This window comes from Callithrix jacchus, chromosome 6 (genome assembly GCF_049354715.1).
Source record: "Callithrix jacchus isolate 240 chromosome 6, calJac240_pri, whole genome shotgun sequence".
NCBI lineage: Eukaryota > Metazoa > Chordata > Mammalia > Primates > Cebidae > Callithrix > Callithrix jacchus.
In genome coordinates, this window is record NC_133507.1 from 36184370 (window position 1) to 36472727 (window position 288358).

Genomic DNA, 288358 nt, shown 5'->3' on the forward strand with positions numbered 1-288358 from the left:
TGAGAGACAGGCTCTCACTGTGTGGGCCAGGCTACGGTGCAGTGGCAGAAGCTTGCTGTAACCTGCAACTTCTGGTCTTAAGCAATACTCTCACCTCACCCTCCAGCGTAGCTAGGACTACAGTTACGTAGGCTAAATTTTAATTTAATTTAATTTTATTTTATTTGTAGAGACAGGGTGTCGCTATGTTGCCCAGGCTGTTCTCCAACTCCTGGCCTCAAGGACTCTCCCACCTTGACCTCCCAGGCACTGAGATTCCAGGCATGAGCCATCATGCCCAGCCCCAGAATGGTTACAATTTTAAAACACTGGCCATACCAGGTGTGGGCAAGAACACAGCAGAATAGCGAGTCTTATGCCCTGCTGGTGGAAATGAAAAATGGTACAATTATTTTTGGAAATCAGCTAGGCAGTCTCCTAAAAAGTTAAACATTTACCTTTCATATAATCCCAACTTCCCATTCCTAAATATGTTCTCAGGAGGAGTGAAAACCCATGTGCCCACACAAAGGCTTGTACACGAATGTTTGTGGCAGCTTTCTTTGTAATAGCTGGCTGCCACGTGACTGCACCAGGTTCCCACGGCCAGGGCGGGGTGGGGTACATGTTCAACCTGGAATTCCCTTTCGTGTCATGTGTAGAGCTTAGGTTTACTCCCATCTTCATGTTCATATTTATACTAACACAGAGGGATAAAAGGAAGCAGAGCGGGCCGGCGACACCTGGGAGAGGCTGCTCCAGCGCTTGCCCTGCCCCATCTGCCCGCGAGCCCTGAAAGTGCAGCAGAGACATGGGCGCTGGCATCCGCCCACTGCCTGAAGGAGAGTCCCGGCGCTGGCAAGGAAGGCAGGAGCAGGCCCAGGTCCTGCCTCACACTTCCCGGCACCTCCCACCCTGCCAGAGCCTGCTCTCTAAACAACATTTTCCTCATCAAACTGACAAACAACTTTTAAAGTGTTGGTATCCAGGGCTGATGAAAATGCAAAAACAGCGCAAAACAAGGGCGCCTAGATAGGGTGGTGCTGGAAGGCAATCCACAACATGTATTGTTTTTAAACCTGTTAAACGTGTGTCAACTTTTGACCCATTTAGGACTTTATCCCAGAGAACTGGTTTAGGTGTTTAAAAAAAACGTGCAGCCAGACATCGTGGTGTCCACCTGTAGTCCCAGTGCTTTGGGAGGCTGAGGCAGGAGGATCACTTGAGACCAGGAGCTGGGGGTTATGGTGAGCTATGATGGCCTTACTGCACTCCAGCTTGGGATACAGAGCCAGACCCTGTCTCTTACAACAAAAAATAAAATATGCAGCACCTAATGCAGTCAATATATGAAAAAGTAGACACAACCAAAAATGCTCAACAATAATGCAGGAAAATAACTCTTAGCCTCAAATTTCATTTTCAGCCAGTGTCAGGGAGACTTAAAACGTCTTCAGGCATGCAAGGACACCAGGATGCCTGCTATGCATTCTTGTTCACAAAGGATGTCCTTTGGGAAAACAAGATGGGAAGCTGAGAGAGAGGAAGCTGTGGAACACAGAACACAAGCTCCACCAGGGGAGAGGCGAATGGACCAGCGGGCTGGGGCATGGTGGTAGAACCCTAGCCTCGAGCCCACTGGCCAGGATAGAGCCCACCCAAGGATGGAGGGTGGCAGGCACAAACTGCCGATTTGGGGCTGTGGAGTCAGGAAGAAGATAAAAAAGCATTTCCTGTTGGACCACTTTGGGGGAAAATTGAACTGGGTATGAGGCCAGGGTGGTGGTAGGCACCTGTAATCCCAGCACTTTGAGAGGCCAAGGCGGAGGATCACTTGAGGCAGGAATTCGAGACCAGCCCGGCCAGCATAGCAAAACCCTGTCTCCACTAAAAATATAAAAATTAGCTGGGCACGGTGGTGCACGCCTGTGATCCCAGCTACTCTGGAGGCTGAGGCAGGAGAATCGCTTGAACCCAGGAGGTGGAGGCTGCAGTAAGTTGAGATTATGCCACTGCACTCCAGAGTGGTATAATCTTGTGGGCAACAAAGTGAGACCCTGTCTCAGAAAAAAAAAAAAGAAAAAGAAAACTAGACACAAAAGAGACGGAGACAAAGAGAGACTTTACCCTCTGGTGAAAACAAAATAAGTTATTCCAGGAAGGAGAAGAGTTATCGTGCACAGCTTGTTTCAGCAGCAAACAACATTTACATAATTACAATTATTAAATAACTATTATTTAGCCAAATTGTTTCTGTATTTGTCTACTAATAACTAATGATTAACACTGAATTAGTTTCCTAGGGCTGCCATAACAAAAAGCACAGACAGGGAGGCTGAAACAGCAGATGTTGATTTGCTCACAGTTCTGGAGGCTGGAGGCCCAGGACCCAGGTGCCCACAGGGTGGTTTTCCCTGCAGCCGCTCTCCTTGACTTGCAGCTGCTCTCCTGTCCTCTCCCTGTATCCTAACATGGACTTTCTCTGTGCACACCCACCCCCAGTGTTTCTTCCTCTCAGAAGGTCCTTTCTGACCTTATTTAAGCTTACTTACCACTTTAAAAACCCTATCCCTGAATACAGTCACATGGTGGGTTGGGGCTTCAGTATATACAGGGGAACACAACTCCAGCCATAACAGCTCCTAAGCTCCTAAGCTTGATGCCGTAGGAGGGGAAGTGAGGAGGCAGGAGATGCAGCTGGAGGAGAGCAGAGAGCAGAGTCCTCGGTTTCCACACTACGTATCAAGCAGTGGCAGTACAGGAGAATATGAGGATATGCTTGAGAAATTTGGAGGGAAATCCTGGGAAAAACAGCATAAAGAGTTGAAAAATATTTGCCTCTAGATGAAACAGAATGAATGGGTCATCAACTTGCTGGTGTGTGTGTGTGTGTGTGTGTGTGTGCATGTGTGTGCGTGTGTGTGTGTGTGTGTGTGTGATTTTTAAAAAGCAGAGAGGGTCTTGCTATGCTGCCCAGATTGGTCTCAAACTTCTGGGCTTTAGTGATCTGCCCTCCCTGGCCTCCCAAAATGCTGGGACCGCAGGCGCCAGCCACCGCGCCCAGACTCATTGATATTTTTAAGCACTACTTGATTTTTTTACTTTCGTGATACACACTGCAATGGACATGCTAAAGCCAGCCCCTTCTCCTGGCCCACCTGAAATAGCACTAATAAGGCTGAGGAATTAGCCTCAGCTCAAGAGACAGGCTTGGTTGGCACCCAGTGGCTGGTTATGGAACAGGAGAGGCTTGCCCAGTCTTCGGGAAAGGTCTCTCCTGACACTAAATACAAGGTGATCGATGCAGGAAGCCAGGGTCCTCCCACCATGTGGACAAGGAAGCACGTAGCGCCCGATGTGGCTGGCAGCCATCCTAGCACAAAGCCAGTGCTATGGATGACCAGCAGGGAGGCAGAAAGAACCCAAGAACTAAGGTCATCTTTGAACACCTGAGCCTTTCAGCCAGAAGACCGTCCTTGCTCTGACTTCTGATGTGTAGGTGTTAGAATCTTTTCTGAGTGGGAGTGTGCCAGCCTGAGGAGGGCTTTCTCTTAGACGCAGCTTAAAGCGCCCAGAGACACACAACTGCATTCATATACAAAATTGCTAAGTAAAACTGTCTTTTAAAAAGTAGTAGATACAAGGCTGGATGCAATGGCTCACGTTTGTAATTCCAGCACTTTAGGAGGTTCAGGCAGGTGGATTACCTGAGGTCAGAAGTTCGAGACCAGCCTAGCCAACATGGCGAAACCTGTCTTTACTAAAAATACAAAAATTAGACAGGTGTGGTGGTACCATGCCTGTAGTCTCAGCTGCTTGGGAGTTTGAAGCAGGAGAATCCCTTGAGCCCGGGAGGTGGAAGTTGCAGTGAGCTGAGATTGTGCCACTGCAGTCCAGCCTGGGCAACAGAGCAAGACTCTGTCTCAAAAATAAATAAATAAATAAGTAAATAAATAAATAAATATAAAGAGTAGTAGATACTATACGTCCTACTTTTAATATATATGTGTATGTGGATATAGATACGAATATGTGAAAACGTTAATAGTTGTAATCGCTGATAGCCGATTTTTTCTTTTTATTTTTCTCTATTCTTCAAGTTTTCAGCATAACAAGTATTGTGTAATCAGATAATTTTATTACATTTTCCCCTTGCTTTGCTAATTGTTATCCTTGTTAAGTTTTATAAAAAATATATTTTATATTATTTGGTAAGGGCATTATAAATGTGGATTTATTTTCTCAAAATAAATACTGCTAACTCCCATTCAATAGGAGGTCAAAACCAAACACATTCAAACAAAAACATTACAAGACAAATTACAGAGAAATATTTCTTATGTGTAGAGATGAAACCCTCAACAAAATACAAAAATTTATTCAAAAAAATACAAAAATTAGCCAGGCATGGTGGCACACGTGTGGTCCCAGCTACTGGGGAGGCTGACATGAGAGGGTCACTTGAGCCCAAGGGGTCAAGGCTGCAGTGAGCTGTGAGCAAGACACAGCACTCCAGCCTCGAAGACACATCGAGATACATGTCTATAGATAGGTACATATCTGTTAAGAGCCTTCTATCTAGAATATAGAAAGGACTCTCTCAATTCAATAATGAAAAATAACCCATTTTTTTTAAACTGGGCAAAAGATCTGAGTAGATACTTTTCCAAGGAAGATATACAAATGAGAAAAAAAGCAAATGAAAAGATGTTTGGCCAGGCGTGGTGGCTCATGCCCGCAATTCCAGCATTTTGGGAGGCCAAGGTGAGCAGATCACTTGAGCCCAGGAGTTTCAGACCAACCTGGGCGACATGGTGAAACTCTGTCTCAACAAAAATACAAAGACAGGTGGGCGGAGTGGTGTGCGCCTGTGGTCCCAGCTACTTTGGAGACTGCAGTGGGAGGATCACTTGAGCCAGAAAAGGTCAAGGCTGAGGTGAACTGTGATCACATCACTGCACTCCAACCTGGGTGGCAGGGCAAGACCCCCGTCTCAAAAAAAACCCAAAAAACCAAAAACATTTACTGACAGTCTCTTAGCAAAAACAAAAACAAACAAAAAACAATAAGATACTGTGCAACCCCCTCGTAGACCCCTGCCCGGTACCCGACCCCAAGTAACAGCTCGAGAGTTGGAAGCCGAGTTCAGGTTTATTGGGACCAGCGGGCAGACCAGGAAAGGAAGGAGATCGGGGCTGGCTGCGACTGCGCAGCTGGGGTAGGAGGGTTTTATAGGGGGGGTGGACGGGGCGTGGACACAGGGCTGGTGGAGTGTTGTAGGAGCTTAGGATAGGCTGTCCGTCTCTGGGCAGACTGCTGAGGTGGCTCAGAGGGTTACGTGTCGGTTCAGGATAGGCCGAGGCTTGGCGGGCTTTCCTGCTGTGATGATTGGCTGCTTGTTGTTGCTGGGCAGAACAGAGCAGGCTTGGCGGGCTTTTCTCAGGGCAGCAGGAAGCCTGGGGGGAGTGTGGGGGCAAGAAACCTGGGGGAAAGATGGCGGGACTTTCTACCAAACAGATACCACTTCACACCCAGTAGGATGGAGGAAGGAAGGCAGGAAGGAAGGAGGGAAGGAGGGAAGGGAGGAAGGAAGGAAGGAAGGAGGGAAGGAGGGAAGGAACAAAGGAAGGAAGGAAGGAGGGAAGGAACAAAGGAAGGAAGGAAGGAGGGAAGGAACAAAGGAAGGAGGGAAGGAAGGAAGGGGGAAAGGAAGGAAGGGAGGGAGGGAGGAAGGAAGGAGATGGAAATGAAAAAAGGGAGAGAAGGAGAGAAAAAAGAAAAAATTACCACTGTTAATGAAAATGTGGAGAAATTAGAACATGCGTGCATTGCTGGTTGAAATGTAAAATGGTGCCGCTGCAGTGGAAAATAGTATGGTGGTTTCTTAAAAAGTTCAACATAGAAGTATATGATCCAGAAATTCCACTCCTACCTATTTACCCAAAATAATGACAGGCTGAGACTAGACACTGTACGCCAGTGTTCACAGCATTATTCATAAAGAGCCAAAAGGTGGCAACGGTCCAAAAGTCCATTGACATATGAATGAATAAGAAAAATGTGGTGTGTCTATTTACTCAGCCTTAAAAAGGAATGAAATTCTGATGCATGCTGTGCTATGGACTTAACCATGTCCCCACAAAATGTGTATGGGAGGCCTAACCGCCAACATGATGGCATTGGAAATGGGGCCGCTGGAAGAAAATCATGTCTAGATGAGGTAATGGGGGCAGGGCCCCCTGATGGGATGAGTGCCCCACAAGAAGAAGAGATGTGAGTGCTCTCCCTCTGTGCCATGTGGGGACGCAGCAAGAAGGCAGCCTCTGCAAGCCAATAAGAAAGCCCTCAGCAAACCCAATCCTGCTGGCATTCTGACCTCAGCCTTCCAGCCTTTAGAACTGAGAGAAATACATTTACGTTGTTTAAGGTGGTGTTCCCAAGCCCCAGGCTGTGGCCCAGTATGGATTGGAACCAGGCCACACAGGAGGTGGGAGACGGGTGAAGGGCCATTGCCGCCTGAGCTCCATCTCCTCGCAGATCAGCCACAGCCGCAGATTCTCGTAGGAGCGCAAACCCTCTTGTGAACTGCACATGTGGGGGATCTAGGCTGCACACTGCTTATCAGAATCTAATGCCTGCTGATCTGGGGTGGGACTATTTCATCCTGAAACCATACCCTCACCAACACCCCATGGAAAACTTGTCTTTCATAAAACCAGTTCCTGCTGCCAAAAAGTCTGGGGGCGCTGGTTGAAGCCACCAGTCTGTGGTATTTTGTTATGGCAGCCCCAACTGACAAATGCATGCTACAAAGTGGATGAATTTGGAGGACACTATGCTAAGTGAAATAAAGCCAGACATAAAAGGGCAAATATTGTGATCCCACTCATATGAATAGGCAAATTCATACAGACAGAAAGTCGAAGTTACCAGGAGCTGGGGCAGGGCGCGGTGGCTCACACCTGTAATCCCAGCGCTTTGGGAGGCCGAGTCGGGTGGATCACCAGTGGTCAGGAGTTCCAGACCAGCCTGGCCAACATGATGAAACCCCATTTCTACTAAAAATACAAAATTCAGACAGGTGTGGTGGCAGGAGCCTGTAATCCCAGCTAGTTGGGAGGCCGAGGCAGAAGGAGACTGGCCTCCTTGAACCTGGGAGACAAAGGTTGCAGTGAGCCAAGACAGTGCCACTGCACTCCAGCCTGGGTGATAGAGTGAGACTCTGTCTCAAAAAAAGAAGAAAAGGAAGTTACTAGAGACTGGAGAGAGGAGAGAAGGGGGAACAACTCTTTAAAGGGCACAGAGTTTCTGTACAGGATGATAAGAAAGTGCGGGGAATGGACAGTGGTGATGGCGGCACAACACTGTGAATGTACTTGAGACCACTAAACTGTACATGTAAAAATGGTTAAAATGGCAAATTTTATGTGAATTTCACCACAATAAAAACTGCATCAACAACAAAAATACATGGAGCAAGCCAGGTATGCTGGTGGACACCTGTACTACCAGCTACTCAGGAAGCTAAGGTGGGAGGATTGTTTGAGCCCAGGAGTTCAAGTCCATCGTCAGCAACATAAGGAGACCTCATTTCTACAAATAAGCAATAAATACATGCAGCAATAATTGACAGCTAAAAGGGGAAATACACATGTTACTGCATAATTACAGTTGGAGTTTTAAAGTTGAGATTCTGATTTGTAATTTTTTAATGACTAAAGACATAGAGGATCTTTTCATGGCCTTATTGTTCATTTGTATCTCTTCTTTGGGGAAATGTCTATTCAAGTCCGTTGCCCGGTTTTTCACTGGGCAGGTCTTTTGTTTGCTTTTTTTTTTTTTCCTGCATAGTTCTAGGATTTTCCTGTATGATCTGTATGATGAACAAATATTATTCCTATTCCCTAGGTTGTCTTTTCACTCTCATGATGTTTTCAAATTGGGAAGTGTATGGCCTCCAACATTGTTCTGTTTTATCAAGAATGCCTTGAATATTCAGGGTCTGTTGAAATTCTGTATGTGTTTTAGAATAAATTTTTTTTTTTTTTAATAAAGATGGGGTTCCACCATGATGGCCAGGCTGGTCTTGAACTCTTGACATCAGGTGATCCACCCACCTCGGCCTCCCAGAGTGCTAGGATTATAGGCGTGAGCCACCACGCCCAGCAGATTTTCATATTTTTATGGAAAACAACAGTGGGATTTTGACAAAAATACATTGAATCTTTAGATCAGTTTGCAGAGTACTGTCATTTTAACAATATTACATCTTCCAATTCATGAACACAGTATGTCTTTACATTTATTTAGAACTTTAATTTCTTAAAAAATGCTTTGTTGTTTAGTGTATAGCTTTCCTCACCTTTGTTTTACTTCTAAGCATTTTATTGGTTTTTTATGATATGTAAGCGGAATTCCTTTTTGGATTGTTCATTGCTAGTGTTTAGAAATACTATTGTGTGTGTGTTGATTTTGTATCCTACAACATTGCTGAATTCATTCTTTTTTTTTTTTTCAAAGACAGGGTTTCACCATGGCCGAATTTAATAAATGTTTAAAAATCAACTGAGATTTTTTTTTTCTTTGAGATGAAATCTCACTCTGTCACTCAGGCTGGAGTGCAGTGGTGCAATCTTGGCTCACTGCAACCTCAACCTCCTGGAGCAATTCTCCTGCCTCAGCCTCCCGAGTAGCTGGGATTACAAGCACCTGCCACCACACTTGGCTAATTTTTGTATTTTTACTAGAGAAGAGGTTTTGCCATGTTAGCTAGGCTGGTCTTGAACTCCTGGCCTCAACTGATCCACCCATCTCATCCTCCCAAAGTGCTGAGATTACAGGCATGAGACACCAAGCCTGGCTGAATCTAGTATTTTTCCTTCATTCTACTAATATGGCATGTTACAATGAAATATTTTTGTATGTTGAACTACCCCTGCTCTAGGGATACATTCCACTTTCTCATGGTGTCTAATCAATTTAATATACTGCTGGATTTGGTTTTGTAGTATTTTGTTGAGAATTTTTGCTTCCTCAAAAGGAAGATGAGCCTCCAGTTTTCTTGCAGGATTTTTGTACCCTACAAGATACAAAGGTATCAGGGAATGCTGGAGTCACAGAATGAGTTCTGAAGTGCTCTTCCCTCTTCGATTTTCTGGATGAGTTTGACAAACAGTGTCACATTAATCTCTAAATATTCAGTAGAGTTCACCAGTGAAGCTATCTGGTCCTGGGATTTTTATTGGGAGGTTTTTGATTGTTGGTTCAATCTTACTTGTTACAGATTTAGTCTGTTTTTTTAGTTATTCTTGTGCCAGTTTTGTTAGTTTGTATGTTATTTGTCCTTGGCTGGGTGCAGTGGCTCACGCTTATAATTCCGGCACTTTGGGAGGTGGAGACAAGCGGATCACTGGAGGTCAGGAGTTTGAGACCAGGCTGGCCAACATAGCAAAATCCTGTCTCTACCAAAAATACAAAATTAGCCAGGCATGTGGCAAATGCCTGTAAGGTCCCAACTACTCGGGAGGCTGGGGTGGGAGGATTGCTTGAACCCGGGAGGCAGAGGCTGCAGTGACCCAATATCATGCCACTGCACTCCAGCCTGGGCCACAGGTGCTATTTGGGGCAAAGCTTTCAGGAGCACAGCCTTTTGAAGCTTCTTAATTTCATTCTTGATCATTCTGTTCCTCATTTTCTTTGCCTTCATGACTAAAACGATCACAATCGATCATCTTGGCTTCCCCTTCTCTGGCTTCAGTCTTCTTGGCCCATTACGTGGCTGTCCATTTTGTATTGATGGCTGCCTTCTGCCAGGCTTGTTGGCCATACCTCTGGTGGGCACTTTGTGGGAACTGGAGGATGAAGTTAGGGAGCTGCATGCATTTGAACAGCACAGCCTGTCTCCTTACCTGAGTGCAAGGTCCATCAACCAAAGCTCTGTTCTCAGCAACATCTACAATCACAACCAGCTTTCCGGCATGAGGTCCAGAGATGTAGGCCACTCGGCCAACCTCCACGAAGTCCCTGAACACCATGTTGGTGGCACCCGTAGAGAAGCTAAATCTTCTAATAGAAGGGTAAGCAGCTGCCACCACTGCCAAGAGGACCCAAACTAAAGCAGGTGCCTGTGCTGCTTCCTCAGGGAACACCAGACCAGTCAATGTGCATAGATCCATTGCTTCTGGAGGAGGAGATCACCACTGCCCACCCTGGCACCAGTCAGATGCTCAAAGAGTGCAGATGGCCACCCCTATCATGAGGCAGCACTGAGGAAGGGGATAGTGGTGGTTCACAGATGCCACTCACTCACAAAGCAGCAGTCTCTCCCTCCAGAAAGTGCTTCCCTGGTGTTTATAAGAGTTTGAGGTTCAGAGCTCCAGAATCGTTGCTTCGGGTTGATCTGGAAAGATCACTGAGCCAATGGATGGCTTAGTGAAGTGACCACCTGCTAGATCTCTTTCACCCTATCTGCTTTCATTTCATGTGCAATTCTGGTAAATTGCTTTTTAAAGTCCAGTGTGAAAACCTTAGCCTTTCATTTAGAGTGTCTAAGAAAATTAACTTATAATGTAATTACTGATATTTTTTAGTTTTGAGTTTGATGGCTACTATTTAGTCATTTGTCTCATCTGTACTTATTCTTCTGTCCTTCAGTTCTCATCTTCTATTGGGTTGATCAAGTTTTATGTTTCAAGGGAATTTTTTAATTAAAAAAATTTTTTTTCCATTTTTAAATTTTTTGTAGGGGTGGAATTTCACTATGTTGCCCAGGCTGGTCTCAAACTCCTGGTCTCAAGTGATCCTCCCACCTTGGCCTCTCAAGGTGCTGGAATTACAGATGAGAGCCGGTGCACCCAGCCGTAATTTTTGTTGTTGTTGTTCAGATGGAGTCTCGCTCCCAGGCTAGAGTGCAGTGGCACAATCTTGGCTCACTGCAACCTCTGCCTCCCAGGTTCAAGTGATTCTCCTGCCTCAGCCTCCCAAGTAGCTGAGATTACAGGTGCCCACCACCACACCTGGCTAGTTTTTGTATTTTTAGTAGAGATGGGGTTTCACTATCTTGGCCAGGCTGGTCTTGAACTCCTGACCTCAAGTGATCTGCCCCCCTCAGGCTCCCAAAGTGTTGGGATTATAGGCATGAGCCACTGTGCCCGCCGGCCCTAATTTTTAAAAAGCTTTACGCATTCCATTATACCTCTTCTTTTGCTTTTTGGCTGTAACACTTTGCATTTTTTAGATGGCCACGCTAGAGAACGCGATATGCCCTGAGCTTATCAGTTTCTCCTGCTCTTCCTCATGACAAATCACAGTAATTTTAAGAACCTTACAGCTCACATCCTCTGTGTGACTGTCATATATTTGACTTCTACGTGCTATACACCCCACAATATACCAATGTTATTTATGCTTTAAGCATTCAATGGTCTTGTAAAGAACTCACGCAAAGAAAAAAATAGTGTATTTACCCACATATTTACTATCTCCAGTGTTCTTCCTTCCTCCCTGGAGGCCTGAATTTCCCTTTTTTTTTTAGCACTTTTTTGGTAGTACTTTTCTCCTACAATGTACTCTGTCAGCATTCCATGAAGTTGTTTTTATTCCAACTTCTTTTTTTTTTTTTTGAGACAGAGTTTCACTCTTGCAGCCCAGAGTGGAGTGCAGTGGCATGATCTCAGCTCACTGCAACCGCTGCCTCCCAGATTCAAGAGATTCTCTTGTCTCAGCCTCCCGAGTAGCTGGGGTTACAGGCACTCACCACAACGCCCAGCTAATTTTTGTATTTTTAGTAGAGACAGGGTTTTGCCATGTTGGCCAGGCTGGTCTTGAACTCCTGACCTTAAGTGATTCACCTGCCTTGGCCCTCCAAAGTGCTGGGATTACAGGCGTGAGCCACCGCGCCTGACCCCAACTTCGCTGAATATTTTCTGTGCATGTAGAATGTTAGTTCTTCTTTCACCATTTTATGGCATCACTCCACCGTTCCTGATGGAAAGTCAGCTGTCATTTTTGTCGTTCATCTACACATCCGGTGGTTTTCTTTTCCTGGCTACTACTTTTTGGTGACTGTATCTTTAATTTTCAGCATTTGACTACGATGCATCTAGGTGTGGCCTTCTTTATATTCATCCTGCTTTTAAGAGGAGGGAGTGGTGATTCCATGAAGCCAGATGCAGATCAAGAGAGAAATGGTACATTTGACATGCTGTACTCTGTTCCCTGGGGAGAAAGGGCACACCATGCACAGCCACTCAGTGGAAGCAAACGCCAGTTATGGGGCACAGTGAGCAGGGGAATATGGGTAAGACCCCTTATGGTGGTTTCCCAGGAAGGAAAAGGTGAGGCAGGGTCAGCAGAGTAAGACTGACTGGAATAATCTCAGCAGGCGCTGGGCCACAGTGGCTGTTGCAGGTTGTCTGGTACTGCCCGGGGGTGTCAGGGTGCTGGCCTGGAGCTTGAGCCCAAGAGGGAGGTAGTTATGTACATAAACTTGATTGTCTACTCTGGAGGACTGACTGGCCTCTAGCCAGGACCACCTCAAAGCTAGAGCCTCAAAACTGGATCAAGACCGCAATTTTAAAAACCAACAGAATTTTGGCCAATATTTCTCCGTATCTTTTTTTCTGCCACCATTTTCTCTCCCATCCTGGGATTCTAGTTGTGTAGTTATTACACTGTCTCACAGTTTATTGAGTCTCTGCTCATTTATTTATTTTATAAACTTTTCTATTTCATTTAGATAATTTCTTTAACCTGTCTTCAAGTTCGCTGACTTTTCTTCTGCAAATGGGGAAATGGGAAGATGCTGATCAAACAGTGCGAACTCTGTTTAAAGATAAGTTCCGGGGAGCCGGGCACAGTGGCTCACGCCTGTAACCCCAGCACTTTGGGAGGCCAAGGTGGGCCGATTATCTGAGGTCAGGAGTTAGAGACCAGGCTGACCAACATGGTGAAACTCTCTCTACTAAAAACACAAAAGTTAGCCAAGTGCAGTGGCAGGTGCCTGTAATCCCAGCTACTTGGGAGGCTGAGGCAGGAGAGTTGTTTGAACCCAGAAGGCAGAGGTTGCAGTATGGCCAGATCGAAACACTGCACTTAAGCCTGGGAAACAGAGTGAGACTGTCTCAAAAAAAAAAAAAAAAAAAAGTTCTGCAGCACGGGTGAGGATGGGTGTGCTAATTCAGTGGTGATAATCACACAAAGCACATGTATAACAAACCATCACAATATATACCTTGAATATACACAATCTTTGTCAATTGAATTAAAAAATAATAGACAAATTCAGGACATTTCAAAAGGCAATTAAAAAGCATCCACTTAAGTCTAAGAAAAATGTTTATAATCATTTTAACTTTCTTATTGAGTTCAACTCCTTGGTTTTCTATGGGTTTGTTTTTTTTCTTTGTTTCTTTGAGACAGGGTCTCACTCTGTTGCCCAGGCTCAAGTGCAATTGCATTATCACAGCTCACTGCAGCCTCAACCTCCCAGGCTCAAATGATCTTCCCACTTCAGCCTCCTGAGTAGCTGGGACTAAAGGCACACACCATCACGCCTGGCTGATTTTTTGTATTTTTTGTAGCGATGCGGTTTCACCATGTTGCCCAGGCTGGTCTTGAACTCCTGGGGTCAAGCAGTCCATCCACCTTGGCTTCTCAAAGTGCTGGGGTTACAGGTGTGCGCTACTGTACCCATCCTGATTTTTTTTATTGATTCCATGTCATATATTCTCACTTCCTTTCATGCCTACTGATGTGATTATATACTAGACATTCTCAATAATATACTATAGAGACTCTGGATTCAGTTTTTTTTTCCCCTTAAAAACTGTTCTATAGAGTTCAGTTACTAGTGATCACCTTGAATCTGTGAAGCCTTAATTTTAGGCTGTATATGGGTAGGCCTGTTTTAGTTTTGCCCTCAGTCCTAGACCCTAGATTTGAGCTCTGTGATGTGGTCCTAATCCTAAGGCCTACACCCTGGGTTTTTAATAGAAAGCCTGAAATAGTTACCACATCCCTCTAATTTGATGGAACATGAATTATAAACTTCTCCCCAGCACCAGACATATTCTGAAATCTCCGCTCAGCTTTTCCAGCCTTCCAAGTGTTGCTTTCCATTTGGAATCTTGCCCTGTCTATGTACAACACAGGAACCCGCCAAGAACTTAACGAGACTATACAAGGCAAAGTTGGGGGCTTCTGTGGTTTCCTCCTTTCTGGATGTGCCCCCACACCAGTCTGCAGCTGCCAAGAATGTCCTGAGTTGACTTGGCGCCTGGGCCCAGTCAGACTGCCACCTTTTGTTTTACCCCTGTGAGCCACATGAGGAACACCAACTTAGACATGGATCTTACCCAATGTGCTTCCCTTCTTCTGAAGGCTACTCCCCTTCCTCTCTTGCCTGTATCTCAGCAGACTGCAGTGCATTTCCATCATTTCAATAGTGTGTGTAATGATCAGGAGTAGGCTGGTCTGATACAAGCTGCTCTGCCCTTACTGGAAGCCAGACTGTAATCAGATGTTTAAGTGTTAAAATAAACTCCAACTTCCTTTTCTTTATCTGGGTGATGGATATGCAAGAGCTCTTACTTTGTGAAAATCTATCAAGGTGTAAGTTTATGTACTTTTCAATTTGTGCTATAGATCTCAACAAAAAGTTTATTACAAGAAAAAACCCATTGCGTGCCAGCACCCAGTTTAAACCCCCTCTGGGGCCTTCCTATGCCCCCAAGATCAAACCCAGTCCCCCTCTCCTGGCTGTGTGGTTTCCATGCAGCTCCTTCCATGAGATACACACTAGCTCAACCACCTCCCTCTCTGCCCACCCCTCGCCCAAAGGAATAGCCCCTACTTAGTCTTCTGGCTTCAATCTAAGCATCAGCTCCTTGTAGCAGCTTTTCCTGACCACAAAGTCCCTGCTCCTGAACCTCAGGGCCCCTCTCTTGTGCCCTCACAGGCACCAGGTGCCCCTCCCTCCCCTCTCCATTGTCACACAGAGTCCATATCCTCAATGCATATCCACTCCGGAGGAGGAGCTCAGGGAACCCGCAAAACGAAAAGTCCATGCCACCCTCCTAAGGAACTCCGTGGCAAGGCTAGGCCCAGGGGTCTCATGACACCATTCTTGCCTTGAGGTTCCCCCTCTCACTTCACCTGTTGTGTCTGCCTGGGGCAGCTCCCAGAGGTGGAGGACCGAGAGGAGACCTAGATGCCATCCTCAGAATCCAAAGAACTGGATGCAACCCAAAGCCAGCCCCAGCAGCAGACAAGACTTAGGTGAAGCCCTCCCTCTTCTGTCCCGGTTTCCAGCTTCTGCTAGATAAAGGGCTTGGACTTTGCACTCTATCAGTTTGCCCTTCTGAACACAAAAACTGAATGACTGCGCAGTTTTAAAGAAGACAGGAAAAGTTTATTGTGTTGAGCAGACCTTATTTTCATTACAGTACCAGGAAGTTCTTTCTCAATTCCCCTCAGATGCAGAGATTCCGCAAACATTTAAAACCCCAATGCTGTTACCAAGCAAGGAGCAGCACCTGAACACATTGTTGCATTTAATGGAGCAGAATTACCGTAAAATCAGATGTTCATGAAGAAGATTTGCAAAGTAGTTTCCTGAAAAATTCTAAGATTTTCCCACCTTTATCTTGTTATTACCATGAATGACTGGTTGGTTGGAAAACATGGTACTTGATGATAATCTTCGCTGTCGAGCTTAGGTTAATGTATTCTGCTTTTTGTTGTTGCTGTTAAAAGGCGCTCTGCCCATTTCTCTGGAAATCTCAATGGTGACAAGTAAGGCAAGGCATACAGTACACTCCTGTCCCACTGCAACCTTCCATGGCTGGCTCTGCGCTGCTGGGTACCTGGGAAAGACTCAGGAGAGGACCTCTTGCTTGCAATTCTTGACCACGGAGCTTAACCTTTATGTGCTCCTTCTAGGGAGCAGCATGTGGCCGCCTGCCACAGACTTTGCAGTTTGTTTTTAAAAATTGTCACTGCTCAGTGACAGCCTGAGGGAATGGGACCCTCTACTCAATTCATTGACTCCCTGCCACTACTGCCTTCCAGAAGTGTCATTTCTGTATACAGAGAAATGAAAGACCAAATAATGAATGAGAAATCTGTATCCTCCAGGTATTTCAGGTATACACCCTGAAATATCAATACCACTAAAGTTCATGATGTCTCATTTGCTTTAATTCAATCAGGTAATTACCAAAATCCTGATTAAGATCTCTCCCTTACTACCTCAAGACAAAGAAAACATGAATTTAGAAGTTGTCTTATCAGACTAGACACACGACAAGCTCTATCTGATTAACTCCAATCATCCCACAAAAATGCGCCCATGAAATCAAGTGCTTAAAAAACTAATTATTAAAATTACACAACAAATAGGCCAGGCGAGGTGGCTCACGCCTGTAATTCTAGCCAGCACTTTGGGAGGCCAGGGTGGGTGGATCGCCTGACATCAGGAGTTCGAGACTAGCCTGACCAACATGGTGAAACCCCGTTCCTACTAAAAATGCAAAAAGTAGGCCAGGCATGGTGGCTCACTCCTGTAATCCTAGCACTTTAGGAAGCCAAGAAGGGCAGATCACTTGAGGTCAGGAGTTGGAGATCACCCTGGCCAACATGGTGAAACCCTGTCTCTACTAAAAATACAAATTAGCCAGGCATAATGGCAGGTGCATGTAATCCCAGCTACTCAGGAGGCTGAAGCAGGAGAATTGCCTGAACCCGGGAGGTGGAGGTTGCAGTGAGCTGAGATAGCACCATTGTACTCCAGCCTGGGCAACAAGAGCAAAACTCTGAGAAAAAAAAAAAAAAATACACAATAGAATGCATATATTTAGATGACTCTGCACATAATATACCTCCATTTTTATTACCAAGAGAAAGCTTCCATCAGGTGGCTTTACAATACATTTCCATTCCCATGAAATGTAATACCACAGTACAAACATTATATTCAGAGAAATAGACTACAATTCCCTTGTAACTCTTTTTCTTTTTTCCTGTAACTCTTGAGTTATTTATCTTAATCATTCAGGCCAAACTAGGTATGGCAATTTTAGAAAAGGACTGCTTTCAAGTATATCTAAATGTAATTCCAGAGGGTGGGAGAGAAGGAATCATTTTACACTTGTCATTATCAGGGTTGTGTCTGATTGTCCAAGTCATGGGGTCAGTAGAGTAGGTTTCCTGGCTAAAGGAAACTCTGCGAGTTCCTTCCTCCCTGAGACCATTATGTGGTCTCTTCCACATAATGATCCCCTATCCCTTGCTCTTGGCCCTCTACTCAGGGACTTGGTCCCCACGATCAGAAGAAAGCTCATTCAGGCAGACCTCGACAAGGTTCAGAACACAAGGGTTTGGCTGGACATGGCTCAAGCCAGTAATCCCACCATTTTGGGAGGCTAAGGCAGGCAGATCACCTGAGTTCAAGACCAGCCTGGCCAACCAACATGGTAAAACCCCGTTTCTACTAAAAATACAAAAATTAGCCGAGTGTGGTGGCAGGCGCCTGTAATCCCAGCTACTTGGGAGAGTGAGACGGGAGAATCGCTTGAACCTGGGATGCAGAGGTTGCAGTGAATCGAGGTTGCAGTGAATCGAGATTGCGCCACTGCACTCCAGCCTGAGCAACAGAATGAGACTCAAAAAAATAAATAAATAAATAAAAAACACGGGGGCTTAAGGAGAGCAGAGCAAATTAAGCTCCATTTCTGGAAACTGTTTCTTAACATACATCATGCATGCAATCTTTGCCCTTCCAAGAGGCATTCACCCAAGTAAATAGGCAAGCATCTATGTGTTCAATCTGAAATGCAACATTGGTAGATGCACAACTTTATCCCCCTTAGAGAAACTAACATGTCATCCATCACTCTCCATGTGGTAAACATTCAGTAAACTTCTAAAACCAAACACAGTACCCTGGCATATCCCACAGCCCCAGCAGCAGGCTGTGACAGGCTTTGATCTCAATCGAATGCCACTGTTCACAGAACATAAAAACAGGCTGACGGTGCTGCATGTCACTCTGACATTCACATTATTTCATATTACTCTGTCTCTTATTCAGAAACAAAAGTTTCCACTATGGCATGATTAAGAGAAAAAACAATTCATTATATATAAATGATGGCTAAGAACAACATATTGTGAACAGTTTACAGAGTTTGAACATTCAGCAGAATCAATTCTTACTTCTTGATTTTTTTCTTGGAAAAAAATCTCTTACCTATCTTTTCCATCACAGTATGCCTTCTTAGAGACAATATTTTAGTGGTAACATCATTTTCTGGGGCATTTGGTTAATTTTGAAAGATGAATATGCCACAGGAACTAAAAAAAGAAACTGACAGGAGGAGGAGGGTCCTAGACCATTTTGCAAGCAAGCTGGGTCTTGCATTATTCAGAGTCAATGATTAAGCGGACTTATGTCAGGGTGGTGACAGATAAGAGGCAATGAGTGACACCAGGACGTGTATACCACACAGAGAACATGGTCTACTCTGCATCTTCCTTGCGTAGAATAAACGTAAGAGGCTTGGTAGAAAGACATGGGGAAAGGTTCCATGGGGCCAGCATTTGGAAAGCATATATCCCAGTAAAGATTTGAGTATCCCCGTTCAACCTTCTGGAAAAGAAACTTAGAAAAGGCACACCTCTGCCCACAGTTGTGGACAGCAGCCATCACTCTCTGAAGTTTTCATTCAGTGTGAAGATGCAGCTTGAACACAAGTTTTTTAATCTCACTGATCCCATCTCTCCAGCTGCTCTGACCAGAGGGGCAGAGTGGGGGAAGTCATAATCAGGTACCTTTTCAGTCTCTTACCCTCTTTTGAGCTCTCCTCTCCTTAAATTTTTTTTTTCATTGTACCATTAATCCTCTCCTCAATTTTTAACGGAATTATAAAGGCAAAGTCAAAAGGTCCTTCGGGATGAATGAGATGCTTCCTAGACTAACTTTTGCATTGAAAATGGAAAAAATAAATTACGTGATATTTGTGATAAGACTGATTTCTTTAAAAGTCTGCACATCAATATATTACCTGGCTTAGAAGGGTGAGGATATGGCTATCCATCTGCACCCTCTCCTCATATTTTTTAAAAACAAGCAAAATATGTAAGCAAAGGCCAGTGTGCATTGGAAGACAGAGCATGCCTATCTGTGCCAGTGCTGCTGTGCCCTGCAGCCTGGCAGATGGAGTCGCATGCCAGCGCCTCAGGCCTACTCAGGCCAATAACACATCCAAGACTCTACAGCCTGTTCATCAGCACAGGCTGCCCTGAGGGGCACTAATGACTGTGGAAGTGAAGACACACAAAGCAGGGACTAAAGGCTAATGGGGCTTCATGATGCAACACGAAGAAAGAACTGCTGTGGGAACCAAAGGTAACCTACGGTGCTCAGATACAGGAAAATAGGACAGGAAGCCACGAGTTTCATGGGCAGAATTGTTCCTGGTCTTAGATCTAAGGGCATTTGCAGAGAAAAGTCCAAGGCAACTTCCCCTGGGTCTGAGAGAAAATCCTCCACAGGAGAGGACAGACAATGTGGTGCTCTTCTTGAGGGGGCCTGAACCCTACGGACTGGATATGAAAGGGGCTTAGGATTGCTGTATCCAGTAAGGAAACTGGTAACAGACTTTTTTAGAAAGTGGAAAGAAAAAGCAAAGACATTCACAAATACAAAAATTGTTTATAAAACAATTACCTAGAAAGTTCACTGCAGTTGGTTGGGGAATAAGAGTAATGTTTTCATTTCAAATAAGCCATGATGCTACTAATGGTTTATAAAAGGGAATGGCCAGTTCTTGGTCTTCCTTCCCTTCCCATAACCCCCAGAACCTTCCTACTCCTGATATTTTCCCTACCCTCACTGCAACCTACCCCCATCATGGCCCCAAATTAATTTGCCCAGCCACTGCACCATACCAGCCTTGACACACCATGTTGGTTGTATTTCACTTCATGCACCTAATGCTTGGGAAGAGAAGGTGGGGAGGGCACAAGTAGCACGTTGGCTTAAACCTGGAGGTGTGTGGGCCTTGAACAGAGCTTCTCCCAGCCAAACCCAGGACAGGGTGGGCATCTGCAGTACAGTGCATGCTGCAGGTAAACTGAGGTAAGGAAAAACATGGCGGCTCCAGCTGGCCTGCTTTCCGACACAGTGCAGCATGTGTGTACCCTTGGGTGTAGGCACCAAAAGACATTTTCTTCCGGTTGCTGCTGCCATTCCACCCTCTGGCTAGAAGAATGCTCTTTACAGAGTACAAAAGAACAGCCACTTGGTCTTCCTCTGAGGTACAAATCCAATAGAGCCTTAATCCCAAAGATCCAGAGCCCACTGGAGTGCAGAAGTCAGAATCAAATGCTCAGAATCAAAAGGTATGGCACTCCTGCCCAGCCAGTTTATCAGCAGTTGTATAGACAGATCAGAAAAAACTAGCATTTAGTATAAAAACTGTTTTTCAAATGGGGTGATTTCCTATCTTTCTCCAGAGATCATAATTCTTCACGTTTCTGAGGACCTAAGGAAAAGAACCACAGAAAAGAAAACAGATGATCTTCAAATTATAAACACCACCAAGGGCATTTTTCATCACTGTAACCTATTTTTTTGTACCTCCACCTCCATCGTATTTCACTTATTAAATCTTTTGGAGCTTGGTTGGGTGTTTTTGTACTCCATTTTAAAAGCGAAAACTAAATTAAGGATTTTTTAAAAACGGAAACTATCCGTAAATCCCACTCCAGAGGAATTGCTTTCACAAATACAATATTTACTTTCAGTACATATGCATGTATTTTTTAGTCAGGATTTTAATTTTATTATTTAATAGCATATGGACATTTTCTATGTATCATTATAGCTCATTCTTGGATGTTTAAACTGTTTTTAATGCTTTTGGCTTATAAGTAATGGTAAAATAAATTTCTTCATGTATATAACTTTTTTTTTTCTGTTGAATTATTTCTTGAAGGTATATTTTCAAGAGAGGAATTACTGAGGGTATAAACACCTTAAAGGCTCCTACTAGCAGATATACTGCTTTTTACCAAAGGCCATACACAAAGCTTCATCAAGGTTCACAACAGTTTCATCACCATCTCCCAAACAAATGGCATTATCACTATGTCTATTTTTTTCCACATAGCAGATATTAATAATAGACTGCTTTAATTTGATTACTGTTTCCTCAAATTTATTTATTATTTGTGTTTCCTCTTACTTGAACGCATGTCCACATTCTTTGCCCATTTATCTATGGAAATTCTCAAGGTTTAACTGATGAATCTGAATGAATGATTTTTATGGTTACTATATAGCCTTCCAGTTCTGATATTTAATGTCATGGTACGATCTGAGGGATGTATAGGCAAACCACTCAAGATCCATGTTCTGCAACTGCTTTTTTTGGTTGATTTTGAGACAGGGTCTTGCTCTGTCACAGAGTCTCTCTCTGTTACCTAGGCTGGAGTGCAGGGGCTCACTGCAACCTTGACCTCCCAGGTTCAAGCAATCCTCCCACCTTAGCTTCCTGAGAGGCTACGATTACAGGTAGCAGCCACTACACCCGGCTACTTTTTTAGAATTAGTCTAAAGCAGAATAAATCTTAAAAATCCAGAGGCCATGTATATACCAAAACATTACTATGTACTCCATAAATATGTACAATTATTATGGACAATTTAAAAGTAAATAAATTTAAATTTTTTCTTAAATCTAGAACTCAGCTTATTAATATTTTTAAGTCACTTTAGTATTCTAATGATTTTTTTTCAGTAGTTATCATTCAAGACACACACAATGGGGAAAACATTAAAGACTAAATTCCTATTCTTACACTAAACTAAATTCAAGCATTCCATCCCAACATGCTTGTTTTAAAGAACACATTTTCAGCCAGGTGCAGTGGCTCATGTTTGTAATCCCAGCACTTTGGGAGGCTGAGGCGGGTGGCTCACTTGAGGTCAGGAGTTCAAGACGAGCCTGGGCAACATGGTGAAATCTCATCCCCACTAAAATTACAAAAAATTAAAAATAAGTAAATAAATAAAAAATTAGCTGGGTGTGATGGTACATGCCTGTAATTCCAGCTACTTGGGAGGCTGAGGTATGAGAATCATGTGAACCTGGGAGGCAGAGGTTGCAGTAAGCCAAGATCATGCCACTGTACTCCAGCCTGGGCAACAAAGTAAGATTCTGTCCTTAAAAAAAAAAAAGAGGCCAGGCATGGTGGCTCACAAGGTCAGAAGTTCAAGACCAGCCTGACGAAAATTGTGAAACCCTGTCTCTACTAAAAATACAAAAATTAGCTGGGCGCAGTGGCAGGTACCTGCAATCTCAGTTACTCGGGAGGCTAAGGCAGGAAAATTGCTTGAACCTGGTGTAGGTTGCAGTGAGCCTAGATCATGCCACTGCACTCTAGCCTAGGTTACAGAGGGAGACTCCATCTCAAAAAAAAAAAGAATTTCAAATACATACTTGTCTTGATCTAAATTTATTCATTCACTAGTATACTGATAGATTTAATGAAAAAAACAAAGAATCAGACAAGAAATCTGCAAAAGGTTCGGTTTATGTATCACAAAACTCATAAAACTAAATAACAGTCACAATTAAAATGCTCTTTATCCCTCTCACCAGAAAAAGGGGAAAAAAAGATAGCAATTGCATTAATAAATACTGTTTAGAAGACCAACATAAGGCCAGGCACGGTGGCTCATGCCTGTAATCCCAGCATTTGAGGAGGCCAAAGCGGGCGGATCATAAGGTCAGGAGTTCGAGACCAGCCTGGCCAACATGGCAAAACCTCGTTTCTACTAAAAATACAAAAATTAGCTGGGCGCAGTGGCAGGCACCTGTAATCCCAGCTACTCGAAAGGCTGAGCAGGAGAATCACTTGAACCCGGGAGGCAGAGACTGCAGTGAGCCGAGATGGCGCCATTGCACTCCAGCCTGGGCAACAGAGCAAGACTCCATATCAAAAAATAAAAATAAAAAAGACCAACATAAAAAGAAAATGGAAAACATATACTGGTGGATGTCAGAATGGAAGGATTAATGGGAGATTTTTCTCTTCCTATTATTCATTATTCTATTGTCTTTACAACAAGCAGAAATCATAAATGGAAAGAAGTACTGAACTTTCCATTTGAAAAGTCCTTACCTTCCAATTGAAGGTAAGTAAAAGCCAATGATTTGTGCTTACCTTCTCGGCTTGGTTCTTTTGTCTTCTCTTTATACAGCGTTCCTGTTTCTTTCTCCTTTTGAAAGCGGATCTGTAGCTGTTTGATCTCTTGATCGTAGTCCTGCCACTCTGGGACAATTCGCACAGCTGCTTCCAGTTTAGGCTCTTTGGTCATTGGATTATTACACTGTGAAAGTCAAAAGAACACACTTCAACTGAGTTGAAGAAAGGCTACATAATAGAGAATTCAAAGGTTCTTGGGTTACAAGTCCTAACTGGACAGAAAAAACAACAGTTAGGAACCAAATGTTATACTACCAGAAGCAATATGGTAGTGGGCTATGTAAAGCTGTATTTACACATCTACAAAGAACCTATGAGTGGCTACTGGAAGGCAGGAAAAGTAAAAGCCCAAAATTACAGGGCACAGAGATAAAGTGGAAGCCAAGGAATGACTCAGCAGATTATAAGTTGTGAAAACAGTCCATTAAATGCTAGGGGATTTGGTTTCCTAATGTAAGTGGGGGGAAAAAAAACCACTGAAATATTCTATAAGTCCACAGTTTAGGGACAAGCTGCTTCAGAAAACCCCCTTAACCCGGCATAAGCTGACCCCCTCTTCCCCACTTTGAGTGCCCTGTAGCTGCATTTCTGAACTTCTATCTAGGCACCACATCAAGGCTGCCAGACGTGTTAAAATTGAGTAAAGCCTGATTACAGCCATTTGGGCAGCTTGGGGGAGGACAGGGAAAACAAATGTTTATATCCGTACTTGTAAATTCCTGTTTTATACATACTGTAAAATCTTGTCTTTTAAAACTGCCACCACAAAGTCAGAGGAAGTTAAACTATCTCTGTGCCTGTTACAAGCTAATGGATTATCTGTGTCCTAAAACTTCCTTATGCCCCTCTCAGCCCATATAAACCCCTCGTTTTGTAAGCACCGGACTGTCTCCTCTGATTGTTACAGAGCAGCCTGGCAGGTTAATGAAATTTGCTTGCCTAACTTTGGATCTACTCCCCTTTCTCTCGACTAACCTTACATTTTGGTGCCAAAATCTGGGAAAGGGTAGGCTCTGGCCAGGCGTCCTTAAGGTACTCTCTTTCTCTCTCCCTCTCCTATCGCCTCTCTCTCGACCAACCCTCCTCCTTCCCAAACCTGCCAAAGACCCGGAGGATCTCCCAGATTCTCCCATTGCTGGCGACCTCATCCACCATCAGAGCCTCAGCTGGGATAAGAGACACTCTTGCCGTTTACCCAGAACCCTTGACCATCTCTGCCTTTTCAAAAGACCCAGTGCTGGGCCTAGGGATTCCTCCAGTCTCCAGGCCTCCAGTTCCTCCATCTCAGGGATGCCTGACTCGGTGGCTACCTCCTCTATTCCAGACAGGACCTGTGGGACAGGGGACGCCCTCTCCTGCTGCCCTTGTCACAACAAGGGGTTTCCTCCCAAGGGAACTGGATAGTCAAAGATCAAAATCTCATCCTCCCCAAGAATAAACCAAAGAAAATCTAACATCTCTTCACCAATCCTTCCATATTGGTGTACACTCCCTGTACCTTCTTCTCCTTTGCCTTTATTTCTCTTCCCCCCACCTATTTACCTGCTAAAAGACATAACCTCAAACTGTCATTTATATTCTGCCACTTCCTCCCAAGGGGCTCTCCTCTCTCCTCCTATCCCTACACATTAGCTAAGAGGAACACTCCCAAGGAAGACTAGCAAATAGACTTTACCCATATGCCTCCTGTTAAAAAGACTAAGTTTCTTCTTACTCTTATAGACACCTTCTCCGGGTGGGTAGAAGTGTTTCCCACCTCCTCAGAAACAGCTGCGGCAGTCTCCTAAATTCTTTTAATAGAAATCATCCCTAGATTTGGTCTCCCGCATTCCATACAATCAGACATCAGCCCTTGCTTCATCTCCCAAATCACCCAACAAGTCTCTTAGTTCCTTGGCGTACAGTGGCACCTCCCTATCCCATACCAACCCCAGTCATCAGGAAAAGTTGAAAGGGCAAATGGGATCCTTAAAATTCAGTTAACCAAATTCACTCTAGAAGTCCAGAAACCCTGGACCTCCCTTCTGCCCACAGCCCTAGCCCACATAAGAGCCAACCCAAAAGCACCCTCCTTCCTCAGCCCATTTGAGTTAATGTATGGACGCCCTCTCCTCTTACAAAACAGGCCCCCTTCTAGCTCTTAGCTGGAGAATATCTCCCAATACTTTTCCTCATCCACCATCTCCTCCATGAAGAAGCAGACTAGGCTCTCCCAAAGCTCCACAAAGGCCCTACCAACCAGACCTTCCTACCAGGAGAAATGTCTTCCTAAGAACTCTTAACACAGCAAGGCTTAAACCAAAGTGGGAAGGTCCCTTTCGAGTTGTTCTCACAATCCCCACTGCAACTAAACTGTCAGGACATATCTTTTGGTACCATCTTTCCAGGTTAAAAAGATCTCCTGAAGCGCCCACTGACCTGCCAACTGCCACCCTCTGCGGATTCTCCAGCACCCTCCTTATTCCAACTGAACTCCGCCTTATGCCCGTCCCCAAGGAAGACCCATGAGCAGTAACTCCTTCATATATCACCTCTGCCCCTGCTCCAGGTGCCAAGGTCCTCATGACAAGGAACAGCCCCCGACCCACTCCTGACAGCATACCAAATATTAGAAGTCTTCTCCTCTCTCCCCATTCCCACATGTAGAAAAGTCTTAACTCACCTACTTATTCATTGCTCATTTGCAAGGAGAATTTGACTATCCGTGGGATGCTATTAGCCACTTCACAGACCCTCTAGAAGAGGCCACCTCCCAATACAGCCCCTACCAACTCCTTCCCCCAGATAGAGACTCCGATTCTTCCTCAAGCTTCTAACTCTTTTAATAGTCAATCCCACTGCCTCTGCTCCCTCAAAGTCCCTTCTCACTTCTACAAGGCTCAGATAACCTCTCAATCTCACTCACTCCTTGTTATAGTGCTCTAACTCTACACGTGCTTCCGTCACTGGACTGCTTTTCCCTTTCTTCTACTGCCTAGTCAACCACCCCAATTTCTTGGCCCTGGGACCAAATTCCCATTTGCGTTTCATACACCATCCAAAAAGGCTCTGCCTTTGTAGACAGAGTCCTCACCCTCACTGGGAACTATCCCACTGCCCTTGGTAATGGAGCTACCAAACTTCTCTCCATATACACTGCCAATTACAGCCATACAAAACTCCCTCACCCTGCTATCCAAGGTCCCATTCTTACGTGTTACCTCTTCCAACAGACACATACACATAGGCACCATCCCTCCCTCTACCTGTGGCTCAACTCAAACCATCTCTCATCCCTTTTCCCATACCTCATTCTGAGTAGATTATTCAGTTTCCCTTGAAGCTAACTCGCTCTTTACCCAGCCCCTCCACATAACCTCCCTTCCTGCCTCTCAAACATGGAACGCCCCCTCCCGCCAAAGAAGTTGTCAAAGGGGTCTCTCTCTCCTCCTCACTCTGAGCTGTTGAAGCTGAACCAAGTCCCTCCAAACGAGGAACCTACACACTCCAACACCTATTCTCAATCCACTTGTCTGTTTGCATTAACACCACGGGCATCTTCTTCCTCTGCGGATCCACAACCTACTTCTGTCTCCCTACCAACTGGACAGGTACTTGCACCCTAGTCTACCTTATCCCCAACATTAACCTAGTCTCTCCAAAACAAGAACTCTTCCCTGCTACATTACACGCTCGCTCACAAAATAGCAATACAGTTCATTCCCTTTCAGTAGCCCTTGGAGTCACCACTAGTGTCAGGTTAAAAGCAGGATGCCTAGAAACCTCATTATCTATTTCCAGTCACTCTCCTGAGACTTCCAATCGTCACTAGAAGAAATAGCAAACTCTATCACTCACTTCGAAAACCAATTAATCTCTTTAGCAGCAGTCATCCTACAAAACTGCAGAGGCCTAGACCTCCTCACTGCTGAAAAAGGAGGTCTGTGTCTCTTTTTAATAAACAATGCTGTTTCTACCTCAATCAATCTGGGCTAGTATGAGATGCTGTCAAAAAGCTCAAAGACCAAGCACAAAAACTTAAAGATAGTCAGTTCACCTGGCCCCAGTGGTTCCGTAACTCCTGGGCACCCTGACTACTGCCCCTCCTGGGTCCTGCCATAACCCTTTACCTCCTTCTAGCATTTGGCCCCTGCCTCTTACAACTCCTCACCCAGCTTTAACAGGACCATATTAAAGCTTTCACCCATGGAACAATATAAGATATGATGCTGTTCCACGAATAGTGACAGCTCCAGGAACGACAATCCCTACAATCTAGCCTCCCCCAGACAGCAACCCTATCCAGCAAGGAGCAGATGGAGACAATGGTGCCCCTCTTCTATTACCAAATAAAAGGCTGGAATGGTCTACTCTCCTTTCTCTCAGCTAACCTTACACACAGCCCCAACACACTATACAATTACAGAGAAAGTCTAAATAAGAATCTAGGAAACTCCTAAAGAATCTAAATAAAAGTATTAATTATGATTCAGTTATACATCCACTGGACGAACATGCAGAAGTGTACCACAGAGAATCTTACCAAATCAATGGTTTTTGCCCTTTTCTTAGAGGCGTCATCACACCACGTTTCACACCAAAGCCATTCTTGAGGGAGGGATTTAATTGGCACCTGATGAATCATGTTATTGGGCAGATCCTGTTTGGTAAATAATAATAATAATAAAAAAACACATGTATCTAAAGTTCTGGTAGTATTTATTTATTTATTTAGAGATGGGGTCTCACTGTCACCCAGGCTGGAGTGCAGTGGTGTGATCTCAGCTCACTGCAACCTCTACCGCCTGGGTTCAAGAGATTCTTGTGCCTCAGCCTCCTGAGTAGCTGGGACTACAGGGTCCTACAACTACACCTGGCCAATTTCTGTATTTTTACAAAACATGGGGTTTTGCCATGTTGCTCAGGCTGGTCTCAAACTGCTGAGCCTGGTTCACTGCCATCACTGCCTCCCAGGTTCAAGAGATTATTGTGCCTTCGCCTCCTGAGTAGCTGGGACTACAAGGGGTCACCACCACACCTGGCCAATTTTTGTATTTTTACAAAACATGGGGTTTTGCCATGTTGCCCAGGCTGGTCTCAAACTGCCGAGCTCAAGCAATCCACCAATTTCGGCCTCACAAAGTGCTGGGATTCCAGGCATGAGCCACTGTGCCCAGCCAGTTGAGGGGAACTTAAACCAATGCAGCACATCAGTGATGCAGCTGCTCATTATGGATCACATGCCAATCACAAATGTTCAGAATGGGAAAAGTCCCCACCAAAGCCTTAGAGAAATTATTGAAAACTATACATTTTAGAGGATCCATAAAATATCTGCCCATAATAAGCAACTGAAAAGCTATGGCTTAAAACTTACAAAGAGCCTGCACCTAAACCTCCCTTCATTAGGGCAATCTTAAGAAAAATACTCCTACTGACTTTTGAAAGTCAGCTAAATAGAGTGGTGGTTCGTAAATTTTACAGTTTCCTATCAAGGAAGCTTTGAATCTACCTTGTCTATTGAGACTCGATCCCAAATAGATGAAATTATTTTTTCTAGCCAATTCTACTCTACACTTTAAACCTTTTTTCTGAGGAGACCGTCTGACTTTGCCACAATAAAATGTTCCATCGTCCTAAGATTTACATGGAACAGAGAAATGTACAGAAATTATTAACTGTGATACTTGTAAAAAATGTTCCATGATGGTACAAAAATAAATAGATTATACTTCTCTACAAAACCCTGTCAACAAACTAAAATTTAAAATAGCTGCTGAAGTTGGTAGATCACTTGAGCCCAGGAGTTCCAAGACCAGCTGAGGCAACATGGCAAAACCCCATCTCTATAAAATATACAAACAATTAGCCAGGCCTGGTGGTGCGAGCCTGTCATCCCAGCTACTCGGGAGGCTGAGGTGGGAGGATCGCCTGAGCCAGGCACTTCAAGGCTGCAGCAAGCCATGATCGATCCCATCACTACACTCCAGCCTGGGTGACAGAGTGAGACCTTTTCTCAAAAAAAAAAAAAGAAAAGAAAAGAAAAAAGCTGGATTAAGGTATCAAATACTCATCTTGATTTATCTTAATTTCACTTCAAGTCTTACAAATTGTTGACCTTGTGGCACTGCTACAGAAAGCTGAATCAACACAGTATCAGTTCCAACTCTGCTCTGCTTGAAAAATAGTAGAACTCTACTTTCAGCATTTGGGGACTAGATAAATGAGACTAGCACGCCTCCTGAGGAAAACTAGAATAGCTGAATGAATTATAAAAAGCATACACCTTTTGAAGGCACCAGAGAACTAACAAGACAATAATTACTAAACCAGGAGAGAAAGAACAAAGACCAGAAAAGATAACCCAGGAATTGGGTTTTTCCCTCTGGATCTATGTTGCTACTCAGGCCTGAGGTAACGAAGATTTGTATATAAGATCTGCAGTGGTTGAGGGGAGTTCTAGTGAAACCCTTTGCTTTGGGTTGGCGTACCTAAAGAATACACATTACAATTTAGAGTAAGCCAGAAAAGGCATGAGAAAAATGCAGCTCAACTTCCAGTCATCAGAATTCTTAAAATGGATTAAAATAATCCTGGATAGCCAGGGCCCCCAAGTTTCTGGAAAAAAAAAAAAAAAAAAAAAAAGTGACAAAACAAAACAAATACTGTTGGATGGTATCATTTTTGAACTCAAATTATTCCCCAAAATAATTCTGCAAAAACATGCCTGATACACTAGAGGAAATAAACAGATATGTGAGAGACGGTATGAACAAAAGAAAACAGAAATAATACAACAGAATCAGATCCACAGTAGCTCCATCAATTAGAAGATACCAGATATCACACAAATTTTTTAAAGTAAGTAGAGCCGGGCACTGTGGCTCATGCCTGTAATCCCAGCACTTTGGGAGTCCAAGTGGGAGGATCCCTTGAGCCCAAGAGTTCAAGACCAGCCTGGGCAACACAGGGAGATTCTACCTCTACAAAAAAATAAACAAAAAACTAGCCAGGCCTGGTGGTGAGTGCCAGTAGTCCCAGCTACTTAGAAGCTGAGATGGGAGCAGTGCTACAGCCTGGGAAATTGAGGCTGCAGTGAACTATGATTGTGCCACTAAACTCCAGTCTAGGTAACAGACTGATACCTGTCTCTGAAAAAAAGAAATAAAGCCAATCTTACACAAACCAGTTACAAGTAAATGGAAAAGAATAAAATCCAACTTATTCTGTGAAGTCACCAGAGCCTTGATATCAACCTGATAGGAATATTACAAGCCAATGTCACACAAAAACATAAATGAAAAAACCTTAAATAATAGCACAAATAATCCAGCAATATATAAAAAAGGTAATAAATAATGACCAAGTTGGTATGTAATACATGTTTTATAATTCAGGGATTATATTTAGGTATATAATTCATCATCAAACACAAAGAAAATAACTCAGAAAAATATAGTAAAATTAAAATGATATATTAGAAAATACTTAACACAAAACAAGGCAGTAATGAAGAAACTGAGGAACAAAAAAGATGTAACACATAGAAAACAAATAAGAAATGACAGCTCTAAATCCTCCCTCATTAATAATTGCATTAAATGTAAATGGATTAAACTCTCCAATAAAAAGCCACAATGGGATGTCAGCTCAAACCCACCAAAAGAACAGACTGCCAATACATATTTGTCAAAACATGGAGCAACAGGAATTCTTACACACCTGATGGGAATGTAAATTAGAACTACTTTGAAAAACTTTGGAATTAGCGATAGTAAAGATACACATATCTGATGACCCAGCAGTTCCACTTGTAGTTGTATAAATAATTGGAATAGTGCACACGTGTGAGAGTAGTCACAGTAGCAATATCTATGGAAGTCAAAATTGAAAACAACCCAAATGTGAATGGATAAATAAAACGTACCACTACACACAGTGACATGGATGAAACACACAACATAATGCTGAGCAAAAGTTGGACTCAAAAGAGTTCATCTGGCTGGGGGCAGTGGCTCACACCTATAATCCCAGCACTTTGGGAGGCCAAAGAGGGTGGATCACTTGAGGTCAGGAGTTCGAGACCAGCCTGGCCAACATGGTGAAACCCCGTCTCTACTAAAAATGCAAAATTAGCCAGGTGTGGTGGTACATGCCTGTAATCCCAGTTACTCAGGAGGCTGAGGCAGGAGAATCGCTTGAACCCGGGAGGTAGATGTTGCAGTGAGTGCAATCCAGATCATGCCACTGCACCCCAGCCTGGGCAACAGAGCGAGACTCCATCTCAAAAAAAAAAAAAAAAAGAAAAAGAAAGAAAGAATTTCTCTTTTATTATTCCACTGAGATACAGGCAAAGAAAATGAGCAAATTAAACTAGTGTTTAAGAATACATGCTTATGCTTAAACAGTAAATCTATACACAAAGAAAAGCTAATGATTACCATAAAAGTCATGATGCTAGACACTTTTGTTAGGAAGGAAGGGTGGCTTCTGGGATGTTAATAATGTTCTATTTCTTGAACTAGGTTGTGATATATGGGTATTTGCTTCGTAAGAATTCCTGGATGTATGTGAATATGTTATGTATTTGTTTTATATACTTTTCTTTATGGATGCTACATATAAAAAAACCTTCACAATAAAGGTTTGAAAAAATTTAAGTAGACTTCAGCGAAACAAAATGCTTAAAATATGTGAAATATGTACCTAAAACCCTTAAACTTCAATCTCACCTCTGAAAAATGCTTAACATTAACGAACAGTAATTTAGCTAGCCTTTAAATAGCTTATGGTTTCTGACATAGAAAAAAGGGAAACTGTGATACTATACTGTGATTCTATACTATGAATCCTGAGCTATTTAGTTCCTACAGTAGAAAAACAAATTGACCCTAGCAGGTAGAGAAACAAATCTATGAGATTAGTTTGAGTACAAAATACAAAGACATGGTAATGGTTCAGAGAGGCATAATTCTCCTTCCATCTCTCTCCCCAACCAGCATCAGATCTATGACATTTTTCGTGCTGAAATGTCTACTCTTGAAGGCAGATACAAATCTCTCTCTCTCTCTCTCTCTCTCTCTCACACACACACACACACACACACACACACCCCATGAGAAAACAAGACACCATCCTGAGAGAGGAGAGAAGTGAAGACACAAATAATACTTCATTTTCTGATGCAACACTTTATACCTGTCACTCAAAGTTAACCATAAAAAATGAATACTTACTTGATCAAGATTTGAAAGGCTGTTAGGATCTTGACTCAGACCTTGGTACTGTCCCCTGAGTCTGTCACCAGCAGCTATTTTCCTAAACTTCTTCAGATCCACAACGTATAGTGCACTGAATAAAGAAGACCCACTTGTTACAATCAACCATGGATTATGACAGGAAAACTAAACCCACTGAATAATGAATGGAACAGGTCACTAGCCAAATATTCTGGCTTTTCTTTGAAAAGGTATGCTACAGCCCTACAGTGGAGTTAAAGTGTGCTACTTTAAAGATCTCTAAGAAAGTCACTGTAAAATCTATACTGTGCTATGCTTTTGTCACTGTTCCATATTTGTCATCCAAAAGAAATAATCTCTGACAAAAGATTTCTAGCAAATGCAGCAGTAATAAATAAAAGCCACAGTAACTGGTAAATGATCATTATTCAATGATATCTGATGATGTCTTCAATGTTATGAGGGGAAAACCCCAGAGTTATTATAGTCCTTACAGTTCTTTTGGACCAGGAACATAACGAAGCTGCAATCACTACACCCCAGCAGTGATCTCTGCATGTGCCACTTTCTACAGGTTCCTCTTCCCTGCACATCCTCCAAATCACACTTCTCACAGAGAAAATAATGGAGCGCTCATTAGAAATCTAATGCATACACTGTTAGACCTAAAAGGTCTACTTCTAGGAATTTATCCCAGAAATATATCTGAGATATGAAAAATCATTTATTTAGCAGATTATTCGTTGCAACATTGTAGATCATAGGAAAAAACTATAAATAACACTCACACACTGGAATAATATGCAGCTATGAAAAGGAATAAGTCTCTCAATATACTGAGAAGATGTACATGACATTAAGAGAAAAAAAAAGCCAAGTTATAAAACGTATAAATAAGTAGCATATTTTGTGTAAAACAAAAATACACATTCACAGCTGTTTATGTAAGAAGAACATCTGGAAGGACAGACAGTAAATAAGTTGGAAGGTTATCTGTTGTAAGAGCAGGAACTGAGTAGGAAAGAGAGAGACAGGATTAGGAATTTTTTTTACACTGTTTTTTTTTTTGAGATGGAGTCTCACTCTGTTGCCCAGGCTGCGGTGCAGTGGCGTGATCTCAGCTTACTGTAACCTCTGCCTCCTGGGCTCAAGCGATTCTCCTGCCTTAGCCTCCTGAGGAGCTGGGATTACAGGCGCCTGCCATTATGCCTGGCTACTTTTTGTATTTTTAGTAGAGACGAGGTTTCGCCATGTTGGCCAGGCTGGTCATGAACTCCTGACCTCAGGTGATACACCTGCCTTGGCCTCCCAAAGTGCTGGGATTACAGGTGTGAGCCACTGCACCTGGCCACTGTATATTTTTTATAATTTTTATTTTTCAAGCATACTAATGTATTGCCTATTCACAATTTTAACTACACAAAATCAATTTTAAGGAATATTCCATAACAATGTTAGGAGTGCTTCTTTTCAGTACCTGATATGATACTTTCGGCCAGCTAAATGACTGGCCCAGTACCCCGACTTCCAGAACCTGTAGCCATCCATTTCTCTTCGGCTGTCACAGAAAGGAGTGTAACCATAAGGAGCACCGTCCAAATTGAAATCTCGTAACTCTTTCAGATCTGTTCGTACAATCTGGAGAATACCAAAAGTCATCTGTTAAGCAACCATGCAGACAGCTCTAATGCAGCTTCCTTAAGATAAGGTGTGTGGGAGTAGAAATAAAACAAATTTCAATTGCTTAGCCTTTCTGTGCCTCAGTTTCTTCATCTGTAAAATGGAGATAATGATAGTACCTATGTCACAGGTTGCTGGGAGGAGTAATATGTAAGTTAACATACGGATGGACAGATGTAGAATAATGCCTTTTCCATCTTAAGTACTCAACAAGGATTAAATGTGGCTATGTTAGAGTCAGGAAGGCAAGCTTCAGGCTGAGCCAGCAGAAGAGAATTCCAAAGAGGTGAGTGAAGCCTCTGTCCCAGTGACTTTCACACACATTACATCCTTCCATTCAGGTGACAGACTCATGTTTCTGCCCGCTTGGGCTGAAGTGGAAGGCTGTGGGCAAAAGTACAGTTACGCTGCTTGAGTTTGTATGCTCTAAAATCACATGTTCCGTTTCAGTAAGTCAAATCCTGGCAGCTGGAAGAATATCCAGAGGTTCCCTATTGCCAAAGCCAGGCATCCACCTGAGCTTCATTTATCACCAGTGACAATAACTCTACATTTTGGGAAGATAATTAGAAATGATGGCAAGCACTGCTAAATGCTAATTTTCTAATTTTTAGTTTTCATGTTAAATGAATTAAGTCAGATACAAAAGTGTACGCATTATGTAATCACAATGATGTTAAAAAGACAGAAAAAGATGCAAAGGAGATAAACTAAACGCAAATTTAAAAAGTGATCACATCTGTGCATACATGTTTCCATATTTTCTAAATGTAAAATAAGCATGTTCTTTGTCATAACTGAAAAGAGAGCATTTAAAAAGAAATAAGCCATTTGTTGTTTTTAATACAAATTGTCAAAACTTGGCCTACCTGATCAGCGTCCACAAACAGGAACTTGTCAACAACTAGTGGGAAAAGTACATCCAGGAAGAGGATCTTGTAACCCCAGATGATGCGCTGCTTTTCAGTCTGCTGATGAAGCCACCGGGGCCACTTGTACTGAACAAGCTCATACTGGAAATTGTATTCATTTGCCATGTAAGGTATAAACTCCTATTTGTAGACAGGGGAACAAAAAATAATCATTTCTTCTGATTGAGAAAACTGCTTTCATAATGTAAGCCATCAACCATGATACAGGACAAATAAAACACATTTACCAAAACAGTGGTCTTACAAAGACTGGCCCTGAACCACTCATAACAATATAGAAGAGTAGATGTAAACCTCTGTCAAATCCCCATTTCTTTATGACTTCTGGTCACTAGATGAAATGACAGAATGTTCAAAAGAAGGATTTTAGATTTATGTCCTTCTGTGTGTGTTTTTATAGCACATGAATTTGAAGTCCATTTGTCTAAACTTGATTTCAGTAAAGCATTTATTGAGCTTGACAACAGGCCTTCCTAAAGGCCAGGAAATAACATGGCAAAGCCAGAACTCTGGACAAATGTGTTGCCCTTAATGAATAAGTCTTTCAGATTCTAAGTACAAGCACCTTTAGGGGGCCAGCAGTAAAGTGCTTATCAAGGAGAATGGTTACCGAATATATTAAAAGTCATTTAGTAAATTCTACAGAAAAAAAAAAGGATGTAAATAAATCAACTTAGATGACAAATACTGGCCAACATAAATAATGCAGAAAACATTTCAAGTACATGTTTTGCTTTGCACAGAGGAAGCATTACTTCCATATATCATCTGGGAGTAGTTTACACTAACACCAATCTTCTCCTCAGTGTAAAACATTGTTGTGCTTTCTACATTAAAGCAAACATGCAGGCTTCAGAGGAAGAGAACATTATCTGAGTAAGACATTGCTCCTAACAACAACAAAAGACTCTCCTACTGTATTATCCAGGTTTCAAATGGGTCACAATTTAACTGTTTCCCTCAGATACACCAATCTGGAAGAATAATTAAAACAGAAATATGCAACCAAATTAGGGTATCTTAGTAAATGGAAAATTTGTTAAAGTATACAGATAAAACAAAAGTCATCAAAAATATATAGTAATATATACATTCTCCTTAATAAGAATGTTTTCCCTTTCCCTGTGAAACAAACCTTAAATGTGGGGGACAAGTAATTCTTCAAGAACCAGAATTTCACAGGTGTCTTGGTATTCTTCAGCACAGATAGCATCATTATGCTGCCAAACAAAAGTAGATAATAATAATAACTTTCCAATGTGTTTTAACCTCAACATTATGTAGAGTCAATCACAAGACACCTAAATGCTCTTTATGGCAGAGCTAACTAATGGCTCAATTAGGCAGATGCTCAGTGACGGAAAAGGAAAAAATGTACTTATTCTAGCTTATAAAGTTATCACTGAAGAGAAGGGGCATTCCTTACCTATAGAACTACACTTTACTGACAGAGGCAAAGGTTTTAATTCTGTTACAACTCTAAATAAACTGCTTCATGAACTGATATATTAATTATGGTACAAATGAACACTGGACATTGGGGTAACTGACATCACTCTCCAAAAACCCCTGTCACGTGACAGCAGCAACTGGCACTGAGGGAAGAATGTGTAATCACAGCACCTCCTGGAGCCTACACAGAGGCCCTGCTTGAGGGAGGGAGGCTACCAGCTCAGGCCTCCTTACTCAGAAAATAAAACCATATTTTGAATTGAGGAATGTAATCAAATTCAGTTGTCATTAGTATCACTACTTTAGGTAGAATATTATTTCTTGGAAATAAAAGGGCTAAAAATAAGACAAATGACATTTTGATTTTCTATACTAGATCTGCAGTGAAAAATTAAGAATGAACAGAACCCTGGTAATGAGAAAAGTCTCTCTCAGGCTTTCCTCACACTGCAACAAGGCACTCCCAAGTGCTTTTGGTGACCACTACATCAACCAGCCCTAGTCCATGGCTTTTTCTGGCTCTGGCTGTGTGACCTCAGACAAGTCCCTTCACACTTGGGGCCTCAGCTTCTTTATAAAATAGAAGTGTTCATATTTAAGAACTAAGGTGTCTCCCAGCTCTAAAATGCTGTGAATCTTTTCCATGGTTCTGTTCTCACTCTATTCTCTATGTCAACTTCCTAACCTCTGGGTTAAGCAACGTCTGGCAGGCAGTAAACAGCACAGTCCATGAATGTGTATTATTTAACAGTGATGTTAAAGGGCTACAGCCTTGTGATATCCAGAGGCACTGACTACCTAGCTCAACTTCACAGAGTTGACGGGATCAAAACAAATACATTTATAAAAGGCAAGCTACTCACAATGCTCAGAGTGCTTCAAAGACACAGAAGTATAATGAGCAGAATCCCACAAAACCTTTTCGCTCTATATAAGAACACTGACAAATTCAAACATATATAGTGAAATAATCAAGACTGACCGAAGAAATCTTTCGTAGAGGTGACCAGATGCAACGGAGAAAATATTAATTATGTCATCTTTATCTTGCTTCACTTCCTCAGTCTTCTGTCCTCCTGTAAAGCCCCTATAACAATAAGGGTAAAAATAAGACCACTTGAAATACTGGTATGGACACAGAGTCTTTTAAATTAAGAGGAAAGAGATGGCGCTTCCCATCCTTCCCTAGCAGATAAGCTGCAGCAGGAGTGGTTATGAAGCTTCCCTCACATCCTAGAGAGAACACAAGACCAACAAAACCAACCTATGGGGAAAACAAAAAGAATATTCACTCCCCAACGGTGTTGCTTCAGGAAGAGACTGAACCAGAATGCAACTTAGGCAACGGGAGATAAACTGAACAAGGAGCAGTCAAATTTCCAAAGAGCCGGCACAGGCAATGAGAGTCACAAAGTATGGAGCAGAAGTAACTGCTGCATTAGGAGAACCTCTTTTGGATTAATCAAGTGTAAAATACCCATCTATGCCAAACTTAAGTGCAAGATGTAGCTACGCAAAGTAGAATGTGAAAGGCCCAAACAGGATCACAAGATGCAAAAAGAAAGGATGGGTAGTGCTTCTATCTCAGTTTTTCTTAAAGACATAACTCTTTATAATGTCAATTTACCATTTGAAGGAATCCCAAAATCCAGATTCATTCTCATTCGTTCCATCACTCAGCAAGTCTTCATTCACCATGTCTGCCTTCTTCTGAACCTGCAATCAAATGTGATAAACCTTACTCCCAGTATGTCTCACAGGCATAAAACTGCCTCTCACTGGATATATACTGTAAGTCTGCCATTAATAGAGAATTATTAATCAATTCTCTCACGAACAGGCACAACCCCACCCAGAGTCTAGAAGGATTCATTAGAAGTATCTTCATCAGGACATTCACAACAAAACCTTATGTGAGGAGAGAGCAACCTCTTTTAATTAGACCAGCCTCATTTTCAGCTTGCAACATAGGCAAAGAACTGCAAATTCAACTGTGCAAGAAATAGTCTGAGTGAAACCAGAGCATAATTCAATGACCAACCGCTAGTTCCAGGGAAGAGTGTGGCTGCTGGGGCTCTAGCTGTTGGGAGGGAGGTACTTCATGTTATAACCAGTTTTCAGAATTCACTAGCACAAACAGGGGTTGCTTCTTGGCAACACTGTGACCATTTTTCTGCTCAACAATGCATGGCCTGTTTTAGGTTTCACTGTGTTTAATGATTATTTATTCCAGAATATACTCTACTTGAATTTAAGGCACTAAGAACTTCAAAATTCTGAGAATGGAAAGTAGAAGTCAGAAGAAATTAAATAGGACTATCATTTTATTATCACTGTTGCAAAATTTTTTGCCATTTCCCCCAATATCCCAAGGAGAGAATCATCAACAACACTATGAATTGTGGCCATATAAACAACGTAGCATCTATGAGAACATTTTATATAAAATGGGACATGTTCTGCTCACTGAGATTACCCAAAAGGTACAACCTTTCAGTTGAGGAAAGCCACAAACTCACATTTACAAAGACATTTTGCCTTAAAGCAGTATTCCTACAATTGCCACAGCAAATTCCAGAGACTCTTGGGCTGGTTCCAAGATACATATTTTTACATGACAGCTGTCCAATAACAGAATGCCACTACTTTTACCAAACTCACCTTCACTTTAATAATTTTGCTTTTGAAGTTGTTGAGGACGATAACCACCTCATCAGCATCAGGGGGAGAATCGGTGCCATCATGGCTTTGCAAGAAAAGAAAGACAGATATTACAAGGCACAATTCTCAAAAGGCCGCAAATGTTCTCAGAGCATCTGAGTCCATCATCTTTCTCATAAAGGAGTTTTCCAGATCAAACTATCTTCTTGCTCCTTAAGCTCCTTCAAGCTGCACAGAAGCATGTGTTGAAATCTTCTCTCTTTATATAGGGTGCTTGCCCAAACCTCCTTCAAGAATCCTCCTTCAAATTACCCATCACACAGTGAGAGGCATCTATGTGTGGCAACCACATGGTGAGTACTAAACAACCACCTGTGTTCACAAGCTCTGAGCCGAGCACAGTGCCTTTGAGTGCAGGGGGAACAGACCCCTCTCAACTTGAACTGCACTGGAACTGCACTGCTTCCACTTTTTTTTTTTTTTTGAGACAGAGTCTCGCTCTGTCGCCCAGGTTCGAGTGAAGTGGTGCAATCTTGGCTCAACGCAACCTCTGCCTCCCAGGTTCAAGTGATTTTCCTGCTTCAACCTTCAAATAGCTGAGTTTACAAGTACTCACCACCATGCCTGGCTAATTTTTGTATTTTAGCAGAGACAGGGTTTCACCATATTGGCTAGTCTGGTCTCAAACTCCTGACCAAAAGTGATCCACCCGCCTCAGCCTCCCAGTGTTGGGATTACAGGCGTGAGCCATCACACTCAGCCACTACTCTTTAACTGGAATAGTGTTGTAAAGGAATCTCTTTCTGCCTGGAGGCAACGATCAATCAAGAACAGGCCCGGTACTCAACCTGGTATCTGTACACTATACGAAGAACTATAAAAAACTCAATTTGCAGGAGACAGGAGAAGAGGAAGAAAAATTAATGTTTCCCTACTAATCAACAGCAATGCCAAAAATTTCCAGCAAAGTGAAGAAAGTCATAATTATAATAGGAATTCACTGCATTTACTGTCATTTAGCAGAGAGTAGAGTTCTCAGGCAAAGTAACATTCTGCTGGGGGAGCCCTGAACAGCTAGGAAGAGGGGGCACCACGCTCCTGGGAAGGGGAGAGTTGGCAAGATCCAGGGCACCCAAAAGAGAAGGAATTTGGAAGTGCATCCAAAATTTTTAAAAACCCTATCTGAAGAAGATGTTATTTGGAATAAGACCTTCTATTTTTTTTTTTTTACTTTTTTTTTTTAATTGCATTTTAGGTTTTGGGGTACATGTGCAGAACGTGCAAGACAGTTACATAGGTACACACATGGCAGTGTGTTTTGCTTCCTTTCTCCCCTTCACCCACATTTGTCATTTTTCCCCAGGCTATCCCTCCCCATCTTCCCCCCCACCCCGCTGCTGGCCCTCCCCTTTTCCCCCCAATAGACCCCAGTGTTTAGTACTGCCCTCCCTGTGTCCATGTGTTCTCATTTTTCATGACCCTCCTATGACTGAGAATACGTGGTATCTCATTTTCTGTTCTTGTGTCAGTTTGCTGAGAATGATGCTCTCCAGATTCATCCATGTCCCTACAAATGACATAAACTCATCATTTCTGATTGCTGCATAATATTCCATTGTGTATATGTGCCACATTTTCCCAATCCAGTCTATCATTGATGGGCATTTGGGTTGGTTCCAGGTCTTTGCTATTGTAAACAGTGCTGCAATGAACATTTGTGTTCATGTGTCCTTATAGTAGAACAATTTATGGTCCTTTGGATATATGCCCAGTAATGGGATTGCTGGGTCAAATGGAATTTCTATTTCTAAGGCCTTGAGGAATCGCCACACTGTCTTCCACCATGGTTGAACTAATTTACACTCCCACCAACAGTGTAAAAGTGTTCCTTTTTCTCCACATCCTCTCCAGCATCTGTTGTCTCCAGATTTTTTAATGATTGCCATTCTAACTGGCGTGAGATGGTATCTCAATGTGGTTTTGATTTGCATCTCTCTAATGACCAGTGATGATGAGCATTTTTTCATATGATTGTTCGCCTCATGTATGTTAAGACCTTCTATTTTTTACAATGATGTTATTATAATACAGAATTCTTCTATTTCCTGGGTAAGAACCAGGCACTAATCCACTGTTTCACGTGTGTCACTACAGAGCTAAGGCAAGGACATACTACAGGGTGCTTCAAATGTATTCTAATGGAAATCATCCCCTAAACAAATTAGCAGCAAGTCTTTTCACACAGCTTAAATCTAATTTAAATTGTGTTAAGCAGAACTGATATCAAACTTTTTTTTTTCTTTTTTTTTGGGGGGGAGGGAGGGAAGGAGGATGGGAGGAAGGCAGGAAGGGAGGGAAGGAGGAAGGGAGGAAGGCAGGAAGGGATGAAGGAAGGAAGGAAGGGGGGGAGGGAAGGGAAGGAAGGAAATCAAGCAATGAGAGAGACACTGCCAACCTGAATCTAGAGGTTTACAAGTTGATTTCTTTTTTTTTTTTTTTTTTTTCTTTTTTTTTGAGAGAAGGAAAGAAAAAAAAATGAGTAAAGGAGAGGAAGAAAGAGGAAGAGAAAGAGGGAGGGTGAACAGAAATATTGCTTTATTCTGAAAAAAAAAAAAAAAATGGGTATTAATAATGGCCAATCAATGTTTCATTTAAACCTATGAGTAGGTGTGATGTGGTATTGACAAGAATGTATATTTTATGTATTTGAAGTGGAGAGCTCTATAAATATTTATTAAGTTTACTTGTTCCGGATCTGAGTTCGAGTCCTTGATATCCTTATTAATTTTCTGTCTCATTGAATCTAAGTCTCTATGTATCTGGGTGTTAGGATCGTTAGCTCTTGTTGTTGCATTGATCCTTTTACCACTATATCTTTGTTGCTTTAAAATCTATTTTATCCGATACGAGAATTGCAACTCCTGCTTTTTATTTGTTTATTTATTTATTTATTTTTGCTCTCCATTTGGTTGGTAAATCTTTCTCCATCCCTTTGTTTTGAGTCTTTGTGTATCCTTGCATGTGAAACAGGTCTGGATGTAACATGCCATCAGGTTTTGGCTGTGTCTTTTGATTGGGGGATTTAGTTGATTTAAATTTAGGGTTACTGCCATTTGATGTTGACTGGCTGTTTTATCCATTCGTTGGTGTAAATTCTTCTTTATGCTGGTGCTCTTTACTTTTTGGTGTATTTTTAGAAAGGCTAATACTGGTTGTTTCTTTCTGTGTGTAATGCTTCTTTCAGAAGCTCTTGTAAAGCAGGCGTGGTGGTAATATAATCTCTGAGTACTTGCTTGTTTATAAAAGATTTTATTTTTCCTTCAGTTTTGAAGTTTAGTTTGGCTGGATATGAAATTCTGGGCTGAAGGTTCTGTTCTTTGAGGATATTGAATATTGGCCCCCACTCTCTTCTGGCTTGTAGAGTTTCTGCTGAGAGATCTGCTGTAAGTCTGATAGGCTTGCCTTTGTGGGTAATCTGACCTTTCTCTCTGGCTGCCCTTAGTATTTTCTCCTTCGTTTCAACCCTGGTGAATCTAACGATTATGTGCCTTGGGGTTGCTCTTCTTGAGGAATATCTTTGTGGTGTTCTCTGTATTACCTGGGGTTGAATGTTGACCTGCTTTGCTAGTTTAGGAAAATTTTCCTGAATAATATCCTGAAGGGTATTTTCCAGCTTGGATTCATTCTCTCTGTCGCATTCAGGTACACCTATCAAATGTAAATTTGGTCTTTTCACATAGTCCCACGTTTCTTGGAGACTTTGCTCATTCCTTTTTATCCTTTTTTCTCTAATCTTGTCTTCTTGTTTTATTTCATTAAGTTGGACTTTGACCTCTGATATCCTTTCTTCTGCTTGAACAATTCGAGTGTTTAAACCTGTACATACTTCTCGGAGTTCCTGTATTGTATTCTTCAGTTCCGTTAATTCATTTATATTCCTCTCTAAGTTGTCTATTCTCAATAGGATTTCATCAAACCTTTTTTCAAAGTTCCTAGTTTCTTTACGTTGGGCTACAACATGTTCTTTTAACTCACAGAAGTTTATTATTATCCATTCCCTGAAGCGTGATTCTGTTACTGGGATGCGCTTGTTCTCCATCAAGCCTTGTTCCATTGTTGATGTGGAACTGTGATCATCTTTAGAGAGAGAGGCATTCTGATTTTGAGTGTTCTCAGCCTTTTTACGCTGGTTTCTTCCCATTATTGTAAATTTATCCTCCTGTCGTCTTTGAAATTACCAACTTGCAGATTAGGTCTCTTGAGTGGACGTCCAAGTTGTTAGTTCCCAGGGCCAGAGCAGCGGCGTTAAGACTGATGGTGCTTTTCTTCCCAGGATTCTCCTGTCTGGTTTCCTTCTTGTGTCCATAATAGGCAACTCTGCCTTCCCGGGGCTCCAAACCTCAGTCAGAAGGGGAACCAGTCTCGTTTACTCTGCGGCGAGAGCTGCCACGCGGAGGTGCCGTCACAGCCACTGTGCCGGCCTCAGGAGTCGTGCTAGGGACCCATGTGGGTCCTCCAAACCTCGGTCAGAAGGGGAGCCAGCCCTGTTTACTCTGCTCCAAGAGCTGCCGTGCCGAGGTGCTGGGGATCTTCTGCTCCGGGAGCGACCAGAATTTGTCTGTAAGTGTGGCGTCCTCTAGTTCTATGTGCTTTCACTGACAGCTGCAATCCCGAGATGTTAGCGATTGGCCATCTTGGATCATTCTCCCACCAAACTTTTTTAAAGGTAACATTTATTTTTTTTCAAGACTGAGGAGTCTCACTGTGTCATCCAGGCTGGAGTGCAGTGGCATGATCTTGGCTCACTGCAACCTCTGCCACCCGGGTTCAAGCAATTCTCCTGCCTCAGCGTCCTGAGAAGCTGGGATTACAGATACCTGTCACCGTGCCCAACTAATTTTTGTAGTTTTAGTAGAGATGGGGTTTCATAATCTTGGCTAGGCTGGTCTTAAACTCCTGACCTTGTGATCCGCCCACCTCGGCCTCCCAAAGTGCTGGGATTACAGGTGTGAGTCATCATGACAGGCCAACATAATTATTTTAAATAAACCTGTGCAGTAAACCTTAATGCAAAACCTGGCTACAGAGGGAATGTTTTAGTAGTACTACCATACTACCAGAGATCAAGTAGGACCTGCACTAACAGCATGGCTTCAAGACCAAATCTTATTTGTACTGTGCATTTGCCAATTACTCAGGGTCAACACATATTCTCTCTGGGCAGAAAAGTTTGGCTGTTCTTCCTTTCTTTTCTCCTTCCTTCAAGTTTCTCATCTGCCTATCTGTGAGTTGCAACACAGTGATACAATGATCTGATTCTGGGATATTGTTAGCACAAAAGAATAGTTAAAGAATAAAGCCTCACTATACTCATTAACATCTATACCACTTATAATCTAATTCTATTCTAACAATTCTTCCATGTTTAATTTCCTGGAAAAACCATTGTTTCATCACACACAAACTGCAAATTAAATTCATGTTGCCTAGTTAACTGCCAGGGTAGCAGTCGATTAGAGCTAATGCTCATTTCTAAAGGTTCTAGGAAAATGTACCTGCAGCACTTACACCTACCTGTAGATTCTATAAATATCTTCAGAGCGTCCCTTCCTAAGTCTGAGGATCCAAGCTCCTGGGTTGGCTTTCAGCTGAAAGTAGCCCTAGGAAAAGAATAAAAGTCCAATGTTAGCTCTCTTTGAAAACACCAAAATGCTATTTCTGAGGAATAGTTACTTCTATTTCTGAAATATCAATCACCTATATTGGAAGATAGTAAACAAATCAATGCAACTCTTAAACCAAAACTACACATTAAAAACTCTACCACAGGCCAGTTTGCAGTAGCTCACACCTATAATCCCAGCACTTTGGGAGGCCATGGTGAGTGGATCACCTGAGGTCAGGAATTTGAGACCAGCCTGGTTAACATGGTGAAAACCCATCTCTACTAAAAAGGAAAAAAATTAGCTGGCATGATGGTGGGCGCCTGTAATCCCAGCTACTCATGAGGCTGAGGCAGGAGAATCACTTGAACCCAGGAGGCAGAGATTGCAGTAAGCCAAGATCATACCACTGCACTCCAGCCTGGGAGTCCACCTCAAAACAACAACAAAGAAAAACTACTCCAATAAAGGCCAGTCACGCCAATAAATCGTCTGCCCTTTAGCTGTGCTTCAGGAAAGAATCAACGTGTGATGCATGAATAAGCATCGTACTTCCAAAGGCTGTCAGCTCATGAGCAATCTATTTTCAGGGGACAATTCAGTTATAGCTGAGTATTCCACCAGCACGTTTTTTCTTGACATGTAATGCTAACCTACAAATTTACCTGAACTAATGATTTCTGTATTGACCAAATTCAGCCCACAATCAATTTTAATCTCTATGGTTAAAAATGCTAATTGCTCCATCATAAATTATAGTGCCCAAATTAACATAACTACAATATCACTATCTGGTGAATGGATTATTTACCAGATTGGCCATAACAATGGTGTCCACAATGACCGGGTTGGCTGAAGTTCCTAAAGTAAACTGCAGTCCCCGTGGAGGTTGGCCTGTGGTGATGTCATAGCAATGACCTTCTAGTAACAGGTACTCCAGCTCATACTCAGCAGCCACTACACTGTCCACCTGCAATGCCAAAAATCCAATCATTTGAAGGCACTCAGCGACAACATGAATAAATATGAAATGCATTATGCAAAGTAAAGGAAGCAGGCAAAAAGGATTTACATAATATACAATCATATATTAAGAAATTCAAGAAGAGACAAAACTATAATGACAGAAAGCAGATTAGCTGTTGCCTAAAACCAGGGTGCGAGGAGTGTACTGTCTGCAAATGGGTACAAAAGAACTTCTGGGGGTAACAGAAATGTTCTGCATCTTGGCTATGGTTGTGGTTAATGACTGTATACAATTAAAAACAGTGGGTTGGAAAGAGAAAGGAGAAAAAAACTAAGGAAGTTATTAAAAAAATATGAATGAGGATAAGACACTAAATGTTGTTGAAAAAAAGTAAAGACCTAAACAAACGCAAAGACATCCTGTAGTCATGTATCAGTAGAAAAGCTTGCACAGTGTTCATAGCAGCATTATTCATAATAGCCAAAAAGTAAAAACAATCCAAATGTCCATTTGTGAAATTATAAATAAAATGTGGTATGTCCATAAGTGAAATATCATCTGGCAAGTTAAAAAGAATGAAGCATTGATACATACTATAACATGGATGAATCTTGAAAACAATTTGATACCTGAAAGAAGCCAGTAACAAAAGACTACATGATTCTATTCAGACAAAATGAATAGGCAAATCCATAGAGACAGAAAGTAGACTAGCAGTTTCGAGAGGCTGGGGGGAATGGAGAATGACAGCTAATGAGCATGGGGTTTTTGCTGGGGATGATAAAAACATTCTAAAACTACATAGTGGTGATGGCTGCAAAACTCTGTGAATACACTAAAAACTCTGAACTGTACACTTTAAAGGGGCAAATTTTATGGTATATGAATTCCATGTGAATAAATCTGTTATTTTAAAAAATATACCATACCTGGACACTAATGTCTCAGAGGCCCACTAGACTGTAATTCAATCTGTTGTATTATACATGATTAGATATTTGGAAGCAATGATATTCTTACCTCTTCTAAATAAATATTATCAAGATCATATGGTGTTCTGACAGATTCTACCATCCAGCTCTCAGGCGTGTTCAAATTCAGAGTGAATAGTGGAGACTGAGGCATATCCAAAAATTTTGCTATTGGACCCTTAGCAAAGCTATTGTCTGAAGTAAAAGAAATCTCTGGTTCTAAGACATAACGGTAAAAGCTGAAATTGAAAAGGAAAGTGTTAGTTTTTTTTAATGTAGCAACTGTACTTGAGTGTACAAGCCCCTACACAGGTAAACAACTGGTTAAAACAAATTAGATTTGGAGGAGTATCCTTCCAGATTGGGAAAAGTGTTTCCAAAATCATCTTTTGACCTAATGATGCCACCTGTGGTTGCTGCAGATGAAGAGAAGGCAAACAAGGACGGCACTAAGGAGGAGGCCACTCCTTCGCTTGGATGGCTGCTGTTGGGGTCACAATTAGGTCCTGGGCATTTTCTTCCCTTGAGGGAGGATTAATTTTTCTCTTTAAAACCAAATGCTAAATGCTGATTGAGTTCTCAGGCTAGTCCTGAAAACATTAACAATCTAAACATTTCTCCTACACAAGAATAATGATGAAACAAACAAAAACTAAAACTAACAAAAAAAAAGAATAATGATGGAAGGTGGGAACCCTTTGGCTACTTGTAAATGCTGTTTCAATCCACTTAGAAGCTAACCTATAAACACAGCACATCGACGTTAGAAATTTCCCATAGCCACAACACTAACTGCTTTTTCTATTACTTTTTTCATAAATGACCATTCCAAAGCTCGTGACAATATATAGCTAAACAAGTTTATTCTAATATGTATATTCCAAGTTGAGATGAATATTCTTCTTTTGAGATGAAAAGCACAAATGAGGCCAGGCGTGATGGCTCACACCTGTAAACATAGCACTTTGGGAGGTGAGGCAGGCAGATCACTTGAGGCCAAGATTTTGAGACCATCGTGGTCAACATGGTAAAATACCGAGTCGACGAAAAATACAAAAATTAGCTGGGTGTGGTAGTGTGTGCCTGTAATCCCAGCTACTGAGGAGGCAGACGCTGCCAAGATCATGCCACTGCATTCCAGCCTGGGCGACAGAGCAAGACTCCATCTCAGGGAAAAAAGAAAAAAAAAGAAAAGGCAGAGATACAAATAGCCTGGGTTAATGCCACCTAAATGCTCTAAACATACTGTTTTTAGAACTTCTGATTAGAGTGAAATTTGACAAAAATGAACATTTAGTAAATGACCATTTGAAACGATTGAAACCATTTCAAATGATGTCCACCTATAAACCCATCTGCTCCTCTAACATGCAATATCGGAACTTGGATTTAGCACCATTTCTTCAACTGTTTTCTTACATAGCATGTTTTACCTTTTCAAAGGCATGTCGGAAAGTTTAGATTGGCAGTTCATAAATACTCTCAGATTCATGTTTATCAGCTGAGCCAAAACCTAAAAGGAAAACCAGATGACAAAATATTTAGAATTTTTTACCTCAGAAATATGTTGACACTGATATTAATACCTCAAGAAAAGATACAAAGATAGTAACAGCCACAGAGTCTGCACTGGAGAAACTTCTGGAAATGACAACTCTACTGCAAAATCTAAATCACACATATACATAGGACACAGCCAAAATAATGGGAGGTAGGCTGCTGCAGCTCACTGCTCTTCACACAAAGGCAGTTCCTGTGGGGAAGCAGCAGGCAGATCATGTAAAAACTACAGGCCTCATAGTGATCACTCACATGCCAGAGTATGAAAAAACAGAGACACCAATACTCACAAAAAAGGTCAGGGATTTATTCGGCAGTGAATGTTGGAGTGGCTGTGTCTTTGTCAGAGCTCTTTTAAATGTCCTAAAATTATAACATGCTATACATGTCTAAAAGACATGTCAAGACAAAAAATCCATGGTAGTTATAAAAAAGGACGAACACCAAAACATACTTATTTTACCTCTTGTCATTATAAATTAAAATATAGCATAACTTAATTCCAGGACGTTTTACTCTGAATGAAAATGTTAATCACTTTTATTTTATTACATGAGGCAGCCAACCACACCTGCACCAACTTTCTAGGGCTGTGAAGTTGTTTCAGAGCCACTGCCAATCTTTGTAAAGACTGCTCTGCCCTAGAACAGTCTTTGTCCAGTGCCTGTTGAAGACAACTCAAGGAAAATGAAGCTCTCAGCGAATTTCAGAGCACGTGACAACTTCAGACAAAGGTGATATACACTGCCTGCACGGCATTCCTACCAAGAGCAAGGGAGCAAGTCTCTGTGCGTCTCTGGTGACAGGGTCAACGACAGCCACAACATCAAAGTACGTCTCTCCTTCCTTCGGCCTCAGTTTAATTGCACTAAAAGATCAAAAGGATAAAACATTAACCTGGAGGACACAGTAAATAAAAGGTTTTTTTTTTTTTTTTTGTAGAATATAACCTTCAACCTGCTTAGCGTTTCAAAAGGTTTTTTTTTTTTTTTTTGTACAATATAACCTTCAACCTGCTTAGCATTTCAAAGAACTGTAGATCTAGAATGACTAGACTATGACAGTGGCCAACTATATAATTCTGTCCACTCCAAAGAATGCAAAACCTTAATAATGGATCTGAAATGAATTGAAAGGTCCATGTAAAGAGAGGAAAAACAGTTTGAAATTGTATTTAACCAAAAACTGCGAAAAGCTACTGAAGTCAGCTTCTGATAGTTACTGAACCTTAAGCCAATTTTTAATTCTTAGCAAGAAGAGTACAAAGAGAAAAGGAATAAATAAATTAAAAAAAAAAAAAGAAAAACATGGGAGCCGCGGTGGCTCCGGCCAGCTGTCCTGGCGCTTGATGAGGCGAGGCTATGAGTTCAAGGCCAACCTGAGCAATGTAACAAGCTCTCATTGATTAACAAAAAAAAAAAGAAAGAAAGAAAAACATTCCAGAAAACCTGCAAAACAGAGAAAAAGGAAAAACATAATCACAAAATATTCACTATCCCAGCCCACTTAGCTGTATCTCTATGTAATCCTTTCTAGATACCTGTATAAACATGAATTGAAGATACAGATTAACAATTTCCTTCCTTCTCCCACTACTGTAGCATAAAGATTTTCACATGTTGTTAGCATCCTGATTAAGAAATAATATGCCATTTACCAAATGAATCTGTCAGAGTTTACTCCAGCTATTCTTTACTGCTGGACATACAGATGGCTTTCAACCTGTAAACAATTTGTATATCCAACTTTCTCCACATTTGGAAATTTCTTTAGAGTCAAGAAAATATCAGACGTGAAACTATGGAGTGAAAGGATACAAATACTTTTGTGGCTAATAAGTATTGTCGATCACATTTCCTGAAGAACTAAACAAATGTACAAGGCCAAAAAATAAATTTAACCACATCCTTCATCAGTATTAAATTATAGACATTCTGCCTGTTCTTTTTCTTATTTACTTTTTTAGAGACATGGTCTCACTCCAGTCCAGGCCAGAGTGCAGTGGCACGATCATGGTTCACTGAAGCCTCTAACTTCTGGGTTTCAAATGATCTTCTCAACTTAGCCTCCTAAGTAGCTAGGACTACAGACACATGCCACCATGCCGGGCTAATTTATTTTTTTGTAGAGATGGGGGTTTCACTATACTGACCAGGCTAGTCTCAAACTCCTGGCCTTAAGTGACCCTCCTGCTCTGGCTTCCCAAAGCGCTGGCATAAGCCACCGCACCTGGCCCTTCTCTTTTTTTTTTTTCATTTAAAGACAGTCTCATCATCCATTCACCCAGGCTGGGAGTGCAGTGGCGTGATCTCAGCTCATTGCAACCTTCACCTCCCGGCTCAAGCAATCCTCCTGCCCCAGCCAACAAAGTAGCTGGGATTACAAGTGCATGCCACCATGCCCAGCTAATTTGTATATTGTTATCAGAGATGGTGTTTTGCCATGTTGGCCAGGCTGGTCTTAAACTCTTGGCCTCAAGTGATCCACCTGCCTTGGCTTCCCAACATGCTGGGATTACAGGCGTGAACCATCATGCCCAGCATCCTTGTCTGTTCTTAACTAAATGGTAACTTCCTGTTGCATGTACTCCCTGTGAAGTCATACTGACTTAGGTGTCTTAAAAGGAGCAGGGACCTCTGATGTACTTTTAAAAGGACTCAACTTTAAAGAATTTAAAACTATACCCAATTTTCAAAAACCATTAACTGTTTAAACCATAATCCTTTTTTGCACTTAACAATACTATAATGTGGTTACTATACTAACCACTATTTTTTTTTTTAACCAAACAACATTTACCTAAGTGGGATGAATACAAAAGAATACCATAGAACAGCATAACCAAGAAAACTGGAAACAATTTACATGCTCATGAAGGTTATTTTACATTTTAACTACTTTGGAAGTAACCATCAGAACAGCTTTGTGACTGTGTTGAGGTAGGTGCTTTCAATCTCTGGTATTATCAACAATTTCAGATTAAATCCCCTGCCAATGATGATTCTTCTCATATAACAAAACTTCTGTTACTCTAATACAACTGTTCTCAAAGTGTGGCTCCAGAGCAGTGGCATCAGCTTCCCCTGGGCATTTGTGAGAAGCAAGTCAGGATCCAACCCAGACACTGAATCAGAAACTCTGGGGATGTGTCCAGCAATCTGCATTTTAACAAGCTCTCTAAGGAAAAGCCAAATTTTGAGAGCCACTGACTTAATATAATTTGTACCTCTGCTATTCTAAAATTCTATAAGAAAAAGCTCATTAGAAAATAGCATTCTACAAATGCTCCCAAGGGAACCAGAGAGAACATTTCAAACAGGACTCTACACAAGAGTGTAATATCTGATCATGCCTGCTCACATCAGGTTTGGCATAGAGTTTCACACGACATGTTCACGTTCTGAGCCAGCCGTGTTCTAGGTGATGTAACAGGCACACCCAGAACTGACGCTGTGAGGTCCTTTACTCACCCCACATCTCTAGAAAAAAGAAAAAGGGACTAGAAAAAAAACAAGGAAAGAGGAGTATTTGTGTGGAAATGGGAACAACATGAGCTAAAAACATGATGTTTAAATATATTCACTACATTGATCAGAGAAAAGACCAAAATAAAACTAAAAAGTGACAGAGACAGGAACAAGATTTGGAGATTATACACATTTGCATAGGGTGCATAGAGTAAATGTCAAAGAATACTATGCTTAACACACATGGGACTCCCCTGGGAGCAACTTGTTAAAATGCAGATGCTCATTCCTCAGGACTGTTGTGTGTCCAAAGCCTGCATTTCCAACAAGCTCCGAGGCAATGTCTTGCTGCTGGTCCACGGACCACACTTTGAGGGCAAGAGTACATATAACAGATGGTTCAGACCTTTCTATTTCTAGCATAAATGAGAAACTTCTGATTTAAATATAACAAATACTCATTTAACTGACACAACTTCAGTAAGAGAAATTTCTCTAATAATTATAATTTGTCTCATAATAGAATTCACAATTAAGGTATTTTAATTACACAAAACATGGAGACCCATGGAAAAAAAGACTTCTAAAAAGGGAAGAGAGGTATTTGCTTAGGACTCCCTACCTTGGCCAAGAAGGGCAAACAAGATGGCAGGTTGATGAGGAAAGGTTTCCTCCTGCTAGTGACTAGATAATGAGTTACTTCCTTAAAGTTCACAAAGTGTTGAGAAAATGGGTGCACTCTGGGTGCCAAAGGCCAAATTCAACAAGGATTATGCAGGAGCCACAAGGATCTTCACAAACTGCTGACATAAAAAATTAGGAAACACAGCCAGTGCTAACAGAGAGGACCTACACTACAATCATCAATCAATCTGATCATGAAAACCTGATCCCCATAAAGATTGGTCATAAGAAAAAACAGGCCCACTAAACCAAAGTCCAATCCATGCCAGACTAATCAGATCAGAATCACAGAGGACTAGGACACAGGCATCTATATTTAAAGCCTCCACAGGGATTCTGAGGCACAATCAGTGTGTGTGTGTGTGTGTGTGTGTGTGTGTGTGTGTATACTTGCCACATAAGGCAAAGGCTGTATATATTACTGTACAGCGCTCTCTCCCAGAAACAATCAAATCTAATCAAGAAGAAGCAACTCAGACCATGAGACATTCCATAACACAACTGGCCTGGACTCTTAAAAAATGTCATCATAAAAGACAAAAGACTAGACAAAAAAAAAAATGGCAGACAACTCTTCCAGATGAAAAGAAACCAAAGAGACACAACTCTGTAATATGTAATCTGGACCAAAACAAATACAAAAAACGGTTGTAAAAAGTCATTAAGAAGATACTAGAGACATGTGAATAGGAATTGTGTTTTAATATTACTGTATCAAGGTTACATTTCTGAGGTCAGCTAACAGTACTGCAAAGAAGTCCTAGCGCTCAGGAGACACACGCTGAAAATGTCAGACACATTATGTCAGGATGTCTGCAAAGTATTTCCAAATGGTACAGGAAAAAATATGATTGTGTATATACGAACATAAACTACTCAACTAGTTATTGTAAAGTACTACATAGACACACACACACACAACATGCACACATGCAGATGACAAATATAAAGCAAATGTGACATACCAACAACTGGCGAATCTAAGTGAAGGATATTCGGGTGCTCACTATATTAGTCTTTCAGCTATTTCTAGGTTATAAAGTTTTGAAAACAAAAAAGTGAAGAACAAGAAGGCAAACTCCCCCATTATGCTAAACTTACTTAAAACCAAAGTTTTTGGCCAAGCACCATGGCTCATACCTATAATCCCAGCACCCTGGAAGGCTACGGCAGGTGAATCACTTGGGCTCAGGAGTTTGAAACTCACCTGGGCAACATAGTGAGACCCCATATCTACAAAAAATACAAAAATCAGCCAGGCATGGTGGTAAGCGCCTGTGGTCCCTTCTACACAGGAGGCTGAGGTAGGAAGATCACTTGAACCAAGGAAGCGGCGGAGACAGTGGGCTGAAATCACACAAATGCACTCTAGCCCAAGTGACAGAGTGAAACCCTGTCTTTAAAAAAAAAAAAAGTTTTCAATAAAAGATAAATGAGACAAGTACTTTAATAATCTGTTTATTTATTTATTATTTTTTGAGACAGTCTTGCTCTGTCTCCTAGGCTAGAGTACAATAGCACAATCTCTGCTCACTGCAACCTCCACCTCCCAGGTTCAAGCAATTCTCCTGTCTCAGTCTCCTGAGTAGCTGGGATTACAGGCAGCTGCCACCACGCCTGGCTAAGTTTTGTATTTTTGCGCAAGATGGGGTTTCACCATGTTGGTCAAGTTGGTCTTAAACTACTGACCTCAGGTGATCTGCCCGCCTCAGCCTCCAGAAGTGCTGAGATTACAGGCGTGAGCCACCACGCCCAGCCAATTTGTTTATTTTTTTGTGAAACAGGGTCTTATTGTGTTGCCCAGGCTGGAAGTGCAGTGATGCGATCATGGCTCATTATAGCCTCTACCTCCAGAGTAGCTGGGACAACATGCACATGCCAACACACCCAGTTAATGTTTGAAATTTTTAATTTAAATTTTTTTAATTAAACTTTTTTTTTTTTGAGACAGAGTCCCTCTGTCACCCAGGCTGGAGTGCAGTGGCGCCATCTCAGCTCACTGCAACCTCCGCCTCCCAGGTTCAAGCAATTCTCCTGCCTCAGCTTTCTGAGTAGCTGGGATTACAGGCACGTTTCACCACGCCCAGCTAATTTTTGTATTTTTAGTAGAGATGGGGTTTCAACATCTTGGCCAGGCTGGTCTTGAACTCCTGACCTTGCGATCCACCCGCCTTGGCCTCCCAAAGTGCTGGGAGTACAGGCATGAGCCACCGCACCCGGCCTGTTTGAAAATTTTTTTGTAGGGACAGGGTCTCACTTTGTTTGTTGGTCTCGAGCTCCTGGATTCAAGCAATCCTCCCATGTTGTCCTCCCAAAGTGCTGGGATTACAATGACCTGTCCTTGTTCATTCTTGAATTTAAGTACAACTGCTCTGTTTAATTAAATGCAGTCTGTTTTCTACTACAAGGGTGCACTCACAGTTATTTCAGATTAATTTAGAAATAAATCTCAGTCAGCAACTGAGATTTGATTATGAATTTTATATATGAATACAAATATATATGTGAAAACTACATACCAAACAAATGTTCGATTCCTATAAGAAGTTACGTATAAATCTTCTACGGTAAAATGAAGGAGCTGAGGTAAAGTCAAACTTAAGAGTTTAATATTCAAGAACATGCACAAATTCAACATTATTTCTATACCTGTGTCTGTCTTCAAAAAACTGGTACTCGATTCTTGCATCTCCTTTTGGTTGTGCTGACAGGAGAGCATCCACCTTCATTACCAAGTCACTTGCCCTGAAAGAATGGGTTAGAGAAATCTTAGCATCTTTTTAACAGAAAGTTTTCCAATTATTGCCAAACATACCATCAGCCCAAATACTGAATGCTAACAAGACGGTTTGAACAAGGTCTAAAGTTTGTATTAACAGGCATGAGAAAGATTGATTATTGTTATAACCTTGAAGAAGCTGCTCATTTTCCCACATGTGAAATGGAAACAGCACCCGTTCTGCATGACTCTTGTAAAACTGCACAACTCTGCAATGCACCTAGCTGAGGCCCTCGCCTATCTATTACAGGCTGTATTGTGTATATTCTCTCTTGTCCTTTTAAAATATTTTTTAAAATAATTACTACTTTTTATGACTATTAGAGTAATAATTGACTGGAAAAACATACTGAAAAATAAATATGAAGACAAAAACTGAAATTACACATTACATCATCAAGAAATAAGCTCTGATATTTTGGCTCATAATTCTGTATTTTTAAATATCTATAACCAAAAGTGGGATTACACTGACAGCCTGCATTTTTACTTAAAAATATATCATAAAAATCCTTTGGTTAATAAATACAGCAGTATTTCAATATTTTTGCTTGTTTGTTTTAGACAGGGTCTCACTCCAGTTGTCCAGGCTGTAGTGCAGTGGCTTGATCTCAGCATCCTTGACCTTCCACGCTCAGCTGATTCCCCTACCTCAGCCTCCCAAGTCGCTGGGACTACAGGTGTGTAACACCAGGCCCAGCTAATTTTTTGTATTTTTAGTACAGACAGGGTTTTGCCATGTTTCCCAGGCTGGTCTTGAACTCATGGGCTCAAGCAATCTAACTCCCAAAGTGCTGGGATAACAGGCATAAGCCACTGTGCCTAGCCTATTTCAATGTTTTTTTATGACTGCATAAATATTGTATTTATGGACACAAAATAATCTAAATATCAAACCAATCGACTACTGAACATCTATGTTGTTTCTAATTTCACTATTATAATTAACACTGCAGTAAACAACTTTAAAAAGAATTTTATTGCCCCTGCCTCTTCTAAAATTGATTTCTAACAGAAAAAGATCTTGAACTAAACCTGAAAAAAAAAAGCTCCAATTTGCTGAACCAAAGACTAAATCCTGAGTAAGAATTTAAAAAGAGTATTTGTGAATGTATCTGAACGATAATTAAGCCTATATATTTTCTTTGAATGCAGCAAATATATCAAATTAACTATTTTGGTTCAACTTCTCAATATAAATGCCAAATATCTATAATATAGGCCATTCTCTTCCGGATGTGTCAATATGGTCACAAAACATATCAAGGGCGCTTGGTTATATGGACTGGGGTGAGAAGGCCAACAAGAAACTCCCTGAAGGCTGATGGAGTACCATGATCAAAGCATCCGGAGCCAAGCTTCAGGACAGCCTTGGAATGCAGGTTGGGTCATGAATGATAGCTGTGGCTGTCACAGGGAAGGGGACCACTCCAAGGTGGGGCAACGTATGCCTGTGGCATGGCTGCTTCGAGTCATGAGTACCTCCTGGCCCATATCATGGAAGAGTTTCATAGGCCAGGACAAAGGGCATCACTCAGGAGCCACTGAGTTAAGAGGGACGCTCCTTATTTGACCCAGTATTGACCAAAATGAGAAAAGATTTCTTCCCATATCATACCAGACATGGCAACAGTTGACTTTAACAACTTTCCAAGTCAACATTTCTCTAAAACATGCCCTTTAACTCTGCAGCATAATGATGTAAGAAAAAAACCCAGCAGAACTTTTATATATATATATTTATTTTGTTCCTTTTTATGAGATGGAGTCTCACTCTGTCACCCAGGCTGGAGCACAGTGGTGCAATCTTGGCTCACTGCAACCTCCCCAGAAGAACTTTTAAATTTTATATCCTCCAACTATGCATCAAAGAACACATCTCCACAGAATGGGAGAAAATGTTTGCAAATCATGTATCTGGTAAGAAAGTAATATCCAGAATGTATAAAGAACTGCCACATCTCTACAACAATAAAAACAACCCAGTTAAAAATGAGCAAAGGAGACGGGCATGGTGGCTCACACCTGGAATCTCAGCCCTTTGGGAAGCTGAGGCAGGCAGATCACAAAGTGAGGAGTTCGAGACCAGCCTGGCAACATGGTGAAACACCATCACTACTAAAAATACAAAAAAAAAATTGGCTGGGCATGGTAGTGCATGGCTGTAATCCTAGCTACTCAGGAGGCTGAGGCAGGAAAATCACTTGAACCCAGGAGGTGGAGGTTACAGTAAGCCAACATGGCGCCACTGCACTCCAGCCTGGATGACAGAGCGAGACTCCGTCTTGGGTCGGGGGAGCCCAAAGGACTTAAATAGACATTTTCCCAGAGATACATATGTAGCCAATCTGCACATGACATGATGCTCAACATTACCAATCATTAGGAAAATGCAAATCAAACCACAAAGAGATAGCACTTCATACCCATGAGGATGGCTATTATAAAAACCAAATAAACAAAAATCCAGAAAATTACAAATGTTGTGAGGATGTGGAGAAACTGAAATCTTTGGGCATTGTCAATGGGAACGTAAAATGGTACAACCACTGTGGGAAAAGGTATTGCATTTCCTCAAAAAATTATATATAGAAATATATCCTCCAGCCGGGTGCGGTGGCTCACGTCTATAATCCCAGAACTTTGGGAGGCCGAGGCAGGTGGATCACGAGGTCAAGAGATCGAGACCATCCTGGTCAACAAGGTGAAACCCCCGTCTCTACTAAAGATACAAAAATTAGCTGGGCATGGTGGCGTGCGCCTGTAGTCCCAGCTACTCGGGAGGCTGAGGCAGGAAAATTGCTTGAACCCAGAAGGCGGAGGTTTCGGTGAGCCAAGATTGTGCCATTGCACTCCAGTCTGGGTAACAACAGTGAAACTCCGCCTCAAAAAAAAAAAAAAGAAAGAAATATATCCTCCAACTACACAGTCATCTGATATTTAATGCAGAGACTAGGTATATATAACATGTACTACAGGTTCCATCCAAACAATTTATTTTCTTCCATTAAGAGAAATAACAAGACGAAAATACATCAGCTTATAATAACACTGAAATACTTAAAATAAAAAAAATAAAACAACCAAATCATCATCACCTTTGAAGACACAAGGGAAACAACTCAGTAGTCTTACTGGTAAATAAAAGAAAGATTTAAACTGCCTTTCTTTTCCTGAACAAAATAAAACTGAAGGGAATCAAATAGGTAATGAGGGAAAGTATCACTTTACATAAGTATTCCAGGTAATAAATAAACTAGCCTCTTTACTTCTGCACATATTTGAAATTTTTCACAACCAAAAGTTATAAAAATAAAAACAGAACTAATTCAGTTCTTTACAGAGTAGACTACAAAATAAATTCTCTTGTTTCAATAGAAGCATACATTTGAATTGAAGAGTATTATTAGATTTGAAAACTGGAAATAAAACACCATGGGATATGTAGTGAGTGACAATAACAATATACAATCCTAACTGACCAATGAAGAAATTACATAACCCCTGTAATTCCTCCTATGGCAAAACTTACACATCTTCTTCTACCCGAAGCTGTTGAATGTGAGATTTTATTTTCTGTCCTGACGTTTTTAAGATGATATTTTCGAGGAGGTGGAAATCGTCTTGATTAAAGAGCTCACTATCCTTCAGTGGCCCAATGATCTGTGAAGGAGAGAAAAGCAGGCGCTCAGAGCTGGAAGGCTGCCTGCACTCAGCAAGCTGGTAAGAAACCCTCTGGCGTCCTCAGGCTATCTCATACACCAGGTCACCTTAAAAAAGCTGAGGCAGGTACATGTCTAGATAAAATCAGTGAAACAATACAAAGTGAAGCCCAAAATAAATATTTATAGCTACATGTTTACTTATCGATTCCTCAAGGACACAGTGTAAACCTGTGTACATCACAGTATTTTACAGTAAGCGAACTCCAAAGTAAAATAAAATTGCAATGTAGTTTTCATTAATTCTCCCCGAATAAAAACAACAAAGGCCACTTAATGTGTCAAAGGCCATACTGATTTACTGTCTGAGAGCCACCACTATCTCTCACTGCCTCACACAATGGCAGGACACAAATCGACAGCAGGAAGGTTCCACTCAGGGATATTTGCCTATGTCAAAAAGCACAGCCCCTTGGAAATAGGAGGCAGAAACATCACTGGCACTTCATAAACCCCAATCACCTTTGAAAAAAGAGTGGCTCTGTTTGAAGAGTTTACTAGCTTCAGAGAAGAATTCTGCAAAGACTGTTCACAGAGCTAATGTGAAGTCAAGCTTGACAAATCCTCACCCTTCCATTGCTGATCACTGCCCTCTGTCCCTTCTTCAGCTTCAGAACATCCCTGCAGTACATGGCATGAGACAAAATGAAATCCATTTTGGAAGACTCAAAGACCTCTTTAAAAAGACTGAAATCCATTCCCTAGGAAAGTAATCATTATTAAGGAAAAATAGTCATTATTAAGCAAACCATATAAACAAAAAAACACAGTGAATAAAACATAAAATTCTCTTTTCCTGGAAAGAAATAACTAATTTTCATAATTAACATTAACCTGTGTCAATTCTTCAGTCTCCCCACCATCTCCCTACTACTTAAAGTAACTGCTATTTCCTTATCTTTTCCTGTGATTTGTTTGGCTAGCAGACTATTCTTCATTCCTTTATTCTGCATTTTAAAATCTTTTTAATTTCCAGTGACAGCTTCTTTTCCTAACTGGAGTTTCAAATAATGTATACTCAACATTCTGTAAAAAATTTAAAAACTACAAAACTGTGTCAAAAAAATAAGTAACAGATAATACAAATGAACAAACACAGGCTTACTCTGGAAACACATCAAGAACCTATAAGCCTTGAACCCATAAGTGGCTCAAATCTCCATTTTTTTTGCTCTATAAATAAGTCATATTGTCTCTTTTAAAAACTGTATATAACAAAATGGCCCCATACTTAACACAAAACTCAAATGATACACCACAAGAAAGCTAGGGAAGGTTAAAACAAAGGGAATGTGACAGAATTATTTCTTGGAAAGACTCTTCCAAATTAAAAAAATTTCCCTGAGACTCAGGACTAAAATGACAAATCATGATCATGATCCGGACATGTAAGTCACAGGGAGTGAGCTTCTGCAGAGAGAATGCTGCCTCATGAGAGGCTCAGAGCCTTACCCCAACAGAGAACTCCGCAATGTCAGCTCCTGCAGCCAGGGCCTCTGCAGCCCCCTCCTTGGCCATTTTGGTGATGAAGTTCTTAGCAGCGTTGGAGGTCTGAGTTTGGAGAGCTGCCCAGATTGCTCTGGAAATCTGAGTGTTCTCATAGCTTATCTCTTTGGCAGGATTATTTATCATGCTTATTCTAACATTGTTACTGGATTTCTGTTCACAAAATGGGAAATGAGAGTCATATGGTAGGTATTTTTGAACTTAAAAAGCAGCATTAACATCAGTCATGTTTAATAAGTAGCAAATAGGATCTCTCTTAAAAGTCTCAAGTAGTTCTCCTCTGCATAAAATTAAAATGCCATCATCAAGCATTCAAAACCTTACATGTGTGGCCTCCAGCCCACCTTTCCAATTTCATTTCTTACTACCCCTGTGTGTTTGAAGAATATAAAATGTGGTATGCCTCACACTGGCATACCAACCTCAACTACATTACATCTTTACCTCCTTAAGTTCTAACCATTTTTCAGTGCTCTGCTCAAACCCATGGCCTTTCCACATTCCGAATACAAGTCAGTCTCTCCCTGGGTGAAAAGACAAGAATCCAAGTGTGTATACCCAGGACACACAAAGCCAAAAAATGGCTTGTACCGATAACATAAGCAACAGAAATTTATATTTGTGTGTACCAAGAGACATATAAGAATATTCACAGCAACAGTCTTATAATGGCACCAAACTAAAAACCCAACTGTCCTTCAAACAGCATAAACAAACAAAACTTTGTGGTACAGCCATATGATATAATATTACAGGATGAAAAAGGACTATATACCCCTACTTGTAACATCATGAATAAATCTCACAAAAAATTGAGCAAAGAAACCAAACACAAATGAAATTGCATATGATTTCATTTTAATAAACTAAAAGATAGGCAAACCTATTATCTAATGTGAGAAGAGAGAAGAGGGGTAGTGTCTGGGCACGAGTATGGGAGGGCTTTTAGGAACTTAAGAATTCTTTATTTTTCAACCTGACAGGTGGTCACAAGAGTGTGTTCTCTTTGTGACACTGATTTGAGCACTTCCTGTGAACCTACATTTTACTTCAATTAAAACAGTTATTAAAGAATGCAACTCTCCCTCCCCATTCTCCTACCCTAGTACCACTTGAAGATGTATGCATTTGTGTTAGAGTGCCTTTCACATATAACTATCACCCTTAGCTAGAACTGCCCCGATCTAACTTCAAATTGACCACAGCATTTGGTCCACTCCTTGAACAACACCAGGACACACAAAGCCAAAAAAGGGCTTGTACCAATAACATAAGCAACAGAAGGGCACTCAGCACATAAGTACAATCGAAACCACCTGGACATTTCCTTATTTCATTAAGCCTTCCCAGGTACGGGGTATAAAGGGGACCATGAGGAGGGCTGTGAGATACGGATGAAGATGCAAACTGAAACAGCTCAGGAAAAACAATTTTGACATCTTATCCTCTAACAATGATCCTCTCCAGAAGAATTACCTGCTTCTCAACCACCTGCCACTGCCACTTACTCAAGCTCAACTATTCATGGCAGCATATCTTTTCAGAGCATCTATGTGTGTTTCTCTCTGCGCATCTGGATCTACCTCTGGTAAACACACACACTAGCATTCCTGTGTGCCACTGCCCCCACGTCCAGACCTCTGTTGTGGGAAGGACCCCATCTCCCTGATACTACAAAGCACAATCGCTGGAGCAACTCTGTGGCAAGAACATGAACAGTCATGCGATAAAACTTGTCTATGATGAGGAGCTCACTATTTATTTTTGTCTCTATAAGAATCTATTCCTTTCAACAAAGCCTGGATACTGCAGTCTTAGATCTCCTTTCTTGTGAGCTGGCAGATCTCTAGAGATACGATGCTCTGTTCCCTTAATCATTAAGAAAGCAGGACTCCCAGCTCCCACTGAACAATCTGAGCTGCACAGCAATGACCATGAGGACAACGAAAGCCACAAACAAAAATATAAAATGAAGTCATAGATACTTGCCTGATGCCTGATGGCATCATACAATAACTGCCGTCCAGAAGGACTATCAAAATCCCCAACAATCCAAAAAGTTACTGGCCTAATAAAAGAATCATCTGTAGAAAAACAAAAACAACTAATTGAGTTGGAAGAGAAAAGCACATTCTGTGTTTCAACATTCTGAAAATGAAATTGACCAAATAATTTGTGAAAACCATGCAAAAAGAAGAAAATGACAAACTTAATAAAGACAGAAGGAAAGGTAGTACAATTTACTACAAGGAAAGCAGGGGAATCTTCCACAGAGTTTAGTTACAGACTAGGAACATGCACTAATGAATTCTACTGTGGTCTGGGCATCTGTCAGCATGTAAAGTAAAAAATAGCCTTTGAACATGTGGGCAACATACTGTCATTTTTTTTGACTGATTTTTTTCTGGCAGGAACAAGGAGAAGAAGGGCATACTGTCATTTTTAATCATCTTCATTTGTAATTTTCTGAAAATTCTTTAGAAATATTTATACAAAATTTATCTACATTGGCTGGGTGCAGTGGTTCATGCCTGTAATCCTAGCACTTTGGGAGGCTGAGGTGGGTGGATCACTTGAGGTCAGGAGTTTGAAACTAGTCTGGCCAACACAATGAAACCCTGTCCCTACCAAAAATACAAAAAATTTAGCTGGGTGTGGTCACAGGCACCTGTATTCCCAGCTACTTGGGAGGCTGAGGCAGGCAAATCACTTGAATCCAGAAGGCAGAGGTTGCAGTGAGCCGAGATCATGCCACTGTACTCCAGCCCAGGTAACAGAGCAAGACTCCGTCTCAAAAGAAAAAAATTATCTACATTGATATAGCCTCCTGTTACTCACAGATTCCAGAAACAGTACAATTAAGTGTTGATAAATTCTAAATTACACTGGTTGCTGAAACCACCAAAGAAAATTAAGAAATAGAACATTCTAAAGTTTTAAGTTACCATAGATTTCCTTGGAGGACATTCCTGGACAAAGGTAAAGAGAAAAGAGTAGAAGAAAAGAAAATATCATTTCTGTAATGAATGCCTACTATAAGAGTCAAAAATCTAAACAATGGCTAACATGGTCTATACTTCTTTCTCTTGCTTAGTCTCATCAGCATCACGGTACTGTCCTAGTACCCAGAGAAAGTTTCTTTAAAGAATCAAATGGAGTAATTGCCTGTATTCTACAAACTGCTGGAAAAGCAGAACGTCTCTCAGGGAGAGACCATAGTGGAAATTTAAAAATTGGATAAAAATAGCTGCCTTGAAAGGCAGCCAGCGCTTTTTTGAAGCACTGATCAGAGGGGCACAGAATCTGTCCACCACTAAAGTGCATCATTTTATAAAATCTTAGCCTAAATAAATACTTCTACATAAAATCAGCTTCAAAGATTATACAAGGCTTCCTAAAACCAACTTTTATAAAACCCAAAACAATATTAACCCTGTACTGTCATTTTAAATCCATTAACCCATTTTTACAACATAAATGTTTTTCCATTTGAACTATGAAATATTTTCCTTTTGACTTAACAGGTAATACAAAATTTATAAAGATGTTTGAATTCTTAAACAAATGTAGATTTTAAACAAATATACAAGGATTAAATTTGAAATATTTTCTAAATTCAAAGCATATAAGAAATAAGAAAAATTATGAAGTCTCTTTCCCTTAATTTTTCTCCTAATTTGCACATTAAGATGAATATGCAAATACTTTTATAAAAATGTTGAATGCAAGATAAGCCTCAAATGGATTACCTTTCTTTGTCAGATAGTTCATACTGTTGACTACAGCAGCAGTCTTGCCTTGGGAATCCAATGTAGTAAATCTAGCATAATCATCCACAAAGAAGTTATCTGGGAGAAAAAATGAAATAGGTATATATTAAGTTCCAGTTAAATCTAATGTCAATATTCAACTGATAACGTGACTTGATCATAATAATGAGACTTATAAAAATGCATGAGCAAAGTATATTAACTTCCATGTTTACTGAACAAGTTCACAACATGGTCCCATCCCTACTGAAGTCACATATCAAAGATACAAGGTTGATGAAAACATACATATCTCATACAGCTATCATATAAGTATGTGTCAGTTTAATGGCAGAAATTTTTCCTATTCCCATTCCTGTCACTTGTCAACTAGAGAATAATCTCAAAGAGATCCCTTTAACTCATTTCTCCCTTCCCCAGTCCAATCAGTAGAGTAAGCTCTTCCTGTTCCTATGGAGGAAGCAGGGGTAAAAGAGAAAACATATAATAAAACTGGTTTATTTTGTAGGTCTAACAAAATATCACTTTTTAAATGCTTAACAGAAATAAAAGGTCACTGTCACTCTTTTCAGATATGTACCTTCTCCAATTAGTGTCAAAGGGCAATACTCATTATTCATTTCCCGCTCAGATGATTATTCCTAGAACTCCAGTTTCATCAAGTCATTCTCTTGCTCTAAACTACTCACTAATTTCTTGCAGACTATAAAATGGTCTCCAGCCTAGTAACATAAACCCTCTGTCTCTAACAGTCTCCCCAATCCTAAACATTATTGCACCCTACACAAATGTCAGTCTTCTCATCGCTGTCATATACAGTTTGCCTGCCTACCCACCCATCTATTCATCTGTGCACACGCTCATTCATCTATGCTATCACTTGACAATGCACACTGAACACCTACTATCCATAAAATTCGATCCAGGAAAACAGCAGAAAATAAGTCAGACATGGTCCATTTTGTGAAGGAAGGGAGAGCACACCATACCAGCAAAAATTAGTATCCTACTAAAAAGGCTCCAGGACAGCCAAAGCCAAAGAAACATGGGTGATGGTGCCATCACCACCAGGTCAGAAGGATGTCAGTGCCTCCTAATGGACGTTTGCACTGGGTTCATCCAACAGCCGGCATCTTTGCCACTGTGGTCTAGCATTGTTTCATAGCTCATTACAGCAACACTCAATGGAAAAGGAAATTAAAAAACAGAACCGTTATTATGCTCCTATTCGTGTGTATTCCAGAGACGACCTTTCAAGTTTAAATAAAAATGATGAAAACAACAAACACTTAGGACAAAGAGTCACAACACGCTCACCTTGCTCTACTGAAACTTCAGGGAAGAAAGGAAAACCCAGCTGTGAAGAAAAAACTCACTTTCTGGGTAGTTTCTTTCTCAAATATAAGCCTATACTTACATCTTTTCCTCAGTGTGTATGCTTATGTATGTATGTTATACACACCCACACATACACACAAATATATATATACACATATATATGTATAATATATGTGTATTTTTCCTCTACCTAAAAGAAACTTTCAAGTCGATTAGAGATAGTGCATTAACAACCATAGATTCCTACATTCATTATACTCAACTATAATAATAAATGTTGGTTCCAACTTCATTACACACATCTTTCCTTCCCCAGTGAGATTTCATGGGCTAGTGACGACAGTTCCATCTCATTTCCAGGTGTTTGCTGAAGTGGCCTTCAGAGTCTCAAGGAAGGCACAGAGGACAAATTGCACCTGGACTTAACATATTTTTTGGCTCTTATAAGGTATTCCAGTGGAAAACACCCAAATGTCCACCAACTGAGGAACAGATACATGTGGACTATGCACAAAGTGGACTATAAAAAGGAATGAAATGCTGACGTATCAACAACATGCATAAACCTTAACATGTTAAAGAAGCCAGGCACAAAAGGCTTCCAACTATATTAAATGTATAGAATAGGCAAATCCATAGAAACAGAAAAGTAGATTAGTTGTTGCCAGGGGATGGGGAAAGGGAGGAACAGACAGTGACTACTAATAGGTACACGGAATTTTGGGGGGTGATAACAACATAAAATTAGACCGTGGTAATGACTGCACAAACTTTGTGGTTTTCTCATTTAAAAAAAACATTAAATTGCATACTTTAAAAGGCTGAGTTTTACGGAATATTCATTGTATCTTGGTGAAGCTGCTAAAGGCATTCCTAAGTTCTTACAGTGAAATTCAGTGAGATATCTGTGGACTTTATGGCTGATTCTAGAATGAGGATGAAGAAAGAGAACTGCTTTATGACTAGGGAAGCCAAAAATCCAGGTCAATTCTCATTATCAATTGTCTGTTTAGTTGACATTTAAATGGCACTAAATATTTTTCAAAGTTTCAGGGTTTTGTCCAGGAAGATGTTTTCTTCTTTAGGAGGAAACTCATGAATTTAGAAGGTCATAATATGAACTAAAGGTGCAAAGTGTTTACACATAAAATTTTCTCACAATCTTGGGCTATCTTCTGAACACTGCAGAAGATAATCAGAATATTAAAATCTGAAAAAATGTAAAAATTCTGAAAATCTATAAAAGTCAAAAAAAAAGTATAAGGTTCCTGAAATGCTCCTTACTACTTGCTGTCAAATCCAGGTAGTCTCGTTCAGCTGTCAAAATCCTAGAATTGATTCGTGGAACAACATTTGGCTGATTCATGATATACTCCACCACATCTTGATCATGGGGCAGTTCACCCTACAAGAAAAAAAAAGGAGTTGAGAGGGAAGCATAAAGCAAATTTGAGCAACAATAATTCATTAGGAACTAAAAACTTATTAACTTTATAAACAGCTTCCTCTGTGCTAATAATAGTTAAGACAGAAATTACCATGCTATTGGTCCCTGTCACTGCCAAGCATACCTGGGCACATTGCCTACAGCATCTCTACCTCTACCAACAATGTGAGGAAAATGTTGACATTCATTGTAAAGATGAGGAAGCTAAGGCACAGAAAGGTTAAATAACTTACTCAAACTCACAAGGCCAATGCAAAGCGATTATGAAATGCAAATCCAGACCAGGAGCAGTGGCTCACACCTATAATCCCAGCACTTTGGGAGGCTGAGGCAGGCAGATTGCTTGAGGTCATGAGTTAGAGACCAGCCTGGCCAACATGGTGAAATATACTAAAAATATTTCTGTATTTTTAGTATCTCTACTAAAAATACAAAAGTAGCCAGGCGTGGTGGCAGGTGCTTGTAATCCCAGCTGGAGGCTGATGCAGGAGAATCACTTGAATGTGGGAGGCAGATGTTGCAGTGAGCCAAAGATACAGAGTGAAACTCTGTCTCAAGGGAAAAAAAAAAGAGAAAAAATGCAAACCCATGTTTATTTGGTCTCTCTACACACCACTGTGCTTTCCCACAAGCTCAACAAACTAGTTAAGGGTTAACATAAGCAAAAATCCATCTGCAGAACTACTCATACTTAGCTTCTTTCTTAAGGAAAAAACCAAAGGTCTTCTCTCAAGCAGTTAATACGCTTTGTAATAAAACCACTTCCATCTTTGTTCAATCTCAGCCATCCAAGTAACCCTGTATCTCCAGAGTTAGAATTACAATGAGAGGAGGAGAAATCATCTGTCATTTATTCTTCCCTTTTCCATAGCTCATATTACAGAAAAAGTTATACTTCTTGAAGGTGACCTCAGAGCCATGTGTCAACAACTATGCAAATGTGCAGATTTACAAACTTAAAATATTTAACACACAAGTATATTTTAAAGGCATTTTCTTTTTTATCCTGAGACAGGGTCTTCCTCTGTCACCCAGGCTGGAGGGTATAATGAGATCCATAGCTCACTGCAGTCTCAATCTCCAAGGCTCAAGGGATTCTCCCACCTCAACCTCCCAAATAGCTGGGACTACAGGCATGTGCTACGACACCCAGCTAATTTTTGTATTTTTGTAGAGATGGAGTTTTACCATGTTGCCCAGGCTGGTCTCAGACATCTGGGTTCAAGAGCTCTCTCTCACCAGGTCCTTGCTAAAGTCATTTTCAAGATAAAGATGTGAATCAAATATACACATTCAAGTCTAAATAATTCCAATTAGACATTGCTTGTAGCTACTTAATAACGAGCATATGAACCAAACCATACCAATCAAAAGACTTACAAAGGTATTAGATGGCTCACTGTACATCTTGGCCCATGTACAAAACTTTGGTCAATACTATAAATCTACCTCATCCAATTAGAAGCCTATCTAGTTCAAGGAGGGGAATTTGGCAAAGTCTATAAAAATTTTAAATGTCAGCTGGCAGGGTCTGGGGAAGGCGCAGCAGGTGCCATGTCCAGCTGTGAAGGTGCTGCTGAAACGGGCCAAAGAGATGGATGAAGATAAGGCTTTCAAGCAGAAACAAAAAGAGGAGCAGAAGAAGAAATAAAAATAGGAATTAAAATTGAAGGCCATGGGGAAGGGTCCCCTGGCCACAGGTGAAATTAAGGAATCTGGATCCAGCACAGTGGCTCATGCCTGTAATCCCAGCATTTTGGGAGGCTAGTGGATCACCTGAGGTCAGGAGTTCAAGAGCAGCCTAGCCAACATGTCAAAACCCTGTCTCTACTAAAAATACAAAAATTAGCCACCCATGGTGGCACACACCTGTAATCCCAAATACTCAGGAGGCTGAGGCAGAAGAATTGCCTGAACCTGGAACGCAGAGGTTGCAGTAAGCCGAGATCACACCCTTGCACTCTAGCCTGGGTGATGAAGCAAGCCTCCATCTAAAAAGAAATAAAAAAATCTGGCAACAAGCAAGTTGTGCCTTGTGCCTGAGGAGATGGTGACCCTTGATTTCATTCATATTTAAACATCTGTATTCCCTACCATAACATCTTTTGCCACCTATAGCTGGAATGAAGTGTTGTCTTGAAGCCTGCTGTACATTTAAGAATAAACATTTGTAAAAAATTTTAATTAAAAAAATAAAAAATTTTAAATGTAATACCTTCTGACCAGCTCTTCTATACACACACATGTGCATGCACACGTACGCGCGCACACACACACACACACAGAGTAGTTGAGGAAGAAATCATGAGTAGTACAGGACAGGAGTGTATGGGTAAAAGTTTCTCTTCACTTACATCTCTATATTTTGAATTTCATACCATCGGCATAGCATATCTTTTATTCTTTTTAAAGGAACAAGGTCATCGTCTGTCATACAGGCTAGAGTGCATTGGCATGATTATCACTCACTATGGCCTCAATCCTCAAGCAACCCTCCTGCCTTAGCCGTCCAAAGTAGCTCAGACTACAGGTACATGCCACAATGCCTGGCTAATTTTTTTTTAATTTTGTAGAGATGGGGCCTTGTTATGTTAGCCAGGCTGGTCTCAATCTCCTGGCCTCAAGTAATCCTCTAGCATCAGGCTCACAAAGTGCTGTATTACGGGCATGAGTCACCACAACTGGCTGATAATCCAACTTTTTTTAGTGTATTTAGTTCAAATTTTCTAATACTTGGTGTTTTTCAAGACAATGTACAAAGATACACACATATTAGAATATTCACGGTAGCACTGTTTGCAACTAGTGAAAATGTAGAAGTAATGTCCAACACTAGGAAATGAAGTAAATATTTATTTATTTATTTATTTATTTATGAGTCGGAGTTTCACTCTTGTCCCAGGCTGGAGTGCAATGGCATGGCTCACTGCAACCTCCACCTCCCAGGTTCAAGTGATTCTCCTGCCTCAGCCTCCTGAGTAGCTCAGATTACAGGCATGCACCACACCCAGCTAATGATTTTTTAAATGGAATACTAGCCATGCATGGTGGCTCATGCCTATAATTCCAGAACTTTGGGAGGCCAAGGTGGACAAACTGCTTGAGGCCAGGTGTTGGGAGAACAGCCTGAGCAATCTGGCAAAACCCCATCTCTCCAAAACAAACAATAATTAGCTGCGTGTGGTAGCACACACCTATGGTCACAGCTCCTTGGGAGGCTGAGGCAGGAGGATCACTTGAGCCCAGAAGTTCACGGCTGCAGTGAGCTATGATCGCATTCCCCGCACTCCAGCCTGGGTGACAGAGACCCTGTCTCAAAAGAAATTATGGTAAGAAAAGTGATCTTTGAGGCAATTAATTTGCCACATTACTATTTATATCTCCCCAGTTGCGCAAAGCCTTAAAAAATCAAGGGCCCCAAAATGAAACAACTAGGACACTAGAGGATTCTCAGGGGTTCTCTTTATTTGGGCTGAACCAGATCTCACTCAGTGCCAACAGCTTTTTCCCTGGTGGTATTTGTCAAAAACAATTAGGCAATTGTTTAACACCTGAGGGGCAGATAGCAAACGTGAAGCTGGTCAAAAAACAAAGAAAAGGCTGGGGAATGGGGGTGTCCATATGGGGCTTTGAAAAGCTCTGACAAGTTTCTTGGAATTTGAAAGACCATAAGCATCATGCCCAGGGGTATGTGAATGCCCAGGGAAAATCTTAGAAGGCCTTAAACCCTTGCCTCTAACCTTGGGGCTCTGTGCAAGCAAAAATGGAAGACTAAGGCAGAGTTATCAATTGTCTGGTTGAGTGTGGAAAGTGTGCCCCAATACAACACAGAGACCCTTAAGAAAAACTGGGCAACTTTTTGAATCGATGCATCGAAGAAAATCTCTGTTCACTGATCAGCTGACCAGTTAAACAGCTGAAACTTGAGAAGCCACACATGAAAAAGAATACAGATGTGAAAGAATTGGTTCAGGGCCAGGTGTGGTGACTCACACCTGTAATCACGGCATTTTGGGAGGCTGAGGCAAGTGCATCACTTGAGGCCAGGAGTTCAAGACCAATGTTCTGAAATTAGAGCCTGGCCAATGTGGTGAAACCTTGTCTCTACTAAAAATACAAAAATTAGGTGGGCATGGTGGCGTGCTCCTGTAATCCCAGCTACTCAGGAGGCTGAGGCACAAGAATAACTTGAACCTGGGAGATGGAGGTTGTAGTGAGCCAAGATTGCACCACTGCACTTCAGCCTAGGTGACAGAGCGAAACTCTGTCTCAAAAAAAAGGAAAGAAAAGAAAGAATTGGTTCAGAAAAGTCACTAAATAATAGTTACAACAATTAAAAAAACAAATCCTGGTACAGTGAAGAAGTATCACATTATATTATTTCAAATTTCTAGTTATAAAAAACAAAATTATTAAATATGCAGAAATGGTGGCTCATGCCTGTAATCCCAGCACTGTGGGAGGCCAAAGCAGAAAGATTGCTTGTGCCCAGGAGTTCAAGACCTGAGACCTGCCTGGGCAACACAGAAAGATCTTGTCTCCACAAAAAAGATACAAAAATTAGCCACATATGGTGGCATGCACCTATAGTCCCAGCTAATTGGAAGGCTGAGGTGTAAAGATCATTTAAGTCCAGGAGTTGGAGGCCACAGTGAGCTAAGATCATGTCACTGTGCTCCAACCGGAGTGACACAGTGAGACCCTGTATCCAAAAAAAAAAAAAAAAGACATGCAGAAAGAAAAGAGTACAGTGTACACTCAGGAAGAGAAAGGGCCAAGACAAACTATTCTAACTACTAAATAAAATGTGTAATATATATTCTTATATTATATTCATATTCTATTTAAGCCTAAACATTGGACTTAATTAGACAAAGAATTTAAATAAATGACTGCAAATATATTCAGGAACTAAAAGAAACGATGTCTACCAAAGTAAAGTTTAAGACCGATATCTCACCAAATAATATCAATAAACCAAAGAAAATCATCAAAAAGAACAAACAGAAATCTGGATTTATAAAAACTGAAATGAAGCATTCTCTAGAGGAGCTCAACGACAAAAGAAAAGAGTACGTGAATTTGAAGATAGATAAACTGAGATTAACTAGTCTGAGGAATATAAAGAATGAAACCTGTGGGACATGAGACAGTACCAACATACGCATATTTCCAGAAGGAGAGGAGGGAAGAGAAAAGGACAGTATGTAGTAAATAATTTGGCTGGTCCTAGTTCTTGGGATGTAAACTCTAAATCCAGTGATAGGAGTGTCCTTGTCATTCATGGTAAGCCCCTTAGATCACACATGATGGTTTCTACTATGAGGTGATGCACAGCGAGCCCCAAGAGTTTGTGCTAATGAGATGACTCAAGTTGGAGGCTACTAACACTAGAAAGACCAACCACATGATTAGAGGGTTGGGGTTCTCAGCAACAAGCTATCTGTCCAATAACATCCTGATCTTTGCAAATTCAATCTGTATAAAATGTCCAGAACAAGCAAATCCATTAAGCAGAAAGTAGGTTTGTGTTTGCCAGTGGCTGGGGGGCAGAGGAGTAGGACAAAATGGGCAAAATGGAGAGGAGTAATTGTTACTGGTTATGGGGTTTCTTTTGGGGGTGAAGATAATGTTCTGAAATTAGAGGTGGTAGTTACATAACTATATGTAGAGAGTAAAAACTACTTTAAGCCTAGGAGTTTTATGCTGTGTGAATTACATCTCAACAACTATATATAAATATTTACATATAAATGAAAAATAAAATTGTCTCTCTCCAAAATCAAAATTCCCTACAAATAGAACAAATCGTTCTTAGAACTGCTTGCAATTTTTAAAATAAACATTTAATCCTGAAATCAGTAATACTAGTTATTTCAATTACTGTATATAGATTTATGAATATTTTCATCATAGCAGGACTTGCCAAGAGTTCACAAACCAATTACTAGTGACACACAGAAAATAGCTTTTCATTTTTTTTTTTTAACAGGACAGCATCTCACTCTATCACCCAGGATGGAATATAGTGAGGCAATCGCAGCTCACTGCTACCTTGAACTCCTGGGCTCAAGCAATCTTCCCATCTCAGTTTCCTGAGTAGCTAAGACTACAGGCGCGCACCACAAAGCCTGGCTAATTTATTTATTTATTTTTTTGAACAGAGGTCTTGCCATATTGCCCAGTTTGGTCTCGGACTTCTTACCCTCAAACCATCCTCTAGCCTCAGCTTCCCAAAGAGTGATGCTAAGAATTTTACTGCCTATTACAGAGGCAACAAAAAATGTAAGCCAACTTATTCATTTATTTATTTAGTGAGACGGAGTCTCACTCTGTCACCCAGGCTGGAGTGCAGTTGTGCGATCTCGGCTCACTGCAACCTTTGCCTCCTAGGTTCAAGAGATTCTCTTCCTTCAGCCTCCTGAGTAGCTGGAATTACAGGCACATGCCACCATGTCCAGCTAATTTTTGTATTTTTAGTAGAGGCGGGGTTTCACCATGTTGGTCAGGCTGGTCTCAAACTCCTGACCTAGTGATCTGCCCACCTTGGCCTCCCAAAATGCTAGGAAATGAGCCATTTCGCCCAGCCTCCAACTGTTCTCTCAAAATCAGCCTTGAAGTGTGACTCACCAAGTACACTGCTCTTTGGAAGAAGGTGGTGGTCTCCAGGATTTTATGCATTGTGATGGTTTCTAACTCATCAGGGTCTAGCTGTTCCTTTTCAAAGGGCATTCCATTGAACAGCACTACAGGCAGGGGGCCAACTCCAGTCTGCTCATAGTAGCCTCTTGCTTCCTGAAACAAAAGAATCCACAAAAACAACAGCATATTTTTGCCATTTGTAAGACAAATGGAACAAAGCATATTTTTCTTAAATGCCTGTTCTAACAACAAAACAAAAATCAATAGAAATATGGTAAAGAAAAAATAACTCAAGAGATTTCTTTTTTAAAAAATGAAAAATGACATCACAGTTAATATCCTACTATGTCAATCTGAGACTGAGTTACTGAGTTCGAGTTTTTATAAAACCACAAAAGCTTGCAAATTATGAAGTGGGTGTGTGGGTGTGTATGAGGGTGTGGGTGTGTATGAGGGTGTGTGTGTAGCACAGGGCATCAAAACTGAACTATATACTACAGTCAGCTTTACAACTATACAATGGAACTTTCTGCAATGAGGAAAATACTCTATCTGTGCTGCCCAATGCAGGGGCAACTAACCACATGTAACTATTGAGCACCTGAAACCTGCCAGCTATGACCAAGTAACTAAATCTTTAGTTTTAATTAATTTCATTTAAAATTATACATGTGCCCACAGGCTACCACACTGGGGTGCACAGGTTTTGACTACCATACGTTTTAAGTGCTCTGTGCAAAAAGCCTGAGGTAAATATTTACACTCAATTCTAAATTAGGGTCCATACCACTAACAACGAAATTGCACCTGCAGAAAACAAAACAAGGTTTGTAGGGGGTGCTCAAAAATTGCTCTAAGACATAATACACCCAATTTTTTCCGTTCTCCGTGACAAAAGAGATTCATCGGCCGGAAAATACTGAAGCAACAAAAGGCAAATGTATCTGAGATGGACATTCTTCCTGACACAGGCAATCTTCCCTCAGACTAATTTTTCTGAGTAAAAATTGTATTACTACCCAAGACATAAAGTGGGCAACTTTACAAATATCTATTACACATCTTGTAATTGTCATTTTCTGAAAGTAGCAGAGTTTAATGATTTCTAACCATTTTAGACAGCACCAGTAGAAAAGTACTTCCATTAGGTACCTAAATCGAGTCACAGGTAACAAACTGCTTACTTTCTAATCAGACTAGCAGAGTAACAGACTTCACTGACGGATTAAAACATGGCACAGCCAAATTTGGTTGGTTTCAGCCATTTCTATACATCATAGTCTAAATGTTCTAAACATACACTCTTAAAACTCTTACCATGTTCATTCTGTTCTTTGAAATCTCAACTATTACATAGATGTCCATTTAAACTCAATTTTAATCTAATTTTAGTTTTGAAAATCACCCCCTTCAACCAATTAAAACAAGACCAGAAAACTTACATTATAAATCCAAATGACAATACGATAAATAACATCGGTTTTCACTGCAAACAGTAACTGAGTGAAAGTTAAGACAGGAAGGTGTTTTCACTATGTATCTTCCTTTTCACCACTCATAGTTTACAAGACCAAATCACAGAACGCAGCACAATTATCAAACAGCCAAACCGAAAATTCATATGGACAAATTTTCTAGCAATAGCTAACTAAAAATGTTAAATAATAATAAATAATTAACAAACATTAATTTCTGGTAGTCTTATACTGAGCTACTCACAAATAACTGAGATTAGTAAAGACTCAAAGATAATATGCTAAAGGTAAAATGCTTGCATGTGTAAGTTAGAATTTTTCCTAATGTCATTATCTTACTGGCTTTGAAAGATATAAATATATACCTATCAGACTATATTCTCAATAGTTTAAAAGTTCTACTTTAATTGCATTGCCTACTTTTTAAAATAATTATTTCTTTCAGGCATAGATCTCATAGCTTCACTGTAACAAAGGAACAGATTTACAAGTGCAATGACATTTATTAAAAGCAGTCATTTTTCCTAAAATTAACCATTTCAAAAGAATCCATTCCATTGGGCTTTTTGTATAGGGGTAAAGCTCCTGTAGTTTAAAAAAAAAAAATCTCATTAGTCATTAGATTGTTAGGACTTCTGGGATACTCTCAACATTCCTGCCTTGAGAGTATGTCTATTTCAATAGCTAGACAATTAAATGGATGAAATATAAATAATATGACCTGCTTGTATATAGAAGAGCCTCTAATAAGTACAGATGGCTGAGTCTAGGAAACTAAGGAGGATAGTGTGTAATACCCTCATTCAATTTTTCAGCACAATCAAAATTCTAACACATGTAAAGGTATAAAAATATCCCTTTCCCCCGTTTGTCTACTCTATTCAATATTTTTTAAGTAAATACTTTTAATATAATAATCATCCACAATAAAAAGCTACTGGTACTTTTTCTTCAACAGGATAAGAGTAAATGAGGCTTAAACATTTTCCAAATATGAAATATAAAAAAATTCCACAAAGTCCCTCAAAACTTTCATATTCTCAAAGCGGCCTTCTTTTTCTTTTATTTCACTTATTCTTTTTCTAAAGAGTGCTATTCTTGTTGTTTGTGTCTATCTGGGAGGAAAAACAGTTACTAGGTACCCATAGCAATATTATTTTATTTAAAAATCCAGAAAAGATAAATGACTGGACAGAAGGCTGCAATAAAATAATGGTAACCATTCTCAGGCTACACTGAGTAGATCTCATTCCCAGCTTCAATTCCAAGCTTGACTAGCTATACCTTAAAATGAGCAGATATAATACTAACACGCAAAATCAAAAAAACAGAAAAGAGAAAGAAGAGAGGCAGACTGGGATGCTCAAAGACGTTCTAGCTCCTGGTATGATTTTACCTTTCTAAAAGAGCTGGCACAGAGCTAGTATTTTAATCCATCTTGTACTCAACATCAGCTTACACATATAATAAACGTGTCCCTCTTCGAACTTGAATTCAGAGTAGGCAGCTGTCACTGTATCTAGGAAGCCTTCCACAATCACCTTGTCCCAAAGTAGCAAAGCTGCCCATCCCAGCACTGAGCCTCCATGTACAGTGTGAAAATACTCAGAACCTCACCACTGCCAAAACCGTAGTGCTCTCATCTGCTGTCTCCTCCAATGGGGCTGTGTGAACTGCCCAAGTTCATACCACATCTTGTTCAACTTTCTAGTATTACGACTGGCGCAGTTACACAATACTACTGTGTTTTAAAACTAAAGCTTTATTACTTATTCTAAAGTAATTCAGAAATTTCTCTAGTTGTTAAATTCTTGTGTTTTAATCTTGCTAAAAATGATTTTTAGTCCCTATAAAACCTGAATCGACTTACAGTAGCAGATTTCTCAACCAATCTCAATTAACTAATTTATCTCATTAACAAATACCAGCTATTAAAGTATGCTGAATATTTACACTAGCGAGAAACTCTCTAGAATGCCCACATGCTTTTTTATTTTTATTTATTTTTTATTTTTTAGTAGAGCTGGGGTTTCGCCACATTGGCCACACTGGTCTCAAACTCCTGACCACAGGCAATCCTCCTGTCTCAGCCTCCCAAAGTGATGGAATTACAGGAGTTAGCCACACCAGGCCTAGAATTTATGTGTCTTTTTTTTTTTTTGATCTGTGATTTTATTTTTAATTATCTAAGCCTTATGATCACACATAATTTTTAAACTTTTATCTCTCTACTTAAAGCCTTCTAATGAGGTGGCAAAAGTACCATTACCAAGCACACATACACAGTATATTCAGTTTTACGTGTTTTTGAATAGTTGTTTGAAGCCAATCCTAAAGTATGAACTAGTCTAACTTAGTAACTCTAAAGTTTAACTTGCTACTATTTTTGTCACACTGACCTTTAAAAGCATCTGACCTTAAAGATCATCTATAAAATGTGAGAGGTGTTCAATTTTCTTTCTTTGGTATTAAATACAAACCACACTAAAACACCTCTTAATAAATAAAAGGCAGCATTTTAAATTCAGGGAATAGGATGCCCACATCCTTCTGCTCCTCCCAGTTGAGCTATCTTCTTGCCAAGGATCAGGCTGTCTGTTCCCAAACCAACTATTCCTGTCAGTGAAATAATTTAATAGTATATAAATCAATAAAATATGAGTACAAAAAGAAGGTTACTCTTTCACTAAAACAAACTGAAAGACTAGAAAACTCACAAAGATAAGAAGCTAAAACCAAATGCTGTCTGTCAGACAACTACAAAAGACCTGGGAGGGAGATTAGAAAAATCTACAAGGTTCTAGTCAGCCATAAAAAAAAAGAAAAAAAAGAAAAATCTACAAGGATTCTGTATCAGATGAAACAGGACTCATAAACAATTCACGCAGAATATGATTTATAAAGGGATGATAGCTCAAATCTCCAAACAGGAATGAAAGGCTTTGTCTTTCATTTGGGGGAAAAAAATTCCTCCCTTGAAAAAGGAGAAAAAACATTGAAACACTGGTAGATAAATATTTTTTTAATGTTTAAAATCAAAATGTTTCAGAAATATATATTAATTCCTTTAATACAGATTTTCAACAATTTGTACTTGCAATAGGTTAAGACCCTTTACTGTGTTTAATGTCTCAAAAGAAAATTATCTTTAAGTAAAAAGATGTTAAACTTTATTAAATCCTTATTACTACAATACTTTGCCATTCTGTTTGTTACATTTCATAATATATTTCCACCCTTAGCTTAAATAACTAAATAAAGCCAGTATGATATATATTTAATTGTACATCATATCCTGGCTCTATACATCCAGTAGATGTCATCCAGAGCAAACTCCATGGAAGTACTACCATTGCATTCTGAAAAAAAAAATTGTTTTTCAATTTAATAGTTATTAAGCAAGTTAAAAATCAGTGACATCTTCACAAGACTGAAGTAAAAACTTTCTCAAACACTGAAAAGTGATCTGGTTTCTAAACTTTTAAATGCTAAGTACTGAAACACTTTAACCACCATCACTATTACTAGCAAAAGCCCCAAGCAGGGGGTTAAGGACAGTATAGTGTATCAATCAAATGACAGACACAAAGAAATTCTTTACCTTCCGATTCTGATCATAAGCGGAATCAATCCCCAAAATGCTATTCACTTCTACATATGGGTATTTCTTCTCTAGGACACTGACCACATGTTCAACTTTCACTTTTTCTCCAGTCCTCACCTTGTTATAGATCTGAAGAAAGACAAAACAGTTGGTTAACTACACTTTTAAGTTCAAATTTAAATGTTCATTCCACATTTTTTTGAATAGAGAGGAAAATATGATTTTTTTCCTTAAAAGGCCAATTGGGACATGTTAGCAATTCTTCCTTTTCCATATACCTTATTAAGATAACTCCTTAGGTTGAAAATTTTAAAAAATATATTTGTTTTTTGAGATAGTCTCATTCTGTTGCGTAGGCTGGAAGTGTAGTGGCGATATTTCAGCTCACTGCAACCTCCGTCTCCCTGGGTCAAGTTATTCTCCTGCCTCAGCCTCCTGAGTAGCTGGGATTACAGGTTTGCACCACCATGCCCAGCTAATTTTTATATTTTTTAATAGAGATGGGGTTTCACCATACCAGGTTGGTCTCGAACTCCTGACCTCATGATCCAGCTGCCTTGGCCTCCCAAAGTGCTGGGATTACAGGTGAGAGCCAACGCACCTGGCCAAAAATTAAATATTCTTAAAATGAACCAATCAGTTCAGCCAAGTTAAATCTCAAATGCAAAAAAAAAAAATATATATATATATATATATATATATTAGTTAAGAAAAAATCTGAATAGGCCAAGCAGGCATGGTGGTTCATACCTATAATCCCAGCACTTTGGGAGGCTGAGGCAGGTGGATCACTTGAGGTCAAGGGTTCAAGAACAGCCTGGCCAACATGTTGAACCCCTACTAAAAATACAAAAATTAGCCTGGTATGGTAGTGCACAACTGTAATTCCAGCTACACAGGAGGTTGAGGGAGGAGAATCGCTTGAACCAGGGAGGCAGAGGTTGCAGTGAGCCAAAATCATTGCACTCCAGCCTGGGTGATGGAGTGAAACTGTCTCAAAAAAAGAAAAATCTGAACACTTATAAGTAGTCCTTGAAATAAAAACTATGTCCATGATGTTTGGGGGGGATGAAGATAGGGAGAGGGGAGAGAGAGAGAAATCTAAACTGACACTAAAATTATTTATTTGAATTTTTTTTTTGAGCTAGTTTCACTCGTCACCCAGGTTGGAGTAAAATGGTGTGATCTTGGCTCACTGCAACCTCTGCCTCTTGGGTTCAAGGAACTCTCCAGCCTCAGTCTCCTGAGTAACTGGAATTACAGGCACCTGCCACCATATCCGGCTAATTTTTGTATATTTAGTATAGATGAGGTTTCACCATGTTGGCCAGGCTGGTCTTGAACTCCTTATCTCAAGTGATCCACCCACCTTGGCCTCTCAAAGAGCTGGAATTACAGGCGTAAACCACCATACCTGGCCAATTTTTGTATTTTTAGTAAAGACAGCGTTTCACCATGTTGGCTAGGCTGGTCTCGAATCCCTGATCTCAGGTGATTCACCCACACTGGCCTCCCAAAGTGCTGGAATTTTATGTGTGAACCACTGTGCCCAGCCTTAATTGTTTTTACACCAAGCAGTTATTACTTTACTTCTGAAATAAAAACAGAAGCCATGCATCAGTGGCTCACACCTAAAATCCCATTACTCTGGGAGGCCAATGCAGTAAAGACTGCTTAAGCCCAGGAGTTTGAGACCAGCCTGAGAAACACAGTAAGACACTGTCTCTACCAAAAAATTTTTTTAACAAAATTACCTGGGTATGATGGTACATGCCTGTAATCTCAACTACTCTGGGAAGCTGGGGCAGGAGGATCACATAAGGCGAGGTGTTTGAGGCTGTAGAAAGCCCTGAGTGTGCTACTGCACTCCAGCCTGGGCAACAGTGAGCTCCTGTCTCTAAAAAAAATTTTTTTAATGAACAGCAGGTGGTGGGTGTAGCTGGTCCTGTTGTGCTGTGGCTCTGCACAGCCTGCAGTCTCAGGCCACATAGTCCACCAGACATGGAACCTGGCTTCAGTGGTCACGCTGCCATAAGGAGGCCTGGTTCCATAAGATCTGCAACTTGAGGCCCAAGGAAACCTTGTCAGTACAGATAAAACAGCTACTCTACTGCCAGCACTCATGCTCCCAGGATATCCTTGTTTTCCACAGTAAGATCAACAGAGCAGGCTGGGTGCGGTGGCTCATGCCTGTAATCCCAGCACTTTGGGAGGCTGAGACCAAAGCCAGAAGTCCAAGATTAGCCTGGCCAGTAGTGTGAAACCCCATCTCTACTAAAAATATAAAATCAAAATTAGCTGGGCATGGTGGCACTCACCTGTAGTCCTAGCTACTCGGGAGGCTGAGGCAGAAGAATCGCTTGAAGCCAGGAGGCAGAGGTTGCAGTAAGCCAAGATCACACCACTGCACTCCAGCCTCCATCTCCCAAAAAAAAAAAAAAGCCAGGCGTGGTGTCTCACATCTGTAATCCCAACACTTTGGGAGGCTGAGGTGGGCGGATCACGAGGTCAAGAGATCGAGACCATCCTGGCCAACATGGTGAAACCCTGTCTCTACTAAAAATACAAAAACTAGCCGGGCATGGTGGCACACGCCTGTGGTCCCAGCTACTCGGGAGGCTGAGGCGGAAGAATCACTTGAACCCAGGCGGCGGAGGTTGCCGTGAGCTGAGATTGCGCCACTGCACTGCAGCCTGGTGACAGAGCAAGATGCCATCTCAAAAAAAGAAAAAAAAGACCTACAGTTTGCTGGTGTTAGATGGCATCATCCCCTTTATAAACAGGGACAAGTTCTACCAGGAGATGAGAATCAACCTGCCACTCTGCAGCCACCCCATCCCACAAAAGTTGCTGATCATCGGGGACAGAGATGGCATCCTGCACAAGGTAGTAAAGCACCCTTCTGTGGAGTCTGTGATCCAATGACAGACTGAAGAGGGTGGCATCCAGGTCCCTAACAAGTTCCTGCTGGGTAAGGCTATTGGCTACTCTAGCTCTGAGCTGACCCTGCATATGCGTGACAATTTTGATTTCGTGAAACAAAACCAGGATGCCTTCAATATTATGATCACTGACTCCTGGGCTCTGCTGAAAGCCTCTTCAAGGAATCCTATTGCCACTCACGAAGATGGCCCTCAACAAGGACACCATTCTCTTCTGCCAGGGTGAGTACAGTGGCTGTACCTGGACCTCATCAAGGAGACACAGTGGTTCTGCCAGTCACTCTTCCCCACAGTGGCCCATGCCTACTGTGCTGTCCCTATCTATCACAGTGGCCAAAATGGCTTCATGTTCTGCATCAAAAACTCGAGCACCAACTTCCAGAAGCCCAAGCAACAAATGACACAGCAGCAGGTGGAGCAGGTGCAGCTGCTCAGATGTGTACAGTGCTGCCTTTGTTGCCCCAATTCACCTGCAAGTCCCAGAATGATGTGAGCTGAGCCCAGAAGCCAGAGCAGATGCCAGTCGGGACCTCAGATCTGGAAGCCTCCAGGGTGCCTGGGCTCCCTTTTAGCCCTAGGCCAGACCCCCTGCTGACTGCCACATGCCAACTACAGGCCCCAGAATACTGCCCAGTCTTCCCTGCTGAGTGCTGGACTATTTCTGTGTCTGTCTCTGTGTGGCACTCAGCCTCCAAGCCTATACCAGCTGTGAACAATACAGTCTCTCTGCCTTTTGTGACCCCCTCAATCAAACAATAAAAAAAAAAAATGAATGAATAAATAAATAATTCAAAAAGCAGACTTTAAAATACTTATTCTCTGGGCATGGTGATAACACAGCTGTAACCCCAGCTATTTGAGGCTGACGTGGGAGGATCCCTTGAGCCTAGGAGTTTGAGACCAGCCTGAGCAACATACCAGAGCCAGTCTCAAAAAGTACACAAGTAAATAAAATTTTAAGGTAGCTGTTTTGAAAGACATATTAAAACAAAAAAAGAAACAAAAACAAATTTTAAGCAGACACAAAGTTTATAAAATAATGAAGTATAAAATACTTATTATTCTGAGTGACTTTTTGAACCTATTTCATTCTCCTCAGCCCTGCTGCTACCTTCCCCATTACTTCTCATGGAGATCACTGCAACAGCTCATCAAATGGCATCCCTGCCATTTTGCTTTGCCCTTCCTCAGATCCGTCTCTATACATTGCAGCAAACATGACTTTTAAATTCAAGATCCACTCCTGAGCTCTAGACACCCTAGGTGCCTGACCTACTATAGTCATACACTGTTTTTAAGAGTAAATTAGATCTGAAAAAAGTATGTGCCATTCTGAACAAAAACGTACATGTGTCAGAGTCTGGAAGGCATGATAATCATCCACATCCTGGGCAACATAATTATATGCTCTAAGAACAGCCACTCCAGCATCTTGCATCCCATCAACATCTTCAGAGTCATTAACCACAAAGATAAAACCAATTCTGGAGGGAAAGGAAAAAGAAGAAAAAGAAACATGTCAAAGAATACAAATGGTTTAAAAAAATGACATTCTTATACCCTTCTTATACACTGTAGCGAAGAAAGGAAAACTCTTTGGGTGAAAAGCATGGTTCACAGCCTACTCTAACATGATTGACACAGAAAATTATACATACACCACTTACAAAGTATTTTTCTTTCCTTGGGACAGAGTTTCATTCTTGTCGCCCAGGCTAGAGTACAATGGTGCAATCTAGGCTCTCCGCATCCCCTGCCTCCCAGGTTCAAGTGATTCTCCTGCCTCAGCCTCCCCAGTAGCTGGGATTACAGGCTACTACCCCTGGCTAATTTTTTGTATTTTTAGTAGAGACGGGGTTTCACCATGTTGGCCAGGCTGGTGTCGAATTCCTCACCTCAGGTGATCCATCAGCGTCGGCCTCCCAAAGTGCTGGGATTACAGGTATGAGCTACCACACCTAGCATTAAAAACCATACCTACAAAGCATTAAAATACTAAAAATAATACCTACAAAACATTAAAAAATCAGGCTCTCAAATGTGGCTTAGACCTTTCTACAGTTAAAGCAAGCCATTTCCATGTCATGAAAAGATTCCTTTACTGACATGAAGAGTGTTGCTACAGTTTTAGGATTTTTTTTTTCTCCTTTTAAACAAAATTTAGAAGACATACAAATTTTCACACTGTAAAAGTAAACAGAAAGTGGGGGACTGTGACATTTAGCATATGCAGTATGAGAATTATTGGTAAAAGAAAAGCCAGAAAAGGTTTACAACTGTCCCACAACAAAAAGCAATAACCAAGGTTAAAGTTTATCTGATTTTAAATTTTAAAATAAAGGAATTAACCACAGAGACGCCATTACATAACTACAGATGGGCTGGCAAAAAAAAAAAACAAAAAACTTTGCACTAACTACACTGGGGCAAAAGCAGTTCAATGGATAAAGAATCACCTTTTCAACAAATGGTGCTGAACAACCGGACATGCACGTGCAAATTAATCAGTCTAGACACAGACCTTATTTCTTTCACAAAAATTAATTCAAAGTGGATCATAGATTCAAATGTAAAACACAAAAACTAAAATTCCTAGACAACAGCAAAGAAGAAAATTAAGGTGATCTCGGGATTGGCAATGATGTTAGATCCAAAAGCACAATCCATGAAAGACAACATCTGGTTAATTTGGACTTCACTAAAATTAAAAATGTCAGCTGGGTGCCATGGCTCACGCCTATAATCCCAGCAGTTTGGGAGGCCAAGGCAGGTAGATCATGAGGTCAGGTTCAAGACCAGCCGGGCCAAGATGGTAAAACCCCAGCTCTACTAAAAATACAAAAAAATTAACTGGGCATGGTGGCATACGCCTGTAATCCCAGCTATTCAGGAGGCTGAGGCAGAAGAATCACTTGAACCCGAGAGGCAGAGGCTGCAGTGAGCCAAGATCGTGCACTCCAGCCTGGGTGACAGTGTGAGACTGTCTTGAAACAAAAAAAAAAAGTCTGCCCTGTGAAAGACATTATTAAGAGAACAAAAGGGCCAGCTGTAGAGTGGCAGAAAATCTTTGCAAAACAACCATCTGATGAAGGACAGGTAAACAAAATATGCAACTCCTTTTGCTTGTTTCTCAGATGGGGTCTTGCTCTGTTGCTGAGGACAGAGTGCAGTGGCACGATCAGCTCACTGCAGCCTCAAAACTCTGGGTTCAAACAATCCTCCACTTCAGCCTCCCAAGTATCTGGGACTACAGGCATGTGCCACCATGCTTGGCTACTCTTTTTTAATTCTTTGTAGAGATAGAGTCTTCCCAGGTTGCCCACAGTGATCTCAAATTCTGGCCTCAAGCAATCCTTCCACCTTGGCCTCCCAAAGTCCTGGGATTATAGGCATAAGCTACTGCACCTGGCCTACAAAGAACTTGTAAAACTCAACAATAAGAAAACAAGCAACGGAAGTGTTAAAAATGGACATAAGTATGGGGGGAAAAACAAGAAAAAGGACAAAAGATCTTAACAGACACTTCACCAAACAAGATATACAGATAGATGATAAATATAAGTAGATCCTGAACATCATATGTCATTAGAGAATGGCAAATTAAACAACAATGACATACCATCACACACCTGTCAGAATGACCAAAATCCTAAATGCTGGCAACACCAAATGCTGGCAAGCCTGTGGAGCAACAGGATCTCTCATTCACTGCTGGAGGGAATGCAAAATGGTGCCGCTACTTTGGAACACAGTTCAGCAGGTTCTTACAAAACTAAGCACAGTCTGAACACATGAGGCAGCAATCATGCTTCTTGGTATTTATCCAAAGAAGCTGATGGCATGTCCACACAGATACCTGCACCCAGATGTTTACAGCAGCTTTATTCATAACTGCCAAAACTTGTAGGTAACTAAGGTATCTTTCAATTAAGAGAATGGATAAGTAAATGGGGGGACATCCATATAATGACTATTATCCAGTGATAAAAAGACATGAGCTATCAAGCCATGAGAAAAAACAAGAGGAAGCCTAAATGCACATTGCTAAGTGAAAGACACAAATCTAAAAAGGCTATATGCTGTACAATTGGAACCATAGAACGTTCTGGAAAATAAGAAACTATGAGGAGAGTAGAAAAATCAGCAGTGACTACAACCATAGAATATTCTGGAAAATGCAAAACTACGAAAACAGTAGAAAGATGAGCAGTTGCCAAAGATATAGGGGTAGGGAAGAAGAGATAAACAAGTGAAGTACAGGAGATTTTTAGGGAAGTGAAACTAATCAGTATTAAACTGTATTGTAATGTGAATACTTGACATCATACATTTGTGTTATCAACACAAATAATGAATCCTAATGTAAACTATGGAGTTTAGTTAATAATAATGTATCATTATTTAGTAGTCAACATGCAGGACCACATGAGCTCCTACAAAGAAGAAAAGAACAGTCTATATGCCTGGCTCTCTCCACCTATTCACAATCTCTCAGTTGCGTGGGAGTTCAAGTGCCTTATTCTCACCTACCTTTGCAACCTGAAGGCCACATGCCCTCTTCTCATCCCTCAATTCAACAAATATGGTATTAGGGCCAACTGTGTACCATGACCTAACTTCTATGTTCTTATGTTTCTCTTCTAATCAAAACATAGCTCTGGCTTTAATCCAGTAATAGGTTCTTCCATCTAACCAGATGTATTCATGCTTTATATGAAAAATGTCATTATTCAACTACAGAACCCTCTGTTTTCCTCAAAGCCTATCCGAAATCCAACTTCTCCATAAACCTTTGTGCTTCCCAAATATCTCAATGAGTTTTTGTTTCCCTGAAATTCTAATGCACTTATAACTAACCAGTAGGTTATAACTAACCTTGCAGTTGATCATATATCTCCCTAAAGCATCTGAAAGTATACAGATCTTTTCCAAGAAGGTAGAATAAGGCATATATACTCACAGCATTTAGCTCAGTAGTAGTCATGGAACACACAGTAATATTTATTGAATAAAGGGTTAATTTCTTCTTTCTTTTCACATTTTCTAAGAATTAAAATTTCACCAACATATAGGATAATTATTGAGAATGCAGGTGAAAATATCTTAGCATTTATATGTAAAACCTTTAAAAAAAAAACTGTTCTTAAAAGGACAGTGGAAATCCAGCCATTCAATACCATGTTGGTAGGTTTGGCAACAGAAATGAAGTAACTGTTACTGTTTGCATCTACAAAAGGCTGTGTATATATTTGGTCCTTGACAGTCTAACAAGTTATTGGCAATGCTTTATCTCTCTTCTGAAAGTGGAAATAGGTTTTGTGATGTGGACACTCACCTGGAAAAATTCCCTTCCACTGGGAAGCAAGCTGCAGCCACAAACTATTTTTACATGGGCTATTTATTGATAATTCAATGGTGGTAAGCTTCTATTCACTGAGAAGCAAATTCTCAGTCCCAAAAGACACTGGCTTCATACTGACCAGAAGATAAAATTGCCATTAGTGATCTACACTATTAATTATCCTACAACTAAGTAGCACCAGACTTGCATTTAAAAATGACAAATAAAATCTCAGCTAAATTAGATATATCATCAAATCAATAACAGTGTTACCTTAGTGGTATATGATTACTAAGGAACATCTCAGCTGTGTTAATCAACTCTGTTGTGGTCTCATGTGCGGGATCAACTATGAAAACCTGTTGAAGAAAGGGACAAGAACACATGAAATGACATTTATTCAAATATCTGTGGGGCAAGAAAAATGTTCTTAGTCACTGTACATGAAGCCAACCTTTTCTGAACTATGCTTGAACCACATAAAAGATGAATTATACAAATAGCAGCTACCTCCCTCTATGTTCAAAAAATGTGGTACTGAAAGGCTAGGTGATTTTCTCATGGACTTATACTGGTAACATGGGAACTGTACTCCAGAGTGCTGATGCCTGTTCTTTAACTACACCAAACAAAAACCAAGTTTAGCAACTCTCTCACCTTCACAAATGGAGCCTACCTTTCTGTATATTCACTTCTGAGGATCTCTGAATTAAGAATTCACTGAAAACCTAATTATGGGACCACAGTCACATCTGTCAGGTAAGTACATAAGCACGTATTATGAGCTAGGCAACTTACACGTATTCTTTCACTTAATAAAATTCAGACACACAGTAAAACAGAACAAGATTTAAATTCTGACTAAAAGGGAGAGAAGCATTTTCAAGAGAAAGAAAACTGGCCAGGTGTGGTGGCTCATGCCTGTAATTCTAGCACTTTGGGAGGCGATGGTGGACGGATCACCTGAGTTCAGGAGTTTGAGAACACCCCGGCCAACACAGTAAAACCCCATCTCTACTAAAAATATAAAAAATAAGCCAGGCGTGGTAGTGCATGCCTGTAATCCTAGCTACTTGGGAGGCTGAGGCAGGAGAATCGCTTGAACCCTGGGGGCAGAGGTTGCAGGGAGCTGCGATCCTGCCACTGTACTCCAGCCTGGGCAACAGAGTGAGACTCCATCTGAAAAAAAAAAAAAAGAGAGAGAGAGAGAGAGAGAGAGAGAGAGAAGGAAAAGTAGAGAGGGCAATTTCCCCTGCAAGTTCTAAGGAGGCAAACCTTGGCATTAACCCTACCCTTATCTCTTTCCCAGCTGTCAGGGAAGGGAAAGAAATGAGAGGGAAAAAGTGGGCCAGTTAAGAACCCTCATTCTCTCTCTCTAAAGCAGTGCAAGAAGGAATAACAAGTAGGAGTTGACAAACAGCTTTATTTAAGGGAATAAATTAAACTGCTGAATTTTAGGGATTAAGATATTAAAGAAAAACAGTAGCAATATGCATCTTCTTACATAAAAAAGAGAGCTATCTTAAAACTAATAAAACAACATTGCTTATAAATCTAAAACTGCTCTAAAAAACAAAGTCTTAAAATAAAAACAAAAACATCATTGAATGGTGTGAAGAGTATGAAGAGAGAAATTTTTCAATCTGGAAAAGCTGATTTGAAAAAATAAAAATTATAAAATAAAAAATATTTTAAAATTAAAAATAGGAACGATCCAAGATGGCCGATCGCTAACATCCCGGGATTGCAGCTCTCAGGGAAGGTGCGGAGAACTAAAGGACGCCACGCTTTCAGACAAATTCTGGTCGCTCACGGAGCAGAAGATCCCCCAGTGGAGGAAACACACAGGTGGCCAGCACGACTCTCGTGGCTGGCGCAGCGGTTCCACCAGTACCTCAGCGTGGCAGCTCTCAGAGCAGAGTAAACAGGTTCGGAGGACCCGCACGGGTCCCCAGCAGGACACCAGAGCCGTGCAGAGTAAACGGGACCGGTTCCCCTTCTGACCGAGGTTTGGAGCCCCAGGAAGGCAGAGTCACCTACTACGGACACAAGAAGGAAGCCAGACAGGAGAATCCTGGGCAGAAAAGCACCATCAGTTTTAATGCCACTGCTCTGGCCCTGGGAACTAACAACCTGGACGTCCACTCAAGAGACCTAATCTGAAAGTTGGTAATTTCAAAGACGACAGGAGGATAAATTTACAATGATGGGAAGAAACCAGCATAAAAAAGCTGAGAATACTCAAAGTCAGAATGCCTCTCCCTCTAAAGATGATCACAGTTCCACATCAACAATGGAACAAGGCTTGATGGAGAACAAGTGCATCCCAATGACAGAATCACTCTTCAAGGGATGGATAATAACAAACTTCGGTGAGTTAAAAGAACATGTTGTAGCCCAACATAAAGAAACTAGGAACTTTGAAAAAAGGTTTGATGAAATCCTGTTGAGAATAGACAACTTAGAGAGGAGTATGAGTGAATTAATGGAACTGAAGAATACAATACAGGAACTCCGAGAAGTATGCACAGGTTTAAACACTCGAATTGTTCAAGCAGAAGAAGGGATATCAGAGGTCAAAGTCCAACTTAATGAAATAAAACGTGAAGAAAAGATTAGAGAAAAAAGGATAAAAAGGAATGAGCAAAGTCTCCAAGAAACGTGGGACTATGTGAAAAGACCAAATTTACATTTGATAGGTGTACCTGAATGCGACAGAGAGAATGAATCCAAGCTGGAAAATACCCTTCAGGATATTATTCAGGAAAATTTTCCTAAACTAGCAAAGCAGGCCAACATTCAACCCCAGGTAATACAGAGAATACCACAAAGATATTCCTCAAGAAGAGCAACCCCAAGGCACATAATCGTTAGATTCACCAGGGTTGAAACAAAGGAGAAAATACTAAGGGCAGCCAGAGAGAAAGGTCAGATTACCCACAAAGGCAAGCCTATCAGACTTACAGCAGATCTCTCAGCAGAAACTCTACAAGCCAGAAGAGAGTGGGGGCCAATATTCAACATCCTCAAAGAACAGAACCTTCAGCCCAGAATTTCATATCCAGCCAAACTAAGCTTCACAACTGAAGGAAAAATAAAATCTTTTATGAACAAGCAAGAACTCAGAGATTTTATTACCACCAGGCCTGCTTTACAAGAGCTTCTGAAAGAAGCATTACACACAGAAAGAAACAACCAGTATTAGCCTTTCTAAAAATATACCAAAAAGTAAAGAGCACCAAGAGAAGAATTTACACCAACGAATGGATAAAACAGCCAGTCAACATCAAATGGCAGTAACCCTAAATTTAAATTGACTAAATCCCCCAATCAAAAGACACAGCCAAAACCCAATGGCATGTTACATCCAGACCTGTTTCACATGCAAGGATACACAAAGACTCAAAACAAAGGGATGGAGAAAGATTTACCAACCAAATGGAGAGCAAAAATAAATAATAAATAAATAAAAAGCAGGAGTTGCAATTCTTGTATCGGATAAAATAGATTTTAAAGCAACAAAGATATAGTGGTAAAAGGATCAATGCAACAACAAGAGCTAATGATCCTAACACCCAGATACAAGACTTAGATTCAATGAGACAGAAAATTAATAAGGATATCAAGGACTCGAACTCAGATCCGGAACAAGTAAACTTAATAAATATTTATAGAGCTCTCCACTTCAAATACACAAAATACACATTTTAGTCAATACCACACCACACCTACCCATAAGTTTAAATGAAACATTGATGGGCCATTATTAATACCCAACTTTTTTCAAAATAAAGCAATATTTCCATTTACTCTCCCTCTTTCTTTTCCTCTTTCTTCCTCTCCTTTACTTATTTTTTTTTTTCTTTCTTTCTTTCTCTCAAAAAAAAAGAAATCAACTTGTAAACCTCTAGATCCAGGTCGGCAATGTCTCTCTGATTGCTTGATTCCCTTCCTTCCCTTCCCTCCCTCCCTCCCTCCCTCCCCGCTTCCTCCCTTCCTTCCTTCCATCATCCCTTCCTTCCTCCCTACCATCCTTCTTCTCTCCCTTCCTGCCTTCCTCCCCTCCCAAAAAAAAAATTAAATTAAATTAAATTAAAAATAAAATGTTTTAAATCTAAAAATAAACTAAATGACTAAAACAAAGTCTAAACCTTTGTGTTAAAAATGTGCATTTCCCTACACTCCAAGCAGGGCTGAAATGCTGCTGTTACATCCCACAGCCCCAAAAGTGGTCAGTGCATTACAGTTCCTTCCAGTGTGAACAGAGTATTTGATGGGGGCCTGGGGAGGAAGCAGCTAGTAAAGGTGAGAAGTGACATTCTATATATGACAAAAAAAGAGGGACCAGCCAAGGGAGAAACAGAGTTCACAGCCAGACAATAAGTTTTACTTACCATATTATGTAAGTTTTTCCTGATCTGTCGAATAACACCAGGAAAAGTAGGTCGAAGCAACTCTTGCAAACTAGAAGGCCACGAATTATATCTGCTATCAACCTCCAGGTTGTTGGCCCACTACAAAAAATAACACAATAAAATGCATGCACATTAGTCACCAGTTAGTAATATTGCAATAACAACAGTAAGTCTTCAAATTATTTTTAAGAATCACAAGACAAGACCATTTTCAAAGATAAAATGATTTCGGGCAGTGGCTCACATCTGTAATCCTAGCACTGTGGGAGGTCAAGCAAGGCAAGAGGACTGCTTGAGCGCTGGAGTTCAAGACCAGCCTGGGCAATATTATGAGACCTCCATCACTTTCAAAAATATATAAAAATTAGCCAGGCATGGTGGCTCCTGTCCCAGCCAGTCAGGAGGCTGATGCAGGAGAATCACCTGATCCGAAGGGGTTTGAGACTACAGTGAGCCATGATCGTGCCACTGCACTCCAGCCTGGGCAACAGAGCAAGACCATATCTCAAAAAAAATAAAAATAAAAAATAAAAAGATCGAGTAGAAAAATGAGTGACTAAAAGACACGCCACGGAACAGATGAAGGCATTTGTAACCAACAAACCCAATAAAGGACTAGTGTCAAGAATGAAGAAAGACATAAAAGTAAGAGAAAGAAGCAAAATAACTTATTTTTTGAGATGGAGTCTCTCTCTGTCAACCAGGCTAGATAGAGTACAGTGGAGCAATCTTGGCTCACTGCAATCTCTGCCTCTTGGGTTCAAGTAATTCTCGTGCCTCAATCTCCCAAGAAGCTGGAACTTCAGGCACTCACCACCATAACTGGCTAATTTTTATAGTTTTAGTAGAGACGGGATTTCGCCATGTTGGCTAGGCTCATCTCAAACTCCTGACCTCAAGTGATCTGCCCACCTCAGCCTCCAGATGTGCTGAGATTACAGGCATGAGCCACTGCACCCAGCACTAAACTTTTTAAGAACAAAGGAAAAAAAAAAGTAAAAAACTTAGAAAAAATAGTACAAATAAGAAATTTACAGAGGAAACCCAAAATGGACAATAAACGTAAGAAATGTGTACACCCTCAACTGTAATCTAGGAACTATGAGCTAAGACCTTAATGAAATTTCACACTTGCTAGACAAAAAAAGTGAAAGTTTGTCAAGATCCAAGAATAAGAAAAGATACAAAGCAAAGAGAACTCTCATGCAACGCAGGTGTGTGGACAATCACTCTAGAGAACTGGATCTAATAAATTTGAAGACTATATTGACACTAATTTTTCTAAAATAAATCCAGTACCACTAAGTACTCTAGATCCAGGTATCTACCCCAAATAAATTCACATGTATACATAAAAAGAGAGGGAAAAAAGAACCTAACTACAGTTGTTTACAACAGCAAAATTAGAAACTACTTAATATCCACCAAGAGCAATGGATCAGAAGGCTGAAGTGGAAGGATCTATCGAACACAGGAGTTCAAGGCTACAGTGAGCTATGACTGCTTCCCCACACTCCAGCAGGGTTTTACCATGTTGGCCAGGCAGGTCTCAATCTCCTGAGCTAAAGTGATCTGCCCACCATGACCACCCAAAGTGCTGGGATTACTGGCATGAGCCAATGAACCTGGACAGATTATCAAAATTTTTATATCATTAAATAGGAGCCAGGCAAGGTGGTGCATAACTATGATTCCAGCTACTCAGGAAGCTGAGGCAAGAGGATTGCTTGACCCCAGGAACCTGAGTCCAGCCTGGGCAAAATAGTGAGACTCGTCGCTAAAATAACAAAAGAAAGAAAGAAAAAAAAATTTGATAGGAAATAAAAGGATAAAATAAAAGGGAATGCACACCAACTTGAGAAAAGAAACAAACTGCAGGAAGGAGGGGGAGGCTGGTAAGGAACAAAGAAGGGCTTCAACTAAAACTTTCTTTTCCAAAAAACAAATTAAATCTAACACAAAATGACTAAATGTTAAGATAGTAAGCACAATGATGGGTCCTATGGTTGTTAGTCCCTTTATGTTTGTATAAATGTGTGTCATGTTGATGTTATTATCCTTTACTCCTCAAAGTATTGTTAACAGAAAAACAAATGACAGGAACAATGTCTTCATCAAAATAAGTTGTATCACCAAGTGTGAATTCAAGTAATGATCATCTACATTCTACATTATTTCTCTTAAATAAATATGCAGTACAGAAACCAAAAAAAATTAGGTCAGCTCTCCCCTTTTATTTTTACCATGACTGCCCAAGATGACACTATTCCCCACCTTCTCTCTCTCTCTTTTTTTCTTGAGATGAAGTCTTGCTCTGCCACCCAGGCTGGAGTGCATTGGCATGATCTCAGCTCACTGCAACCTCCACCTCCCAGATTCAAGTGATTCCTGCTTCAGCCTCCTAAGTAGCTGGGATTACAGGTGCGTGCCACCACACCTGGCTAATTTTTGTATTTTGAGTAAAGATGGGGTTTCACTATTTTGGTTGGCCAAGCTAGTCCTGAACTCCTGACCTCAGGTGATCTGCCCGTGTCCAGCTTCCCAAAGTGCTGGGATTACAGGCATGAGCCACCACGCCCAGCCCTATTCCCCACATTCTCTGACAGATGATGAGACAACAGCTCAGAAAGATCACACAGCAGGCAAAAATCTATATAAATCCTTCAAATACCAAATACTAAAATTCTACTAAAGAAGGTTCTTAACTAAAAAGTGACATTTTTGATAGTAGTTTTAATTTACAGATGTCACAAAATCACACAAGATCTCTATGCAATTGAGAAAATACAAACTAAACACTTTTTCCCAAGAGATGATCAGCTGAACCCTAGGGGCATGTTGAAGTGAAAAAAAATCACTGTTTGGCGAGGCGTACTGGCTCACACCTGTAATCCAAGCACTTTGGGAAGCCAAGGTGGGTGAATCACCTGAGGTCAGGAGTTCATGACCAGCCTGACCAATATGGTGTAACCCCGTCTCTACTAAAACTACAAAAATTAGTTGGGCATGGTGGCATGCACCTGTAATCCCAGTTACTCAGGAGGCTGAGGCAGAACTGCTTAAGCCTGGGAGGCACAGGTTGCAGTAAGCCAAGATCGCACCACTGCACTCCAGCCTGGACGACAGAGCAAGACTCTGTCTCAAAAAAGAAAAAAAAAAAAAAATCACGGCCTTAATCACATTAGCAACAATAACTCAACTTTTCTGGAACATTTAAGGGCCTATTTTATTACACACACAAAGTCCCATATAAGTGACTATAAATCTTTCACATCAACAAAAGGGATGGTGTAAGTGACTTCACCCTCATAGGAGACAAATTAGAAAATCATAACAAAGATTCCTGGTCAGAAAATCCTTTGATCACCCTAAAAAAAATACTCACTGAAATAGCAGGACTCCTGATGTCTACTGCATAGTCAGCCTCAGAGGGCTGGATGTTCAGCTTCAAAACATTATGCAGAGAAAGGCCTTCTATTCCCAACCTATGCAGACCCTCCATGACCCGAGCTTCATTTCTCAACACATCAAACAGACTGAGGGGAGAAACAGAAAGGTATTTAGTAGGAGAAAAATGCTTAAAAATATTCTCACCATGAAATAAAAAATGTATCAGTTCAACCTCAATGCCAAATCAAATTAATTGAGAAATTAAGAAATGAAACTCCTCTCCAGTTTCATCTCTCAAAGTATGCAGAAGAAAGCAGTTAAGACTGGTTTCTTGGTTCATCTTTATTCATACTCACTGTTGTATATATAAGTTATCTCAAAGAATAAACATACAAATTGAGGATGAAATAACCCATTAGGGTATTTTAGGGTATGCACTTTTATACCACATGATTCTAAAAACAGTACATTAATCTCTCTGTATTCTTTCTTACAACTGCATGTGAATTTATAATTATCTCAAATTAAAAATTAAAAAGAGATACTACATTATATATGCTTAATATATGTTTCAATGTCAGTACCAATTCACAGAGGCAAACATATGACCACAGAAAAAAGTCTGGGAGAATCCACACCCAACTTAGAAGTTTGGTGTGAGAGATAGAAAAGATAGAGAGGAAGGAGAAATAAGATGATATGACAAAAAAACATTTTGAGACTGTCTGAAAATAACAAATGAATAAAGTCTGAATTCTACCTGAGTGCTACCCACCCCAGAATCATGAAGACAATAGAATGCAATTTAATCCTGAACCACATTTTAACAAGAAGTGGATATATTCAAATAATATATTTAGACAGAACACCTTCTGAGACACAAGAACAGTATTTTCTTTCTGTTTTTTGAGATAGAGTCTTGCTCTGTGGCCCAGGCTGGAATGCAGTGGTACAATCTGAGCTCACTGCAACCTCAGCCTCCCAAGTAGCTGGGACTACAGGCATGCACTACCATGCACAGCTAATTTTTGTATTTTCAGTAGAGATGGGGTTTCACCATGTTGGCCAGGCTGCTATTAAACTTGTGACGGAAAGTGATTTGCCTGCCTCAGCCTCCCCAAGTGCTGGGATTACAGGTGTGAGCCACTGTGCCTGGTCACCAGAGACAGCATTTTTTTTTTTTGAGATGGAGTCGTGCTTGTGTTGCTCAGGTTGGAGTGCAATGGCGTAATTTCAGCTCACTACAATCTCCGCCTCCTGGGTTCAAGTGATTCTCCTGCCTCAGCCTCCTCAGTAGCTGAGATTACAGGCACATACCACCAGGGCTGGCTAATTTTTGTATTTTTTTTTTCCTTGCCTTGTGGGGACAGAAAAAAAAATTTTTTTTTTTTAAGACAGGGTTTCACCATGTTGGTCAGGCTGGTCTTGAACCCCCAACCTCAGGTGATCCGCCCACCTTGGCCTCCAAAGTGTTTGGATTACAGGCGTGAGTCACCACGCCGGCCAGAAATTTTTGTATTTTTAGTAGGGACAGGGTTTCACCATGTTGGCCAGGCTGGTATCAAACTCCTGACCTCAGGTGATGTGCCAGGCTCGGCCTCCCAAAGTGCTGGAATTACAGGCATGAGCCACAAGGCCTGCCCAAAGATAGTATTTTTAATAAATCTACTTCACACTGTTCCAAAAGCCAAAGCACCTGTTCTTTTCTGTGTTCCCATGGTTAGTGGAAAAGTATAGCTCTAAAAGGGCAGCTTCTGAAAACACTCAGGCCTTGAACACAAGATGGAGACATGTCATCCTGCCCATCCTAGTCACAGCATATGCCCACTACCCACCCACCCAGCTGGGCCTGGTAAGCCATCAAGCTTTCCATCATACAATATCAAGAAGGAATGGCAATATGAACATGTCACAAGGAGCTACACATTACAAAAATTTTTCAGAGAATGAAAAATATTATCCATACCTGAATATATCCTGTGTATCTAAATCAATGTGAAGTCCATTGATGAAGAGAGCTGAATCTCCAGGTTGTAATCCTAAAGTTCCCTTGAAATACTGAAAAATTTTAATAATTATTAAGGAGATGTGAGAGAATATTTTCTTAAAAATTTCAGTGTTTCTGGGCTTCACTATCTTTACAAATCTTGGCATCCTAAGGCAGGGCTAAGACCTACTTCAAGGTGCCACTGTGATTCAATGGCAAGCAAGACAGGGATAATACTTTAGTGTATACACATTTCAAAACACGTTGTACGCCACAAAAATATCCAAGTTTTACTTCTCGATTTTAAAAAGAAGAGAAAAAAAAGGAGATCATAGAAAGGTATATCACTTGAAAACTGGCATTTCTTCCAAGGGAGAGAATTCATATTTACTTACACCTGGATGTGTACACAGCACCCTCAGATGATAACAAAGACTGACCTGGGCCAGGCACAGTGGCTCACTTCTATAATCCTAGCACTTTGGGAGGCCAAGGCGGGTGGAGCACAGGAGGCCAGGAGATGGAGACCAGCCTGGACAACATGGCAAAACCCCGTCTCTACTAAAAATATAAAAATTAACCAACTATGGTAGTGTGCGCCTGTAGTCCCAGCTGCTTGGGAGGCTGAGGCACAAGAATCACTTGAACCCAGGAGGTAGAGGCTACATTGAGCCAAGATCACACCACTGCACTACAGCTTGAGTGATAGAGCAAGACTGTCTCAGAAAAAAAAAAAAAAAAAAAAAAAAAGACTAACCCTGAGCTGCTGAATACAGTCATATCTATTTCCAGGTATGGATGATGGTTAATATAGATGGGTTCATTTTGGGAAAGTTCATCAAACTAATGACTGAGGATTTGTGTACCTCTTTGTATGTGTTTCATATAAAATGTATACATTTTGGGCCAGGCAAGGTGGCTCTTATTTGTAATCCCAGAACTTTGGGAGGCTGAGGCAGGGGGTTACCTGAGGTCAGGAGTTTGAGACCAGCCTGGCCAACATGGTGAAACCCCGTTTCTACTAAAATTACAAAAAATTAGCTGGGCATGGGGGCAGACACCTGTAATTCCAGCTATTCAAGAGGCTGAGGTAAGTGAATTGCTTGAACCTGGGAGGCAAAGGTTGCAGTGAACCAAGATCGTGCCACTGCACTTCAGCCTGGGTGACAGAGCGAGGCAACGTCTCAAAAATGTGTGTGTGTGTGTGTGTGTGTGTGTGTACATAAACACATTTTGGCTGGGTGTGGTGGTTCATGCCTGTAATCTCAGCACTTTGGGAGGCTGAGGCAGGCAGCTCATGAGGTGAGGCGTTCAAGACCAGCCTTGCCAAAATGGTGAAACTCCATCTCTACTAATAATACAAAAATTAGCCAGGCATGGTGGAGCACACCTATAATCCCAGCTACTCAGGAGGCAGGAGAACTGCTTGAACTGGGAGGCAGAGGATGCAGTGAGCCGAGATCATGCCACTGCAGTCCAGCCTAAGGAACAGAGCAAGACTCTATCTCAAAAAAATAAAATAAAAAATAAAAATTAAAAAATATATATACACACACATTTTATGCTTTAATAAAATGTCTTACTCAAAATAAAGACTCCATGAAACAGTAATACAGTATAATTTTGTCTTCCTTAGGGGGAAAAAGGCCCTAAATTTAAGATAATATTTGATATTTTTATTTTGGAAATTAAAAAGTAAAAACTCTCAATAAGGTTTTTCAATTTAGCAAACATTTGAGAAACATTATTCTTCATATGTACTTCATTAACAAATATCTCAAATGTAAAGATTAAGGAAATCTGGGGTAAAGATAGTTAACTGAACATAAGAAATTTTTCCCTCCTGAAACTCTATTGAAATGTAAGCAGAGGGACTTTTCCAGTTATAAATCCACAAAGACAAAATGAACAGGTTAAAAAAAAAAGCCACCAAATTTTGGAAGCTGGAAGAGAGGTGGGTAAGGAGTTACTGTCCCAACAGATCTGAGAAAGCTGAATGCTAAGCCAACAAACGGAAAGGTCAACAAGAAACCTGTGTCACCCTGTGGAATTCACCAAATTCACCAAAGACTGGCAGCACACAGGATATGTACAAGGGGTGATTATCAGCTAAACAACAAGTTCTGATATAAAGACAAAACCCTCCAGCCCCGCAACTGATTTCCCTCAGCCAAGTGCTGCAGTCAGTGCTCCCCCATTCCAGCAAAATGAAGGCTCATTCCCTGGAAAAGATCAAAACAGAACATCTGTGGACAATGGCAAATCGAGCACACAGAGGAAAGGGACCCCACAAAGAAAACCAGGAATCAAAGGCAAGTCACCAAATACTCTTCCCTACTTTGTTTCTACAGCTCTAGCAAACAGATTTCACCTTCCAGATGGAAGACTGATGGATCCTTTTCTGGAGACTGACAAAAACTGACCAAGCCAAAAGAAAAGGGACAAAGATACTATCATTGGGGTTCCCTAGGAAATGGTCACAACAGAACACCCTAGAGTCACAAAGGCACATAATTAGGATTTCCAACCAGGTCCTCAGTGCCTCTCTGAGTGTGATTGCTAGATACCTAAGGAAGGCCTCTACCACTAAAGAGACCAAAGCCCAAAGATGCAGCTTAAGAGGAAACAGATTTTGCAGACAGAAAACACAAGCACCGCTGTCTTCAGAGAGACAAAGGAACACCACAAAAAGAACAACAGAAACATTTGAAAATTAAACACTTGACAACTAAAGGAAAAAAATATAAACAGGTTGAAAACTCTTCCCAGAAAGTTTTTTATTTTTTGAAAAAAAGAATAGGAAAGAAATGACTTTTAAAACTAGACAGAAGTGCAACATTTAAAAAAATAAAGAAATAAATATCTCTAGGAAAAGAGGAAGATAAACCAGAGAAAAGAAATACAAAGAATTCAAGAAAATTTCCCAAAACTAAAGGATTTTCCAGATTTTAAGGGCCCACCAACCACCCAACAGCAGAGATTTTTGAAAAACACATATAATCATGAAATTTTAGATTACTAGAGTCCAGCACAAAGATTTTTGAAAAACACATATAATTATGAAATTTTAGATTACTAAAGTCAAAGAAAAGATCCTAGAGAGATCTTACACAAAGGCTTCAGACTTCTCAACAGCCGCAATGGAAACCAAAATTCCAAGGGGTGATGCCTTGCTTCAAATTTCAAAGTGACTTCCAACCTAGAATTGTATAACCTGCCAATATTGTACAACCAGCTATCAACAAAAACAAGTAGAAACTTGATTTCTCAGAATTTCAAATTTGCCTCCCAGGCAACTTTTCTCACAAAGAATGATGTGCTGTACCAAAATAAGGAAATAAACCCAAACCAAAGAAGACATGGAATCAAGAACAGAGAATCCAACAAAGGAGGTTAAAGAAAGGTCCCAGGATGATGACCAGCATGCACTAGGCATAAAGAACAACCAGTCCATGTCAGACCATAGCAAAGCCAGATAAAATCACAACATCCAACATGGGGAAGACAGACAGACAGAGCAGTGTCAACATGGAACAGTGGTGGTACACAGAGGGGGAGTCAGTGAAAGAAAGTTAAGCCTCATTGTTTAACTAGGAGACCAACATATACAGTCTGAACGTAAAAATAAAGCACCAATGTAAGCTAGAATTCTGGAGAGAAATATCAGAAGAATCAGCTAAATGTTGAACATAAATGTCTTCAGGAACAGGGTGAGACAGGGTAGGGGCACTGCTTTGCTAAACAACACCGTAGCACCATTTCATGCTTTCAGTTAGATGCATACTGAACTTCAATTAAAAACTGAAAATACAAAGATTACAGAAATAAAAATCATATCAGCATCTTAGATAAAAGAAGACTGGCCGGGCGCGGTGGCTCACGCCTGTAATCCCAGCACTTTGGGAGGCCGAGGCGGGTGGATCATGAGGTCAAGAGATCGAGACCATCTTGATCAACATGGTGAGACCCCGTCTCTACTAAAGATACAAAAAATTAGCTGGGCATGGTGGCGCGTGCCTGTAATCCCAGCTACTCGGGAGGCTGAGGCAGGAGAATTGCCTGAACCCAGGAGGCGGATGTTGCGGTGAGCCGAGATCGCGCCATTGCACTCCAGCCTGGGTCACAAGAGCGAAACTCCGTCTCAAAAAAAAAAAAAAAAAGAAGACTGACACTGTTAAATGCAGCTGATTTAAACCCAGATTTCCTTATCTTTAAAGATAGAATACAAAACAGGTGTCAACATTTTCCATCGGTGAATACCTTCTGATTCTCTTCCACTTCGGTTCTAAGTTCTGAGCTCACAGCTGTTTTTGTTATTGCTCTAAGGAAATAAAAACATGAGTGCTTGGCTTAATATTTGATATAAAGTCTTCAATTCCCATATTCTTAAATATGAAACACATTATTCAATAAATTACAAAATATTAAATGGAAAAAACCTTAAATCTTTATAATTGATAAGTACATTTCTTTCTTAGATGTGTATATTTTTTGTAAGATACAAAATCAAAGAAATGTGGCAGCCATAGCATTATAAAACAAGTGCGGTTGTTTCCAAGTTCTTAAACATATGTACCCTATTTCTATATATGATCTCTACTACTCACACACTAAAGGATAATGTTGAATACACCAAGGCAGCAGATTGCTCTTCCCACTTGAGCACTTATGATGGAGGTAGAATCATTCATGTACACTTTCAAGCAGCATGCTGGACTAAATGAGAATTTACTACATGTTGTCTAAGTCCCAAATAAACAAACTTAATTATAAAGTATCTAACATCAGAAGTCAAAACACTTACTTCAGTGACTCAAGAAAACTGGAAACCATTTAAGTCAATAGTTTCTAAAACTTTGGCTTTTAAAACCATCTTGCCGGCCGGGCACGGTGTCTCACGCCCATAATCCCAGCATTGTGGGAGGTCAAGGCAGGCGGATCACAAGGTTAGGAGTTTGAGACCAGCCTGGCCAACGTGGTGAAACCCCGTCTCTACTAAAGATACCACAAATTAGCCAGGCATGACGGCGTGCACCTATAATCCCAGCTACTCCACAGGAGATGGAGGTTGCAGTAAGCTGAGATCACACCATTGCACTCCAGCCTGGGTAACGGGGCGAGACTCCATCCCAGAAAAAAACAAAACAAAAAAACATTGTGCCTTGCATTTATGAGATGTGGAGCAATTATTACAGAACTGAAAGCAATGTCAGAAAACTTAAAAACAAAATATTTTTTCTTGAGATGGAGTTTTGCTGGTTGCCCAGGCTGAAGTGCAATGGTGCGATCTTGGCTCACTGCAATCTCCACCTCCCAGGTTCAAGCGATTCTTCTCCCTCAGCCTCCCAGGTAACTGTGATTACAGGCTCCTGCCACCACAGCCGGCTAATTTTTTGTATTTTTAGTAGAGACAGGGTTTCGTCATGTTGGCTAGGCTGGTCTCAAACTCCTAACCTCAAGTGGTCCACCCACCTCGGCCTCCCGAAGTGCTGGAATTATAGGCATGAGCCATCACGGCTGGCCCACTTCCCCCTTCTGGAAACCAGACAAGGCCAGCAGATCACCTGAGGTCAGGAGTTTGAGACCAGCTTGGCCAACATGGCAAAACCCAGTTTCTACTAAAAATACAAAAATAAGCCAGGCCTTGGCCTCCCAAAGTGCTGGGATTACAGGCGTGAGCCACCTTGCCCAATCCAAAAAAAATCTTATTCTGTCACTATGAACCAGTCCCTTAGCCTCTATGACTCAGTTTCAAGATTCAGTAAGATGACATATATAAAACCTTTCATGAAGAAAACCACTATGGTGTGGGATAGACTCTAGATTAGTTATTTACATGAGTAAGACTCATCCAATCCTGAAAGACAAGTATTTTTCTTCCCATTCCACTGCTGAGGAAAATGAGGTAAAGAGGGGTTATTTACAAAGGTCACACAACTAATAAGTGGAAGTGGCAAGAACATAACCTAAATCTGTCACTTCAGCCACACAATACATGGTCTTTCCATCTTCAAGACACAGAGCACCAGCCGCAGTAGTAGTGGTGGTGGTCATAAAGAATCTTAATTTTCTAAGTATTTTCATATTTGTATTACCTCATTTGGCAAGTGAACATGACAATAACTGGGTATGATGTTACGGAGAAGAGCATTATTCTCTATTACCTGGCTTTGGTAGGAAAATTTTGACTAAGATCCTTCATAACAACCAAAGCCAACTCAACAGGAGAAGCCAAGATTCGAGCAGCAGTCTGGAAACTGAGATCTGCAACGAAGTCAAATGTAATTAAAAGTGGATTACTCTAATGCAATGAGAAGCAGAAAAGAAAATCGTATTTACTTCCCACTCTTTTCTTGGTAATTAAGAATGTCTTAGAATGCAATCATTTCAGAGTGTGCCCATGATTTAATTTCAGGTTTTATTCACTTCAAAGATCCCTGAGGGTTCAATTGAGCCATTTCTGATATATCTGCAGAAAACACTATAGCACACACAAATGCATGTAGCAAAGGCTAAACCAGACGCAAATCCTTTTCTTTTTTCTAATCTGTGATGTAAATACATCACAAATACAGCGTTAAGAGTCTCAGTAAATTATGTTAGGAAAAAACCTGAAAACCAGTTCTTCGGGCAGAGAAATACACATACATCCTACCACACTGACATGTCTTTAATGCTCTGTAGATAAACCGCTGAAGAAATGGAGATACATAGGAACTTAAAGACTAGGACCTATTTCTCATATTACAAGTTTATTTATGGTCACACAGAAAGATTTGCCACATGTATATATAGATTGCTTCCATCTAGTGTTATCTGTTTACAAAAAGACTTCCTTTCTTCCCTGATTAATCATAAGTAATCACTCTTATCTTTAAAATCTGAGGCACCCTCAGAATCAAGTACTACATACTATTAAATTCGAATTTTACATTTTTTAAAGCCACAAAACTTAGCCAAAAAGTAGGCCAATTATCTCTCCCTGTTTTCATTACCTTGCAACTGCCAAACTTTTAATGGTGCCATTTCATTGGTGCTCTCTACAAGATGCTTTCTCAGTTCTTTCAACTGTCCCTCCAGGTCAGGGTGCAGGTCTCTAAAAGAAACATAAAAATCAGTCCTTTTCATTATTTTTTCTTTCCCAGAGCACAAAAAGAAGTAAACCACCTTTATCTTCATGGTTTTCCTCTCCCAACCCTAGGAAAGTTTCTACACTATAGGGGAAAAAAATAAAGTATAATTATTTCTATTTTAAAAAAATAGAGAAAATTAGAAGTTAGTTTAAAAATCATAAAGTTTACAGAAAATTTTCTAGAATAGTGATTCCCTATGAGGTAGATAAGGGGACTGAGAGTGGTTAACAAACTACTTTTCAGGCCAGGTGTAGTGGCTCAAGCCTGGAATCCCAGCCACTGAGGAGGCCAAGGCAGGAGGATCACTTGAGCCCAGGAGTTTCAGGTTAACCTGTGCAAAACAGCAAGACCTTGTCTCTTTTTTTCTTTTTTTTTTTTTTTTAAAAAAAAAAGAACAAAAAAGGCTTCAGCTATACCTGTAGTGTTTACTGACCTGTTTTATTTTTTGTTTGGTATTCTTTTGTTCTTAAAGTAAAATAAAGCTTATACTGGGGGGGAGAAAAAAGAAAACTTAATAAATAGTTCTATAGAACAGAAAAGCAAGTATGATAACAACAATCTATTCTGGGTTGTAAGCATGTGGGAATATATTCTCCTCCATGCTTTTGTGAATCATTTTAATCTCTCAAAGTAAAACGGGAAAAAAACCGCTGCCAGTCCCAAAATGAATTTTTTTAGCCTACATGCTCATAAATCTTTTAGTCACATGAATACAATTCAGGCTAATTATAGTTATTGGGTTTTATCTTTAAATATAGCATATTCCACTATAGTAAAAGACAGGTGATCTGGGGCAGAGATATAACATTTACATTAGACAGATAGATGGCTAGTAGATTACTTTTGTCCTTTAAATGCTATAAACTCAAAATTTCTTAATACAACATAAAGAAATTAAACTTCCCTCAGACTGTTCACTGTCCAACCAACCCATTTCCAGTCAGTTACTACTGGTTGAGCATCCCAAATCCAAAATTCAAAATCCAAAATCCTCCAAAACCCACTAAATGTCAATATGACATTCCAAGAAAATGATCATTGGAGCATTTCAGATTTCACATTTTCAGACTTGGGGTGCCCAACTCATAAGTATCATGTAACTATTCCAAAATTGAAATCTGAAACTCTTCTAGGGTAAGCATTTCAGAAAAAAGACACTCAACCTGTACAAACTCTTAAATGCCAAAAAAATGAGGCCAGGTGCAGTGGCTCACACCTGTAATCCTAGCACTTTGGGAGGTCAAGGATTCCTTGAGCCCAGAAGTTCAAGACCAGCCTGGGCAACATGGCAAAACCTGATCTCTACTACAAATACAAAAACTGAGATGAGAGGATCACCTGAGCCTGGGGAGGTCGAGGTTGCAGCAGGCCATGATGGCACCACTGCATTCCAGCCTTGGTGACAGACTAAGAACCTGTCTCAAACAAACAAACAAAAAGATCCAATTACTTTGGAAGGCAGCTACGCTCACCACTATACCACCAACGCACCTAAAGATCCAGTTACTTTGGATAGCTAAATAACTATTCTGAATGTCTAAAAGGTAAAATAGCCTCAATATTCTATATAATACCTTTGTGCTATGAATGCATAAAATCATAATGCTACCAATATAAATATAAACAACATAAATGTGAAAAAGGATTCTGAAGCTGGGATTGGTGGCTCCCACCTGAAATCCCAAAACTTTGGGAAGTCAAGGCAGGACAATCACTTGAACCCAAAGTTCAATACCACCCTGGGCCACATAGCAAGACTCTAACTTTACAAAACACTTAAAACTTAGCCAAAAAGTAAATAAATAAGTAAAACATAGCCTACATACTCATAAATCTTTTAGTCACATGAATACAATTCAGGCTAATTATAGTTACTGGGTTTTACCTTTAAATATAGCATATTCCACTATAGTAAAAGAGAAGTAATCTGGGGCAGAGATATAACATTTACATTAGACAGATAGATGGTGGCATACACCTGTAGTCCCAGCTATTTGAGAGGGTGAGGTGGAAGATCCCTTGAGCCCAGGAAGTCAAGGCTGCAGTGAGCCATGATTGTGCCACTGCTCTCCAGCCTAGGTGACAAAGAAAGGCCCTGTCTCAAAAAAAATATTTTTTTTAAGGATTCTGGAAGCCTAGGTCAAATAAAAATAGAATATGATTATATTCTAATGAGGCCAAAACTGATGTTAAACAAGAAGAAATGTATGTATGGGTAGAATGAACTCAACATGTAATTCAATGTAAACTAAGATATCTCTTCTAAACTGTTAAGCTGGTGGCCAAACGTCAGAGCTGAAGTATATAAAACTGAATCTGGCATATCATACACTATTTCTACATGATGACTTTCTCTCTTTCTCTCACTCTCTCTCTCTCTCTCTCTCACACACACACACACACACACACACACACACACACGAAGTCCTAATAAAAATTTCCAGATAAAGTAGAATTCAGGGCTCTAAACAATTATCAAGCCATGAGGGAAATAACTACAACTTTTAGAATAACAACTAAGAAGACTTTCCAGCTATAAAATACTGTGATGCTTTCATTAAATGATTATGAAGTTATGGAATTTTTAAAAATAACATTCCCCTTAACATAAAGCAAATTCTAATAAAATGTTTTTTTCTGGGCCAGGCGCCATGGCTCATGCCATGGGATTCCAGCACTCTGGGAGGCTGAGGCGGGCGGGTCACTTGAGATCAGGAGTTCAAGAGCAGCCTAGCCAACATGATGAAACCCTGTCTCTAATAAAAGTACAAAAATTAGCTGGGCATGGTGGTGGGATGCCTGTAATCCTAGCTACTCAGGAGGCTGAGGCAGGAGAATTGCTTGACCTAGAGGGCGGAGGTTGCAGTGAGCCGATATTGCATCAGTACACTCCAGCCTGGGTGACAGAGCATGACTCTGTCTCAAATAATAATAATAATAAAATGTTTTTTCCATTGAGCATGTACAGAATTTACTACATCTATTTTTTCATTTTTGCTCAGATTATGTTTGGAAAAAACTTTTTTTCTTTTTTTGAGACGGAGTTTCGCTCTTATTACCCAGGCTGGAATGCAATGGCGCAATCTCGGCTCACCGCAACCTCCACCTCCTGGGTTCAGGCAATTCTCCTGCCTCAGCCTCCTGCATAGGGATTACAGGCACGCATCACCGTGCCCAGCTAACTTTTTGTATTTTTAGTAGAGACGGGGTTTCACCATGTTGACCAGGATGGTCTCAATCTCTTGACCTTGTGATCCACCCGCCTCAACATCCCAAAGTGCTGGGATTACTGCGCCCGGCCAAAAAAAACTTTTGAATACATTTTTCTCCTGGAAAAATATTAAGTGAAACAATTCAATTTCTCCTATTACAGCAATCAAAAAATGGTATGTAACTTAATGCCATGAACTGAGAGACAAGAAAAAGAAATGCACTTAAACTGTGGGCAGGTAACCAAAGTATCAATTAAGAATAATGTGGTTGGCCGGGCGCGGTAGCTCACGCCTATAATCCCAGCACTTTGGGAGGCCGAGGTGGGTGGATCACAAGGTCACGAGATCAAGACCATCCTGGTCAACAAGGTGAAACCCCGTCTCTACTAAAAATATTAAAATTATCTGGGCATGGTGGTGCGTGCCTGTATTCCCAGCTACTCAGGAGGCTGAGGCAGGAGAATTGCTTGAACCCAGAAGGTGGAGGTTGCGGTGAGCCAAGATCGTGCCATTGCACTCCAGTCTGGGTAACAACAGCAAAACTCTGTCTCAGGAAAAAAAAAAAGAATAATGTGGGACTGGGCACGGAGGCTCATGCCTATAATCCCAACACTTTGGGAGGCTGAGGCAGGTGATCACAAGGTCAAGAGTTCCAGACCAGCCTGGCCAGTATGGTGAAACCCTGTTCTACTAAAAATACAAAAATTAGCCAGGCATGGTGGCAAGCACTTGTAGTCCCACTACTTAGGAAGCTAAGGCAGGAAAATCGCTTGAACCCAGGAGGCGGAGGTTGCAGTGAGCCAAGATAGCGCCACTGCACTCTAGCCTGGGCAACACAGCAGGACTCTGTCTCAAAAAATAAATAAATAAAGTGCTTCAGAATAATATGAAATTATAAACTGTACCATAAACTAAGTGATTGAGTCTCTGGACTGCAAACATAAAATACTGTTAGGAGATAGGTAACTCAGACGGTAATGAGTAAGATGATGCTTAAAATGCAAGAAAGCCTGAAGGCTCCACTGGGCGCGGTCGCTCAAGCCTATAATCCCAGCACTTTGGGAGGCCAGGGCAGATGGATCACGAGGTCAAGAGATCGAGACCATCCTGGTCAACATGGTGAAACCCCGTCTCTACTAAAAATACAAAAAATTAGCTGGGCATGGTGGCGCATGCCTGTAGTCCCAGCTACTCAGGAGGCTGAGGCAGGAGAATTGCCTGAACCCAGGAGGCGGAGGTTGCGGTGAGCTGAGATCGCGCCATTGCACTCCAGCCTGGGTAACAAAAGCAAAACTCTGTCTCAAAAACAAAAAAAAAGAAAGCAAGCAAGCCTGAAGGCTCAAGGAAAATGAGGGCATCTCCCAAAATACACAGAACATACGTACCTCAATTTTCCAAAGAGAAAACCCTGAACCTCATCAATAGGATCATTTTCGCCAATCACTGTGGTATTTACCTCAGTTCCTATGAAAAAAAAAACAAAAAAATACATGTTATTAATAATTGCTCAGATTAGAAACAAAAATGTAACTAGTCTCATGAACTTTATAAAACTGAATAATGTGAAAAAAATCGAAAACCCCTGAAATTATACCATTTAAAATGCTGAATATCACAATACCCTTTGGCAATAGTTCTTTAAACAAACAAAATAAATGCATTTTAATATCTCCTGTGTTCCTGGATAAAGAATACATTTTTCCCTTAAACTCTGGAAAATATTATATGCTAAAAATTTCAAAATTAATAGTTTTAAACATTATGAACAAAAAATTTTCCAATTACCAAAATTCTGAAGAATTTATAATTAGTCAAACTTAATCCTAAATACAATTATTGAAGAAAACAGGATGAGGTAGTAGGTTATTTTCCATTTGCTATACTACTCAGATTTATTTTTTTTATCTTTAAAATGAGCTTAAAAGAAAAGATAGCGCATAAAACTTGTCGATGAAGTAATAAATTCAAAATCCTAGAGTATTACAACAGAAATATCCATAGTAAAATGTTCCATGTACAGAAATAATAAGCAACATAAAATTCCTTGTTAAATATAGGATAGTTTAAGATTTCATGTTAAAGTCACATGAATGGCTATTTGTAAACTGATAACATCAACAATAGCTACTACTTAATGAATATTTTTGTGCAAACCAATGTGCCAGGTTCTTTTGTTGTTATATATTTTTTTCAGTGCATGAAAAACTTCTTTACCTACACATCTTATCCTTCTCAAATAATGGAAGAGACATGTATCATTACCTGCATTTTACACAAGAGAAAACTGGGACCTAGAGAATTTGCTTAAGGGTCACCCACTCACATGTAACAGAACCAGGATGCAAATACAGGTTCAGTATATGCCTAAATCTATTATTTTTCATATAGAAACAAACTCCCTTTTAACTCATATTTGAAGAAAACACATTAGTCTTATTTTTACAAATTCACCTTTCACCTGAGTATCATCCTTGGCCTTGTACTCAGTGCTCTTAATGGCCAATTCCACACCATAGCCAGAGAGGTAAACAGGTTCCTTCCTGAGATTCTGCAAGAAAAGCAAGAATTCCACCATCACCACCTCACAGCACATGGCATGACCATGCTAATGTTGCATCTAGTATCCATTACCTAGGATTATGCACTCAAAGTATCTTTAAATTGTTTTTTAAGGATATTAAATATATGGCTAAGTAAGTCCACTAAACAAATTTTTTTAGTCCAAAACCTACCAAAAAATCAAGAGTAATAAAAGCACTTATCTACCATTAAAATATTGATTATACTTTTTAAAAATCAATTCAGACTGTGTGTCTCTCTGTTATAAAATCCTAGCCTCCTTTTATGTAGGCTGCTACAACTGTGAGAATGGAATTCCAAGGTAGAAGCAAAACCAGATGAATGGACAGCTGAAAAGGCTAAGGTCCCAAACCATAAGAAATGGAGAAAGAGAAAAAGAAGTTCCAGAACCCACAGAGCAGGGTTAAAAACTGATGAGTTCTCAATCCCAGAGGTGCTTTTTGAGGCCCATGGGAGTAGTTTTTTTATTAAATTTAAATGCCTTCAAGCAGAGCTTGGGCTGACCAGATGTCACAGGCTCACCAGCATCCTGACTGAAGATGGCCCTTCAGATATTAACATTTATCCTAACAGCAATGGAGGGGATAGAGGGAGAGTTAAAAACTGGACTTTGAGAAAACTTTCTGCTTGTACAAATTTTCATGAAAAATGTTATGGCCGGGCACAGTGACTCACACCTGTAATCTCAGCACTTTGGGAGGCTGAGGTAGGTAGATCACGTGAGGTTAGGAGTTCGAGACCAGTCTGGCCAACGTGGTAAAACCGTGTGTCTACTAAAAACACAAAAAATTAGCCAGGTATGGTGACACACACCTGCAAGCCCAGCTACTCAGGAGGCTGAGGCAGAAGAATCACTTGAACCCAGGAGGCGGAGGTTGCAGCGAGCCAAGATCAAGCCATTACACTCCAGCCTGGGCGACAGAGCAAGACTCTGTTTCATAAATAAATAAATAAAATTTTTACTGTTTTTTTGCATAAACTTAGTACTGAGCTTAATATGATATAGAAACTTTAAGGGCTAACAAACTTTACATTAAATATTTTAAATGACTAAATATTACACAGTCTTAAAAGCTTAATATTACATCGAGTCTACCTATGAAGACTCTGTTTAGAAAATCCTTCCAATTCCGCCAAATTAAAAGGTGGCAAAGAGAAAACAGAAGAAAAAAGGTTGAAAAAGAAACTGAATTCAACAGTCAGTTGCATAGTATATGACCATTACTAAAGTCAGAAAAGATTATTTACATGGTTCATTTTGAAATAAAATATAAACTTTATCAAGCCACTTTTTTAGCATAAATGTTTTATTATATGTCTTCAGAATATGTGCAAATAAACTCAATGAAACTACTGGATTTCTCAAGCAGTTCAAATAACTAGAGTATTTTATTAAAAGGGAGATTATTAGCTTATGTTCTAAGGTCATGCTGGGCAAACTGAATTCAAAACAGGTGTAAAATAAGTCAATACTTACAAATATATAATGTCTGAATACATAACTGATTTTGCCTGCATTGCTTTTTGATACAAGTTGACGGTGAACATTAGAAAATTCCTCAGAGCCAATCTCAGAATAGAAAATCACCACTGGGCTTTCAGGATTAGACGAGGGATATCTGTGATCTCCTTTGAACAATAAAGGTTTGGGTCTGAAAATAAATAATAAAAACTTAAAATTTTATAAATAATTACAAAACACTAAAAATGTCACAAAATATAAAGTTCTGCTATGAAAATATAAAGATGATAAGCATCAATATGAAGGGTAGCATGATCTTAAATACTTTTCACTTACTAAGATTACTATCAGGAATGAGTCTTATTTATTCATGATTAAAAATAACAAAAGTACATTATAAAAAACACTAACTATAAAATGTAAACACTGGCCAGGCCCAGTGGGTGATGCCTATAATCATAACTAAGACAAACCTAGGCAACATGGCAAAACCTCGACTCTATAATAAATAACAAAAATTAGCTGGGTATGGAAGCGTGCACCTGTAGTCCCAGCTACCCAAGAGTCTAAGATGGGAGGATCACCTGAGCCCAAGAGGACAAGGCTGCAGTGCTCCATGATCACGCCACTGGACTCCAATTCCTAAACTACCAATTCCTAAAAAGGGAGAAAAAGGGACAAAAAAAGGACACATATTCAAATGACTACTAAAACTTGAGTACGACATAAGGTAATATGTTTGTTTGTTTGGGAGATAGAGTTTCGTTCCTGTTGCCCAGGCTGGAGTGCAATGATGCGGTCTCAGCTCACTGCAGCCTCCACCTCCTGGGTTCAAGCAATTCTCTGCCTCAGCCTCCTGAGTAGCTGGGATTACAGGTGCCCACCACCACGCCCAGCTAATTTTGTATTTTTAGTAGAGATGGTATTTCATCATGTTGGCCAGGTTGGTCTCAAACTCCTGACCTCAGGTGATAGGCCCGTCTTGGCCTCCCAAAATGCTGGGATAACAGGCACGAGCCACTGCACCCAGCCAATGTAATATGTTATACTATGTTATATTTTGAGAAGTCTCAGTCTGTCACCCAGGCTGGAGTCCAGTGGTGTAATCTCTCAGCTCACTGCAGCCTCGACCTCCAGGGCTCGAGGAGGGACTACAAGTGCACGCCACCATCCCCAGCTAAATTTTGTCTCTTTTGTAGACATGGGGTTTTGTCATGTTGCCCAAGCTAGTCTCAAACCCCTGGCTCAAGTGATCCACCCACCTCAGCCTCCCAAAGTTCTGAAATTATAGGTGTGAACCACCATAGCTTGACAAGTATATTTTTCTACCATACAAATAAAATATGATTACCTTTTTATTTAAAAATATAAATAATGCAAAAAGCAGAGAATGACATCAAGCATATTACTTACCAATTTACTAAGTCTATTTCCTCTACTATTTTTACTACTATGATCTTCCTAATGGATGTTTTTGTTTCTGTGTTTGTTTTGCAGTCAAGGTCTCACTCTGGTGCCTAGGCTAGAGTGCAGTGGCATAAACATAGCTGACTGCAGTCTCTACCTCCTGAGCTAAAGTGATCCTCCCACTGCAGCTTCCCAAGTAGCTGGGACCAAAGGCGTGTGCCCAGCTACTGCCACAATACCCAGCTACTTTTTGGAGAAACAGGGTCGCACTTTGTTGCACAGGTTGGTCTGGAATTCCTGGGATTAAGCGATCCTCCTATCTCAGTCTCCCAAAGTGCGGGACTATAGGCTTGTGCCCCAATGAACTTAATATTTCAGTTTTCCTCGTAAATTTTAGAACTTCTCTCCAAAAAATTTATCTAAGGATGGCATCAAGATATTAATAGATCTTAATGCAAAGACTTTATGACCTACCAATCTCTATTATAATAAACTATCTAATTCAGCAGAAAGCAAAGATATGAATAAGGATGCTCGATATAGCCTTATTGTAATAGGGGGAAAAAAGAAAATGACTTAAAACCCATCAGTAAGAGGTCAATTACCAATTATGGGACAGTCTTACATAGGTTATGCATGTGTTAAAAATAATGAGGTATACCCACTCATACTAAATGGAAAGATGCCTTTTATAAAAATAAAACTACCTACATTATACAGTTTAAAACCATAGGAAAAAGTGTGAAGGTATATATGCCAAATCATTAAAAGTAGTTACCACCTCTGAGAGAGGAGACACTGTTGTTCTTTTCTTTATAAAGGTGTGCATTATTGTTGCAGCAAATTTAAGTTTTTTACAAGAATTACAAAGCCACCAATTTTGTTTCCCCCAAGACAGAGCACTACTGTATTACCATGCAGCTATTTCTGAATGTCCATGCCTTGACCCTGAGAAGGCTGGAACACACACTATGTTTTTTGGTTGGCACTCTGAGTGCCATTTGGTGGGCAGAGGATGGGTGCTGGGCAATGTCACTAAAGAAGACCTACACCACTAACTGCCATTAGCAGCACTGACAGGACAGGACAACCCCACGGAGAGATCACTGTTCTATCTATGAACGGCATTAGAGGAGGTACAGAGGGCTTGCTGCCATAGCTAGACAGCAAAATGATACACAGTAGAGTTGTCTACCACAGGAAACCTACCACTGGGCAAAAAAGCTGGTACACTAGTTACCAAATTAGTATTCAAATCAAGCCTGCAATTATCTTTCAAATATCCTCCTTTGTCTAAAACTAATTATATCCTGAGAGATCAGTATCATTAATATCATTACTTCAGGCACTGGCTTTAATACACTTAGTGTTCCTTACTAAGCTAATGACAAAGCCTATGTCATTGCTCAGATGCAGTCATTACTAAATAACAACAGTTAATACCAAACACGTTTATTTCCATTTTGAAATAAGATTAGGAAAGTAATTTCTTTCACAAAACTACTTTAAGTGATAGAGCTGAGATTCAAATCTAGTCAGTCTGGTTCCAGAAGCCATACTCTAAACCACTATACCTAATAATACAAAACAGATGAGAAAATCAGAAGGTAGACTAAATACAGAAGCAGCATTGGAAATGCATATTAAAATAAACACAAATCCATGTGTGGTGGCTCACCCCTATAATCGCAGCACTTTGGGAGGCCGATGTGAGCAGATCTTGAGGTCAGGAGATAAAGACCAGCCTGGCCAACATGGTGAAACCCCATCTCTACTAAAAATACAAAAATTAGCTGGGCGTACTGGTGCATGCCTGTAATCCCAGCTATTAGGGAGGATGAGGCAGAAGAACCACTTAAACCAGGGAGTCAGAGGTTGTAGTGAGCCGAGATCATGCCACAGCACTCCAGACTGGCAATAGAGCAAGACTCTGTCTCAAAAAGAAAAAACAAAAAAGAAAAAAAAGAAAAGAAACAACACAATCTACCTTTCAGAGGCTGTCAGTAGAAGAGTCTCAAGGGAATCAAATTCACAAGTCTTCTTTCCATGCACTGAAAAAAATGAATTACATCCTTCTGGCGGAGGTTCATCAGCTGCTATCTGTCACATAAGACATAACACATACTTTTTAACTTCTTAATCAAAGATGAAATAAAGACATGTATAATCAAAATAGGTGGTTAAAATATGACAAAACAACATCAGTGAAAGTGGCTAAGTGTGGTAGCTTATGCCTGTAATCCCAGCACTTTGGGAGGCCAGAGTAGGAGGATCACTTAAGCCCAAGAGAGTAGCCTGGGCAGCACAGTGAGACCCCATTTCTGAAAAAAAAAAAAACCATAAAAAATTAGTTAGGCATGGTGGCATACACCTGTAGTCCCAGCTACTGAGGAGGCTGAGGTAGGAGGACTGCTTGAGCCTGAAAGGTTGAGGCTGTAGTGAGCCATAATCACAGAACTGCACTCCATCCTGGACAGCAGAACAAGACCCTGTCTCAAAAAAACAAAATTGATAAATGCAAAAACAGTAATGGCTCATATCTGTAATCCCAGCACTTTGGGATGCAGAGGTGGGTGGATCACCTGCAGTCAGGAGTTCGAGACCAACCTAGCCAAAATGGTGAAACCCTATATCTACTAAAAATACAGAAAGTAGCTGGTAGGGCAGCAGGTTACCCCAGCTGAGGTTGGAAAATCATTTAAACCCAGGAGGTGGAGATCGCACCATTGCCCTCCAGCCTTCCAGCCTGGGTAACAGAGACTGCATCTCAAAAAAAAAGTATCAGTATCAGTATGAACTCACAAAGTTACCATGTATATACAGCTTTATAAATTACATCTTAGATATGTCTTTTTTTTTTTTTTTTTTTTGAGACACAGTCTTGCTCTGTTGCCAGGTTTTAGTGCCATGGCACAATCTCAGCTCACTGTAACCTCCGCCTCCCAGGTTCAAGCAATTCTCCTGCTTCAGCCTCCCAAGTAGCTGGGACTACAGGCACATGCCACCACGCCCAGCTAATTTTTGTATTTATAGAAGAGAAAGGGTTTCACCATATTGGTCAGGATGGTCTGTATCTCTTGACCTCGTGATCTGCCTGCCTCATATAGATACTTAGATATCTGGCTGGGCAACGTGGCTCACGTCTGTAACCCCAGCACTTCTGGAGGCTGGGATTACAGGCATGAGCCACATTGCTCAACCAGATATGTAAGAATCTTAAGTTATTTCTTATCTCTGTCCATTTAAAAGGTCTAAGTATATGGCCAGGTGCGGTGGCTTCTTAGACAAATAACTGATTGCTAAGCTAGTGACAGAGATACAAAATGAGCCTGAAATTTCTTGATATACCAGATGGCAAGAATGCAGTCAAAGAATACCATGGTGGCATCAAAAGACAGTTGAGAATTCACACTTTCTCATTTCCAAAATTAGTACAAAGCAACAGCAATCAAACAGTGTAGTAATGCTAAGCACAGACATACACCCTAATGGTGTAGAATAGACAGCCTAGAAATAAACCCTCATGTATGTGGTCAAATGATTTTCAACAAGGTTGTCAAGATTATTCAACAGAGAAAGGACAGTCTTTCCAACAAATGATGCTGGGAAAACTGGATATCCACATGCAAAAGAATGAAGTTGGAACAAATGTGGTGTTGTGACCTTATAGTCCCTGCTACCTGGGAGGCTAAGGTGGGGGCATTGCTTGAGCCCAAGAGTTCAAGTCCAGCCTGGGCAATGTAACAAAACCTTATCTCTTAAAAAAGAAAAAAGTTGGACTCTGACATAGTGTGGATGTTGTACCCTCTAAATCTTATGCTGAATTATAATTCTCAACATAGCGAAGGTGGGGCCTAGTAGGAGGTGACTGGATCATGGGGACAGATGGATGCCTAAAGGCCTGGTGCTGTCATAATGACAGTGAGTTCCCTTGAATAAAAAATAATAATTTTTATTTTTTATTCCCTTGAATAAAAAAATTTTAAAAACATCTAGGTTTTTTTTTTTTGTTTATTTTAAGATGAAGTTATGCTCTTGTTGCCCAGGCTGGAGTGCAATGGCAAGATCTCTGCTCACCACAACCTCCACCTACTAGGTTCAAGCAATGCTCCTGCTTCAGCCTCCAGAGTAGCTGGGATTACAGGCATGCATCACCACTCCCAGCTAATTTTGTATTTTTAGGAGAGACGAGGTCGAGGTTTCTCCATGTTGGTCAGGCTGGTCTCAAACTCCCGACCTCAGGTGATCCACCCACCTACCTCATCCTCCCAAAGTACTGGGATTATAAGCATGAGCCATCACGCCCAGCGATATCTACTAGTTAGAAGCATGTGGCACTCCCTGCCTCCTCTCTTGCTCCCACACTCGCCATGTGAAACGCCTGCTCCCCTTTCACCTTCCACCATGATTATAAGCTTCCTGGGGTCTCACCAGAAGCCAAGCATCATAAGCCAATTAAATCCCTTTTCATTATAAACTGTCTAGCTTCTTGTGTTTCTTTTTTTCTTTTTTTCTGTGTTTTTTTTTTTGACATGGAGTTTCACTCTTGCTGCCGAGGCTAGCATGCAAGGGCGTGATCTTATTATTAGCTCACTGCAACCTCTGCCTCCCAGGTTCAAGCAATTCTGCCTCAGCCTCCTAAGTAGCTGGGATTACAGGTATGTGCCACCACGCCTGGCTAAGTTTGCATTTTTAGCAGAGACAAGGTTTCTCCATGTTGGTCAGGCTGGTCTCAAACTCCTGACCTCAGCTGATTCACCTGCCTCAGCCTCCTAAAGTGCTGGGATCACAGGTGTGAGCTACTGTGCTGGCCCAGGTGTTTCTTTACAGTAAGCCAAGAATGGACTAACGAAGACCATTACCTTACACCATATACAAAAATTAATTCAAAATGGATTAAAGTCCAAAACTTAAAAGCTAAAATTAAAACTATAAAACTCGTAAAAAACATAGGGAAATCACTTCTCAGCCTTTTGGCTAAAATAAAGAATAAAAATCATATGGGGAGGCTGGGCGCAATGGCTCACGCCTTTAATCCCAGCACTCTGGGAGGCCGAGGCAGGCGGATCACGAGGTCGGGAGTTCAAGACCAGCCTGGCTAATAAAGTGAAACCCCATTTCTAATAAAAATACAAAACTTAGCTGGGCGTGGTGGCCTGTGCCTGTAATCACAGCCACAGGCAGAAGAATTGCTTGAACCCAGGAGGTGAAGGTTGTGGTGAACCAAGATGGCGCCACTGCACTCCAGCCTGGGCAACAGAGGGCGACTCCGTCTCAAAAAACAAAATCACACACGGAATCATCACAACATTGGACACTTTCTTAGCTATCACACCAAAAATACAAGCAACAAAAGGAAAAATAGGAAAACTGACTTAAAATTTAATACTTTAGCGTATTATCAAAGTAAAGAGGCAACTCAAGGAATGGGAACAAATATTTACAAATCACGTATCTAATAAGGAGTATCCAGAATGTATGAAAAACTATATAACTCAAAGCAAAAAACAAACAACCCAATTCAAAAATGGGCAAAAAACTTGAATAGACATTTCTCCAAAGAAGACATACAGATGGCCACTAAGCATATGAAAAGACGCTCCACATCGTTAGTCATTAGGAAAACGCAAATCAAAGCCACAATGAAATATCAGCTCCTACCCATCAGGAAGGCCTCTTTTTACAAATCAGTAAGTAACAAGTGCTGAAAAGGACGTGGAGCATTAAGAACCATCACACTTTACTGGTAGGAATGGAAATGGTACAGCAACTATGAAAAAATTTGTTGGTTCCTCAAAATGTTAAACAGAATTATTATGTGATCCAAGAATTACACTCTTTTTTTTTTTTTTTAAACTGTCAGGATTGGTTTCCTTGCCCTCGATCCAAGAATTACACTTCTATGTGCATACCCAAACGAACTGAAAGCAGGGACTCAGCCAGATATTTGCATCCCAATATTCCACAGCAGCATTATTCACAATAGCCAAAAGGTGGAAACAACCCAAATGTCTATTAGGGAATGAATAAACAAAAGGTGGTATATACATACAATGAAATATTACTCAGCCATTAAAAGGAGTGAAATTTTGATGCACACCATACATGGATTAGTCTTGAAAACATGACACTATGTGAAATAAGCCAAACACAAAGAAAAACATTAAGATTCCCCTTATGAGGTACCAAGAATGGTGCCTAAACTCACAGATTTACAAAGTAGAATGGTGGTTGCCAGGGGCTGGGGATTAGTTGGGGACGAGAGGGGAAATAAGGAGTTATACTATTATGGGACAGAGTTTCAGTTTCCTAAGATGAAAAAAGTTCTAAAGATGGAGGGTGGTGATGATTGCACAACAATATGAATGCACATAATACCTTGTAAACCATACACTTAAAATTTGTTAAAATGGGCCAGGCACAGTGGCTACACCTGTAACCTCAGCATTTTGAGAGGCCAAAGTAGGTGGCTCATGCCACCTATGAGGTCCCACCATGAGGGCATGAGGTGGCTCATGCCCACCAGGAGGTCGGGAGTGGCTCATGCCTGTAACCCCAGCACTTTAAGAGGCCAAGGCGGGTGGATCACCTGAGATCGGAAGTTTGAGACCAGCCTGACCAACAGAGAAAAACCCCGTCTCTACTAAAAACAAAAAATTATCCGGGCGTGGTGGCACATGCCTGCAATCTCAGGTACTCACGAGACTGAGGCAGAGGAATCACTTGAACCTGGGAGGCAGAGGTTGCAGTGAGCCGAGACTGCGCCATTGAACTCCAGCCTGGGCAATAAAGAGTGAAACTCCATCTCAAAAAAAAGAAATTTTCTTGACTGTTTTTAGACCTACAGCAGGCTGTGATTAGATGCTGGCTCACTAGTTTAACAAGATTACATCTCCCAGGCTGTGTTGTATAAAGTCTTGCCATCTCTTTTCTATATAGATATTTCTTTTCTTATATATTTTTTAATCTGTGGGTTGAAGACTTAACATTGATTTTGCTTATTATTTAAAATAAAATAAAATAAATCCTAGAAAATTTCAGGCAAAAAAAGCGATGGCTCTATAATTCAATTCTAGGACAACTGCAATCTATCCATTCATCACAACATATGCTCTAAAATGCTGTTCTTTAAGAGCACTGGACCCACCTGCTGGAAGGCTTGGATCGTAGCTGAGTAGGAACGAAGAGACAGGCAAAATTTTAACAAATTCTGCTGGAGAGGTGACAGAAACTGAAATGCGGCTTCCAATATTGCATGATAATAGGAATAATCAGTATCTGTCAAGGAAAAACATTAACCAAAGTAATTGCATGTGACTAGAGATACCTAAAAAAGATAGTTCATGAAGCATAAAGCTGTGTTACAAAGGTATGTGATGGAAGTTTTATGAGTATGTTGTCTTGAACTATCAACAAATGCTTAAAACTCCCCGGAGGACACAATGCAGCTGGGCTCTTCCTCTCTCTTCTTCCCTTCTTCCCAACTATTTCTACCCCTGGACCACTATTTTCCCACTTACCTGGATGACTTACTGGTATGTACTTCTTCAGAAAGAATTTAGCTGTAAAATCACCTACTCCAGGAAGTCTCCACAATCCCTACCCCATGCTTCAGTGGACCAGTTAAATCTCTTCATTGATCCCAGAACACTTCTCTGTTTACCTCTTCAACTTATCATATCATTTACTAAATTATTTATTGACTGTCTGTCTATACCCCAACTAGATATTTGGTCCCCAGAGGCAGAGACTATGAGCTATTTATCCTTATATCCCTGATGCCTAGCACACAGTATCTACTCCAAAAACTAAACAAAACTGAGTAGTGTGATGATGAAGTTACACACTATTAAAGAATACTGATGAAATTGTAAAGTTTGAAAAGAAGCATTTTAACAAAAAGTTGGACCAATCTATTTTGAAGAAAGAAAAAAAAATCCATGTACTAATGTGAAAAAATCTCCAGCATAAATGAAAAGCAAAGGCACAAAACAATGTACAAAGTAACTTACTTTTTTTAACCAGGAGAAAGAATGAGAAATAAGAGTATATATGTACATACTTGCCATTAAAAACACTGAAGCCTAAATAAACTAATTTAAAATGTTATAAAAAGCAGGAAAAACACAGAAGAAACATGGTCAAGAAGGAAACAAGATTTTTCTGTGTATAACCTTTCATATAGCTTTGACTTCGGAATCACGTTATCCATGCAAAAAACGTAAATTTTCCATTTTAAAAGACAAGCACAGTGATTCATGCTTGTAATCCCAGCACTTTAGGAGGCTGAGGCGGGAGGATTTCCAGAGCCCAGGAGCTCAAGAAATCAGCCTTGTTAAAATAGTGAGTCTCCTTTTAAAAAAATAACAATAGGCTTGCACAGTGGTTCACACCTGTAATCCCAACACTTTGGAAGGCCGAGGCGGGTGGATCACGAGGTCAAGAGATCGAGACCATCCTGGTCAACATGGTGAAACCCCGTCTCTACTAAAAATACAAAAATTAGCTGTGCATGGTGGTGCGTGCCTATAGTCCCAGCTACTCAGGAGGCTGAGGCAGGAGAATTGCTTGAACCAGGGAGGCGGAGGTTGCAGTTAGCCGAGATCACATCACCACACTCCAGTCTAGGCAACAGAGCAAGACTCTGTCTCAAAAAAATAAATTAGCTGGGCATGGTGGCAAGTACTTGTAGTCCCAGCTACTCAGAAGGCTGAGCCAGGAGAAATGACTGAACCCTGGAGATGGAGGCTGCAGTGAGCCCAGATTGCACCACTGCACTCCAGCCTAGGCAACAATGACTTCTTCTCAAAAAATAAAAATTAAAAAAAAAAAAGAACCTATATCTGTCAATGTAAATTAATATTCAAGGTTCTAACTACTCACATATCAGCATGTCCAACTATTAATGTTTACACTCTGTATAGCTTATATCAAGTTTTAAAAATGTGAAAGCACATCATAAAAACTGCAAATGAGGTTTTACAGGATAATAATTAATTTGATACCTTACTCAAGCTGTGGGTGGCTGGCAGGCATAATGGAAAACATTCTGGATGATACTAACTTAATGATAATGAACTTAACAGACAATAGCTCAGTTTGGTAATTAGTTCATAGCAGCAACAAAAACCAGTGAATCAGATTAGATGGTTATTAATACTGAATGATTTGAAATGAAATGTACTTGCACAAAATATTCACATAGCACTTTAATAAAGGATTATGATAGAACAAAAACAAAAGGGCAGAAAACGAAGGCACCCCTATAGCCAAAGTTATAAACTGCTTCAAAAATATTTGTGTTGTGTTGGCTCTTCTTGAGAGGCATCATAACTCCAGTCATCAAAGACAACAATGTTTTCCATTAACTGCCATGCCACACATAATATAAAGAGACCGCTTTTTCCTAATATTTTCCCAGACACCAAAGTCAAAGAAGCATTTGCTTCAATTTTACCGTGATGATCTGATGATCCAACATTTTGACTGGTTTCTACAAAATTCCAAAATTTCTCTTGACTGTCTTCTGCTAAAAACTCACTGGGAGAAAAGGAGGAAATATCAGAAATAAAACAATAAAATTTTCTAATATAAACTGTATTACTAAAAAGAGTAAAAATAAGTTCTGAAGTTTCTAAATGTCCGTAGTTTGAGTTTTAATCTATTATATATGTTATACTCCTTTATGTATAATATATATATATATTTAATGATAAGCAAGTCCTACCAACTTATTAGTTACTAACAGCTTATGAACTTTTTCACTTATTAGCGATTTCTTAAGAAACCTGGAATAATAAAAACATAACAGGAAAGTCCCAATATAAGAAAGCTTATGAAACCCCACTGGCAAAAATACTATGCGTAGTGAAAGCAGAATTAGGAACTGATAATTCTAGTGCTAGTTTTGCTTACTTATTTTCTAAAAGACCTTACAAAGAACCAAAAAATATTTTGCCTAAAGTTCTCCCACAGTAAAATATGAACCCTAGAAAAATTTCTGGGAGACTAAAGGCAGCATGTTGTAATCTTTTAACACCAATAAATCCAAATTTTCAAGATCACCAAATTTAGTTTAAAATTACCACTGATCTAACAAAATCAGATCCAAGAACTTAAAGCTATCTCAACTTTTTTTTAATTTTACACTACTAAAATAATGGTCAATCTAAATTCCCCTTCATTCAAGAGTCTAAAACCCCTAAAAGGAAATGCATGTAGTAATTGAATGATTCACGTCAACTGGTTAACCTCTCCTCTGAGCCATAATACTAATGCACTGGTGATCTTTCACTGTCTTAAAGCAAACTACAAATCTGGATCTCAGCTTACCTAGCCAAAGGAAGACTTTCCCATTACTTGTCAACACTGGGGTGTACAATCTCACTCTACTTCACAGCTAGACACAGAAATACGGGAAAAATAAGAAACATTTCCTGGTAATGCACAGCTTCTCTAAAAGTAGGTTTCTGAAAATACCCATTATCATAATATATTAAATTTCTTAATGCCTCCTTGAGAGTAGTATTTACTAGGCTTTCTAGTAACTGACATAGACACCACACCAAGCTTACCATAGCTTATAGTCTAAGAAAACAGGTACTAAGACAGATACATTAGGATATGCAAATAAACACTAAATTAATTAATTAAAGGCACATTCACAAGATAAGTTAGCAGAAAGGGTCAGGGTAACACACTCATCAGTATGGTGAGAAATAGGATTCACTTGAGCTAAGACTCTCCCAGTAAAGGCCATACAGAAATAAATATATGCTTTTCATACGATTACAGGGAAACTTCTTGAAACATGCGTTCTTTTTCACGCCACTGCGTACATTAAGTCTTACAAGGTCTAAACTTGTAATAGTCCTAATATTACTTACTAGAGCCACTGAGACAACCCAGGGGAGAAAAAGAACAAGATATCGTTAAATAAATGCTGCTGCTTTTTTACAGTATATTTTTGTTGCTTTTTGTTTTTTTAGCTTCTCATATAACACTTATTCCATTAAGTATAAATTATGATTTTACAGGCGAGGCGTAGTGGCTAACACCTATAATCCCAGCACTTTGGGAGGCCAAGGCGGATGGATCACCTGAGGTCAGGACTTCAACAGACCAGCCTGGCCAACATGGTGAAACCCCTTCTCTACTAAAAATACAAAAAAATTAGCCGGACATGGTGGCGCATGCCTGTAATCCCAGCTACTTGGAGGCTGAGGCAGGAGAATCGCTTGAACCTAGGAGGTGGATGTTGCAGTGAGCCGAGATGGCACCACTGCACTCCAGCCTGGGCAACAAGAGCGAAACACCGACTCAAAAAAAAAATTTTGATTTACAAATTATACGATGTCTAGGATTTGCTTTAAAATATTCCAGGGCAGGAGGAGAGAAGGTGGTGGTGATGTGGTTATTGGACTTACATTGATAATTTATAAAACAGAATGCTTAGTACAGAGAGAGTACATTATACCATTCTCTCCATATATAAATGTTTTGAAATGCCATAATCTAGGACAGGTTTTTAATCTACAACACAAAAAACTACAAACAACTGGAATGAATGCCCACAAGATAGTACAAATCGGGTGGCAACTTGTTCTCTTAGATTTCCAAAGCTATGGTGGGAGATCAGCATTGGCCTTCCTTCTATGCAGAACCAGAAGGAGAGAAGAAACTAATATTTAAGGAGGGTCTACGGTGTGACAGTCACTATGCTTGGCATATTCACCCAAGTCTTCAAATCCACACAGCCACCCTTAGATATAACCATTTTTCAAATAAAGAAGCTGCAATTCGGAGATGCTACAACTTGCTTAGGGACATAGAATTAGTCAATGGAAAAGCTGGAATATAAACTCATGTCTATTTAATTTATACCTCTTTCATGCTACATTCTTGGGTCATTAGAAAATTTAGCACTCAATAAATGATTATTGGCTTTGATTTTAATAATACTTCCTTGTAGAATATTTCTGTAACTACAGCTGCAGAAAACGTATTTAGTGTTTTACTTCAATTCAAGGTAAGTATAATTTCATGAACAACCACAAAGCAACTCTGTCACAAACATCAGATCCAATCTAAAAATATACAACAGAACTATTTTTAGTCCCTAAGAGCTAGATGCAAGGAAGGCAAAAGATCTGTGGTGGCTGCATGTCATAAAGTGTAGTAAAAGATTCTGATCCTTCATCCCTAATCAAATGAATGGAGTGCCTCAATCCATCATCAGGGTCTCCCATATAAATAAGACGGAAGGATGGTGGGCTCAACTAGCTCTGGAGGCAAATACTACATGGATTCAAATAAGCATAGCTCATTTATACGTGTTGCCTACATGTCCTATTACCTTGGCAAACTGTATGCAAATCACTACAGGAAAAAGAGGCCTAAAAATAGTAAACCAAAATGGCAAGTGTAGCTCTTACCTCACATGCCAAGGAAAAAAATTAATAAAAATAAGTATAAAAGGCCAGGTGCAGTGGCTCATGCCTGTAATCCCAGCACTTTGGGAGGCCAAGGCGGGCAGATCACTTGAGGTCAGGAGTTCGAGACCACCCTGGCCAACATGGTGAAACTCCAACTCTACTAAAAAGACAAAAATTAGCCAGGCCTGCGCCAGCTACTCAGGAAGCTAAGGCAGGAGAATGAGAATGAGCTTGAAGCCGGGAGGCAGAGGTTACGGTGAGCCAAGACATTCCACCCCAGGTGACAAAATGAGACTCTGTCTCAAAAACAGGGGGTGGGAGAGGGGATAGTAAATCTCAATGACAGATTTATACCAAATAAACCATCCAAAATAAGATTAGCAAAAAGAAAAAGAAAAACTTTAGTTTTTAGAGTCCAGGCTCAGGCTCTAGCTCAGGCAGTCTCAAAATATCTTTGGTCACTGTTTTTTGTTGGTTTTGTTGGGCTTTTGTTCCCCATAATAAGAACTCGAAAAAAAAGGGCCACTTCATTTTTACAACTACTCCGTATCTAAGTTCTGACACTTGAGAAGCTTGACCCATTTATCAAATTAGTTATCATAATATCACTATGTATTATATACAATGGTTTTGTCTTTGTTGTGCCACTTCTGTGCTGAGAAAGAATGGCAGAGAGAGGTGATGGAAGGAAGTCTATTTAGCAGAAAGTCGGCTAGGCTCCTAAACCAGACAAGACCGGCTCCTGCATGCCCCTTCCCATTGGTCCTCTTAGCAATATCAAATGAGGCTTTTTCCTTAAGAGGTGCAACCACTGGTTCACGCAATCAACATAACAAAACTCTTCATCCTCATTTTTCTAGGAATTAAGGGGAAATGTTAGAATACAAAATTCTAAAAGCCAGGCATGGTGGTTTACCCCTGTAATTCCACCACTTTGGGAGGCCGAGGCAGGTGAGCTCACGAGTTCGAGACCAGCCTGACCAACAAGGTGAAACCCCATCTTTATAAAAAATACAAAAATAAGCTGGGGTGGTGGCTCATGCCTATAGTCCCAGCTACTCGGGAGGCCTAGGTAGGAGGACTTCTTGAGCCCAAGAGGCAGAGGTTGTAGTAAGCTGAGATCATGCCACTGCACTCTAGCCTGGACACTAGAGACAGATTGTCTCAAAAACTCTCAAAGAAGAAAAAATTCTAAATTTAAGATGAAGCAGACAGACCACAAAGTGATTGAGGTGATATGATAGTCCAAATTTCTAGTACGATCAAACACCGAGACTTGCTCCTCAATCTACCTACACTTATCCTTTGGAAAGTCTCTGCTAGTTCTACCTCTACATTACTTGGATATAATCAAAATAAGTTTCTATCCATAAGCATATGAACCCTACCTATAAAGACAGTATCTCATTATAATTATTTATAAATGCTAGCAAAAAAGCACACTTGGAATACAAAATTTCCCATGAAATTGACTATATTATATTTCACTAATTTTAAGACAACTATTGTTTTATGAAAAAAACTACCCATTTTAATTGTAACATAACTTCTTTCTTTTTTTGAAATGGAGTATTGCTCTGTTGCCCAGGTTAGAGTGCAATGGCACAATCTTGGCTCACTGCAACCACTATCTCCTGGGCTCAAGTGATCCTCCCACCTCTGCCTCCCAAGTACCTGGGACTATAGGCACCACGATCAGCTTGTTTTTTTTGGAGAGATGGGTTTCCTCATACTGCCCAGGCTGGTCTCAAACTCCTGGACTCAAGCAATTCACATACCTCAGCCTCCCAAAGTACTGGGATTACAGGCATGAGCCACCAGGCCTAGCCATGTTTTTAATCATTTAAAAAGAAAGACTGAGCTTCGTGGGCAAAATCTCCTAATCTTATGCTCAGCCATGCACCAGCAGGCCCAGCTAATTGTTGCCAGGCTGGTGGTGAACTCCTGACCTCAGGTGATCCACTCACCTCGGCCTCCCAAAGTGTCGGGATTATAGTTGTAAGCCAACACACTCAGCCTTCTTCTAGGTTAAGGGAAATATGTCCTCTTTCCCCGACATTGCTAAGCCCTCTTCTCTTCCTTTTATCAGTCACCTCTTAAAACTTTCTTCAAATAAGAAAAAAATTTAAATACAACTGGCCAGGCATAGTGCTTCACGTCTGTAATCCCAGCACTTTGGGAGGCCAAGGTGGGCAGCAAGCAGATCACATGAGGCTAGGAGTTCGAGACCAGCCTGGCCAACATGGCAAACTCCCTGTCTCTACTAAAAATATAAGGATTAGCTGGGCGTGGTGGGGCACTTCTGTAAACCTAGCTACTTGGGAGGCAGAGGCATGAAAATCCCTTGAACCCGAGAGGCAGAGTCATAGTGAGCTAAAATCTCACCAATGCACTCCAGCCTGGGAAACAAGCAAGACTCTATCTCAAAAACTAAACAAATAAACATAACTCTCTCTTCCCTTGTTATGCTTTTTGGAAAGTAACATACTAACTTACCCAACACAGTTATTTGCCTAAAGTTCCTACATATCTCATAGAGCCCTTGTCCTACTGAACAATGTTGTTCCCTATGTGAAGGGAAAAAAAATGTTCTCTTACCTGGCTTCTAACAACAATGGAGTGGAAAACCATTTTGTTGTAAGAGAGGTTGTAATGGCTTTTGAGTCCGCCTTTACTGAGGAGAACAGCCACAGAACCATGAGTACAATCAGAACTCCCATTTTACAGCAAACTCCTAAAAGGAAAAAAAGAAAAAAAGTTTTGCTACAAGGTAATTTTTTTTGTGGGGAGACAGAGTCTCGCCCTGTCACCAAGCCTGGAGTGCAATGGCACAATCTCAGCTCACTGCAACCTCTGTCTCCTGGGTTCAAGTGATTCTCCTTCCTCAGCCTCCCAAGTAGCTGGGATTACAGGCACATGCCACCACGCCCAGCTAATTTTTTGTATCGTTAGTAGAGACAGGGTTTCACCATGTTGGCCAGGCTGATCCTAACCTCCTAACCTCGTGATCTGCCTGCCTTGGCCTCCCAAAGTGCTGAGATTACAGGCATGAGCCACCGGCCAGCCTGCTATAAGATAATTTTAACCTCATACTTGGAGACACAAAATAAGTTAGTGAAACAGAAATGCTTCTGACATATAATAGCACCTAATATCTAGCTAGTCCAACAGATATTTGCTGAGTTACTGACATGTAACTGATGGCATATAGGTTATTACATTCTTTCCTACAAAGGCTCTGCTTCATTTCCAAAGGAATCTACACTATACAAGGGTATAAAAACCAATTGGTGGCACACCAGGTTGCACACAACCATACTTTATAAAGAATGTAAGCAAATAAATCTGAGATAGGTGAAAATGTAAATGATGGGCATTAAGGATTGAACTGTACCCCCCACCAAAAAAATATGGAAATCCTAGTCCCCAGTACCTCCTAATGTCAACTTATTTTTAAGTATGGTCTTTACAGAGGTCGTTAGTTAAAATAAGGTAATTAGGTGGGTGCTAATCCAATGACTGATGTTATAAAGAGAAGAAATCTGAACAGAGATAGCACAGAGGGACAACTACGTAAAGAGACACCGGGGACTACCAGAAGCTGAAGAGTCAAAGATTCTCCTCCGAAGATTTCAGCGGCAACGGGATCCTGTGAAACCATAATCAGGAATTAATCAGGACTTCTAGCACTGTGAGACAGTAAATGTCTGTTGTTCTAAGCCACTCAGTTTGTGATACTTTGTTGTGGCAGCCCTAGGAAACTAACATAATGGGTCTCAAATGTAAACTCAGACAGGTTCTAAAATGTAGAAATGTAAGATTTTAGTGGTTTCCCAAGCCATCTACAAAATGAGGAATCTGATGTCACTGGCAAAGTGGATGGCCACAGAATGCAGGCCTCCTGACTCCCTCAGCAGCCTCTCCAAGCCTGTCAAGATCCTCACAGACAGCATCCATAAAATTTCAGAAAAAGGTCTCTAGCTGCAGATTTCTCTGATCTGATTTTCATTGCAAAAGTCCACCTAACAGAACCCTAATCAGACCTCCCCTGAGCTATATAAAAGTCAATATCCAAGCTCCACCTATGTGAATGACAACTAAAAGGGGGTGTGAATATGTGGAAAACACTAACCTATCCTTGGGCTACAGAATGTTAGCTCTGGTAAGGCTCACTTCCATCTCATCCCAGTTCCTTAATACTGGTTAAAAAATCTATCACTGAGTGAGGCTGTCCACATTAAGGACCAGTCAACAGCTTCTTTTTATAAAAAGCATCATTTGCATTAACATCCTGTTTCATATAACATACAGTATCTCTGAAGAACGATCGTCAAAAGCAAAATAAAGCATACCAAATAGAAAAGTGGCTTTTAGAAGCATTCTAAGTTCAAGGCACTGCCAGCTTCTTTTGAGACAAAAAAAAAAATTAATTAGCCAGGCTTGGTGGCACGCACCTATGGTCCCACCTACTTGGGAAGCTGAAGTGGGAAGAGAGTTTGAGCCCAGGAGGTCCATGCTGCAATGAACAATGATGGCACCACTGCATTCTAGCCTGGGCGACAGGGCAAGAGCTGTCTCAAAATCTAATAATAAGATGAACATCTCACTTATAAATAAAAACACTCAGAAGTCCTTTTCAAAAATCAACATTTGTAAAAACTGCTATAGAGGCTACAAGAACGAATGAATACACACACAAAAATGGAACCCACTGAAATTAGAGATAACCAAACTAGATTTTATACAATGAAACCTGCTAGCAGTAATGCCTGGCTGAGCCAGGTCAGGGAAGAGGATGTAGGCCTTCTTTGGAATCTAGTAAAGTTACTGACATTTCTCACAGAGGAACAAACTTTTTTTTTTTTTTTGAGACAGAGTATCACACTGTTGCCCCAGCTGGAGTGCAGTAATATGATCTCGGCTCACTACAACCTCTACCTCCTGGGTTCAAGCGATTCTCCTGCCTCAGCCTCCCAAGTAGCTGGGGTTACAGGCAGCCACCACCATGCCGGGCTACTTTTTGTATTTTTAGTAGAGATGGGGTTTCACCATGTTGGCTACGCTGGTCTCAAACTCTTGACCTTATGATTTGCCTGCCTCGCAAAGTGCTGGGATTACAGGTGTGAGCCACCATGCCCAGCCGCAAGACCCAAACTTTTATGTACGACTTCAGATCACCCAAGAATTCTCTTAGGACTGGCTGGGCACGGTGACCCACACCTGTAATCCCAGCACTTTGGGAAGCCGAGGCAGGCAGATCACTAGGTCAGATCAAGACCATCCTGGCTAACATGGTGAAACGTTGTCTCTCCTAAAAATACAAAAAATTAGTCGGGCATGGTGGCATGTGCCTATAGTCCCAGCTACTTGGGAGACTGAGGCAGGTATTGCAGTTAGCTGAGATGCCCCACCACACTGCAGCCTGGGCGACAGAGTGAAACTCCATCTCAGGGACGTTCTCTTAGGTCTAACCACAGACACCCTTTCCCACAGGCCCATAGACTACAGCCTCAAAAACCTGTTCTACGGGACACAATAGACATGGTTTGTTTAAAAAAAAAAAAAGAACCTTTTAGCATCAGGGCAGGCAGCAGTGATCAATTCCTCAGTTTGCTACTTACTATCACTTTAACCATATATGTGTTACCTAATTTCTCTGGCCCTTAGTCTCCAAAACTATTAAAGTAGGACTAACAGTATCTGCCTCACAGGGTCAACATGAAAATGAACAGGCAGGCCCCACGCGATGGCTCACGCCTGTAATCCCAGCACTTTGGGAGGCCAAGGTGGGCGGATCACTCAGGTCAGGAGTTCGAGACCAGCCTGGCCAATATGGTGAAACCCTGTCACTAAAAAGAAAATGAACAGGCAATAAAAAAATCACTTTGTAAAGTGGCAAGTACTATACTGGAATTGATTGTTGCAGTAAAACATTTTATCGTAAGAAAAAACTATTTTCTAGATTATAGAGTATATCATTGTTAATAAATAACCTCAAAAATATACACATTGGGAATACATCCTCTGTGGCTGAGAGAAAAAAATTCTCCCCAAAAGTTACTGAGTTTTTCTTCTTTTTTTTAATCTGGCCTTACTGAGTCAATGAGTTTCTAAACTGGAGACAGAGCATCATATGAACAGGGTTCTAGCAGTGTAACACTATTAGCTATATTACAATTTGTCCTGAAGGGGCCTAGATGTGTAAGCCTCAGAAAGTGGTGATTCCTGATGATAAATTGGATGCCACTGCACAGTAACCCCAGGTAGACAGCATGTAGAGTGGAGAGGAAACTGGGAGTACGACAAAGCCCCCGAGGAAACGTTAGCATTTAACAAGCAAGGACTCTGGGCTGTGCTTTACATACACAATGTTATCTAATCCTTATATACAACAACCCAGGGCACAAAAGTTCCCTAAGGGCAGCAACCATGTCTACTTTGGTCACCAAAGCGCCAGATGCCTGGCTGGCACGCAGAAGAAATTCCATGAATATGCTACATGCATGGATGAAACATTATCATCTCCACTTTAAAAATAAGTAAAGTGCCAGGCACAGTGGCTCACGCCTGTAATCCCAGCACTTTGGGAGGCCCAGGCAGGCGGATCGCCTGAGGTCAAAGGAGTTCAAGACCAGTCTGGCCAATGTGGTAAAACCTCGTTTCTACTAAAAATACAAAAACTAGCTGGGTGTGGTGGCAGGAACCTGTAGTACCAGCTACTTGGGAGGCTAAGGCAGGAGAATCACTTGAACCCGGGAGGCAGAGGTTGCAGTGAGCTGAGACTGCACAACTGTACTCCAGCCTGGGCAACAGAGCTAGACTCCATTTCAAAAAAAATAAAATAATAAAAGAAAAAAGAAAAGTGAAAGCTCAAAGACACTAAGTACCTTGCCTAACTAATAAATAGCAGTGCTTAGAACCCACACCTTCCTGGCCGAGCTCAGTGGCTCAAGCCTATTCCCAGCACTCTGGGAGGCCATGCAGATCACCTGAGGTTGGGAGTTCAAGACCAGACTGATCAACATGGAGTCTCTACAAAAAATACAAAATTCGCCAGGCAAGGTAGCACATGCCTGTAATCCTAGCTACTCGGGAGGCTGAGGCAAGAGAATCGCTTGAACCTGGGAGGCAGAGGTTGCAGTGAGCCGAGATCTCGCCATTGTACTCCAGCCTGGATGACAAGAGCCAAACTCCATCTCAGAAAGAAAAGAAAATGATCACATCATCTTGTGTTGTCACAGGGAAACTTAAAAAGAAAATGCTCACAGACAGCTGCAGGTAAGTTTTAAAAGAATTTTCTTTATAGTTTAACATATTCCCCTGAAGTTCAATACACATTATAAATGTGCCATGCTACTGAAACAAAGTATTATGCTTACTTCCTTTAATAAAAATAAGTGGCCAGGAGCTCAAGATCAGACTGGGCAACGAAACAAGACCTCATCTCTACAAAATAAATAAATGACAATTTTTTAAAAATAAGCTTCAACTAAGTTTATCAAAAGCAAGTCAAGTGTTGCTAAATTCGACTAGCTTTATTAAAAAAAAAAAAAAAGTGCAAAGGCTACAATCATTCCAAGTTTTGTGGTGTTATTAAATAGCTATTTAAAATGTCTTCAAAGGCTTGCAAATGCAAGATTCTTGAAAGAAAGAGGGCACTTTATACTAAAATCGGCTGGCAAGTGCATCAATGAATATTTCCGAAACAGTGCAGCACCGTGAGGCAAAAGTCCCAGGACTTCAAACGAACAAAATATGCTCCTTCTCAAATCTGCCAAGAAATGCAGAACAAGCTGCAGATTCTGGCCAAGGAACAAAAACAGTTCACATCTATAAATTATTGGCAACGGACGTAGATCTCATTCTGGCAGGTCCCACACTAAAAGTGAAACCGGATCATCCAAATTTCCAGCCAAGAGATCACAGTTTTAAACGAAAACAGCAACCAATACGCATCAACCCGAATTCATTTTGGGAAAAACACGAATCTATTTTTAAAAGCACGTCGTTCTGCTGTCAGGGACCTGCAAAGTGCTGGTTCTCAACTCACTGAGGCTCAAGCTTGGTCTAAATTAATGGCAGGACACTTCCCCCACTTCCCTCTGCACTTGGGCACAAGGATCCAAAGCTCTTCAAAGAAGGTTCAAGATCGCTGAACAGAGCCCGCCGCCATCCCCGCGGAAGCGATACCTTGCCAAGAAGACCACTGAGGGCGCTAGAGAATAGGGGAAGAGTTGGGACACCGGATGGGAAACTGAGTCACGGTAGAGACGGAAGCTCAATGTGACGGGGGCACAGGGTCGCCTCGCGCCTCAAACTCTCTCTCCGTCCATGAGGCCTTCTCATGCCACCCCTGGGTACCTGTCACCGGCAGCGCAGCCGCAGCACACGCACCGCTCGCGTCTCCCTTGCTGCCCATGCCCGGGCCGCGGCTTGTCCCCTACAGCGCGAGAGACAACGCCAGGGCAGGGCGGGGCGGAGCGGCAGCGGCGGTGCAGGCTGCGCCAGTGAGAAGCCGACACGCGCCTCTCCCGCGGCCCACTCTGCAGCCTGCCTCTCAGAGAAACTGCCCAGCGGCCGGCCGCCCTTTTACTTCCGCTTCCTAAAGACGAACGCTGGAGGACTTCCGGCTACCGAGTCGAGACCTGGCAACCCAGATCGTCGCGCGGTGGCCATCTTCTCTCCGAAGGAGTCCCGCCTCTCTCCTCACTTCCGCCCTTCAGGGTGGCGGAGCGGCTGTCAGTCTTCAAGGTCTTGGGAAGGTGCGTTGGGCCAACTACAGAGACCCGGAAGCTGTAACAGTCGGTGAAGGTCCAATTTAGACTCTGGGACTTAGTCCCTTAAACCTGTGTTAAAATCTTACTTCGGTGGCACAGTAAGGACAATTGTCTTAATGTTTCTAAGCGTCTTAGACTTTATACTAAACCCTAAAGTTTTGATAGCTACTTTCCTATCATGATGGGGGCATGATGAAAGGAAGACTTTTTAAATTTTATGAGCCAGTTTAGCTTATCATAGTCGGGCAGCGGCAGCTTAATTTACAGGGACTAGTTTGTCCTTTGATTTTTTTTTTCTTTTGAACAATCAGGACACTGATGATTTTTTTTTTAACTAATATAAACCAGTTTAAAATTGTTCTGGAATCGGTAGCATATCACCCACCCAGAAATGAATACCTCTTTGGAGGGTATATTTTTTAACTATTTTAAGTCAAAGTGTTCCTGCTGGCAGGTGGTGGTTAAAAAAAATTGAGAAGTCAAAGTGAATGAAAAGCCAAAAATACTTCTTTATTGTTTTTGATTTGGAGTCTTGCTCTGTCGCCCAGGTTGGAATGCGGTGCCGCGATCTCAGCTCACTGCAACCTCCGCCGCGGCCCCCTCCCCCGCCCCACCTCTCTCGACCGATTCTCCCACTTCTCCCACCTCTGCCTCCCGAGTAGCTGGGATTACAGGCGTAAGCCACCATGCCCGGCTAATTTTTGTTTGTTTTGAGACAGAATCTCGCTCTGTCGCTGGAGTGCAGTGACGTGGTCTCGGCTCACAGCAACCTCCGCCTCCCGGGTTCGAGCAATTCTCTGCCTCAACCTCCCGAGTAGCTGGGATTACAGGCACCCGCCACCACAGCCCGCTAATTTTTGTACTTTTAGTAGAGGCGGGGATTTCAACATCTTGGCCAGGCTGGTCTTGAACTCCTGACGTCGTGATCCACCTTCCTGGGCCTTCGAAAGTGCTGGGATTAACAGGCTGGAGCCACTGTGCCTGGCTAATTTTTGTATTTTTAGTAGAGACGGGGTTTCACCATCTTGGCCAGGCTGGTCTCTAACTGCTGACCTCAGGTGATCCACCCACCTCGGCCTCCCCAGTGCTGGGATTACAGGCATGAGCCACAGCGCCCGGTCCAAAATAATTTTAAGAAGTAAACATGAGCCAAGATGATGATGAAGCGGAGGAAGGAGAGGAGAATGAAGGAGATGACTAATAGAACACTGATGGATTCCAACCTTCCTTTTTTTACATTTTCTCCAGATCCTGGGAGCAAGTTACAGTTTTGTTTTTGTTGTTGTTGTTTTCCTTTCCCCTTGTGCTCAGTCGCCCTGTTCTTGAGGTTTCTTTTCTCTACACTATGGTTCTCAGCTTATTTTGGGGGAAATGCCTGGAGCAGAATACAATGGGGAAAGAGTCTCGACCTCTTTCTGTCCGAAATTCATTTTTCTACCTTCCTGTCTGAGCAAAAACTATGGACTCAACATCACTGAGCTCTGTGAGAAAAAAAAAAACTGCTTTCCTCACTCTGCTGGAAGCTGGAGAGCTCTAGGCCCCTGGGGAGCAAAGCCTTCAATTCTAGCTTTCTTCCTGCTTCCTCTGTATATTAGGCTCTGAGAGTACACTGGGTCTCCATGGGATCATGGACAGTTAGCATTTACGAACGTGTATCTGTCTTTTTTTTTTTTTTTTTTTTTTTTGAGACGGAGTTTCGCTCTTGTTACCCAGGCTGGAGTGCAATGGCGCGATCTCGGCTCACCACAACCTCCGCCTCCTGGGTTCAGGCAATTCTCCTGCCTCAGCCTCCTGAGTAGCTGGGATTACAGGCACGCACCACCGTGCCCAGCTAATGTTTTGTATTTTTAGTAGAGACGGTGTTTCACCATGTTGACCAGGATGGTCTCGATCTCTTGACCTCGTGATCCATCCGCCTCGGCCTCCCAAAGTGCTGGGACTACAGGCGTGAGCCACCGCGCCCGGCCAGTATCTGTCTACTTTCTCTTAAAAGAAGAAAGAAAAGGCCGGGCGCGCTGGGTCACGCCTGTAATCCCAACACTGTGAGGCCAAGACAAGCGGATCACCTGAGGTCAGGAGTTCGAGACCAGCCCGACCAACATGGAGAAACCCTGTCTTTACTAAAAATACAAAAAAATTAGCTGGTCAATGGTGGCGGATGCCTGTAATCCCAGCTACTCAGGAGGCTGAGGCTGGAGAATTGCTTGAACCCAGGAGGCGGAGGTTGCCATGAGCCGAGATCGCGCCAGTGCACTCTAGCCTGGGCAACAAGAGCAAAACTCTGTCTTAAAAAAAAGAAGAAGAAAGAAAAAACTTTGAAAAAATGGGATTATAGAAATCAGCAAAAGTGGCTCTAAGATGTTTGTGTGGGTTAAGGGGCATTTTTGACAACATGGCTTCTCCTTTGGCATGTTAATTGTGATGTCTAACAGACATCCTTGCAGTTTAAGATGACACTTTTAATATAAATGTTCTCTTAATGATGACTTGAGCCCTGCCACTCAATGGGAGACTCAGCAGAACCTGTAGGATCTTATTTGGAATTGACATTCTCTTTTGTAGTTTTGTTCCTTTTATTTTTAAATTTTGTTTCACTGGAAAGGAAAGATGCTCAGTTTTAAACTTTAAAAGTGTACAAGTTGCTTTGTTACAATAAAACTAAATGGGTATCCACACATACAAAAAGAAAGAAATATGAGCATTTAAAAATTTATTTCACAAGGGAGCTGTCATATTAGCTTTCCATAGTGTGTTTTCCGGCCTTCTTTAAATCACTTCAGCTAATGCTTCCATAAAAAGGAAATCGTTAATTTACCACTTTACAAAGTTGATTATATACTTTTTTTGGCCTTTACTTGATCTTCTGCTATGTGATACATGATCAAAACCAAAATTTGCTTAGTTTTAAAATACAACTAAGTGGTAGTGCAGAACTTCTAAGAAAGTTGGATTTCACCTTTTCTAAACCTTTCTCTGTAGAGTGCTACCTTGCCAGGTACAGAAGCTCACACCTGTAATCCCAGCACTTTGGGAGGCTGAGGTGGGTGGATCACCTGAGGTCAGGAGTTCAATACCAGCCTGACCAATATGGTAAAACCCTGTCTTTAAAAAAAAAAAAAAAATTTTATAAAAAATAAAAAGAAAAGTGCTACCTTATTTGAACAAAACCAGATTTTTAAATTTCTTAACTTTGTATTTAGAAATAATTATAAATTCACAAGAAATTGCAAAGGCAGTACACAGAGGTCCTTTGTACCCTTAAGCCGGTTCCCCAATGATTACATTTCACATACCTATATTATGATATGAAACCAGAAATTGACTGTACATTGTGTGGGGAAACAGGTATATTTCTGTCATTTTGTATATTTCTGTACATTTGTGTAACCACTACCAAATGAAGACCCACAGCTATTGCAGCACCACAAAGATCTCCCTTGTGCTACCCTCTGATGATGTCAGAACTACTTTCTTACCCCCAAGACCCCTAGCCTGTGACAACCATCATTTTGATCACTAAATATAAAATTTTACTTTTTTTTTTTGAGACAGAGTCTCGCTCTGTCACCAGGCGCCAGGCTGGAGTGCAGTGGCACAATCTTGGCTCACTGCAACCTCCGCCTCCTGGGGTCAAGCAATTCTCCTGCCTCAGCCTCCTGAGTAGCTGGGATTACAGGCACGTGCCACCACGCCCAGCTAATTTTTTTGTATTTTTAGTAGAGACGTGGTTTCACCATGTTGAGCAGGATGGTCTCGATCTCTTGACCTCGTGATCCACCCACCTCGGCCTCCCAAAGTGCTGGGATTACAGGCATGAGCCACCATGCCCAGTCTAGACCTAAGTTTTTATTTACCTGGGATGAATGACCAAGACTACAATTACTTGATCATATGGTTGAAAATTAGAAGTATCATATTTTGCTTGTAAGAAACTGCCAAACTATTTTCTAGAATGGCTGTACCATTTTACATTCTCACCACCAATGTATGAGAGAATGCAGTTTCTCTGCATTCTTACCCACAATTGGTACTGTCATTATTTTTTATTTTCGTTATTTTGATAAATGTATAGTAATTCCTCATGGTTTCAATTTGCATTTCTCTAATGGCTGGTGGTTATGAACACATTTTCACATGATCATTTGCAATCCATATATTCTTTGGTGGAATGCCTCGTCATGTCCCAGCTTATTCTCTAATCAGATTATTTGGTTTTTCACTATTGAGTTTTGAGGGTATGTTATGTATGATAGATACAAGTTATTTGTCAGATATGTCATTTGGAAACATTGTCTCCCTGTGTGTAGCTTGCCTTCTCAGGCCCTTATCAGGATCTTTCTCAGAGCAAAAGTTTTTAATTTTGATGAAGTACAGTCTATCCATTTTTCTCTTATGGACCTTGCTTTTAGAGACATGTCTAAGAACTACTCACCAAACCCTGTGTCCTGAAGATTTTACTCTATGCTTCTAAACTTTTTATAGTTTTATGTTTTACATTTAAAATCTTTTTCCACCTGAGACAAGGTCTCACTCTGTTACCCAGACTACACTGCAGTGGGAAGATCACACCTCACTGTAGCATCAACCTCCTGGGCTCAAGCGAGCCTCTCACCTCAGCCTCCCAAGTAGCTGGGATTACAAGTGTGTGCCTCTACACCTGGCTAATTTTTCTATTTTTAGTAGAGACAGTGTTTCACCATGTTGGCCAGGCTGGTCTCAAACTCCTGGGTTCAAGTAATCTGCCTGCCTTGGCTTCCCAAAGCACTAGGATTACAGATATGAGCCGCCACACCTGGCCCCAGCACCATTTTTTAAAAAGACTTTCTTCCATTGAAATGCTTTTAAACCTTTGTCAAAAATCAATTGTTAGTACTTGGATGGGGCGATCTTCAGGATCTATTCCATTGATATGTATCTTCTTCCCTCCATCAATAAAAAGCGTTAAATCTTTATTTTTTATGTATTTTATTATTATTTATTTTTAGAGGTGGGGTTTCACCATGTTGACCAGGCTGGTCTCAAACTCCTGAGCTCAGGCTATCCGCCTGCCTCGGCCTCCCAAAGTGCTAGCATTACAGGCATGAGCCACCACACCCGGCTCAGTTAAATCTTTATTACAAAATAATTTGCTTTTAGATATTTTTTGAAAGGGTTGGGCATAGTGGTTCACGCTTGTAATCCCAGCACTTTGGGAGGCCAAAGTGGGCGGATCGCCTGAAATCAAAGGAGTTCAAGACCAGTCTGGCCAATGTGGTAAAACCCCATTTCTACTAAAAATACAAAACTTAGCTGGGCATGATGGCGGGTGCCTGTAGTCCCAGCTACTACTCAGGAGTCTGAGGCAGGAGAATTGCTTGAACCCAGGAGGTGGAGGTCCTAGTTAGCCAAGATTGTGCCACTGCACTCCAGCCTGGGCAACAGAGCAAGACTCTGTCGAAGGAAAAAAAAAAAGATATTAAGATATTTTCTGATGCTATTTTTCTCATTGTAGAAAGATAACTGAGTCCATCCATGCTGCCATTTAAGCCACATGTACAAGAAATGTGGGTTCTTTTCTCTAAGGCAGATTTCCCTCTTGATATTCATTTTTATTGCTAGCCTTTGTCTAGCAATAAAATTCTTGTGGTCAACTGACTGTTAACTGGGAAGATGCTCTCCTTTTGAAAGAGTGTTAGAAAAATGCAATTTGGGCCAGGCACAGTGGTTTACGCCTGTAATCTCATCACTTTGGGAGGCTGAGGCAGGCGAATCGTTTGAGGTCAGAAGTTCAAGACCAGCCTGGCCAACATGGCAAAACCCTGTCTCTACTAAAATACAAAAAAGTTAGCTGGGCATGGTGGCAGGTGCTGTAATCCCAGGTACTCAGGAGGCTGAGGCAGGGGGAATTGCTTGAACTTGGGTGGTGGAGGTTGCAGTGAGCTGGGATTGAGCCACTGCATGGGCAACAGAGCAAGACTGTGTCAAAGGAAAAAAAAAAAAAAAGGAAAGGAAAGGAAGAAGGAAGGAATTTGAAGTTAACATCATATCCAAGAGGATTTACTTTGAGCAGGATTTAGGTGATTGGTGGGATAGGAAAGATCATAGGTTAGGAAGCAAAACACATCACAATAAATTTCTCTGTGATGCCTGTGCAGCTGAGAAAGTGAAACAATCAGAAATGGGCAGTTAGACTGAAACTACCTTTGCAAAAATTAAAACAGTGATCACATTTCAAATTGAGATTAAAAAAAAATTAAAACAGAAAATTATGGCACTGGGGGAGATCTGACTTAGCCAACCCTCCTCTTGCCTTTAGCTTTCAAGCTGCCAAACTACTTTTGGAAGACATTTAGTGTATAGTTTAAGTGGTAATAGACCTTCTCCAAAACCTAGCCACCTTCATAAAGCTAATGAAAGGCCACCAGGCTAGGAGTAGGAGGGAGCCTGAACTCTGCTAAGGTATAGACTGCAGCCATTCCGGAGGACACAAGATATGCAACTTCATAATTTCTCCTGCAGATAACATTGCAATTGTTGATTAGCCTTTAAAGATACATTTTCAGGTTTTGGGGGGTTTGTTTTGTTTTGTTTTGTTTTGTTTTGTTTTGTTTGAAATGGAGTTTCTCTCTTGCTGCCCAGGCTGGAGTGCAATGGTGTGATCTTTCATTGCAACCTCCACCTCCCAGGTTCAAGCAATTCTCCTGCCCTGCCCTCCTGAGTAGCTGGGACTACAGGTGTCCACCACCACACCCAGCTGATTTTTGTAATTTTAGTAGAGATGGGGTTTCTCCATGTTAGCGAGGCTGGTCTCAAACTCCTTACCTCAGGTGATCCGCCCACCTCAGCCTCCCAAAGTGCTGGGATTACAGGTGTGAGCCACCATGCCTGGCCTATTTTCAGGATTTTTGCATGTCTGACATCCAAGGTTCCACCTGAACCCACCAATGGCTCCTGTGACCCCATCCAGAAGCAACTCAACACAAGAGGACAGCTTCAACTCCCTATGATTTTATCTCTGAGCCAACCAATAAGCAGTAACACTCATTACTCACTTCCACCCCTTTCCCCAAACTACCTTTGAAAAACCCCTAATCAATGACCTTCAAGGAGACTCTGCTAACCACTGCACCCTTCATCTAAAATAATAATAATAAGGCCAGGTGCAGTGGCTCATGCCTGTAATCCCAACACTTTGGGATGCTGAGGTGGGCGGATCACCTGAGGTTGGGAGTTCGAGATCAGCCTGACCAACACGGAGAAACCCCGTCTCTACTAAAAATACAAAATTAGCTGGGCATGGTGGTGCATGCCTGTAATCCCAGCTACTCAGGAGGCTGAGGCAGGAGAATCACTTGAACTTGAGAGGCCAAGTTTGCAGTAAACTGAGATGGTGCCACTGCACTCCAGCCTGGGTGACAGAGCAAGACTCCATCTCAAAAACAACAACAACAACAAAAAGGAGCTTTCCTGGCTTTTTGAAGTTCACTCCTCAAACTATTACTATATCTCCTCCACCTTTTCTATTTTTTTTCCATTCTACATATGTTGATAGTTTGCATCCCCCACTAGGTGTCACTCCATGAGGACAGGGACATGATTTAGTTCAGGGCTACATCCTTAGCGCCTAGGACATTGCTCAACCAATATTGGATGAATGGCCATCTCTTCATCTCCCTTCTCTATCCGTGAAGACACACCCAGCTGAGATGACCAGCTATTGCTATTCACATCCAGGTGGCTGATGGGCACAGGACACACCTTGAAATCACTAAATGCCACTTGAGCTGCTGGAGACACAGCATAGAATCCTCTAGGTTGGTAAACTCCCACCCAAATCTCATGTTGAATTATAATCCCCAGTACTGGAGGTGGGGCCTTGTGGGAGGTGTAATGATGGTGGCAGATCCTTCAAGGCTTGGTGCTATCTTCATGATAGTGAGTTCTCTTGAGATCTGGTAATTAAAAGTGTGTGGCACCTCCCTCCTCCCCACTCTCTCTCTTACTTGCTCCTGCTTTCAGCATTTGACATGCCTGTTCCTTCTTCGCCTTCTATCATGATTGCAAGCTTCTGAGGCCTCCCTAGAAGCCAAGCAGATGCCTGCGTCATGTTCCCTGTAAAGCCTACAGAACTGTGAGCCAATTAAACCTGATTTCTTTATAAATTACCCAGTCTCAGTATTTCTTCATAGCAATACAAGAGTGGCCTAATGCAATAGCCAAATAAGTTGATTGTGGAAAGCAAAGTTGGCATTTATTTTTTAAATATCTTTTTTTCTTTTTTTTTTCTTCAAGATGGGGTTTCATCATGATTGCCAGGCTGGTCTTGAACTCCTAACCTCAGGTGATCCACCCACCTCGGCCTCCCGAAGTGCTAGGATTACAGGCGTGAGCCACCGTGCCCAGCTGCAGAGTTGGCATTTAATATTTGTTTTCCAGATGGAAAAGGAGTGCAACTCAATGAGATTTATAGTGATGAGACCAGGTACAGTGGCTCACACCTGTAATCCTAACACCTTGGGAAACCAAGGCAGGTGGATCATGAGTTCATGCGTTCAAGATTAGCCTGGTCAATATGGCGAAACACCATCTCTACTAAAAATACAAAAATTAGCTGGGCATGGTGGCGCACACCTGTAATCTCAGCTACTTAGGAGGCTAAGGCACGAGCATCGCTTGAACTCAGGAAGTGAAGTACGGTAAGCTGAGATCTCACCATTGCACTACATCCTGGGCAACAGAGCAAGACTCTGTCTCAAAAAAAAAAAAAAGATATTGATGGACTGCATATGTACAAAAGGTGACACATGAGAAGGCCATCACTTGCACTCCAATTTGGTGAAACAGAATACAGAAAAAGTGTTGTGGTCACTAAAATAGTGCTCTCCATACACTGCCCATCTCAGAGGAGACTTGTTCAGCCATGAAAAACAGGGTAACCCAGAGGAGGAAGATGAGTTCATTAGGGAGGTACAGGAAATCACTGAGAGCAACATTTGGGGGCTGGGAAAGGTGGTTCATACCTGTGATATCAGCACTTGGGAGACAAGGCAGGAGGATCACTTGAGCCCAGTTCATGAGCAGCCTGGGCAACATGGTGAACCACTCCTCACCACAAAAATATTCAAAAAAAATTAGCCAGGCATGGTGACTCGTGTCTGTACTCGTAGCTACATAGGAGGTTCAGATGGGAGGATCACCTGAGCCTGAAGAGGTTGAGGCTGCAGTGAGCCGTGATCGCACCACCTCCCTCCAGCCTGGGCAACAGAGCAAGACCCTATCTCAAAAAAAAAAAACAAAGATAAAAAGATTTGGCACTTGTTTCCTTCTAATTCCTAGAGTTTGGGGCAGGAGGGAGAAAAGTATGGCCAAACAGGCTATCTCACTGAAGTGGAGTCCCTCAGAAGAGCCGAATGCTTTCTAGCAAATAGGACAACCTCCCAGAAAATCTCACTGTCCCAAAGCCCTCGTACTCCCATTGTCAGATACTCTGTATGTTTAGTCTTGAACTAGAGATTAGCAACATCCATTTTGTGGTTGTGGCCTTCATGAATCATGCCTCTCTATTGTGTAATGTTACGATTCCTGCCATCCAGAAGTGGAGTCTGTTTCCTCACTCCTTGAATCTGGGGTAACCTTGTGACTTGCTTTCACCCAAAGAACGCAGTAGATGTGTCATTCTAGGACTTTCAAGATCTGGCATCTTCCACTTTTGTTCTCAGGGCTCAGCCTCCAAGTAGAAAAGCTCAAGGCTACCCTGCTGGAGAAAGAGATCACTTTTTTTTTCTTTTTTCTTTTCTTTTTTTTTTTTAAAGAGACGGGGGTTTCATCGTGTTGGCCAGGCTGGTCTCGAACTCCTTACCTCAGGTAACCCGCCCATCTCGGCCTCCCAAAGTGCTGGAATTACAGGCGTGAGCCACCACGCCCAGCCAGAGATCACATTTTGTTTAAGAACAAGTTGTTAGGCCGGGCATGGTGGCTCCTATCTGTAAGCTCAGCAGTTTGGAAGGCCAAGGCGGAATTCAAGACCAGCCTGGCCAACATGGTGAAACCCCATCTCTACCAAAAATGCAAAAATTAGCCAGACATGGTGGCGTGCCACTGTATTCCCAGCTACTCAGGAGGCTGAAGTGGGAGAATTGCTTGAACCCGGGAGGCAGAGGCTGCAGTGAGCCAAGACTGCATCACTGCACTCCAGTCTGGGCGATAGAGTGAGACCCCTTCTCAAAAATAAAAACAATTATTAGTTAAATACTTACCAATCTTGAAAGGGAATGAAGTATTTCACTCTCTTTCCTAGCCTTTACATTTTAAAACATGCAAATATCACTGTGTAAAAAATGGGAATGGGCCAGGCACGGTGTGTCACGCCTGTAATTCCAGCACTTTGGAAGGCCAAGGCAGGAGGAACACTTGAGGTCAGGAGTTCAAGACCAGCCTGTGCAACATAGTGAGACCCTGTCTCTAGCTCTAAAAAAAAAAAAAAAAAAAAAAAAGAAATGATTTATTTTAAAAATATATTTCAAACATGGTCCAAAAATGAAGTAGAAAGGAGAAGAGGCAGAAGGAATGCAGATGGAGGCTGCAAGGGAAAAAGAAGGCAACACCTTGCAATCCACCCCCCCAGTGAGACTAGGGCACTGGCTTGACTGGTCTGTGTTGAGCAGGGAGTTCCACATGTACCTGCCTTCTCCCCTGCACAAGAAGCCCTGATTCTACAGTCTAACTAACCACGGCCCCTCAGGGCTTAAGATAAAGCCTGACCTTTAAGGTAATGATGGTACTGGGGTGGGCCAGCTGTACCATCTGCCAGGACTCCAGGATCAGCCCCACTGCTCACCAGCTTATTTCATGCCCGTATTCCTGAGTGAGCAAGCTCTCCAGGCATAGCTCTGACTCTCCTCATTACCATTTCTTCCCCAATCCTCTTGAGGGGAGGCCCAGTGGAGCCCTACCCAAATTGAGAGGATACTAATGTGTAGTTCCTAGGAGTTATCACCTGCTTTCAGTCCATCTTAGTCAGATCACCCCATCATCTGCACACATTGTAATCACCTGACTACAGGGTTCTTCCTGCCTGCTGCTCAGACAAAATTAATTCAGTGAGACTGGGGCATTGTAGTAGAGAAACAGTTTGACTCAAGGCCAGCCCACACAGGGAAACTGGAGCTCTCACTCAAATCAGTCTCCCTAAAGGCTCAGAAACCCGGGGAATTGTATGGACAATTTGGTGAGTAGGGTAACTGTGGAATGGGTGCTACCAATTGGTTGGGGATGAAATTATAGGAGTGTGGGGCCAAGCATGGTAGCTCACCCCTGTAATCCTAGTACTTTGGGAGGCCAAGGCGGGCAGATTGTCTGAGCTTAGGAGTTTGAGACCAGCCTGGGCAACGTAGTAAAACCCCATCTCTACTAAAAATACAAAATATTAGCTGGGTATGGCAGCATGCATCTGTAGTCCCAACTACTCGGGAGGCTGAAGTAGGAGAATGGCTTGAACCAGGGAGGTGGAGGTTGCAGTGAGCCGAGATCGTGCCATTGTACTCCAGCCTGGGCAACAGAGTGAGACTCTGTCTCCCAAAAAAGAAATTACAGGAGTGTGGAAATGGTCCTTGTGCACCAAGTCCGCCTCCAGGTGGGGGCCACAGAATCAACTGAGTCATGGGTCACAAGTCCAGACCTACCTGGGTCTATCTGAAAAATATTCTCAAAAAATAGTTTCTACAATACTGATGTTATCTGTAGGATCAACTGGGAAGGTCACAAATCTTGTGAGCTCTGGCCACATGACTCCTGAGCAGTAAGGGATTAAAGAAACTACACCTGTCTTATGACCTCTCATTCATGATATAAAGGCAGTTTCAGGAAAGGGGTTAGTTTTAGCAACAGACAATTATTCTTGTTTTGTTGTTGTTGTTGTTGAAGATGGGGTTTCACCATGTTGGTCAGGCTGGTCTTGAACTCCCGACCTCAGGTGATCCACCCACCTTGGCCTCCAAAGTGCTTGGATTACAGGCATAAGCCACCGCGCCCAGCCAATTATTCTTGTTTTAAAGTAAAACTCCCAAAGTTAACTTGGCCAAGGACATGACCAAGGACAACTTGGAGGTCAGAAGCAAGATAGTTTCAACTATGTAAAACTTCTCTTTCTGTCATAATTTTGCAAGGGCAGTTTTAATATGTACGGCAGTCAAACCCAGAGGTCATTGGTCACAGGAAGTAGTGCCATCACATGGTATATTTTCAGATGGCAACTGGACATACAATTCCCAACTGTCGTCCCCCTCAAAAAAAACCTTCAAATTTGGAATGGGAAGATTGATTTCCAAGTCTTAATTTTAAGTACTTCTATATCCTAAGATTCTTTGTTTAGTAAGGCATTCAATTCACAACAATTTCCTACCGTTGTTGCAATATGGGTTCAGCAATCAGGCATCCTCTCATTTCTAGGCTGATATCAATTACATTTTTGCAGAACCTTGAACTATCATTTAGATCTACCTTATGTGACAGATTGCTTCAGGAGGTAATGGGGAGACTTGGAGATGGAAAACTGGGCATAAAATAACTGCCCTGGCCGGGCGCGGTGGCTCACCCCTATAATCCCAGCACCTTGGGAGGCCGAGGGGGGTGGATCACAAGTTCAAGAGATCGAGACCATCCTGGTCAACATGGTGAAACCCCCTCTCTACTAAAAATACAAAAATATTAGCTGGGCATGGTGGCGCGCGCCTGTAGTCCCAGCTACTCGGGAAGCTGAGGCAGGAGAATTGCTTGAACCCTGGAGGCGGAGGTTGCAGTGAGCCGAGATCATGCCATTGCACTCCAGCCTGGGTAACAAGAGCGAAACTCCGTCTCAAAAAAAAAAAAAAAAACTGCCCTGTATCTCAACAGTACGTAAAAGATTTATAGTGGCAAGCCAGGCATGATAGCTCACTCCTGTAATCCCAGCACTTTGGAATGCCAAGGCAGGTGAATCATCTGAGGTTAGGAGCTCAAGACGAGCTTGAACCATGTTGAAACCCTGTCTCTACAAAAAGTACAAAAAAACTCCAGACACGGTGGCTCACTCCTGTAATCCCAACACTTTGGGTGGCCGAGGCGGGTAGATCACAAGGTCAATAAATCGAGACTATCCTGGTCAACATGGTGAAACACCATCTCTACTAAAAATACAAAAAATTAGCTGGGCATGGTGGTGCGTGCCTGTAATCCCAGCTACTCAGGAGGTTGAGGCAGGAGAATTGCCTGAACCCAGGAGGCGGAGGTTGCAGTGAGCCGAGATCGTGCCATTGCACTCCAGCCTGGGTAACAAGAGCGAAACTCCGTCTCAAAAAAAAAAAAAGTACAAAAAAAATAGCCAGGCATAGTGGCATAATCCCAGCTACTCAGGAGGCTGAGGCAGGAGAATCGTTTAGAACCTGGGATGTGGAGATTGCAGTGAGCTGAGATTGCACCACTGCACTCCAGCCTAAGTGACAGAGCAAGATTCCATCTTAAAAAAAAGACTTATAGTAGCAAAGGAATTAATATTAATTAGGTCTTATTAAATCTAGTTGTTAGGCACGTGAATATCTATTATATTCATCTTTCCATTTCTCTGTCCATTATTGTATAATTTATACACACACACAAACCCAGAGTGAAGGGTGATCCTCTCAGCCCTGCCAACCCACCAGCTTACCCTCTGACCTGGCAGTTACGAAACTAGTGGAGCAGAGTACGGGCAGAAGCAGCCTGCAAGGAGGAGTGATACGTGCACTTAGCAAGGGCTGACATGGACAAAGGAAGCCAAGTGGGTCAGCCGGTGGCAGAGAGAGATGGAACAGTTCCCATTTCCTCCCTGCGTCTGCCTTATTCTCCACAGGTTAAGTGATCGTTTTTTTATGGGCATCTCCATATTGCTGCCTATGATGGCCATCCTTCAAGATGACCTCCAAAGATGTTTGCCTCCTGGTATTCACACCCTTGTGTGATCCCCTGCCACAGTGGGCACAGATGAGCTGGAAAACTGATAGGATATCATGGATATTACATAATCAATTTTTTGAGGTTGAGACATGAAAAGCAGTGCTGCTCCATCTTGCGCTCTCTTGCACCATCCGCTCTGGGGTATGCTCATTGCACCAACTGCCATGTTGGTGTTGAGACTCACACAGTCCCACGTAGAAGCCCATGTGAACCAGAGATGAGGCTTCTGACACCAACTTTATGGCCAAGTGAGTGAGCCATGTTGGGACTGGATTCTCGCCTTCAGATGACTGCAGTTCCTGCCCGTATCTTAACTGCAACTGTTACCAAAACACCAGAGGTTTGGTCTAGGTCCTGCTGCTTGCTGCGTAGAAAGCCAATCACTGAGACAACAAATATTGCCAGGGAAAAAGGCTTTTTGTTTGGGAATGTCAGCCAGAGAGATGGAAGAAAAACCTTTTATCTGTCTCTCCTGACTGAAATTGGAGGTTTATATGTGTGGGAAGGAATAAGTGAGAGGTCATGAAGGAATCATGATGGATGAGGGGTCTTGATTGCATTATCTAGATGCTGTGACTTGATAAGTTCCAGTCCCTTGTCTGAGGATTGGTTTCCTGAGGAAGGAACCCAGGTAAGACAAATCTAAGTATCAAGTTTTAAGACCAGCGAGGGTCAATTTTTGTATTTATTTATTTTTAATGGTAAACATTAGTTCTATGGGGCAATTGAGCCAGTTTCACAACCTCATGAGAGACCCCCAAGGCAAACTACTCAGTTTTAGCCATTCGTAAATGGCCAACTTATAGAAACTATGTGAGATCATGTTTCTTCTTGTTTAATGTCATTATGTTTCAGCAAAATTTGTTAACACAACCCAAGGCCACAAAGCAGTGTGGCCCTGTGCTAGTGCACACAGTGTGGCCTGGACACACAGGTCAGGCAGAACTGAAGTCAGGTGGCTATCGGGGAGGTCACAAATTTTGTGACCACTGGCCACATGATTCCTGAGCAGTAAGAGATTATAGAAACTATGCCTGGCCTGGTGTGGTGGCTCACACTTGTAATCCCAGCACCCTGGGAGGCAAAGCTGGTGGATTGCTTGAGCTCAGCAGTTTGAGATCAGCCTTGGCAAACATGGGGAAACCCTGTCTCTAGAAAAATTTAAATAAATTATCTGGGTGTGGTGGTGTGTGTCTTTAGTTTCAGCTACTTAGGAGACTGAGGTGGGAGGATGGTTTGAGCCCAGGAGGCAGAGGTTGCAGTGAGCCAAGATCATGCCATGACTCCACCCTGGGTGACAGAGCCAGACCTTCTTGTTTTTTTTTGTTTTTGTTCTTTGTTTTTTTTTGTTTTTGTTTTTGTTTTTTTAAAAAGAGAGAAAGAAAGAAGGAGAGAGAGAGAAAAAGAAAGAAATAAAAGAAAAGAAAAAAGGAAGAAACTACACCTACATTTTAGCAGAATTCAAGCTCCTTCCTAGTTCTTGGCATTTCATTAGTTTTACAAAGGCGATTTCAATCCCCAAATAAGGAAGGGGTCAGTTTTAGGGAGTTGCTATTATCACCCTTGCTTCAAAGTTAAACTATCAGCTGAATTCCTCCCATGTTTAGTTTGGCCTACAGCCAGGAAACAGCAAGGACAGCCAGCCCCTGAGACTGGAAGCAAGATGGAATCAGCCATGCTAGAGTCTCGCTGTCAGAATCTTCAGAAAGGCACTTTCACTAAGAATCCTTTTTCCCTTTCTTGTCTTTTGAGACAGGGTCTTGCTCTCTCACCCATGCTGACATGCAGTGGTGTGATCATAGCTCACCAGAGCCTCAAACTCCATGGCTCAAGGAATCCTTGCGCCTCAGCCTCCAAGGTAGCTGAGACTATAGGCATGAGCAGCCATGCATGGTTAATTTTTGTAATTTATCATAGACACAGAGCCTCCCTTTTTTACCCAGGCTGATCTCAAACTCCTGGCCTTAAGCAGTTCTCCTGTCTTAACCTCTTAAAGTGCTCAATAGTCTTGCTCTGTTGCCCAGGCTGGAGTGTAGTGGCATGATCTGAGCTCATTGCCACCTCTACCTCCCAGGTTCAAGCAATTCTCTTGCCTCAGCCTCCCCATGTTTGAGCTAGTTGCTCCCACCAGACAACACAAGTAAGAGTGATGCTGAATTTATTTTCATTCTCCTTTTTTTTTTTTTTTTTTTGAGATGGAGTTTTGCTCTTGCTACCCAGGCTGGAGTGCAATGGCATGATCTTGGCTTACTGCAACCTCCGCCTCCTGAGTTCAAGCAATTCTCCTACCTCAGCCTCCTGAGTAGCTGGGATTACAGGCGCGCAGCACCATGCCCAGCTGATTTTTGTATTTTTAGTAGAGACAGGGTTTCACCATGTTGACCAGGATGGTCTCGATCTCTTGACCTTGTGATCCACCTGCCTGGGTCTCCCAAAGTGCTGGGATTATAGGTGTGAGCCACCGCGCCTGGCCCTATTTTTATTCTCTAAAGGAACTACTACAGGGTTATTTATGCACTTAGGAGATAATTAGTAACTATCTACTCAGCTAAATGTTTTGCAGTTTTGTAAAGTTTGAAAAAATGGCTGAGTATTTTCTGATTCACACTTAGGATGTCAGCATAGACTATAGGTCTGTAATATAGTTTATGATTCAAATGCAGTCAAGGATGGTTCTTAGTGCTGTAAAAGGTCTGCATCAATGGATGGTATTATGACTTGGTATATTTGATCCTATTCCCTGGAAAAAAAAGACTCTGGAGATGAAAAGTTTGGGGGATCAGCACCTGGGGAAATGTAGAAGAGGGAAAAGTTGAACTATAGTGCAGGTGCAGCAGAGGGCTCAGGTTATTTCACAGGGAGCTCTGGAGCTGGAATAATCCACCTTGAGACAGGGTTCCAGGCTTTTCTAGTGCTGCATCTACAATAGATAAATGCAGACTGTCTCTGAGGAGGAAGTATGACATTGAATGAGATGGTTGAGCTGCCCTCTAGTTGAGGGCAACTTTCAGAGAGCAACTCGATAGAGAGCTTTCAGCCTCTGATATGCCCCAGAAACGAGAAACAATTACCTCCACCCTAAAGGGGAGCTATAGGTGGCATACTACAGCATCCACCAATGTACCCCTTTTTCCACTTAGATCCACTTTTTCATGTAATAAGTTTTGGAATCAGCTCTTCCAGGATTCTGATGTGTCTCTCTTCTAGGATAAGCTTTCAAGAGAAGACTAGTAGAAGAAGATACAGCCCCATCATTGTAACTAGTCGCAAGGTCACAAGCGACACTCATGTTTTCCTGCTTTCCTTCTGGATTTCCTCAGCCTGAGCTAGCACCTCCGCTGGTCTAAGTGACTTACCTTAAGGGCAATGCAGAACCCTATCTCTAAGGGGTCTGAACCCCTGTCATCATCATTCTCTTCTCAGAGATGGCCGTTGGATTTGTCCATTTACCATCAAAATTGGGCAGAGAGTACAAAGAGAAACACAGTAGATGACCTAACTGTAAGCATAGTCTTCCTTCCCCCATCACATGACAACAGTCCTCATAAACAGGCCTCGTGATTATCAGAGTCAAGCACTTGTGCCAGGATAGTGACTCCAATCCTTGCCTGCTGGTCTCTTGACAGGAAGGGCTTGAAGTGAGTGGGTGGCAGAAACTGCTTAAAGGTTAATCTCACAGAGAATTCTGTGATTCTCCTGCCTCACCGTCCTGAGTAGCTGGGATTACAGGTGCCTGCCACCATCCCTGGCTAATTTTTGTATTTTTAGTAGACACGGGGTTTCGCCATGTTGGCCAGGCTGGTTTTGAACTTCTGATCTCATGATCTACCCACCTCGGCCTCCCAAAGTGCTGGAATTACAGGTATCAGCCACTGAGCCCCACCAATAGACAGTTTTTAAACAAAAATAGAACACATAAAGAAATAGGAAAATATGACCTATACAAAAGAAAAAAATTAATTAAAAGAAATCATCATTGTGGAAGACAAGATGGCAGACTCACTAGACCAGGGGTGTCCAATGTTTTGGCTTCCCTGGGCCACACTGGAAGAAGAAAAATTATCTTGGGCCACACATAAAATACACTAAAACTAATGATAGCTGATGAGCTAAAAAAAAAAACAAAACAAAACAAAAAACCTCTAACTGAAAAAAAGAAAACAATGTCTCGTAATGTTTTAAGAATGTTTGTGAATTTGTGTTGGGTCTCATTGAAAGCCATTGTGGGCCACAGGTTGGACAAGCTTGTACTAGACAAAGCCTTTAAAACAATTGTTGTAGGCTCATGCCTGTAATCGCAGCACTTTGGGAGGCCAAGGCAGTTGGAATACTTGGGGTCAGTTCAAGACTAGCCTGGCCAACATGGTGAAACCCTGTCTCTAAAAATACAAAAATTAGCTGGGTTTGGTGGCAGATGACTGTAGTCCCAGCTACTCAGGAAGCTGAGGCAAGAGAATCACTTGAACCCGGGAGGCGGAGGTTGCAGTGAGCAGAGATGGCGCCACTGCACTCCAGCCTTGGTGACACAGTGAGACTCCATCTAAAAAGAAAAAAAAATTTATTTATTTTCAAACATTTAAAAAGTATATATCAAGCAGCGAGCAACGTGCATGTGTTGGGTGGTTCCACCTGGAGGTATGAGCCCTGGAGAGGGGGATCACTGGGGCCACTGTGGAATCTGTTCAGCAGTTATTCTCTCATTTTTTCTTGGCCTATCTAGAGTGGCTTCTGTTTCCCTAGGAATTGCCCAACAGAAAACCGTAGACATACTACAGGCATTTATTTATTTATTTATTTATTTATTTATTTGAGATGGAGTCTTGCACTGTCGCCCAGGGTGGAGTGCAGTGGCGCCATCTCAGCTCGCTGCAACCTCCATCTCCTGGGTTCAAACAATTCTCCTGTCTCAACCTCCCCTGTAGCTAGGACTACAAGTGTGTGCTACCACGCCTGGATAATTTTTGTCTTTTTAGTAGAAATGGGGTTTCACTGTGTTAGCCGGGATGATCTTGATCTCCTAACATGATTCGCCTGCCTCAATCTCCCAAAGTGCTGGGATTACAGGCATAAGCCACCGCGTCCGGCCCTGGGCATTTTTAATATGAAGAGGTTTCTTTATCATTAGATATATTAACTTTTTTGAGACAGAGTCTCGCTCTGCAGGCCAGTCTGGAGTGCAGTGATGCAATCTTGGCTCACTGCAACCTCTGCCTCCTGGGTTCAAGTATTTCTTCTGCCTCCACTTCCTGAGTAACTAGGATTACAGGCATGGGCCCATGTCCGGCTAATTTTTGTATTTTTAGTGGAGATGGGGTTTCACCATGTCAGCCAGGCTGGTCTTGAAGTCCTGACCTCAGGTGATCCACACACCTCAGCCTCCCAAAGTGCTGGGATTATAGGTGAAAGCTACCTCACCAGCCAGATACAATTGACTTCTAATTCAGTGGCAGTTTTGTGAGGCTGTCAGATCCTCTGAGCAACCATTTCTCTATTGCTCCTCTTCCAGAGCAAGAGGTGGACACTGTGTCCCTACAGTAGTGTCACCAGGCTCTCAGTGCAATCTGCCAGCACTCATCCTCTCATCCCTCTAGTCTCGTGGGAGCCCACAGCTGTATTAGTTACAGTTCAGCCTCATCTGTATGTTCACTTCTCACAGCTCTGCAACCTCAAGATCTCAGGCAGAACACTTGCTGTTTTCAACAGGAATCAAAAGACCTTTGTCCCTTCCTTTGCAGTCACTTTCTTTTTAAAATTTTCAGATTAGGTGTCATGACCCCCCCTTACCATGGTTTTATCATTGTCAGGAAATACACTGGGAGTGGGATCCAGCCTCCTTTGGAGGACATCAGCTTCCCACAAATCCTTAAGGAAGAAGCTTTAGGAGAAAAGTTCCTCTGACGCCATGCCCTGTGCTCATGGTCTCATGGGCAATACTTGAGGATTGAAACTGACCGAAACAATGACCTGAGGCAAATCCTCTAACACCAGTTACAGTGGAAGTATACTAGGGCTAGGAGCATGCAGTACAGGGCTTAGGTCCAAGGAGCCTGCTCTGTTGTGAAGGCTATTTGAGTATATGGAAATGGAAGCTTCAAAGCTTCGTGATCTCCACAGCTCTGATTAGGCCAAAGAGCAGTCTTCTAGATCACGGAAGGGACACAGATGCAATCCTGACAGGATGACTGGCTCAGTTTGGAGTCTATCCGGAAAACAGAGCCACTCTAGATAGTCCAAGAAAAAATGAGAGAATAGCTGTGCGGGACAGATTCTATAGTGGCCCAGTGATCCCCCTCTCTAGGGGCTCCTGCCACCCAAAGGGTTCACCTTCCCTTCTGCCTAGACAGAGCCAATTTATCAAGTGTGGAAAGTAGAAGTTCATTTTTCTTTGGGAGGCGGGTGGATCACAAAGTCAAGAGATCGAGACCATCCTGCTCAACATGGTGAAACCCCGTCTCTGCTAAAAATACAAAAAAATTAGCTGGGCATGGTGGCGCGTGCCTGTAATCCCAGCTACTTGGGAGGCTGAGGCAGGAGAATTGCCTGAACCCAGGAGGTGGAGGTTGCGGTGAGCCGAGATCGTACCATTGCACTCCAGCCTGGGTAACAAGAGCATAACTCCATCTCAAAAAAAAAAAAAAAAAAGAAAAGAAAAGTTCCTTTTTAAAGTTTCCTTTCTTGTTAAAGAATAAACGTGCTAATAACTTTGTTAAGCCCTATCCTATATAGCTGTTAGACATGCCACGCTTACAGGCACGTAGTATATTCTATGTCCTTATACTTTAACCAAGATATCTGTGCTGGACATGCTCACAGGATGTCCCAGCTCTCCATTGCTTTTGTCTGCTTAGAAAAGTTTTAAGTTGTTAGCCAATTGGGTTTTAGTTTAGATTGTGAGGTCTGGCTCCAGCCAACAGAGATCAGATACAGCAGTAAGGATGACCCCAAAATGCATAAGGAATAAATTTGTGTGTTTTCCTTTGTTCATTGTACTCTCATGGCAAGATGGCTAGTGAGAATACCCTTCCTGCAGCCCAGAAAGTAAAAATTGCATTGCTGAAAGATCCTTTGTCTCACTGCTAATTTTTCTTTTTCTTTTTTTTTTCTTTTTTTTTTTTTTGAGACGGAGTTTCGCTCTTGTTACCCAGGCTGGAGTGCAGTGGCGCGATCTTGGCTCACCGCAACCTCCGCCTCCTGAGTTCAGGCAATTCTCCTGCCTCAGCCTCCTGAGTAGCTGGGATTACAGGCACGCGCCACCATGCCCAGCTAATTTTCTGTATCTTTAGTACAGACGGGGTTTCACCATGTTGACCAGGATGGTCTCGATCTGTTGACCTCATGATCCACCTGCCTCGGCCTCCCAAAGTGCTGGGATTACAGGCTTGAGCCACCACGCCTGGCCCACTGCTAATTTTTCTTTGTGGCACCGAGCATCTTATTTCCAACATGAAGACAGGGGAATTGCAATAGAGAAAGAGTAATTCACACAGTGCTAGCTGTGCAGGGGATCACAGTTTATTATTACTCAAATCAGTCTCCCTGAGCATTCAGAAATCGGAGTTTTTAAGGATTATTTGGTGAGTGGGAGGCCAGTGAGTCAGGAGTGCTGACCGGTCAGGTCAGAGATTAAATCACAGGGAGTCAAACTTGTCCTCTTGAGATGAATCAATTCCTGGGTTGGGGCCACAAGATCAGATGAGCCACTTTATTGATCTGGGTGGTGCTGATCCATCAGGTGCAGGGTCTGCAAAACATCTCAAGCACTGACCTTAGGCTTTGCAATAGCGATGTTACCCCAGGAGCAATTTGTCGGGGGTGTCAGAATCTTGTAGCCTCCAGCTGCATGACTCCTGAACCATATTTTCTAATCTTCTGGCTAATTTCTTAGTCCTACAAATGCAGTCTAGTTCCCAGGCAAGAAAGGGGTTTGTTATGGGAAAGGGCTGTTACTGTCTTCATTTTAAACTATATACCAAGTTACTCCCAAAGTTACTGCCTACACCCAGGAATGAACAAAAGCAGGTTAGAGGTAAGAAGCAAGATGGTGTTGGTTAGGTAAGATCTCTTTTGCTGTCTGATTTATAATTTTGGTATGGTGGTTTCACATAAAATACTCTTTCCATGAATGTGAATTCCCATGGCAACCAATAGAATACAACAAAGACATGTCATATTCTAATGACATAAAAGGATGGCACCCTAGTGATGAGGTTACAAGAGACTGTGATTTCCTTCTTGCTGACAGACTCTCTCTATGGCCTTCTCTGTCTGCACGTGTTCATGAAGTGAGCAGCCACGTTGGAAAGGTTCCCACAGCATGGAACTGAGGGTGACCTCTAGCCCAACAGCCAGCTGGAACCTGGGCCCTCACTCCAACAGACCACAAGGGACTGAATTCTGCCCCAATAGCCACCAAAGCTGGAAGTGGATCCTTCCCCAAGCAAGGCTTCAGATGAAACCCCTACCCTGACCAACAACATGATTGTAATCTTGTGAGATACGCTTAAGCAGAGGATCCAGGTTCCTGACACAAAACTGTGAGCTATTAAATGTGGTTTACTTAAGCTATAACTTCTGGTGATTTGTTATACATAATAGATAACTAATACAACAACTATTAGAAGGCTCAGAGTGAATGTCCAGGAGGCAGTTACTATCTTAGCTACCTACAGCACCAAAGTGCTTAAGAACTTACCACCTGGCTGGGCGCAGTGGGTCACACCTGTAATCCCAACACTTTGGGCAGCAGAGGCACGTGAATCACCTGAGGTCAGGAGTTCAAGAGCAGCCTGACCAATATGGCGAAACCCTGTCTCTACTAAAAATACAAAAATTAGCCAGGCATGGTGGCATCTGACTGTAGCCCCAGCTACTCAAGAGGCTGAGAAAGGGAAATTGCTTGAACCTGGGAGGTGGAGGCTGCAGTGAGCCAAGATTGTGCCACTGCTTTCCAGCCTGGGCGACAGAGCAAGACTCCATCTCAAAAAAAAAGAACCTATTACCTGCCATGTATTTGCCTGAAATTGCCACCATAGATTCTCTTCTACCTTAAAACCTAATGCAGGCTGGGCTCAGTGGCTCACACCTCTAATTCCAGCACTTTGGGAGGCCTTGGCGGGCAGATCACTTGAGCCCAGGAGTTTGAGACCACCCTGGGCAACATGGCAAAACCGTGTCTCTACCAAAAATACAAAAATTAGCCAGGCATGTTGGTTTGTGCCTATAGGCACAGCTACTTGGAAGGCTAAGATGAGGATCGCTTGAACCTGGGAGGCTGAGGCTTCAGTGAGCCATGATCCTGCCACAGCACTCCAGCCTGGGTGACAAAGCAATAAAAGCACCTAATACAAGGGAAAAGAAAAGATGAGTCATCAATGTTTAGTGATGCCATAAAATAAAGTAGTGCGTGAAGAAGTATGGGAAAATCTCAAAGGACACAGAGCTAACCAAAGTAGTACTCGACACCCAAATCAAAACCAATCTGAGAAATGAACTGAACAACGAGAGTAATGGATAACAACACATATAATTTTTTTTTTTTTTGAGACGGAGTTTCGCTCTTGTTACGCAGGCTGGAGTGCAATGGCGTGATCTCGGCTCACCGCAACCTCCGCCTCCTGGGTTCAGGCAATTCTCCTGCCTCAGCCTCCCGAGCAGCTGGGATTACAGGCGTGTGCCACCATGCCCAGCTAATTTTTTGTATTTTTAGTAGAGACGGGGTTTCACCACGTTGACCAGGATGGTCTCGATCTCTTGACCTGGTGATCCACCCGCCTCGGCCTCCCAAAGTGCTGGGATTACAGGCATAAGCCACCGCGCCCGGCCCAACACATACAATTTTTTTAAAATTCATGATTACATGCTGATATGAATAAATCATTGAATAAATAAATTAATAGGAGGAAAGAAACAGCCCTGCCTTATGGAAGAATACCAATTATAAATGTAGAAGGGGCCAGACGTGGTGGCTTACACCTATAATCCCAGCACTTTGGGAGGCCAAGGTGGGTAGATCACCTAAGGTCAGGAGTTTAAGACCAGCCTGGCCAACATGGCAAAACCCTGTCTCTATTAAAAATACAAAAATTAGCCAGGTGTGGTGGTGCATGCCTGTCATCCCAGCTACTTGGGAAGCTGAGACAGGAGAATTGCTTGAACTCAGGAGGTGGAGATTGCAGTCAGCCAGAAAAAAAAAAATGTAGAAGGAATAAGAGAAATGTAAAATAACCATCGGGCAAATAGTATAGTGACAATTGTTCCAGGCAAGATTCACAATGGAGTGCTAACATCAGTAGGCAAAACAGGATATTCCCATAATCTCAAGTGTCTCCCCCAAGACACTTATTTCCCTAGGATAGTTCCTCAATTATAAAGTGGAAAAATAGTATTTTTTTTTTTTAGAGACAGGGTCTCATTCCATCACCCAGGCTAAAGTGCAGTGGCACCTTGAACTCCTGGGCCCAAGAGATCCTCCCACCTCCATCTCCAGAGTAGCTGCACCATCATACCCAACTTTTTTTCTTTTTTTTGAGAAGGAGTCTCGCTCTGTCACCTAGGCTGGAGTGCAGTGGTGCAATCTCGGCTCACTGCAACCTCCACCCTCTGGGTTCAAGTGATTCTCTTGCCTCAGCCTCCTGAGTAACTGGGATTACAAGCATGTGCCACACACAGCTAATTTTTATATTTTTTAGTAGAGACAGAGTTTCACCATGTTGGTCAGACTGGTCTTGAACTCCTGACCTTGTGATCTGCCTGCCTTGGCCTCCCAGAGTGCTGGGATTACAGGTGTGAGCCACTATACCCAGCCAACTTTTGTTTTTTAGCAACAGGGTTCTTGCTATGTTGCACAGGCTGGTCTTGGATTCCTGCAGTTAAATAATCCTCCCATCCAAGCCTCCCAAAGTGTTGAGATTTCAGATGTAAGCCATTGTGCCTGGCAAAAAAAAAAAAAAATAGTGATTTTTTACATTGGAAACACCCAGCAGATACCATGTTACTGCAACCTCCAACTCCCTGGTTTAAGCAATTCTCCTGCCTCAGCCTCCCCAGTAGCTAGGATTACAGGCATGTCCCACCATGCCCAGCTAATTTTTGTATTTTTAGTAGAGATGGAGTTTCACCATGTTGGCCAGGATGGTCTTGATCTCCTGACCTTGTGATTCACCTGCCTTAGCCTCCCAAAATTCCATGCCCAGCCTGCAGTTTAACTTTCAAACAAAAATGATAACAGCCCTTTCCCCAAACAAACCTCCTTCTTGCCAGGGGACCAGATGGTCTTTGTAGAACTAACAAGTTAGCCACAAGATTTGCAACTTCCTCAGGGGGCTGAGGTGAGAGGATCATTTGAGTCCAGGAGGTCAAGGCTGTAGTGAGCTGTGATTGTGCCACTGCACTCCAGCCTGGACAACAGAGTGAGACCCTGTCTCAAAAAAAAAAAAAAAAAGATTTGCAACTTTCTCAATTACTTCCACAGAAAACATCCCTATTCTAGAATCTAAGATTGACCTTTTGGGATGTCTTTTTCGTTTTTCCATTTCTAAAGACCAATGGAGGGTCGGGCGAAGTGGCTCACGCCTGTAATCCCAGCACTTTGGGAGGCTGAGGTGGGTGGATCACCAGGTCAAGAGATCAAGACCATCCTGGTCAACATGGTGAAACCCCATCTCTACTAAAAATACAAAAAATTAGCTGGGCATGGTGGCATGTGCCTGTAATCCCAGCTACTCAGGAGGCTGAGGCAGGAGAATTGCCTGAACCCAGGAGGCAGAGGTTGTGGTGAGCCGAGATCGCGCCATTGCACTCCAGCCTGAGTAACAAGAGCGAAACTCTGTCTCAAAAAAAAAAAAAAAAAAATACAAATGACTCTACCCAGACCCAACAACTACTGGTCCAGAAGTGGACTCTGAGCAAGAGGACCATTTTCTGCACTCCTATGATTTCACCCCAAGCCAATCAGCAGCACCTCTCCTCCCCCAAAACTATAAAAATATTCCAGTCTCCCATGGAGCCAGCTCTGTGTGAATTAAACTCTTTCTCTACTGCAATTCCACTGTCTTGATAAATCAGCTCTATCTGGGCAGCAGGCAAGGAGAACCCACTGGGTGGTTACAGAGTCAGAGTAAGAGCAAGAAAAATGGTTGAACAGCAACAATTAGGAATATGCCACTAATCAAGGTTTACCCTGCAGAGAAATGCCATAGTATCAGGCAAGGTTAAAATTCCAAAGTTGACGTGGATGGGTTTTGGAATATTTAAGGCACAAGGTACATTTGTTTTATTTATTTATTTTTGAAACAAGGTCTAGCTCTGCCACCCAGGCTGGAGTGCAGTGGCATGATTATGGCTCGCTGTAGCCTCAACCTCCTGAAGCAATCCTCCTGCGTCAGTCACCTGAGTAGCTGGGATCACAGGTGTGCACCACTATGCCTGGCTAATTTTTTTTTATTTTTTTTTGAGATGAAGTCTCGTCATATTGCCCAGGTTTAAAAAACATAAATTTTAGGCAGGATACGGTGGCTCACACCTGTAATCCCAGCACTTTGGGGAGCCGAGGCAGGCCGAGGCAGGACCCTCTATATCACAGAGAGGGAGCCCAGAACTATACCCTGGATGTCTTTCTAAGTAAGATACATTCATGACTGAGGATGGGCGATAAACCTCATAAAAATCCAAAAGTTTGCTGTAGTGTTGAAGTTTCTAGAGATTCTTTGATGCGGAGTATGTTGAGATATCCCCACTCAAATGAAAGGTGAGTTAATGCGTCTTGCATTCCTGCCACTTATAATGAGGCATGGCATTTGGCGGGCCAGTTTGGATTCTGGAGGCAATGTATTCAATTGAGTGTGTTTCCTGACCCATTTACTGACTAACCGATAATGTTTCGGTTTTGAATAAAAACTAGAGCACGACAAGGCACCACTGCAGCTGACTCAAGCTTTATTGCTAGCTTCTCTGCCACTTGAGCCTGATCCAGCAGATTTGACAGTTACTATGGTATATCTGGCAGATGTGATGGAGCCTCTGAAGAAACCCAATCAAGAATGAAGGCTCAGACTTGTAGAATTTGCTAGCAAAATCAGCAAAATCATGCCATCTTGGGAAGACAACTAATCTTTTTATGAGAAAGAGCTCTTGATTTATTCCTGAGCCCTGGTAGAGATCACCGAGAAGCTTAGTTATCCTCTGACCTCAGTTGCTTATCATGATGTGAGTGTTATTGAATCCATGAAGCCATAAGTTAATCATGCATATCAACAATTCAGCATCCAGTGGAAACTGTATATTTCAGATTATGCCTACGCATGTTCTGAAGGCAGAAGGCAGTTGCATGAGCAAATGGCTTAGATTTCCTTGGTAGCTACTACCGCTGTATTGACACCTCCATCTCAACCCACATTATGAGTTCATGGGAAATTCCCTATTACTAATTGGTGGAGAAAGATCGGTTTCTTTCTCAGGCCTGGCTTAAATATAATTCTTTTTATTTCCACCCATTCCAGATACTTTTGCATGCTATAGCAGTATGCTAATACTGATTTTAAGGTATATTTGTTAATGCTAACCTTATAATTTGAGTTTTTCTTTCTTTTTTGAGACAGTCTTACTGTGTAGCCCAGGCTGGGATGCAACGGCATGATCTTGGTTCACTGTGACTTCCACCTCCTGGGCTCAAACAATTCTGCCTCAGCCTCCCAAGTAACTGGGATTACAAGTGTGTGCCACCACATCTGGCTAATGTTTTGTATTTTTATTTGTTTTTTTTCCTCTGTCACCCAGGTTCTAGTGCAGTGGGGTGATCACGGCTCACTGCAATCTCCACCTTCTGAGTTCAAGCAATTCTTGTGCCTCAGCCTCCCAAGTAGCTGGGATTACAGATATACGGCACCATGCCCAGATAACTTATTTTTGTATTTTTAGTACAGACGGGGTTTCACCATGTTGCCCAGGCTGTTCTTGAACTCCTGAGCTCAGGCAATCTGCCCACCTTGGCCTCCCAAAGTGTCAGAATTACAGGTGTGAGCCACCATGCTCAGCCTCAAATTGTTTTTTTTTTTTAGAGATGGCGTCTCACTATGTTATTCAGTCTGGTCTTGAACTCCTGGCCTCAAGTAATCCTCCAGTCTCAGCCTCACAAGAAAACTGGGATTACAGGTTCAAGCCACTGAGCCCAGCTTTGTATTTTTGGTAGAGATGAGGTTTCACTATGTTGCTCAGGCTGGTCTCAAACTCCTGGGTTCAAGCAATCCTCCTGCTTTTGCCTCCCAAAGTGCTGGGATTACTGGCATGAGCCTGGCCAGCTTTTTTTTTCTTTTTTTTTTTTTTTAATGCCAAATTGCAGGGTCTTTATTGCCGACGGCCATGGAAGACTCCCGTCTCTCCAACCCGTGGCCCCATGGCCCCAAAAGAGGGTGTCAAGACCGTTTATGCCGGCAAACCACCTCGGGAGTGAGGGTGAGGGGCGGGGGTGGGGGTGAGGGGCTTCAGACGTTCTGAGGGCTGGTGGATTCTGTAAATCACCTCCTGGGCGGAGATGAGGATAAGGGGCTCCAGACACTCAGAGGGCCAGGGGACTTTTGCCACTCTGATTGTCACTTAAGTGGTTTACAGAAGTCAAGATAAGCGTTAGTTTACACATTGTCTGCGTAGGGTGGAAATTACAGTCCTTAATTACTTATTGCAAGTTGCAGGGGCCAAGATGGCATGCGTTTGGACTGCTTGCCTGTCACATTTGGGTTACAGAAAGCAGTTTCAACAGAAAGTCGAGGTATGGCTGAGGTATGCAGTTTTCTGGGGCTTTTACCATGTCACGCTCCCCCCTTGTTTTATTTACAGGAATTAAATCATTGATTCCTTCAACAGGTTAGTATTGTTTGTTGGTTCTAAGGGCCCATATTGAGACCTTAATATCATTAATTTTACAGAGTCTACCCCAGATTTTATGAACCTGAGCAGTTGGTTTAGGAGGCAGCGGCCAAACATGAGTCCCAGTAGGAGCGGGAAAGATGATTCCCATGTCCTATCCACACATATATACTCTGAGACTCCGGGTTCGCCCCATTGTCCATCTACCATCTGGGGCAGTTACAGTTATCTTGAGTGGATTACAAAACCCATTGTAGCATGGGGATGGGAGAAAGTCTCGGTTATAAGAGATGAAGGAGTCTATGTTTTTTGTGTACCCTGATATAGTGGAGATAGTTTCACAACCCCAGTGGGGGCAAAAGAATTCATTTAAGTCTCCACAGTTCCATCTTTTTTGTGGGGTGGATCCTGGGCACAGACAGTTGTTGCTCTGCCCCTGAACTGCCGCACCCGGCTACATCTCCACTTGTTCTGAAATTTAGGTTGGGGCCCAGGAGGGCACAGAGGTCTAGGGAGAAGGTAATGGGGTTCTTTGGAATGCACTCCAGGGTTAAATTGGCTAAGGTGGATCCCTTCCCGGTTAAGGAACTAACATATCCTCCAGTGGAGCCCTCGGTGAGGACCCATTGATCCTAGGTGGGTTCTGGGGGGGTTTGCTATAGGGCTTTACAGCACAGATTAGGGTGGCGAGGGTGGTGACCATGAAGAGCGCATGTCTTAGCTTTAGTGAATCAGGGGATGAGTGTTTGACACTCCTTTGTCCAGGTGGAGCAGTCGACGTGGGTGTGATGAATCCAGGCCATTAGTCTGTCCACCTTGAGTGCGGTCCGTGTAGGATCCCTTCCAATGGGGAGTGAGGCCGGAGGTGGCGAATCTCTTAACAAGGACAGAGCCTCCGGGCTGGAAGGGGTGTGTTGGCTGCTCTGCAAGGTTCAATGGGGTGGGACGGCCAGCTTTTTTTTTAAGCTCTATTGGACTTGATCATTTAGTCTTCAGATGACTGTATGTCAGAAGTGGACTGTAATTGAGCTAGAAAAGGAATGAACATCACCTAGAGAGAGATTAACAGTGATTAATAGGACTTGAGGTTTCTCCTTCTCAGGGAGAGAATGACAGCATCTCTAATGGCATGACAGCTAGTAAAGGATGTTAGGTGGGACCTGGATGATGGGGTTACAGTTGTTTGTTGGCATATTAAATATAAGTAAATTAAAAATTCTCTATTGAGGGCAAGCACAGTGGCTCATGTCTATAATCCTAGCACTTTGGGAGGCCGAGGCAGGAGGATCACTTGAGGCTAGGAGTTCGAGCCTGGCCAACACAGTGAAGCACCATCTCTACTAAAAATACAATAATTAGCCAGGTGTGGTGGTGCACACCTGTAGCCCCAGCTACTCAGGAGTCTAAGGTATGAGAATCCCTTGAGCCCAGGAGGCTGAGGTTGCAATAAGCAGAGATTGCACCACTGAACTCCAGCCTGGGCAACAGATTGAGACCCTGTCTCAAAAAATATATATATATATCTATTGGGTAACTGGGACTACAGTCACGTGCCACCATGCCTGGCCAATTTTGTTTTTATTTTTTATAGAGATGAGGTCTCACCACATTGGTCAGGCTGGTCTTGAACTCTTGGGCTCAAGCAATCCTCCTGCCTTGATCTCTGGAAGTACTGGGATTACAGGCATGAGCCACCACGCCCAGCCTATATGCTCAATTCAGTATTAGGTTGGTGCAAAAGTTATCGTGGCTTTCGACATTATTTTCAATGGCAGATCAGATTGATGACTTAATTTAAAAAGATTAAGTTTCTTGTAGACTGGATTATAACATATAGCCGAAGATTTAACACAGACCTGAAGAAAGATGGTGAAGGTATGCCACTATTCTTTCTAGGTGAAAACAAATAACACCTTACAGTTTTTCTTAGTTGGTTGTTAGAAAAAAGGATTTGCAGGTGGGGATGGTGGCTCACCAATTGGTAAGTGCTCAATTCAGTATCCCAGAACTTTGGGAGGCTGAGGCAGGCAGATCTCCTGAGGTCAGGAGTTTGAGACCAGCCTGACCAACATGATGAAACCCTGTCTTCACTAAAAATACAAAAAATGAGCCAGGCATGGTAGCGGGCACCGTAATCCCAGCTTCTTGGGAGGCTGAGTCATGAGAATCACTTGAACCCAGGAAGTAGAAGTTGCAGTGAGCTGAGATTGCACCACTCCACTCCAGCCTGGGTGACAGAATGAGACCTTGTCGCCAATAAATAAATAAATAAATAAATAAAAATACAAAAATTAGCCGGGCACAGAGACACAGGCTGTAATCCCAGCTACTCAGGAGGCTAAAGCAGGATAATCTCTTGAACCCAGGAGGTAGAGGTTGCAGTTACCCGAGATCGAGCCACTGCACTCTAGCCTGGGCAACAGAGCAAGACTCAGTCTCAAAAAAAAGAAAAAAAAGAAAAAGGTATTTGCCAAGTCAATTGCTCTGAACCAGGTACTAAGGGGCATATTAATTTGCTCCAGTAAATAGGTAATATTAGGCTCAGCACAGTGACTTATACCTATAAACTCAGTGCTTTGGGAAGCCAAGACAGGTGGGACCCTTGAGACCAGGAGTTCAAGACCAGCCTAGGCAACATAGTGAGACCCTTATCTCTACAAAAAAATTAATTAAAAAATCAGTTGGGTTGGATAAGCAGAGGATGTGACAAAAGAAAAACTGGTCGGGCCTGGTGGCTCACACCTGTAATCCTAGCACTTTGGAAGGCCTAGGCAGGCAGATCACTGGAGGTCAGGAGTTTGAGACCATCGTGGCCAACAGGGTGAAACCCCATCTCTACTAAAAATACAAAAATTAGCCAGGCATGGTGGCTCATGCCCATAGTCCCAGCTATTAGGGAGGCTGAGGCGGAAGGATAATTTGAACCCAGGAGGCGGAGGTTGCAGTGAGCCGAGATCATGTCACTGCACTCCAGCCTGGGCAACAGAGCGATACTCTGTCTCAAAAAAGAAAAAAAATTAACTAGGCATAGTGACACACACATGTAGTCGGCTACTCAGGAGGTTGAGGTGGGAGGATAGCTTGAGCCCAGGAGGTCAAAACTGCAGTGAGCCATGATTGTGCCACTGCACTCCAGCCTTGGTGACAGAGAGAGACCCTCAGCCTCCCAAAGTCCTGGCATTACAGGTATAAACCACCACACCTGGCCAGAGATCTGATATTGAAAAAAAAAGGCAACATTAGAAAATCAGATAAAAGCAGGGCATGGTGGCTCACGCTTGTAATCCCAGCACTTTGGAAGGCTGAGTCAGGCAGATCACCTGAGGTTAGGAGTTCGAGAGCAGGCCAATAGGGTGAAACTCTGTCTGTGCTAAAAATACAAAAAATAGCCAGGCATGAGGACATGCACCTGTAATCCCAGCTACTCAGGAGTCTGAGGCAGGAGAATCACTTGAACCCAGGAGGCGGAGGTTACAGTGAGCCAAGATCAAGCCAATGCATTCCAGCCTGGGGTAACAGAGCAAGACTCCGTCTCAAAAAAAAACAAAAAATCAGATACAATTGGAATTTAAGTTTACAATAATCCATTGTCCTCATTCAAAATCACTTTTTTCCCACAGAATAGCCAAATTAAGTGGGAATCGCTAACTCCACATTTTTTTTTTTTTAATGGATTTTCACTCATCTTACCCAGGCTGGAGTGCAATGGTACGATCCAGGCTCTCTGCAACCTCCACCTCCCGGGTTCAAGTGATTATCCTGCCTCAGCCTCCCAAGTGGCTGGGATTACAGGCACATGCCACCATGCCCAGCTAATTTTTTGGTATTTTTAGTGAGATGGGGTTTCACCAAGTGGTGGGTTTAGAGGAGTGAGCCACTGCACCCGGCCCTTAGTGTTATTTAATGGTGACATTCATCTCTGAAATTTCCCAAAATATGCTATATTGTTTTTGAAGGGGTGTGGGAGCAATTTCAGGGCTTCCACTTGACATTTCCCACCATAATAGCAGCTCTCATTCCATAGGTTAGAGAGCCAGTGTGGGTATTTTACCAGTTATTAAGCGTAGAGAAAAAGTACAGAGTGAATTCACAGACCACCAGACTTACCATGGGATGAACTTAGACAATAACTCCTTTATCATGACTTCAAAAGTCCCACTTTGACTAGTGTGGAGACAATGGTGACTCCATCTTGGACACTAATCTGCCATGTTGACTTCTGATCAACCGACATCCTGGGAATGCCTCCCGGATTTCCACTTTATTTACTGTCCTTAGTGTAAGAACATGTTAACATTGGTGTTATCAGACAAATTACAGGCTATGACGCATATACTCTCCTTGGAAGGTTGCCTTCAATTGTCCTGCACATTTTTTTTCTTTTTTAGATGGAGTCTCACTCTGTCACCCAGGCTGGAGTACAGTGGCATGATCTCGGCTCACTGTAACCTCCACCTCCTGGGTTCAAGCAATTCTCTTGCCTCAGCCTCCCAAGTAGCTGGGACTACAGGCACACGCCACCATATCCAGCTAATCTTTTTATTTTTTATTTTAGTAGAAACCAGTTTTGACCATGTTGACCAGGCTGGTCTTGAACTCCTGACCTCAGGTGATCCACCCACCCTTGGCCTCCCAAAGTGCTGGGATTACAGACGTGAGCCACTGCGTCCGGCCTGTCTTGCACATTTCCTGTAGAGCACATGTATCCTTTCCCTTAGGTCTGGAGAGTAACTGCAGAAATCTACCTGTCCTGCTGCCACCCAAGACTACACTTCTGTTCACATGTTCCCCGATAAATCACCTTTGACCAACAAACTGGATTTGTCTTCCTTCTTGGCTTCTTGGCTCCTTCTGCATTTTGTGGGTCAATTTGCATATACAGCTGTTTCTTTTCTTTCTTTCTGAGACAGGGTCTTGCTCTGTCACTCAGGCTGAAGCGTAGCTGTACAATCTATTGCTCACTGCAACTTCTCCCTCCCAGGCTCAAGTGACCTTCCTGCCTCAGCCTCCTGAGTAGCTGGGACTACAGGCACATACCAGGTACTAATTTTTTTTTTTTTAGACAGAGTCTTGCTCTTTCACCAGGCACCAGGCTGGAGTGCAGTGGCACAATCTCAGCTCACCGCAATCTCCGCCTCCCGGCTTCAAGCAATTCTCCTGCCTCAGCCTCCCAAGTAGCTGGGAATACAGGTGCGCACCACCACACCCAACTAATTTTTGTATTTTAGTAGAGACAGGGTTTCACTGCCGGGTACTAATTTTTTATTAGCCAGGTGCACCCAGCTGTTTTTTTGTTTTGTTTTGTTTTGTTTTGTTTTGTTTGTTTTTTAAGAGATGAAGTCTCATTATGTTTCCCAGACTGGTCTTGAACCTCTGGGCTCAAGCAGCCGTCCCACCTTGGCCTCCCACAATGCTGGAATTACAGGTGTGAGTCAACGTGCACAGCGCCTATGACCATTTTAGGAAACAACTAGAATTCAGAGTTTTACAGTTTTGGAGGTCAGGAGTTTGAAGTGGGTTGGCCAGTTGCATTATTTTTGGAGCATCGAGGGGAGAGTCTGTTTTCTTGCTGTTTCCTGCTTCTAGAGGTTGTCTGCATCGCTTGGATGGTGGCCCCACATGCTCCAATCTCTCCTTTGTCCTCACACATCCTTCTCGCTCTCTAACCTTTCCGACTCCCTCTCATGAGGACCTCTGCGATCGTGTTGGCTCCATATGGATAATCCAGAATAAATTCCCCATCTAAGATTCTTAGCTTAGTGACATCTGCCAAGCCACCTATTCCCAGTTTCTATTCAGGGATTAGGAAGTGGACTACATTTTGGAGAATATTATTCAGCCAACCACACACAGATTCCTCGGGAGATAGCATTAATTAAGAGACAGCATCCAGGCTGGGTGTGGTGGCTCAAGCTTATAATCCCAGCACTTTGGAAGGCCAAGGTGGGCAGATCACCTGAGGTCAGGAGTTTGAGACCAGCCTGGCCAACATGGTGAAACCCCATCTTTAAAAAAGAAAAAGAGAGAGAGAGACAGCATCCAGCAACCCTTGACAATTCTGGATATTTTCCTTTCTACAACACACAATCTCTATAGTAAATGGCCACAGATCCCCCATGACAAGGCAAGGAGGAAGAGCATCATTTGTCTGTGTGGCCATGCTGCAGGCTTATTCCTCCCAGGCTTTTCTTCCTCTTTATTTAAGCAACTATAGGTCTATAAACTGGCTCAGGTGTGAGAATTGGATGAGGGATAATGACCCTACAATGCGGTGGTTCAAATCAAGTCTGGGGACTCCATAATTATAACATTTGCACTTATTAGGCCATCTGTGGTGGCTCCCGCCTGTAATCTAAGCCTTCTAGGAGGCCAAGTTGGGTGGCTCGCTTGAGCTCAAGAGCTAGAGACCAGCCTGGGCAACACAGCAAAACCCTGTCTCTAGTGAAAAAATAGAAAAATTCACTAAGTGTGGCAGCACATGCCTGTTATTCCATCTGCTCTGGGGACTGAGGCAGGAGGATGGCTTGAGGCCCAGGAGGCAGAGGTTCCAAGATCATGCTACTGGACTGCAGCCTGGGTGACAGAGCAAGACCCTGTATGGGGCAGGGGGAAGAACATTTGTACTTATTAATATCAAGTAGGGCGAGCATGGTGGCTCATACCTGTGATCCCAGCCCTTTGGGAGGCTGAGGCAGGAGTGTCATCTGAAGTCAGAAGTTCAAGACCAACCTGGCCAACATGATGAAACCCTGTCTCTACTAAAAATACAAAATTTAGCCAGGTGTGGTGGTGCGCCCCTATAGTCCCAGCTACTTGGGAGGCTAAGACAGGAGAGTCGCTTGAACCCAGGAGGCAGAGGTTGCAATGGGCCAAGATCAAGCTACACTGCACTCCATATGGAGCAAGACTACGTCTCAAAAAAAAAAAATCTAGTAAGATTTTAGTGCAGTTCCCATATGTTTTATACCTAGGGACATCACAATCAGTGAGACATTAGGGAGAGTATCTTGAGTAAAGCCATTCTGATTACTTCTGTGCTTATTGTTCACTACGATAATGCTGACCCTATTTCTTTATCTTTTTTTCTTTTTTTTGGCTAGTCAAGTGAAACAATGGGAGTGGAGAAGGAACAAAGAAATCTGTAACTGGCTGTGGTCAATTGGTTGTAAACACCACTGCACTTGGACCAGCAAGAGGACCCTGTTTCTAATGGGGTTTGGCCTGTACTTGGCCTCTGACACTCTGGAAACTAACTAGCAGCAGTCAAAACCACAGTTGTCTTTGTGTGTGTGTGTGTGTGTGTGTGTGTGTGTGTGTGTGTGTGTGTTTGAGACAGGGTCTTGGTCTGTCACCCAGGCTGGAGTGCAGTGATCATAGCTCAATGCAGCCTCAAACTCTTGGGCTCAAGTGATCCTCCTATCTCAGCCTCCCAAGTAGATGGAACTACAAGCATGTGCCACCATGTCAAGCTAATTTTTTCTTTTTTGAGAGATGAGGTTTTGCCATGCTGCTCAGGCTGATCTTGATCTTGTGAGCTCAAGCCATCCACTTACCTCGGCCTCCCAAAGTGCTGAAATCACAGGCATGAGCCACTGTGCCTGGCCGGGAGCTCCTTCTTTACACTGTCAGGTAGCAGGGCTCTGCCTTTTGGAGTGATTTCAGCCACGAAGTCATCAACAGTAATGTGTTCCAGGCCTTTTTTTTTTTTCCAGGCCTTTTTTAAAAATTCCTTTTACAATTCCAGCCTCACTCAATTAATTTAGCTCTCGGCAACTCTTTGAGGTGTTTTCTTTCTGCAGTTTCTATTGGCTCTGGTTAATTGCTGCTCTCATCTGCACACCCTTACCTTGCTATCATACTCATCAGCTGCCTGGAATTAGACCCTCATTCCAGTTACATGCTTTTAAAGTATTGCTGGAGTGCTCGCTTCGGCAACACATATACTAAATTGGAACGATACAGAGAAGATTAGCATGGCCCCTGTGCAAGGATGACATGCAAATTCGTGAAGCGTTCCATATTTTAGATGCTTCAAAGTATTATTAAAAATATGTGGATTCCCTTGAAGCCCTACTATACCCAAGTTTACCAGGAGATTTGGGTAGGAATGGGGTTGATGGGCTTCATTGTTTATAAACTCCATACCGCCAATAAAAGAAATAAGGCTGTGAAAGCTGCAGCACCTGCTCGTGATCATTAACCAGCTTCCTTGGAGTGCATGTGAAGGAAAACGTCAGTCTGCCTGTAAAGTTGAGCAAGCCATGTTAGATGGGGCGCGTGGAACATCACTGTACACTTGTATGAGTACTGTTTACTTCGTGGCATGAATAAATGGATCTGTGAGATGCTCTGAATAAATAAATAAAGTATTGTTGGAAACACGTGCAGAACAGCATATATAATGTGCTAAAAGGGGACCATATATAAATACACAGATTTGCTTGTAAACACATAGGCAACCTTGGGAATGACACACTGGCAGTGGGAAGGTCGGTTTCCTTCAGGGAGAAGTGAGGAAGCAAGGGACAGGAGTGAGAGGACTTTGCCATGTACACACATTTATAATGTGTGAATGCGTGGCCTATTTTTTGTTTGTTTTTTTGGGACAGAGTCTCACTCTGTCACCCAGGCTGGAGTGCAGTGGCGTGATCTTGGCTCACCATGACCTCCCAAGCTTCAAGCGATTCTCCAGCCTCAGCCTCCCGAATAGCTGGGACTATAGGCACGGAATTATTTATTTTAGTAGAGATCAGGTTTCGCCATTTTGGCCAGGCTGGTCTCAAACTGTGCTGGGATTACAGGCATGAGCCACTATGCCTGGCCTTTTTTTTTTTTTTTTTTTTTTTAAGATGGAGTCTCGCTTTGTCACCTAGGCTGGAGTGCAATGGCACAATCTTGGCTCACTGCAAACTCCGTCCCCCAGGTTCAAGTGATTCTTCTTCCTTAGCCTTTCAAGTAACTGGGATTTCACCATGTTGGCCAGGCTGGTCGCGAACTCCTACCTCAGGCGATCCACCCGTTTGAGCCTCCCAAAGTGCTGGGATTACAAGTGAGAGCCACTATGCCCGGCCAAACTCTGGAGTCTTCATTAAGGGAGGGCGTGGGCACTGATGGTGAGGCCAGGTGCATAGATGAATGTTGCCAGAGGGCAGAGACCAGTGGAAAAACAGACCAGGTAGGGTAAATCAAGTAGGACATGCTTGCCAAAAAGATACCAAAGGACATCACTGCATTTAGGGATGCTGTCAAGGCATGAGCCCCCTTCTGTAGGACAGCTGTGATTTAAGCTCCTGGACCCCCATTCTGTGACAGCACGGAGCTGCTCCTCCTTCTCTTCCTTGTTCTTGGAGATCCCTCTAGAGGCCAGAATGTGCCAGTGACACGCGGGGAGTGCAGGGCCTGAGCTGCACAGGGGTCTCTCTGGGTTGACCTCTCCTACAAATGCGGTGTGTTGGTTGGAGATTTAAAAGCGGTTCCTTCCCGCCACCTGAAGGTATCCTTCTGGTCTTATGGGAGGGTGGAATTCCTCCAAATGTTGAGCAGGTGCCAGAATGGGAGTGCTAAGGAAAACCGAGGGAGTGGCAAACCTAATTACTGTGAACTGGCAGACGGGCTTTGCAGGGATGCGCTGCGAGAGGTGGATATGTTCCATATGGTCACTGATGGGGTTAAGTGAGCAACGGAAGCGTGGGCCTCTTCAACCTAGAAGGCCATATGTGGCACTACAAATGCAGGTCATCAGCCAGACGCCAAAATATGAAATGATGTGGTCAGGGAAGCCACAGAAGTAGGGCCAACCCTTCAGGAGGCACAAACAGGACATGGAACTGCAGGAATTCTCATTCTGTACTACTGATTAGCTGTTTTTCTTTTCTTTCTTTCTTTTTCTTTTTTTTTTTTTTTTTTTTTTTTTGCTTATTTGTTTGTTTGGAGACAGAGTCTCACTCTCGCTCTGTCCTGCAAGCTGGAGTGCAGTGGCGCAATCTTGGCTTACTACAACTTCCGCCTCCCAGGTTCAAGCGATTCTCCTGCCTCAGCCTCCCAAGTAGCTAGGATTACATGCACTCGCCACCACACCTGGCTGATTTTTTTGTGCACTTTTTTTTGGTAGAGACAGGGTTTCACCATGTTGGCCAGGCTGGTTTTGAACTCCTGACCTCAAGTGATCTGCCCACTTTGGCCTCCCAAATTGTTCAGATTACAGGCATGAGCCACCGCACCTGGCCTGATGCTACTAACTGTTTTTCTAAGGGCAATCAGCTTCTTGGATAGCCTTGTAGCCCTGGGTGGCTGACATACCTTCTGGCTGGCGTATGACAGTCCTGAAGTCATGGCACTGTGGGTCATTGCCTGGACCAGGTACCAGAGCAGGACCACCACCCTTGAGCTGCACTGCTGGAGCAGAGGAGGTAAATGAAGAGGCAGCCTCAGAAAGATGAGAAGTCAATTTAGGACCAAAGAAGTCCTCAGTTAAAACAGACTGGTCAGAAGGAGAGCCCTGGTAGTCGCCAAACGAATGGAGGCTGAAAGAAACAGACAAGTCAAGGCTCAGGGTGAAGCACAGAGGCAGGTCCTGAGTCTCTAAGAATACAGCCGTAGAGATGCCCTTAACCTTTTATTTGGCAGCAAATAAATATTTATATTTATTAATAAAAAAGTTATTTGCTGTCAAATAAATAAATATTTGACAGTCTTAAGAAGCCCAGTCATCTTTCTCAGGAAAATGTCCTTGGCCGGGCACAGTGGCTTATGCCTGTAATCCCAGCACTTTGGGAGGCCAAGGCAGGTGGATCACAAGGTCAGGAGTTCGAGATCAGCCTGGCCAATATGGTGAAATCTTGTCTCTATTAAAAATACAAAAGTTAGCTAGGTGTGGTGGCATGTGCCTATAGTCCTAGCTACTTGGGAAGTTGAGGCAGGAGAATTGCTTAAACCAGGGAGGCAGAGGTTGCAGTGAGCCAACATTAAGCCACTGCACTCCAGCCTGGGCGATAGAGCAAGACTCTGTCTCAAAAAAAGAAAAGAAAAGAAAAGAAAGGCCGGGTGTGGTGGCTCCCACCTATAATCCCACCACTTTGGGAGGCTGAGGGAGGTGGATCACGAGGTCAAGAGATCAAGACCATCCTGGTCAACAAGGTGAAACCCCATCTCTACTGAAAATACAAAAAATTATCTGGGCATGGTGGTGTGCACCTGTAGTCCCAGCTACTTGGGAGGCTGAGGCAGGAGAATTGTTTGAACCCAGAAGGCAGAGGTTGCAGTGAGCCGAGATCGTGCCATTGCACTCCAGTCTGGGTAACAACAGCAAAACTCTGTCTCAAAAAAAAAAAAAAAAAAAAAAGAAAAGAAAAAATGTCCTTAAGTGTGTAAGATAAAATACATAGGGCCCCAAAAAGAACAAATTATATACACGAATGGCTATTATAAAAATGTATGAAAACAAATCTGGGCCAGGCACGGTAGCTCATGCCTATAATCCCAGCACTTTGGGAGGCCGAGGTGGTGGATCACCTGAGCCCAGGAGCTCAAGATCAGTCTGGGCAACATGGTGAATCCATATCTCTATATAATTTTAAAAATTAGCTGAGCACAGTGGCTCACACCTGTAATCCCAGCACTTTGGGAGGCCAAGACAGGAAGATCATCTGAGGTAAGGAGTTCGAGACCAGCCTGGCCAACATGGTGAAACCCCATCTCTATTAAAATACAAAACTAGCCTTGCATGGTGATGGAACCTGTAATCCTACATACCTGGAAGGCTGAGATAGGAGAATCACTTGAACCCAGAATATAGAGGGGGCAGTGACACTTGAACCCAGAATATAGAGGGGGCAGTGACACTTGAACCCAGGATATAGAGGGGGCAGTGAGCTGAGATCACACCATTGCACTCCATCCTGGGTGACGAGAGTAACACTCCATCTTAAAAAAAAAAAGCCAGATGTGGTGGCGCACACCTGTAGACCCAGCTACTTGGAAGCCTGAGGCAGGAGGATTGCTTGAGCTGGCAGTGGGCGGGGCTGTTGGAGGTTGCAGTAAGCCGAGATTGCCTCACCGCACTCCAGCCTGGGTGACAGAGAGAGCCCCTGTCTGAAATAGAAGGGAAGGGAAGGGGAGGGAAGGAAAGAAGACAAGGTAGAAGGGAGAAGGGAAGGGAGAAGAGAAGGGAAGGGAAAAGAGTGGCTCACACCTGTAATCCCAGCACTTTGGGAAACTGAGGCAGCTGGATCACGAGGTCAGGCATTCAAGACCAGCCTGGCCAACATAGTGAAACTCCACCTCTACTAAAAATAGAAAAAATTAGCTGAGCGTGGTAGCAGATGCCTATAATCTCAGCTATTCAGGAGGCTGAGGCAGTAGAATTGCTTGAATCTGAGAGGCAGAGGTTGCAGTTAGCCGAGATTGTGCCACTGCACTGCACTCCAGCCCCTGTGACAGAGTGAGACCCCATCTAAAAAAAAAAAAGAAAGAAAGGAAGGAAAGAAAAAAAGAGAGAGAAAGGAAAGGATAGGAAAAGGAGAGGAGAAAGGGAGTAAAAGAAATACAAGGCCGGGCACAGTGGCTCACGCCTGCAATCCCAGTACTTTGGGAGGCCAAGGTGGGTGGATCACGAGGTCAAGAGATGGAGACCATCCTGGCCAACATGGTGAAACCCTGTCTCTACTAAAAAAACACAAAAAATTAGCCAGGCATGGTGCACATGCCTGTAATCCCAGCTACTTGGGAGGCTGAGGCAGGAGAATCGCTTGAACCCAGGAGGCGGAGGTTGCAGTGAGCTGAGATATTGCACTCCAGCCTGGGCAACAAGAGCGAAACTCCATCTAAAAAAGAAAAAGAAATATGAATCTGTGCATAGTAACACCTGTGCTTCTTTATCAATGTATTAAGGAGCAACTTCTATCAGTAAATCTAATAACCAATATATCTTCAATATAGTAATGGTTGCAATTTATATTTTGATGTAGAGTTTGTGATTTGAAAATATATGTAATTTCTATTGATGAGAAAATTACAGGTACTGCTAATATTACCAATATCTGTTCTTGTGTTTATATTGGAAGGAAATGGCAATTTTCAGAGACATTAATGAAAGTTAATATGTACATTTTTCCCATCCAAGTTCACAGAACCTCTAGATTCTATCTCCAGACTCGTCCACTTTACAACAGTGCTCTAGAGTCTTTTACCTACAGAAGCCAAAGCTATAGATGCCGTTTCTTTTTCTTAGTCCTCTCCTGGGAACTGTGAGACCAGGGTTTCTTGAAGTTTGCCTTGTGGAAGGTTCTACTTCAGCTGCCTTGCTTCAGAGTGAGAGGCCAAAGCTTTCCTTTCTTCTAGCTCAATATTTTTCAAACATTTTGACCTATACCCCATAATAAGAAGTGCATCTTGCCTGGGCATGGTGGCTCATGCTTGTAATCCCAGCATTTTCGGAGGCCAAGGTGGGCAGATTATTTGGGTCAGGAGTTCAAGACCAGCCTGACCAACATAGTGAAACCCTACTTCTGCTAAAAATACAAAAATTGGCCAAGTGTGGTAGCACGTGCTTGTAGTCCCAGCTACTTGGGAGGCTGAGGCAGGAGAATTGCTTGAACCCAGGAGCCAGAGCATTCAGTGAGCCAAGATCGCACCACTGCACTCCAGCCTGGGTGACACAGTGAGACTCTATCTCAAAAAAAAAAGAGAAAGAAGAAAAGAAATGGATTTTGTATTGACAACAGGTACACATACTCACAACTGAAACTGTAATTTCAGAAAAGAATATTCTGCGCCATACAGTACATTAATTTGCTAGGGCTGTCATAACAAAATACCCCAGACTAGTGGGCTTAATGAAAATTTGTTTTCTCACAGTTCTACAGGGTGGAAGTTCAAGAGCAAGGTCTCAGCAGAGGTGGTTTCTTCTCCAGCCTCTCTCCCTGTGGTGACCCCCTCCTCGCTGTGTGCTCACATGATCTTTCCTCTCCATGCAGGTGCATGCTCCTGGAGTTGCTCCATGTCCAAACTTCCTCTTCCTATAAAGACACCAGTCAGATTCAATCAGGGCCTACCCCAGTGACCTCATTTTACCTTAATCACCTAAAAGCTCTGCCTCCAAATATGGATATATTCTGACATCCTGGGGTTAGGACTTCAACGTATGAATTTATGAGGAACTTCATCCTGCCCATAATATATAGTAAGGAAAAACAACTACATTTACATAAAAAATATGTTTTGTTTTGTTTTGTTGAGATGGAGTCTTGCTGTTACCCAGGCTGGAGTGCAGTGGCATGATGTCTGCTCACTACACCCTCCACCTCCCAGATTCAAGCAATTCTTCTGTCTCAGCCTCCAAAATAGTTGGGGTTACAGGCACCCACCACCATGCCCAGCTAATTGTTTTTGTATTTTTAGTAAAGATGGGGTTTTACCATGTTGGCCAGGCTGGTCTTGAACTCTTGACCTCAAGTGATCTGCTTGCCTTGGCCTCCCAAAGTGCTAGGATTACATGCATGAGACACTGCGCCCAGCCAAAAGATTTTTTTTTTTTTTTTGAGACAGAGTCTCACTCTGTCGTCCAGGCTGGAGTACAGTGGTGCAATGGCACAACCCCAGGCTGTACTGCAGTGGCTCCATCTTGGGTCACTGCAATCTCCGCCTCATGGGTAGTAAGTGATTCTCCTGCCTCAGCTTCTGGAGTAGTGGGGATTATAGGTGTATGCTACCACACTGGGCTTATTTTTTTGTATTTTAGTAGAGATGAGGTTTCACCTTGTTTCCCAGGCTGGTCTCAAACTCCTGAGCTCAGGCAATCTGCCCGCCTCAGCCTCCCGAAGTGCTAGGATTACAGACATTAGCCACCACACCTGGCCCAAAACATTCTTTAACTACAACAGTGTCTTAGTCCGTTTGGGCCACGATAAAAGAATACCATAGACCGAGTGGCTTACAATAGATTAAAAAAACAAACAAACAAAAAAAAAAGACAAGTTCTTGGCTGGGCCATTGGCTCTCACCTGTAATCCCAGCACTTTGGGAGGCCAAGATGAGTGGATTGCTTGAGGTTGAGAGTTTGGAGTTCAAGACTAGTCTTGCCAACATGGCTAAACCCCGTCTCTACAAAAATTACAAAAAAATTAGCTGGGCTGATGGCATGCGCCTGTAGTCCCAGCTACTCAGTAGGCTGAGGTGGGAGGGTCACTTGAATCTGGGATGTTGAGGCTGTGGTAAGCTGTGATGTTGCCACTGCATTCCAGCCTGGGCAATAGAGCAAGATCCGTCTCAAAAAACAATGAGACAGGCTTTCTCTACATTGCCTAGGCTGGAGTAGAGTGGCTATTCGAAGGCATGACCGTAACACAGTGCCGCCTGGAGCTCCTGGACTCCTGTCCCAGCAGTAGCTGAGACTACAGGCGCACGCCACCACACATGGCTGACAATTTCTCAGTTCTGGCGGCTGGAAGTCCAGAATCAGGGTGTTAGCAAATGCAGTGTCTTCTGAGGGTGCTCTTCCTGGTTTGCAAACGCCATCTTCTCCTTGTGTCCTCAAATGGTAGAGAGAGAGAGATGGATCATTTAAAAGAGTCGCCTTACGACTCTTTTAAAAGGGAACTAATCCCATAAAAAGGGCTCTGCAATCATGACCTCATTATCTCCCAAAGGCCCCCCCTCAGAATCCCATCACGTTGGGGACATAGGAATGTGGGGAGACACACAGCCATTCAGTGCATAACAGACAGGCAAACAGATCCACTCTCTTACATTTGGAAAAAAATTTTCCTGTATATTTGATAGTTATATAAAAAAATATGTATTTTGTAGTTAATATTAGTGTACATATCATACATTTTCTCTATATATTATAATGACTGTGTTTGCTTCTTGATAAATTCAATACAGCCTGAAGCACATGGGACAATACACTATTCACAAGAGCTAGGACTCACTTTTGACTTTAATCAGGTCAGGATTGACTTGGTATTTGACACTGAAGGTCACTGGAAACAGTGATAATAGTAACACTACAATCTTTCTGCTTGTTAGTTGCATTTTTTTCATCTTAATGTTTCATAATCATTCTTCAATGTAAATAAGAAATCAATTTGTTCTTCAGGCTCTGCATTTAATTCAATTATCAACACAGGAACGCTTTCTCTCAATATTTTTCTTTAATGTTTCAAATTTTTCTGTGGAATGGCAAGAGCAAAACTTGAAGTAAGACAGATAATGTGAGATGTAATAATACCTCCCATTTTGTTTGTTCAACCTACCTTCATTGTAACATTTTCTTCATATTGTAGCTAAGGCAATTATCTTTTTTTTTTAACTTACTGTAACAGAAATGTCCTTTGAGCTCTTAAATATCCTGACTGTGTTAAAATCGTGCTTCCCAGCCTGGTGTGGTGTGTCGCAATGCTGCACTCCTATAGTCCCAGATACCAGGGAGGCTGAGACAAAAGAATCGCTTGAACCCAGAAGGCTGAGGCTGCAGTGACCCAAGATGGCGCTGGAGTGCAGTGGCACCATCTTGGATCACTGCAGCCTGGGCAGCAGCGCGACACTCTGTCTCAAAAAAAAAAAAAAAAAGAGAGAGATCTCTCTAAAATATATGCATTTTTAAATTTAAGGGTCTTCCTAATTGATAGAATCCATCTTTTGGCCACTGATATTAGAATTTTCCGTGGTGTACTTATTCCAATAGTGACTCAATTCAATAAGCTTCTCCATGGAAAAACTAGAGGTAGTTTTCCTGGCTTAGAATAAGTTTTTACCATGTAAATTAGGTGTTTCCTAAAGATGGCATCAAAGAGGCAGTCCTGATGATCCAACCCCCCACTTCAAGAAATTCATTCCCAGAAATAGGCTAAGATGGCAAAAGACTTTTTGCCATAGAAGCTTAAGGATGGCGCTTGTGCACACAATACCTATAGTATCCCACAAATTTGTGGAGGGCCACCAGTCACTGACCCATTAATCTATGACACCCGGTAGGTTCTCCTGGGCTTGGACTTACCCAGGACTAACCAGGAAATAAGAGTTGAGATGACAAGGCCGGGCGCAGTGACTCACACCTGTAATCCCAGCACTTTGGGAGGCTGAGGCTGGCAGATCACAAAGTCAAGAGATGGAGACCATCTGGCCAACATGGTGAAACCCCATCTCTACTAAAAAATACAAAAAATAGCTGGGCGTGGTGGTGGTGGGCTCCTGCAGTCCCAGCTACTCGGGAGGCTGAGGCAGGAGAATCGCTTGAACCCAGGAGGCAGAGATTGCAGTGAGCCAAGATTGCACCACTGCACTCCAGCCCGGTGCCTGTCAATAGAGCAAGACTCTGTCTCAAAAAAAAAAAAAAAAAAAAAAAAAAAGAGTTGAGATGACAAAAGACCCTTATGGATTGGAACAAAGAGTGTGCTGGTTAAAATCTTACATGTCTTCAGGTTGTCAGCCATATTTAGATTTGTCACCTGACATCCCCCAAAAATTACATCTTTCAGATGGTGGAGAGCAGGAGAGAGTGCTCCCACTTGGTCACAAGTCAAATTCTCAAGGACCTAAAACAAGATGAGGCTTTTGATCTTGGGGACCAAAAACAAAGGTTGTCTAAATAGATAGATGCTAGAGTGGTCAGAACATCAAAACTGACCAGCGTGCAGAGCCAACTGGGACAATGGGCTTACAGGAGTTTTATGCCATGTCCTACCCCCATGGCATCCCTCTTTATGATAGAACAACACAGAAAGACAATGGCAAATGACAAGACTATTTCTTGGAGGAAAAGGGTCAGACAACATGAATATATATACCCAAAATATCCAGAATATACCCAACTAGTCACACAAACCTTTTGCTCCCATTTGTTAATCAAAGAAAATGACTGAGGTAAGTCTCAATAGTTTAGGAGGCTTGCTCGCCAAAGTTAAGGACACCCCCAGGAAAGACTTTGGGTCCACAGGAAAAACTGTGGTTCAAGCTTTTAACAAAGAGAATCTAAGGGGTCTCAATATCTAAAGGGAAAAGGGCATTGGGGAGAGAAGTAATTTTTTAAAGGGTGCATATAGACGAGAGGCAAGTGCCTGCATCATTTTGAGTCTTCATTCAGCCTTTTTTTTTTTTTGAGACAGATTCTTGCTCCATCCCCTGGGATGCAGTGCAATGGCATGATCTTGGCTCACTGCAACTGATGCCTCCCAGGTTCAAGCGATTCTCATGCCTCAGCGTCACAAGTAGCTGGGATTACAGGCACCTGCCACCACACCTGGCTAATTTTTGTGTTTTTAGTAGAGACGAGGTTTCTCCATGTTGGCCAGGCTGTTCTCAAACTCTTAACCTCAGGTGATCAGCCGCTTTGGCCTCCCAAAACACTGGGATTACAGGCACAAGGCATCGTGCCTGGCAGATCAGCCTTTCACTGAATACACAATTTATGTTTGGGAGGGTAGAGGAATAGTCACCTATGCCTTCCTCTAGCTCAGTGAAATCTGCATTTTTATATAAGATAAACATAGGACAGAAAAAGCCATCAGATATGCATTTGTCTCAGGTGAGCAGAGGGATGACTTTGAGTTCTGTCCTTTGTCCCATACTATGATGGTAAGCTATCAATTTACATTGCCAGTGTGAAATTCAACAAAACTTGGATAAAGATCTTGGGACCTACAAGTAAGTTCCTTCTGGGCCAATTGTGAGGGCAGTATATAGCTCTTCATTGTTGTAGCCATCTTACTTAGGAGCCAATTGGGAGGCAGGTTGGCATGACCCAGTTTTCAGCTTGACTTTTCCCTTTGGCTTAGTAAGTTTGAGGGCCCAAGATTTCTTTTTCTTTCTTTTTTTTTTTTTTTGAGACGGAGTTTCGCTCTTGTTACCCAGGCTGGAGTGCAATGGCGCGATCTCAGCTCACTGCAACCTCCGCCTCCTGGGTTCAGGCAATTCTCCTGCCTCAGCCTCCCGAGTAGCTGGGATTACAGGCACATGCCACCATGCCCAGCTAATTTTTTGTATTTTTAGTAGAGACGGGGTTTCACCATGTTGACCAGGATGGTCTCGATCTCTTGACCTCGTGATCCACCAGCCTTGGCCACCCAAAGTGCTGGGATTACAGGCTTGAGCCACCGCGCCTGGCCAAGATTTATTTTTCTTCCACACATTAATCAACATTTTGGAGAGTAAAAAGAGAAAACACAGTGATTTTTCCTGTCCTCTCAAACAGATTCTTCAGTTACAGAGGCCAGGAGCCCAGCTGGTAAGAATTTCTCACCCTTTTGCTGGCTTGTTGGGTCCTGGGTTCCTTTGACTGTGGCCTCCAGAAGAGCAGAGCAGATTTGGTATTCTACGTACAGCACCAAAACTGAACAAGCAAAGGGAAAACTTCCCCCTCACCCGCTGAAAGTTCACTAAAAATCAACTGAAAAGAGGTAGATTGCTAGGAGAAAAGGTATACAGATGTATTAAAGTGACTGGGAGAGAATCACAGAGATTATCCCATCCCCCCCAATAGGATACAGAATCTTACATACCCTTTTTCATAGGGGAAGGAGGACACGGAAATGTAGACAATTCTTTTGAAGGGCAGTAAATGATGATTAGGGAGAATGAATGGACAAGGGAGATAAAAATTAACTTGCAAATGTTTCTGTTTGGAATTTGAATGAGCCTCAGAGGTATGTGTTATCTTGTGAAAAAGTTCATCCAGGCATAGGTTGGTGAAAAAGTAATTCTGGTTTTGGACCATGAATTTTAAGTCATTATAACTTATGCTCAAACACATCTTTATTAATCAAAATAGGAACCATTACAATCAATACATTTTTGTCAAGGAGAAATAAGTTGGTTTATTCCTATAGCACAAAAATCCATACTTCAGGATTCCACGAATTCTTGGAAAGCATTTTCTGCATCCTGGCTGGTTTTGAAAGCATTTTCCCTGCAAAAAGTTGTCGAGATGCTCGAAGAAGTGGTAGTCAGTTGGCAAGAGGTCGGGGGAATGTGGCAGATGAGACAAAACTTTGCAGCCCAATGTGTTCACCTTTTGAAGCGCTGGTTGTGCGATGTGTGGTCGGGCATTGTCATGGAGAGTTGGACCTTTGCTGTCGATCAATGCGGGATGCAGACATTGTAGTTTTTGGTGCATCTCATCAGTTTGCTGGGCGTATTTTTCAGACGTAATGGTTTCCCCAGGATTCAGAAAGCTGCAATGAATCAAAAAATAATAGATGTTGGGCTGGGGCTGGATCATGGCGAACGGGAGGCAGGACTAGATTCAGCTCTGGACAGAGTAGCATGCAGAGGCTTGCATTGTGAATTTTAGATCCAGACCCACGGCAAGAACAGACCAGCGATTTTGAGATGACCCACAGGCCCTCTGAAGGAAGTGGACTGTTCCTGTAGGACCTAGGAGACACCCCAAATACTGTCAGTGCCCCAACCACAGAATATGGAAGGCAAGGCCCTCCTCTCCCGAATACACGCCCCCACTGGAGAAGCTGAAGGTCTGTTTGCAGGAGAAGTTCCCAACTTTATCTGGAGCTGAGTCAAGTTAGAGAGCCAAGCCAAGTGAAATATGGGGTAGAGGAAGCAGCAGAAAGGCCCTGGGAGCTTGCTGGGTCCCCTAGCAGGCCATTCCTGCCTGGCACCACAGGGATCCATCAGGAGGTGGCCAGAGGAACAGGAGGTAAAACTCCACAGGGAGAAGGAAATCTCTAGGTGAACTTTTTAACAATTTGAACTGGGCAAGAAGCCTCCTGGCCAGAACTGGGTGGATAGGGAGTGAATCTGGCTTGCAAACTTTACAGGTAGGGAAAGAACTAAAGCTCTTTTCTTTCACAGCTGGGAGGTGGGAAGCTACGGGCAAGTTTTCAAGCCCATCTCACCCTCCAGCTGGAAACAGACTTGGGTTGCTGCAGAGGGGTGGGGAGGCATGGTGGAAGTGAGACTGGCCCTTCGGTTTGCATAGGAGCTGGGTGAAGCCTGTACCTGCCGGCTTTCCCCCACTTCCCTGACAACTTGCATGGCTCAACAAAGGCAGTCATAATCTCCTAGGTACCCAACTCCAGTGGCCTGGGAACCTCACCTCCATCCCCTATAGCAGCTGCACCAAGACCCACCTAAGGAGAGTCTGAGCTCAGAGGTGCTTAGCCTTGCCCCCACCTGATTGTCCTACCCTACCTACCCTGATGGCAGAAGACAAAGGACATATAATCTTGAGAGTTCTAGGGCCCTGCCTACCACCAGTCCCTCTCCACACTACTACAACTGATGCTCTCTGGAAAGTACCACCTCCTGCCAGGAGGCCAAGCAGTACAAAAATAGAGCATTAAACCACCAAAGCAAGTACCCTCACAAGTCCACTGCACTCCTCTGCCACCTCCACCAGAATAAGCGCTGGTATCCATGACTGAGAGACCCATAGACTGTTCACATCATAGGATTCTGTGCAGACAACCCCAGTACCAGCCCAGACCCAGGTAGACTTGCTGGGTAGTTAGACCCAGAAGACAGACAACAATCACTGCAGTTCAGCTCACAGGAAGCCACATCCATAGGAAAAAGGAGAAAGTACTACATCAAGGGAACACCCCATGGGACAAAAAAATCTGAACAATGGCTTTCAGTCCAAGACCTTCCCTCTGATAGAGCCCACCCAAATGAGAAGGAACCAGAAAACCAACCCTGGTAACACGATAAAACAAGGTTCGTCAACACCCCCTCAAAATCACACTAGTTCACCAGCCATGAATTCAAATCAAGAAGATGTCCCCGAATTACCTGAAAAAGAATTCAGAAGGTTCGTTATTAAGCTAATCAGGGAGCGACCAGAGAAAGGGGAAGCCCAGTGCAAGGAAATCTAAAAAATGATACAAGAAGTGAAGGGAGAAATATTCGATGAAATAGACAGCTTAAAGAAAAAAACAATCAAAAATTCAGGAAACTTTGGACACACTTTTAGAAATGCGAATGTTCTGGAAAGTCTCAGCAATAGAATTGAACAAGTAGAAGAAAGAAATTCAGAGCTCAAAGACAAGGTCTCTGAATTAACCCAATCAAACAAAGACAAAGGAAAAAGAGTAAGAAAATACGAACAAAGCCTCCAAGAAGTCTGGGATTATGTTAAATGACCAAACTTAAGAAAAATCAGTTTTCTTGAGGAAGGAGACAATTCTGAAAGCTTGGAAAACGTATTTGGGGGAATTGAGGGAAACTTCCCCTGCCTTGCTAGAGACCTAGACATCCAAATACAGGAAGCACAAAGAAGGCCTGGGAAATCCATTGCAAACAGATCTTCGCCTAGGCACATTGTCATCAGGTTATCCAAAGTTGAGAAGAAGGAAACAATCTTAAGAGCTGTGAGACAGAAGCACCAGGTAAACTATAAATGAAAACTTATCTGATTAACTGTAAATTTCTCAGCAGAAATTCTACAAACTAGAAGGGGTTGGGGCCCTATCTTCAGCCTCCTCCAACAAAACAATTATCATCCAAGAATTTTGTATCCAGTGAAATGAAGCATCATATATGAAGGAAAGATACAGTTGTTTTCAGACAAACAAATACTGAGAGAATTTGCCATTACCAAGCCAGCACCATAAGAACTGCTAGAAAAAAAAAAAGCTCTAAATCTTGAAACAAATCCTGGAAACCTATCAAAACAGAATTTCTTTAAAGCGTACATCACACAGGACCTACATAAGTTAAAAAACAAAACAAAGTATGCAGGCAACAAAGAGCATGATAAATGCAATGGTATCTCACATTTCAATATTAACATTGAATGTAAATGGCCTAAATGCTCTGCTTAAATGATACAGATGGCCAGGCACCGTGGCTCACACCTGTAATCCCAGCACTGTGGGAGGCCCAGGTGGGTGGATCACCTGAGGTCGGGAGTTCGAGACTAGCCTGACAAACATGGTGAAACCCCATCTCTAAAAAAACAAAATAAAAATAAATAAGACCAGGCGTGGTGGCTCACGCCTGTAATCCAAGCACTTGGAGGCCAAGGCGGGCGGATCACCTGAGGTCGGGAGTTCAAGACCAGCCTGACCAACATGGTGAAACCCCATCTTTAAAAAAAATAAAATAATAAAATAAAAATAAATAAATATGCAATACAAAAGATAAATGAAACAAAAAGCTGGCTCTTTGAAAATACAAATAAAATTGATAGACCAATAGCAAGATTAACCAAGAAAAGAGAGAAAATCCGAATAACCTCACTAAGAAATGAAACAGGAGATATTACAACTGACACCACTGAAATACAAAAGATTATTCAAGGCTATTACAAACATCTAGAAGAGATGGAGAAATTCCTGGAAAAATACAACCCTACTGGCCGTGTATGGTGGCTCATGCCTGTAATCCCAGTATTTTGGGAGGCCAAGGCAGGTGGATCACCTGAGGTCAGGAGTTCAAGACCAGCCTGACCAACATGGAGAGACCACGTCTTACTAAAAATACAAAATTTGCCGGGAGAGGTGGCACATGCCTGTAATCCCAGCTACTTGAGAGGCTGAGGCAGGAGAAACTCTTGAACCTGGGAGGCGGAGGTTGTGGTGAGCTGAGATTGTGCAATTGCACTCCAGCCTGGGCAACAAGAACAAAACTCTGTCTCAAAAAACAAAACAAAATACAACCCTCCTAGCTTAAACCAGGAAGAATTAGATACCCTGAACAGACCAATAACAAGCAGCAAGATTGAAATAGTAATTCAAAAATTACCAAGAAAAAAAGTCCAGGATCAGATGGATTCACAGCAGAATTCTATCAGACATTCAAAGAGGAATTGGTACCAATCCTTTCGACACTATTACACAAGATAGAGAAAGAAGGAACCCTCCCTAATTCATTCTATGAAGCCAAAACCAGGAAAGGACACAACCAATAAAAGAAAACTGAAGACCAATATCCTTGATGAATGTAGATGCTAAAATCCTTACCAAAAAACTAGCTAACTGAATCCAACAATGTATCACAAAGATAATCCACCATGATCAAGTGGGTTTCATACCAGGGATGCAGGGACGGTTTAACATATTCAAGTCAATAAATGTGATACACCACATCAACAGAATTGAAAACTAAAATCACATGATTATCACAATAGATGCTGAAAAAGCACTCAACAAAATCAGCATCCCTTTATGATTAAAACCCTCAGCAAAATCGGCATACAAGGCACATACATTAATGTAATAAAGGCCATCTATGACAAACCCACAGGCAACATAATAGGGAGTGGGGAAAAGTTGGAAGCATTCCCTCTGAGAATGGAAACAAGGCAAGGATGCCCACTCTCACCACTCCTCTTCAACGTAGCACTGGAAGTCCTAACCAGAGCAATCAAACAAGAGAAAGAAATGAAGGGCATCCAAATCAGTAGAAAGGAAGTCAAACTATCCCTCTTTGCTGCCAATACAATCGTTTACCTTGAAAACCCTAAGGAGTTCTCCAGAAAGCTCCTAGACTGAGAAAAGAATTCAGCAAGATTTCCAGATACAAGGTTAATGTACACAAATCAGTAGCTCTTCTGTACACCAACAGTGACTTGGCAGAGAATCAAATCAAGAACTCAACCCCTTTTACCATAGCTGCAGCCAAATACTTAGAGCCAACTGGTCTTCCACAAAGCAAACAAAACGAAAAGTGGGGAAAGGACATCCTTTTCAACAAATGGTGCTGGGATGATTGGTTAGTCATGTGGAGGAGAATTAAACAGGATCCTCATCTCTCACCCTACACAAAAATCAACTGAAGATGGATTAAGGGCTTCAACATAAAACCTGAAACTATAAAAATTCCAGAAGATAATATTGGAAAAACCCTTCTAGACATTGGCTTAGGCAAGGATTTCATGACCAAAAAACCAAAAGCAAATGCAATAAAAACAAAAACACATAGCTGGTACCTAATTAAACTAAAGAGCTCTTACATGGCAAAAGGAACAGTCAGGAGAGTAAACAGACAATCCACATAGTGGGAGAAAATCTTCACAATCTATACTTCTGACAAAGGACTGATATCCAGAATCTACAACAAACTTAAACAAATCAGTAAGAAAAAAACAAAAAATCTCATCAAAAAGTGGGCTAAGGCCATTAATAGACGATTCTCAAAAGAAGGTATACAAATGGCCAACAACCATGTGAAAAAATGTTCAACATTAGTAATGATCAGGGAAATGCAAACCAAGAGCACAGTGTGTTGCCACTTTACTCCTGCAAGAATGACCGTAATCAAAAAATAAAAATAAAAAAACAGTAGATGTTGGCATGGATGTGGCGGTCAGGGAACACTTCTACACTGCTAGTGGGAATGTAAATTAGTACAGCCACTATGGAAAACAGTGTGGCGGTTCCTTAAAGAATGAAAAGTAAAACTCCCATTTGATCCAACAATCCCACTACTGGATTATTATTTGAAAGTTATTATTCAAAAAAGATACTTGCACACTCATTTTATAGCAGCACAATTCACAATTGAAAAAATGGTGGAACCAACCCAAATGCCCATCAATCAATGAGTGAATAAAGGAACTGTGATATATATATATATATATGATAGAATACTACTCACCCATCAAAAGGAGTGCATTGACAGCGTTTGCGATGGCCTGGATGAGACTGGAGACTATTATTCTAAGTGAAGTAACTTGGAAATGGCAAACCAAACGTTGTATGTTCTCACTGATGTGTGAGAGCTAAGCTATGAAGACACAAAGGCTTAAAAATAATACAATGGACATTAGGGACTTGCAGAAGAGGGGGAATGGGGCAAGGGATAAAAGACAACATATGTGGTGCAGTGTATACTGCTCAGGTGTTGGGTGGACCAGGATCTCACAAATCACCACTAAATAACCTACTCATGTAACCTAGTACCACATGTACCCCAATAACTTATAGGAAAAAAACAATAGTAAGAGATAACTGGAAAAAAAAATAGACGTTGGCGTAGATGCGATGAACAGGGAACACTTCTACACTGCTGGTGGGAATGTAAACCAGTATAACCACTACAGAAAACAGTGTGGAGATTCCTTAAAGAACTAAAAGTAGAACTACCACTTGATCCAGCAATCCCACTACTGGGTAACTACCCAGAGGAAAAGAAGTCATTATATGAGAAAGACACCTGCACATACATATTTATGGTAGTACAATTTGCAATTGCAAAAATGTGGAACCAACTCAAATGCCCATCAATCAATGAGTAGTTAAAGAAACTGTGGTATATATAGCCAGGCATGGTGGCTCACACATATAATCCCAGCACTTCAGGAGTCTGAGACAAGTAGATCACTTGAGGTCAGGAGTTCGAGACGAGCCTGGCCAACATGGTGAAACCTCATCTCTGCTAAAAATACAAAAAGAAACATTTTCCATCTGTCTCTAAGGGTGACCACCTATGTAGACTCCATCTACATAGTAAGAACCTTGATCCCCACAGTCCCCGATCTTAACCCAAACAGTCCTTTCCATTGATTCCAAGTCTTTTTTTTTTTTTTTTTTTTTTTTTTAATAAAGATGGGGTTTCACCATGATGGCCAGACTGGTCTTGAACTACTGACCTCAGGTGATCCACCCACCTCGGCCTCTCAAAGTGCTAGGATTACAGGCTTGAGCCACCATGCCCGGCCAATTCCAGGTCTTTAGATAATCGCTTTTGAGGGAGTGGGTGTTGGAGGGAACAGGGTCTCACTCTGTTGCCCAGGTTGGAGTACAGTGGCATGATCATAGCTCACTGAAGTCTCAATCTCCTGGGCTCCAGTGATCCTCCCCATTCAGCCTCCTGAGTAGCTAGGACTGTAGGCATGCACCACCATGCCTGGCTAATTTTTTTTTTTTTATAGATAGGGTTTCACCATGTTGCCCAGCCTGGTCTCAATCTCTCGGGCTTTAGGGATCCTCCCAACTTGGCTTCCCAAAGTGCTGGAATTACCGGCATATGCCAACACTCCTGGCAAGATAATAACTTAACTCTTTCAACTAATTGCCTATCAGAAAATCTTTCAATATGACTGAACACGGTGGTTCACGCCTGTAATCTCAACACTTTGGGAGGCTGAGGCAGGTAGAACACTTGAGCCCAGGAGTTCAAGACCAGCCTGGGCAACATGGCAAAACCTTGTCTCTACTAAAAATACAATAACAACAAAAAATTAGCCAGGTATGGTTACACATGCCTGTAGTCTCAGCTTCTAGAGAGGCTGACATGGGAGGATCACATGAGCCCAGGAGATTGAGGTAGCAGTGAGCCATCATTGCACCACTGCACTCCAGCCTGGGCTGCAGAGTAAGACCCTGTCTCAACAACAACAAAAAGAAAATCTTTGAATCCACCTATGACCTGTAAGCACCCCTTCCTCTACTTTGAGTTTTTCTGCCTTTCCAAACTGAACCAATGTATATATCACTTGTATTGATTGATGTCATCTGCCTTCCTAAAACCTATACAACCAAGCTGTAACCTAATCACATTGGACACATGTTCTCAGGACTGCTTGAGACTGCGCCTCAAGCCATGGTTACTCATATTTTGCTCAGAATAAACCTGTTTAAATATTTTACAGAATTTGGCTTTTTTTTTTTTTGAGTCGGAGTTTTGCTCTTGTTACCCAGGCTGGAGTGCACGATCTCGGCTCACCACAAGCTCCGCCTCCTGGGTTCAAGCAATTCTCCTGCCTCAGCCTCCGGAGTAGCTGGGACTACAGGTGCACGCCACCATGCCCAGCTAATTTTTTTTTTTTTTTGTATTTTAAGTAGAGACGGGGTTTGACCAGGATGATCTCGATCTCTTGACCTCGTGATTCACCAGCCTCAGCCTCCCAAAGTGCTGGGATTATAGGAGTGAGCCACCGTGCCCGGCCTGGCTTTTTTTTTTTTGAGACCAAGTCTCACTCTATCACACAGGTGCCACCTCAGCTCACTGCAACTTCTGCTATCCAGGTTCAAGGTATTCTTGTGCCTCAGCCTCTCAAGTAGCTGGGGCTAGAGGCACATGCCACAACACCTGGATAATTTTTGTATTTTTAGTAGAGACGGGGTTTCACCATGTTTGCCAGACTGGTCTCAAACCCCTGACCTCGAGTGATCTGCCAGCCTCAGCCTCCCAAAGTGTCGGGATTACAGGTGTGAGCCACTGCACCCAGCCAAGTTTGGCTTTTTTGGTTAACATAGGTACTGAGGTTTATAAAAATATTATAGTAAGAAAACAAGCCAGGCATGGTGGCTCACACCTGTAATCCCAGCATTTCAGGAGGCAGAGGTGGGAAGATTGAGCATAGGAGTTCGAGACCAGACTGGGCAACATATCAAGACAACATCTCTACAAAAAATACAAAAATTAGTGAGGTGTGGTGGCACATGCCTATAGTCCCAGCTACTTGGAGGCTGAGGCAGTAGGATCACCTGAGCCCAGAAGTGAGCCATGATCATGTCACTGCACTCCAGCCTGAGTAACAGAGTGAGACCCTGAAAAAAAAAGAAAGCAAGAAAGAGAGGGAGGGAGGGAGAAAGGGAGGGAGGGAGGGAAGGACGGAGGGAAAGAAAAAAGAAAAGAAAAGGCAAAGAAATAACAAGGTATACTCAAATACTAAAAAGCTGTACGGCCATCTCTAGCACAATCTGCCTCAGCCTATTGTGAGAGGAGGTCAGGTTCCTGGGAGACATGTGTCAGGACAGGGCAAATTGTCTGACCGGCCACCTAGGCATTTCCTATTCCACATCCAAAGGAGGTTGCAGTGGCCCCTGAGTCTGTTTTTGAATGTCCTTCTTCCTGAAGGGACTGGACTGCAACTCATAGCTTTGCTGCCCCCAGATATGATCAGTAGAAGCAACTAGGCTACAGGGAGCATTAGGCAATCTGCCACAAAATGCCTTGAAGAAGGAGCAGGGGGCAGACCTGATGTAAGTCTCTCAAACTGGGGAAAGTGTTCACAGGGCTTCTATAGGGCTGCAGGGCCTCTGCATCTTGGAATGGGGTCACATTCCAACTGTCGTGAGGACAATAAGTTGGCCACAGGGCCACCAAGAGTCAAAAGGGACCAGGCTGACCAGCTGAGAAGGACCCTGCAATCTGAAAGGCGTGGGTGTGAGACCCAGCCCTGCTGCCTGTCTGGGCTGTGCCAAGTCTCCGTGCTGACTAACATACCACTGGTACTCAACCTGGTGAGCTCTGATAGCCCAGCCTTTCCTGCCTTCCTGGAAATCCCCAACCCCAGTGCTCCGGCTCTGCCTCTCTAGGCTTATCCTGGGCACGTAACAGCTAATGGGGCTTCTCCTGTCTGGCCTCCTCAGGAAAAGCTTTGCTTTTCATTTGCAGGTTCAGTCGACCCTGATGTCTCTAGGTAGCTGACCTGTTCCACCTAACCTGGACCCATGAATCCTACCTCAGTATTAACCTATATGGCAGGGTCTTCAAACATGGCTTCCCAAGACATGAAGTCTTGATGTGACTTGGTATCTTCAAGAGAGAGTGTTTGTCCCAGTGTCAGACAGCTAACTAGTAGCAGAGTTGGAAGAGAAACCGGGTCCTGAATTCCCAGGGGTTAATCAGACACAGAGTGTAAATATAGCAATGCCCCCTGCAAAGATGCCCACTCTAACTTCTGGATGGAATCTGTGGAGGTGTTACCTTCCATGGCAAAAAGGCATCTGCAGATGTCATGAATGGTATGGACCTTGAGATAGGAAGACAATTCTGCATGATTGAAGTGGGCCCAGTTCGATCACCAGTCCCTAAAAGCAGAAAGCTTTTCCTGGCTGGATAAGAGAGATGAGATGGAAGAAAAAGGCTGTCTACAAGGAAGGTTCTACCCAAAGTAGGAGGAATTCAATTAGCCAACCTTCTCAATTTTCTCCAGAATTTGAAAATGATATAGAAAGAAGAATAGAAGGAGCTAAAGCTGAAAAGCCTGAGTCCCATGAGAGCCATAAAAAAGCTAAGCCATTCATTGGTTGAAGCCATAAGATGGAGAAGTGCTGTGTAGAGTTTCCAGGGACAACCAGCAGTCAGCAGCAGCCAACTCCATTATAATCTCATGAAACTAGTCATATATGCAGTCTGTCCTTGACCAAAACATTGCTACAGACCACATGGGTTTATAAGTTAACATAGTACAGGAAGTGCCATCCCACCACCTCTGCCATTTGCCACTGGTTAGTGGAAAGTCACAAGTCTCACCCACACTCAAGGCAAAGGAATGATCCCTTTGCCTTGATTCCTACACAAGGGTAGGAACACCAGGCAGGGATCATGGGGCACCAACCCAGAGTCTTCTGCCACACATAACATAGGTGCTGCTGGGGTGGGGACAGTGGTACAGAATGTGATACCAGGAGGAGAAAGACTCTGAGTTTGCCTGGGGTAATAAACAGGTGGAGGTTATAAAAACGATCAATATGGACAAGTTCAAAAGAAACACATCCTTTATGTATAGCTCATTTAGCATGTGTAGCTTAGCTGGAGATAAGTAAGGGTATGCTTATGTTACATGAGTGACCTAGAAGAAACTAGGCTTTCCCTGACTAGGAAATTGAGTCAAGGGGAATATTTGGACAGAGGGCAACTGCAGAGAGTCAGTATCATTAGACTGCTCATGCAGTGACTGAGTGAGAACCACCTGGATCCAGTGGTAAAGTGGTCCACCAAAGTGTAATGACCTGGCTGACTCTGGGCACACTGCCTATGTGTTAGCCCTTCTCCACAAGGAGCAGTACTGTTCAATAAAAACTTGCAGGCTACTACCACCAGTTTGCCCTTGAATTCTAAACACACACACACACACACACACACACACATTTAAAAAAGAGAAAAAAATTCAACAAAGTGTTGAATCACCCAATGGGTTCTTCCTATCCACTGTACAGACAAAAGTAATCCACTGAGACCTTGGCATTGCAGCAGAGAAAGTGTTTAATTGACAGGAGGTTGGCAACATGGAAGACCAGACTTATCACTCAAATCAGTCTCCCCAAAGGCTCAGAGCTTAGAGTTTTATGGACAATTTGGTGAGCAGGGGGATAGGGAATGAGTGCTATGATTGGTTGGGGATGAAATCATCAGGGTGTGGAAAACAGTCCTCATGTGCTGAGTCTGCCTCTGGATGGGACCACAAGACCAGTGGAGCCATGAGTCATGAGTACAGGTAGGATCAGTCTGAAAGATACCTAAAAAAAAAAAAAAAAAAATCTTTACAACAGTGATGTTATCTGTAGGAGCAACTGGGGAAGTCATAAATCTGAGATCTCTGGCCACATGACTCCTGAGCAGTAAGATTATAGAAACTGAACACATTTTAGGAGAGTTCCGGCCCCTCTCATAATCCTATTCTCATGGCCTTTCATTGGACTTACAAAGGTGGTTTGGGTCCCCAAGCAAGGAGGGGCTTAGTTTCAGAGACGGACTATTATCACTGCAACCTCCACCTCACAGGTTCAAGCGATTCTCGTGCCTCAGCCTCCTGAGTTACTGGAATTACAGGTAGGTACCATCACATCTGGCTGATTTTGTACTTTTAGTAGAGACAGGCTTTCTCCATGTTGGTCAAGGTGGTCTCAAATTCTTGACCTCAGGTGATCCACCCGCCTCAGCCTCCCAAAGTACTGGGATTACAGGCATGAGCCACCGCACCCAGTGTAACATTTTCAAAGATGGTATCTGAGACTGGATGTAGTGGCTCATGCCTATAATGCCAGCACATTGGGAGGCTGAGGTGGGCAGATCACTTGAACTTAGGCGTTCGAGACCAGCCTGGGCATATTATGAAACCTTGTCTCTAATATATATATATATATTTAAACTAGTAGGGTGTGGTGGCATGTGCCTGCAGTCATGGCTACTCAGGAGGCTGAGGCAAGAGGTTAGTTGAGCCTAGGAGGTCAAGGCAGCAATGAGCTGCGATCATGCCACTGCACTTCAGCATGGGCTGAACTGAGACCCTGTCTCAAACACACACACACACACACACACACACAGACAAAAGGATGACATTTGAAACTGTGGGAATACATTAAATCATTCAGGAGGCCAGTATAGCATGAGAGCGTTGGAACCCTGAAGAATGCTGTGTTTATGAGAAAGACGAGGTATAATGGAGCTTGAGACAGGAGTAGAAGCAGAAGACAGCCTGGTTCTAGAGGCCAAGGGAAGGTATGAGGAGGAATTACTACTGGTCAGTAAGCTAAACAAGAAGAGATCTAAGCGAGGATCACTGCGATTGAAGTTGAGTAGGTGTTGGCAACTTTTGGGAAGCAGTCTGAGAAAAGTGGCAACTACAACAGGGAAAAGGACAGCCCAGGCAGAGAGGAGGTTGAAGTGTCACAGCAGTCACTTTTTAGAAGTTTGAGAATGAAGGGAGGAAGATGAAAAAGGAAAGTGGCTAGAAGGGGAGGAGTAGCTGAGATTCATCCCTGGGCTATAGCCAGGAGCTACTGTCTTCTATCCAAGCAGTTGTCTTACACAGCTGTGCATGACAGGAAGAGGAGCTTTGAGCCCCATTTATTTCATAACTAACCACAAAGCTCCAGGCCTAAATGACCATCTGGTAAGGGAAGTGGGGGCCTTAATCTCTTATCAAACGCAAATGTGGCCTCAGCAGATATGGCTAAGACTTCTACAGGTGCATAAACTCCAACCCTGAACCCCAAACAAAATGACAAAATAAAACTGCCCCCTTCAGGTCCTTTATAACGCGGAAAGCGCGCGCAGGTGCGCCCGGGCCGCCCGGAGCCCGGCGTCCCGCCGGCCTGTTTCCACAGAGCTGCTTCCATAGAGCCGCGCCCGCGCCGCGCCTGGCTGCTCCCGCCGCGCGTAGGCTGTGCGGATCGCGGCCTCCGGTGGGGACACCGAGTCCCACTCGCGGCTTAGGGAGGCGGGCACCGTCATGACACCCGGGCGGCCCACGGCCCCCTCGGCCGCTGCAGTTGGCCTCCATTACCCTTTCCCGCGCCGCGCCGCCCCTCCCTGTGGGGAAAATGAAACCCAATGCCCTCAGCTCGTTGAGGCACAGGGTGGCATCCACTGTCTTTTCTCTCGGCCAAGAAAAAAGACAGAACTGACTTGAGACGGCAAAGGGGTGTGTAGCGCTGGCCGGGTCGCCTGCGGCCCCGCCCCGACGCTCTCCACCTTCTTCGCGGCCCGCCCTCCTGGCCCCGCGACTACATTTCCCAGAGGACGCCGCGGGTCGGAGGGGCGGGCCGGTCCACTCTCCCGCTCACGACCACCAACAATTGGCTGACTCGGTAGGGGGCGGGGAATACACCAGCCAATAGATGGGAGGCTCGTTACGGCGGCGGAAGCAGCGGCGCTGGAGTGAGGGGTGGGGGGCAGAGTGGTAGCGCCCCGGCGGCTGCTGTGGGTCCGAAGCTTGAGGACGTCGGCCCCGCAGACGGAGAGCGCGCGGGAGCGAGCTCGAGGCGGTGCGGTGGCCACTCGGTGCAGCACCCAGGTAATGGCGGGACGGGCGCCCGGGAGTGTAGGGGAGGAGACGAGGGGGCGGGGCGGCCGAGCCGGGCTGCACCGTCCGTCCCGTTGCGCGTCCCCGGGGAAGGGCAGAGGATCTTCGTCTCCTGTGACTCGGACCCCGGCTCTTTCGTGAGCTGTGCACGGCGGTTGGGCCGGCGACAGGGGCTGGGTGTCTTGTGGCGAGGAAGGGAGAGGCACCGGGAGGGGTGGGCTGACCCGGGCATGGGGGCGTGGCGGACGTGGGCCTTGGCTGGGAAGCAGAGCGACCGGGGGAGCGCGGGCGGGCGGGCGGCCCAGGGAGTTTGGCTCCTGGAGCAGTTTAAAGTGACTCTCCACATCCGGGCCCTGCGCCCGCCGCTTTCAGACCCCGGCCGAGGCGGGGCCTCCCGGCTCCCCGCCCCGCTTGCCGGGGGCTCCTGTCTTCCTCTGCCATTGGCTCAGCCTCGAGGGGTTTGGGCTGCCCTGGCTAGGCTCGCGCCTGATTGGCTGGCGGTCGGCGGGAGGGTGGGGCGGGATCAGAACGAGCAGGTCGCTGTAGATTGGTCCTGGGCCTCCAGTGACGCGCCGGGCGTGGGGCCAATGGGCGGGCGGGGGAGGCTGGGGCAGGTTCGGGGGAAGAGGACTGCGAGCGGAGCGGCGGCCGGGTGGCGGGGGTGAGTGGGGCCAGCGGGGCTGGACAGCGGCGGGCTCGGGCGTCGCCGCCGCGATCCCTCCCGACGCTCCCCGAGCGCAGCGTGGCCGCCGAGATGGGCCCTCCGCGGCACCCCCAGGCCGGCGAGATAGAAGCGGGCGGTGCGGGCGGCGGGCGGCGGCTACAGGTAAAGAGGCACGGTGCTCGTCTTGTGGGGCTACCCAGATCGCCCGTCCAAATCCCCACCCCGGAGACGGGGGTCTCACACTCCGAGGTGTCTGGAAACCGGTGTCCTCTGATCTCAGCGGGGGCTTCGCGGTGGGGTGGGGTTGCGGGCGAATCGGGAGATCGGCGGAGCTTGGCTCCTGAGGGAAAAGTGGGGGGCGATTTTAGAGAAGATGGAGAAGATTTTGGGTCCTCTGGCTCTGTGGAGGGGTCTATGAAAGATAAAAGGAAATCCGTAAATGGAGGCCTTTGAAGAAAAGCATTGGAGAATTCCTTTTGCATCAGATCTGGATGTTAGATATCCGATCCTTTCTTAGGGCTGGGTATCTCCCTCCGAATGTTCCTATGACATACTAATCAGAATTCTGTTCACCTTGGTTTGAGGCTTGAGTGTTTCAAAGTGACATGCCATTTTCCATAAAACTTTACAGAGAAATACACATACATTGTGGTAATACCTGTCATGTGACTGTTGTGCTGGATTCAATGGTGATTTTTTTAGCATAGCAATCCACAAGTATTTGTGGAGGGTCATAGTACCTGCCAGCGCCATGTAAACGATGTCGTTTAAAAAACTTAGGTAGTTTAGGTAATGTCTGCATTTGTATTGATCTCAAGTCATTGTTTTAAAATAAATGATGCAGCATTTGCTTTTCCAAGGGACTACCTCATAGATACTAAAGATGCTTTAATTTCTCAATATTGATTCAGATCTCAGAATCTTGTAATAACCATTTAACTATGTACTACAGGTGGAAATGAGTTCTCAACAGTTTCCTCGGTTAGGAGCCCCTTCCACTGGGCTGAGCCAGGCCCCGTCTCAGATTGCAAACAGTGGTTCTGCTGGATTGATAAACCCAGCTGCTACAGGTGAGATGTGTAATGTTCTAATGTATTTCTTCCTGCTTTAAGAATATTGCCATTTTTCTCACTTAAAAATTAGCAGATTCTTTCTAGGATTTTAGTAAATTCTTGTTTATTGAATTTGAAGAAAGGGTATATCGCTATTCTAATTTAAACAAGGCTTTTTTTCTTCCTGTTTTAACCACTTTGTTCACATGTACTAGAGTATACATGTAGCTTATAGTAAAGCATGCCTGTAAGAACTATTTTTGAAATGGATTAATGTATTTTTATTTAATTAATGTCCGGGAGTATAGCATTAGTGCTGTGAGGGAGCCCAGAGGTGTTTAAGGAACAGATCTTACATTTTATGAGTTTATTATCTAGGAAAAGAAGTGGAAAACAAAGGATATATGGTTTTCCTATGGCATCTGTGGGGGATTGGTTCCAGGACCCACCTCAGATACCAGATTCCACAAGGCTCAACTCTGATGTAAAATGGTATAATGTTTGCATATTACCTATACCTATTCTCCAGTATACTTTAAATCATCTCTAGATTACTTGTTATACCTACTACAACATAAATTCTATATAAATAGTTGTTATACTTTATTGTTGAGGGAATAATAAGGGAAAAAGTCTGCATGTGTTTAGTACAGATGCAGCCATGTTTTTTTTTCTCCCTGAATCCAAAGTCGAATCCACATCAGGGAGCTCATGGATACAGCGGGCTGGTTGTGTATACATAGATACAACTTAGTTTTTAGTCTTATGCCCTTTGAGTGGTATAAATCAGGGGTTCTCAGTGACAGTGATGTTTGGGAGGTGATTTTTCCTCCAGGGAATACTTGGCAATACCTAAAGATAGTTTGGTTGTCACAACTAGAAAGCTGTTGGCATCTGATAGCTAGAGGCCAGGGATACTGCTTAACATCCTACAAGGTAATGGGAAGCCCCCCACAACAGAGAAGTATCCAGTCCAGGAAGCAGTGCTGAAGTTGAGGAATTTCTTTGTAAACTCTTTTTCTCTATGTATTTTTTTTTTTTGAGGCGGAGTTTTGCTGTTGTTACCCAGACTGGAATGCAATGGCATGATCTCAGCTCACTGCAACCTCCACCTTCTGGGTTCGAGCAATTCTCCTGCCTCAGCTTCCCAAGTAGCTGGGACTATAGGCGCGCACCACCATGCCCAGCTCATTTTTGTATTTTTAGTAGAGACGGGGTTTCACCTTGTTGACCAGGATGGTCTCGATCTCTTGATCTCGTGATCCACCCGCCTCGGCCTCCCAAAGTGCTGGGATTATAGGTGTGAGCCACTGCGCCCGGCCTTCTCTATGTATTAGGTAAAAATATGACATTGCAAAGTTAAACTCTTTTCTATTCCTTTTTCTTCCCCACTTGATTCTGGTGTTTCTTTTGGTAAATGAGACTACTGTCTACGCATTGCTCAAACCAGTAGCTGAGGCTTTTTTTTTTTTTTTGCAGCAAAATCTCTGTCACTCAAATGGGAGTACAGTGCCATAATCACAGCTCACTGCAGCCTCAATCCATCTAGTTTTATTTTATTTTATTTTTAATTATTTTTGAGACAGAGTGTCACTCTGTGGCCCAGGCTGGAGTGCAGTGGCATAATCTCAGCTCACTGCAACCTCTGCCGATGAGGCGATTCTCATGCCTCAGCCTCCAGGTAGCTGGGATTACAAACATGCACCACCATGCCCAGCTAATTTTTTTTTTTTGTATTTTTAGTAGAGACAGGGTTTTACCATGTTGGCCAGACTGATCTGGAACTCCTGACCTCAAGTGATCCTCCCTCTTTGGCCTTCCAAAGTACTGGGATTGCAGGCATGAGCCACCGTACCCAGCTGCATGTTTAGCTCATTTTAAATTTTTTTGTAAAGCAGGGATCTCACCATGTTGCTCAAGCTGGTCTCAAACTCCTGGACTCAAGCAATCCTCCCTTCTCAGCCTCCCAAAGTGTTAGGATCACAGATGTGAGCCACTGTGCTGGACACAGTTTTCTTATGAACCATGGCCCTTGTTTAATGTTTCAGCCTCATTTCCTATTATTTTGCCTTTCTCCTGCCAACTTAGGTTTTTTTTTTTTTTCCAATGGAGGTGGGTCTTGCTATGTTGACCACACTTCTCTCAAACTCCTGGCCTCAGGGAATGCTCCTAGCTAGACCCCACAATTCTGGGATTACAGGCATGAGCCACTTGTGTGGCTACGAACTTAGTTTCTGTTACAAATTTATTTAAGTTCTCTTTAGACTTGAAATGATTTTAAGCTACTTTATGACTCCTTCTCGATGGTATCTACTCATATTTCTAAATAAATGATTAAAAAGTTCCCCATTTCATGATATTGGGACTTTGCACATTCTTTTCCTTTTATCATAGTCTTCCTTCTTCCTTTCCATATACTGACTCATTTGGCTAATCCCTGCTTCTTTCAAGTTTCAACTTAAGATATTACTTTCTCTAGAAGAAAATTACTCTCTAGAATAGCAGAAGACTCTATCTTCCACAACAACTAAGGTAGAGGATCTAGAAATAGAACCAGACATATATAGCCAATTGATTTTTTATAAAAGTGCATAAGTAATTCAGTAGGGAAATGAGTCTTTTCAGTAAAGTAGTACTGGAAGATCACAACATCATTATAGGGGAATATAAAGGCTGGGCGCGCTGGCTTGTGCCTGTTATCCTAGCACCTTGGGAGGCTGAGGCAGGTAGATCACTTTGAGCTCAGGAGTTTGAGATTAGCATGGGCAACATGGTAAAACCCCATTTCTACAAAAAATACAAAATTTAGCTGGGGCCAGGCTAATTTCACAGTGGTTCATGCCTGTAATCTCAGCACTTTGGGAAGCAGAGGTAGGCAGATCACCTGAAGCCAGGAGTTCGAGATCAGCCTGGCCAACATGGTGAAACCTCATCTCTACTACAAATACAAAATACACCAGCTGGGCATGGTGGTGGGTGTCTGTAATCCCAGCTACTTAGGAGGCTGAGGTAGTACAATCACTTGGGAGGCGGAGGTTGCAGTGAGCCGAGATTATGCTACTGCACTTCAACCTGGGCAAGTCTCAACAACAACAACAAAATTAGCCAGGTGTGATGGCTCACACCTATAGTACCAGCCACTTGAGAGGCTGAAATGGGAGGATCACTTGAGCCTGGGAAGTGGAGGTTGCAGTGACCTGAGATTGTACCACTGCACCCCAGCCTGGGTGACAGAGTAAGATCCTGTCTCTAGGAAAAAAATAAGAACTCATAACTCAGTAAAAAGACAAAGCACCTGATTTTTTTTAAAACAAGAAAATAGTAGAGCTAGATGAGTACCAAAGAAGCTCATGAAAAGATGTTTATTAATCCTCAGGGCAGTGCAAGTTAAAACCACTGTGAGAAACTACTGCACATCAAGTAGAAAGTAAATTACAAAGACTGAGAATACCAAGTGTTGGTATGGTATGGTTGTGGCACAATAGAACTCATACTTTATTGTTGGGAATACAAAATGGCCTAGCCACTTCAAGAAACAATTTGGCAATATCTTATTAAATATATACTTACCACATCACTGAGCAATCTCATTCCACAGGTATTTATCAAAGGTAAATGAAAATGTATGTTTATACAAGGACTTTACTCACATGTTCATAGAAGCTTTATTAATAATAGCCACAACAGGGGAGAAGTCCAAATGTGTATCAGCCAGTGACTGGATAAGTAAATTGTAGTGTGTCCATCCCTGCAGTGGAATGCTACTTGGCAAAAAAAAAAAAGATCAGACTACCAATACTCACAACATTATGGATAAACCTCAGAAATATTACACTAAGGAAAGAATCCAGATACATAGGACTATAGATGATGTAATTCTATGATATGAAATTCCAGAAAAGACTACACCATAGTGACAGAAAGCACATCAGTGGTTTCTAGGGAATAGAGGTGGGAGGGAGGGAATTGACTACAAAGGGGTATGAATGAACTTGTTGGAGTAACAGGAAATGATCTGTATCATGATTGTGTTATACCACTGTATACTTTTGTGAACATTTATCTAATGTTACACAAAGAGTTAGCGAATTTTATATGTAAGTCGTACCTCAGTAAAGCTAATTAATTAAAATGGACGAAAGATAAACGCACTTCACTAAAGAAGATATATATGAATGGGCTGTGATCACATAAAAAGATGTTGAACATTACTAGTCATCACGGAAATGCTAAATAAAACTACAGTGAGACACGTACCACAACCCACTAGAATGGCTTTATATCAAACATGAGTAAGGAAGAGGAGCAGCTAGAACTCTTGTGTACTGCTAATGGGAACAGACAGTGCTACAACTGCTTTGGAAAGTACTTTGGCAAAGTTAAAAATGTGCTTAACCATTTTACCCAACCATTCTGCTCTATGGTGTTACTGAGGATATTCATAAAAATATTACTGAACTTTTCTTGTAAAACAGTGATGTTACTCTTTGTAATCTATTCCTCAGTAAAAAGGTTTTTATTTTTGAGGTGGAATTTCACTCTTGTTACCCAGGCTGGAGTGCAATGGCACAATCTCAGCTCACTGCAACTTCCTCCCCACCCCCAGGTTCAAGTGATTCTCCTGCCTTAGCCTCCCTAATAGCTGGGATTACAGGTGCCTCCCACCACACCCAACTAATTTTTTGTGTCTTTAGTAGAGACAGGGTTTCACTATGTTGGCCAGGCTGGTCTCAAACTCCTGACCTCAGGTGAGGCACCCACCTCAGCCTCCCAAAGTGCTGGGATTGCAGGTGTGAGCCACCATGCCCAGCGATAAAGAGGTTTTAATCACCTGGGAGAAAAGTTAATATATAGCAAAAAAGAAAATGTATATCAGTCTTTTCATCTAGCACTTGTACTTTTAGAAATTTTTTTCCTGAAGAGATCACTAGACAAGGTTGTTGCTAAAAGCAAAAATTTGGAAATAACCTAAAAGACCATTAATGATACAGTGATTTTTAAAAGCTGTTGTACAACTATACAGTAGTTTCTCATTTTACCTTTTTTTTTCCTATTTTTGAGAGGAGAGTCTTGCTCTTTCTCCCAGACTGGAGTGCTATGGCACAATCTCGGCTCACTGTAACCCCTGCCTCCCAGGTTCAAGTGATTCTTCCGCCTCAGCCTTCCGAGCAGGTGGGATTATAGGCACCAGACATCATGCCTGGCTAATTTTTGTATTTTTGTAGAGACAGGCAGAGCTAGTCTTGAACTCCTGCCCTCAGGTGATCTGCCTGCCTCAGCCTCCAAAGTGCTGGGATAATAGGCGTGAGCCACTGCGCCTGGCTCCATTTCACCTTGTGAATGATGCAGTATTCTCTACTCAGTAGTTCCACTCCTAGGCATATATTGCGTAGAAATGGTACATAGGTTCATCAAAAGACATGTACAAGAATATTATTAGCATTATTCAAAATAGGAAAAAAATGAAAACTATTTAAAATGTCTCTTAAGAGTAAAATGGATAATTTGTACATTACTCACATGTAGTACTATATACAGCATTGAGAATGAAAGAGCTACAGCTGTGTACACTAATGTGGATGAATTACATACCTGTCAGTGAAAGAGGCAAAGTACAGTTGAGTGTATTTGTTATGAGTCTGTTTATATAAAGTTCAAAAACAAGACAGTACTAATCTATAGTGTTACAAGTTAGGAGATTGGTTTCCTTGGGAGGACAGTAACTAGAATAGGGCCAAACAAAGGATCTCTGGGGGACTAATAATGTTTTCTATCTTGAGCTGGGTGCTATTTACTTAGGTATATTCAGTTTATGAAATTCCAACTTTCATATGAAAGTGCACAACTAACATTTGTGTACTTACCTTTATGAAGATCATAGTTTAAGGAAAAAATTCAAATGAATAAAAACCCACCCAGAATTTAAAAGAGGAGGGAACTGTTGCCAGAACTTTTAAGTGTTGGTGCCTTTGTGGGGTAAGCCTGGGGGCAACTTTACTTTCTTTATGGTATTTCAAATAATTTAAATTCTCTGCATAAGTAAATGCTCAGAAAAAAAGAATGTTAATATTATTTTGGAAAAATTATAGAAAAGTATGAGTTAATATTTTCACAAGGTCTTCCTTTATTACTTTATTATTCATTCTCTGATTTTTTTTCCACTTAATTTTTTTTGACTCAGAGTCTTGCTCTTGTCCCCCAGGCTGGAGGGCAGTGGCAGGATCTCCCAACCTCCGCCTCCTAGGCTCAAGCGATTCTTATGCCTCAACTTCCCGATTATCTGGGATGACAGGTGTGCACCACCACACCTGGCTATTTTTTGTATTATTAGTAGAGACAACATGGTTTCTCCATGTTGTCCAGGCTGGCCTCAAACTCCTAGCCTCAACTGGTCTCCCTGCCTTAGCCCACCAAAGTGCTGGGATTACAGGTGTGAGCCACCGTACCTAGCATCCACTTAATTTTTAAATACATAAGTAATACTTATGTAATAAATAAGTAAATACTTATGTATTTAAAAATTACTTAATTTAATTTTTAAATAGGCCAGGTGCAGTGGCTTACACCTGTAATCCCAGCACTTGGGAGGCCAGAGGCAGGAGGAACACTTATCTCAGGAATTCAAGACCATAGTGGGCAACATAGTAAAACTCCGCTCTTTGTAAAAAAAAAATGTAAAAATTAGCCAGGCGTGGTGGCATGTGCCTGTAGTCTTAGCTGCCTGGGCAGCTGAAGCAGAGGACCACTTGAGTCCAGGAGTTTGAAGCTGTAGTGAGCTGATATTCTACCACTGTTCCAGCCTGGGAGACAGAGCAAGACCCTGTCTCAAAAAAATGATTAAAAAGAAAAAATTTAAAAATTTTTAAATAGATATACGTCTTCTGGTAATCCAAAACTCCGAAAGAAAAAGAGCATACAGTGAAAAATATCTCTCCTTTTTCCCTCAGTTTTGAAAAATTACATGTTCTTAAAGTTAGAAATTGTATTCAAAATATCTTTTCTTTTTTTCTTTTTTTGAGACAGAGTCTCGCTCTGTTGCCCAGGCTGGAGTGCAGTGACACAATCTCAGCTCACTGCAACCTCTGTCTCTCAGGTTCAAGCAGTTCTCCTGTGTCCACTTCCCGCGTAGCTTAGATTACAGGCGTGTACCACCACGTCTGACTAATTTCTTTGTATTTTTCATAAAGACAGGGTTTCACCATATTGGTCAGGCTGGTCTGGAACTCCTGACCTCAAATGATCCACCCGCCTTGGCTTCCTAAAGTGCTAGGATTACAAGTGTGAGCTGCTGTGCCCAGCCCCCTACCACCTTTTCTTTTTTTTTTTTTTTTTGAAACAGAGTCTCACTGTTTCACCCAAGCTGGAGTGCAGGTAACACAATCATGGCTTGGTTCACTGCAGCCTTGACCTCCCAAGGTTAAGTGATCCTTCTCCCTATGCCTCCAAAGTAGATGGAATTACAGGTACGTGCCACCATGCACATTTAATTTTTGAATATTTTACAGAGACGGAGTCTTGCTGTATTGCCAAGGATGGTCTTGAACTCGTGGGTTCAAGGGATCTGCCTGCCTTGGCCTCTCAAAGTGTTAGGATTGTAGGTGTAAGCCACTGCACCAGCCATATATTTTAAAATTTTTTATTTTTAGACAGAGTCTTCCTCTGTCGCCCAGGCTAGAGTGTAATGACGCAATCTTGGCTCACTGCAACCTCCGCCTTTTGGGCTCAGGCGATCCTCCCACCTCAGCCTCCTAAGTAGATGGGATTACAAAAAAAGTGGGTTTTTGGGTTTTTTTTTTTTGGTATTTTTAGTAGAGATGGGGTTTTGTCATTTTGGCCAGCATAAAATATCTTTTTAATGTCAGGCTTCTATAACATTTTAAGAAGATGTTTTAAATGAAATTGTCATATCCTGTATTGTACTTTTAACTATTTCAGCTCATTTTAGCTAACTTTCAGTTAGTTTATTTGTAAGGGTATGAAAGCTACAATATCCAGAATAAATTCTATATTACACAATTGTGGCTTTTGTGTCTATAGTCCATCAGGAGAATCCAGTGCCCAAATTGGCCTTGTTAAGAAAATATCACAAGGAAATGGTCACATTGTCAATCCTGAGATTTAACTTTAGGTGCCACTCTGGTCTGTGCTGCAATCTTACTTTGGGAGACTGTGACATACTGTCTCACTCTTAATGTCTTTACTAGTCAATGATGAATCTGGTCGAGATTCTGAAGTCAGTGCCAGGGAGCACATGAGTTCTAGCAGCTCCCTCCAGTCCCGGGAAGAGAAGCAAGAGCCTGTTGTGGTAAGGCCCTATCCACAGGTGCAGATGTTGTCCACACACCATGCTGTTGCATCAGCCACACCTGTTGCGGTGACAGCCCCGCCAGCACACCTGACGCCAGCAGTGCCACTTTCATTTTCGGAGGGACTCATGAAGGTAATGGAGAGGGTTAAAACTTCATACTGAACCAGAGCTAAAGACTGGCTAATGTTTGTAACAATTTGCCCAAAATCTTAGGCTGTATCTTAGGATCATATTTCATATTTTCTTTAGGGCCTGTGAGTTCAGCTTTTCTCTGTCGCCTAGCCCTGATTTTCTGCAGTGCCTTGTCTTGTGCTGCTGAGCAGTTGGCATCACAGGATCTTTGCTGTTACCATTTTGATACTGATATTGATATTATTCAACTTACTGGCATGTTAAGTTAGATAAAATCTTGGAGAGGGACCTTCTTTTTTTTTTTTAAGCCAGTCAGATTCCGCAGTGGGAGCTTAATGACTCTAATGTTTTTCGTTTTGTTTTTGAGACGGAGTCTTTCTCTGTCATCCAGGCTAGAGTGCAGTGATGTGATCTCAGCTCACTAACCTCCACTGCCTGGGTTCAAGTAGTTCTCTTGCCTCAGCCTCCCAAGTAACTGGGATTGCAGGTGGGTGCCACTGTGCCCAGCTAATTTTTGTATTTTTAGTAGAGACAGTATTTCACCATGTTGGCCAGGCTCGTCTTGAACTCCTGGCCTCAAGTGATCTGCCCGCCTTGGCCTCCCAGAGTGCTGGGATTACAGGCGTGAGCCATTGTGTCCAGATGACACTAATGTTAATGAGTTATGATAACCCAGTACCATGGGGCCAACTGGAGTGGCACTCTTCTTTAATGTTTGTTTTAATAACTGGTTGATTTGGGGGTTTCTGAGAATATTGCCTATGCATTACCTTGGAGTTATGTTTCAGTTACTGGGAGTTTTGTTTAATCCACCCAAACTTGGGAGGCAACATCATGTAGAAGAAAGGGTGTGGGCTGTGAGCCATGCAACTCTGGGCTTTATTCCCAGTTCTACTTAACTGTGTGCATGGCTTTAAACGAGTTAGTTAGCCTTGCTTTGTATGTTTCTTCATTCGTGAAATAAAAATGCTAGTACTTCAATGGAAGCACTGTGATACAAATAGATAAAATGTGTAAAGCTTGTAGCATCTTTCCTGCCACTCTCCACATTTGATTTGTGTACTCTTAATGTGGATTGAAACGCATTACCAGTATGAGGCCATTGATATGTTTTGTGTGGTTTTCTCTTTGCAGCCACCCCCGAAGCCCACCATGCCTAGCCGTCCCATTGCTCCTGCTCCACCTTCTACCCTGTCACTTCCCCCCAAGGTTCCAGGGCAGGTTACCGTTACCATGGAGAGTAGCATCCCTCAAGCTTCAGCCATTCCTGTGGCAACAATCAGTGGACAACAGGTTTTTCTTCCTTTTAATTTGCTGATTTTCAAACTGAAATGCCAAACTGTTGATCATGATTTATTGAATGCTAGCAGTACATTAGGCACAGTAATAAAAAATTAAACAGTCACCAATACCTGCAAGGGAAAATAGTAGGTTTGAGAGAGAAGGATAACCGAAGGGAGTAGAGCCAGTATCCATAGTGGTCATTTAGCCAGGATTTATTGAGCAGCTACTGTATGCTCGGTTCGACCCTCAGTGTGATATGTAAATCTAGGTACAATAGTCTGTGTCCTTGAGGAGTCTGGAGTCCAGTTTGTGTTTGGTTTTAGTGTCAAGAACAGCCTCCTAGGAGTAGTGGTGGTCAGTGCTTCTCTGTGGTTTCTCTGAGGAGCACAGATGTGCATCTCATGGGATACTGGTAGGTTACCTCAAGCAGATCTCCAGTTGCAAACTTTTTTTTTTTTTTTTTGAGACAGAGTCTCTTTCTATCATAGGCTGGAGTGCAACGGCACGATCTTGGCTCACTGTAACGTCTACCTCCTGTGTTCAAGCAATTCCCTCACCTCAGCCTCCTGAGTAGCTGGGATTACAGGTGTGCACCACTATGCCTGGCTAATTTTTGTATTTTAGTAGAGACAGAGTTTCGCCATGTTGGTCAGGCTGGTCTCCAACTCCTGACCTCAGGTGATCCACCTGCCTTGGCCTCTCAAGTGCTGGGATTACAGGCGTGAGCCACCACACCCAGCCTTAGTTGCAAACATTTATTTTGAAGTCTCCTGTTTTAAGGTTTTTTTGTGAAATTTTGCAATCCTACTCTGCTGTGTGCTTTTTATTAAATATTTTAAATTCCTTACCTGGGAAAAAAACTAAATCTAAAAACTTTACCTTCACATTTTCAAGAAAAATTTATGTCCCAAAGAGGTGTACAGTGTTTTTTCCTTTTGTCATACTGCTGAGTACTCTCAGAAGTACCAGAACCCTTAGCTGAGAAGCACTGACCACTGTGGTTTGGGAGAATTTAAGGGACATTTCAGGGTTGAGCTGAAGAACTGGTAGGGGAGCACCTGTTGGATGCTAGCTGACATTTACTTAGCAACCACAAAGCTTAAAGAACGGATGGGTGCAGCAGTACGTAAAGGAAATAGTGAGAATGGGAAAAAATAAGCATTTGTCCAGGATAGAGAAAACAAGTGTGAAAGCTAATATTGCAGATGAGAGTTTCTAAAAGTAGGTATCAAAGTATGTTACCTGTTATTATTTGGGCCTGCAGCAGCTGGGTCCTCATACTTCTCACATGCCTGTTATACAGTATAGCTTATAAAAGTATCTCAAGCTAAATGACCTTAGCCCTTTCCCTTGGGATACTCACTATCTAAAAGGAACAACCTGACGCACATTTGGAGGCAAGTGACTTCCTAGAGGCAATGGCTAAGACCAAACATGTGAAAATAACATTCTATCCTCTGTCTTTCAGGGACATCCCAGTAACCTGCATCACATCATGACTACAAATGTACAGATGTCTATCATCCGCAGCAATGCTCCTGGGCCCCCTCTTCACATTGGAGCTTCTCATTTACCTCGAGGTAAAGGCTGTGGGTTTTGTTCAAACTCTTGAAATGCAGTAGCAGGTATTTATCTGGTAAAATATATAACATAGAATGTATCTAGAATCAGCTTGTTAAAGTTGTAGGACAACAGTCTGCAGAACCTGAACCAAGTAAATCCCTTTTATTTCAAAAGAAAAAAAGGCTGGGCACTGTGGTTCATGCCTATAAACCCAACACTTTGGGAGGCTTAGGTGGGAGATTCACTTGAGTCCAGAGTTTGAGACCAGCCTGGGCAACATGGCAAAACCCTGTCTCTACAAAAATATAAAAAATTAGCCAGATGTGGTGGCATGTGTCTATAATCCCAGCTACTCAGGAGGCTTAGATGGGAGGGTGGCTTGAGCCCCAAAGGCAGAGGTTGAAATGAGTTGGGATTGTGCTGCTGCACTCCAGCCTGGGTGACAGAGCAAGAACCTGTCTCGAGAAAAAGAAAAAAGAATTGCAAGACAGTAGAAATAAACTTGGAGCAATACATGTTTTTAGCATGGTATAATATGCGCTCATTATAGTTGCTTTACAGGTGTGTATACTTACGAAATTAGGATGTTTAATACGGTCTAAAATTTTCCTTTATATTGAGGAACTCCCCAAGCTATGGTAATCTCAACATGGTTTTTGTTATTATTAGACTGCGCATAGTCCTCATTTTTACTAGTCACAAATATTGAGACAAGTCTTACTGTGTTACCCAAGCTGGTCTCAAACTTCTCAGGCACAAGTGATCTTACCCCTTTAGCCTCCTGAGTGGCTAGGACTACAGATGTGAGCCACCACACTGGCTAAGATTAATTTATTTTTAACCTTAAGTTCTGTAAGGTAATAAATGAGTTTTGACTAGAAATTACTACTTTTTATTGGAGAGTGTAAAACAATTGGAGATTGTTGGCAACATCAAGTTAGCAAACACAAGACCAGGTTTGCTTGGTTATATCTTAACACAGTGGTTCTCCAAATATGGTTCACAGGCCCTTATAGGGGTCTGCAGGGTCAAAACTGCAGGGTAGGGTTAGGGTTAAGGTTAGGGTTCATAATGTGTCCCTTTCGCAATGTTGACATCGGTTCTAATGAACAAACACGGTAGGCAAAGTGCTCAAGCCTTTGTCAGAGCTGAGGCAGTGGCTTCACACTGCTGTTCACTGTGTGCTTTACCACTGTGTGCACTTGCAGTAACACAACAGAAACAGAAAGCAGCAGCTAGTTTCACTTAAGATTGTCTTTGAAGAGGCAATGTAAATTATTACTAAATCTCCTGAATACATATTTTCTTCATTTTCTCTGTGATTAAATGGGAAGTATACATGCCATACTTCATGTATGCGCTGAAGCTCAGTATGGAAATGCTATCTGAATTTTAGGAATTGTTTTGATGATTTTCCTAGGGAATATAACTAGAATAAATGTAATAAATACTACTTTTTTTTCAGGTGCAGCTGCTGCCGCCGTGATGTCCAGTTCTAAAGTAACCACAGTCCTGAGGCCGACCTCGCAGCTGCCAAATGCTGCTGCTGCTCAGCCAGCAGTACAGCACATTATTCACCAACCAATCCAGGTACGTCAGAGCCTGGGGTGCATTAAGGGCCTCATTGGAGTTATTCACTCTGCCAGGCACTGGGCACATCTTGACCTCAGGGACTTTCCATCTAGTTGCCAAGGCATAGGGAAATTTGAAAGGTGCACAGTGTCATGTGGCAGGCTGTAAGAACACAGAAGAGAGGTGGTGGGAAGGCCTCGTGTTGGAAAGGCTGTGCTAATGAGGATGCAGAGAGTTAAGAGGAAGAGAAGGGGAAAATGAACAGTGGCAAGGAAGGGGGTGATGGTTGTAGACAGCAAGTAGTAAAGGCCAACTAGGATTGAGGGATTTTAATTTGGATAGCGGGGGTCTGTGGATTCCTGAAAGTTATGCATATATGTATGTTTATTTCAACAAGATGGTTCATGCCTTTCAGCTTTCTTTCAAGGAAATCTATGGCCTCATTTCTATTGAAGTATAATGTATTTGCAGGAAATACAGTATCTGTAAATTGGGTTCTCTAGGTTATGGAGTATAAACTATATACTGTATTTATGTGTTTTTTTGAGACAGAGTCTCACTCTTGCCCAGGCTGAAGTGCAGTGGTGTGATACCAGCTCACTGCAACCTCTGCCTCCCGGGTTCAAGTGATTCTCCTGCTTCAGCCTCCCAAGTATTTGGGATTACAGGCTTGTGCCACTATGCCCAGCTAATTTTTGCATTTAGTAGAGACAGGGTTTTATCATGTTGGCCAGGCTGGTCTTGAACTCTTAACCTCAAGTCATCTGCCTGCCTCGGCCTTCTAAAGTGCTGGGATTACAGGTGTGAGCCACCGTGGCTGGCCAAAGATCGTTTTTGTTTTTTTAACACAATGGCTCTGTGTATCATTGAAGTAATTGTTGTTGAATGATGAGATTAGGCCAGTCAGTGGCTCATGCTTGAAGTTCCAGCACTTTGGGAGGCTGATTGCCTAGGCTTAGGAGTTTGAAACCACCCTGGACAACATGGTGAAACCCCATCTCCACTAAAATACAAAAACATTAGCCAGGCATGATGGTGTGTACCTGTAATCCCAGCTACTCAGGAGGCTGAGGTGGGAGAATCGCTTGAGCCCAAGAGGCAGAGGTTGCATTGAGTCAAGATTGTGCCACTACACTCCAACTTGGGGGACAGAGTGAGACTCCATCTCACACAGTAATAATAATAATCTAGCTGAATCACATACAGGAGGTCTGTACCCTTAAGCACTGTCCACTTTCAGGGGACAGATGTGTGAAACAGCTGGGTTTAAGATAGGAAGAGTATTGATTATGACACTAGGTAGTATCTGTTTAGCCTACAGCTTTCAGGATAAAATAAAAGAACTTGCTGGCCAAGAAAACACAGTCAGAGGAGGATTAGGCCTCCAGTAGTACACATGATATATATGAAGGGATCGAGGAGGTTGAGGACCAAGAGGGAGCTCCCGAGTGAGGAAGCTGGTGCAGTAGCTCTATTGTGAGACATGCAGCTGCACATGGTAGGAGCAGCAGGTAAAAGGGCTACAGATGAAAAGCAAGGATGAGGAATGGGTAAAGCTTGGTTTAGATGCAGGTTTCAAGGTTAAGAGTGAGGGAAGAATCAGAGCTCAGGTGATTTGAAAAATAATGGTGGATAAGTGGATGAAGCCCGTGTGGAGCTTATTTTTCAGAGGAACATTCCACACGTAAATGTGATAAGGGCACTCTGTCCACATGAAAACATACAGAAAGCATGTGGGCACCCTGAACTGTTACCTAGAAAAGAATACTGTTACCCTGAGTTGGCCTTATACTCACAAACGTAGATGGCCTGAGAGACAGTAGGCCCTCTGTGGAAGGTGCTGGGTTGGAGAGGGCTAGGTTGGATGGCAGTGTAAAACGTTTACACCAAGACCAACAGCAGACCTTTGGCAACCCTAGATTGAAGGGTGAGATCCCAGTGGTACCAATAGTAGGGCAGAATTTTGACTCCGATCATATTTGCACAGTAGAGACTTGTGCACTGTTCAGTCAAAATGGGTTTTATTTTTTCAAAACACTTTTCTTTGTGTTTGTTTGGTTTTTTGTTTTTTTTAAAGATGGGTTTCACCATGTTGGTCAGGCTGGTCTTGAACTCCCAACCTCAGGTGATCCGCCTGCCTTGTCTTCCAAAGTGCTTGGATTACAGGCGTGAGCCACCAAGCCTGGCCTCAAAACAGTTTTTAAAGTTATCTTAGTAAGGGATATTTTTGATGATTCGGAGTTTTGTTTTGTTTTGTTTTGTTTTTTGAGATGGTGTTTTGCTCTTGTTGCCCAGGCTGGAGTGCAATGGCATGATCTCAGCTCACTGCTACCTCTGCCTCTTGGGTTCAGCAGTTCTCTCACCTCAGCCTCCTAAGTAGCTGGGATTAGAGCTATGCACCACCACGCCCAGCTAGTTTTTTGTATTTTTAGTAGAGATGGGGTTTCTCCATGTTGATCAGGCTGGTCATGAACTCCTGACCTCAGGCAATCCGCCCACCTCAGCCTCCCAAAGTGCTGGGATTACAGGCTTGAGCCACCATGCCCGGCTGGTCTTTTTTTTTTTTTTTTAATTTAAATTTTTATTTTTTTTTTTTGAGACAGAGTTTTGCTCTTGTTGCCCAAGCTAGAGTACAATGGCGTGACTGCAACCTCCACCTTCCGGGTTCCAGCGATTCTCCTGCCTCAGCCTCCCGAGTAGCTGAGATTACGGGATTACAGACACACACCACCACGCCTAGCTGATTTTTTTTGTTTGATTTTAGTAGAAATGGGATTTCACCATGTTAGCCAGGCTGGTCTCGAATTCCTGACCTCAGGTGATCCACCCGCCTCGGCCTCCCAAAGTGCTGGGATTACAGGCATGAGCTACCACACCCAGCTTGTCTCTTGGTCTTATAACAACCTATCTGAAAAGAGAATTCCTTAATTGGAATGGTGAGAATTTATTTTTACTTGAACAGAAATATACTTATCTGTAGGCTCAAGTTTCAAATTACACACATTTAGTATTTGGCTTCCTATATTTCATTTTATTTTTGTTTTAAATGAACTGTTTTTTCTCTTTTGGTAGTCTCGGCCACCTGTGACCACCTCCAATGCCATCCCTCCTGCTGTGGTAGCAACTGTCTCAGCCACCAGAGCCCAGTCTCCAGTCATCACTACGACAGCAGCACATGCTACTGATTCAGCACTTAGGTATACACGGGAGTATGAAGTTTGAGCCTTCCTGCCATCCTCCTTTATTCTTTTTTCCTTTATTCATTCATTTAAGTGAATATTGAGTGGGGTTTTTTTTAATGGTTTATATAGTGCTCTAAATCCTGGGGCTAAAGCTGTGAACAAAGAAATTTCTGCTCACACAAGAGTTTCTGTTTTTAGGGACTGGAGCCACAATAAATATGTGACTTTGTAGATAGTGAAAAGTGCCTTGGAAAAAAATAAGGGTAAAGGGAGTAATAGGGTGGGTGGTGCAAGGGATTTACCATTTCATATAATGTGGTAGAAGAGGGCTTTGTTGATAACAATACATTTGAGCAGAAAATAAATGAGCTGTATGGTTATCTGAGAGAAGAGCAGTCTAGGCTTTGAGAACAGTAATTACAAAGGCTCTGAGACAGAATTGTGTTTGCCGTTTACAAGGAGCAGGAATTAGGCCTAGGTGGCAAGAGTTTAGGGGAAGTAGCAGGGTCTCCAGATCACATAGGCCCTTAAAAACCATGCTAAGAACATGGACTTGGCTGGGGCATGATGGGAAGCCTTAGCAAAGTTTTCAGCAGAGCAACACAATGATCTGAAGTTTCAGTTGGCTCGGCCTGGTTGCTAGATAGAATAAGCTATGGAGAGACAAAGTTAGAGGCAGAGATGTAGAAAGGTATGGCCGGCATCTAGGAGAGATGAAGATGGATCCAGAAAGACCTGGTTAGAGTCTGGGTAAACTATTATTATTTTTTGGAGATAGAGTCTCGCTCTATCTCCCAGGCCGGAGTGCAGTGGCACAGTCATGACTCACTGCAGCTTCAAGCTCTCAGGCTCAAGTGATGCTTTTGCTTCAGCCTCCCAAGTAGCTGGAACTCCAGATGTGTGCCACCACGCCTAACTAATTTTTTAATTTTTTTGTAGAGACAGGCTCTCACTTTGTTGCCCAGGTTGGCTGCGAACTCTTGGACTCAAGAGATCCTCCCGTCTTCCTAAGTGCTGGGATTATAGGCATGAACTGCCACGCCTGGCCCTGGGTAGATTTTGAAGGATAGAGTCAAGAAGATTTCTGGCTGGTCCGATGGTAGTGGGTTATCAGAACTTATTAACATTAGTGTCACTAAAGTTGGTATACAGCCCCCCACTCCTAAATTTGACTGACTTAAAAAAAAGAAGATTTTTCTGAGGAATCACTGGGGCATGGGGTGGGGGCTCTGGGGTGATGGGTGAGGAGAAGCAGAGTCAGGATTATTTGCCAGTGCTAGTTGGTCTATATATCTAACAGTATGGGAGAGAGTGGGAGGTTTGGAAGAGGAATTTTATACTTTGATAGGCATTTTAAGGTTGTGATGGCAAGATATAGTTGCTCGTGCCTGTAATCTTAGCACTTTGGGGGGCTGAGGCAGGAGGATCACTTGAGTCCAGAAGTTTGAGACCAGCCTGGGCAACATAGGGAAATTCCATCTGTATAAAAAATAAAAAAGTAGCCAGGCATGGTGGTGTGTACCTCTAGTCCCAGCTACATGGGAGGCTGAGGTGGGATGATTGCTTGAGCCCCAGAGGCTGAGGCTACAGTGAGCTGTGATTGTGTCACTGCATTCCAGTTGGGGTGACAGAGTGAGACCTCATCTCCACCCTCCCCCACCAAAAAAAAGGAAAAGGGTTTAGGCTGGTTGCAGTAGCTCATGCCTGTAACCCCAGTGCTTTTGGAAGCCAGCGTGGGAAGATCGCTTGAGGCCAGGAGTTCAAGACCAGCCTCAGTAACATACCAAGATCCCATTTCTTAAAAAAAAGATAAGTGTGGTGGCATGTACCTATAGCTCTAGGTACTTGGAGGCTGAAATGGGAGGATCATTTGAGCCCAGGAGTTTGAGATCACTGTGAGGTATGATGGTGCCACTACTTTCTAGCCTGGGCAACATAGTAAGATCCTGTCTCTAAAAAAAAACAAAAAGAAACCAAGATTTGCAGAGCCATACAGGGATAAAGTCTGGTTGATGATGAGGGATGATCTTAAAGGCGTTTTTTGAGTGGCACAATCAGGGATGACATCATGGTGTTTTTCCTTATGATCTTTAAGTCATATTATGGGGAAGTTGGGGAGGGCAGTTGATTCTTGCCATTGGTATATGGAGGGAAGGGAGCCTTTGGCAGTAGCGCAAACAAGAAGGAATTTACTGAATCAAAGCAAGAATAGTGGGCATGGAGAAAGGAACTGTTAGAAGCTAGTGGGGCACCACTAGGACCTGACTGTCAGCTAGAAGTAGAGCAGAATGGCAAGGAAGAAAGAGGAATCGGAAATGCCTCTTTGGTTTCCTCCTTATTTGTCCTTGTAAATGAAAAGGAAAACAAGGGAAGGAAAGCAGTTTTTAGAAAACTTGAGCTTTGAGATGCTGAGTTTATCTGTGCAACAACCAAGTGGCTGTTGTCAGTGTGTGCTTGAAGAGACGTCTGTGCTGGAGCTAATGAGTTTAGGAGTGATCAGTGCATGGGCCACGATGAAAGCCTCAGGTGTCTCTCCAAGGGTACTAGAGAGTGAGAAGAGGACCTAGAACAGAACTCTGAAGAAAATTATGTTTAAATGAACCAGTGCCTGGAACTTACCTTTAGCTATTAGCTCCATTATCTATCTGTGTGACATTAAGCAGGTTTTCAACGCCCCTGATCCTTTGTTCTCTCTTCCATAAATGGGATAGTTTACTCTGTGGCAGTTATTAATAAATATGTTGCCTGAGGTACAAAGAGACAAAACTACCCAACATAAAATTGACTATTTGTTGTTGCTCATTTTAACTTTATAGAAGTTAATATATTCAGATGGTATGAGGAAATTCACAAGGTGCAAATGGGTATACAGTCATCTCTATCTATGGGATCTTAGCTTCAGGAACCCCTGCAGATGCTGAAATCCCAGGATGCTCAAGTTCCTTCATATAAAGTAGCATAGTATTTGCATATAACCTACGCACCTCCTCCCTTGTACTCTAAATCATCAGGCTTACTTACAGTGCCTATTACGATGCCTACACATCACTTCATTCATGTGGATTCAGTGTAGTACTTGGTGCTCAGCTAACTCAAGTTTTGCCTTTTGGAATTTGGGGGAATTATTTTCCCCCTTAAATATTTTCAATCCATGCTTCATTAAATCCACAGATGTGGCACCTATGGATACGGAGGGACAACTGTATGATGAAAACTAGGGGTAGGCTTTTTATTTTTAATCATATTGTCAAAGTATCTTTTCCATTGTGTTGAATGTTTTAATAAAAAACTGGATATTGAATTTTGTTGAATGCATTTTTAGCATTCACTCATATGATACTAGCAATATACTACAAGTAGTGAATTAAACAGACGAAAACCCTAATCAGATAATTTTTCTCTTTATATCTTTAATTACAATAAATTCCTAATGTCTAACTTTTTTGAATTCTGCAGATAGAAATTTTCAGCAGACCAATTTCCATAGAAGAAATAGAAAAAAAATTTAGGCACTATCTCTCACAAAAGCACCAGGTCCAGCTGGTTTCATAGAAATCTTTTTTGAGAGAAGGCTGGAGTGCAGTGGCTCGATCATGGCTGCAACCTTGACCTTCCAGGCCCAAGTGATCCTCCTACCTCAACCTCCCAAAGCTGGGACAATAGGCACATGCCACCATGCCTGGCTAATGTTAAAATGTTTTATAGAGACAGCGCCTCCCTCTGCTGCCCAGGCTGTTGTCAAACTCCTGGGCTAAAGCAATCCACCTGCCTCAGCCTCCCAAAGTGCTGGGATTATAGGTGTGAGCCACCATACCCAGCCTTGTTGTCATAGAATTCTACCAAACTCTCAAAGGGGCCAGATAAACCAGTGATAATGAAATTGGTTCAAGGTATAGAAAAAAAAGTAAAATTCCAGAAAAATCTAAGTAATATCTTAATTTTTCTGCTATAAATACATTCAATCTGTAGTTCTTTGACCCTTGTCTTTTCAGTCATTACTTGGTTAAATGAAGTTTATTTTCTATTACTTCAGAAAAGGCGTATCTTAAAGCACCAACATTTTGAAAATTTACTGTTGAGAATCATTTCCCATTTAAGGTTAGGCAATAGTTTGGCTGATTGAGTTTTTTTGTTGTTTCTATATTCTTTCCATTATTACTTGATGGGTAGTTTTTCCCTGTCTTCTAGATCTGGATGTTACTGCACAGAGCCTGATTTTTTTTTTTAACCCCTTACAAAGGCCTTGGTCTTTTTGTCTCATTGCCTGATTATTTTTCGTTGAATTTCAGCAAATTCAATAGCATGTATTTTGTAATGATCGTTATTTTTGGTTTTGTTCTAAATATGGTGTGCCTTTGCAATCAGGAGCATAAAACTGTATTTATTGGCCAGGCGCAGTGGCTCATGCATATAATCCCAGCACTCTGGGAGGCTGAGGCAGGTGGATCACTTGAGGTCAGGAGTTTGAGACCAGCCTGGCCAACATGTTGAAACCCTGTCTGTCAGCTGGGAGTGGGGCCAGATGCCTGTAATCCCAGCTCTTCAGGAGGATGAGGTGGGAGAATCACTTGAACCCGGGAGGTGGAGGTTGCAGTGAGCTGAGATTGCACCACTGCACTCCAGCTTGGGTGACAGAGTGAGACCCCATCTCTAAACAAAAACAAAAACACTGTATTTATGAACATATTTATGAACAGTTTTTGTTACATCTTTTTATTTTTTTGAGACCGAGTCTTGCTCTGTCACCTAAGCTGGTGTGTAGTGGTGTGATCTCCACTCACTGCAACATCCGCCGCCTGCCACACCCTTGCCCCATCCTGCCATATCCCCCCACCACCATTCAAGCAATCAAGCGATTCTTCCTCCACAGCCTTCCAAGTAGCTGGGATTACAGGCATACACTACCACTCCCCAGCTAATTTTTGTATTTTTAGTAGAGATAGGGTTTTGCCATGTTGGCCAGGTTGGTCTTGAACTCCTGACCTCAAGGTGATCTGCCTGCCCCAGCCACCCAAAGTACAGGCATGAGCCACCACTCCTGGCCAGATACATGTTTATGTATTTCTTCTATTCCGTTTTATGAGAGAAGCACCTAATTATGTGTTAAATCTTTTTGCACTATTATGTAATTTTTTTAACTGTTCCCTTTAATGTTGCTTTCATAGTCTTCTCTATCCTTGACTGATTTTCAGCATTGCCTCTCATGTTCCACTTCTAATTTTGCCTTCATTCCTGAAACTGCTGAGCAGTTGTCTTCTGTTTCTCTCTTGAGCCCTGCCCATATATTTTGTCTTCTGTTCTTCTCATCATTTCCAGTGAGTTGTTATGTCTTTGCTTTGTGTTTTCATTTAATAGAAGCAGTTACTTCATTAAGTTTTTAAATTCTTGGTACAGTGTTCATCTGCCTAGTGAAAGCACTTCTAGTGTGTTTCATTCCACCTTTTGTGTTTTAGCATCTTTCAATAGATCCTGTGTTGGTTCCTTTCTGAGTATTCATCTTTCATTGGATTGACTTTATTCTGGATCCCCTGTTTGTAATTGGTTCTTGTTGTAGCCTGGACTATATACCAAGTTTGGAGAAATTTTCCAAATGACTCAGTGTCCTGTGTTTGAATTTTGTTGGCCATTACTTTACTCCTGTCAGGGAAAAGAGACCACTTAAAATGGCAAAGCCTCTCTTCCCTGGGTCCCCCTCACACTGTTCTCCACAGATGGGGCTTATCTGTATTTGTGTGATTCTTAGTTTAACCCTAGATCCTTTGCTTTTTAACCCTTGAAACTGGTCCAGATACTGCTTCACTGCCAGCTCCACTCCCACTGTTACACAAACAATTTCGGTTTTCTCTGTCAATGTGTGCTCCTCATTTTGGAGCATTATACTTCATTGCTGTATTTTATCCCTAAAATTGTAGCCCCAGAAATTCTCTCTTCAGGCTGGGCATGGTAGCTCATGTCTGTAATCCTAGCACTTTGGGAGGCTGGGGCAGGAGGATTGTCTGAGCCCAGGAGTTCAAGACCAGCCTGAGCAACATAGTGAGAACTTAGTAGATACTCTTATCTCTCTCTTTTTTTTTTTTTTTTTTAAGTGGGGTAAAGAAAGAAATCCTTCCTTCATTGGCTCCTGAGTTCCTGTTTGGTTATCCCTACCTTTGGCAGTTCTGCTGTCCTGTGGTTTGAGGTTCAGATGTCTCCTAATTTTGCAAAAGGAGGGTACTGTATTTCTCTTTTTCGTTTTCCTTGCTATTATCTGAGAGGAGAAGGAAAACATTCTACGCTGGCAGTCTCTGCCTGCAATACCATTGTCCTGCAAATAAGTCAGTCATGCAAGGACCCATCTGAACACTGGAGGATAATCACAACTCTGGTTATAATTTAACCCCTATATTTTCTGTAGATGTCAGATCACCGAATTGGTGCTCTATCCGTGGAGTTGCCTTTCAGGTTATTAACAAGAAAAAAAATTGATCAGTGGGAGAAGTACACAGTTTGGTATCCCTAAACCAAAATCCATAGTACACCAAAATCTGAAACTTTTGAGGACTGACATGACACTCAACGGAAATGTTCATTGAAGCATTTCTGATTTTTTGGATTAGGGATGCTGAGCCAATAAGTATATAATTCTGAAAACTGAAACACTTCTCATCCCAAATATTTTAGATAAGGTATACTCAACCTGTAATATGGTGATTAGGACAACAGAATAGGGAGTACTTTCTGAATGACCTTACTTAATCCCTCTGTTTTTGGTGTGTGTGGGTGGGTTCCTGTGGAACTATAGAGGTTAAATATTCAGAGTGGGTTTTTTTTGCTGTTGTCTTTTGTTTTTGACATAAGGTCTCACTCTGTCACCCAGGCTGAATCACATCTTGACGCACAATTATAGTCCCAGATACTCAGGAGGCTGAGGTGGGAGGACAGCTTGAACCCCAGAGGTCAAGGTTGTAGTGGCGCAATCACAGCTCATCCTTGACTTCTGGGGTTCAAGCTGTCCTCCTGCCTCAGCCTCCTGAGTACCTGGGACTATAAGTGTGCACCAAGATGCCTGCTTAATTGTTTTACTTTTTGTAGAGACTGGGCTTTGCCATGTTGCTCAGGCTGGTCTCAAATTCCTGGGCTCAAGCAGTCCTGCCTCAGCTCCCAGAGTGCTAGGGTTTATGGGCATGACCCACTGTACCCAGCCTCAAAATGTTGTTTCTTTTTTTTCTTTGAGATGGAGTCTTGCTCCCGTCACCCAGGCTGGAGTGCAGTGGCATGATCTCAGCTCACTGCAATTTCTGCCTCCTGGATTCAAGTGATTCTTCTGCCTTAGCCTTCCAAGTAGCTGGGATTACAGGTGTGCACCACCATGCCTGGCTTATTTTTTTTTATTTTTGGTAGAGATAGATGTTGGCCCGGCTGGTCTTGAACTCCTGACCTTAGGCAGTCTGCCCACCTCAGCCTCCCAAAGTGTTGGGATTACAGGCGCGAGCCACCATGCCTGGCCCAAAATGTTTTAATCAAAGTCTCTTTCTTTTTCTCCCAGTGCTCCAAATTGGGCTAATGAGACCCCCTTTGAGCTGGCTCAAGGGTCTTGTTTTTTGTTTTTTGCTTTTTTTTTTTTAAACAGGGTGTCATCTGTCAATGTAGTGGCACAATCTCAGCTCACTGTAACCTCTCCCTCCTGGGCTCTCAAGGGATCCTCCTGCTTCGGGTAGCTGAGACTACAGGTGTGTGCTACCATGCCCAGCTAGTTTTTGTATTTTTAGTAGAGGTGGAATTTTGCCATGTTGTCCAGGCCGGCCTTGAACTTCTGAACTCAAGCAATCTGCCTGCCTTGGCCTCCCAAAGTGCTGGGATTAGAGGCATGAGCCATTACACCAGGCCTGGCCCGAGTTTCCTTTTGATGACTCCCGTTAGCCTTTGAGTACTTTATCCTTTCTGATACATGATGTCTCAGGCTTTCTCCTGTTTTTATTAGTTTTCAAATCAGCCAATTCTCCTTGGTTCTTTTTAGTGGAGAGTAGTATTTATAACCCAAGTTCTGGGTGTTAGAGGTGTTCATTGTTTCTGGTGTGTCATTGCTTTTGGGCTTTTTCTGGGGACAGAGGTACTCAATACAGTAAAGATAGTCATGTCTTTCTGCTGATACTTTGCTCTTTGTTTACATTTATTTATTTATTTATTTTTGAGACAGAGTCTTGCTCTGTTGCCCAGGCTGGAGTGCAGTGGTGCAAGCTCACCTCGCTGCAACCTCTGCCTCCCAGGTTCAAGCGATTCTGTTCCCTCAGCATCTGGAGTAGTTGGAACTAAAGGTTTGTACCACTGCACCCAGCTAATTTTGTGCTTTTAGTAGAGATGGGGTTTCACCATGTTGGCGTGGCTGGTCTTGAACTCCTGGCCTCAGGTGATCCGTCTGCCTCAGCTTCCCAAAATGCTGGGATTACAGACATGAGCCACCACCTGTTTTAAAATCTTATATTAATTAAAAATTTTTGGCCAGCTGTGGTGGCTCACACCTGTAATCCCAACACCTTGGCAAGCCAAGGCAGTTGGATCACAAGATCAAGAGATTGAGACCATCCTGGCCAACATGGTGAAACCCCATCTCTACTAAAAATACAAAAGTCAGCTGGGTGTGGTGGCGCATGCCTGTAGTCCCAGCTACTTGGGAGGCTGAGGCAGGATAATCCTGGATAATTGCTTGGACCTGGGAAGTGGAGGTTGCAGTGAGCTGAGATCATGCCACTGCACTCCAGCCTGGCAACAGCCTGGCAACAGAGTGAGACTCTGTCTCAAAAAAAAAATTAAAAAAAGAAAACAAAAAAAAAAATTTTTTTTTCACTCCTCCACTGGTAGTGGATACATACTGAATGTATTGGATACATTCATTTACAAATGAAATGTAACGTTGCACTTTTTTTTTTTTTTGCTTTCTAAGATTTTACACTCATTCATTGCTTTATGAAGGGGATGCAGTCTGAAAAATGAATAGATAGCAGTTTTGACATGCAAACATCATAAAGTATACTTAACACAAACCTAGATGGTGTCGCCTACTACACACCAAGGCTACGATGCTACAACTATCACTCCTAGTATGTAAACCTATACAGCCTGTTACTATACAGAATACCATATGCAGTTGTGACACTGTGGTATTTGTATATAAAAGGTGCAGTAAAAACATAGTATAAAGTATTTTTTTTAAAAAAAGAAGCACCTGTATCATTTGTTCATTTGTCATAAATTAACCTCTTGCTTTTTGTAAATTACTACTAACAATAAGAATACTAAGTAACTAACTACACAGCTCTTTTTGTCCTTGGGCTAGATCCCACTAATCAGAGTGGCAATGTGTTTGTCACTTGAAGTGATTTTTTGGCATTTTATTTTATTGGAGACAGGGTCTCACCCTGCAGCCCAGGCTGAACTGCAGTGGTGCAATCACAGCTCACTTTAGCCTCGGCCTCCTGGGCTCAAGGGGTCCTCCTGCTGGGATTACCAGTGTGAGCTGCCACATGTTGCCTTCCCTCTGATTTGAATAGCCAACTTTGTTATATTGTCAAATTCTCTTGCCAGTGTTGCTATTTCAGTAGCTTGCTACCAATTAATTTGGCATCCTCTGTTGATTTCCCTTCCAATCCTGAGGCAGTCATAACTGTAACTTTATCATTTCAAGAGTGTTCTTACATTTGGTAAGGAATGATATAAAATTGGGAGGAAGGTCTGTGCTTCAAGGGTCATAGTTTAAGCTGCTGTTAATCAAAATTGTCTGTGATATTTCTTGAGGAAATTTGTCAAAAACTTATAGCATAAAAATTTATAATATATTTTCAGATTTATCCAGAGAGTTCTAAGTGCAATTATTTTATTTTATTTTTTTATTTAGACAGGGTCTTACTCTCTCCCCCAGGCTGGAGTGCAGTGGCACAGTCATAGCTCACTGTAACCTTGACTTCCTGGGCACAAGCCCTTGATGCCCCCAAAAGCACTGTGACTATACGTGTGAGCCACCACACCTGATCTGAGGTGCAATTATTATAATGATATCAATTTAAGTTTGTTATGGAGTATTGATTAACTACATCAAGGATACTGAGAATAACTTGTGGGTTACTTTATTTCGTTTGTGATACAAACTGATGCCTTTTAAATCGAGACAAACTCAGTGAGCCTTTTGCGTCATTGGTGTGATTAAAGACCAAGTCTTGGTTTAACTCTGAACTTCATAGACCTATGAAAAAGTATAACTTGCATGACTGTAACCGAGCAAAAAATCATAAATGGCCTTGTCTGTCTGCATTGTGTCTTTGTTATCTTTTCAGTAGGCCAACTTTGTCTATCCAGCATCCACCATCTGCAGCAATTAGTATTCAGCGTCCCGCCCAGTCACGGGATGTCACAACAAGAATCACACTACCATCTCACCCTGCATTAGGGACGCCAAAACAGCAGCTTCATACCATGGCTCAGGTAAAACCAAAGGTGGAGAACCACTTGTGTACTACTTTGTTGGATAAAACCAAAAATGTGCAAAATGTGCAGAGGGCCTGGCAATACTGAAGGCATTGATTGTGTTTAGCCTGGATGCAGTGGATAACATTCTTATAACTGTGTTGTGGGGTTTCCCTCACAGAAAACGATATTCAGTACTGGCACACCAGTGGCTGCAGCCACAGTAGCACCTATTTTGGCAACCAACACCATTCCTTCAGCGACTACAGCTGGTAAGTTCATAGCCCTGCTCTTCCTTCTACTGGGGAAAAAGGAGGCAACAGTGGTGGGTTAATTTTTTATTTCTCACCTTCACTCAGAGAAAAACAATGGGCTAGAAATTCTTTTAACTTTTTCCAAGAGTTTTCCCAGGGTTTTGAGAATCTGTAACGTAAGCAGAGAAGTTATTGTGAAAGAATTTCCTTTATTTCAGGATCTGTGTCACACACGCAAGCTCCCACAAGTACCATTGTTACCATGACAGTGCCCTCCCATTCCTCCCATGCGACTGCTGTGACCACCTCAAACATCCCAGTTGGTAAGTGGCATGCTGCCTTCAGACAGAAGCTTACAGGGAGTGGTGTAGCTCCTCTGACTCGGCCTTCATGTTGATGGCTAGTATTGATTTTTACAATCGTTGATTTTCAAAGCAACATTGAATATGACTTTTAATTTCTTTTATGCTAACCCCAATATTTCTGTATTATAATAGGATCTCTCTTAAGAAAGGTAGCTGAGTTGAGAAGGGAAACCTGATACAACCCTAGATCCCTGATTTTCAAGTTGGGAAGTAGAGCATATGTATTAAAATCACCTAAGTGGCTTTTTCCAAGTGAGCTTTCCCTCTCCAGGTGATGTTAAATCTGAATTCAGCTATTCTTATTAGGACTATGTTGGCTCAGAGAAAAAGAGCCTGATAAATTACAAGCATAAGGTTTTTGTCTCTATTCCAATAGAATACCAGTCTTATTTTCTCCATGTTCTGGTCAACATGTGACCATGTTCTCAGAATTATAGAAAGCAAAATCTGATGATCACATTATTCAGAAAATAGGTTTTAGAGATAGCATTATAACAGACTTAATGTTTTCTGTACTTCATAGTCCCTTGGTTTTTATTTGATTATTGAAAATGTATGGGGTTTTTTTTTTTTTTGAGATGAAGTCTTGCTCCTTGTCTCAGGCTGGAGTACAGTAGTATGATCTCAGCTCACTGCAACCTCTGCCTCCCAGGTCCAAGCAATTCTCCTGAGTAGCTGAGATCACAGGTGTGCACCACCATGCCCAGCTGATTTTTGCCTTTTTAGTAGAGACCGGGTTTCACCATGTTTGCCAGGCTCGTCTTGAACTCCTGACCTCAGGTGACCCGCCAGCCTCAGCCTCCTAAAGTGTTTCGATTACAGGCATGAGCCACTGCACCCAGCCTATATGGCTTTTTAAATTAGAAAACAAGCAGATTTAAACTAATGGCCAAGGGGTGGGGTGTGTCTGACCACCAACAATTGGTTAGCTACCCTGTCATATGGCAGCTTTATTCCTATTGGAAGCATCATTTTCTCCTGCCTTTTATTGGCCTCAGTGAAAAAGCAAGGCTTAGTTGCCCCCTGCTCACCACCCTCATTGCTTACCTCGCTGATGGAAAACCTATCATGCCAGCTTCTCTCTGCATTGGCCAATAGATGCAATCTTCAGTGGTCAGATGGGCATCTCTGCTATCACCTTGCAAAAACTTCTCCGGCTGCTTCCCATAGGAGCTGGCTGGGCATCACAGCTGGTCTGTGCAGCTTACCTTTGATGTTAAATGCTCTGAATTTAAGGTAATATATTGGTATCCTCCTAGTCTAGTCTCTGTTGTTAATGTGCCTCTCACTGGCATAACTTGGGTTTTTACACAGATGGAAGGGGTCCCTCTGTATTCCTGATAAGACAGAATAAGAAAGAAAAGATCACAGCTTTTCTTTCTGAATTCCCAGGCATACTGTTAATAAATAGGTCTATAAAGAATAGTGTTAAGTGTATTCTAGTTCAGCTATAACTTCCATACAAAATTGGATTGCAAGTCTTAAAGGAGTACACATTTGGAGCCTCAGATTGAATTTGAAAACTCTAATCGCTCAAGCCTGTAATCCCAGCACTTTGGGAGGCTGAGGCGGGTGGATCACAAGGTCAAGAGATCGAGACCATCCAGGTCAACATGGTGAAACCCCGTCTCTACTAAAGATACAAAAAATTAGCTGGGCATGGTGGTGCATGCCTGTAATCCCAGCTGCTCAGGAGGCTGAGGCAGGAGAATTGCCTGAACCCAAGAGGCGGAGGTTGCGGTGAGCTGAGATCGCGCCATTGCACTCCAGCCTGGGTAAACGAGCAAAACTCCGTCTCAAAAAAAAATAAAAAAAAAAAAGGAAACTCTAATTATTGATTTTGATTTTACTCTGAAGTATTACATAAAATCGCAGGACATTCAAAGGATCTTAGAAATTATTAAGTGATCTAAAAAGAAGCCTTCTTTATAGGTAAAGAAACAGACTTGGGAATTAAATTGGTCTTCTCATTGCTAATTAGCTATGTTTTATAATTATCTGTGGACCTAGAGTAGAATCTAAGGTTTTTCCATTTTTTAACCCAAAATTTTGTTTGTTTACGAATTTTGAGACAGGGTCTCAGTCTGTAACTGAGGCTGGAGTATAGTGGTGCAGTCATGGCTCACTATAGCCTTGAACTCCTGAACTCAAGTGATCTTCCCACCTCAGCGCCTCCCACAGTGCTGAGATTATAGGTGTGAGCCACCATGCCTGGCCTATTTACTTTTTAAACAATTTACTCCTTTTAAAAACAGGTCATTAAAAAGCCAGATGAGGAGAAAAGAGCCTGGTCACTGCTGTCTTTGTATAAGTATTAATGTTGAACCTTGCTTTAATAACTATAGGAATATATCAGTGAATGATAGGGTTGAAATAATTCTGTTGAACTTTATGTACTTATTTTTCATTTTTGGTTTTGATTAAAAATCCAGGCTTATTTTGTTTGCTTTCATAAAATTGCTGCTAGCCAAGAATGTTTTGGTATGCCAAAAAACAACTGTAGAGTGGTCATGGAATTGGCGTTTACTGTTTACAGCCAAGGTGGTGCCCCAGCAGATCACACACACTTCTCCTCGGATCCAGCCTGACTACCCTGCCGAAAGGAGCAGCCTGATTCCCATCTCCGGACATCGGGCCTCTCCCAATCCTGTGGCCATGGAAACACGAAGTGACAACAGGTAGGAGGCCGTGTGTTGGTTATTCTGCCTCACTGTGTCATTAATCATCCTGCTTTATCAGCATAAAACAAAATAACCCACAAATATGGCCTGTATTTATTACTCATGTTTTCAGATTTTCCCCTGAAAATTACACTTTGTATAATTCCTTTTTTAAGCATGATTTTTTTCAAATCAGTCTCCTTTTGGTGGATGTTCTAGTATTCATATTTTTGGTTTTGTGTGTTTAATATTTTTTGACCATTTTGAGAGCAAAGGTTGCAGCATTGTGGCCATTTATCCATAAGTACCTCAATTTGTAGCACAGAAGAGTAAAAACATTCTCTGACATCACCTCGGTACAGCTATCTGAAAGGAGTCCAAGCTCCCTCTTCTCTTTTTTTCATGGATATTTTTGAAGAGTGTGGAGAGGTCGGGTGTTTTGGGGAATTTGATACTGTCATATTGTTTCCTCATGGTTACATTCAGGTTATACCAGGTAAGCAGTGTGTTCTTCCCATTCCATCAGAGAGCTCATGCTGTCTGTTTTTCCTGTATTGATTATGTTAACATTCATTACTTAGCAAAAGTGATGTTTGCTGGTTTTTTCTACTGGAAAAGCATGTTTTTCCCTTTGTAAACAATCTGTATGGAAATATCTGAGTATAAATATCCTGTTCTCCAGTAAATATTCATTCAGTAGTTGCAGACCTAAATTCCTGGCTGAATCGAAAGTTACAAAATAGTGAGTTTTTCTGTCTAATGCGTTGTCTATGTATATTAGCTGGCATTCTGATGTAAAGAAACTCTCTTATCCACCCCTATTTATTTATTATGTCGGATCATTTTATTGTTTTTTCATTGGCTCAGGCTTGTAGATTTGCTTTTATTCATTCTTAGAATCCATTGCTGTCATCTATTTTGGTGCTCAAATGATTTCAGTTGGTCCTTGGGGGCTCTTTCTGTCTAATTCTATGGATTTTGCCACATCCCCTCCATTCTAGCCTTTCCTTATTTTCCATCATGAGATAGTCCAGATTCCTGTTGAACTTTATCTGTCTGGGCCCTGAAATCTGCTGTTCCTCCAAGGAGCCCTTTTGTCACTTACAAACCAAGATCTGGGTATTAACCCTGCTTGTTGCCATGATTTGTCATTCTTCTAGGCCATTTGAGCAGGCAGAGGTAGGAAGTAAATAATATTTTAAGAACATTTGAGTTCATGCTGATACCTCTAATTCAACCCCATAGCATCCCCCATTCCATGTTTGTATCTGCCTCTCCCATAAAGCACCCTATACAGTGTATACAAAGTAATTTCAAAATCAGGTTATTGTGAAGGATTCTAATTCGATCATTTGTGTCTAGGATTGCTTACAGATTTTAATACATCGATATTATGTCCATCTACCTTGTTGAATACTTCTATTAGCTCTATAAATGTTATTCTCTAAATGTTTATAAATTGTCTATGTACATGTTTATTTTGCCTACAAGTAAGGGCAGTTTTGGGGGAAGGCAAAGGGGTCTTACCATTTTCCCATTTGTTTCTTTGTTTTGTTTTTGAGACAGGGTCTTGCTCTGTTGCCCAGGCTAGAGTGCAGAGGTACCATCATAACTCAGTGCAGCCTTGACTTCTGGGATCAAATGATTTTCCCACCCCAGCCTCTCAAGTAGCTGGGACTACAGGCATATGCCATCATGCCTGGCTATGTATTTTAAATTTTTTTGTAGAGATGAGGTCTCACTCCTTTGCCCGGGCTATATAGTGCAGTGGTGCAGTCTCGGCTCACTGCATTCTCTGCCTCCCAGGTTCAAGCTATTCTTGTGCCTCTGGCTCCTGAATAACAGGAATTACAGGTGTGTGCCACCATACCTGGCTAGTTTTTGTATTTGTCATAGAGACTGGGTTTCGCCATGTTGGCCAGACTGGTCTTGAACTTCTGACCTCAAGTCATCTGCCTGCCTCAGCCTTCGAAAGTGCTCAGGCTGGTCTTAAACTCCTGGGCTCAAGTGATTTGCCCACCTCAGTCTCCCAAACTGCTGGGATTACAGGCATGAGCCACTGTACCTGGCCTACTTCATATTTTCTTAGGTATTTATATCATGAATAACTATTGAATGCTATCAAATATTTTTATCTTTTATGCTTTAAATTATTCTTTTTAAATTATCAAAAACATGAATAGACATTCTCATCTTGAAGCATTTCTCTTTATGGGATAAACTTTATTCAGTCATGATGTATTTAACTTTATATGGTTCTTAATTCAGTTTTATATAGGATTTTTGTTGTAGTGAATTAGATTTGTTTATAATCTTTCTTTTATTATATTCTCTTGTTCTAATATTAGTATCAAGGCTATATGAAGCTCAAAAAATAAACTAGGAACCAGGTACAGTGGCCTGTAGTCCCAGAATTTAGGCAGCTGAGGCAGGAGGCTTGGTTGAGCCTAGGAGTTCAAGGTTGTAGTGTGCCATGACTGCGCTGGTGAATAACCACTACACTCCAGCCTGGGCACATAGCAACACCCTGTCTCTAAAATAATAAAAATAAGTTGGATCTCATTTCTTCTTTTCATTTTCCAAAGCAGTTCGAATGAAATTGGAATTAGTCGTTTTATGTATTTTTAATAAAATTGGCCAGTAAATCAGTCTGAGTTTATTGTGGCTTATGAGGAATTGAGTAGAGAAGATTTAATTACTGAGTCTTTGTGAATTGTTTTTCAGACTTATTCTCAAAAATCAGCCAGAGAATATTATCTATGTTTTTACATTTATTGATATAGGTATTTATAGTATCCACTTTTTTTTTTTTTTAGTTTTGTATTCTTGGTGTGTGTACCGTGATGTAAGAGTTTGTTTGGGACACAATTTGGGTGAAGCTCATTTGGCAGTTCTGAAGGATAGAAAGAGGATCTGGGGGATAGGATCATTTGAAGGTAAAGAAGAAAATGACCATTCTGTTTGCTATCATCTGTTCTATCTCTAGACCGTCTGTTCCCGTTCAGTTCCAATATTTTTTGCCAACTTATCCGCCTTCTGCATACCCACTGGCGGCACACACCTACACCCCAATCACCAGTTCTGTGTCCACTATCCGACAATATCCAGGTATGAGCCCTGCTTTTAAGATGCCTTTTCACATTTTAATTTTTGCCAACAATGACTTAGAAATTGATTACGGTTATTTCTATGTGAGATTAATTATTTCAGCTTTTGCTTTCAGATTCAGTTAAAATGTGAAGCTTTAAGGTCTTAAATCATCATCTTTTTTGGTCTATAAAAGGTTGTTACTCATTAGCAATATTTGCATAGTACTATGCCACCCTGAGGATAATCATGTTAACAATTTTTGTTACTCCTTAAAATGATAGTAGTTACAATGAATAGAGTAGTACTTTTATAGGGTTTCCATTATTTTATGTAAATATTGGTTGTATTTTTTTTAATTTATAAAGGTTTATTTATAAAAACGTTTAGGTTCGGCCGGGCGCGGTGGCTCATGCCTGTAATCCCAGCACTTTGGGAGGCCAAGGCAGGTGGATCACGAGGTGATCAAGAGATTGAGATTATCCTCGTCAACATGGTGAAACCCCGTCTCTACTAAAAATACAAAAAATTAGCTGAGCACGGTGGCGCGTGCCTGTAATCCCAGCTACTCAGGAGGCTGAGGCAGGAGAATTGCCTGAACCCAGGAGGTGGAGGTTGCGGTGAGCCGAGATGGTGCCATTGCACTCCAGCCTAGGTAACAAGAGCGAAACTCCGTCTCAAAAAAATAAATAAATAAATAATAAAAACTTTTAGGTTCAGTGACACTTGGGCAGGTTTGTTATATAGATAAATTTCTTGTCACAGAGGTTTGATATACCGACTATATATATTTTTTTAGTCTAGTTATGTTCTCTTCTCACCATCATGATGTGTAAACAGTGTTCTTTTTGCTAATCCAGGAAAAACAATCCTTAAATGTCAGAGTCTGTGTAATCTTTTCCTGTAAGACCCTCAAGTCACTCTGGGTATCAGAAAGCCTATTGCCAGCCAGGCGCAGTGGCTCATGTCTATAATCCCAGCACTTTGGGAGGCTGAGGCAGGCGGATAAGGTCAGGAGTTCAAGACCAGCCTGGCCAACATGGTGAAACCCCCACTCTACTAAAAAAAAAAAAAAAAGAAAAATTAGCTACGCGTGGTGGTGGGCACCTGTAGTCCCCACTACTCAGGAAGCTGAAGCAGGAGAATCAGTTGAACTTGGGAGGTAGAGGCTGCTTTAAGCTGTGATGGTGACACTATACTCCAGTCTGGGTGACAGAGCAAGACTGTCTCAAAAAAAAAAAAGCCTTATTAACTGGGGCTGGGCACCATGGCTGATGCTCCCAGCACTTCTGGAGGCCATGGTGGGCAGATCACTTGAGCCCAGAAGTTTGAGACTGTCCTGGGCAATATAGGGAGACCCCATCTCTAGAAAAAGTTAAAAAATTAGCTGGGCATGGTGGTGCATGCCTTTAAGTCCCAACTACTGGGAAGGCTGAGGTGGGAGGATTGAGCCATGATGGCACTACTGCACTGTAGCCTAGGTAACAAGGTGAGGGCCTATCTACAAAAAAAAAGAAAAAGCATTATTGTTGCCTGGATTGTGTACATTACCCTCCTGCTACACGGTGCTGTATGGCAGCCACTGGCACGTGTGGCCACAGAGCATTTGACGTCGGTTAAATGTACATGAAAAACTCAATTGTTAATTTTATTTAATTTCGAGAAATTTCACATATATTTGGACAACTTAGGAATGTAAAACTACTTTTTCAATTGTAGGCTTTATGAAATCAAAATACAGATTAAACATTTCTGATAAAAATTCAGTATCTGAACTTAGATGTACTCAAAGAGTAAAATACACCCTACATTTTGAAGACGTAGTATGGAAAAGAGAATGTAAAATATCTTGTTAAGAATTTTTAGGCTTGTCACGGTGGCTCAAATCCTAACACTTTGGGAGGCTGAGGAGGAAGGATCACTTGAGCCCAGGAGTTTGACATCAAGCTAGATGAGACCTAATCTTTACCAAAAATAAAAAAATTGGCCAGGCATGGTGGTGCATGCCTATCATCTCAGCTGCTTGGGAGGGTGAGACAGAAGGATTGCTTGATCCCACGAGGTTGAGGATGCAGTAAGCCATGTCGTTTATGCCACTGCACTCCAGTCTGGGCAAGAAAGTGAGACCCTTGTCTCAGAAAAAAAAGTTTGTTAATGACACATTGAAATGGTAATATTTTGAATATATTGAATAAAATATGTGCTCACAATTAATTTGACCTGTTTCTTTTTTCTTTTTTTTTTTTTTTTTTGAGATGGAGTTTCACTCTGTTGCCCAGGCTGGAGTGCAGTTGTATGGTCTTGGCTCACTACAACCTCCACCTCCCAGCTTTAAGCAATCCTTTTGCTTCAGTGTCCGAGGTAGCTGGGACTGCAGGCGCGTGCCACCACACCCAGCTAATTTTTGTATTTTTAGTAGAGATGGAGTTTCACCCTGTTGACCAGGTTGGTTTTGAACTCCTGCTCTCAAATGATTGCCTGCCTTGGACCCCCAAAGTGCTGGGATTACAGTCATGAGCCACTGTGCCTGGCCTGTTTCTTTTTACTTTTTTTTTTTTTTTTTTTTTTTTTGAGACAGAGTCTTTCTCTGTCACCCAGGCTGGGGTGCAGTAGTGTGATCATAGCTCACTGCCTCCTCAAATTCCTAAGTTCAAGGGATCTTCACATCTCAACCTCCTGAGTAGCTGGAACCACAGGCACATGCTATGATGCTAGGCTAATTCTTTAATTTTTTATAGAGATGTGGTCTTGCCATGTTGCCCAGGCTGGTCTCAGTCTCCTAGGTTCAAGCATTCTTCATACCTCAGTCTCCCAAAGTGTTGGGATCACAGGCACGAATCACCACATCGGGCTCTTTTTACTTTTTTATTGTAGCCACTGGAAAATTTAAAGTTGCACGAGTGACCTGATATGCCATTGAACAGTCCTGACTAAAATTTCAAACATAGTAGGATATTTGATTATTTACGGAAAAGGTATCTTACAAGTATAAGGTATTTAAATACCTTTGAAAACAAGTTCCTACTCGTTTGATGACTAAGCAGAAAGTCCTCTTTATTTTCTTTCCACAGATAGGGAGAAGTTTCTCCTTTTTTGTTGCTTTCTGTGAATGCTCTTGTTTTCACTCTTTTTGTTTGTTTGTTTGATACATACAGTAGATGGGGTATTTGCTTTGTAGAACACAGGACACTTACTCGTTCTCTCTTTCTGGCAGATACATGCCATTTGAAATTCATACTACCGTATTTCAGAACTGCCTGTGATAGTGGCCCTATCAATGAAAGCAGAGGTTCATTGACCTGGGACCTCAGGGTGTATTTCTGACGTTTTATATTAATTATTTAGCATGGTTGCCTGGCTAATATTTGCAATTCAATAGCTGATTGCCTTTTTTCTTGTTTTAATCATATTTCTAATAATCTGTAGAAAGACAACATCATATTGGTAGGAAGTGAAAGGAAATAACAATCCCAGGTATATCAAGTTTCAAGTAACTGTTGATTTTTGAAACCGCGGATTTAGATATTATACAGTAGAATAAATCTGTTTTTATTTCGGTGTTTCTCACTTTATGTAGACTGTGTGGAATGAGGCTAACCTTCTTATAGTCACCTTTTGCATCATTTTTAGTTTCAGCTCAGGCTCCAAACTCTGCCATCACAGCTCAGACTGGTGTGGGGGTAGCGTCTACGGTCCACCTAAACCCCATGCAGTTGATGACGGTAGATGCATCGCATGCTCGACATATTCAAGGGATCCAGCCAGCGCCCATCAGTACCCAGGGCATCCAGCCGGCCCCCATCGGGACCCCAGGGATACAGCCCGCACCACTTGGCACACAGGGAATTCACTCAGCAACCCCAATCAACACACAAGGGCTTCAGCCTGCACCAATGGGTACTCAGCAGCCTCAGCCTGAAGGAAAGACTTCAGGTAATTTTAAATTTTTGCATAGCAGGTGGTTTAGAAAAAAGAGATAACATTTGAATTTAAATCCTTTTTCTGCCACTGGCTTTGTGGTCTTGTAATTTCTCTAGGCCTTTGTTTTTTCTGTGTATTAATAATATGAGTTGCTTAGAACTTACTTAGTTTCAGGGTCACTGTAAATGTTAGAAATAGTATAGATGAATAGCCTAGTATTCATTTGCACATAGTCAGAAGTGTTATCTTTATTAAAAGCTTCTAGGTGAGGGAAAAAATTCACCTTGTAAGTAGCGTTCTCATTGAAAATTTTCTTCAGAGTTGTATATAAAGCTATAAAATCTTATGCTGATGTTAGCTAATATTATGAATGCTTAAAAAGAAATACTAGTGGACTAGCATTTTGAAAAATGGAATAAGTCACTGTATTTAGATTTTTTTAGATTTTAGATTTTTTGTTTAGTCTCACTCTGTCACCCAGGCTAGAGTGCAGTGGTGTGATCTTGGCTCACTGCACTCAAGTGATCCTCCTGGATTCAAGTGACCCTCCCACCTCAACCACCCAAATAACTGGGACTGTAGGTGCAAGCTACCACGCCTGGCTAATTTTTGTATTTTTAATAGAGACAGAGTTTTGCCATATTGCCCAGGCTGATCTCAAACTCCTGGGCTCAAGCAATCTACGCACCTTGGCCACCCAAAGTGCTGGGATTACAAGCATGAGCCATCACACCAGCCAGGTTATTTTTCTCTTTTCAGCTGAATTTAAGATTCCATGTACTTGGATTATTATTAATTAGCCATTTCTCTGATATAGTTTTATTTATTTATTTATTTTTGAGACCGAGTTTTGCTATTGTTACCCAGACTGGAGTGCAATGGCACGATCTGGGCTCAGTGCAACCTCTGCCTCCTGGGTTCAAGCAATTCTCCTGCCTCAACCTCCTGAGTAGCTGGGACTACAGGCACACACCACCATGCCCAGCTAATTTTTGTATTTTCAGTAGAGACGGGGTTTCACCTTGTTGACCAGGATAGTCTTGATCTCTTGACCTCGTGATCCACCCACCTCGGCCTCCCAAAGTGCTGGGATTATAGGCATGAGCCACCATGCCCAGTCTGATATAGTTTTAAAAAGATGGCTGTTTCTCAGCCAAGGTGCTGATCTTTTTTTAGACAAGGTCTCACTCGCTCTGTTGCCCAGCTGGAGTACAGTGGTACAGTCATGGCTCACTGTAGTCTTGACCTTCAGGGCTCAAGCAGTCCTTACGCCTCAGACGCCCACGTAACAAGGACTATAAGTACATGCCACCATTTCTAGCTAATTATTTTTTATTTTTTGTAGAAACAGGATATTGCTTGTTGCCCAGGCTGGTCTCAAACTCCAGAGCTCAAGCTATCCTATCCTCCAGTCTCATCCTCCCAAAGTGCTGTGGTTACAGGCGTGAGCCGCTATGCTGGGCTGGAGCTATGAATTTTAATTGTTCTGTAGACCTTGAATTGAACTATTTAATCAAAGTCTCTCAGATGTTTTATTTTGACATGACTGATAGAGATGTAATTTACCCATAATGACCCACCTGGTAGAATGGTGTGCTACATCTAAGGGTACCTGCTAGAAAACCCGTGGTATTAAGTTGACTTCTATGAAATCGCCATATGTATAGGTCAAAAACTGTCAAACATGGATATTTTCTGATTATGATCTCATGCTCACCAATATCGATGCTAACTTTAAGTGTATAGTTAAAATATCTGTTAGTTGAATGTGTTTCTAAGGATAGATTGGGGATGGCACCATTATTGGGGGTTGAGAGATACTGATATTTTACAAAAACTGAATGAGTATATTTCTTGAAATGTACTTTAGAGCATACTATCAGGCTAGTAGATGATGTTTTCTGTTTGTGGCTCTTTTACTAAGCCTTTCCTGTTAGTTTTCTTTTCTCTAAAATGGGAATTACAATGATGATAAGAATTATATGAGTAAAGAATGTAAAGTAACTAGTAGAGTGAGAGACTGTACTTACACTGTATACTTTGTTCACCTTATTTATTAGTAATTAGGAAATGATTAGAGAACAAAGAAAAAATAATGGTATGGGCCAGGTACAGCGGCTCACACCAGTAATCCCAGCACTTTGAGAGGCCGAGGTGGGTGGATCACTTAAGGTCAGAAATTTGAGACCAGCCTGGCCAACATGGTGAAACCCCATCTCTGCTGAAAATACAGAAATTATCCAGCTATGGTGGTGCCCACCTGTAATCCCAGCTACTTGGTTGGTTAAGGCAGGAGAATTGCTTGAACCTGGGAGGCAAAGGTTGCAGTGAGCTGAGATGATTACACCACTGCACTCCAGCCTGGGTAACAGAGCAAGATCTCTAAAAAATAAAAAGAGAAAAAATAATGGTATGAGTCACACCACTGCACTTTATTAGCCTGGGCAAAAGAGCAAGACTCTCTCTCAAAAAAGAAAAAAATAATGGTATGGATCATGCATCAGTAGACTGGTAACTGCTCCCACTTGGCTATCTGCTCTTTGTCAGATGAAGTGCTCCTGTCTCTTATCAATTTGAAATTGGACGGTTAGAACATGGATACCCAATTCTAGTAGTCTCATCACTTTTACTTATTTCTTCTGCAGCATTTGTTTCTTCTGTTTCTCTCTTTTCAATGTTCTTTCCTGTTGCCTTTCTCCTCTAGCAGTGGTGTTGGCAGATGGAGCCACAATTGTGGCCAACCCCATTAGCAATCCATTCAGTGCTGCTCCAGCAGCAACAACCGTGGTGCAGACCCACAGCCAGAGCGCTAGCACCAACGCTCCTGCCCAGGGCTCATCGCCAAGGCCAAGCATACTCCGGAAGAAACCTGCCACAGATGGGTGAGTAGACCTAGTAGTTCCAAATGACACCTGTGGTTCTGGATGTAACTGGTATACATAATAAGCACTCATATCTAATGCTAGTATCAAACTCGTCTCTCTCTTTCTATGACAGGATTATTCAGTAGAGCCTTACCCAGCTTAGACTGCCAGATCTTACAAATCCTGGAGTCAGTGGGATATTAGTTTGTAAGCATCTGTTGCATACTGTTGTAATTCGCTCTAGTTCTGGAAGTTCAATCATAGAACCTTTAAAATAGCTTATAATTAATTCTTGGGCTTGTGTAGGTAGTTACATTAACTCATACATATACTTCATTCAGCATGAATCATTGCTGTTTAAAAGGGAAAAGTTTCCTTGTCCCCCTCACAGGACGTGCAACAGTGGGAGTGGCTTGCTTCTTCATTGTCCTGCTGCTCAAACCTCTAGGGTGAGCATACAGACAGGCAGGCTTTGGGGCTCCAACCCCACAGCAGTATCTAGGGTGAATGTTTACATATGAAGCCCCAGTGGGTGTGTGTTACAGGGTGCTCTTTTAGTTTAGCCGTCCATAGGCCCCTTGCATCAACCAGCTCAATTAGACTCCTGCCTTATGGCAAGGACAGAGGACTTTCTATATCCCAGGGTTCTTGCCTTGGTATACTGGAAGAATGGGATCACACATGGGCTTGGAGAATCAGTGCAAGGTTTTATTGAGTAAAAGTAGCTCTAGCAGATGGGGGAGCCAGAAGGGAGATAATTTTTCCCTGGAGTTGGGCCAGGCGGCCCAGGCTTTCCTCTGACTGGCCTGGCCAAACTCCGCGTCGTTCTGCCAGTTGGTGGCCTGCCGGTTCGTGGCATGCCAGTGTGTGTCATGTGCTTTTCCGCCGGCATGCTCCCCTTGATGTCCTCTTGCCATTCAGCTACTTGTGTCTTCTTTTGCCAGTATGTTCCTCTTGAAGTGTAGCCACTTGTGTGCCTACCTGCAAGGGTCTTAGAGGTTTTTATAGGCACAGGATGGGGGTGTGGCAGGCCAGGGTGGTCTTGGGAAATGCAGCATTTAGGCGGGAAAACAAAAAATGCCTATCTTCACCTAGATCTGTGGGCACAGGCTGAGGGTCGAGCCCTCACCAGGGACCCGCCCCTCCCTTCCCAGCTCTTCCCTACTCCTCTTCCTTGTCACTGTGGGCAAGCAATTTCTGAAGTGCAGTAAGGCTCATATTTAGTAGCAGATAGTGTTTTGTGTTGCATGTAAGCTTCTCAGTTGGTGGATCATAGGCAGGAAGGTATGTGCTGTGCTGTTCAGGTTAACCATTCTGGAGGTGGAAGATGAGCAGTCATGTTTCAGAGAGCAGAGTTTCTGTGGCTCAGCTGAGCTAATAGCATCAATATCAAAATACTAATGCAAGTACAAACTTAGATTACTGGTACTAGGGTCCATGCAGGGTTTTCATTTGTACATTGCTATGCATAGACCGGAGTTTCTATCTATCTTTGTTATTAGGAATACTCAGTATTTTTTAAAGGATAAGTCAGTCTGTGACAAAGTTACCTTATTAGTAAAAACACAAGGCAAAGCCTTTAGTTAAGATTACAGATGGATTACACACATCTAAATCTCTCACTCTCAAAACCCTATATAACTCTTTTTCAAAAGAGTTGTGAACACACAAGGATGGGGAAAACGGGAGAGGACATAGTAGCAACTAAGTACTGAAGCTGGGAAGCAAACTATCTTGCAGTGGTGTCCTGGCTGTGAGAAAGCTAAATATGAAGCTTGCATAGGGGAAAGTTGAGAGCCATCCTCGTTTAAAATTGGAAAATCTTCAAAAGGACCAACAACAGGCAGATCCTGGGGGTGAAGGAAGGGGCTCTCTCTTCTAAGGAGGATCAGTTAAAACCTTTGCATTTGAAAAGTGTTAAAGTTAGAGCCCAGAATCCCATTTTCTACCCATGCCATGTGGTATACTGCCCCTTCCTGCCTTTAGCAGGAGCCTGAAAGTTCAAACTCTGCAGGTGGTCCACTAGGATCACCCAGTGCTGTGGAGGTCATGAGAATTTTACCAGAAGGAGATTGCGGCTGACTGTGTGTGTATGGAAAGCTGAACACTTCCCAGTCCACTCCCTGCTTTTAGCTGATAGAACTCTGGCAGGTGAACTTGATTCTAGATAGAAAATGAGAAGAGAACTCTACTTTCCTTCTGGGGAGTCTACCCAGCCCAAGGGGAAGCTCTAAAAATATTGACACTAGGGCTTCCCTAAGGACAGGATTAGATTACCCTACAGTGAACCTCATGCCCTTCCAAAGCTCAGAGCTCCCAGCCAGCATTTCAGTCCCTCTTCTTTGCACCCCCACTCTTAATCATGAACATATAACCAATGCTAGGCAGATATCTGAGGGCACCTCTAACGGTGAAAGACAGAAACCACAATAAATACATGCCCAGTGCACCTTGGAAGATGTAGACGCTAGGCAGGGAGAATAAAACACAAAACAAATGAACAAGGTAAGCAAGAACTATCCGTGATGACTTCAGAAAGACTAAAGAAAAAGTTGCATTCATGAAACAGTAACACAGTGCTATGTAAAAAGAACATGCAGAGGAGAAAAGAACTGGTCCTGAAATGAGATAGCAGAAATTGAAGGAGAAGAATTGGAAGAGAAAGTTGAAGAAATATCAAACATGGAACAAAAAGACAAGAAAATTAGAGAAAAGCACAGGAGAAAATTTAAAATGACAAGAAAAAGAACCAGTTCAGGAAATCCAGCCTCCAGGTAATGGGTTTCAGCAAGAGAAATTCAGAGAAAAGGAATAGGGATCATTACAAAGTGACGAGTTACAGAGTAATAGAAAATTACCAAAACTGAAAGAAATGAGTTTCCTTATTACCGAAGTGCTCTGCACAGTATTCAATGGATACAATAAACTCAGGCCAGTATTTTGAAATTTTGCAACACTGGAGACAAAAAGATGTGCCTGCTTCTCCCATACTTCCTCCCAAAGACCCTTGTACTGTGCCCTCTGTAATTCACAGTCATCATGTGACACTGCAGTCCCCACCCCAGTGCCCTTGTCTCTACTTTATCCACACCTTCTTGCTTTAAACCTGGCTCTTCCTCAGGGACTCAACTTGCCCTGCAGAAGTGGTCCCTGCCTCTCCTCCACATCCCTACTGTGACTCAGCCTGGAGGGAGGCTAGATGTCCTTGTCATGCCTCAGCTGCCATTTTCGGATCATTTCTCCTCAGAAGCACTTGATTTGTATTTAAGTTTCATAAAATTTACAGTTGAAACAGTAGATTTTTAAATAGCCAAGTTATTCCAGATAATAAAACATTTCTCAATTTTACAATGGATTGAGTATCCATTGTAAAATTCAAATTAGTTCAAATGAAATAACATTAAATATTTTGTTCCCAAGTTGCATTTCATGTGCTCAGTAGCACCATATGGCTTTGAGCAGGGCAGATTCAGAGGCTGAGAGAGTCACATTAGATTTTGCAGGTGTATCTGTATGCCTTTTGGAAGGACATGATGCCTGGCACTTTTTAGTGATGGTAGCACCCTGTCTTCACCTTTAATGATCAGAAATGATCTTCCAGCTCCCTGGCCCATCAGGTGCTTGAACGCTTCTCCTGCCTCCACCCTCCCCACTGGTGTGGGCATTTAGCGCATAAGTTCAATAAGCCTTCCTGACCTTGTCCCTGTGCTCCCATTCCCCTAGCCCACCTTCTTTCTTCCCACTTCCCTCCCAGCGGAACTCCAGCTCCAGAGGGGACCCCCAGCAGCCTGCAGTCCATTGATCCACCTTATCATGTTCCTCACTGCTTCTCATGGTCTCTTTCTCTGCTCTTCGTGATTCAGGGTCTGTGATCACTTGCAGTCATTTCCTTACCCCATGCCCCACTTCACTTTGTCAAAATCAGACTTAAATCCAACTTTCTGCTTCATTTGTGCTGGCACATGTACAGCAGATTGTGACAGGGAAAGCCACCTTGCCAGCTGGTCTTGCTTAGCCTCACAGATGCACTAGGATCTTACAGCAGACCATCAGAGTATCCTCTCCTACACAGCTCCAGATAACCATTTTACATTTCCTTCTCAGAACTCCCAGGCCTCTTCTGTCTTCCTTGTTAGTCAACAGACTTGCTCCTTTTTTGAGAAAAAGAAAACAATCAAAAGACAACTTCCACAGTCTGCAGCTATCACATCTATAATACTTACAGTGGTAGTACCCCGTGTCCTGCCTCCTGTCTGTTCCTTCAGACAAGCTCTCTGGGCTCCTCTCCAAAGTGCCTTGTCTCCTTTCTTGCCTATTCAGGAATGATGCTCTAGTTCTTCTTCCTCCCCCACAAAGCCTCAGCTTCTTCTTGTTAGTAGATCATTCACATAAACAGTATAAAAACATGCTGTCATTTCATCTGTCTACAATATCCTTCTGTTGAGCTCACTTTGCTCTACCGTCTACCACCCACCACCCTAAATTTTTTTTCTCTAATTTGTAAAAACAAATTGTATTTGCTGTGTCCAGGTCTTCAGTCAGTCTCCTTTTCATCATTTGTATTGAAGTATATAAAAATGTCACAGATACCAGGGCCGGGCACGGTGGCTCACGCCTGTAATCCCAGCACTTTGGGAGGCCGAGGCGGGTGGATCATGAGGTCAAGAGATCGAGACCATCCTGGTCAACATGGTGAAACCCCGTCTCTACTAAAAATAGAAAAAATTAGCTGGGCATGGTGGCGCGTGTCTGTAATCCCAGCTACTCGGGAGGCTGAGGCAGGAGAATTGCCTGAACCCAGGAGGCGGAGGTTGCGGTGAGCCGAGATCGCACCATTGCACTCCAGCCTGGGTAACAAGAGCGAAACTCTGTCTCAAAAAAAAAAAAGTCACAGATATCAATGTATAGTCTCAAAATAAAATAAACAGTAGCCAACCACAATATAGGTCAAGAAGCAATGTTACCAACATCTTTTCCCAAAGGTCATTAACCAGTGGATAGATAGAATCATATATTGTGCATTTTTCATGTGTGGGTCTGACTTTCAAACTTGGTTTTATGTAATTCATCTGTATTATTGCATGTGATTGTACTTTTTTTTTTTTTTTTTTTTTGAGATGGGGTCTCATTTTGCCCAGGTTGGAGTATAGTGGCATGCTCACAGATTACTGCAGCATTTACCTCACCAGGCTTAGGTGATCCTCCCACCTCAGTTTTTGTATTTTTAGTAGAGATGGGATTTCACCATGTTGCCCCAGCTGGTCTTGAACTCCTGGGCTCAAGCATTCCTCCCAGCTCAGCCTCCCAAAGTACTAGAACTATGGGCATGAGCACCTGGCCTTGATGATAATTTTTTTATTGTTGTGTAAAATACCATATATAACAGTACTGTGGTTTGTTTATCCATGTTTTGGGTTGCTTCCATGTTTTGCCTGTAATGATATTGTGAACATTTTTGTGCATGACTTTTGATTCATGCGTGAGTACAGTTCTGTTAAATACTGAGGGATTTGCTTTGTCATAGGATGTGCTTATTTTAAACTTTCATAGGTTTGGTTTCTGCGTGGTTTTACCCATTTACACTCTCACCAGGAGTAATCATTATTTCATCCTCATCAACACCTCAGCCCTTGTTCTGGGCAGTCTTTGTGAGTTTGGTCATTCCATTGGTTTATAGTGATGTTTCTCATTAGGTTCTGTCTTTTTTTTAAATATGTTTTTGGTTTGGTTAATTTTTGACCAGTGTGGGCGGCAAGTGGGGCGTGGCAGCAGTGCAGTTGATCTTCCTTTTTAACTTTTATCCTTATTTTTAAACATGAGAAAATTTTGTGGCCGGGTGCGGTGGCTCAACCTGTAATCTCAGCACTTTGGGAGGCCAAGGTAGAGTGATCATCTGAGGTCAGGAGATCGAGACTGGCCTGGCCAACATGGTGAAAACCTGTCTCTACTAAAAATACAAAAATTAGCTAGGGTGTGGTGGCAGGTGCCTGTAATCCCAGCTACTTGGGAGACAGATGGGAGAATCGCTTGAGCTGGATCGTGCCACTGCACTCTAGCCAGGGCAACAGAGTGAGACTCCGTCTCAAAAAAAAAAAAAAAAAAAGAAAGAAAAAATTTGAATATTTGCCTGTCGCCGAACTTCAGTTCTCAGCTTATCAGCTCTTGGCCAATTTTGCTTCACCTGTATGCTTAGCTACCCCTTCCTATAATATTTTGAAGCAATTCCTAGATACCATGTCATTTCATTTGTATGTATTTCAGCATATTCCTATGGAGAGATACATAACATTAAAAAACTAGTAACCCCTTACTATCAAATAGTCAGTCATTGTTTAGGTTTCCAGTGGTCTGAAATGTCGCACAAGTTGTTTTTTGTTTGTTTATTTTTGAGACAGTCTCTCACTGTTGCGTGGGCTGGAGTGCAGTGGTGTGATCTTGCCTCACTGCTAGTAGCTAGAAATCTGAAATGAAGGCATAATAAGGTTCGGTTCCTCCCAGAGGTTCTCTGGAGAATCTCCTCGTGCTGGCTGCCAGTGGCTGCGGTTGACCCTTGTGTTCCTTGGCTTGCAGGCACAGCACCCCAATCTCTGCCTCCTCGCCACTTGGCCTTGCCCTGGTACCTGTGTCTCAAATCTCCCTTCCCTTTCTGTTACTAGGATACTTGTCACTGGATCTTCTTTTTGAGACAGAGTTTCGCTGTTGTTACCCAGGCTGGAGTACAATGGTGCGATCCTGGCTCACCGCAACCTCTGCCTCCTGGGTTCAAGCAATTCTCCTGCCTCAGCCTCCCATAGCTGGGACTACAGGCACACGCCACCATGCCCAGCTAATTTTTGTATTTTCAGTAGAGACGGGGTTTCACCATGTTGACCAGGATGGTCTCGATCTCTTGACCTCATGAGCCACCCGCCTAGGCCTTCCAAAGTGCTGGGATTATAGGCGTGAGCCACCGCGCCCAGCCCTTGTCACTGGATCTTAAACTCTATATCCAGAGATCTACATCCAAATGTAATCAAGGATCTCAAAATAAGAGATCCTTGATTACATTTGCAAAGGCTGATTTTTCAAGTGAGGTTACATTCACAAGGACTGAAGATTGAGATTTACATATATCTTCTTGAAGAACTTAGTTCAACTGACTGTACCCATAGTGTAATTTCACTTGTTCTGTCCTCCACATTTTCTGTAAGTTGTTATTTGACTCTAAAAGTTTGGTCTGATTTTTCTCTTTTTTTTATTGCTTCTGTGGCAAGACTACTTCATAATTTGGTGATTGAGTCTCTTACCAGAAGACACATGATGTCTGATGTTCACCCTTTTTGAGATGTTAGTGTCTCTGATGATCAGTATCCAGATCCATTGGTGATTAAGTGTTGCAAAGTGGTATATTCTTGTCTAGTTATTTTCTCTCAAACCCACTGTCAACTATTTGTTCCTACCACCCTACCAAAACTGAACATGTCGATTGCTCATATCTTCATAGTGCTAACCTGTTGGTTAATTCTCTGTCAGTGCCTTACATAGCCTTTCTGCTGCACAACACAATAGATCTTCGACTCTTCTTGGATCAGGTTTTTTCACTTGGCTTCCCAGTCTTTATAAACACCATAGGTGTAATAATGATTGTGAACACTTAATATGGATTTTATTGTTAATAACATTAAGTAGAAAGGACATGTGGCATGCTAGAAGCAGTGGCTGAAAGAGTCCTAATGGTTGCTTCCTGGAGGGAGCCTGACAGGAAATGAGCACGAATGAGGAAGGGACCTGATCTTTTTGTTTTTGTTTTAAGATTTTTGGTACTATTTGGCTTTTTTTGGTAATGTATCTGTGGTATCTGAGACAATAAAAATCCATTTTAAAAATACTTAGTGAAGGGCTTTTATTTTGTCCTAGGTATGTCTGGCAAATGTATATCTTGTATTTTTTATCCTTTAATGCCCTTGGACTGCCATTTTTCAGGTTTTCTCTTGTCTCTTTCAGAATGGCAGTTCGGAAAACCCTCATTCCTCCCCAGCCTCCTGATGTTGCTAGTCCTCGAGTGGAAAGCTCTATGCGGAGTACATCGGGATCACCTAGGCCTGCAGGGTGAGCACCTAAGTGTTCTTACCACTCTTGCTTTTAACCACACATCGTTGCAGTGGGGAGAGTCTAATAAGCGTGCATGACTTAGTGTTGCTATGTTATGTTGCCCAGGCTAGAGTGCAGTGGCTATTCTCAGCCACCATCATAGAAAATCATAACACTGACAGCCTTGAACTCCTGGGCTTGAGTAATTTGCCTCAACCTCCTGAGTAGCTGGGATTATAGGTGTGTGCCACCACTCCCAACTTACATGGACTTTCTAGTGGCATGACCTGAACGTGTTTTTCAACCTCTCTGATTCCCGTTGCCTGATTTATGCAGTGGGCATTCTTATAACATCTACCTCATAGACGTTTTGGGTATTTAAACAAAATGATACATTTAAAACACTTTGTGTATGCCTTACAGCAAACACTCAGTTGCTATGGCATTCAAAAATGACATTGTGAAGGTATTTATTTTTGTTTTTCTGTTTTTGAGACAAAGTCTTGCTCTGTTGCCCAGCCTGGAGTGCAGTGGCATGATCTCAGCTCACTGCAACCTCTGCCTTTCATGTTCAAGTGATTCTCCTGCCTCAGCCTCCGGAGTAGGTGGGATTACAGGCGTATGCCACCATGCCCCCTTTTTTTTTTTTGGTTTTTTGTTTGTTTGTTTTGTATTTTTAGTAGGGACAGAATTTTGCCATGTTGGCCAGGCTGGTCTCAAACTCCTGACCTCAGGTGATTTGCCTGCCTCAGCCTCCCAAAGTGCTAGGATTACAAGCATAAGCCACCATGCCTGGCCTTATGACAGTATTTAATGCCTGCTTTTCCTTTGTTCTTTCTCTTCTTAATTCTGCAAGTAATGTTATATTGGAAAAAGTAATTCGATAATATAAAAATACTTAATGTGTAAAGTGAAAATTACTGTCTCATTGTCCACCCACATTGCCAATCCCACTTCCTAAAATAATGTTGACTGGTGACAGTTTTGGGGTTTTGTTTGTTTTTTCCTGTAGACTTCCTCTGTGGTCAAGATAACAGTTCTGATAAGTATCTTTACATGTTGATTGATAGATTTTGTTTGCTTTTTGAGAAGGAGTCTCACTCTGTCGCCAGGCTGGAGTGCAGTGACATAATCTCAGCTCACTGCAACCTCCACCTCTGGGTTCAAGCAATTCTCCTGCCTCAGCCTCCTGAGTAGCTGGGACTACAGGGCATGCAACCACGCCAGCTAATTTGTGTATTTTTAGTATAGAAAGTTTCACCACGTTGGCCAGGATGGTGTCAATCTCTTGACCTCTTGATTCTCCTGGCTTGGCCTCCTAGAGTGTTGGGATTCTAGGCGTGAGCCACCTTGCTTTGCCCCAATTGATACATTCTTAAAGGAGATCTTACTGATTATATTTTTTTATGTTTTGCACTTTTTACTTATATCAGTAAGAGTTTACCATGTTAGTATATTTAGATCTACTTCTTTATAAAACTGCATTTGAGAAAAAATTATGAATGCCTTGTTTGTGCCAGGTATTATTTTAGGATGTGGGGATATGGAGCAGTCACAAAAATAGATGTAGTGTGTCTGTTCCCTTTCAGTTTACTTTCTAGTGGATATGAAGAAATAATAAATGTAGGAAGAAAGACAGTGTAAAGGGAATAAAAAGTAATGAGAGGAAGAGTTGGTGATTTATAGAAAAAGCCTTCTCTGAGAAGAGCATGAAGGAATAAGCCATTTGTTCCTTGATGCTGGAATGTGTTAGGCAGAGGAAAGAAGAACCAAGGCTTTCATAAGGTAATTTAGGCTTATCACTTTGCACATTAGTACAGTAACATTAAAATGACCATATAAAATGAAGCTGCAAAATGATCTTGGTAGTTAATGGAAAGGTTACAGTTATTCTGTGACTCTTAAAAACTTTTGTGAAAATCCTAAAAACTTACTTTCTGTGGGTTGTAATATATGGGAAAATGAAAAAATAGTGAAACTAATATCTTCTTAATACAGTATCATTTAAAGCATTAGAAACACAAGAGTGGTTGGAAGAGTGCTTGCCTTTTTCTCATTGTCTAACTTAAAGTACAGAGGGAGAATTCCTCTAAGCCTTGGCGAATTGTCACACTCTAAGTTGAGGTCTACTTCCACGGTTTTACCCTTTGCCCTTCAGTGTTGTGGAACATCTCCAAGACTTCGTTAAATGTGAAGGTTTTTGCCAGCGTGACTTTCGAGACCTCTTCATCCTTTTCCTCAAAACCACTTGGCCTTCACTTTTTCTTGGACTCTGGATACAAACTTTATAGCACCATCTCTCTCTGTGATGGCAATTTGCTGATTCACTCAACACTATTCATAGTCATATTGACTTCTGAAGTGCTGAAACCAGCCTTCGTTGGCAGTAATTCGGTTTCCTAATTACCATTTTCTTTCAGTGTGGCAACTAACTTCAACACTTCGGCTTTGAATGATTGTAATCGTTTTTTGGTTATTACTATCTTCAATCCAAAATAGAAATAAACACTATTTGTGTCATAAGTGGCTTTCCTAATGCAATTTCAACTGAAAGATGATATTAAAGCTACTTGACCTTCCTTTTTCTATTCACTGGTTCATACCACAGCTTTTTACAAGTCTAGGTCTTAGTCTTTATTGTCTTTGCTGGACCATTTTGAAATCTTCAAATCACAAACTATTTCACTTCTGGCCTTACCCCTTTTTGGTCTTTTGTTGCATTTCCTCTTCATTGGCTTATTCTCACATTCAGTCTTCCATTTTCTTAAAATTTCATATTGGTTTGTTACTAGGAAGCCAGAGCAACACAACTACATGCTTCGTTGTCTTTGTGATCTGTTTATGCAGATGATATTCAGTGATTGATCATTACCAGACTTCAAAAGAAGTGATGTGATTAGTTACTGATCATGCTGTGCATCTGTTAGTTACCTGGCGATATGGGGACTGTAGAGCTAGCTGCATAACCATGGGAATACAGTCTGAGAGATACATCACTAGGCAATTGCATTGTTGTATGAACATCATGAGAGTGTCCTTGTACAAACCTAGACGGGATGGCCTACTGCATACCTAGGCTATATGGTACAATCTATTGCTCCGGCTAAGAACTTGTACAGGACTTTACTGAATACTGTAGGCAGTGGTAACACAGTGGTTCATATTTGTGTATCTAAACATAGAAAAGGAACTGTTAAAATACAATATTAAAATCTTACAGGACGACTGTCGTGTGTGTGGTCCCTTGTTCACTGAAGCATCCTTATGTACTGTATGACTCTTTCTGATTTTTACATGTGTGAGCTTCATGCTCAGTGAGGACTGCCTATAAGGAATCACAGGACCAGCAAGGAAGACTAGCCTAGAACAAGAGGGGAGCATTGAACAAGATGGCTTAGAGATGACCTTGAGAGTGGATTATTAGGACTTCTATTCAGAAGCCTTTGGGTTTTATTCTAAGACGGAGGGCATTGGAGGTTAAGGCATAGGAGTGACATGATATGACTTACTTTAAAAGAATCATTCTGGCTACTGTGCTGAGAATAAATTGCATCAGAGCAAGGGTGGAAGCAGGAAGACCAAGTGAGAGCTGATAAAACCTTTAAGTGGCTTAAAGCTGCATGGAGGGTGTGGGGGGTGTGTCTTTGTTTGTTTGTTTTTAATGAAATAGAGTCTCACTCTGTCACCCAGGCTAGAATGCAGTGGTGTGATCTCAGCTCACTGCAACCTCAATCGCCCAGGCTTAAGCAGTCCTCCTGCCTTAGCCTCCTGAGTAGCTGGGACTACTTAGGAGCTACCATACCCAGCTCATTTTTGTATTTTTTTGTTGAGACAGGATTTCACCATGTTGCCCAGGCTATTCTGGAACTCCTGGGCTCAAGTGATATTCCCACCTCAGCCTCCCAAAGTGCTGGTATTACAGGCATGAGCAGCACACCCTGCCCGTACGTCTTAACAACTGTTTGGATTCTGGATATGATTTGAAGGTACAGCTGACAAATTTTTCTGATTGGAGAGAAAGAGAGGACTCAAGGATAGCTCCCATGTTTTACCTGAGCATTCTAAAATGAGGAAAGCTATGAGAATAGCAGGGACAAATCAGGTTAGTTTCAGTCATTTTACTTCTGCATCATCTAGGTGATTAGACATCCAAGTGGAGCCGTCAAATAGACAGAAAATTCTGAAGTAATGCAACTCTAGAATTGAAGATAGAAGTCCATGCTGGTGATAGAGATTTGGGAATTGTAAGCAGATATACATTCTTGAGAGCCATGAGAGTGGAAGGTAGTATAAATAGAGAACAGAAGTGGTGCAAAGGCCATGCTTGAGGACATAGCATCTTTAGAGGTCAAGAAAATGAAAAACCAGAAAAAGTGACTGTTTCCCTATATTGTGTGATATTCTGAGGTGTGTTGGTGCTGTAATTAGTCCTCAGCTAAGGAACACTTGGGGCTTTTGTTTACTTGTTTTATGTTTAGAGACAGAGCCTTGTGCAGTCACTCAGGCTAGAATGGCGTGATCATAGCTCACTGCGGCCTTGAACTACTGGGCACAAGGATCCTCCCACTTTAGCCTCCTGAGCAGCTGGGACTGCAGGTAGGCATCATTATGCCCAGCTAATTTTTTTTTTTTTGAGACGGAGTTTCGCTCTTGTTACCCAGGCTGGAGTGCGATGGCGCGATCTCAGCTCACTGAAACCCCGCCTCCTGGGTTCAGGCAATTCTCCTGCCTCAGCCTCCTGAGTAGCTGGAATTATAGGCACGCGCCACCATGCCCAGCTAATTTTTTGTATTTTTAGTAGAGACGGGGTTTCACCATGTTGACCAGGATGGTCTCGATCTCTTGACCTCGTGATCCACCCGCCTCGGCCTCCCAAAAGTGCTGGGATTACAGGCGTGAGCCACCGTGCCCGGCCTAATTTTTTTTTTTTTTTTTTTTTTGAACAGTCTTGCTCTGTCGCCCTGGCTATAGTGCAATGGCATGATCTAGGCTCACTGCAACTTCCGCCTCCTGGGTTCAAGCAATTCTTCTGCCTCAGCCTCCCAGGTAGCTGGGATTACAGGTGTCCATCAGCACACCCAGCTAATTTTTTGTATTTTTAGTAGTGGCGGGGTTTCCCCATGTTGGTCAGGCTGATCTCAAACTCCTGACCTCAGGTGATCCACCTCAGCCTCCCAAAGTGCTAGGATTACAGGCGTGAGCCACCACGCCCAGCCATTTTTTTGTTTGTTTGTTTGTTTTGAGACAGTCTCACTCTGTTGCCCAAGCTGGAGTACAGTGGCACCATCTTGGCTCATGGCAACTTCTACCTCCCAGACTCAGGTGATTCTCTTGCCTCAGCCTCCCAAGTAACTGGGATTAAAGGCACCTACCACCATGCCCAGCTAATTTTTGTGTTTTTGGTAGAAACAGGGTTTTACTGTGTTAGCCAAGCAGGTCTCAAACTCCTGACCTCAAGTCATCCACCCACCTTGGCCTCCCAAAGGGCTGGGATTATAGGCATGAGCCACCATGCTTGGCCTGCTCAGCTAATTTTCATACTATTTTTGTAGAGATGGGAGTCTCACTTTGTAGCCCAGGCTGGTTTTGAACTCCTGGCTTCAACTGATCTTCCCACTTTGGCCTCCCAAAATGTTGGGACTACAGGCATGAGCCACTGCACCTGGCCTGTTTTTGTTTTTTTCAAAACAAAGTCTTTATGGACTTCGTTTTCAAGTGTTGCTCCTGAAGGTGAAGAGCATTCCATGAAGTACAAAAGTCTTCCTGTGAGCAACAGCAGGTGCAGAAATAGGGTGAGCAGGTCCTATTATGTTTTAGAATCTTTCTTGGATTTGCTGTGCTTCTGAGAAGTTGTGGAGGTAGGGCCCACACAGGCACTCAGACTGGCCTTATTTGCAGTAGTCAATGTGTGGCACCTGAGAAAGAAGAGAGCATTTGGATTGTGAAGAAATAACTAGCTGGGAGAATGAACTCACCACACACTCATACCCAAGTAAAAGGAATCTCATATAAATGGCTATTTTAGAAATAGCCCAACTCCATTCACTGATGAGTAACAGAAAAGGATTAATAGGAAGGTAATTAAATTAAAATGTAGGAAAGGAGCAACAAAGTATACTAATCTGTTCCCTAAGACACTGACCGAAATATGATGAAACATACCACCGTGGATTTAAACAACATAACAAAATAACCATCTCTGGGAAGGAAAATACAAACATCAAATACAAAAGACTCCTGGAGTAAATGGCAAAACAAAGTGATGACACAGGAGTTGACAGGACTCAGTAGAGAACTAACGAAGACACTACAGAAGGAAGATAAAATTAAAACTACACAAGACAGTATTGGCTGTAGAAGATAGAAATGAAAAAGTGAATAAAATAAAAGAGAAAGATAGTCATGTTGGCGCATACCTGTAATCCCAGCACCTTAGGAGCCTGAGGTCAGCAGATGGCTGGAGCCCAGGAGTTCAAGACCAGCCTGGGCAATATGGTGAAACCCCAGCTCTACAAAAAATACATAAGTTGACCAGATGTGGCGGTGTGGGCCTATAGTCCCAGCTGCACAGGAGGCTGAGGCGGGAGGATTGCTTAAGCCTGCCAGGTTAAGTTTGCAGTGAGCTATGTTCATGTCACTCCACTCCAGCCTGGGTGACAGAATAAGAACCTGTCTAAAAAAATTTTTTTAAGAGAGAAACAAAGATAAAAGAAAAAGCATACAGAACATGCTATGAGAGAGAAGTAAGATCAAGCATGCATCATAATACATGTCAGTGGCTTCATTGTAGGTTAAATTGTGTCCCTAAAAGTCATGTTGAAGTTTAACTCCCGGTTCCTCGGAATGCAGCCTTATTTGGAAATAGGGTCATTGCAGATATAGTTAGTCAAGGTGAAGCCCTACTGGAGTAGAGGGGATTCTCAATTCAATATGACTGGTATTCTTTTTTTTTTTTTTTGGGAGACAGGATCTTGCTCTGTTACCCAAGCTGGAGTATAGTGAGTGGTATGATCTGGGCTCAAGTGATCCTCCCACCTCAGCCTCCCAAGTACCTGAGACTCCAGGCATGCATCACCATGCCCCCCTAATTTAAAAAAATGTTTTTAGTGGAGACGAGGTCTTGCTATATGGCCCAGGCTGGTCTCAAACTCCTGGCTTCAAGTGATCCTCTTGCCTTGGCCTCCGAAAGTTCTGCGATTACAGGCATGAGCCACCGTACCTGACCCATGACTAGTATTCTTAGAAAAACAGGAAATCAGGACACAGACATGTACAATATTACGTGAACATGAAGGTAGAGATTGGGAGGGTACTGAGGAATAAGAAAGATTTCCAGCAAAGGTATGGAGTAGTCTGTTCTTCACAGCCCATGGAAAGAACCAGCCCTGATGATGCTTTGATCTCAGACTCCTGACCTCCAGAACTGTGAGACAGGCTACTTCAGTTGAAGGCACACGGTTTGTGATGATTTGTTGAAGTAGCTCAGGGCTTAACTCGCCTGATTCCAGATTGCATTACAAAGCAGAACCCACCTCTGCCTTGTATACAGAGGCTCATCAAACACAAAGTGATTCAGGAAAGTCGAAATGAAACATTAAGTAAAGGCATGCTGAACTTGACTTGTACTAACTCAAAAGAGTAGATTGATACGGTATCAGGAATTTTATGAGGCAGGCGTTAAATACAGCCATTGAAAAAATTATATTACTGTGTAAAAACTTATAATTAAAATAAATATAGTAAATACTTAAAACCCAGCACTTGCTAATTATTCAGCTACATTTCACCCTTCCCATGGAATAATTATATAGAATGGTGTGCTGTTTCACGTTCCCCCCTGCACCCCCACCCCACTCCACCCTGAGTGATTTAGCACTGGCAGCTTGAAATTGGCCCTGGTTAGAGCACTTGTTCCACAGAAATCATCAATAGCACTTTATTTACTGTTTTGTTGATCATCTAAGCAGAGATTGATAATCTTTTTCAGTAAGGGAAAAAATAGTAAGTTATTTTAGGTTTTGTGAGTCGCATAGTCTCTATCATGAGTCCTCACATTGGTGCGGCTATGCTGAAAGACTTCATCTACAAATCTGATGTTGGGAGAGGAACGAGTTGTGGCTGAGGACTGCGGCGGCAGGCCCAGGTTTGGGACCATGACCTGGATTCCTTTTAAGATTGGGCAGCCCAAAAAACAGATTGTGCCCAAAACAGTGGAGAGAGACTTTGAAAGGGAATTTGGAAAACTCCAGCAGTGAGTGTCAATCCCAGAAGGATGAGGCTGAAAGAGCAGACCCGAAGGCTGCAGAAAGACATGAAGAAGAGCACCGACGCCGACCTGGATACTGGCTGAGATCCCGTGTGTGCCAGGCACACTCAGCGCTAGAGAGTCAACAGCAAAGCAGGATAGGAGCTTACGTTCTAGGAGGAAGAACTGCAAGAGATCCAAGAGGATGGATATAATCACACATCATGACGAGTGCTGTCAAGAAAAATCAGGAGCTCCTAAGCCTCAGCCAGTTACTGATGTAAACACACAGCATTCCTACAAAGCACTGATCACAAAAGGAAGACATTCCTTCCCTGGGAGCTGCTGCCACCACTACCATGCCCTGCCATGTCAAAATCTGCTGTGAAGCTATGCTTAGACTTACTCTTACTGCAACCTCCACCTCCTGGGTTCAAGTGATTCTCATGTCCCAGGCTCTTGAGTAGCTGGAATCACAGGCATATGCTACAAAACCCACTAATTTTTTTATTTTTAGTAGAGAAGGGATTTCACCATGTTGGCTAGGCTGGTCTTGAACTCCTGATCCACCCGCCTCAGCCTCCCAAAGTGCTGGGATTACAGGCATGAGCCTGCACCCACCTAAATTTACTTATTTTTTAGACAAGGTCTCACTGTGTCACCCAGGCTGCAGTGCAGTAGTGTGACCAGTTCACTGAACCCTTGAACGCCTCAGATCAGGTCATTGTCCTGCCTCAGGCTCCTGAGTAGGAGACTACAGGCACATACCACTATGCCCAGCTCTCAAAAAACATTTTTAGATGGGTTAAAAGGGCATTCTCTTTTCTCCTTTGATTCCTGTTTCTGATTTCCCTACCAACACTAACCCAATTAAGATAAACCATAAAAAAATTCAAAAGGAGTTTTTTACATTGACTTACTTAGTTCTGTGCAAGTAACAAAACAAAAAAACATGGATAAATTTATTTATAATCTAAGAACAGAAAGAGTATTTTCTGTTATGTATTAGTCTGTTTTCATGCTGCTCATAAAGACGTACCTAAAACTGGGCAGTTTACAAAGGAAAGAGGTTTGATGGAGAACTCACAGTTTCATGTGGCTGGGGAGGCCTCGCACTCATGGCCGAAGGCAAGGAGGAGCAAGTAACATCTTACGTGGATGGTGACAGGCAAAGAGATTGTGTAAGAAAACTCCCGTTTTTAAAACCATCAGATCTTGTGAGACTTAGTCACGATCACAAGAACAGCATAAGAAAGACCTGCCCCTATGATTCAGTCGTCTCCCACCGGGTCCCTCTCATAATACATGGAAATCATGAGAACTACAAGATGAGATTTGGGTGGGTACACAGAGCCAAATCATATCACATTATGACTCAGAATTCAGAATTTATAAAAAGAAAGTATTGGGAAATTTGACTCAGGGGTGGGTACAGTGGCTGACACCTAAAATCCCAGCAATTTGGGAGGCCAAGGTGGGTGGATTGTTTCTAACCCAGGAGTTCGAGACTAGATTGTGCAACATGGTGAAACTCCATCTCTACAAAAGATACAAAACTTAGCCAGGCATGGTGGCATACACGTGTGGTCCTGGCTACTCAGGAGCCTTAAGTGGGAGAATTGCTTGAGTCTGAGAGGTTGAGGCTACAAGTGAGCCAGGATCATGCCACTGTACTCCAGCCTGGGTGACAGAGTGAGACCTTTTCTTTAAAAAGAGAGAGAAATTTAACTCAGTAAAAATTATTTAAAAAACAAACTGCATTTGTCAAGAAACCACTTAATAAGCAAAGTAGAAGACAAATGATGAATTGGGAAGATATATTTCCAACTCATATCACAGTCTAACGGCTAATCTTTGTAGTATGTAAATAACTGCCAGAAATGAAGAATAAGTAAGTCAGACCAGTAGAAAAATGGGCAACCTTTTTGAACAGTTAGTTCACAGGTAAAGAAGTACCTGTGAACATGTCGTCCTTAACATGTGAAATGGTCCTTAACATGTGAAATGATGCTCAATTAATTTTTCTTTTTTGAAATGCAGTCTCGCTCTCTTGCCCAGGCTGGAGTGCAGTGGTGTGATCTCAGCTCACTGCAACCTCTACCTCCCGGGTTCAAGCGATTCTTCTGTCTCAGCCTCCCAAGTAGCTGGGACTACAGGCACACTACCATGCCCAGCTAATTTTTGTATTTTTAGTATTGATGGGGTTTCACCACGTTGGCCAGGCTGGTCTCGAACTCCTGACCTCATGATCCACCTGTCTCAGCTTCCCAAAGTGCTGGGATTACAGGCATGAGCCACTGCTGCCCAGCCTTCAACTTCTTTATATCAAGAGATGTGCAAACTGAGAGAACACTGAGACACTATTATGTACCTTTCATACTAGGAAAATGCCAGGAGTTTGAAATACACTGCTGGAAAAGCTGTGGATAATTGGGTGCTTTTATTCTTGGTGAGAGTGCAAACTGTTTTAACCCTTATGGAAGGGCAACTTGGCAATACTTACCAAAATTACAGAGGCATTTTTCTCTCCCAGGTATGTGTGGTAATTTATTATTCAGATACACTAGCACACATATCAGATGAAAGAGGTGTGAATGTGTTGAGAGCTAACACGCCAGAGTTGGAAGGGCTCTGTTGAAAGATCTCAGCTGGCTTGCTGCTTCCTGGGCAGCTCCACTCTGAAATGTAGCTCTCCTGGGCAGTCAGCACTAGTGCTCAGAGCACCTCCTCCTACCCTGTAGTTTTCATGCCACCCTCACGTTCCCCAAATTCCTTAGCGTAGAGAAGCAAGGAAATGTCATACATTGGGAAGTCTGGCTCTGATAGCATGTGGTTCATCCACTGTGGCTGGGCATTGCATTTCTTGGTAGGATGTTTGCATTCCACTCATCTTCCGCCTCCAAATATTCCCAGTTAAATTTGTAGTTTTTTAGTCCATTGAAAGTTGTTATCTGTTTGCACTCTACCACAAATAAGGGACTGGGTAAATAAAATATGGTTATAAGTCAAAAACACAACTCAGATGAGTCAGTAAAACAAGGTATGAGGTATATGCTGTGACACTTTTGTAATAAGCAGGGAGATTGGGTAAGAAAATAACATTTGGGCTAGGTGCAGTGGCTCACACCTGTAATCCTAGCACTTTAGGAGGCTAAGATGGGAGGATCACTTGAGCTCAGGAGTTCGAGACCAGCCTGAGCAACATAGCAAGACCTTGTCTCTACTAAAGTTAAAAAAAAAATTAGCCAGGCATGGTAGTGCACCCCTGTAGTCTCAGCTGCTAGAGAGGTTGGGAAGGCAGAGGCAGGTGGATCGCTTGAGCCCCGGAGTTTGAGACTAGCTTGGACAGCATGACAAAACCTGGTGCCTCCTTTCTCCACCAGGCTCTGAATTCCCTAACTCTACAAAAAATACAAAAACTAGTTGGATGTGGTGGTGCACACCTGTGGTCCCAGCTACTGGGAGGCTGAGGTGGGAGGATTGCTTGAGTCTGATAGGTCGAGACTGCAGTGAGTTCTGATCATGCCACTATACTCCAGCCTAGGCAACAAAGCCAGACTCTGTCTCCAGAAAAAAAGAAAAGAAGAAAACATTTATATTTGCTTATGTCTACATACATAAGGGCATACAAAAAATTATGGTATTTCACTGATTGTGAGAAACAAGATTTCAAAACCATATCATCTCTAAAATCAATATATTACTTAAAACTGATGACATCTTAATATTCTAGAATTTAGTTATTGCATTTTTAAGTATACACAGAATAATGGTTCATTTTATAATTGTTGCCATCTTAGAGTCAATGGAATGCTGAGATACAATGGTATTGTATGGAAGGTAATAGTGGATGGGTTAGAAGAAGGGAGCTTTCTCGATATATCATTTGAAACATGTGAATGCATTACTAATTCAAAGCAAAAAAACTTTTAAGGAGCTGGGCATGGTGGCGCGTGCCTGTAGTCCCAGCTACTCAGGAGGCTGAGGTGGGAGGATCTCTTTCTTCAGCCCAGGAGTTCTGAGCTGTAGTGCACCATGCGAGTTGGGTGTCCACACTAAGTTCGGCATCAATATGGTGACCTCCTGGGAGCAGGGGACCACGAGGTTGCTTAAGAAGGGGTGAACTGGTCCAGGTCAGAAACAGAGCAGGTCAAAACTCTTGTGCTGATCTGTAGTGGGATCGCACCTGTGAATAGCCACTGCACTCCAGCCTGGGCAACATAGTGAGACCCCGTCTCTAAAAATAAATAAATAATAAAATAAAAAAACTTACAAGGAAAATAAGACATTGGAAAATATAAAACATTTAAAAAATAAATCCAATAGTTGTCAATATAAATGAATTTAATTTTTTAAGTCATTTAGTACTATAAGGCTTACGTTTGTGTAGGTTTTTCTAGGTATCACTAGGTCATCTTCAGATGCTCCACCAAACCTGCAGAACTGCTCTAAATGAAGCAAACCTATCAGATCTCTGTCATTTGTGCTTTTTCTTGATCATATTCCTACTTGAAGCCTTGCTTCTGCCTGCCCCAGTCTGTATCAGTCCCTGTCTGGACTTGGTGCCCAGCTGTTGTTCCTGGTGCCTCCTTTCTCCGCCACGCTCTGAATTCCCTTCACCTTGTCACCTGGAGCCTGTATGCTTCCTTTTTCTTGATTTACCCCCTTGATTTGTAAGAGCACCTCTTCAGCAGTAATGAAAGAATGCCCAAGATACCAGTTTTTTATACTTTGTGTATCAGAAAACATCTTTATCCTATCCACGCTCTTCAGTCTATTTTCTCTATATTGTTCAGATTAGGCTAATTATACTGATCTGTCTTCGGCTTCATTGTTTCTAAGGCAAATGCAATGGCTCTCACCTGTGTAGTCCCAGCTACTCAGGAAGCTGAGGAGGGAGGATCATTTGAGGTGGAAAGTTGGAGGCTGGGTGCTCAATGATCATGCCTGTGTGTAGCCACTGCACTGAAGCCTCACCAACACAGCAAGACCATCTTATTTCAGTTATTATATTTTTCATTTCTTTAATTTCCATTTGGTTCCAAAGTTTTTATTACTTTGATTTTCTTTACTAAGACATTTCTATTTTTTTCATTCATTTCAAGTGAATTTATAATTGCATATTGACACATATTTCCGATATCTGCTTTAAAGTCCTTGTCAGGTAATTCCTTCATCATTCATCTTGTCTTATCAAGTTGTAATTTTCCTGTTTCTTGATAAGATGAGTGATATTCTGTTTGGAATTGGACGTTTTAAGTGTTAAATTATAAGACTGGATTTACGTATAGGTTGTACTTTAGCAGACCTCCTCTCAAATTACCCCAGCAGGGAAGAAGGGCATTGCCTTGTTACTACCAGGTGAGCAGTGAAGGCCAGGTTCCTGGTTGGCCTCAGATGATACTGCATGAATAGTGGGATGGGAGGAGATTGAGGCCCCTCATTACAACCTGGCCGGGGAAGTCTAGGTTCTCCTCAGCCTTGGCCAGGGCTGCAGTTGTTTCTTTGGTGTTTCACTGGAGTAGAGTAATTATTGTCTCCAGGATTTTCATCATGCCAAGCCACCCCTTCTTCTTGGTTCTTGGGGTAGAGAGAATAGGCTTTTCTTGGGACTCTTTTTTTTTTTTTTTTTGTCTCTGCTCTTTGGCATTTCCAGCTTCTCCAGCACCCTGTCTGGGACACACAAGGCAAAAAGCAAATCCAGGGAACTGACTGCCATGTCATTCCTGGGGTCCTGAGTTCCCTAGACAATGTGCCTTTTTCTCCTCACTTTTCAGCAGCTTGTTGTGCTTGCTTTATATATAACACTCACGATTTTTAGCTATACTTTGTGGGAGGAATAGGAAAAAGTATGTCTACTCCATCATTCCTGAAACACAACTCCTACCCTCACTTTTAAATGATAGGATGGCAGGCAGAATTTTAGATGGGAAATCACTGCTCTTTAAAAATATTAGCCGGGTGTGGTGGCTCACCCAGAAGTTCAGGAGACCAAGGCAGGTAGATCGCTTGAGTCCAGGAGTTTGAGACCAGCCTGATCAATATGGCAAAACCCCGCCTTTACAAAAAATACAAAACTTGGTCGAGCATGGTGACACACACCTGTAATCCCAGCTACTGAGGCAGAGGCGGAAGGACCACCTGAGTCTAGGAGTTCAAGACTGCAGTGAGTCGTGATTGTGCCCTGCACTCCAGGCTAGGCAGCACAGTGAGAGAGTCTCTCTTTCTCTCTCACTCTCACATATATGTATGAGAGAGTGAGAGAGAGAGTGGCATACATATAAAGGTACTATTCTGTTGTCTTCTACATTTTGTTTTTACTTTTGAAACCCAGATACAATTTTTGAGTGCTGACTTTTGTATCTTATATGTTCATTTTTTTCTGAAAGCTTTAATGATCTTCGTTATCAATGTTCAAAAACTTGACAGTAGAATTTGGCTTGGCTGTTTTTATATGTGCTGGATACTCAGTGGTCTCTTCAGTCTGAAAACTCTTGTTGGTCAATACAGGGAAATCTTGATATATTATTTCTTTCACAATTTGTTTTCTACTCAGTTTCTATCTCCTCCTTTTTTGGGGGGAACTCCTATTTATCAGGTGAATTCTTTTTTTTTAATCTTTTCTCTCTTATTTACAATCTCATCTTTTTTTTTCTAAATATCTTCAATTTTATCATAAAGCCTTCTCAATATGAAAATCTGTAAATGTCTGGGAAAGTAGAGAAAATCATAGTAATCAAACAGATGTGACTGTTATATTTTGCTTTAATTTTTCTTCTTTTTTTTTTTTTAAGAGACAGAGTCTCTCTCTGTTGCAGCTAGAGTTCAGTGGTGCCGTCATAACTCACTGTAGCCTCAACCTCCCGGGCTCAAGCAGTCCTCCCACTCTTCAGCCTCCTGAGTAGCTAGGACCACAGGCATGCACCACCATGCCCAGCTAATTTATGTAATATTGGGGTTTGCCTAGTTTAACCAGGCTGGTCTCGAATTCCTGGGCTCAAGCGATATTCCTGCTGTGGCCTCTCAAAGCACTAGGATTATAGGTGTGACCCATCACGCCTAGCCAGTTCTTTCTTGTGCCTATTCAGATATGCAGTTGAGACTCTCTAGTGGCTCTCCCCCTCCCTTTTCAGCACTTACACTTCTATATTCCAGAATTTCTGTCTAGTCCTTCTGTTGCCCAGGCTGAAATACCAATGTTAAAATTATAGCTTATTGCAACTTCAGACTACTGGGCACTAGCAGTTCTCCTATCTCAGGTTCCTGAGTAGCTGGAACTACAGGTGCATGCCAATGCACCTGGCTAATTAAAAAAAAATTTTTTTTTAAGAGATGGGGTCTTACTATTTTGCCCAGGCTGGGTCTCAATCTCCTGGCCTCACGTGACCCTTCTGCCTTACTTACTTAGCTTCCCTAACTGCTGGGAATTTATAGGCATGAGCCACCAGGCCCAACTCAGTGGTTTCATTTCTACAGGTTAAAAATCCCAAGTATACAATTACTCATCTGAGAATACAGGAGTAAAAACCAAAGAGTTTTTGTCTTCTCTCACTCAACAACAACACAGAAACTTCTGTGACCTTTGATTAGTATGAAATGGGAGAGGATTTCTCCCTGACAACCAACCAGTCAGTTTTGCAGAAGACACCACGTAGGTGCCCTGCAATTCAATTATGATACTTGGAGATAATGTCAGATCTCATGGGTTGAAAGCTCAGTCCTAGAAGGGTGCACCCAACTTTCAATGCCAAATGCAAGCCCCAGGTGGTTTTACTTGTTCTTCTGAGCAGCCAGGTCCCATGCATAAGTTTGATTAATTTGCTAGAACAGCACACAGAACTCAGGAAAACACTTTACTTACATTAACCTATGTATCATAAAGGCTATTACAGAGGATGCAGATGACCAGCCAAATGGAACAGACGCATAAAGCGTGGGAGAAGGGATGTGAAGCTTCCGTGGCCTCTCCAGGCACGCACGCCCTCCGGGAACCTTCACATGCTTAGCTATCCCAGAAGCTCCTGAACCCAGGCTTTTCGGGTTTTTATGAAAATTCCATTTACATAGGAATGGTTGATTAGGCATTGGCCATTGGTAATCAGCTCAACTTCAGTCCCTCTCAATTACAACTATAGTAAAAAAAGAAAAATAACAACTCCAAAGACAACATATATATTAAAGAATTCTGGGAGAAAAGGTACATTAAGATTATGAAAATTGGTTATGCTGTGACAGTATGACTTTGAGTGAGTTCTTTAATGTGTTATTTTCTTAGTTAATTTTATTACTGCTTATAAAAACTTTGGTGGAAGCAGGACATATAGTATATTTTTTAAAACTGATTTCCATTTAAAATTGCTTTGTTAAACTTTTAGAGTGAAGAAATAGAGTATTAGAGCTGGGCATGGTGGCTCACATCTGTAAGCCCAGCACTTTTGAGAGGCCAAGGTGAGTGGATCACTTGAGCTCAGGAGTTGGAGATCAGCCTGGGCAACATGGTAAAACCCCATCTCCATGAAAAAAAATCACACACAAAAATTAGCCTGGGTGATGGCACGCACCCATAGTCCCAGCTACTCGGGAGGCTAAGGTGGGAGTATCCCTTGAGCCTGGAAGATGGAGGCTACAGTGAGCCAAGATCACACCACTGCACTCCAGCCTGGGTAACAGAGTGAGACCCTGTCTCCAAATTTTTTAAAAATTAAAAAAAAAGAGAGTATCCATTGTACAGTGTGCTGGACAGAAATAATTGGACAAATAACCATCCTCTGAGATGTTGTGGATGAGGGCAGTTTATTTGCTACATGTGCTTTTCTTTTGTGTTTAGTGCCAAACCCAAGTCTGAAATCCACGTATCTATGGCCACTCCTGTCACTGTGTCCATGGAGACTGTATCCAATCAAAATAATGATCAGCCTACCATTGCCGTCCCTCCAACTGCCCAGCAGCCCCCACCGACCATTCCAGCTATGATTGCAGCAGCCAGTCCCCCGTCACAACCAGCCGTTGCCCTTTCAACCATTCCTGGAGCAGTCCCCATCACTCCACCCATCACCACCATTGCAACTGCACCACCTCCATCAGCCACTGTGGGTGGCAGTCTCTCTTCTGTCTTGGGCCCTCCTGTACCTGAAATTAAAGTGAAAGAAGAAGTAGAACCAATGGATATCATGAGGCCAGTTTCTGGTAAGTCCGTCAGTAGAATACTCTCCATTGGCAGTTGCCTCTTCTCCTTCCCTAATTCTCCTCCAGCATCCAGAGTCTCCTGTGACCCTCAGCCAAGACTCTTGATGCTCATTTTAGATGTTGCTTGTCATTAGTTTTTGGTAAGTAGAAGAAAGCAATAAACTCATTGTGAGAACTAAAACTACTTTGCTTCCCTTTTGTAATTAAGTTTAATTTCTGACCAAAATAAGGAAAGAAATTAATATTTCCCCATGGATATCCTTTAGTATAGTTTTCTTTGCATGATTAAGAAAATGCTCCTATGTAAAAGGGGTCACAATATGGTTATAGCTATGTACTATTTATTTACAACTTATTCCCTGCCAAGTTTCATTGCCTTGTTATACAATCAAGTAAGATTTATGTTGCTGATAAACCTGTATTTGATTAGAAAAATCTTAATTCATTTCTCCCTTTCCCACATCATCTTAACTCTAAACTTCTGGTCTGAAAAAGTCAAGTCACTTTAGAGGTTTTCTTCTTTTTTTTCCTTTTTAATAATTCATTGTGGATTTTTTTTTTCCTGCAAAAGTAACATTCAGTATACAAACTGTGTGATGTATAAACAAATCCAAAGGAGAAGGCAAGTTATTTGTGCTTTGCTACCCAGTATTACCTGCCATTTCAGTGAGAAGACCTCCATTTCTGTCTTTTGTTGTTCGCCCAATAGAGATGTGATTGTGCTGTGTCTGTAGTTTTTTTTTTTTTTTAATCTATTGTTTATTTACTTATCTATTTATTCTGCCATGAAATCTCTTTCTGTGAGTATATTTAGCCTTGGCACTTTCTTTGAAAGATACCATGAGTAATCCAGAAGGGGATATTAAACATCCTCAGTTATGCTACATATCTGTTCTTTTTGGTTGATTCCCTTTACCTCTCTGTGCAAGAAAACTACCTGTAATCCTGCCTCAACCTATGGGGGTTTACTCCAGGAATTGTTCTAGGCACTGACGATGCAACTCTGTGTAAGACATATGCAGCTTTATCCTCTTAGATCTTAACATTCTAGTGAGGGAGACAAGCAGCAAAAACACGACTAAATTATATATGTATGTATGTGTGTGTGTATATGTACGTCTGGGTGATAAGTGCTATGGAAAAATAAAGGGAAGAAATATAAGGGAAAGTTGTAGCCAGGGCTGGAATTTTTTTAAGGGTTTTGGGAAAAAGCTTCATTGAGGAAGTGATCATTGAGTAGAGACATTAAATGAATGAAGTTGCTGGCCATGAAGAAGCCCAAGAAAAAAGTATTCCAGGCCAGAGAGCAGTAAGTCCAAAAATCTTGAGATAGGAGCATGCACGATGTGCTCAAAATATAGCAAAGTACCAAAGGTTGCTGGAGCTAAGTAAAAAGGGGAGTGTCAGGCAGCAGGGTCAGAGAAGAAGTAGGACCATGGTTGAGCAGGGCCCACAGGCTGTTGTAAAGGCTTTGGCTTTGCTGGGGTTGGCAGGGAACTGTTTGAGCAGAGCAGGGAGTGTGAGCAGAGCAGTGCCAATCGCTCACTTAGGACTGATGATTTCTGTGGAACAAGTGCTCTAACCAGGGCCAATTTCAAGCTGCCAGTGTTTGAGGAGGTGAGAGTGGGTGAGATTTGTGTGTACCTGAAGAGGTTGACCTTTGCTAAAAGCATGGAGAGGAGAATATAGGGACACAGTGGAGGTGAAGAGATGAGGTGGTGGGACTTGATGGATATTTTCTTGTGACTGCATCTATCTTTTTCAGTAAAGAAAAGTAAGGCCGTCTACTGACAGTACGGACGGTGGAGGAGGTATCTAGTGTTTGAGGGAGGAGAAGGTGTGAAGTAGTCATCTCAAGAGAGACTGGTCTTAGCACATAGGATAGAGTTGTCCAAGTGAGGCCAGTAAGCATGACACTGTCTCTCTCTGGTGACATTCAGTGCACAGGTGCAGACTAGTTGGAGAATAGGGTTTAACCTCTTGTGGTTTTGCTAAGTGAGCACAGTCAAGCAAGAAAAGGAAGGGACAGCGAAGGAAGAAAAGAAATACGGTGATTACAGGGTTAAAACCTGGCGATGGGGGAAGAGAGACCTGAGGGATGGGTGACTGCAGGAACATGGTTGATTGAACAGGCAATAGTTCCTTGTAGGCTTAAGGAGTATTTGAGGCTGAGTACTGAGGGGAGGAACCTGGAAAGAGAGTTGGATTTACCTATGGAGTTGGATGCTAGAAATTGAGATTGAGTGTGAGGCAGTTTGCAGTCAACAGTGACAAGAAAGTTTAGGGTATGACTATTGGGAGTGGGCGGCAGAGTGGATAGAGGAAAATAGGGCAAGTATGTGGTAGTGAAAATAAGAGTTCAGGTAGGCCTTTAACATGATGTTTAAGTTCCTAGATGTGTGATTCATACAAGTTCAAGCAAATGTTTATATCCTTGCAATGGATGCTTTTTATCTGGAGGTAGCACACTGTGCTAAGTGGGAGTGTGAGCTCTGAAGCCAGACTGCCTCTGTCAGCTCCCAGCTTGCCCACTTCATACTTGTGTGACTTGTGCCACATTTTCACATCTGTGAATTGAAGGATAGTGATAAAGCCTACTTATTCACATGATTGTTACACTTCTGTTTCTATCTTATAAGACCACACCTGTAATGGAGTCTAGGAAGTACATTCTTTTAGCTAAAATATCATTGTGTCCTTGTCAAAGGGAGGTCCTGGAACTAAGGAAGATGAGGTTATGGGCTATTAGGGAGGAGTTTGCTTCTTCTGCCACAGAGTGCTTAGCACAGTGCCAGGCACACAGGAAGACTCAGTGACGTTGGCTCTCTGTGCTGTCCACTTAATCATTGTCTTTGCTGGAGGTAAGTAAAGCTTTCTGTTATGCTTGAGTTCTTACAGATGTGTGTGCTCCTTTTCCTATGACAGCAGTTCCTCCGCTGGCTACCAACACTGTGTCTCCGTCTCTTGCATTGCTGGCAAACAACCTGTCCATGCCGACAAGTGACCTACCACCTGGTGCCTCCCCAAGGAAAAAGCCTCGAAAGCAACAGCACGTGATCTCAACAGAAGAAGGTGACATGATGGAGACAAACAGCACTGATGACGAGAAGTCCACTGCCAAGAGTCTTCTGGTGAAGGCTGAGAAGCGCAAGTCTCCTCCCAAGGAGTATATTGGTAATGGTCACAAGCTGACTTGTCTTGTGATGCTTCCCAGTAAAGTCAGAGTTCAAACCAGAGGCTCACTACATAGTCAGCTTCACTTATACCTCACTTACTGGAATTGAACTTTGGGGATTGTTGACAATGTTAATAAGTTGTTTAATGTCTTCTCTTTTAATAGATGAGGAAGGTGTGAGGTATGTCCCAGTGCGTCCAAGACCCCCCATTACTTTGCTTCGTCACTATCGGAACCCCTGGAAAGCTGCTTACCACCACTTTCAGAGATACAGTGACGTCCGGGTGAAAGGTCAGTTTCCCCAGAAACATTTGGTATTAATGCATGAAATTGGTATAACACTTAGCTGTGTTGTAATTACACTAAGAAAGAAAAACAGAACCACAGTTTTCTAGTTTCAAAAAAACCCTACATTTTTGTTAAAACATCTTGAGTGTTTAAGTATATCCCGTAGAATATAAAACTTAGAAAATTACCCTTTGCCCTAGAAAGCTGTGTGTATTTATTGGAATTGCAGTTTAGTGGTTAAGTGACAGCCTTGATTTTTGTAAAATCTATATGTTAACAGCTCCGTAAGTACTGATGGAGGATGCCTGTGGCTTCCCGAGTCACTGTGAAAGAGCTGTACTGGATTACTGTGTAACACAGTTCTTAGTCCACAGTAGTTCCTAGGATGCCAAAATATACATGCATTGTAAGCATTTCTGCCAAAAGATCTTCTGTTTAACATATATACGAAGCTCTTGGAGTGGTCTAGGGCAAGCCCTCAATAAATGTTTTGTTGTTCTTGTGGAATCTGAGAATAACCTTCTAATAAACCCACATAATTAAAAATGGTTGATAGTACTTTGCAGATACCTGCAAATATTTCTACTAATGGACTTTAAGTGCCATTAATCTCAAATATATATACAAAGAAATGAGTTTCTAGATAATTGGTCACATTTCCCATTCTCTTATGTAAATTCCATTTAGAAACTGCTCTAAGGGTTTTCTCGAAGGTTCAAAATGAGTCCAACTTGGACCGAGTACTGACTAATTAAGCAGAGATGGAGATGCTAGTAGTTCAGTCTCTGAACTGTACAGAGGCGGCTACACTTCCCAGCTTTTCTTCCTCACAGGTGTACTCTGAGGTTTGAAAAGAAGGTGAGATTTCCAGAGGTCAGGGAGTGTTGCCTTTTAGTGGAAATAGGATATGAACCACTGAACATCTCTTCATGCCGCAAGAATTCCATAGAAAAAATATTTAGGAATTTGCCTGGTAGCATTTTAAGCCACACTACAAGAGTCTTAATGCTTATTGGGACTTGCTCTTCAAAAACTATCTCAAGAAAGATAACTTGACAGCTGAAAGGTTTATGATCCCTAAATCTTCTATTTCAGTATATTCATACTAATCTCCTTTACACACTGCCTCTTGACTATGAAACTTTAGTGCAGTTATTTTCCCTAAGCTATAAAATACATATAGATTATATGTATAAATACATCAAGGTAGACTAAAACTCACAGGAGCTGGGCACAGTGACTCATGCCTGTAATCCCAGCACTTTGGGAGGCCAAGGTAGGCGGATCACTTGAAGCCAGAAGTTCAAAACCAGCCTGCCAACATGGTAAAACCCTGTCTACTAAAAATACAAAAAAATTATCCAGGCATGATGGTGGGCGCTTGTAATCTCAGCTGCTCAGGAGGCTGAGGCAGGAGAATCTCTTGAACCCAGGAGGGAGAGGTTGCAGCTGAGATCACGCTACCTAGGCTGCAGCCAGCCTAGGCTGCAGAGTGAGACTGTATCTCAAAAAAAAAAAGAAGAGAAACAGAAAAGAAGTACAGAAAGCAATAGTAATGTGACAGACCTAAGCCTTAACATATTAGTTACTGTCATAAATGTAAATAGTCTAAACGTACCAATTAAACACAGATTGGCAGAAATAATGAAAAAACACAATCCAACTATGTACTGTGTAAAAGCTCACTTTGAATACAGCAGCATAGGTAGATTGACAGTAAAAGGCTAGAAAAATACACACAGGCCAGGCACAGTGGCTCACACCTGTAATCCCATCACTTGGGGAGGCCAAGGTGGGTGGATCACCCGAAGTCAGGAGTTTGAGATCAGCCTGGCCAACATGGTGAAACCCCAGCCCTACTAAAAATACAAAAATTAGCTGGCAGTGGAGTCACACACCTGTAGTTGCAGCTGTTCAGGAGGCTGAGGCAGGAGCATCACTCAAACCCAGGAAGTAGAGGTTGGCAGTGAACTGAGGTCTCACCACTGCTCTCCAGCCTAGGGAACAGAGCGAGACTCCATCTCAAAAAATGAAAAAAAAAAGAAAAATATATAAAATACAAAAATTAATTTACAAAAGAGCAGGAGTGACTATATTAATGTCACATAAAGTAAACTTCTGAGGAAAGAAAATTGCTGGAGGCACAGAGGGATATTACATACTGATAAGATAATCAGCTGACCAGGTAATGATCCATTTTTCTGCACTGTCTTTTAAAATATAGACAAGGACATTCCAGATTTATTTTATGAAGCCATGCTGTCAAGACCAGAGTGTACAAATATAGAAAACGACAGATCATTAGTCCTCGTGAATATAGATGTAAAAATGCATTAATAAAATATTAGCAAATCAATTCCAACAGTATATACCTTGACCAAGTAGAATTTATTCTTGCTGTACAAAGCTCATTCAACATTTGAAAACCAAAGTAATTCACCCTATCGACTGGCCTTGTTAATTTCCTTGGATTGCCATAACAAAGTACTGTGAACTGGGTGGCACAAAACAGTACAAATTATTCTCTCATGGTTCTGGGGTCGTCTAGAATAAAGGTCTAATAGGGTCATGCTCACTCTGAAAGCATTAGAGGAGAATCCTTCCTTGCCTCTTTGGTTTCTTGTGATTGCCAGCAATCTTTGGTGTTACCCGGCTTGCACCTGCACCATTACAGTCTCTGCCTCCATCTTCAAATGGCATTCTTCTCTGTCTCTCCTATCCTCTTTCTCTCTCTCCTTCTCTCCCCTTCCTTTTCTCACTCTCCCTTCTTTATTTTTCTCTTTCCCTTCCTCCTTGTAAGGACACCAGTCATTGGATTTACAGCTCACCTTAATCCAGTATAACTTCTTAACCAAATTACATAACATTATTATTATTATTATTTTTGCGATGGAGTCTTGCTGTGTCCCCTAGGCTGGAATGCAGTGGTGCGATCTCAGCTCACTGCAACCTCTGCCTCCCAGATTCAAATGACTCTGCTGCCTCAGCCTCCTGAGTAGCTGGGATTATAGACATTCACCCTCCACCCAGCTAATTTTTTGTTTTTAGTACAGACGAGGTTTCGCCATGTTGGCCAGGCTGGTCTCAACCCGCCTTGGCCTCCCAAAATGCTAACATTGCAGGTGTGAGCCACTGCACTCGGCCTATATCACATTCTAATATAGTTATAGTCACAGGTATCAAGGAACTTCAATATATCTTTTGGGGGAAAACCATTCAACCCACAACAAAAGCTAAAGAAGAAAAATGACATGATTATATCAATCAATATAGAAAACTTGACAAAATTCAACACCTTTCATGATAAAAATGTTCAAAAACAGAAAAGAGGGGTTCTTACTGGATTTGATAAAGTCTGCAGAAAACCATTTAACATACTTAACAGTGAAAGACTGAATTCCACCTGAGATTGGCAAAAAGACAAGGATGTCCTCTCTCACCACTTCCACTCAACATAGTATCAGATTTGGCTACACAATAAAGAGACGAAAGTAACACAGATGGGAATGAAATAAACGAAATTGTCCCCATTGCAGATGACCTCATGGTCCAGATAGAAAATGTCAAGGATTCTCCCAAAAATATTCCTGGAACAAGTAAATGAATTCAGTAAGGTCAAAGAATACAATGTCAGCACAAAAATCAATCATTTTTCTAAAAACAAATTACAAAGATTTAAAAGTAACAAAAATTATTTTTCTAAATTCTTGGACTGAACTTCCAAGTGAGATAGAGTCTCACTTCATCACCCAGGCTAGAGTGATGTTAAAAGTATACATTATACTTTTAGCTGATGTTAAAAGTATAGATTATTCATAGTTGCTCCTCCAAAATGATACACTTAGGCATAAATCTAGCATACCGTGTACAAAATTCATTTCTTGAAAACTTAAAATGCTGGCTGGGCACAATGGCTCAAATCCCAGCTCTTTAGGAGGCCGAAGCAGGCAGATCACTTGAGGTCAGGAGTTGCAGATCAGCCTGGCCAACATGGTGAAACCCTGTCTCCACTAAAAACACAAAAAAATTAGCCAGGCGTGGTGGCGGGCACCTGTAATCCCAACCACTTGGGAGGCTGAGGCAGGAGAATCGCTTGAGCCTAGGAGGTGGAGGTTGCAGTGAGCCAAGATTGCACCACTGCACTCTAGCCTGGGTGTTGAAGTAAGACTCTATCTCAGAAAAAAAAAAAAAAGCTACAAATAAGTGTAGAGACATAAAATATTTGTGGATTAGAAAACACATATTAAAAATGTCCATTCTTTCCAGATACTGATTATAGATTTAATATACTTCCTACCAAAATCATAGCAAGGTTTTTTTCTTCATTTGTTTGAGATAGAGTCTCACTCTGTCACCCAGGCTGGAGTGAAATGTCACAATCTCTGCTCACTGCAACCTCTGCTTTCCAGGTTCAAGTGATTCTCCTGCCTCAGCTTCCTGAGTAGCGGGGACTACCACACCTGGCTAATTTTTAGTAGAGTTGGGGTTTCACCATGTTGGTCAGGGTGGTCTCAAACTTCTGACCTTAAGTGATCCACCCACCTCAGCCTCCCAAAGTGCTAGGATTACAGGCATGAGCCACCATGCCCAGCCCATAGCAAGGTTTTTTCAGACATAGAAAAGCTTATTCTGGTGCCTGTGCCTCTCCGTATGAAGTTTAGGATAAGCTTCTCTATGTCTTTAAAAAAAAACCTTGTAGTTCCTTCAGCTTCCTCAGTGTGCAGGTTATTTTCAATAAATTTGCTAAGTGTTGAGCCATTTTTTTTTTAATATTTGTCTTCATCTTCACTCTCTTGAGGTATGCCCATCACATGTGTAGATTTTCTTAATGGTGCCCCCCATTTCTCTGCACTACTATTCATTCTTTATTCTTTCTCAGTTCTTTGGCTTTCATAATCTCCATAGATCTATCTTGAAGGTGGCTAATTCTTGTACCGGTGCAAAGCAATTGTCGAGCCCCTTTAGTGATTTGTACATTTCAGCTATTGCACCCTTCAACTCCAGAATTTTTACTTGGTTCTTTTTTGTTATTTCTCTTCTCTATTAGTGTTCTTTATTTCATGTGCCAGACATCTCACCTTCCCTTACTTCTTCAGTCTTCCTTTCTCTTAGGGCTGTGAACATGTTTATTATGGGATTTTGAGATCTTTTTCTGTTGAACATGACATGGTCATTCTCACAGGCACTTTCTGTTGCCTGCTTTGTTTTCATGAGTATGGGTTGTACTTCCCTGTTTCTTTGCAAGCCTTGGAATTTTTTGTTGGAAACTGGACTTTTTAGATAATGTATTGAAGCAGCTCAGACTGATCTCCCCACTGTTGGGCTTCCAATTGTTATTTGCTTGTCTATTTGTTCAGTGACTGACTGGGTTAATTTATCGACATCTAGCTGCTTCAACCCCCATTTGCACATGTATGTTCTGCTTCTGTTGTTGCTGCTCAGGGAGGCTCACCTTTGCACATGCCCACAGTCACCCTACAATGACAGTGGCTTTGGTGGGCTCTCTCCTTCACTCTCTTTTTTGAGACAGTGTACCGCAGTGTTGCACAGGCTAGAGTGCAGTGACATGATAATGACTCACCACAGCCTCGGCCTCCTGGGCTCAAGCGATCCTCCCACCTCCACCTCCCAAATGTCTGGGACCACAGGTGCATGCCACCATGCCCAGCTAATTTTGGTATTTTTTATAGAGATGGGGTTTTACCATGTTGCCCAGGATGGTCTCAAACTCCTGGGCTCAAACAGTATTCCCCCACCCCTACCCCTGAGTCGGCCTCCCAAGTGCTAGGATTGCAGGCATGAGCCACCAGGCTGTTTCCTCCACTCTTTCCCTCACCTTACCCAGCTGATAAAGCTACTGATGGCTGCCTGTCTTCTCTAATGTTTTCAACACTGCCCTGAAGCACAAGTTCCTCTATAAAACAAATTCAGTCAAATTGTAGTTCCCTGGGCAGAATAGTTTCTGATACCAGTGTTCCATATTTGTTCTGCCCTCAGAAAGGCTCCCACAGCTCTTTTATACTTTGTTCTTTCCTTCAAACCAGCCTGCACATAGCTATATCTTCATTAGTTCCGCAAATCTCTCCCCAGTTCCCTTCACCATAGCCTCCACTGTTCTTGGGAGCACTGTTAGGTCTGAACTTCTTCACACGTTTGCAAATGGACTCAGTTGCTTCAGGAAGAAATTAAAAGGTATCTGTTTTACAGCCCACTTCTTCTGGCAAAATGTTTGAGCCAGGGCCTTAGAGATGGGGGAGGCCCTGGCTTGGCATGTGGCAAGCTTTTCTCTGAGTGACAGCCCTGCTTTAGGAGGTAGCACTTAGTGGAGGGGAAGGAGGGGAGTAAGCAGCCTGGGGTCCTCTTGGCTTGCCTCCCCCCGCAAATGAAACCACTACCTCAAGTGAAGAAGTTCTTATGGCCAGGTACAGTAGCTCATGCCTGTAGTCCCAATAGTCTGCAAGGCCAAGGCAGGCAAATTGCTTGAGCCAGGAGTTCAAGACCAACCTGTGCACATAGGAAGACCCCATCTCTACAAAAAATACAAACGTGAGCCCAGCATGGTGGTGCACACCTGTAGTCTCAGCTACCTGAGAGGCTGAAGTGGGAGAATTGCTTGAGCCTGGGAGGCAGAGGTCGTGGTGAGCCAAGATTGTATCACTGCTCATCAGCCTGGGTGACAGAGCCAGACACTATCTCAAAAAAAAAAAAACCTAAATTCTTGTTAAAATAATGGCATTTAGGCTGCTTGAACACAAACCATTTACCATTTGAAACAGTGAAATATACTTGTTTTTATTTTTTATGGTTACAGAGGAGAAGAAAGCTATGCTGCAGGAAATAGCTAATCAGAAAGGAGTATCCTGTCGTGCTCAAGGCTGGAAAGTTCACCTCTGTGCCGCCCAGTTACTACAGCTGGTAAGTGGAGTTCTAGCAGTTGTTCATCATGCTGAAGAGAGGAGAAGACACTGGAGATAGCCGAGTTCATGAACTTTTTAAAAGTAACTCTGAAGCATTTCCAGCTAACATGGGTAATGGTAGAATTTTTACATGTGCTATGTAATATAATCACTGTGTCAGTTACATGTGATTATAACTGAAATATATCTGAGTTCTGGTACCCAGATCCAAAATATATGGAACAACTGTGGTATAAGATGTAAGTTTAAGATTCAGTGGTATGTGCTGTGTTGTGACATCTGAAATAGGGGGACCCTCAAATGGCCTAACCATGAGGCCCTCCTCCCCACTCTGCTCCCTCAGATGAAGTCTCCTAGGCAAATAATCCTTACACCACAGGGACCAGGCACACAATTCCTGCTCCTCACTGAGTAGTAGGCTCCAGTTCCCTGCCAGTTTCCAGTATTCCAATAGTACTCAGATAAGCCAGTCACACACATCATCCTTCAGAGACCAGAGCATACCTCTCCCTCTCTCCTGTTCTTTTCTGTTGTTGTTGTCGTCGTCCAGGCTGGAGTGCAGAGGCATGATCATCTTACTACAGCCATGATCGACCTGCTGGGCTTAAATAATCCTCTCACCTCAGCCTCCCAAACAGCTGGAACTACAGATGTGAGCCATGGCACCCAGCTGATTTTTTTTTTTTTTTTTTTTTTGAGACGGAGTTTCCCTCTTGTTACCCAGGCTGGAGTGCAATGGCGCAATCTCGGCTCACCGCAACCTCCACCTCCTGGGTTCAGGCAATTCTCCTGCCTCAGCCTCCTAAGTAGCTGGGATTACAGGCATGCGCCACCATGCCTAGCTAATTTTTTGTATTTTTAGTAGAGACAGGGTTTCACAGTGGTGACCAGGATGGTCTCGATCTGTTGACCTCTGATCCACCCACCTCGGCCTCCCAAAGTGCTGGGATTACAGGTGTGTGCCACCGCGCCCGGCCCCAGCTGATTTTTAAAAATTTTTTATAGAGACGGGGTCTCACTATGTTGCCCAGGCTGTGCTGTGTCTTCATTTTTAACAAGTTTTAAAAGTTAAATTTTTTTTTAATAGCAAAAACAAGTCCAGGTTCAGTGGCTCAGGCATGTGATCCCAGTACTTAGGGAGGTTGAGGCAAGAGGATTGCTTGATCCCAGAAGTTCAAGGCCAGCCTGGGCAACATAGTGGGACCCTGTCTCTACCAAAAAAAATTTTTTTTAGTTAGCCAGGTGTAGTCCCAGCTACCTGGAAGGCTGAGGTAGGAGGATCTCTTGAGCCCAAAAGACAGGGGCTGCCCTTAGCCATGATCGTGCCACTGCACTCCATCCTGGATGACAGAATAAGACACTGTCTCAAAAATAAAAAAGGAAGAAAAAGTTTATAAAATAAAGATATAAAGAAAGAAAATATTTTTCATAACCATCCAACAGTGTCCAAAGTTGTTCAACAATGTGCCTTTTAAGCTAAGTTTTATTGCAAAAGAGTCAAAAAGTTTAAAACAATTTAAAAGTTTATAAAGTAAAAAATGTAGAGTATGCTAAAGTTAATTTGTTATTGAAGAAGAATATTTTTAATAAATTTAGTGAAGCCTAAGACACAGTGTTTATAAAGCCTACAGTATTTGTACAGTGAGGTCTTGGATCTTCACATTCACGCACTCAACCACTGACTCACCCAGAGCAACTTAACAGTGTTGGTAAGCTCCATTTGTAATAAGTGCTCTGTATAGGAGTACCATTCTTGATCTGTCAGGCCATATTTTTACTGTATCTTTTCTATATTTGGATATATCTAGATACTCAAATACTTAACATAAATACATCAATTTCCCACACTATTTATTGCAGTAATGTGGTGTACATGTTTGTAACTGGGAGCAGTGGGCTCTATTCATATAGCCTAGGTATGTGGTATGATGTTCACACAAAAACTAAATTGCCTTAAGGCACATTTCTCAGAATATATCTCTGTCATGAAGTAGTGCATGACTATATTTGTGACTCATAAACTGTTAATCTTATCTGTCCAGTGTTGGATCTTATATGTTTGGCCATTTCTATAATCCTAGGGCAAGAATCCCTCCTTCGGCAACTGGGTGAAGAGGAGGCAACAACCTCATAAAGTTTTTCCTTCTTCGCCTGTAATCCCAGTACTTTGGGAGGCCGAGGTGGGCAGATCACCCGAGGTCAGGAATTTGACACCAGCCTGACCAACATGGAGAAACCCCTTCTCTACTAAAAATCAGAATTAGCCGGGCGTGGTGGCTTGCACCTGTAATCCCAGCTACACGGGAGGCTGAGGCAGGAGAATCACTTGAACCAGTGAGGCAGAGGTTGCAGTGAGCTAAGATCTTACCATAGCACTGCACCCTGGGCAAAAAAAGTAAAACTCCATCTCAAAAAAAGTTTTTCCTTCTTTTCAGTAGCAGTGATCTGAAGAACATTGTTCTCAGTATCTAAAAAATGTAGTGCCTTGGCTGTTTTTGACTTAGCAAAATCATTTCTATGACACTTGGAGACTTGTTTTTCAGAAGAATTGTGGATTCAAGGCAGTATTCAAAAGTTATCTTTGAAGGTAGACTCTCAACTATGGCAAATTATAATGTAAATCTTTGTTCATCAGTTTTCTTTACTGTTTTTATTTTATTTATTTCAAACAGAGATTTGCTTTTGTTGCCAAGGCTGGAGTGCAATGATGCGATCTCAGCTCACTACAACCTCCACCTCCTGGGTTCAAGCAAACCTGCCTCAGCCTCCCAAGTAGCTGGGATTACAGGCATGCGCCATCACACCCAGCTAGTTTTTTATATTTTTAGTAGAGATGGGGTTTTACCATTTTGGTCAGGTTGGTCTCGAACTCCTGACCTCAAGTGATCCACCTGCCTTGGCCTCCCAAAGTGCTGGGATTACAGGTGTGAGCCACTGTGCCCAGCCCCTTTACTGTTTTTAAACCTTAGTATCTTAGTCCTTAGGAGAAAGGACGTTGTCACCCAAACAGCTCTAAACAGTTTACATAAGTGATTCAAGGTGGGTTCATTTGCCTGGGGTTGACATAGAAAAATATCTCTGAGGTCATGATATCCTCCGTTTTGTGTGTTGCAGACGAATCTTGAACATGATGTCTATGAAAGACTTACCAACCTACAGGAAGGGATTATCCCAAAGAAAAAAGCAGCAACTGATGATGATCTCCACCGAATAAATGAACTGATACAGGTTTGAATTAGCCCCTTCCTTCTGATCATCCACTTTATGAAGTTGCTTTCTATAAAGCCCTACTTCTTCCATTTCCCCCTGTGTCTCTCATATCATCAGTAAAAACATGTGCTTCAGCCTGCACTATTGAGAAACAAGAAGACATTTTCTCTCTGTGGAAGCCTCAACATAGCCTCTGCCCAAAGGCAAGCAGTTTTTTAAAAGCTGTACTATCCTCATGGTCACTGATTAATGATGTAATGTCTTCTGTTTCAGGGAAATATGCAGAGATGTAAACTTGTGATGGATCAAATCAGTGAAGCCAGAGACTCCATGCTTAAGGTTTTAGATCATAAAGACCGCGTCCTGAAGCTTCTTAACAAGAATGGGACTGTCAAAAAAGTGTCAAAATTGAAGCGAAAGGAAAAAGCCTAGACCCAGAAGAATCGGGAGATTGGAAGCAGAATTTATGAAGAATGATGGTGGGGGTGGGGGGAGGGTTTTGGTTATTTCCAAAGTGGAACATTGAAACAAAGGAAGTGTTCCTTCATTCATATGTGAAAGGAGAGGGACCCATTGCACCCAGTGGCATGAAAGGATCAGAGCTGACTGGACACAGTGAGCCACCTTCTTGCGTTTGGGTCCACCCCTGTTAACTCTGCTCTATGTCCTAAGTGACTTCGGATGCGTCAGTGTCCACCAGTTGGAAGCAGTGACAAGGATGGCTGGCTGGTGTTTTTCAGCCGTCCGGTTTATAGACTGTATTTATATAGTGGATTCCTGCAGGCCCCATACCGAGCCTGGACTGAAAGCCTCCACTCGGACCATCTGTTATCTCTCTACACTGAAAATGAAACCTCTTCCACCCACCCTATTCAGTTCTTCTGCCTGACCTTCAAATGCCCATGTTGGCCTTTTACAGCAGTGCCACGGCACCAAGCAAGCTGCCACATCTCACACTCTAAAGGGTTTGAACTATTAGTTCTTGTCATTTTTTAAAAGAACCATTCCCGTGTGAAATTGTTATATCGTCTGTCTTGCGTGTGTCAGAATGGGGTTTTTGTGGAGGTTCAGAGCAGGCAACACCATAAGTTGCTCTCAGATCCTTGTTCTGAAGTACAATCTTGATTATCTGTACTTCTGTAGCTGGTGTGATGCTGTTAATTGTATGTACCACACATCTCCAGACGTTAATAAAGGACTCAGAGGTTTTTGTACATGCGCAGTTTGCATCTTCTTGTAAAGTGAGTCAGTGCCACACTGACCTTCACTGAAACGTTTACTGTGCTTTGGTTTCTCACATATTGTTGGGAGCCTACTTCATTCGTTGAAGTTTTGCTGTTCACATAGAGTTCCACTCACTTATCAGGGCAGTTTGAATATGCTGCAGTGGTAAAATCTGTTGGATTTTGGCTACCTTAAATATGAGCCTATATTGCGGCCCTGTGCAGATATGTAATTGGAAATTGCTTCAATTATAAGACTGTTAAGGCTGCAGTACTGGAGGCGGAGCTCTTGGGTGGCTGGATCCTGTCCATAGGTTGTTCTTCCTCTGAACTAACCTGAGTAGAAAGGTAGCTCAGATTGGCTTCCTCTGGGCACAAGACCAGCCATCTCTGGCCTCCATGTGGCAGACCAGGAAAGATTTTTCTCAAAGGCTGCTGCCTCTGCGGACAAGACATGACCACCCTCCTTCTTTAGGACATGTGCTTTCAGCTACCAGATTGAAGCTAGATCTCTTCTTTGTTCTGACCTGAACAGATGGGCAGTGTTCCATTTCTGCCCTTGCCCTTGGGACCAACGCCATGGCTCACCTGAGACAGCCTTCCTCGTAGTGGAATGATAAGCGGTGATCTGTAGGACTGGGGAAGAGAGAAGCAAAGCAGAATTTTGGCCTTCCTGCAGTTAGGCCACCCAGGCCTGCAGAGCCTAGGCTAAAGACAGCCTGTGTGTAATCGAGGCTGTGTGACTGGAGTATTTCATGAAAATATGGACAACACTTTAAAAGGTTTTACCAGTTGTTTACTAGGCTCCAATCTAGTGTGACTCCTGGAATAGTGTTCCTTTGCTGGAGTTTCTCATCAGTGCATATGTTGCCTTAGTGATCTCATGTGGTGTTCGGCTAGAGCAGGACAGGATTCAGATGTGGGATTCTGTATTATAGAACTGTCTCTATGGGTTGTTTTTTGAGATAGGATCTCACTGTCACCCAGGTTGGAATGCAGGGGCTCAATCATAGCTCACTGCAGCCTCCAACTCCTGGGCTCAAGCGATTTTCCTGCCTCAGTCTCGAGTATCTGGGACTACCAGTGCTTCCCACTATACCCAGCTAATTTTTTTTTTTTGAGACGGAGCTTGCTCTGTCGCTAGGCAGGAGTGCAATGTGCAGTCTCAGCTCACTACAACCTCTGCCTCCCAGATTCAAGCAATTCCCCCGCCTCAGCCTCCTGTGTAGCTGGGACTACAGGCACTCGCCACCACACCTAGCTAATTCATATTTTAGTAGAGATGGGATTTCACCATGTTGGCCAGGATGGTCTCAATCTCTTGACCTTGTGATCCACCCGCCTCAGCCTCCTGAAGTGTTTGGATTACAGGTGTGAGCCACTGCACCCAGCCTAATTTTTTCCTTTTTTTTTTAGGAGATGAGATCTCACTGTGTTGCTCAGGCTAGAGATTACTTTTTCAAAGAAAGCTTGTCAGTACAAGCCTTGAAGTCAGTGCAGGTTAGAAAACAGTATTTTAAGGATTTCTTCCCCTTATGAGGACAATGCAGGCAGAAGTTAGGAGAGGCAGAGGGGACGATTCTTGCCTACAAACAATGGTTTTTGAATATAGTTGTATTGGCTGGGCGCAGTGGCTAACACTTGTAATCCCAGCACTTTGGGAGGCCAAGGCAGGCAGATCACTTGATCTCAGGAGTTTAAGACCAGCGTGCCCAATGTGGTGAAACCTTGTCTCTACTAAAAAAAACTAAAGATTAGCACGGTGTGGTGGCACATGCCTATAGTCCCAGCTGTTCAGGAGGCTGAGGCAGGGAATCACTTGAACCTGGTTGGTGGAGGCTGCAGTGAACCAAGATTACACCACTGCACTCCGGCCTGGGTGACAGAGTGATACCCTGTCTAAAAACAAAAATACAGTTTTATTAAAGAGGAATAGTGACTCACATTTATAATCTCAACACTTTGGAAGGCCGAGGCAGGAAGATCTCTTGAGCCCAGGGGTTCAAGACCAGCCTAGGCAACTGCCACATCCAATCATAACCCTCCACTGCACCACTAACTTTTTTTTCAATAATCATTTTTACTGTATAAATACAGAGAAGAATGCCCAAATCCTAATATTTGTCAAAATCTTGTGTGTTGACAAATATATACACCCATAGCCAACACCCAAATAAAGATCCGTGATGTTTTTGTAACCCCAAAGGAGCACCTTTTTGTAGTCAGTACCTCTCTGCCTCACCCTACCCCCCACAAAACAAACGGTAAACACTGATCTACCTACCACCTGTTAACTGTAGTTTTGTCTGTCCTTTAACTTCATATAAATAGATTCATACAGTACATACTTATTTGTGTCTGGCTCCTTTTGCTCAACATAAATTGAGCTTCATTTGTCATGAATATCAGTACGTTGGTTTCTCCTGCGGAGAGGTATTCTGTGTGAGTATGCAACTGTCCGTCCACGTCCCTGTTGAAGGACCTACGGTTTGCTTTCCAGTTTTGGCTATTACGAATAAAGCTGCTATAAACATTTGTGTGCAGGTTTGTGTGTGTAAATCACTTTGCAGATCAGTTGGGCGAAAACTTAGGAATGTGATTGCTGGGTTGTAAGGTGAGAAACTATTTCGTTTTGTAAGGAACTGCCAAACTGTCCTCTAATATGGCTGTATCATTTCACATTGCAACCAGCATGAATGAGAGTTCCTGGATTTGGTGGTGTCGGTGTGTTTTGGATTTTAGTCTTTCTAATAGGTGTGTAGTGGTATTCATTTTCATTTGCAATTCCTTGGTGATACATGATGTTGAGCATTTTCTTATGTTCATTTGCCTTCTTTAGTATCCTCTCAGGTGAAATGTCTATTCATGTCTTCACCTTTTTTTTTTCTCTGAGATGGAGCCAGGCTAGAGTGCAGTGGCTTGATCTCGGCTCACTGCAACCTCCGCCTCCTAGGTTCAAGCAATTCTCCTGCCTCAGCCTCCCAAATAGCTGCGACTACAGGCACACACCACCATGGCCAGCTAATTTTTTTGTATTTTTAGTAGAGATGGGGTTTCACCACGTTGGTCAGGATGGTCTCGATCTCCTGACCTCGTGATCCGCCCACCTTGGCCTCCCAAAGTGCTGGGATTACAGGCCTGAGCCACTGCGCCTGACATTTTTTTTCTAAAATTGAGACAGGGTCTCGTTCTGCTGCCCAGACTGGAGAGCGGTAGCGTGATCACAGGTCACTGTAACCTCAACCTCCCAGGCTCAAGCAATCCTCACACCTCAGTTTCTTGAGTAGCTGAGACTTCAGGCATACGCCACCACACCCAGCTGATTTTTGTATTTTTTGTAGAGATGGGTTCTCATGTTGTCCAAGCTGATCTCAAACTCATGGGCTCAAGGAATATCCTACCTCAGCCTCTCAGCCTCCCAAAGCGCTGAGCTTGTGGCAGTATGCCTGGCCAGTAGTACCTTTTGAAGAGCAGATGTTTTTAATTTTAATAAAGTACAACTTCTTAATTTTTTTTCATGAATTGTGCTTTGGACATTATAGCTAAAGATATTGTTAAACCCAAGACACCTAGATTTTTTCCTGTTTTTTATGAATTTTATAGTTTTTTGTTTTACATTTAGATTTATGACCCATTTTGAGTTGATTTTTATGAAAGATGTAAGGTCAAGGTTTTTTTTGTTTGTTTGTTTTTGAGAAAGGGTCTCACTTTCTCACCCAGGCTGGAGTGCAGTGGCATGATCATGGTTCACTGCAGCCTCAATCTCCTGGACCCAAGCCATCCTCCCACCTCAGCCTCCAAAGTGTCTGGGACTACAGGCGCATGCCACTATGACCAGCTAATTTTTGTAAAGATGGTGTTTCACCGTGTCATCCAGGCTGGTCCTGAACTCCCGAGCTCAAACAATCCATCCTCTGCCTCCCAAAGTGTTGGGATTACAGGCATGAGCCACCGCACCCAGCCAGGGTTTTTGTATTTTGTTTTGCTTAAGAACATCCAACTGTGTTCCAGCACCATTGAACTGCCTTTGCTCCCTTGTCAGAGATCAATTGACTGTATTTGTTGGATTTTCTCTTCTGTTCCACTGATGGACTTTCTTGATGAATAGCACTCTGTTTTGATTAGTGTAGTTTTATAGTAAGTCCTAAAGTTGGGCAGTGTCAGCTCTTCATCTTCGTTCTTCATTCTTGTTTTGGCTATTAGGGTCTTTTGTCTTTTCCTATGAATTATAGACTCTGTTGATATCTACAAAATAGTTTGCTGAGACTTTGATTACCATTATGTAGACTTTGTAGATCAAGTTGGAAATGATTGATAACAGTGTTGTGTGTTCTCACAAATATGAACTATCTCTTTATATCTTTGATTTCTATTGCTAGAGTTTTGTAGTTTTCCTCATATTATATCCTATACATATTTCATTAAGATTTGTAAGTGTTTAGCCAGGCTCAATGGCTCACGCCTGTAATCCCAGCACTTTGGGAGGCTGAGGTGGGCAGATCACTTGAGGTCGGGAGTTCAAGATCAGCCTGACCAACACGGAGAAATCTCATCTCTACTAAAAATCAAAAATAGCTGCTTCAGCGCGAATCTCAGCTTGCCTCAGAAGCGTCGCGGCTAAGGGGTACTTCAGGTCGGGAAGCAGCTAGATATGGTGTCCTCCGGAAAAAAGTATTCCAGGAAATCTGGGAAGCCAACCATGGAAGATCAGTTTACCAGAGCCTATGACTTTGAGACTGAAGAAAAGAAAGATCCGAGTGGTTCAGAGGAAGATGTTACTGAAGGGAAGACTACAGTCATTGAGAAACCTAGGAAGAAAAGATCTTCTGCAGGAGTAGTTGAAGATATGGGGTGTGAAGTACAGAATATGCTGGAAGGAGTTGGAGTTGACATTAACAAGGCTCTTCTTGCCAAGAGAAAGAGACTAGAAATGTATACCAAGGCTTCTCTCAAAACTAGCAACCAGAAAATCGAACATGTTTGGAAAACACAACAAGATCAAAGGCAGAAACTTAACCAAAAATATTCTCAGCAGTTTCTGACTTTATTCCAGCAATGGGATTTAGATATGCAGAAAGCTGAAGAACAAGAAGAAAAAATACTTAATATGTTTCGACAGCAACAAAAGATTCTTCAACAATCTAGAATTGTTCAGAGCCAGAGACTGAAAACAATTAGACAGTTATATGAGCAGTTCATAAAGAGTATGGAAGAGTTGGAGAAGAATCATGATAATCTACTTACTGGTGCACAAAATGAATTTAAAAAAGAAATGGCTATGTTGCAGAAAAAAATTATGATGGAAACTCAGCAGCAAGAGATAGCATGTGTTCGGAAGTCTCTTCAATCCATGTTATTCTGATGACTCTTTGAAGAAAGAACTTGAACCTAAGTAATATGATACAGTTATATTAGCTAAGAAGCATATTGTAAGTCTTTAGTAGCTTGCTTATAACATCTTTAATAATAAATCTGTTTCATTATAAGACTTCTCTTTCTGTTAAGCCAAATCTAAAATGTGAGTTAGCAGCTACTCCTAAAGAATATGTATTGAATTTTCAGCTCTTTAGTAATGATAGTGAATTTTTCTCTGTTAACACTATCAATTAAATAAAGAATTTAATTTAAAAAAAAATCAAAAATAGCTAGGTGTGGTGGTGCACACCTATAATCTCAACTATTTGGGAGGCTGAGGCAGGAGAGCAGAGATTGTGTCATTACACTTCAGCCTAGGCAAAAACAGTGAAACTGCATCTCAAAAAAGAAAAAAATAAAAAGATTTGCAAGTGTTTAATTTTTTGGTACTATCGTAAGTGCACTGTTTTTAATTTAAAAATCCAGTTGTTCCTTGGTGGTATATAGAAAAAGCAATTGGCATTTCTTTATTAACCTTGGGTACTACATGTTGCAATATTTGCAGAAGTTTGTTTTTTGTCGTTGCTGTTTTGTTTGGGTGGGCTTTACTGCCAATTCTTAGAGATTTTCTACAGAATCCATCATCCATTCTATGAACACAGTTTTATTTCTCCTTTTCCTATCTGTATAACTTGTATTTCCTTTTCCTGTCAATACATTAGCTAGGACTTCCAGAAAGGTATTGAATAGGAATGGAGAGAGGCAACATTCTCCCCTTCTTCCCAGTCCTAAGAGTAAGGTGGCCAGTTCCTCACTATTCACTATGATGTTAGCTGTAGGGTTTTTTGTAGATTTATCAAGTTGAGGAAGCTCCCATCTATTCCTCCTTTGTTAAGAGTTTTCAATCATTGAATAGATGGTAGATTTTGTCACATGCTTTTTTACATCAACTGATATGATCATACACATTTTCCTTTTAGACTGTCAACATAGTAGATTACATTAATTGAATTTTCATTGTTAATACAGACAGTCCAACCCCAGCATACCTGAAATAAATCCGATTTGGTTGTGATGTGCAGTTCTTTTTATACATTGTTAGATTCAGATTGCCAATATTTTGTTGTATATATGTGTAGAGAATTCAGGAGCCCCACACATTGGGTGCCAGAATGTAGGGATCCATGAGCCCCAGGTTGGGCACCAGAATGTAGGGAGTTCATGAGCCCCACACACTGGGTGCCAGAACGCAGGGATTCATGAACCCCACATTGGGCACCAGAATGTAGGGAACCAGCCCTACATCATCCGTGGGTACCCTGAGTTAGGTGGTGAAAAAGGAATGAGAAAAAGATTAAGAGAGACAGTGGGACCAGGGGGCCATCACTTAATACTTTGGAGAAAACAGTGAAGGCCCCAAGCTCTGATTATCCTCACTATTGATTACAATCACTTTGATCTATAGGGTAGGGGTGGAGTAATGGTGTGGAGTGGGTGATGTGATGGTGGAGTGAATCAGTGAACTGGAACTGGTGCGTCATTCTAAGGATTGATAACAGTGGCAGTTTGGGAGTTTCACAAAGCAAGAACATGTAGTTATCTTTGACTTATTATTTATGTGCAGCTGATGGAATGTGGACCTTACAAAGAGCCTACAAGTCTGGCTACATCATAGTGCTATGAAGGGGTTTTACATCCTTGAGCACAATGTTTATGGTAACAGAGCCGAGGTCACCCTTGGCTGCACCAGAACATGAGGCACGGAGAGGCCTTCCTCCTCAGAGGCCTCCTGCGGACTTCCACAGTTTGTTGTTCCTTGTTTATATGTTACTCATAACCAATTTATGTAGGCACTCCGTAAGTCCTTTCTCCTTGGCTGCTTTTCCCAACATATATGTTCATAAGGGTTAGTGGTTTGTGGTTTTCTTTTTTGCTTTATCTTTGCATGGTTTTGGCATCATAGTAATACTAGTCTCTTACAATGAGTGAAGAAGTGTTCTTTCTGCTTCTGTTTCCCAGAGGAGATCATAGACAATTGGTATTTCTTCCTGAAATGTTCAGTAAAATTCAGCAGTGAAAATATTTAGACCTGCCATTTTCTTTTCTGGAAGATTACTAATTGTTGATTCAATTTGAAATAGGCAAAGGCATAGTCAGATTATCTGTTTCTCCTTATGTGAGTTTTACTAGTTTCTGTCTTTTAAGGAATTGGGTCATTTCATCTAAATTATGAGATTTGTGGGCATGGAGTTGTTCATAGAATTTCTTTATCATCCTTGTCACATCCATGCAATCATTAGTGATAATCCTCTGTCATATCATTGTTTAAAATGATTTATTGAGGTATTACAATTTATATTCCATACAGTTCACCTACTTGAAGTATACAATTCAGTGGCTTTTTTACCAGATTCACAGAGTTGGGCATCTATCACAATAATCAGTTTGAGAATATTTTTGTTGGGAAAGGGTTGGGGCGGGGATCCCTCTGCCTTCAGCGCGTGGTCCCAGCCCCCTCCACCCACTTTAAAAAAAAAAAGGAACATTTTTGTTGCCCCCCAAACAAATCCTCCAGCCTGTAACTATTACCCTCATTTTGGTGTTTAATGTGAGTTAATTTTTGCATGTGGTGTGACATAAAGGGGCCCCACTTGATTTTCTTAATACTACAGATTTGGCTAGCCAGTTGTCCCAATACCATCTGTTGAAAACGATTCTTTCTCCATTGAAGTGTCTTGACAGTTTTTCAAAGATCAATAAGTTGTATATGTAAAGATTCATTTATGGACTCTCAATTCTATTCCATTGCTCTATATATGTGATGGCCACTACCCCACTGTTTCACTTATTGTAACACTGTAGTAAGTTTTGAAATTGGCAAGTGTGAGTTCTCCATTTTGTTAGTCTTTCTTAAGGTTGAGCTGGCTGTTCTGGGGTCCTTAAATCTCCATGTGGGAGAATGATCCAAGATGGCCGATTGCTAACATCCCAGGATTGCAGTTCTCAGTGAAGGCGCAGAGAACTAGAGGACACCACACTTTCAGAAAAATTCTGGTCACTCACGGAGCAGAAGATCCCCAGTGGAGGAAACACACGGGTCACCAGCGCGACTCTCATGGCCGGCGCAGCGGTTCCGCCGGCACCTCGGCAGGGCAGCTCTCAGAGCAGAGTAAACAGGGCCGGCTCCCCTTCTGACCGAGGTTTGGAGCCCCGGGAAGGCAGAGTCGCCTACTACAGACACAAGAAGGAAGCCAGACAGGAGAATCCTGGGAAGAAAAGCACCATTAGTTTTAACGCCGCTGCTCTGGCCCTGGGAACTAACAACCTGGACACCCACTCAAGAGACCTAATCTGAAAGTTGGTACATTCAAAGACGACAGGAGGATAAATTTACAATGATGGGAAGAAACCAGTGTAAAAAAGCTGAGAATACTCAAAGTCAGAATGCCTCTCCCTCTAAAGATGATCACAGTTCCACATCAACAATGGAACAAGGCTTGATGGAGAACGAGCCCAATGACAGAAGTACTCTTCAAGGAATGGATAATAACAAACTTCGGTGAGTTAAAAGAACATGTTGTAGCCCAACGTAAAGAAACTAGGAACTTTGAAAAAAGGTTTGATGAAATCCTGTTGAGAATAGACAACTTAGAGAGGAGTATGAGTGAATTAATGGAACTGAAGAATACAATACAGGAACTCCGAGAAGTATGCACAGGTTTAAACACTCGAATTGTTTAAGCAGAAGAAGGGATATCAGAGGTCAAAGTCCAACTTAATGAAATAAAATGTGAAGAAAAGATTAGAGAAAAAAGGATAAAAAGGAATGAGCACAGTCTCCAAGAAATGTGGGACTATGTGAAAAGACCAAATTTACGTTTGATAGGTGTACCTGAATGCGACAGAGAGAATGAATCCAAGCTGGAAAATACCCTTCAGGATATTATTCAGGAAAATTTTCCTAAACTTGCAAAGCAGGTCAATATTCAACCCCAGGTAATACAGAGAACACCACAAAGATATTCCTCAAGAAGAGCAACCCCAAGGCACATAATCGTTAGATTCACCAGGGTTGAAACAAAGGAGAAAATACTAAAGGCAGCCAGAGAGAAAGGTCAGGTTACCCACAAAGGCAAGCCTATCAGACTTACAGCAGATCTCTCAGCAGAAACACTACAAGCCAGAAGAGTGTGGGGGCCAATATTCAACATCCTCAAAGAACAGAACCTTCAGCCCAGAATTTCATATCCAGCCAAACTAAACTTCACAACTGAAGGAAAAATAAAATATTTTATGAACAAGCAAGAACTCAGAGATTTTATTACCACCAGGCCTGCTTTACAAGAGCTTCTGAAAGAAGCATTACACACAGAAAGAAACAACCAGTATTAGCCTTTCTAAAAATACACCAAAAAGTAAAGAGCACCAACATAAAGAAGAATTTACACCAACTAATGGATAAAACAGCCAGTTAACATCAAATGGCAGTAATCCTAAATTTAAATCGACTAAATCCCCCAATCAGAAGACACAGCCAAAACTCAATGGCATGTTACATCCAGACCTGTTTCACATGCAAGGATACACAAAGACTCAAAACAAAGGGATGGAGAAAGATTTACCAACCAAATGGAGAGCAAAAATAAATAATAAATAAATAAAAAGCAGGAGTTGCAAATCTCGTATCGGATAAAATAGATTTTAAAGCAACAAAGATACAGTGGTAAAAGGATCAATGCAACAACAAGAGCTAACGATCCTAACACCCAGATACATAGAGACTTAGACTCAATGAGGCAGAAAATTAATAAGGATATCAAGGACTTGAACTCAGATCCGGAACAAGTAAACTTAATAAATATTCATAGAGCTCTCCACTTCAAATACACAAAATATACATTCTTGTCAAGACCACATCACACCTACTCATAAGTTTAAATGAAACATTGATTGGCCATTATTAATACCCAATTTTTTTCAGAATAAAGCAATATTTCCGTTTACTCTCCCTTTTTGTCTTCCTCTTTCTTCCTCTCTTTTACTTATTTTTATTTATTTATTTTTTTCTTTCCTTCTCTCGAAAAAAGAAATCAACTTGTAAACCTCTAGATCCAGGTCGGCAATGTCTGTCTCATTGCTTGATTTTCTTCCTTTCCTTCCCTCCCTCCCTCCCCGCTTCTTCCCTTCCTTCCTTCCTTCATCCCTTCCTTCCTCCCTACCATCCTCCTTCCCTCCCT

General features: G+C 42.2%; 4 protein-coding genes, 1 non-coding gene and 1 pseudogene across 62 annotated transcripts; 4 read left to right on the plus strand and 2 right to left on the minus strand.

The window, feature by feature from the left end:
• Positions 1–15366: 15366 nt before the first annotated feature.
• Positions 15367–133688, minus strand: UGGT1 (UDP-glucose glycoprotein glucosyltransferase 1). 35 transcript variants are annotated; one of them, XM_078327008.1, is made up of 43 exons: positions 133453–133688; positions 127690–127825; positions 122990–123056; positions 122115–122197; positions 119805–119935; positions 119359–119436; positions 114645–114757; positions 111266–111440; positions 109660–109756; positions 108594–108672; positions 103859–103959; positions 103028–103127; positions 101124–101184; positions 96843–96934; positions 94872–95022; positions 91466–91585; positions 87345–87430; positions 83079–83214; positions 78786–78917; positions 73698–73862; positions 66905–67025; positions 64262–64360; positions 63458–63481; positions 62502–62596; positions 60459–60665; positions 59576–59707; positions 58817–58947; positions 55155–55250; positions 49120–49222; positions 48228–48307; positions 46844–47033; positions 45668–45826; positions 44768–44853; positions 39194–39278; positions 38160–38248; positions 37515–37619; positions 36216–36300; positions 35018–35200; positions 33946–34106; positions 32466–32580; positions 27773–27889; positions 23209–23374; positions 15367–20522 (listed from the first exon to the last, which is right to left on the minus strand). In XM_078327008.1, the coding sequence occupies exons 11-43, from the start codon at positions 103887–103889 to the stop codon at positions 20497–20499; spliced, it is 3729 nt and encodes a 1242-aa protein (XP_078183134.1). In that variant the 5' UTR covers positions 103890–103959; positions 108594–108672; positions 109660–109756; positions 111266–111440; positions 114645–114757; positions 119359–119436; positions 119805–119935; positions 122115–122197; positions 122990–123056; positions 127690–127825; positions 133453–133688; the 3' UTR covers positions 15367–20496. The 35 variants fall into 35 exon arrangements, with proteins under 35 accessions (XP_078183134.1, XP_078183130.1, XP_078183131.1 ...); XM_078327004.1 differs by lacking the exon at positions 122990–123056 and adding an exon at positions 128687–128740 and having other exon boundaries at positions 15367–16058; XM_078327005.1 differs by having other exon boundaries at positions 15367–16058; positions 133453–133553.
• Positions 133689–169780: 36092 nt separating this feature from the next.
• Positions 169781–171053, plus strand: LOC103793694 (ATP synthase F(0) complex subunit j, mitochondrial-like). Its single transcript, XM_008998555.4, has one exon. It carries the CDS (start codon positions 170701–170703, stop codon positions 170872–170874), a length of 174 nt encoding a protein of 57 aa, XP_008996803.1. The 5' UTR covers positions 169781–170700; the 3' UTR covers positions 170875–171053.
• Positions 170594–170699, plus strand: LOC118154882 (U6 spliceosomal RNA). The gene has a single exon (XR_004745132.1). It is a non-coding gene; the product is annotated as a U6 spliceosomal RNA (small nuclear RNA).
• A 22494-nt stretch (positions 171054–193547) lies between the features above and the next one.
• On the minus strand, positions 193548–196548 carry LOC108592339 (uncharacterized). The gene is made up of 4 exons (XM_078375625.1): positions 196519–196548; positions 195711–196472; positions 195589–195614; positions 193548–193819 (listed from the first exon to the last, which is right to left on the minus strand). The coding sequence occupies exons 1-4, from the start codon at positions 196546–196548 to the stop codon at positions 193804–193806; spliced, it is 834 nt and encodes a 277-aa protein (XP_078231751.1). The 3' UTR covers positions 193548–193803.
• SAP130 (Sin3A associated protein 130) lies at positions 195945–277757 on the plus strand. Of its 24 annotated transcripts, none has more exons than XM_035304112.3 (22): positions 195945–196098; positions 197724–197841; positions 206028–206263; positions 207398–207556; positions 209016–209127; positions 210576–210700; positions 213755–213879; positions 224172–224319; positions 224483–224573; positions 224774–224878; positions 227457–227598; positions 230567–230688; positions 234298–234600; positions 237293–237470; positions 245436–245540; positions 262595–262953; positions 265879–266127; positions 266294–266419; positions 273228–273331; positions 275415–275513; positions 276448–276561; positions 276817–277757. In XM_035304112.3, the coding sequence occupies exons 2-22, from the start codon at positions 197730–197732 to the stop codon at positions 276973–276975; spliced, it is 3273 nt and encodes a 1090-aa protein (XP_035160003.1). In that variant the 5' UTR covers positions 195945–196098; positions 197724–197729; the 3' UTR covers positions 276976–277757. The 24 variants fall into 24 exon arrangements, with proteins under 24 accessions (XP_035160003.1, XP_035160005.1, XP_035160006.1 ...); XM_035304114.3 differs by having other exon boundaries at positions 237296–237470; XM_035304115.3 differs by having other exon boundaries at positions 224175–224319.
• Positions 277758–282348: 4591 nt separating this feature from the next.
• On the plus strand, positions 282349–284460 carry LOC100404047 (synaptonemal complex protein 3 pseudogene; annotated as a pseudogene).
• Positions 284461–288358: the final 3898 nt, after the last annotated feature.

Bases quoted from the DNA above. Each gene is read 5' to 3' on its own strand.
- UGGT1 (XM_078326982.1), bottom strand. From the start codon at position 133,510: ATGGGCAGCAAGGGAGACGCGAGCGGTGCGTGTGCTGCGGCTGCGCTG. The intron at 108,673-109,659 runs GTGAATTTGTAA...TTTTTTTCATAG, and splicing joins GGATGATACTCAGGTGAAAG to GAACTGAGGTAAATACCACA. The intron at 103,128-103,858 runs GTAATGAAAACA...ACTTCGTTGCAG, and splicing joins AAAAGTTTGGCAGTTGCAAG to ATCTCAGTTTCCAGACTGCT.
- LOC103793694 (XM_008998555.4), top strand. From the start codon at position 170,701: ATGCTTCAAAGTATTATTAAAAATATGTGGATTCCCTTGAAGCCCTAC.
- LOC108592339 (XM_078375625.1), bottom strand. From the start codon at position 196,548: ATGGCAGAGGAAGACAGGAGCCCCCGGCAA. The intron at 196,473-196,518 runs GCGGGGCGGGGA...GGGGTCTGAAAG, and splicing joins AAGACAGGAGCCCCCGGCAA to CGGCGGGCGCAGGGCCCGGA. The intron at 195,615-195,710 runs GTCAGTTCTGTC...TTTTCCCCACAG, and splicing joins ACACCCCTTTGCCGTCTCAA to GGAGGGGCGGCGCGGCGCGG.
- SAP130 (XM_035304109.3), top strand. From the start codon at position 196,862: ATGGGCCCTCCGCGGCACCCCCAGGCCGGCGAGATAGAAGCGGGCGGT. The intron at 224,879-227,456 runs GTAAGTGGCATG...TACTGTTTACAG, and splicing joins CACCTCAAACATCCCAGTTG to CCAAGGTGGTGCCCCAGCAG. The intron at 245,541-262,594 runs GTGAGCACCTAA...TTTTGTGTTTAG, and splicing joins GGATCACCTAGGCCTGCAGG to TGCCAAACCCAAGTCTGAAA.